General features: G+C 51.9%; 15 protein-coding genes and 4 long non-coding RNA genes across 62 annotated transcripts; 10 read left to right on the top strand and 9 right to left on the bottom strand.

Moving 5' to 3' along the window:
* Positions 1 to 14,685: 14,685 nt before the first annotated feature.
* On the bottom strand, positions 14,686 to 25,328 carry KCNA2 (potassium voltage-gated channel subfamily A member 2). Of its 10 annotated transcripts, none has more exons than XM_065038872.1 (3): positions 25,206 to 25,328; positions 22,924 to 23,309; positions 14,686 to 22,328 (listed from the first exon to the last, which is right to left on the bottom strand). In XM_065038872.1, exon 3 carries the CDS (start codon positions 22,100 to 22,102, stop codon positions 20,603 to 20,605), a length of 1,500 nt encoding a protein of 499 aa, XP_064894944.1. In that variant the 5' UTR covers positions 22,103 to 22,328; positions 22,924 to 23,309; positions 25,206 to 25,328; the 3' UTR covers positions 14,686 to 20,602. The 10 variants fall into 10 exon arrangements, with proteins under 10 accessions (XP_064894944.1, XP_064894946.1, XP_064894940.1 ...); XM_065038874.1 differs by having other exon boundaries at positions 14,686 to 22,325; XM_065038868.1 differs by adding an exon at positions 24,081 to 24,324 and having other exon boundaries at positions 14,686 to 23,309; positions 25,206 to 25,310.
* LOC135576055 (uncharacterized) lies at positions 24,823 to 26,848 on the top strand. The gene is made up of 2 exons (XR_010467647.1): positions 24,823 to 25,052; positions 25,646 to 26,848. It is a non-coding gene; the product is annotated as an uncharacterized LOC135576055 (long non-coding RNA).
* Positions 26,849 to 27,808: 960 nt separating this feature from the next.
* On the bottom strand, positions 27,809 to 43,394 carry LOC110364629 (potassium voltage-gated channel subfamily A member 3-like). 2 transcript variants are annotated; one of them, XM_065038863.1, is made up of 3 exons: positions 39,829 to 43,394; positions 34,803 to 35,123; positions 27,809 to 33,174 (listed from the first exon to the last, which is right to left on the bottom strand). In XM_065038863.1, exon 1 carries the CDS (start codon positions 43,190 to 43,192, stop codon positions 41,435 to 41,437), a length of 1,758 nt encoding a protein of 585 aa, XP_064894935.1. In that variant the 5' UTR covers positions 43,193 to 43,394; the 3' UTR covers positions 27,809 to 33,174; positions 34,803 to 35,123; positions 39,829 to 41,434. The 2 variants fall into 2 exon arrangements, with proteins under 2 accessions (XP_064894935.1, XP_064894933.1); XM_065038861.1 differs by lacking the exon at positions 34,803 to 35,123.
* A 23,805-nt stretch (positions 43,395 to 67,199) lies between these two features.
* LOC110364654 (omega-hydroxyceramide transacylase) lies at positions 67,200 to 78,401 on the top strand. 3 transcript variants are annotated; one of them, XM_065038882.1, is made up of 8 exons: positions 67,200 to 67,434; positions 68,643 to 70,411; positions 71,236 to 71,456; positions 72,531 to 72,596; positions 73,008 to 73,217; positions 73,300 to 73,360; positions 73,828 to 74,049; positions 74,707 to 78,401. In XM_065038882.1, the coding sequence occupies exons 2-8, from the start codon at positions 70,216 to 70,218 to the stop codon at positions 74,790 to 74,792; spliced, it is 1,062 nt and encodes a 353-aa protein (XP_064894954.1). In that variant the 5' UTR covers positions 67,200 to 67,434; positions 68,643 to 70,215; the 3' UTR covers positions 74,793 to 78,401. The 3 variants fall into 3 exon arrangements, with proteins under 3 accessions (XP_064894954.1, XP_021154029.2, XP_064894955.1); XM_021298354.2 differs by lacking the exon at positions 68,643 to 70,411; XM_065038883.1 differs by lacking the exon at positions 67,200 to 67,434 and having other exon boundaries at positions 70,277 to 70,411; positions 71,238 to 71,456.
* Positions 74,351 to 83,415, bottom strand: PNPLA1 (patatin like phospholipase domain containing 1). 2 transcript variants are annotated; one of them, XM_065038881.1, is made up of 10 exons: positions 83,091 to 83,415; positions 81,749 to 82,726; positions 79,217 to 79,449; positions 78,136 to 78,201; positions 77,450 to 77,662; positions 77,159 to 77,219; positions 76,938 to 77,078; positions 76,549 to 76,648; positions 75,851 to 75,961; positions 74,351 to 75,290 (listed from the first exon to the last, which is right to left on the bottom strand). In XM_065038881.1, exons 2-10 carry the CDS (start codon positions 81,948 to 81,950, stop codon positions 75,287 to 75,289), a joined length of 1,131 nt encoding a protein of 376 aa, XP_064894953.1. In that variant the 5' UTR covers positions 81,951 to 82,726; positions 83,091 to 83,415; the 3' UTR covers positions 74,351 to 75,286. The 2 variants fall into 2 exon arrangements, with proteins under 2 accessions (XP_064894953.1, XP_021153950.2); XM_021298275.2 differs by having other exon boundaries at positions 81,749 to 83,415.
* Positions 83,416 to 87,235: 3,820 nt separating this feature from the next.
* On the bottom strand, positions 87,236 to 92,552 carry LOC110364627 (apoptosis facilitator Bcl-2-like protein 14). 4 transcript variants are annotated; one of them, XM_065038838.1, is made up of 6 exons: positions 91,884 to 92,552; positions 90,094 to 90,812; positions 89,257 to 89,394; positions 88,827 to 88,888; positions 88,303 to 88,566; positions 87,236 to 87,716 (listed from the first exon to the last, which is right to left on the bottom strand). In XM_065038838.1, the coding sequence occupies exons 1-6, from the start codon at positions 91,889 to 91,891 to the stop codon at positions 87,669 to 87,671; spliced, it is 1,239 nt and encodes a 412-aa protein (XP_064894910.1). In that variant the 5' UTR covers positions 91,892 to 92,552; the 3' UTR covers positions 87,236 to 87,668. The 4 variants fall into 4 exon arrangements, with proteins under 4 accessions (XP_064894910.1, XP_064894912.1, XP_064894911.1 ...); XM_065038840.1 differs by having other exon boundaries at positions 89,257 to 89,391; positions 91,884 to 92,551; XM_065038839.1 differs by having other exon boundaries at positions 87,236 to 87,713; positions 91,884 to 92,550.
* Positions 92,553 to 94,499: 1,947 nt separating this feature from the next.
* ETV7 (ETS variant transcription factor 7) lies at positions 94,500 to 100,038 on the bottom strand. Its single transcript, XM_065038843.1, is given in 9 exon segments — positions 94,500 to 96,099; positions 96,554 to 96,654; positions 96,810 to 96,952; positions 97,264 to 97,446; positions 97,650 to 97,757; positions 98,023 to 98,187; positions 98,482 to 98,631; positions 98,634 to 98,887; positions 99,385 to 100,038. Coding segments are annotated over 8 exon segments (1,203 nt in total). The 5' UTR covers positions 98,875 to 98,887; positions 99,385 to 100,038; the 3' UTR covers positions 94,500 to 95,987.
* Positions 100,039 to 100,041: 3 nt separating this feature from the next.
* KCTD20 (potassium channel tetramerization domain containing 20) lies at positions 100,042 to 119,130 on the top strand. 4 transcript variants are annotated; one of them, XM_065038835.1, is made up of 9 exons: positions 100,042 to 100,125; positions 102,213 to 102,285; positions 112,398 to 112,594; positions 112,886 to 113,165; positions 113,709 to 113,811; positions 114,352 to 114,472; positions 114,760 to 114,957; positions 115,423 to 115,533; positions 116,082 to 119,130. In XM_065038835.1, the coding sequence occupies exons 3-9, from the start codon at positions 112,447 to 112,449 to the stop codon at positions 116,372 to 116,374; spliced, it is 1,254 nt and encodes a 417-aa protein (XP_064894907.1). In that variant the 5' UTR covers positions 100,042 to 100,125; positions 102,213 to 102,285; positions 112,398 to 112,446; the 3' UTR covers positions 116,375 to 119,130. The 4 variants fall into 4 exon arrangements, with proteins under 4 accessions (XP_064894907.1, XP_064894908.1, XP_064894909.1 ...); XM_065038836.1 differs by having other exon boundaries at positions 100,118 to 100,834; XM_065038837.1 differs by lacking the exon at positions 100,042 to 100,125 and adding an exon at positions 100,901 to 101,037.
* Positions 119,131 to 119,884: 754 nt separating this feature from the next.
* Positions 119,885 to 133,350, bottom strand: STK38 (serine/threonine kinase 38). Its single transcript, XM_065038833.1, has 14 exons — positions 133,104 to 133,350; positions 131,271 to 131,403; positions 129,404 to 129,455; positions 129,140 to 129,262; positions 128,702 to 128,785; positions 128,052 to 128,175; positions 127,242 to 127,396; positions 126,125 to 126,227; positions 125,631 to 125,692; positions 124,982 to 125,099; positions 124,713 to 124,836; positions 123,910 to 124,005; positions 123,577 to 123,671; positions 119,885 to 122,923 (listed from the first exon to the last, which is right to left on the bottom strand). Exons 1-14 carry the CDS (start codon positions 133,327 to 133,329, stop codon positions 122,793 to 122,795), a joined length of 1,626 nt encoding a protein of 541 aa, XP_064894905.1. The 5' UTR covers positions 133,330 to 133,350; the 3' UTR covers positions 119,885 to 122,792.
* On the top strand, positions 132,221 to 136,149 carry LOC110364661 (uncharacterized). The gene is made up of 2 exons (XR_010467640.1): positions 132,221 to 132,535; positions 134,458 to 136,149. It is a non-coding gene; the product is annotated as an uncharacterized LOC110364661 (long non-coding RNA).
* LOC110364660 (parathyroid hormone 4-like) lies at positions 134,137 to 142,175 on the bottom strand. 2 transcript variants are annotated; one of them, XM_065038845.1, is made up of 4 exons: positions 142,018 to 142,175; positions 137,034 to 140,559; positions 136,151 to 136,324; positions 134,137 to 135,370 (listed from the first exon to the last, which is right to left on the bottom strand). In XM_065038845.1, the coding sequence occupies exons 3-4, from the start codon at positions 136,237 to 136,239 to the stop codon at positions 134,968 to 134,970; spliced, it is 492 nt and encodes a 163-aa protein (XP_064894917.1). In that variant the 5' UTR covers positions 136,240 to 136,324; positions 137,034 to 140,559; positions 142,018 to 142,175; the 3' UTR covers positions 134,137 to 134,967. The 2 variants fall into 2 exon arrangements, with proteins under 2 accessions (XP_064894917.1, XP_021154038.2); XM_021298363.2 differs by lacking the exon at positions 142,018 to 142,175 and having other exon boundaries at positions 137,034 to 140,648.
* A 77-nt stretch (positions 142,176 to 142,252) lies between these two features.
* Positions 142,253 to 148,349, top strand: SRSF3 (serine and arginine rich splicing factor 3). Of its 2 annotated transcripts, none has more exons than XM_005510358.3 (6): positions 142,253 to 142,405; positions 143,206 to 143,413; positions 144,300 to 144,434; positions 146,619 to 146,657; positions 147,169 to 147,255; positions 147,507 to 148,349. In XM_005510358.3, exons 2-6 carry the CDS (start codon positions 143,208 to 143,210, stop codon positions 147,532 to 147,534), a joined length of 495 nt encoding a protein of 164 aa, XP_005510415.1. In that variant the 5' UTR covers positions 142,253 to 142,405; positions 143,206 to 143,207; the 3' UTR covers positions 147,535 to 148,349. The 2 variants fall into 2 exon arrangements, with proteins under 2 accessions (XP_005510415.1, XP_064894916.1); XM_065038844.1 differs by having other exon boundaries at positions 142,306 to 142,405; positions 144,237 to 144,434.
* A 9,361-nt stretch (positions 148,350 to 157,710) lies between these two features.
* On the top strand, positions 157,711 to 162,949 carry CDKN1A (cyclin dependent kinase inhibitor 1A). 2 transcript variants are annotated; one of them, XM_005510359.4, is made up of 3 exons: positions 157,711 to 157,844; positions 160,616 to 161,025; positions 161,547 to 162,949. In XM_005510359.4, the coding sequence occupies exons 2-3, from the start codon at positions 160,623 to 160,625 to the stop codon at positions 161,594 to 161,596; spliced, it is 453 nt and encodes a 150-aa protein (XP_005510416.2). In that variant the 5' UTR covers positions 157,711 to 157,844; positions 160,616 to 160,622; the 3' UTR covers positions 161,597 to 162,949. The 2 variants fall into 2 exon arrangements, with proteins under 2 accessions (XP_005510416.2, XP_064894918.1); XM_065038846.1 differs by lacking the exon at positions 157,711 to 157,844 and adding an exon at positions 158,330 to 158,459.
* A 401-nt stretch (positions 162,950 to 163,350) lies between these two features.
* RAB44 (RAB44, member RAS oncogene family) lies at positions 163,351 to 176,198 on the top strand. Of its 5 annotated transcripts, none has more exons than XM_065038822.1 (17): positions 163,370 to 164,138; positions 165,581 to 165,806; positions 165,898 to 166,012; positions 166,285 to 166,456; positions 166,727 to 166,870; positions 167,210 to 167,300; positions 167,398 to 167,493; positions 167,878 to 168,065; positions 168,426 to 168,474; positions 168,818 to 168,906; positions 169,172 to 169,566; positions 172,330 to 172,914; positions 173,771 to 173,852; positions 174,195 to 174,309; positions 174,798 to 174,899; positions 175,476 to 175,552; positions 176,004 to 176,196. In XM_065038822.1, exons 1-17 carry the CDS (start codon positions 163,912 to 163,914, stop codon positions 176,089 to 176,091), a joined length of 2,841 nt encoding a protein of 946 aa, XP_064894894.1. In that variant the 5' UTR covers positions 163,370 to 163,911; the 3' UTR covers positions 176,092 to 176,196. The 5 variants fall into 5 exon arrangements, with proteins under 5 accessions (XP_064894892.1, XP_064894891.1, XP_064894894.1 ...); XM_065038823.1 differs by having other exon boundaries at positions 163,373 to 164,138; positions 172,423 to 172,914; XM_065038819.1 differs by having other exon boundaries at positions 163,353 to 164,138; positions 169,172 to 172,914; positions 176,004 to 176,197.
* Positions 176,199 to 177,509: 1,311 nt separating this feature from the next.
* Positions 177,510 to 197,579, top strand: C22H6orf89 (chromosome 22 C6orf89 homolog). Of its 7 annotated transcripts, XR_010467628.1 has the most exons (10): positions 178,531 to 178,592; positions 181,632 to 181,718; positions 181,846 to 182,053; positions 183,176 to 183,341; positions 190,747 to 190,901; positions 191,206 to 191,327; positions 192,541 to 192,667; positions 192,756 to 192,879; positions 193,238 to 195,704; positions 195,811 to 197,579. XR_010467628.1 is itself a non-coding variant. In XM_065038828.1 (9 exons), the coding sequence occupies exons 3-9, from the start codon at positions 181,865 to 181,867 to the stop codon at positions 193,321 to 193,323; spliced, it is 969 nt and encodes a 322-aa protein (XP_064894900.1). In that variant the 5' UTR covers positions 178,531 to 178,592; positions 181,632 to 181,718; positions 181,846 to 181,864; the 3' UTR covers positions 193,324 to 197,579. The 7 variants fall into 7 exon arrangements, 6 of the variants coding, with proteins under 6 accessions (XP_021154032.2, XP_064894901.1, XP_064894900.1 ...); XM_065038828.1 differs by having other exon boundaries at positions 193,238 to 197,579; XM_021298355.2 differs by lacking the exon at positions 178,531 to 178,592 and adding an exon at positions 178,769 to 180,663 and having other exon boundaries at positions 193,238 to 197,579.
* A 227-nt stretch (positions 197,580 to 197,806) lies between these two features.
* On the top strand, positions 197,807 to 207,509 carry PI16 (peptidase inhibitor 16). Of its 3 annotated transcripts, XM_065038826.1 has the most exons (7): positions 197,807 to 198,025; positions 199,044 to 199,153; positions 201,662 to 201,880; positions 202,426 to 202,535; positions 203,311 to 203,399; positions 203,808 to 205,847; positions 206,196 to 207,509. In XM_065038826.1, exons 1-7 carry the CDS (start codon positions 198,004 to 198,006, stop codon positions 206,336 to 206,338), a joined length of 2,733 nt encoding a protein of 910 aa, XP_064894898.1. In that variant the 5' UTR covers positions 197,807 to 198,003; the 3' UTR covers positions 206,339 to 207,509. The 3 variants fall into 3 exon arrangements, with proteins under 3 accessions (XP_064894898.1, XP_064894897.1, XP_064894896.1); XM_065038825.1 differs by lacking the exon at positions 197,807 to 198,025 and having other exon boundaries at positions 198,049 to 199,153; positions 206,199 to 207,509; XM_065038824.1 differs by lacking the exon at positions 197,807 to 198,025 and having other exon boundaries at positions 198,049 to 199,153.
* A 2,753-nt stretch (positions 207,510 to 210,262) lies between these two features.
* LOC110364657 (uncharacterized) lies at positions 210,263 to 226,307 on the bottom strand. 2 transcript variants are annotated; one of them, XR_010467639.1, is made up of 5 exons: positions 226,167 to 226,307; positions 216,184 to 216,439; positions 212,108 to 212,190; positions 211,910 to 212,035; positions 210,263 to 211,824 (listed from the first exon to the last, which is right to left on the bottom strand). It is a non-coding gene; the product is annotated as an uncharacterized LOC110364657 (long non-coding RNA). The 2 variants fall into 2 exon arrangements; XR_010467638.1 differs by having other exon boundaries at positions 226,145 to 226,284.
* A 1,248-nt stretch (positions 226,308 to 227,555) lies between these two features.
* Positions 227,556 to 245,922, top strand: LOC102097538 (uncharacterized). 9 transcript variants are annotated; one of them, XR_010467633.1, is made up of 8 exons: positions 227,556 to 227,711; positions 228,242 to 237,561; positions 239,235 to 239,393; positions 240,676 to 240,814; positions 241,353 to 241,452; positions 243,169 to 243,346; positions 244,486 to 245,016; positions 245,411 to 245,922. It is a non-coding gene; the product is annotated as an uncharacterized LOC102097538 (long non-coding RNA). The 9 variants fall into 9 exon arrangements; XR_010467635.1 differs by having other exon boundaries at positions 243,169 to 244,668; positions 244,813 to 245,016; XR_010467631.1 differs by adding an exon at positions 240,920 to 241,005 and having other exon boundaries at positions 243,169 to 245,016.
* MTCH1 (mitochondrial carrier 1) lies at positions 231,116 to 238,692 on the bottom strand. The gene is made up of 12 exons (XM_065038827.1): positions 238,423 to 238,692; positions 237,696 to 237,780; positions 237,094 to 237,200; positions 236,595 to 236,672; positions 236,241 to 236,298; positions 235,784 to 235,835; positions 235,359 to 235,418; positions 234,161 to 234,254; positions 233,766 to 233,813; positions 233,530 to 233,597; positions 232,813 to 232,888; positions 231,116 to 232,447 (listed from the first exon to the last, which is right to left on the bottom strand). Exons 1-12 carry the CDS (start codon positions 238,675 to 238,677, stop codon positions 232,373 to 232,375), a joined length of 1,056 nt encoding a protein of 351 aa, XP_064894899.1. The 5' UTR covers positions 238,678 to 238,692; the 3' UTR covers positions 231,116 to 232,372.
* Positions 245,923 to 246,315: the final 393 nt, after the last annotated feature.

Here is a 246,315-nt window from a genome sequence, read left to right as displayed (position 1 = left end):
AAAACCAGCCACTCACCTGCAGCCCGGTGCAGCCAGGCTAAATTACAGCCCTTCCTCAAGCGACAGGAGTATCTTGGGTGGCTACAGACGTGGCCGCTGTCTGCGTGTCTCTGACACGCACGTAAGGATTAGAAAGAGTTTGTCTCAGGAAAGACTCAGATTCGGAAATCCTATCCCTGGTGAAACCCTACCTTGTGGGGCTGTCCTTGGCGTTAAAGGAAACACGGGGAACAACCACGGTGCTGCAAGCAGGGCTGTGGTGCATCTTCACACGTGGGTACCACCTGCCCCAACAACCCCAAACCCTTCAACAACCAGCCCTGAGAGAGGGTTGTACCCCAAGAGCTCAGCTCCTGAGCTGAATCCCCACAAGTGACACCTTCATTATGTGGGAGTAGATTTGTCCCCATCATTGCTCCATGGACAACATGCACACAAGGTGAGGGATTCCTCTTGACATTAACAGTTTCTCACCTGGCAGCAACACCTGTTTTAAGAAGCAACATTCACATTTTAAGATTAAAAGGCACCAAAGAGTCCAGCAGCTCTTACCTGCCCAGGGTGGGCTGTGGTCCAGCCTCTCAGCCCCACCAAGGCACGTTGATATCCTGAATAGGAGCTGTGTGGCTTCAGGTTTGGGTCCTGGCCTCACCACCCTTCCCTGTGCAATGCCTAAGGGACACAAGGACATTACCTTGGGGACCAGTTGACTTGTGGCCCTTCCATATCTTGGAGAAGCCCTGGGAGCCCTTCAGGGGGTTTGCCAGGAGACACTGAGCATCCCATGCTGTGGGTAAATTCAAAATCATCCCTGAGCAGCAGCATCAGGCAATGCCAGGGAAGAGGTTAGCATTGCAAAAGGGTCTTCCCATTAGCAAAGGCCCACTTCGTTCCCTTAGTCACCAAGAACCAGCTTGCTGGAGACTTCGGCTGCTCTGATGGGTTCTTCCAAGCCTATGGTACAGTGTTCTGGTCATTGTTATCCCAAGAATACAAAGGATGGGTTAAGCTCATCTATCTTCTGCTTGGTGAGGAGGACGGGAGGAGTGCACCTGATGGAGGCTGCAGGGTAGCCATAAGCGTGGTGAACAGGATGGGTGGGTCTTCACCTCTACTTGCTACGCTGAGCTGATCTGTGTCTTAGTATCAGGTACCATGTCCAGTCCTGCAGTAACCATGAACAGCAGGTGGTGGAAAGAAAGGTCTGTGGCTTGTCCAAGTCACTGGCTTGGCCATTCTGCTTTAACCCAACTGACGAGGAAGCCCCAAAGACTCACCTTGTCCTGTAAGCACCACCTGAACCCCTGCATGCCCAGGATCCCCGGGAGATGGTTCAGCCTCGTGGGTATTTCCCAGAGGTTATGGTTACACTGCAGTGATGTGGAATCTCATTAATTACTCGTTCAGCTGAATGGTGGTAACGAAGGCACGGGACATATCAAGAATCATGTTAGCATGGCAAGTGGCACAGGAACACCCAGAGAGGGTGATGCTCCACAGAAAGGCCTGAAGTTGTTACAAGGACGTCAGGAGACTTGATACAAAAGGCCGGCTTATTAATACCTAATGGGCAAATAAATTATGTACCCATGGGGGTGGATTGTGTTTCTCCCTCCTCGCTGTGCCTGCCATCTCCATCACCTCCTTTTCCCCTGGTTTCTGTCCCACTTGGTTCTTTTTCCTCCTATATTTTCCTGATTTGTGGGACTTACGTGTGCTTTGGAAGCATCAAAGCTATGGTGCTGAATCCAGCCTCTCTCCAGGGTCTTGGTTGCCCACGTCCATCCCGAGCAGGACAGGGGACCACCAGCTGAGGATTGGACACCATCACTGCTCCTGCTCCCAGAGACCCACCGATGCCCTGGAAACCTGAAAAAGAAGCTCCAGGCAGCAAAACAAAAGCTTCTCACCATGGCTTTCTCTGGGTCCCTTTGCAGGATGCGACCTGGCCTGCCTGCCATCTGCCCAGCAGGACCGGCCAAGCGCCGGCCACGCTCCAGCGCGTCCCTGGCAGATGCAGAGGGAAGGGCAAGGCTGGGCAATGGCACGGGGGGAGAAAAAGGGGACCTGCTCCATGCACTTGGGAGCTGGGGTTCCCAGCACCCTGAAAAACCCAGACCCAGAAGGAAGAGCTGGGACTAACTCAGGAAAAGGATGTTTGGAGGTCTTGTTGGCCCCAGACCTGCAGAGCCCGGGCAGGGATGGATCTGACTTGTCAGTGCATCCCCACTTGGGATACCGAGGCAGAAGGTTCAGGTCACAGGCGGGATGGAGCTGCCACCACTCCAGGGGCAGCAATGTCCCCTCTCACCTTCCCCAGTCCCGTGGGCAACACTCCGGTATCTGCAGCCAGTAGGTCAGGTCCTTCCCATCAGCTGCTCCTTCCCCGAGCCCAAAATGCTGCTAATGAGCCCCCATGCAATGTGTTCAGAGGTCACAATCTGCTGGCAGGGCATGCTTAGCCTGCTTGGGACCCCTGTGAGGCACAGCAATGTGTTTTATTCAGCATCTCGGAGCCCATAGCGCCAGCCCTGTGCTTTGGGGCTGGCTCCCGTCAGCAAGGGGAGCACAGAAGATAAGGGATGCTCAGACAGGTTGACCCTCTGCTGTTGCTTTGGGTCGGGGATCCCGGGCAGGTCTGTGGTACAACCCTGTTCCCAGCACGCAGGGGAGGTGAAGAGCAGAATCCCAGTCCCTGGACCAGCTCTTTAACTGGAGAATGATGGTTCCACCATCGCTGTCCCTGTGCCCCAAGGCCGCTTTCACCAGCATTTCCCCCTTTTCTAATCTTCCATGACACTTTCTCAGCCCACTCTGCTTTCACCAGGTTGCGCTATGCTATTCCTCATGCCTGGGTGGTATTGGGCAATCTGATCCCGCCCCCTCATCGGGCTGTCTATAAACACTGTCACTAATCACCCTGGACCCCACGCTGACCCTGATAAAGTTCCACCCTGCGGGTCTTCATTGCCCAACTCCATGCTGTCCCATGGACGGGCAGGCTCCTGTTCCACGCCTGTCACCTCCTCGGCGGGTTTGCATAACCCAAACCCACGTCACGGCAGCTCCTGGTCACCAAAATCGGGCTATTCTGTATCAGTAACAAGAAACTCTCCCCACCTCTGACCAGAGCACGGATCTGCTCTCACCGATGCTTCTCCCTGGGGAGAGCAGCATCTCACCCGGCACCCATGAAGGATGACACCAAAGCACCCATCTCAAGTCCTTATTTAACCCCCGCAGGTCTGCTTCCTTCATTCCTCCTTTGATACACGGGCAGCAGCTTGAGAAGCAGCTCTGTCTCTTCAGGTTATTCTGCCTGAGCCTCCAAACTGAGTCCTCGCAGCAGATGATGCTTCGTAACAGCAGGAATTTCTTGCTGGTGTGTCCGAAGCAGCAGTTTTGTCTGCTCGGTGGTCACTGGGTCTTGCTGGCTTAGGGCAGCTCTGAAAAAAGCACCCAAGAGAACTGCAGTTACTGTCAGTATTCTTAAATTCACCTCGCAAGGGAGTTCGTGCCCCTCCTGGAGAAGCTTTTGTGGACCCTAAACCGAAATAGGAAAAAAAGATCAAAATGTCTTGTACCAGGAATTAAATCCAACAGTGCCCCTGTCTGGGGGATGGAAATACAGCAGCTTAATCCGAGACACTGGATTTTTACTGCATGCCACAATATTTACTTAAAACTCATCAGGATGGAGGGTGACCCTCTCTAGCACCCTGTGATCCTCAGGATCGGGTGGTTGCACCCAGACCCCCACCACACCCAGGGCTGTGCTGAAGTTGCCCCCCCATCCCATCCCAACCCATCTCATCATCCCCTGCGGCAGGGAGGGGCAAATTTACCCAAAAATAAGGGTCCTGCAGGTCTTGGCAAGCAGCTGTGATATTACAGCTCTAGCCAGAAGAGGACAGTGGTGCATATGTTTTATTTCAGGATGTGCTGCCTATGGGTACATATGCACCAAAACAGATGTTAAGGGCTCTAGTTCTCTTTGCTATGAAACCCACCAACCTGAACACACAGAGCAGGGTATGACAGGGGTCAAGGTTGTTCCCAGTTTGGCTGCGGGTACAAATGAAGCCGTTACATTAAAAAATTGGACACCGGTTAGAGCGGATCTCAGCTCCAACAACCTCTCAGGCAGCAGGGATGAAGCAGAGATGCACTGCAAAAAAAGCTGAGCCTGGAGACAAAAAGAATTGGTCTTTTTTGGGGCAAAATCTTCACCTCAACTGAAAATGCGACTTACTGGGCTGATGAGAAAGGTGTAGGGGAAGCTGCTTCAGCTGGCGCCATTGCTCTCTAGGGAAGGAGATAAAGCGTGTGCATGTACATATATATTTATGTAACTATGTATGAGCAGGGAGAGGTGACACTAAGGCACTCTTACACATGGACACCTTCATCAGGAACTCTTAGACAGCAACACATCCATCAGCCAAGTGGCCTTTGCACCCCACAGCCTTCCTGGGGCAATATATTCAAAATAAGCAATTAAAAAAACCAACAAAAGCCTCCAGGTGGCTCCTGGGGGGCTGGTTTCTCATTGCTGCCCCAAAACAGTCCCCTCCATCCTCCCAGCTCAGCAGGCGGCACCACATCACACCCTGAAACAAGTCAGCAAAATCACCGGTGTAGAACAAAACAACCCACAGAAACCACCTCTCCTCATCCTTTCCCTTCACAAAAACTCTTCCCCCCCATCCCACATCCCGCAGGGGAGGACAATGGAGACAGGAGCTGCCAGAAACCTGTCACAACATCCCCGGCGCTGCCACGCGTGAAATACAGCTCCACACGCTCAAATATTCACACTTTGGGGTTTTATTGCTGTCTGATGATGCAAACACACCCCCTGCTCACCCACTTTAACCCAGGAGCAGAACATACCTGCTGCTCCAGCACAACCAGCAGCCCCAGGAGCGTTCCCAGACTGGTTTGGCTTTGCCAAAGGTCCTTTTCTAACCTCAGGCAGGTGGAGCTACTCACCACATCATCAGCACAACTGGCCCCCAGCTTTGTGAGCTGCAGCTCCCCTAATGAGTGGGTTTTCCTGCTGCTCAGAACCAGGTGTGCTGCTCGGGCTGAACATCTGGGGGAAAATCTAGGAATTAGGAAGGGGGTTTGGTGGTGAGCAGCACCATGATCTTGGGCACCTTGTTTGACCCCAGATCCTCCCTCCCTGCTCCCCACCACCCCTATGGGCAACCCCAGCCAGTGTTTCACCACGCTCAGAACCAAATATTCCTGTACCTCACCTGCTCCCCTTTAGGTCCAAAACAGTGTCAAAATCCACCCAGAGGCTGGTGGGAGTCCCTGATGCCAGCGACAGAAAGGCATAGAGGGTTTTCCATCCCCTTTTTGCAGCTGAGGTTTTGGACACTGATTTTTTGCTTCAAGGGGGTGTTGAAAGCCCTTGAGGCCACAGCAAAGGTGTCTTGCAGGGGGTTGTGTTGTGCTTTCTGCGAGAATCCTTGAGGTAAATTGCTGGGGGATGGACAGGAATATGGAATATTCCTCAGTCACTGGAAACCACTTGTGTGACCAGTGTCACCCGTGGGAAATCACTCTCTTTCCATCTGCACAGGCTGGGTGACAAGAGCCAGGGATGCCCCAAGCGATGGCAGCGGGACACAGACCCTTGGAAATGTCTCAGGGGGAGCATCTCCGGTACCCAAAGACCCAACACATCCTCCCGATGCACCAGCCCCATGACACTCAGAAAGATGCACAAAGACCCCTCTCGGTCTCCGATCACCCATCCTGAGACCCCCCCTCCATCCCCACTTTCTCGACCACTTTGCCCATCCCTCCACCGGTGGAATCCTCCTGCAAAACACAACGGCTCTCACCGAGATAAAAGCGAAGCTGTGAATAATTCATGGTTCAATCTTTTTTACCACCGTCTGTCGTAAATATTTAAATAGTACCAAGATGTCTGGAGCTGAACTTCGGGAGGATGAAGCTGAGCGGAGCCTCTGGTTTGGGGGCAGCCCCGTGGAGGGAAACGAGATGGGGACAGCGCTTGGGGATGTGGCAGGTGCCATGGGGACAGAATGGGATGTTGCTTTGGCTGTGTGTATCTTGGTTGGTTTCATTCCATAGAATTAAACGAGTTCAGGACACCAAAAAAATTTGCAGTTGAATATTTGAGAGTGTTGGTCTTAAGCATCTCGCTCAGTTTTAACCTTTTAAAAGCCTTTTCCCCACCAACTTAATATTTGAAGCAAAACACAGCTTGCTTTCCCAATGGGGTGCTTTGAAAATTTCAAATCTTTTTCCTCATCTACATTCCCAAGCCAAGATATTAATCAAAACGATGTGTTTCCCACAACAACAACAACAACAACAACAACAACAATAACAGGCATTCAGTCAATGAGTCATCATTTTTTCTGTGGAAAAATAAAAGACATTTCCCCAGCTCCCTGCTCAGGAACAGCTCAGGAATGGCTCAAGAACGGCTCGGGAATGGCTCAAGAACGGCCCAGAAAAGGCTCAGGAATGGCTCAAGAATGGCTCAGGAATGGCTCATGAATGGCTCAGGAATGGCTCTAACCTCTGCACCAGCCCCTGTGGCCAGATGTGGTAGATCATGGCCAGATGTGGGGTTTGCTGGGTGCAGGTGCGGGTTCAGGTGAGCTGGGCAGGGTTTGCTCCTCCTCTGGGGCTGATGGCAAGGTCACCGAGGCGGCTTCAGACAAACAGAGAAAGAGAGCGGTGGGAAACCAAAAAGAAAATGCCAAGATTAAACCAAGCCCTGGCTGATCAATTTTCCGCAGAAGGCCACTGGAAAGCTGGCGGGTTCGCTCTGTACTAAGTGGTTTATAGATTTTCTCTAAATAGGAGCTGCAGCTGCCCATGCACCAGAGCGAGGAGGGCACAAACCTGCCCGGGGGACAGGGGACAGGGCCGGGGGCTGCTGGTTTGGCCCCTTCCTCCCTTCTCCCCAGCGAGCACAGGAGAAGGGTTAACGAGGGGAGACACCCCAGTAAACGCTCTTTCATACTCCGCATATAACCACCTTGTGCACAACCACAGACAGTGATGGTGTTTTGAAAGCACCCACAGGACACCAAGCCCCTCTTTTCTTTTTTTGGGGGGATTTGTGCTCAAAGGATGGAGAAAAGAGGCAGAGCATCCTTCCCTGAGATGCACGGGGCTGGGCCGGCTTGTGGGCACAAAACTGCCTTAATGTACCCCATCCTGGCCACGTCCCAGCAGTGAGGACCCCAGAGTGGGTGCAACCCCCCCAGTAACAACCTCCTCTTCATCCCACTCCAGGGATCTGTGTATATCACATGGGGACCCCATGGGCAGGTGGGTATCCAGGACAAAACCAGCCCTGTGTCTAAGCAAAGCGGGAAGGAAAGGTGAAGGAGAGATTTTTCCGATGTTTAAGCACTCCCACCTCATCCCAAGGGAATTCCACCCTGGTACCATCTAGAAGAGTTTGGAGAAGTTTCCATTTAAGCCACCAAACGGTCGGGGGTGAGAGGCCTGGAGTCGGAGGGAAGTGACTAATCAATCCACTCATCATTTATTTATAAAAGCGGCAGATGCGAGCGTGAGCTGAACCGCTGAAGACAGCAGCTACAGCCAGTGCAGGAGGATTTGGGGGGAAAAATAGGCAACTGAGGCAATAGCTTTCAGAGGAAGGTCTTATCTAGAGGGTCCGATCAATAGGGAGAAGAACCATACCAGACTTCTTGTCTCTCCCTGGGCCACTGAAAATCTCCCCATCTCTCCCAATACTTTTATCAAATAAGCAGGAAGCCACTAAAAAGCAGTGGCTTTGCTCCAGGGTGGAACCATCACCAGGACATGCTGAGACGGACGTTCTTCACTCCCGGGACACTTGGCTTCGGCCCCATCTCTCTGCAGACGCATCATCAGATGCCTTGGAGTTTCTTTTGCTCCTTCATTGGGGATGGAAATGTTCTTGTAGACAGAACGGGTGGAGAGGACACACTTGGCTTGGGAACATGTAGCCATGAGGCAGTTCCCATGGGCACAGCCCTCACCCGGTATTAGGAGAGCAAGGAGCACAGGATACCCGTGGAAAGAATGTCTTGTAGCTCCTATTCCATGGACACACATGCAAAATATTCACCTCTAGACAGACTCCTTCTCTGAGACATCCAAACACACCTGGACCCACCTGTGTGATCTGCTCTGTGACCCTGCGTGAGCAGGTGGGCTGGGGGATCTACAGAGGTCCTGCAACCCCAACCAGGCTGGGAGCCACATGAGGACCTTAGTGTCCCCAGAACCCTTTCCCCATGCTGTCGCCGAGGCTGGTGGCACCCGCAACGTGGTGCTGGCTGCCCATTCAACCCATCTTCACTTGGCAAGATCTCGCCTTGGGAAACCAGCTGGTGTGGGCATCGCGCCACCGCAGCAGACGGTGGGAGCGCGGGCAGCCCGGCCAGCATGGCCCCGGCTCAACAAAGGCACACGGCCCAGAAAAGAGCAACCGGAGGGGTCTCCTCTCATCTCCGTGGGCATCAGAGGCACCACCTGCGAGGGCTGGGGGCAGGTCCTTATGGCTTCACGGTGAAAATATGGATCCAGGAGTGGAGCAGGTGGTGGGAAGAAGCTACGGACATGCGGATCCCACATCCTGGCACTGTCTGCTCCCCCTGGGCACATATTGGAGCCATCCCATCCCACGCAGCTCCTCACAAAGGTTTTACGAAGGGTCTTTCAGGTGTCAGTGCCCTGGAAATCCGAGTGGCACCAACAGTGGGTACCTACAGTCCATCCAAGCTTGTGTCCCTTCACCACAAATGCAGAAAAATGGGCTCTTTTGAGGCATGCCTCTTCTGGCCCCAAGGCAAATGGCTAAATTAAGCTGGATGAATCATTCAGAGGAGTTTCTCTCTGCTGACCAGGCTCAAAATGCTGAGACCGAATGGAGAGGTTCCTCCTGGGGACGCCTCCGTAGGCATGAGACATCCCTCAGGGGACCAGCCCGATGGGGAGCTCAGCTCCAGGGCTCTTTGCTCCCAAAGGACACAGTCATGGTGACAAATCCTCCACTCCTGGCCACAGGGTCAGGCCCTGGGGTCGATGCAGAGCAAGAGGGTCATCTCTGCCCGAAGGGAGGTGGGGATCGATAGGACACTCATCTTCCTGCGCATCAGCAGCCTCTCGGAATATATTTAATACGCTAAAACACATTCCCCCCATTTTCTATTTATGGCAAATGAATGTTGAATCCTTGAGCCGCGATGTTGCAGCTTTGTGCTGTGCCGGCGGTTCTGCTGATGCTGGTGGGGAGGAAGGGGACAAGCTCACAGAGCCGCAGAGCTCAGCAGAGCCGGGTCGAGATGTCCCCAAGCCCCTGCCAGAGGGAAGCCACCTGAGCAAACCCTGTCCCTCTGGCAGAGCATCCCAATGCCATCCCATTTACCCTGCACAGCACCACAGCATTTCCAAAGTGCCTTTTGCTTCTCTTTCCGGGCTGTTTTCATCCAGTGACAACTCCTCCCATGGTCAAAGTGTCACCAGTGCGCTTGGGAACTGCTTGAGCTGAACCCATGGGCTGTCTTCCCTTGCAGCATCATAGAATCAGAGAATTGGTTTGGTTGGAAAAGCCCCTCAAGATCATCGAATCCACCTGTTCCCCAACCCCTGTCCCTGCCCCATGTCCTGAGAACCCCATGTCCGTCTGTCCAGCCCTCCAGGGATGGTGACTCCAACGCTGCCCTGGGCAGCCTGTTCCAATGCCCCACAGCCCTTTCCAGGGAGAAATTTTCCCCAATATCCAATCTAAACCTCCTCCCCTCCTTATCCAGCCTGTTCCCCAGCTCCGTTCCCTTATCTGAACTCGCTCCAGCACCTCAAAGGCTTTCTTGTTGTGAGGGGCCCAAAACTGACCGCAGGATTTGCAGTATAGCTCAACGCTGTGAGGACAGAGCTGCTGCGGCTCAGGGATGGTCCCGGGCGCCTGTAGCCCGAGCCGGCACCGCAGGGCGATGAGGAGGGTGGATGATGTTACCTGTCTGGCCCCCAGCCAGGGCAGGGAGGGAGGTCAGGGGGAATTTGTACCGCAGAGCCGTCCCAGAGAGCCCTCGCGATGTCCTTTGCCTCTGTCCTTGCACAGCCCATGCAGAGCAAAACTCCGCGGGGTGTTGGACTGAAGCCACAGAGGTGTCCCCGCTCCCAGGGACCTCCCAGCACTTCCCATCGTGGGGAGGGTGACGCTTGCATAAAGGTGCAAACAGGCAAAAATGCTGCGATTTTTCACATCAACCTACTGCTTTCATTGCAGGTGGAATGGAAAGGTTGCGGGGTCATAAGGGAGGAGGTTGTGTGTGGAACGGGGAGCCCGCCCGTCTCTGCGCTGCTTTGTCAGGACCACAGCCCGGGCTGTGCAGCGCAGGGAGGTTTCTAGAAGCTGAATAATAAATCAGATGCCATTAGGGCGGCTGGGAGCGGAGCCCTTGCCCCGCAACCGCTAAAACTGCACTAAGAGCTTCCGTGGGAGCCCATCGCCTGCGTCCTCCACCCAAACCACCGCGGACGGCCCAGACAGCTCAGTCTCTTCTCTCCTAAAGCACTTTAGAGCTACTAATGAAAAGCACTGAGTAAGAGTCATGGAACGTCATCATCAGAATAATAATAGTTACTATCAGAGCCTGCTTCTTGCCAGCCTTATTGGATGCCACAACTTTTTCTTCTTTTTCTTTTTTTGTTGTGTTTGTCTTCATGCAGTTGTGCCCTGCTATACCAAATGCTCTGCTCTTTGGGGTTTTTTTCCTCCTTAAGGGTTTTAGGGTATTACAGTAACCCAAAACCTTTAAAAACATTTGCAAGCAAAGTGCTTTGGGCTGCCTGGCTGGGAGATGTTATAAAAGTGCAGAGCGTTCTTATTTGACGGGCGCCCTTCAGGGTTAAATTCTCCTTCTGCCTTTTAAAGAGTGGAAATAACCAGCATGTGAATGTTCAAGAGTGTGGATCAGACTAGTCTGGAAATGGAAGACGTTGCAGCCATCTGGACCCCCTGTGCAGCTGCTGGAGGGCGGCCAACAGCCGAGGGGAGCTCCATCCCTGCATCCCTGCATCGTTCCATCCCTGCATCCCTCCGTCCCTGCATCTCTCCATCGTTCCATCCCTGCATCCCTCCATCCCTGCGTCCCTGCATCCCTCCATCGTTCCATTCCTGCATCCCTCCATCCCTGCATCCCTGCATCCCTCCATCCCTGCATCCCTCCATCCCTTGAGGTGCCAGTCTCTCCATCGAGCCCCAGGTGACCCCAGCAGACCGGACTGTTGGTTTTAGACAGCTGAACCTGTAAAACCAGCTTCCAGCTCCACTCCTTTCCCCTGGGCCTGCCCAGCCTTCCCATGGGGATAAAACACAAGGTTTGGAGCAAAGAATCGTAGACAGACGTTTTAGCAGGGTCTGTTACGATAGGGCAAGGGGTGATGGTTTAAACTAAAGGAGGGAGATTCAGGCTGGACATGAGGAAGGAATTGTTGCCCCTGAGGGTGGTGAGAGCTTGGCCCAGATTGCCCAGAGACCAGCAAACAGCTTCGTTTGCTCAGACACAATTCACCCAAACCGTTCCCTACAGCATCCCCAGGGATCAGTGGGACCTCACCATGGCCAGGTCATCTCCAAGATCCTCCCCAGGGATGATGTGGGAGTTTAGTTGGTCCATCCAACTGATCCTTTGGTAAACTCAGTCAATACGGGGCTGTATCCCCTGTTGCCATCTCCTACAACTCAGAAATGTATTATCCCCAAAACCAAAGCTGGCAAACTGCAAGATAAAAAAACATGCTATTTCTGCAGCTGCCTCCCAGCTTTTGCAGCCACTTTCTACTTATTAAGGCTCAGCTCTCAAGAACTGTGTTCCTTCGGCAGAGATTTGCCTTTAATTAGCCAAGGAGAAAAGGACGGTGGAAGACAACCCCACGCTGCAGCGGGAAAGGCTGCGCTCTCCAGCGCTGCGCCCTCGGCGGTTTTCGCAAGGCGGGGAGCAGGTGCCTGGCAGAACACATTTGTTCTGCTTCCCTTGCTCGCCCCCCCGGCCCCCTCGCCGGGTAAAATCCGCGTCCTTGGGGCCCAATCCTGCCCGGTGCCCGTGGAGTGGAGGCTGCGGGGGGACGTGGGGCAGCTGGTGGGTTGTCTCCAGCTGATGTCCATGCCCAGAGCACAATGACCTTGGCATCTCCTGCTCCCCAAACCCCAGTGCTGCTCTTGCCAAGAGCTCATTTTAGGCTGCGCTAAAGCAGCAGCAAAACAAACTCCCAGGGTTCTCACCAGCCCTGGGGTTTCTCTGTAAACCCTGAGGCTGCGGAGCTCGATCCCCTTGGGTTCCTACAAACTCAGCGAACCATCCTTCAAACCAATAATCTCCTGAGGGCTCATCTGTGGAGCATCATGGTGCTTGGGTTGGATCAACACCCCCATCTCCTGAGCAAGCTTTGCCCCAGTGACAGCGAGGACAGCGACAAACCTTCTGCTGAGCCTGCCAGAAATCTCCCAGGCACCCCAGATTCAGCTTCTCCCATTATTTTTAAGGATAAAAAAGCTCTTTTTATGCATTTCTCTGGCACAGGGTAACTTGACATCCAAGCAGGACCTCAGCTGGGCGCTTGTCTTCCCCCTGAAATATTGGAGCAAGAGACGTAAATATTGGGGTAGCTCTAAATATATGGGTATAGCAGGCTTTAATCCCTGCATCACACATGTCTGCCCTAATGCTTCAAAGATCCAGGACCCCAGCAGACTCAATTCTGCATCTGTAAACCCATAGATTTATGTTTAATATGCCCAGATATTGCTCTCATTTGCCTGAAGCTCCCCTTCTCCCGCCCCGTACATCACGCCGGGGTGCGGGTGAGAGCGCTGCTCCCAGGAATAGGTTTTTCAACACCCAGCACAAATGCAAAGGAGGGAGAAGAAGGAGGAAGGAGAAAGTGGGAAGGAGAAAGAGGGACCTGGCCTGGTTTCCAGAGCTGCGGGATGAATGTGCAGCTCAGCAAGAGCTCTGCAAGCACCAAACCTTCGCCTGGAGGTTACCTAAAGATAGGCTGCGGGGGCCCCGCTTCACACACCCACCCTCGCCAATGTTTTCTGCACTGAGGTGCTGGGTTAAGGCTTCCCTGAATCCAGAGCAGTGATGGTTCCACTCTGCATCACCGGGAGGGCAACAGATCCCGAGCACACGGCCGTTTTCCCTCCCTTGCTCTCAGCATCTTAATGGTCCCTTCGCAGCTCCGGTCCAGGAGGTGCTGTCGGCATCCAAGCGCTCACTTTGCCAAATGGAAGCAGACTCGCCTTTTAGCCAGGAGGGCTAAAAATTCCCGCTTGTCCCCAGGGCGCAGGTGATGGGCTGTAATGGGGTTTGAGCATCCTGAGCTTTCCAGGACATGGAACAGAGGTAGTGCTTTCTTGGCACTTCAATATTTTCCTTCCTCGATGTAAATGGGGAGGATTTTGAGGGCTTGAGCCCATCAGCAGAGAGAGGAGCTTTTGCGAAGGCATGCGGCGCAGTCTTCCTCGCGATGAAGAGCATCGGCTGTGCCACCTTGGAGCTCTCTTTAACTGACGAGCTCCAGAGCGGATCTGTGAGGGTTTTCATGGGGTTTTGCCTGGCAGAGAAGCAACACTCAGCAAACAAAGTGGAGGAAAGTAGGTCACTTAGCAGAGGCGAAAGCAGCCGGGCTGTGCTCAGCGGGCTCGGCCGCTCGCCGCAGTCGGGATCACGGGCTGGGAGCCGCTGATTGCGGGGTGAAACGGCTGCCCAGGCACACGGGGGTCTCCCCGTCGGCCAGTGTAATCCTCCCATCCCTCTCCTTGTCTCTTCGAATGGTGTAAAAGCACAAGCAGGAGGATGCAGAGCCCCTGACGGCATCTCCCGCATCCTCCGAGCGCGGCCGGGATGGTGCGGCACGCTGATAAACCGGCAATTTAAAATAATTACTGTATCTGCCTTGCAGCCTCCTCCTGCTGTCTCTTCGCAGAGCCTGTGCAGAGCTGTCTGTTCTGCAAATTCCTTGTACCGCTTGGCGTTTAGATATTGATGAGCCCACAAGCCAACAGGACACAGCTAAGGGAAGGTTTGCATCTGCTGAAGCTTCTCCTGGGCTTGGAAATGGAACTGAGGAATGCAAACCAGCCCAGTTTGGGGATTGCTTCCACTCGGCGTTATAGAAAACACTGTGACATTTCACTCATAAATACTGATGTTGCCTTTTGTGCACCCAAATGGTTTTCCACGCCTAAAGGTTCAGAATTGGCTGCTCTTCAATACCTCTCCCAACAACGTCCATCGCGGGCTCAGCCGCCCATTTCAGCCCACCAGGTCCATCACCCGTTACCCGTTGATATCCCAGCTGGTGCAATGATGGGAACGTGGGCTCGACCCTGGCCCCAGCCCCCTCCCCTCCACCCGCAATGCTACCGGGGCTGGTTTGGAGCAGACCCCACCACCAGCACGCCCATCCTCACCCGTGCCCATCACCGGGACCCCCACCTTCTACCAGGGGGTTTCCCCTCCAACAGCCCCTGCAGACCGGCTGAGAGTGCAGAATAAACTGATTTTTCCACCATTTCTTTCTTTTCTCACAGAAAGTTTAAATAGGCAGAAAAAACCCAACACCCAGCCTACGGAAAACACTGTTGCTTGTCTTCCCCGCCCTCCACAGAACTGATATCGAAATAACTCCTCAATAATATACATATTTATTTTCTCTTCATTAGTGCCGATATTTACAAAAATGGTGGTACTCTGTGAAGAATAAATTATATATACTCATGATAAACCAGACAGCAAATGCTCATTTGGAATATGTATGTACACAGATCTGTATATACCTATATACAACGGTCAGCCTTATTGACTCGGGCGCCTCGCAGCCCGTCGAACCACCCGACCCCCCCGGACACCCTCGCACGGTCAATAAGAGCAGTAACGTCTATACACACTGTGCAATTCAGATACAGCTGGTGTCTAAAGTTTTGTCTAGCAAACGCATGGTTAAATGACTTGAAATTCCCACGAGTTCTCCTGGAACAGTTTCTCGGCCTCTCTCTATTCCCGGGCCCATTTCTCCCGTAACCATGGAAACAAAAGGTTCAGCTCCAGCATCCTTGGGATGAGTCCTTCTTGGATTTCCTCTTTCTATCGATTTGCTCAAATTAGGCACCGCACACGGGGCTGATCCAATACCCACTTGTTTTTTTCCCCTTGTGCTTCAATATATGACATTGGAGGACAAGAGCACGGTCTCGAGCAATGAGGGAGCAAGTGCAGACGGATATTTACAGTCTTATAGGTAGCAGAAAAAATAACAATTAAAAAAAAAAAATCAAAACTAACAAAAAATCCCAATCAAACCCCAAAAGACCAGCACCCGTTTCTGAGAAGGGGGGGTGGAATTCGGGCACCCAAATGCAGTAACATCACAGGGAAACCACGGCCACGGGGGCCCCACGGGGTTGGGGAAGGGCAGAGCTTTGGCTGGTGTATGGGGGGCACCTTGTGCCCCCTTGGGGCTCCTGGTGGGGGGCAGCAGCGGGTCCCCAATGGGAGGGACCGAGGGATGTGCTGGACACAGAGGAGGTTGAATGCTGCCAGGGGTATGAGGAGGGAGCCACAGCCTTTTTTTTTGGGTGCAAACCAGAATGGTTTGGGGCTGACTCCTCCTCTCCTCAGCCCCTTCACCCCCAGCTCCCACTGACAGAAGAAAGCCCTGAGACCCCCCATGGATGTAGAGCCCAAGGTAAACCCACCCCAGCTCCAAAATCACAGAATCACAGAGTGTCAGGGGTTGGGAGGGACCTCAAAATCTCATCCAGTGCAATCCCCCCATGGAGCAGGAACACCCAGATGAGGTTCTTGCCAGCACCCTGGGACCCAACACCAGCACAGTCTGAGGGACTTAAAACCCATCCATTCAAAGAAATAACCCAGCCAGCGCAGCACAGCATTTGCATCGCAAACAGATCCCTTCGACTTAGAATCACAGCTGGTTTGGGGTGAAGGGACCTTCCCAGCTCCCCCAGAGCCCCCCCTGCCATGAGCAGGGACATCTTCACCAGCTCAGGTTGCTCAGAGCCCCGTCCAGCCTGGCCTGGGATGTCTCCAGGGATGGTTCATCCACCACCTCTCTGGGTGACCCGGGTCAGTGTTCAGCCACCTTCTGCTTGGTTTTCCCTCCAAAGTTACAGAAATTATAATGACGGCCCCAATCTGGGGATTCGGGGTCCAGAGCAGAGATGCTGCAAAGCTGCTGGTTTGCAGAGGGATGCACGGGGAACGTGACCCCACCCCTCAGGGTCCCCCCACTTCCAAGGCCAGATCCTGATCTCCTCCTTCATTTGGGCCCATCCCCAAGTGTATTGCAAGCTCTGGAAAAGCTACAAGAAGACTTTGGCAGCAATTTCAAGGGCTGACCAGGAATTATCTGATAACAAAGCAAGGCCCTTCCTGAAATACCTCCTCCTCCTCTGTCTTTTTCTCTCCTTCTGTGTATTTATGCACAAATATGCCCATATTTATACACCCACGTGCTGCACTCTCATAACACCAACCTAGAGATTCTTTTCTTTGTATAGCTCAGTGTTCAAATCTGTAGGACTTCTGCACCAAACATCACTGCAGAGATGAGCCTTCCCAATCAAACACATTGCCCCATACAGATACATTTTCCTAGCAGCCCCAATCGCTTGGTGGTGTCCAACCTCACCCCACGGCCCTTTGCAGGGATTTTGGAAGATACTGAAGGGCTGACGGGGTGTTTGCAGGTTTGGGCGTGCGGTTGGGTGTTAGAAGACAACCCACACTGTAATCACCATTCTCCATCTCCCCACAGCCACGGCACAAAGGATGAAACCAAAATAGGGGTGTCGTCTTCTCTGGGTGCCAACCCAGGGGCACCTCCAGACCTCCATCCCAGCCCAGGAGACACAAACACCTCCACGGGAGGAGGAAAGGAGCCACATCACCTATATGAGGTGGTCCGACAGAATCTAACATAGACAGTGGGACTTTCCCCCTCCCTGGTCCCTGATTTAGCATCTGAGCCACTTTGCAGCTCATTTTTGCACCTTTTCAGAGTCAAGGGGAGTTTTGGGTGCTCAGCATCTCCACAGAAATAGGCCCAGAGTCTCTCAAACCAAATTCCTCAAGAAAGAAAAAAAAACACAAGCAGAAGAAAATCACAGTCTCCTCCTGAAAAACTGGTTCAAGATCATATCAGTGAGTCAGAAGCAAAGCTAGAAATAGCACTAGAGCTCCGACCTGCAGGCACAAATCCCATTAAAAGCTAGAGGGGAACCAGCTCTCTGCGTGGGGGAGAAACCTGGACCCTTGTGCTTGGTGCAGCCCGACGGGTCGTGTCCAGCGCAGCCCCTGCGGATCTTTGACTTTACCCCAAACCAAATGCCCGAGCGCTTACCCGGGTGCGTTCCCCATCTCCCAACCATGGTGCCAAGTGCAGCGTGGAGCGAAGCCCCACCAGGGTTTGTTTAGACCAGGAACATCAGAGCAAGAGGCGCAAGGTCCGTCCTAAGGAAGGGACCGGCCGTGCTGGTTCCTGCCATGGGGGCAGGTGCCAGCACGCATTGGTGACAACAGGAGGAACATGGCCTCTTGCTCTTCAGCCCTGTTTGTCCTCACAATGTGACTCTGGGGCTTCCCAAGGAAGCCGGGACCCCCAGTTTGGTGCAGGGGTTTGGATGTGCCTGATCCTGCTTGTGCACCTTCTCTCCCCTGCTGTCTGACCTCAGAAAGCCCACGGGGACACTGTGCCCAAAACAATACATCCCCCCAAAAATGCAATCATCCTCCTCACCAAGCCATGGCAGCACTCGTGCTCCCAAGATGCACCCAGCGCTTTGGCACAGGCTCTCCAGAAATCACCCAAAGCCATTAAACAAACCCGGGCACTTTGCAAAGGCTGGTTGAGCCACCGCACCCTCCCTGAGCCCCGTGGCAGCCTGGGCTCGGCCCCCGCGCTTTCCCGCACGCAGGGATGGGATCACAGGGTGCCAGGAGCACCCATGGGTGGGTGGGCAGCATCCCCACGCAAACTCACATCCCCACGGACCCACCAAGAGCCGGATTGATGGAAGCTGGAAAACCGCCCTGGGAATCCTGCCCGTGCTGGGCACTGCACCAGCCCCATCCCAGCCGACGGGATGAGCTTCAGAAGCAGAGATTTATTGCTTTTGGTTGTGTTGCTTCTTTTTATGTGTCTTTTACAATGTTAACGGGCTTCGGGGCTCCCGTTTCAGAGCTGCAGAGAGGGAGTAAGGGGCTCATAATATAACAAGATGTAATTAAAGACAGGCCAAGGGTCCCATGCTGCATGATGCTGAGCACCTTTGAGACCCAACACATCGATGCTGCAGGTCCTCTACGCCAAGCAGAAGCCAGGACTCTCATGCACTAATTATGGACACTTGGTATTAATTATAGCCAGGCCTGAATCAATCAATCAATCCAGTAAAAACAAGGAGTGATTCCACCTGGCTGAGTGCAGCCACATCAGCACGAGAGATGGATCCGGCCCGAAAGCAGCATTTTGAACCATTGCTGTAGAATACGCTAGCACCGTTTGTTTTATTGTTATTAGAATGGTTTTCCTCTCTGGTGAGCTCAGGAAGGGCCTGATGGACCTCGCACACATGCTCTGCAATGGGGTTCCCGCCTCACACCCACACTTCACTATACGGCACCGACCGTGCCCCAGCTCAGCCCAAATTCACCCCAACTCAAGGGGCTGCTGAACCCCATCCTGCACCACAACCTCAGCACGGGTTTCCATCCCCGTCCCCTGCGCTGGCAGAGGAGCGGGACACCCGTCCCCAGGGAGGGGTGGCAATGGGGGAAACACAAGGAAACCCACGCGGGGGTGGGGGAAGCAGGTGAGACCCCCCTGGACCGACGGCTCCTGCTTATCCGCAAACAACTCTCGGGATGGGCAAGCAGCAGGGACAGCCTCAGGGTCACTGCACCTCGGCTCAGCCCTCCAAAAATCCCTGGAAAAAGGCAAAGCAAAGGCTCAGAGGCACCAGTTCAGACCCAGCCCAGCCCCCTCTCCACCAGAAAGGAATGACCCGCCAGCTCTCAGGCTCTATGTGGTTGAAAAGGAGCTTTCCAGCCCCGAACGCGCCCTGCCCTGGTGGTGCCACGGGTGCCACAGGGCAGGTCGTCCTGCTCCAGCCTGTGTCCCACCATCCTGACACCCCGGAGCGTTCACATCTGCTGAGGTTTCGGCCCTGTAGTCGTTCTCTAAATATCTATATACACACACACACGATAATTGTATGGGAAACGGCTGAAAACTGCTGACCAGACACGTCAGGAGAGCCCATACCTGCTATTCCACCTGCTCCTCCCGCCCTCTCTGATCCACCGTGGTTCCTGCTCCTGACACCCAGATTAATGACTAATTACTCGGCCCATAATGAGTGCAGGTGTTTAACTTTCAGCTCACCTTCCCTCACTCGTGTCAGTCAGCTCTTGCGTCTGGATGCTCCGACACTCAGGCTCTGCCTTGTTATCTATCAAACCAGTGTCAGCACACGCCTTCCCCATCCAGGTTTTAAACACAACGGAGAGTTTTTTAAGTTGCCTGAATCTCCTTCGAGCCACCGGAGAATCTATAAACACTATAAACATGAATACTGTATAGTCTACTAAGAAAATATATATTTGTGTGTGTATTAAATATTCAGATTCATGCAACGAATATCCATGCAGCTGTACTGTATTACTGGTTACATTTCACTGCAGTATAAATATATTATAGGCCACAGCATAGTTGCTCCAGTTTGATATATAGATGTAAAAAAAGATGCTTTTCCCAACTCATTTTCAATGTGTCAGTGGAGGTGTCTTTGGTGATCCTGGAAATACTGGTGATGGAGGTGTCATCTAAATAAATAAATGACATCTAAGTGCTTGATTTATTTACTCGTCCCTCCCGATGCCTAGCATAGAAAATTTAAGACTTAACAAATAATGTGCCGTCACGCTAACGATCCCTCCCCTGGGCCTCACACTGGCACACTGCAGTGGCTGAAACTATTGCAGCATGCAGCACTCGCCGTTATGAAACACGAGCCTGGGCGATGCGCTCGGCGCTCCCGGGGCGCAAACCTGAGCCTCCCAGCCTTTGGGACACATCTTCCCTTCCCTAAAGCTCTGCCTGACCCTGCCCGGCCGGTCCCCACGCCTGGGAGCTGCTTTGTCACCCCAGGGGACAAGGACCGGTGCCTGTGGGACCCCGGAGCTGCCCCCTCTGCATTCCCATCCCGTTGCTCGAAATGCCCAATTTCTCCGTGTCTTTGGAAACCCACAAGCCTGGGATGGGAGAAGGGGAACAAAATGGTTGTTGCTTTTTGTTGGTTGTGTTTGCTTTCTTTTTTTTTTTTTCCTTTTTCTTATTTTTTTTGCACAAACGCTTATTCAGTGTGGAAATCAAAGGTTAAAAGTCACTTACACGGCTATTGCTTCCCATGCAGAACCAAATATACACCGTAGAAAATACTGTATTAACTACAATGCAGAGCAGCACTCAATATCTGCAGTTGTTCCACTTCAGCTTTAAATACGGTATTAGATTTTAGCGACTAGACATCGGTTAGCATTTTGGTGATATTCACATAGTTTGTGTTAGCTAGCGTGCAATTGGCTGTCTTCAAGTTCTCCTCCCTAAAATCCTCATTGCTATTGTTTACGCCTTCCTGAATCTCCATATAATCAGACTTACTAATAGTAGAGGCACTTCTGCTTTTCTTTAGGTCAGGGGAAGAGGGGATCTTTGGGCAGCTGGTTACTTGCAAATATTGAGCCTGCTCCTCTCCCTCCGTCTCCCGGTGGTAGAAGTAATTGAAGTTAGACACTATGACGGGCACCGGTAAGGCAATCGTTAATACGCCAGCGATGGCACACAAGGAACCCACGATTTTCCCCCCGATGGTGGTGGGGACCATGTCTCCGTAGCCAACAGTCGTCATGGAAACCACGGCCCACCAGAAGGCATCGGGGATGCTCGGGAACTGGGACTCGCTCTCGTCGGCCTCGGCGAAGTAGACGGCGCTGGAGAAGAGGATGACGCCGATGAAGAGGAAAAATATCAAGAGGCCAAGCTCCCGCATGCTGGCCTTGAGAGTCTGGCCCAGGATCTGCAGCCCCTTGGAGTGCCGGGACAGCTTGAAGATCCTGAAGACCCGCACCAAGCGGATGACTCGGAGGATGGCCAAGGACATGGCTTGCTGGCCCTGCTGACCGTCCTCCGGCTTCTCGGCCAGCTCTGTCCCTAAGGTGATGAAATAGGGAATGATGGCTACGATGTCTATGATGTTCATGATGTTGGTAAAAAACCCAGCCTTGCTGGGGCAGGCGAAAAACCTCACCAAGAACTCGAAGGAGAACCAGATGATGCAAAGGGTCTCCACGATGAAGAAGGGGTCTGTGAAGGAGGTGGATTGCTGGTACCCCATGCTGCTGTTGGAGTAGGGGGGGTGGCTCAGCCCGCTGCCGTGCATGTCTTCGTTCTCATCCCGAAAAATGGGCAATGTTTCCAGGCAGAAACTGACGATGGAGATTAAAATCACCATGACGGAGACAATAGCTATAATCCTGGCAGGGCCCGAGCTCTCGGGGTACTCAAAGAGCAACCAGACTTGTCTCTGGAACTCGTTCTCAGGCAGCGGTCTCTCCTCTTCTTTGATGTAGCCTTCATCCTCCCGAAACATCTCCATCGCCTCTTCCCCCAGTTCATAGAAACGAATCTCTTCCGAGAAGATGTCTAAGGGCACGTTAACTGGCCTCCGCAACCTCCCACCGGACTGGTAATAGTACAAAATCGCATCGAAACTGGGTCTGTTCCGGTCAAAGAAATACTCATTCCGGAGCGGGTCGAAATATCGCATTCTCTTTTTAGGATCCCCCAGTAAGGTCTCTGGAAACTGGGCTAACGTCTTGAGCTGTGTCTCGAAACGCAGCCCCGAGATGTTAATGACCACCCTCTCGCAGCACTCGTGGTCGGTCTCGGGGTTGTACGTGTCCTGCGGGTGACCGGGAAGAGCTGCAGCTTCATCTGCAGGATCTCCGGTAGCAACTGTCATATTGGGGTTGGAAACCGAAATCCTTATGCTAAACTCTGCCCGGTGGTGGGAGCGGGTTCAGGGCAGGGCTACTATCCTGCGGAAGGACAGGTGCGGAGCTTTGGAAGAGTCTCATGAAAAGGCGAAGGGATGGTAGTTAAGGAAAAAGGAAAAAAAAAAGAGAGAAAATAAATTTAAAAAAATAAAGAAAGGAAAAAAAATAAAAAAGGAAAGAAAATCGCCCCTGCTGAGAAAGAGAGAGAGGACATAAAGTTGGGGGAGGAGAGCAGCTCCCTTCACCAGCTCGTCTATCCCCTTCCTCGGGGGGTTAATCTGGCGACTTCGGGACAGAGTTCAAGAACTCCGGTCTAAACCCATTAGAGGGAAGAGAGAAAACACCTGAGGAACCGTCACCTATTCAAACCCAGCCTGGCAAAAACCGGCACTAGCAAAGCAGAACTTTTTCTTTTTCCTAAAAATAAAAATTCAAATTAAAAATAAAAAGTCGGTGGGGGAAAGGGAAGAGAAAGGAGGGAAGAAAAATAACCCCATCCAGCCCTGAAGTGGGGAGGGGACCTCGCGGGTGCTGGGGGTAGCAAACCAGGCTCGGCTCATTTCCAGGCATGCAGCAAGGGGTTAATAATTAACCGTGCAAATCCCAGGCCATGTACCCTCCTCATTTCCAGCCGCTGGCCACAAAGCACATGCCGCGCTCCCTGCCTGCAGCTCCGCGCTGCCCCGGGCCCCCCGAATCACCGCAGTCCCCTCCTCGAGCGCCGGGGTCCCGGCTCCTGCCATTCTCTGCAAACCGCCATGGCACACAGAAAACAAAAGCACATTACCTGGAGAAGCCAAATCTTAGTGTCTCTTAGTAACACCGATTATCTGACCCCTGGGGAAAATCCTAGAGAGAAACACGGGCTTCCAAGATCCCCATAATTTCCTCTTGCTTCAAAGTTAAAAATAATGGTGAGTCATCGTAGAAAAAGGAGAAGGGACATAAAAGGGGTGAGATTCCCAGATGGTGGAAGTCGGGTCTTGTAATGGTTTGGACTGGAGAGAGAGAGAGAGACAGAGAGACAGAGAGACAGAGTCTTCTTGGTGGCGGTTGCAGATCTGCACTTCAGGGCAGATGAGCGTCTGGCTGATGCCTTTGGTCCGACGGCGAGAAGCTGCTAAGCTCAGCAAAACCCGATGTCCCCAGTGTCCTCGGGAGGTGTGGCATCGCCTGCAAAAAACACCCAGGAGGTAACAAGCTGCTGGGGGTTTAAAAGGAGCATCTGCAAAGCATCTCCTCCGGACACCCCCTTGTTTTGCTTTCCTCCCTGCGAGCCGTTCGCCCGCTGCCCGGCCGCCCCGCACTGCACCGCGGGCACCACTGCACCATCTCCCCACCGCCTCCCTCCGCTCCCGCTCAGCGCCGGGGCCGGGCTGCTCGGGGGAGCCGGTGCCAGGCGAGGGGGGGTTGGACCGACGCAGCCCCCCCGGTGGGTGATGCTCCACAAAGCCACCGTGGGCTCCCGGCCCCGCAGAGCTGGGGGTACCCACGGGGTGCTGCGGCCATCGCGTCGCCTTCTCTGGAGGCTCCGGCTTCACCCGTGAGACTGAACCCCCCGCCGGGCCCTCTCTGTGCACTCCCCACAAGGCCACTTGCCCCCGTAAATGGTTCCGAGGAGCCTTCAGCATCGCGGTCCTGAGCCACACGACCTGTATCCGCCATCCCCGTCCTCCAAAAAGCCAACCCCGCCCCCCCAGCCAACACACCCCCCGTGGGGATTCGGCTCCGGTGGGAGAATTTCGCATGGGGGTGTTGAGGTTTTGGTCGCCTTTGGGTGCCGGGTCATTAGCAATTCCTGCTCCTAAAGACGCTCATTTGGATCATCCCGCGCCAGCTCGCACTGCGGAGATGCTCAGCCCAGGGGGGTCCAACCAACCCCTCATTTTTTCCTTTATTTGTTTTTTTCCCTCCCCAAAAAGACGAAAATAAAACCCCTCTAACCTCCCTTCTTCAGCTCCAACTCGACTTGTCTACTTTGAGCCAGGATTACAGAACCGGAGAGGGGAGGCAGGTGGAAAATAACCCCGCGGCTCCAATCCCCTGGGCGCAGGTTTCAGGCGGCCCCGGGCCACGGGCGCCTGTTGGTTCCTGTGCCCATCGCCCGAGATGCAGAGATTGCAGCAGATCCCTCTTTTCTTGGAAATTTCCCCTTGCTGTGCAGCCTCCTCTCCCTTCTCCTTATGCACTAGAAAAAATAGTACAACCCTGAGCAGGCTTGCAGCATCCAACGGCTTCGCTTAACCCCTTTCTGCCGGGCTCGGAGGAGAGCCGCTGCAATTTGCCCCAGTTTTTCTCCTTCTCCTGCATTTTCTCCCCAGCGACTCGCTCAGGAGTTTCGGCGGCTTTGACCTTCCCGGCTCCACCGAGCACCGCGCTCAAACACCACAAACACCCTCTTCCTGCTGCTAAAGAACCCAAATCTGGCAGCCACAGCCCCCATTTCACCAAAAAGCAACCAATCTTGATTATTTATTTTTTTCTAAATACAGTTTTTCTCCTGCATGAAAACTCTCCTCCCCTTTCTCCCTTCCCAAGACACCCCGGGTTTGTTTAACAGCACAGAGATTGACTTATTTTGTGGCTTTTCTTGTTGTTTAACATGTTGATTTTATTTGCCGCGAGGTGCTGGCTCCTTCCTCCTCGTCCACACCGAGCGGTGACGCTCGGCGCTTACCGGAGACGGTTCTGGCATCATCTCAGTTGACATCACACATCCCGACACTCCGCAGCTCCGACTTTCTCCCCGCCGCACGCTTTGCTGGCAAACGCCCCCCTTCCCCAGCATCTTTGGGGTTAATTCATGCAAATTTGGGGGTTGGAGGAGGTGGGGGGGAGGATGGAGGAGGTGAAGATTTGCCCGAAGCCCCTCGTTTTCTCCCCGCTGCAGGCAGGAGCCATGCCGGCGCTTCCGAGGTGAGAGGACAAAGTGGTGTTTGCAGCTAAAACACAAATCCCTCCATTTGCAGACTTGCTGGATTTAAGCAGGGCAAGGGCAGGGAGAGGTGGGGGGAGAAGGATGCACAAGATGCGGGGGTGGGGGGGGAAGAGAATAAAGCACCAACTCACACTGGGCTCCGCAGTCGGGCATGCGGCGAATGCACAAGCAGCCGCTCGGCTCCGCCGCCGGCACCTCTCACCTCCGGCCCCCCCAGCTCGGACCCCGGGAATCAACCTCCAAAGGCAGCAGAGCTTTGCCATGAATATTCATAAGATTAATATGAGCATCTTTCCTCCCCCCACCCCCCCCGTCCGCCTCCCTCCTCCCAAGCAAGAGACCTAGATTTCAACCACTGGGAAATAATCATATCCCTGGATACGGGATGCGGATTTCCCGGGCGGCTCCGGTCTACAGTGTGTTCTTGAGAGCAGCCGGGCGGGGGATCTGTGGGGGCTGGAGAACCACCAGCCCCCTGCAGCTTTGGACAAGGATATGGGGCAGGATTGGGCTCGCAGCTATGGGGTGAGAATGGAAAACGCAGCGATTTTCTCTCACTTGGCATTTCCAGAGCTCCCTTCCCAAGGAGGCATCTCCTGGCCCTGAAGGATGGAGATGGCCAAGCTCCTACAGACCTGGTGTATAAACCCCATGGACCAGGGGGGAGATGCCTCCACCTGGACCGCTCTGTGTCATCCCACAGCAACAAGTCCTGCGAGGCACCCGCCACCCAGTGAACAGTGGAAAGCAACGGGAAATATTTCTATTCCCATACACAGCTGGCAAATTTGCAATGAGCTGCTGGTGCCAACAGTGATTGCCCACAGAATCCCAGAACCACGGGATGGTTGGGGTGGAAGGGACCTCTGGAGATCCCCCAGCCCTGCTCACGTGGGGTCACCAGTGCAGATCCAGACCCCTCAGCATCTTTGTGTCCCTTCCTGGACTCTCCTTGTCCACCCCAGGGACAACAAGGTGGGTTGGGAGGGCTTGGCCCGCCCTCGATACCCAAGAAACTCAGTGCTAAGTGTAATTAATTGCCCATCAGGCGGGGGATGTGGGGACATAGGAGGGCTCATGTTATTTTAGCTTCCCAAGGGGCAGCGGGTGGCACCAAGTGGGTGCATCACCGAGGCTTGCGGGGGATGTTTTCACCCACTGCTCCTCCCAGCCCCTCAAAAACCTATTTCCCAATACTGAAAAGGACTTTCTAAACCTACGGCAAAACTGGGAATCCTCAGTGCGCACATCGGGCCGGACAGGAGGCTCCTCCGCTCAGGGGTTTCATGTCATCTGCATCATTTTGGCCTTTTCTGAAGGCAGATCTGCCATAACAGGTTGAATCCAGAAAACATTCTGCCTGAGGCTCATCCTTATGCAATATGCAGAAACTGAGGCCGGGGAGAGAACAACTCGAGTGCAGCTGAATTTCTAACTTGTTATTCCTGCTGCCGCCTTGCGAAGGTTTTGAAAACAGTGGTGGTGTGGGTTTTTTTTTCATATAAACAGCTCCAGCTCCTTACACGGAGCCAAAAAACATCTCTAGCAAATCAGGGGAATTTCTCTGAACTGAGTGAGCTCTCCTGATTTACGATCCTAATTGTGGAGCTATTATTGCAGCGTGTGGCGGCACTCGCCCCCCTGCCACGCTGACATCTCCCGCGTAACCCAGCCTTGCTCCAGCTGCAGGAGCTGAGGAATTGCACCCACTTCTCTGTTTCACACGGATTTAACCACCCGATGTCTTTGCATTAATATTAAAATTAAAAAATCACTCCCTTCTGGATTATTTATTTTATCTAAATGGACTGTATAGTCACCCAAACTGGAAATCTTACCCCATCTGTGTGCGTGGCCCTGGGAATGTCATGCCAGGTGCTGAGAGGGGCCAGCGATGCCCCATGGTGGTGACACCAACCTGGCACTGCAGGTGTGTCCCCAGCAGCTCTGGACTCGCTGTTCTCACCGGCGACTTGGGCAGGTGACACTGCAAGGTGACACAGGGAGGACAGGTGACATGACCAAGGCCACCTGGGCAGGCAGTGTCAGAGCGCACTGTGCTCCACTCCTCCATCCACGGGGACATCCCGACCCGCAGCATCCCCATCCCTGTCATTCCTCTGCCGTATTTACTATTTCTTCATCTCCCACCCCCTCTTTTGGGAAGAGACAGACTTCCCCGTTTCCATGGCAACCCTCCCCCTCTCCCCTCACTTCTTCAAAGAGGTTTTCAGCCGTTTCTTTCAAAAATAGCTATTTTTAGCAGCGGCTTCCCCTTCTCCCCCTGCTCACCCCTGGCTCTCAGCTCACGCGTTCCCAGACAAGCAGCACCCACCGAGGCGTCACCACCGAGCACCCCTGGGAGCCGCAGCATCGCCCGTGGGGCTTCAGTCCCTGCTCAGGTCCACAGTCCAGATCCTGGAGGTTCCCATAATTTCTGCTTAATTCCTTCAGGGCTGCAGAAATGTTGGTGTATAAAGGAATTGCTGCTGTTCCGCAGGAAGGTGCGGGGAGCATCCAAAATCCTTCATCTGCATCCATCCAGCCCTCCAGGGATGGTGACTCCAGCACTGCCCTGGGCAGCCTGTTCCAATGCCCCACAGCCCTTTGGGGAAGAAATTGTTCCCAAATCCAACCTCAGCCTCCCACCCAGGGGACACATCACAAACCCCATCCTCGCACCACCCCCTGCATCCCCATCTCCCCTCTGCCCCGTTTCAGCTTCCAACCACGATGCGTTTTGGCCATTTTATTGAACTTTGCGTATGAAAGAACAGTTTCAAGTTCTAATGAAAAAAAACCAAACATTAAAAAAATAAATTTGACATCAGGTAAAAAAATCACACGACCAAAATAAAACCCCAAACGAAATCACTTTTTAAACCGGTAACGGGACACAGGGCCCATAGGGCGGTGGAGGACGGGACGACGGGGTGCAGCGGATTGTTTGAGCATCAGATTAGTGTCAAAAGAACAAGTTTTAACAATTGCAACACAGCTCACTGGCAAAAACAGAGTTTAAAACGAACTCAGAGGAACAAGACTGCACTTCGCACCTCCAGTTCAAAACTGCATCATTCCCGTGGCACCTCATTAATCGGGATTCTTCCTTCTTTAGTTCTTCAGTCAGATACACTGAATTTCACAAGGTAAAACTTCACTGTTCAGATAGACCCGCCATGTGTTCTGGGCCATGGGAACATCACTTGGCTTTGCACGCCAAGGAGGGAAAGCAGAGTCAAAATGGTATCCAGCCATCCCAGCCCCAGGGAGACAGGGAGGAAACACATTGCATAGTAAACAATGGGAAATTAAACAGCAGCTGCTCCTGTGCTGGAGGTCGGTGCTCAACCCAACATCCCCATCTGCACTGCTTTGGGACCTCAGGTGACGGGTTAAGATCCTGTTCTCCTTGAAAATGCAGCCGTGGGGATATCTGACCTTCAACAACGAAGATGGGTTTCCTACAAGACCGGAGCAATTTGAATGACCAAGTCCCACGTCCAATATACTAATTGCACAAATACATCGTTTTATGTTAAAACTGCCCTATTTCAGGCACTGGTTTACAATTTCCTGGCTACGTCTCCCCTTAATAATATTCGATGTGCAAGTCCAGCTCTATCGGTGACTTGTGCATCGCCAGATAAATTGTCCAGCCCCAAAATCATCCTTGGGAGCAGGAGTGATGCGTTTAAAACACAGCATCAGTTTAAAACTCAGCATCAGTTTAAAACACAGCACCAGTTTAAAACACAGCATCAGTTTAAAACACACCCTTCAGAGGGATGTCAGCTTGGGGAGGGCAGAAAAGATGTGAAAAAGACACAGAATTTACCTGTATCAGAGGCTGGCAGATGGAGACGTGGGGATTACAGAGCTGGGTAAGTTAATTCAGCCAAGGCTGCTCCTTGCGTTTAGTCTCAGCTCAAGGGACAACTTTGAGCTGACTCTGTGCAATGGAAAGAAAAGACTGGGGAACACGCTGGCTCCCAAAGGTTTTCAGGGAGAAAAGCGTTATCCCACAAATTCTCTAATTTTAAAAGGATTCAGTAGCAATAACAGCATTCCAACATCTGTCTCAGAAAACATCTGCCTCCGAAAACATCCAAGTGTGTGAGTAATTCAAGCCCCTGGGGTGCTCAGAGCCCCGTTTCAGAGACACAAATATTCAGGGTTTTGCTGGCACCCGTGGGAAGCGGCTGGAGAACGGGGGTCCCGAGGTCTCCCCCGAGCCCAGTGGGGCCAGCAGAGCCGCCTGTTGGCCGCTGTCTCTTCTCCAGCCGCCTGCGACCCCTCATCCCACCCTCAGTGCCCACCGAGCCCTCCTCAGCACCTCTGAATGCTCCAGGAGACATTTTGCGTTCTGATTTTGCCACCTCTTTAAAATGTCTTAAAATTTGCTCTTAAAACAAGTGGTTTACCTGCCCCGGCTCCCCAGGGCTGGTTTCCTGCCAGCTCACCAGGATGGCCCCGAGGACAGAGCCCTCATCACTTTAACTGCGCCCCGAAATGAAAAGGGGGCTGGGATGGCGTTCGGCGTTTGCCAGAGATGGCAGCAGAGGAGAAACAACCACATCCAACGCACAGCACCCCTGAGATGCTCAGCATCAGAGCTGGGCTTTGGAGGGCTATGAATAAAGATGAGCAGCCTGCGCTGGGATGATTACAGGAATCAATGCACGCTGCGTTTTGCATCTTCTCCCGATGTCAGCCATCATTAAATCGTTCCCTTTTTTGTTGGTTTCTTGTTTTAATCGACTGGATACGTTTTGAGTTTGCCTTCCCTTGCCAAACCCAGCGCTCCGCTCTCAATAGCATCTCAGCACGGCCGTCCTGATACCACGGTTACCGACCTTTAAAACGCATGAGGCTCGAGACGTGGCTACACAGATTAATACACCAGACTGACAGCTAAAGACTATCGAACCCTCGATTATTTTGACAAAGCACATTAACAATTAGCTGGCTTGGCGGCCAAGCGAAAGAAACCCAACAGCATGGAGCAACAGAGCAACGCCGTCAGTATGCACGACAAGAAGAGGTGGAAATGTGACGGGATTGCTGGGGTGGGAGATGTTGGTGGGGTTGGGGAGCTCCAGGAATGGGGCATTTCTGCTGCATTTCTTCCCCAAACCCAGCCGGGTGAAAGAATCTGGTTTATTCCCATCTTTTTGCTCATCAAAATACACCTTTTGAACCGTAACACAGAGATGCTTTAACAAAGAGGCTGTTGGAAACAGACGGTTACACACGTGCCATAAAAAAGCTCTCTGTAACACCAGTGAAAAATAAAAATACCTTTAGTACTGATACATTCTATCCCCCATTTAAGGGCTACTAGATCATGTTCCAAAAGAAACTAAATTTAACACCTTTGGGAGCAGAGCTTCCCAAGATCCAGGTCTGTGTTGCCATCCAGAAAATCAATTCTCCTCCTGGTAATGTCCCGTTACCCCCGTGGGTGATGTGGGGGTGTCTGGTGCTTTGGCTGTTTGCATCCCAAACCCCCAGCGTGGTGGAAAAGCCCTTTCTGGGTCAGTCCCTCGGGATTTCAGTTGTTAAGCTGTTGTTCTCCCCGCTTTGCAGCCTCCGGAGAACGTTACGAACCCACCGTGCTGCGGGGAAAGTGGAAAACAAAGCTGGTTTGCAGCTGCTCAGTGGTTTTGGAGGTGAGATCTTCCCCCCCAAAATAAGCCCAGCCCCATCGCCCCCAGGGGAGGGCCCACTGCTCGGTTATTGGGGCACAGCCAAATGTGAAGTTAATGAGAGCCACCACTCTAATTAGCCTTAATTGGCGCGGACAGCTTCCACACCGGATCGATTTCACGCCGCAGGGGCTGCAGGACCAGCTCCTCCCCAACCCACCTCCCTCTGCACCTTGTGCTGCAAAACCTGCATAAAACCAGGTGCCAGCAGCACCGCAGCAGCAACAACCCCTTCTAATTCATTTATCCATGGGGTTCCTGCCACGCTGGGAATAAATGCGAATGAGCCCAAGGAGCAACATCCCACTAAGGGCCAGAGCCACGTGTGCTCTTCATTCCCCGAGGTCAGCAACGCAGCTTCGACTAAAACCGCTGCTTTTCCACTGTTATTTCAGCCTGTTCTCCCCAGCACCAGAGATTTCCGTCTTTGGGACCCCATGACCAAGGTCTCCATCACCAACGATGCATAAGCCAAGACAGGAGGAGGATTTCAAGCCAAGGAATGATCCCTGTTTTAAAACCAAACAAAATAAACGCGCCCTCACCGAAGTCGACGCATTCCTTAAAAACCACGTCACATCCCTGCCGTTCAGGGAATTTCTCAGCCCTAATTTCAGCTGAAGTTGGAGATGAGTTCATCTGCTGACCCACAGACAGACCTGGAGCCACCGCAGCCCGAACGACGCTCAGAAACCCGCTTGGCTTTCACTTCTCTTCAAAGCTCTTCTGCAAGCAGAGAGGCCTGGGGCAGGCAGCCTGTTGCTTTGCCATAAATATTCCCCCGCGTTTTCCCGTTTCAGAGCCTTTCGTGTGGGTAGGATGTGCGTCCTCACCTGGGTTGCGCCCTAAAGCATCTCAGGTGTGTCTCCTGTGGATGTTCCCCATCTCCTGCCCGGGTTCTGGTTTGAAATGTGGGTAATGAGCTCTGCTCCGTGATGGATCCAGGTTTTGGTGCTGCTCCTCGCTCTGTTTTCCAGGTGTGGACCTCAAGGCTTGTCCTTGGATACAGACATGAAGCGACAAGCGGCACGAATTCAGAGTCTGCCTCACGTGCCGAGTGATTTGTCCTCTGTCGTCTCCCCTTGAGCATCCCCAGTGAACTCCAGCTCTCTTCGCTTGCTCCAGCCCAAACGAACGTTCCCCAAACCATCCCCGAGGAATTATCGCGATGCAGACACAGGTTCCCGTACTCGTCAGAGTCCCCACTACATTATTTTCACCCAGAAATCCAGCGCTGTGACGGGACGGAGTGTGTGCCGCGTGGGTTTAATCTCCAGGCTGGGACGGAGGCAGCGTGTGGAGGGAACCAGCAGCAGGAGAGACCATCAGCTCCTTTGCCATTTGCATTTATGCCTTTGCAGAGCATCGATCCCATTGCACGGGGCTGAAATTATTTACCTATACATTCCTAGGAAGAGCAGTGAGGTTATAGAAACCCCATTTTCACAGCTTCACAACAGCGTGGGCAACCCCCGGCTCTTAACCCCTCACCTGCAAAATGAAACAGCAGCGGGCAAAGGGGCCATGGATGGCCCGTTTATTATAGTGTTAGCAACACAATACTTCATATTCCCTCAGGACTGAAGTACCGTGGAACAGCAGAGAGAGGCGCCCGGGTTCTGGTGAAATGCAGCAGGGGCACGACTGGCCAGGATTGGTTTTGATACCTTTTCCACCCCTGGATATTCAATTTTTCCCTGGTTTTTCATGAAGAGATCCTGAAAGCAAGGCACAGCTTGTGGGGGGTCGGACACCGCTCTCCTTAGCATCAGCGGAGACGTTACTCTCTTAATAAGGTCTTAAAATAAATCAGAGCCTTTGGTAGAGCACACACCTGCTTACAAAGAGCATTTACAGGAAGGGCAGAAAACACAACAGAAATTATTCACCACCAGCACTGCAAACAGCCCGTGGCCATGGGGCAGGGAACGGTGAGAGCAACCGAATCTTCCCCATCTCCCTCCCACCCCGAACGAAGCACTTGGATGCTTATTAGTAGCTCTGGTTATCGTTTCCTTTCTGGTTGCTTCATCTTTCAAGAGGTTTTTCTAAATTAAAAAACAAGGCTGAAATAATGTCCACATGATTTCCACCTCCCCTCCTCCTTTCTCCTGGCTTTGTTCAGTTATATTGCACATGGTATGAAAAGAAACTTCCGGCTGCAAAGATATTCCCTTCTACATAATGCACTTGGTAGGAAACACAGATAACACGGCAAATATTTCAGATATATATGAAATATGAAATGGGTTTAACTGGGGAAGACAGACCCTCCATCGGTTGGGTCCACAGCAGCGTCGGTCACGGGGTCCGTGATGTTTTTCCATTTCCTTGGAGATGTTTTACTTCTCAACACAGTCCTGAAGGTCTTAGTTTTGAGACTTCTTGTCATCTGTGGGCAGAGCAAAGAACCACTTTATGCACAGCCTGGCTTGGAAAACAAGCAACAGGTTATGGTTGTTTTTTCAAGGCAAAGTAGAATAAATGTTGCACATTGGTCCCCTTTGACAACTTCACATCCCCATCCCCATGAATAAAAAAGGGAAAATTTGCTAGTTAAAACTGTTTAACAGACCAAACGCAACAGGCTAAAGCAAGCTAAAGATAGAAAAAAGGATCATTAAATATATTCCGGTTATTAACTATTATCTCACATTAACAGCAAGTTCCAAATCCAGAATAATTAGTGCCAAGCGGGTTTTCCTCATCATGTTTTTATCTTAGTCAAGCTGGGTTTGTTCCGATTCAATATGATTCACATAATATTAATCAATTGCTTGATCTTACAGATCTGATGTGGGGCTGATCCCGCAGCCAGCGCTCGGACCACACAGCTCTGTCTGAATTTCAGACACCAAAATGCCGAGAAATTTCAGGCAACTGCTCATATCCTTCTTGCTTTGCCGAAAAATCAGTGCTCTGCACCCAGTGCACAGCGCGGCAATGGGCGCATCCCACCTCCCAGCCACATCTCCCGTGGGTTTCAGCCCTGGCCAAGCCAGCGGGAGTCACGCACCCCAATTCTGGCCCTTTCGCGGTGATTTTTCAAGAGGGAATTAGTAAAGCTTCCTATAGCGAGGTTCATTAACTGTATTAAAACCAGTGTGTGGTGCACGCTAATAAGATGAGTGCTACCGCCAAATCAGATTATGTGAGCCGGATGCTTCATTAGCAGCCGGTGATGAGCCGAGGGTAGGAAGGATCTGCAGAGCCCAGCCTAAGGCGGCAAGACCTGCCTGATCCTGGCTCATCCCCAGAAATGAGCCTGTTTTCCCCCAAAAGAGAGTCAGGATGGAGGGGATAGGATTCATGCACTGAGGAGGGGGAGACGTGATTTTGGATGTTGCAGAGATGTTGTAGGGATGATGGTGGGGGATGATATGGGGATGATGTTGGGGGATGATGTTGGGAGGATGATGTGGGGACGATATTGGGGGATGATGTTGGGGGATGATGCTGGGGGATGATGTTGGGAGGATGATGTTGGGAGGATGATGTTGGGGGGATGATGTTGGGAGGATGATGTTGGGAGGATGATGTTGGGGGATGATGTTGGGGGATGATGTTGGGGGATGATGTCACAGGGATAGTGTTGCAGGGATGATGTTGGGGGATGATGTTGGGAGGATAATGTTGTGGGGATGATGTGGGGATGATGTCGTGGGGATGATGTTGCAGGGATGCTAAAAACAGGCAGAGAAAGAATTTACCACAAGAAGCAAAGATCCCCTTGCAAGGCAGCGTGGTGCTCGGACAAATAAGCTACCAGAGGGGCTTAGTGCTCCTCCAAGGAGCTGGTTATTCAAGTACCGGCTTATCTTGAGGTGCCAGCAGGACTATTCATGGGCTTAAAGCTGACCGGGGTTTATGCTTTATTGGACTGGGCTTGCTGGGGGGATTACGCCCCCCTCCCACCTGCCAGCAGGGAAGGGCTCCTGCTTTTCTTTGCAAAGCAATGGTCAAACTGCCGGGATCCTCAAGCATTGCTGGGGTATTACACAGATAAAACCCAAACAGCACCTTCGGCCTCGCGTGATGCGGGAAATACAGTCGGTTTGGCTGAGAAGGGGACGGCGGAGCTGGGGCTCTGCAGGTTACATGGTAAATAACCATTTTCTCAAGCTGGGCAAATAATCCAGTGGTTTGGGGTAACCTGGTGCCTTTTCAGGCTGTGTCCTTGCTCTTGGAGAATGAAACCCCAAATCCATAGCCTAACGGTGATGTTATTGCACTGAATTCAGCAGGAACAGCAGTGGGAGTGAGGAGCCCGGAGATATTGCTGCTCCCTGAAGGGATCCAGATGCATTCCCATCGTCCGGGGGTGATGAAATCCTCTCCGCTCTGTGAGAAACACAGGATATTAAACAGCAGCCCCCCAAATTAGATGTTTTGTAAGTCAGCTGAGCCAAATGACTCGCATCCAAGCACTTGGAGCTGGCGAAGCAGCTCGTGAGACTGCAAGGACTGAGCATCTCTTGGGGCTGGACCTGGTGGAAATCCAGAGGGCTGGAAAATAGCTCCTGTTGGGCCAACTATTTTAAGGGATAAACAAAGCGACCTGCAAAAATGACGGGTCTGGCCATCTGTCGCTGATCCCAAACAACACGCTGGAGCGGCTGAGAGTCTTAATACGGAATTAAAAAGGAAGATATAATGGATGCCAACCAACACAGGGTTAAGGAAGAGAGATCATCTTAACTTGATATCTCTTCTTACTGAGTTCCACGTTTGGCTGATAAAGGTAAATGGTCGTGTGATGCTCATGACAGCTTGGTTAAGAAAAAAGAGCAATGAAGCCAATTCCCAGGAGGTATCAGAAGCCAGAAAACCAGCTGAACCCGAGTCACGTTCACCTCCTGCTGCATCTGAAACAAGCCCGGGCTGATCTCTCCCAGGGCTGGAGACCTTGCAGTGAGATCGCTCCATCCTGGTTGTGAAATGTCTGGAGAAAGGAAGGAGATGTGACCCCCAAGCATGGACCCCGTGGCCAGCAAACCAGGACACAAGCCCAAAGGACCTTCTGTATCTTCAGAGGAAGCAAAGCAAAGCAGCTGGTGCTGGTCAGCATCAAAATCAACGGGCTGCTGTCTCTGTGCGAGCGCAGACAGCCGCTGGCTAAGCCAGCCATGCGAGCCGCCCATCCAAACCCAGTCTTCCCACCCAGAATGTGTGAAAGATGCTAAAAATGAAGTGCAACAACTGCAGAAAAGCCACAGACACGGCAGAGCTTAAACATGCTCAGAAAAGCATCTGAATTACGAGGCTGAAGGAAATGAATCATTCCTACACAAACGCAGCAGCGCTGAGCCAGGGTCTCAATATGAGTGTGCAGCGTATTTAGGTGAAAACTGTTCCCATTATGAGTAAGGGAAGACCAGGCATCGGGGAGTATTTTAGCTACTCCCGACTCGAGTGACAAGATGAATGAGATAGGAGACCGGTTTTAATTTACTCGAGCATGTCCTGGTTCATAAGAAGGAGAGAAGTGACGGTGCCCTGCGGGGAGGTTGATGCGGGAAGGTTTCCCTGCCCGGCTGCAGAGCATCCCCAGCGCTGGAAATTCAAGTGATGAGACACAGACGGAGCCTGAAACTTGGGGGTCTCATAAAGCAGAGCCTTGTTCGTGGAAGGAAAAGCACACGGGGGACTTTCTCAGAGCATTTGTGGCTGAGTTTTGCCAGCAGAGGGGACAAAAGGGCTCCAGCAAGAAGGGCAGCGTGGGACCCCGCACGCACCCATCACACGGAGGATGCTTCTCATGAGCAAAAAATGGGATTTGCCGGGTGACAAAAAGCAGGAGCCCTCATGTCTTCCCAGAGTAAAGCAGCAAACATGCGTCCCGTCAGGTGGGATGAACATCGCTTTGACGGAGACACCATTACTCATTTTCCTCTTTGGGAAGCCAAGTTTGGGAGTGAAAGGTCTCAGTTGTGTCCCAGGCTCGGCCGCGATGGAGCCGGCAGAGCTTCAGCTGGGGCAAGAGCCAGATGCTGCGGACACGAGGCTGGGGCTGCTCTGCAGGAAAACAACGTATAGGAAACTATTTATAGGATATTACCCTGCCCACAGCACCCTATGGTGTCCAGAAAGTCTCTATTTCCCTGCACCCATCGCCCATACAATTGCCTTTGCACCTGAGCTCTCCTTCCCAGAACCCGCAGCAGTTGAGACCGAAGGGCAAAATGAGGCACGTTTAAATGCTGTTTGTCTGGCTGCGCTCGCCGGTTTGCAGCCTATCCAGAGATCACTTGTTAAAGCATTTGAAAACGGGGGTAAAATAGGCCCTGCCTTTTACCAGGCTGCGATGGAAGCCTCTATGTGCTCTCATCAAGATATGCATATTTTAAAAGCTTGGCAGGAAGAGGGCTCCAAACTACACAATTGAAGAGATTTCATGTAAAATGCTCTCGGTACACACCGACCGCTGCAAGAGCCCCGTTCCCTGAGCTGCAGCCCTGCGGGACAGAGCTCTTCGCATCCCCTGAGCGCCCCGTGGCTCCTTCTCTTCTCCTGGGGAAGCCGCTTGTCCGCCCTTTGCCTTCGCTTAACCGTCCATAGACTCGGGATTCAAAACAAAGCCCGATTTCCTTTGTCAAGCGACGGAGCAGGAACAATTGCCTGGAAAGAAATTGAACCCTCCGGGAGGAAAGAGATATCTGCAGCCCTTGTTGGTGCCCACACGCGGGGTGGGATGGACGCTGCTCTGCTCCTCCGGCCACCCCGAGCACCTGAAGGGCACCTATTGTGCTGGAGAACAACAGAACCTTTTGAGAAGAGTTCAGGCCTGGAAACACACACACAAAGGGCAAACAAGCAGGAGGAAAAGGTGACGGTGTCAAAGTACCAAGCGGAGGGGCCATGGTCAAGGCTGCTGTGTGTCCCCTGTGTCCCTCTGCACCAAGGATGCGTTTCGAGGTGGCATCCAGGGCTGAAAACGGGGGAGGGAATGGGTCCTGGAAAACACACAGAGGAAGGGGAAATGAGCCTGGGAAAGGAGGCAGGAGCCTGTACGAGGTTCTATATCATCAGTGCTCTTATAGATACCAAATACATAAAGCATCAGGGGAGGCAGCTACAGCCTTGCAGGGCTGCATCCCTGGGGCAGGAGCTGCCCGTTCCCCTCCTTTGGTGTCACTTTGTCCCTGAGGTGACAGGCACAAAGGACAGGGGAGGAGGACACGGACCTTTCAGAGAGCATCCCTGCCACGCCGCACATCCAGACAACCAACCGGGGAATCCAGGCTGGGTATGACCTCGGGACGTAGCCTTTCCCCTGCTTGCTTTCCGTGTGATCTGAAATGTCAGCCAGCAGCTTTCGGTAATGCACTTTCCTCCGGTTAATGTAATAAGCTGAGTCTAGGCAAGCCCTTCACCCCGCCTGGGGAAGGCTCTGCAGCAGCCTCGCTAATTCTCATCTCCTGCTGCTGCCCCCTCGAAGCACATTAGACCCAGTCAGGTCCAACCCGCTGCAAAGGCTGAGGCTCAGCTTTAACTCCCCTGTGACCGCTAAAACCGGCTGGAGTCCTAATAGGAGCCACATTGCAAGAGAGAGCAGTAAGTTAAATAAGCAGCTGGCTGCAAAGGGAGCAATCTCGCAGCGACCGCGCCGATTCCTGGCACAGCACACACGGCGCTCAGTGCACGAGGAGCCGCCAGACTGTGCTACAGCACAGAGTATTTATCTCGCTCAATGGTCTCTAACGAGACAGCGCAGAGAAACGGGGCAGAGCGTCGAAAGGACATCCCTGGTTTTCCTCTTCCAAATTTTGGGTGTGTCTCAAAGACAGAGCAGCAGCGCTTTGTTCTTTTTCAGAGATACCACTTGATACTGCAGCAAACCTTCCTTTTACTCCAGTGGATGAAGCGGTTTTCTCGCCACCTCTCCCACACAGCGTCTTTTACCGGCAATGAAATCAATTTGAAATTATTCTACCCCTACAAAATAAGGCAGGGAGTTGCCAGGAAAGCAAACCAGCAACCTGCGAGGTTTCTGCTTATTTTAGATGACACAGAAACTGAAAACTGCGCTGTGCCATTTCCAGGAGAACATGTGGTTTCCGTAGCCCGTGCAGCTGCCACGGGGAGAACACAGACACAAAACTCATCTGCAAACTCTCCCGCGTGGGACTGTTTCCACTGCTTTTAAACCCAAATCCTCCTTTAGTAATAAGCGTGTCAAAAAAAGGCTTTAATAACAATCAAAAAGTTAGAGCTCGTAGGCAGAAATGACATCTCAGGAAAGGGAAAGGCACGCCGGGGTGATCCCGTTCTCCCAGACAAGGGATCCAGGGTTTGTTGCCCACGCGATGCTCTAGAGCATCTTCCTAATAAACATTATGTTAGACCACCAGCTGCTGCAAACTGCGGCAGCTCTAATAAAGCTGCCATGTACCACAAGCTAAGACGCTCTTCTAAGGTTTTTAGTACCTGGGGCTAAGGCAAGGCTGAGGGACAGCGTTACAAACTGTCCCAATCCTTTTAAGTCTGGGTAAAATCCCGGCTAAACTCCAATTTCGGCATGGCCGGCATCTCTGGGGACAAATCCCCCTTTCCACGCGCTTGGGAAAGGTGAGATGCGCGCAGGGTCAAATCTCTCTTTGTCACAAGAGGTTTGTAACAGCATCCCCGGGCACTTCACTGCCTCGAAGCAATCTGGCTTGATTTAAGCCAAACCCCAGCAAAGCAGAGGAGAGCGGGAGCCGAGGCGCCCGAGGCCGAGCAGCCGGGCCCTGCTGCCACACAGCGCTGGGGCCGCAGCGTTAAACCGCTGCAGATAACCCGTTTAGCACAGAACTGCAGAAATGCAGTTGCAGAAGCCAAGCAGCAGGGTTTTCCTCCTATGCACAGAACTGAAAAGCAAAGGAGAAAGCAAACAGAAGCAGCGGAGCAATAGGGTGTTATCCCGCTTTACCTAATGTGCACAAAAATACCTGAGAGCAGCAGGATAAGCTGAAGAATAAAACTAGGCAGTGGAAAACATCAGGTTTGTCCAAAAAAGCAACATTACTTTATGATGCTATGAAAGTCGACCCCGTGCAGAGCTCACCTGGTCCCATCAGATGTCCCGTGGCCCCTGGTGCACACGTAAAGACGAAGCCGGTGGATTTTCCCCGGCGGGGTTTTGGTTACTTTTCGATCCCGCTCTTTACAGACGTGTCCCCTCGTTTCAAAACAGCCGCCGAGGTTTCTCAGCTGAGCCGCTCGGTGCCATTTCACACCGGGTTTTGGGGGGAAAACCGCCGGGTTTGGCGCGGCGCAGGGGGAGCGCGGGGCGGTTCTCGTGTGCTGGCGTTTGCAGGATGAGGCTCCATCCTCAAATTTCCCTGCCAAGGTGTGAGCTCCTCTGCCAGGGACAGGTAGATTCGGGGGGTGCTTATTGCCTACGGGCGCTTTGCTCGGCGCGGGGGGCACGTGGCGCGGGAGGGGGCGCCGGGGTGGGGTGACGCAGCGGGGCAGATCCGCGGTGTCCGTCGGGATGGAACCATCTGGAAAGGTTTTTTGCGGGAAGAGCGAGGAGCGGGGGGGATGGGAGCAGGGATGCCATGACAACCTTTGGGGGTTTCCCAGGAAACCAGGGTCGCCATGGTAACTGCATCACTCCGCTCTGAATTAGTGACTTCCGCTGGAAGGCGTGTTCGCCACTTTAATCTTCTGGTGATGAGCGGCTGCATCGCTCCCGAATGCATTGCAAAAAGAAAAAGAAGGAGGAAATATCCCTTTTGTCTGCAGCCGGGTGGGTTTGAGCCGCGGCCGCGGCGAGGAGCCCGTCGCAGAGCCCGCGTCCCCGCCAGCAGCGCTCCCCGCGCACCGGCGCCTCCCGAAATCCATTCGCTGCCTCTCGCCTCCCTCCTCCCGCACGCAGACCCGCTGCACGGCCACTGATTGCCGCTGGATGAAATGGTGCCATAGGGTTGCAGCGGGAGGGAATGAAGAATAGAAAACGAGCTGCTTTTGGGTTGTTTTCTGTTTAAATCAGCGTTGGTTGCACTCGGTCTCTGACCAGATTAGAATTTCAGAAACGATCTAACGGGGTAGAAAAGGGAATCCGTGACGTGCCTGTAATGGCACACCACAGGTTTCAATATTAAGCATCATTTAACAATGTGGTAACAGAGAGTCCCTGCGAAATTAAACGGTTATTTCCTCCCAGCCCCCTTCCAGTGCGCTCTGCAACATGTTTTCCTCGTCTCCCCACCCAATCCGGGGTTGTTAATCCAACAAGTGAGCTTATGCCACGGCAGAGGAATCGGCTCCGCGCTGCCTTTGGGGATGGGGGGGATTCAGGAGCAAAGCGACATGTCCCCAAAACACAAGAAAACAAAAGCAGCCCCGCAACACGTTGCAGAACAAACACCTGTTTCGACGGTGAGTGTATTTCATCGTCATCTTCCTTCTCTTTACCCTTTAGCCGTCCTCTTCTTAGGAGAATTTTAAATCCTTTTTTTTGGATCTTTAGAACGGAAGGATCTAAAAAAATAAACGTATAAAAACGAGGGCACACACAGACCGACGATGGTGCATGTTCCACACAACACCGAGTACACAGTCACTTTGCATTATTATTGTTATTACTGTTATTTGTTTTACCGCATCCTCAGGTTTTGTCGCTGTCTGTTTGGTTTTGGTTTGTTGTTGTTTTGGGTTGGTTTGTTTTAAACATCCGTAAAGATCTTTTTGATGTTCACACAGTTGGGATTGTTTGTGGTTGTGCAGTTGCCTGTTTTAAAGGCAGCCTGTTTGAATGCACTGTGGTTGATTCCCCCTTCTTCGATCACCATGTACTCGGACTTGCTGAGGGTGGAATTGCTGCGAGCCTTCCTCATCTCCTCGCTGGACGAGAGGTGCTGGCAGCTCCCGACGTGCATGTACTGGGCTTGCTCCTCACCCTCTGTCTCCCGGTGGTAGAAATAGTTGAAATTGGAGACTATGACGGGCACGGGGAGAGCGATGGTCAGCACCCCCGCGATGGCACAGAGAGACCCCACGATCTTGCCCCCGATGGTGATGGGGTGCATGTCCCCGTAGCCCACGGTGGTCATGGTCACCACCGCCCACCAGAAGGCGTCGGGGATGCTACTGAAACCCGAACTGGGGTCATCGGCTTCGGCGAAGTAGACAGCGCTGGAGAAGAGGATGACGCCGATGAAGAGGAAGAAGATGAGCAAACCCAGCTCCCGCATGCTGGCCTTGAGGGTCTGGCCCAGGATCTGCAGCCCCTTGGAGTGCCGGGACAGCTTGAAGATCCGGAAGACCCTGACCAGGCGGATGACTCTGAGGATGGCCAAGGACATGGCTTGCTGGCCGTTGCCCTGTCGCTCCGCCAGCTCGGTGCCCAGCGTGATGAAGTAGGGGATGATGGCCACAATGTCAATGATGTTCATGATGTTCTTGGAGAAGGTGGCCTTGCTGGGGCAGGCAAAGAAACGGACCAGCAGCTCGAAGGAGAACCAGATGATGCACAAAGTCTCCACTACAAAGAAAGGATCGGTGAAGGACGACACCATGGAAGGGGCTGAGGACGAGGAATTGGTGAAGATGTCAGGTGGGAGAGGAGCACCACCCGTCCCAAAGGTCCCACCAGTTCCCTCATAGTCGTGGTCATCCCTGAATTCAGGCAGGGTCTCCAGACAGAAGATGACGATGGAGATGAGGATGACCAGGACGGAGACGATGGCAATGCCTCGGGCCGGCCCAGAGCTCTCGGGGTACTCGAAGAGAAGCCACACTTGGCGTTGAAACTCCTTGTCAGGAAGCGGCCGCTGCTCCTCCCGAATGAAACCCTCGTCCTCCCGAAACTTCTCCATGGCCTCCTCGCCCAGCTGGTAGAAGCGGATCTCCTCGGAGAAGATATCGATGGGGACGTTGACGGGTCGCCGGATGCGCCCACCGGACTGGTAGTAGTAGAGGATGGCGTCGAAGCTGGGGCGGTTACGGTCGAAAAAATACTCGTTGCGGAGGGGGTCGAAGTAGCGCATCCTCTTCCGCGGGTCCCCCAGCAGCGTTTCGGGGAACTGCGCCAGCGTCTTCAGCTGGGTCTCGAACCGCAGCCCCGAGATGTTGATCACCACCCGCTCGCAGCACTCGTGCTCCCCGGCGCCCGCGGGCTGCCCGGCGGGGACGGCGGCCGGGGTCGGGGGGTGATCGTAGCGGTCCCCCCCGAGCAGAGGGTGAGGATGCTGCGGTTCTTCCAGCAAAGGGTCTCCGCCGCCTCCGCCCCCCACCACGGTCATGCTGCCTTCCTCCCCTTCTTCCCCCTCTTCCTCCTCTTGCTCGGGGACGGGCCGGGGGGCGGCAGGGGGCAGCTGCTCGCTGTAGCCCAGGTTGTGGTGGCTGCTGGTGGAGTCGCCCCGCGGATGCCGGCTGGCGGAGGAGGCGGCCGGAGAGTGGAGCAAGCTCCGGCGCTCGTCCATAAAGGTGTGGGGCGGAAGGGGAAAGGGGGGGGGAGGATCGGAGAGGCGGTAGCTGAAGTCTCTTCTTCCTCTTCTCCCTCTTCTTCCTCCTCCTCCGGGCGGAGAGGGAGAAACAGCCGCCCAACTCCTCCAGCGGCTGCCGCTGCTCTGAGGAGCTGAGGCTTTTTCTCAAAAAATCCGCCCCCAGCCCTGGCACCGCCTCGCTCAGTCACCGCTCCGGAGACACCCACCAGCACCCCAGCCCTGCCCCGCGGCCCCCGGCACCCACCGGCCATCCTCCGCACCCCCATCCGCCCCCCACCCACCCAGCGAGGAGCTCCGCTGCCCTCCCGGGAGCATCCTCTGATGGTCACACAGCAGGGAGGGGTTTTTCTCCCTGGCAGAGCCGCTGCCTTAGAAAGAGTTTTTCTGCCCTTCCCCCGGGAAAGCAAAATGTAATTTTTATTATTAATTTGGGGGTTTGCCTGTTTGTTTCGAGTCACCGTGCCGAGGCGCGGCGGGGCTGTGGCTAATGGAAAGCAGACGGCGGCGACGGAGCCGCCAACAGTTGTTTTGAATCAGCGTTTCGGCTCAAGTGCTGGGGAATTTTTTTTGTCTGTATAGAAGAGAGAGCGCGTGTGTGTGTCTGTGTGCACGCGTGTGTGTGTCTGTGTGCACACGTGTGTGTGTGTGCACGCGTGTGTGTGTGTGCGCACACGCGTGTATTTGCACACACGTGTGCATGTGCATCCCCACAGCAAAACAACTGGAGCAGCGAAGCTGAGCCAGCCCTCAATCAAGGCAGTTTCTGTCTGAACCCAGGGCTGCATTTCAGACTTTCCTGCAAGAAAGCCAAAAGGCTTCCAATTCTTTCTTTTTTCTTTCTGCCTTCAATTGATCTTCTTATTCAAATAGTTCCATTTGGGTCAAAAGGGGTTTTTTTAAGGTGAAAGTCTCCTCTGCAGGCACCTGGTGCTGGAAAACGCTCCATCCCCAGGAGACGTGCACCGGGGTCAACCTCTGCTCTCCACACCCATCTGTGCCCCCCGTGGCTCCCCATTTTCCCACCCCCCCGACAGCAGAAGCTCTTTACTCCCCAGCCATGTGCCAAGTGGCTTTTGGGCATTTCAGGGAGTTCCCGGCTTGGGAAAGGTCCCGACCATGAGGGCTGGGGGCAGTGAGAAGGGTGACGGTGCTGCCGTTGCCACACCAGCCGGGTGGTCCCACCACCACGCAGGTTTAAACCCCTCACTTGAGCTCATCCCCAGGGTTATTTTTAACCAGCACCAGCCTCCAGAAGGCAGGGAGAAAAACAGATGAAAAGATCAAACTTATTTATACTTTAGATTAGAAACAAGCTGTACGAAATATAAAAACTCAGGGGGCTAAACAATAATAAATATCAGCGTAAGAGCTGACTCTGGACTGTAAACGGCAAACGAACAGCGCAGACGAGGTCTGAGCGAGCCGAACCCACCTTCCTGGCACGACCAGCGCTGGGGTTTCCACACCAGCAACAGGCAGCAGCTCGGTGTGGCTGTTAAAAGACGGTCACGATCACACTCGTCTCTGGGCCGTGTCACCTTCCCCAAGACTCGGACACATGTTCCTTGTTGCCACCTCCATCCTTGGCTTTCAGCCCCACTTTCAAGTCCGGTTTTGTTTGAGATCTCCTGGGAGGAGGGAGTTGGGGCAATGGGTCCCCAGTCTTGCTCCCCCATCACCCCTACAGTAATTAACAGTGCTAATCAGCAGCGTGGTCTGGGAGAGCATCCCCTGCTCCTTCCCACCATCTCCAGCCACCCCAAGCCCCACATCAAGCAGGGAGCAAAGCCCTGGAGCATCATTAACCCTTGAGCTGCCCACACTGCTTGTAGGTTGAGAAAAACCCCTGGAAACAACAGTTCACATCCAAGTTTGAGGATCTGTTTTCCACAGGTTTCATGATCATGAAATAACCATCATCTGCTCACTATACACGTGTGTGTAGCACTTCAAGACTTGTCTGGCTCATCTCTTCTCTCTGCGAGGATTTCTGCCAATAAATCACTGTCATCTGGTCTAAGGCAAACAAACAAGGCTGCTTTAAACCATCAACATTTATTGATGACAAAAGGCTTGAGGCAACAAGGCAGAACTTCCATCATTGCAACAGTTTAATCTAGATCTCAGTCAGGGGCAAACTCTTTGGAAATTATCGAGAGAGTCGCAGCCCTTTGGGATGCTGCTAGGAAAAGCCTTTCCCTTAAAACCAGGAGGAGGATTAAGCTCTTACCCCCATCAGCAGCAGCCAGCCCAGCACAGACATTAACCCTTGAGCTCCAGGCAGCTTTGGTCCCGTATGGTGCTGGCTCAAAGGATCTCTCCAGCTACAGCCCGGTGGCCCCAGGCACCGTGTGGCCTCCTGGCCCCGTTTGCTCCTGCGCTGCTTCCCTGTAATCCCATCAAAGCCAATTAAGCTGTGCCAGACGAGCAGCGTCGCCGCAGGCAGAGAGCGAGCGGCCGCAGGGGCTGGTCACCGCAGCTCCGTCCTCCTGCTGAGGTCCCCAGAGCCGAGCTTTGGCTCAGCATCGGGGATACAGCAACAGCACCACCTGCTCGGCATCAGCCTCCGCCAGCCCCACATGTATTTCCCGGAGGGGTTTGCAGACAGACACCCCCCCAGGCCCCAGATCTGTCAAACAGCAACAGAGGTGGCTTGGGTCCTGTCCCCACACCAGGAGCTCTGAGCTCAAGGGAATAAAAGCCCAGGGGAAGGGACATCTCTGGGTGAGGTGCAGCATCAAACCTGCTCCTCCAGGCTGTGGCTTTTCTGTTTAATGCAGGATGTTCCTGTCCTCCCTCTGCAAGTTTTCCTCTGCTTTTTCATCCAGCTCCTCTGATGCATCTGCTCGCAACAAATTTAATTTTCTTCTTAATGGTCATTTAAGAAATCCCCCTGTGCAATGATCTGCGGGCTGATCTGTAACGTCAGATGCAGTTTCTATGAAGAAGCAAAGCGAGCATCCCTCTTTTCCTCCTTTAATGGCCTTCTCGGGGCGGATTTCCAAGCAGAGGGGACACACAGCTGCTCTCCTCCCACAACCAGACCCAAATCACGAGGGGAACCCCCCAGCATCCCTCCCCAGGGGACCAGGACTGCAAAAACCAGCTCAGGAGCCTTCCCCCAACCCTCAGCTATCCCCGGGCACGGGGCTGCCTTAGCGCCCTGCAAATCCTGCCTCCTCCTTGCTAAACCCCATCGCCTCTCAAGCAGCTTTTTGGGGTTGTCCTTCTCCTACCAAGCCCCCTCTTTATCCCCCATTGGCACCAGGCAGAGCGGTACAGTCCCCTCCCTGGCGTGTGAATGGCAACCCTGCCTTCATTGATAAATCTGGGATAAATCCGCTCTTCTTTAGCTCGGAGGATCAGAAACCTTCCAGCGCAAGGGCTGTTCCAATAATACCTTAATGCACTGGAAATGTATCGTCTCTGCTGCCGCGGTGGGGAACACACGAAGCCCCAACCGCTCCGTCGAGGCAGCATTAACGCCCCGGCGAGGGTTCTCGTGTCAGCTTGGAAACGGGAGCTCTACCCCTGCTGCAAATAACGGGGACACAATCACAGATAAAGGCTCGAGGTTGTCACTTGGGTCACTAATCACAGCCAGAAACCTCTGCAGACAGGACTGCAGAGGATTGTTGGCATCCAACAGTGCTGCATCAACCCAACTTTTCAAGATCAGGTTGAAGCAATCCATACGTTATACAGCTAAAGCATACATTATACAGCTAAAACAGATGAACAGATGCTCTAACCCTGCTCTGCTTTTCTTCCTCTTCTTCTCCCTATAGCCTTCCACTGGTCTTCCCCTCTAGATTATCCCTGATGTAATTATGATTACTTGCTTGGCAGTTGGGGAATAAGTTGAACGATGTGACCTGTGGTTCCAGAGTGAGCAGTCCCGCCATCCTCACCCTCTCCCTTGCAGAAGCATCCCCGAGGCTCACACCGGTCCAGGAGAGCAGATCTGCTATCCCAACATACACCCAGAAATCAGGCATCCCGTCTCATCTCATCAAGCCACAAAAGACGAAGGTGCCATCTCTGGGTAACAGCTGCAGTAAGACAAATTCTCCACTGATGCCACCCAGGGAGGCAGAAAGAGGGATGGCAGTTGAATCTGGATTTCCCAGGATGAATGTAGTGCTCTAAGTCTGGAGCACATGCTTCCTATTCCCGTCCTCGCCTTCCTCAGCCTCCAGGCGTAACTCAGTCGTGCGGTGAATCCTCCCATCTCTCCGTGCCTCAGTTTCTCATCTGTACATTAAGAGAATATTTCTCGCCTCCCACCTCCAGTCTATTTAAATCCTACACCAGAAGCCTCTCGCTGCGCTCACGGCTGCAAAAAATGAGAAAGAAGCTGAAATATGGAAGAGGGAGGAAAATTCAATGCTGCCGGAACACTGCGGTTGCTCAGCACGCAGCTCGGGTGAAGAGCATCGCTGTGAGCTCCACAGAATTCACCCGTGTTTCCCTTTAATAGCACCAAGCCCAACAGGACCCCAAACACCTCGGGATCCCCTCAACTGCTGCAGTCCAGCTACCAAAGGCAGAACGACTTTTTAGGGAACATCTACTCATCCCCTCATCTACTGTTAACAGATGAGGGGAAGTGAAAACTGAAGTGTGAACCCAAAATAACTGAGCATGGACAGGAGCTATTTTTCATATAATTTTCCACGATGCTGTGGGTTTAGCAAGAGCATTGGGCAGCAAAGAACAAGAGCTGGTGGCTGAAAAAGATCAGCCAAATTATCCTGCATCACTTGGTCATTTGACTCAGTGACTCTGTCTTTAGCGGAGCTGCCTGAGCTAAATCCCATCCAGCCCTTTGGGGATGTAGGAGTTACAACTCAGGACAGAGTTAGACCTATTTTAATATCCTAAAAACGTGATTAACCAGGTGGGATTATGGTGGCCAAACATTAATGTGGATTCCGCTGTAATGGGGATCATGTTCCAAGGCCTTCACAATGACAGCGAAACGATACGCCCGGACTTCTGACGCAGCTCCTGTTGCACCCCATTATTTGCTCATTAAGATATAAGATTACATTGACAAAGCAATTTAACCTCAAATCCAGGGAGACAACGGGGCAACGTTACTGTGTTTTCATTACGAAGGTAAAAACGCCCGCAGGAGCGGCAGATGACCCGTGTCTCAATGAATGTGCTCGGGGCGGTGTGCCCTAAAATACAGGGTTGCTCCCTTCACAAAAGTTGAATTTTCAGAGGTTGCTGAAGACATTCAAGGTGAATCAGTGTCTAACTCCACTTAGCTGCACAATTCTGTCCTGAAGTATTTTGCTTTGCATATAAACCGGAGAATCTCTAAGTCGCCGCTGTGCCACAAAGACTCCTTGTACAGGCTAAAATCTTTATTTTTAGAGCGTGTGCTTTTCACCTTTTCCCTCACTCTTTAGTCAGTTAAATTCAGAAAATAAATGGCATCACCAACATGGTTTTTCCCATGTTGTGGAGCTGGGCCGGGACCCTTCTCTGCCCCGGCACCAGCACCGTGGCCTCCAGCAACGAGATGGGTAAGAAGGAGCCGAGCACAGAGCCCCGTGACAGCCGCTGTGCTGCCTGGAAAGCAGGCGAGGACCTTCAAATCCTGTTTTGTCTCTTGGATTTCTCTGCCTTTCCCCAATCCTTCCAATTTTTCCGTGACTTTTCATTTGCTAGTTCAGTGAACATCGCGTTAGAGAGGAGAGAGGTGAAATGTGAGCTTGCAAGGAGTCTGATTGACGCAGCCCGGGAGCAAATAACGAGGGATGACGTGTTGCCGTCATGTTGTATTCGAGTGAGACACGACTTCCATCACCCACACGCGTTCGGCATCGTTGGGGAAGAGCCGTCATTTGGCAGATTTGGTGTTAGGAAGGAGTTAGCACAAGGAACACAAACAGTGGTACGTTCAGACTGGGGACAAGCCAGGCCTTGGAAAGCCAGGTCTCGGAAAGCCATGTTTATCCCCCACAGCACCCCAGTGCCCAAAGGGTCGGCGGGACCGGGGGAGCCTGACCCAGCTCTGGGGACCCGCGGCCCCCATGCAACTACGTGAACCCCAAAAATCAAAGCAAGGAAGCGCTTTGGTTTTCACCAAAATCACACGAAAGGTTTTGCCGGAGGTGAAACTGCTGGTGGTTAAAATGGGGAAGATGGTGGATAGGGGACAGTTGAGAAGGAACAGAAAAAGCCTTTCATAGGAATATTTTGTTTTTAAAAAAACATTATTTTCTGTTTTTAAAAACCATGTTCTTAGGGACATGGTTTGGTGTGGCATTTGGCAATAGCGGTTGGACTTGATGATTTTAAAGGTCTTTTCCAAACTAAAGGTTTCCATGATTCTACAAGAAGCTTAACTGGGACTTATTTCCTAACTCCCATGGTACCTGCATGGTGATGATCAGAAACTTCATAAAGAACGACTTTCCCATCGAGCTGGCCGTCCAGAATTTCTTCTTACCATAACTTCTTTTCTTTAATAACTGTTTTCAAGCTGCCGCTGCAGAAAACTGACGATGCAGCCACCACTTTCTGCCTTCTGCCAAACAGAAGCAAACTCTCTGTGGTATAATTACTCTGAAACAATCAAACTTCCATTAGAGTTGGATAAAGTCATGGAAAGAAAAGGTGGGAGCCGTGGTACAAAGCCGAGGATGCTCCATAACACAGGCCTCAGGCTTTTGGTCTGAAAGGAAATAGCTCAATAGAAAATTAAAACTTGCACAGGTCACCAGGCAAAACACATCACAGCAGCCTTGGCTTCCTGCTTAAGTTCATTAAGTTAATGTTTGTATAATGCTTTGCAAGAAAAAACAATGCATTAAGTGCTAATATGGTCATCATTCACTTCTTGCTGGCAATCCAGGGGGAATTCTTGTTTGTCTGTCCTCCCCGTCTTCACCATGAGTTTAATCCTCAATCACCAGTGCTGGGAACTGGTTTGTTATGACAAGTCCTCCCTCCCCCATAACATTATTACAGGAGGGGCATTTTCTGCAGGGAGATGCATTTGCACAGCAGCATCTTGGTGCTTCCCGGCCAGTGGGCAAAGGGAAGAATTTCCAGCTGTTAAACCCAAACCAGCCCCAATTTGCATCCAGGGAATTTGTGCAGCACCACAGGGAGGCTGCAGGAGAGCCCAAGGCCCCCGGCTCAGCAGCTCAACCTTGTGATATATTTTTAAGCAGATTTCCTGCTTTTTTAAGCTACGGCCCCTCTCCTCTGGGATCCCCCTCCTCGCACAGCGCCTTTCTGAGAAACCCTGGACACCCGCTCGGAAATCCCCGCCTGACACAGGGTGTTTGCAAGAGGAACGCAGCGAACACAGGGCGAGGGGTGGCGGATGAGTCGCTTTTGTGTCTTTTTAAGCCCTTCCATGGGGAACAAGGGGTGCAACACTGGGCGATGGGTGACACAGTCCTGCCAGGACATCACCCCGGGCGCCACAGTGAACACGTTCGTTCTGCTGACCGACATCATTTTGGCAAGAGCTACTAATGACCAACGAGATCCGCTAACAATTAGCGCAAGATGCTCTCGAATGCCTTTCCTTACGCAACCTCAAAAGCAAAAGCCGCCACGTTCCTCTTTTCCATTTCTCTGAGCCTAAAACAACAATATGACCAATTTGGGGATGTTTTCTTTGGAGAGGGGGAGGCTTCCTGGAGCCTGGCGGGGCTTTTTCATTTATATATTGGGAAAAACAGGTCTCAGCTCAGGCTGGGGACACGGGAAGGCTGATCCACGCTGTCACCTGTGACAGTAACCCCAGCAACAGCTCGGCTGTGGCAGAGGCAGGAGGATGCTGACTCACGGCTGCTTCGCTTCCACAGCTCACCCTGCAGAAAACGCTGCGCTGCAAGAGTCTCGCTACTCCTTTCCTCCCCTAAAAAATAAAGTAAGAAACCTCAATTACAAATGAACACATCAAAAAAAAGTATCAGTGAATATCAAGGAAAAGTTTCATTCCACAAAGGAATTAATTTCGGTTCAAAAGGCAGCGCCCAGCATTAATTCGCCGAGGTCATTGCAAACAGAAATGACTCCCGAGATGGAAGGTTGTGCTGCAAATATAAATCACTGAATTATTAACAGCCTGGAGATGGCAAGAAAGGGGAGAAAACTCGAGAAGACCTTCTTAAAAGAAGAACTCTCCCCAAAATGACTGCAAGTCCCTTCTCTCCTTTGACCTTATTTCTTAGTCTGCCACTTGCTTTCTATTTCTTTTTTTAACGCAAATCTTGTGCTTTCTCCACTTTGTTCCCCTTCTTCTCTTGGGGAAGCACAAAATGAGACCCAGAACAGGCAAGAGAGAATGGAAATAGTTGACTTTGGCTTTTCCTCACAGCTCTGGCTCCTGATAAGGTCGTTGTGGCCGGGGAGCAATGGGAACACGGGGAGATGTTGGTGGGAGTGGGACCCGGGGCAGGTTCCAGCATCCCGGGGACACAATTCTGCAGCTCCCCCTTGGGAGCAAAGCTATGCACACCCCTCCTAAAAAACAGGGACCTTGGTGATTTTTTCAATTGCAAAAACCCCACACAAGGTATTATTATTATTATTATTATTATTATTATTATTATTATTATTATATTTCAAAAACCTCCCATTTCTGCAACACGCGCCCACACGTTCAGCCCTGCAAATCAGGGTCACGGAAAAGCCAGGAGGCTCAACTCACCACCCGCATCTGGGTCTGGTTCAGCCCATCATTCATTATTTCATTAAACAGATGATTTGGGGACTATTTCCCAAAGTGATGCTCAACATTTTTGGGAAAAAGGGTCTCATCCCTGCTGCCGAGGCTCTGAAATGCCCTCAGGTGATGGTGCCTCCATCCCTCCGTCTGTAAAATGGGTCGCAGGTATTGATCTTCCTTCATGGAGCGCCCTGAAATCTGGGGAAGACATGATTAGCATGGCAATTATAATTATTTACACCACCCTAATGGCGTCTCAGAGCCCATCATGGTTGTGGCTGGATTTCTAACATTTGTTAGAAAGAGATAAAAGCTTTTTCCGCTGGATGGTCTGAAGGCTTTCAGGCTTTGATGTGCTGTGGCTAATAGCCCCTTCATTTGATTCATTTTCATTTCTGCCATCGGTCTTTAAGAGCTGCCACACAGACTTTGTGAATGGATTGGAAGAGACAGAGCAGCAACCCCCCCAAAGCTGCTCCCGTTCTCATGAACACCAATCCCCACAGGGCGAACTCCCAGCCCCGCGCTCGTGTGCGAGGAAGCCGAAAATAGCAACGTTTATGATAATAATAATAAATAATGGGGCGGGTGCCAGAAAGCATGAAGTGCCTCCAACGGATTTCGTGTGTGTGTTTGTACGTATGTGTGCGGGAAGGTCCCAAAATGCAAGTGACAGCAATAATTGAGGCTTTTGTCAGAGCATGAGTGTTGGAATAATTGAATCGCTGCCTTGTTACATACGGACCGATTTAGACCCTCATTATGCATTTGGCAAGTACTTAGCATAACGAATCAATTTAAAACGGCACATGAGACTCAAGTAATTCATAATGAAACTCCAAATCAAGATTACAAGGCAAGACTAAGCCTCCCCAGCTCAAAGTGATGGGATGGAGAGGCAGGCGGTGATGAAGATGAGGGTGGGGAGGAGGCTAAGAAAGGCTCGAGCCTCTGCCACCGCCTCCCGCCTGCCCTTGGTTCAGTCATTTAACCCTCGTATCAAAGTGGCACATATGACACTTCAGTCCCAGAGAGTATTTCATGTCTGGCTCCTTTCACAAAGCTCTGTGGTCACTGCTGGGTGTCCCCAGCTGTGTCACATCTTCTCTCTTGCTATTCAAGAAACAGCCCCAAAACAAACAAGTTTCTTCTCCTGAATTTACCCCATAAAAGCCCCTTTGCCACCACGACACAGAAGTGGCTGCAGCTCTGTCGTCCCTCTCTGCTGAGCCACAACACATCCCCGCCTCCCAAACATCACGCAGTTTAACAAGCTTAAAACGGTGAGATGGGGAAGAGGCATCAGATGAGCTGCGTGGGCGAGACCGGGCACCCATGGCAGCAGCAACGTGGAGACGAAGCACATACATCCCGAAAGGCTTCACCAACATCCCTACACACGCAACAAATCCAGCACGCAGCGGCAAAACTTTGCAGGAAGGACTCGGCTGCTGTCCAGGAGGCACAGAGCAGGGCAAAGCCCGGCCTAAGATATGCTGAAGTCCGGCTTTACGCACAGAACGCAGCAGAGAAACATAACAGCGCGTCCTCATAGCAGTTGTCTGCTAAGGCTTTACCTCTGTGCGCTTTAGGAATTATCCAGCTGGGATTAAAAATACCTCCCACTCCTTCATATTTAAATATAGGTTTTCAGGCTAGCAAAAAAAAAAAAAGACAGAGACAAGGCTTTGCTCAACTAGAGCTGAATAATTAAGGATGACTAATAGGATGTACTGTGGGAAAGCGCAGAAGAGACTCGTGTCAGAATGCAGACCCTGGCTGATCAATCCTGTTGTATCCAGAGCACAGGGCAGCTGGGGTTTCGGGGGTACTGCTGCTCCCACTTCACAGCCTCTCCTCCTTCGGAGGCTCCAAACACGCTGCTTTGCTCTGATATCATGGGTAAAAGATGAGTTTGCTGGGCTGGGAGCACCCGCTTCCTCCTGTTCCTCTGAAGGGGTCCCCAATATTCATCCAGATGGGAGGGCTGGGAACTCTAATGCTATATAAAATACTTCCTAGGAATGAAAACCAGAATGAAATATTCTGATTGCATCCAAGTTTGGTCCATCCTTACAAATTTATTTAGAAATCCCCAGAAAAGATTGGGAGGGGAAAAAAAAAAAATCAAAGGCGGAAATAATGGGAAACGGAAAACTTGGTTTACATCCAGCTCTGAGGGATGTGCTGCAAACACAGAGTCCTTCTCCAGCGAAAACACGGGATTTAGAGCATCTTGAGCGAGATTACAGAGGTTTCTGGATGGAAAATGAAGTTGGTTACCTAAGCCAGCAGTGGAGCAGCTGTGTGCATGGACATGCGGGTTCACAGAGGATAACTGGGACACGGGGGAGGGTGGATGGTGTGTTTCATAGAAATTAATGTGCTCCAGTGGTGGTTCTTCACTGGTATCTTGCAAGCTGTAACCAGGTCCAAGGAGCCAGGTCCTGTGGACGTGCACAGCTGGTTTCAGGGTCACGATGCCCACACAGCATGGGATTGGGGCATCCTCTGTGGTTCCAGCAAGTCCCCGGGTGTCACCCAGAACCAGAGCAGGTTTGTAGGTTGTCACGTAACCTCCTCCTGCCATTTGGTGGCTTATGTAGGACACGCAGCCCCCCGGGAGGCTCCAACGCTGATACAGCATCTCCATCCCTGCGGTTTGTGCTGCGACACGTTTGTTGGCAGATGGATTATCTGGGCCAAATCCTGCACTCGGGGATACCCAACACATCTCTCGATGACTTCATTGAGCTTTCTCATTTTGCCAAGTGACACAGGCGGTGTGACCCTGGGGTCTGTGTGCAGCTACCGGAACCGTGTCCCGTGTGTGCCCAGCAAGCTGTCCCTGCACACAGCACAGGGATGGCGGGGACATCCCTCTCAGGGTGACAAGGAGTGTGTCCCTACCTCAGGCAGAAGGAAAAGGATGAAGGGGGGATGTTCATCAGCTCCCCAGCATGGGGGTGGTTGTTTTAAGTTAAAGAATGGGTCAAGACAGATTTCAGCTCCTGCTTGTTGTACTGAGCATTTATCCTGAATTCTCCCCAAAGCCCAGGTCTTGAGAAGAGCCAAGTCCCAGCTGCACGAGTTCAGCTTAGGAGCACAAATGATTATAAACCTTTTCCTAAGGAGAAGCTTCCCCTTCCACCCCCTCACAGATCGATGGCCCCTTGCTGTGGAGAGGAGATGACCTTAATTGCAGCTGTCCCCTCCAGCACAACCTGGGAAGGTGACGCAGCTTGGAGATCCAGCTGTGCCTTGCAGCATATGAGCCGGTGCCTTGGGCTCCATTAGAGCATCCTGCAAGATGCTTGAGCCTACCAGATCCAGACACACGGCTTAACCCACTTTCTGATTGATTTTTTTTGTTTGAGATGCAGATTTTTGAATGAAAAAAGCAATTTCGCTTCAGAAGAAAACTTTTAAGTTCACTTTACATGCCACAGCCCTCAGCACTATCCCACAGCAAACACAGCGATCACAGCCATCCGAGGTCAAGGAGCTTGTTTCTTACCCTATTTTAACACCAACTGGGCCCAGGTGGTGGAAAGACAGAACAAGTGCAGCCAGTCAAAGCTGCTGATTTGTTTGTCTCCTTCAATTTTTTCCACGCTGAAGCTATTACTTTTGATACATCCCACGAAGATGCTGCACCGCTCTTCTCGGGAAGCGCTTCCGTGTGTTATCCAAACAGAGCAAGCTCAGCAGTGACCAAATCCTTTCTGGTTCTTGCATTAATCCCCACTCTCTCCATTTTACCTAATAATCTCTGCATTGCTCTATTTAGACTGCTCTGCTGACCTCCAGCTACACAGGCTCCCCTGCACTGCCCGTCTAGGAAAGCCAGGGATTAGGCTTGTGAATTTTTCAGTCATTCAGGCATATACCCAGGTGATGTGTTAAAAATCCTGGCTTCAGATTCACAATCTGTTCCCTTTTTTTTCCTCTCCTGTTTCTGGAGACTGAAAACAGTGTGAGCTGTGGGGTTTGGGGGACAAAACCACGCCAGCAGCTCCCAGCCCCATCTGCAACGCTTGTCACCCAGGAGCGATGCCAAGGACAAAGAGCTGAGGATCCCCTGGGTGGCCTTTTCACGCCTCATCTCACACTGACCCAACCATAAATATGTAAGAGGAAAAAAAGGCTATTTTTAACCATCACTAGGTGGACGGGAAGGTTCACTTCTGAGGCTCCAAGACCAACCTTTGCAGGTGCAGGGACTGGAGCTCAGCCGAGCGTAACGAGTTCATCCAGAAAACCTGCTGCCCCTGGTTATCAGTGCTGCTTTAATACAGATGCCACAGGACACGGCTCTCTGCTTCGTTAGCCAGGATGTCTGTCCTCGGGGAGGCTGTGAAGACACACAGACACCCCACCTGGTCCCTTGACCTGCACGTTTAGCCACCTCCCTACACACATGTAGAGCCCCAAGGCCCCTCAAACTCTGCTCAGGTGCCTGGGGGTGCGTGTGTGTGTGACGAGCATGGAGATGTTTTCCAGAAAGCAGAAAACCTCACTGATTTCCCCCAAGTCTTCCCCCAGACGTCTTCAGCTCCCAGCCAGACTCTTACACAGCCGCGTGCATTAAAATCAGATGCAAATCTCCCCACTGCAGAAATATCTGACAGATACAAGCCTTTGTTCCCTCCCAGGCATAATTGCAATTTGAAGAATGCTCTCCTCTAAGAGAAATGTCTATTTAACCTCCACGTTATCTGGAGGTGGTGAAACTCCATATGTCCATCTGCAGCAGCTGATAGGGAAACACTGAAGGAAGCCGATACCATCTTTCATTTCTCATCAGTAACCCCACGGCTCGCCTGCTGCCAGCCGGCTTATTTTCCATTGTATAAGGCACCAGCTGCATCCTTCCGGGCCCTAACAGCCCACTTTGAGACCTATTCAAAGCCTGTCATTTCTACCAACATCGTTAACGAGAAGATTTGGGACAAAATGTTTTGCACCTTGGGTTTTTGTTCATTTTACAGGCACAGCTGGGAGAAGGAGGTTTGTTTTTTTAGCTTTGCAAAGGAAGCTGCTAGCAGAATGACAAGCCTTTGTTCTTCCTAGGGCGCTCGGAGAATTGGCACTTCCAGAACTCAAGTCTTTAGGAGGCCATTCAGACCCAAGGCTGTTAAGAAAATTGATTATAAACTCCATTAAGCAAGTGGAGACAAACCGAAGCACTGTTGCCAGCCCTGCTTGCCTCAAACCGACACTCCCCAAAGCCTGGGAGATCTTTGAGAAAAGCCCTTTCTGCAAAGTTCTGCAACACAGCTGAATTGTCCCAACACAGAAACCTGGGGCCAAACTTTCGATTTGGCCCCCGCCTCGATGGGATGTCTGTGACAGTCACGCAGTATCGGGCAGCCTGGCTGTGGCAGAACTTGCACCCAAACCCTACACAACTACAGAAAGACCACTTTTGTTCCAAGAAGCTGCAGTTGAAAACGTCAAACTTGCTTCAGAAAGAGGAAACTGAGGCACAAGGTTTCCTCCAGCAGCCTCACATCAGGAACCACAAGCAGATCTCTCACACCTGACCTCGGCGTCCGGGCCACTAAACCACATGTACCTCTTTGCCCAGCAAGGCACACACAGCTGCTGGGGAGCTGAACAGCAGCTCCTTTCAGTTGCGTTTGCATGAAGATGGCTGAATTCTCCCCGTTTCCAGAGCTCACGCTGCAGCAGGATCTATTCCCGACCCAAGCGCCTGGCCAACATCACCTTCCCAGGTGTGTGTGACGCACCAGCACGCCTCTATTTTAAGGTGCTGCTGTGTGACGGCTGGAGAGGTGTTTTGCTTTTTCCAAATCTGCAGTGGTGTGAACGCAGCATCATGGAGAAGCTGGAGATGGGCGCTCCACCACAGTACAGTCACACATTCAGCCCTGCAACAGGAACAACGCTCACATTGTCAAGCTGAGTCCTCACCGAGCCATGCAGAAAGCAGCCACTCCATCCCAAGTTCCCAGTAATGTACAAACCTCCATCACCCCTTGGTGTCACCAGTGCGTGATGACACCATCTTAAAATCATAGAACAGTTTGGGTTGGAAGCGACTTTGAAAGCTCATCTTCTCCAAGCCCCCTGCAATAAGCAGGGACATCTTCACCTAGATCTTCAACCACTTCTACCTGGAGACCACCACCCAAAACCACTCATGAAACTCTGTTCCCAGCTCTGAGTTTGCTGCTCCCGTCCCGATTCCAGCAGCTCTGTTTTGCTTTCTACCCACCTGGACAGGCAGCTGAACTCAGAGAGGGAAGGTTTGTGCCCCACCAGCCCTGTCATGAGAAGACACATTGTGCTGAGCTCCCTCCTGGCCAGGAGTTATTTGTCTTCTGGCATTTGGGAGGTTTATTAACGCAGAAGCAAAACTAAGCAGACAATAAACCCACAGTGCTAGAGCAGCAGCACATGTTGTTTCGGGAAACTTAAAAATCCCGTCAACAGGGACTTCAGCCCAGTGGTGGTTAACCCTGTTCTGGTGAGCATGGTTGTGTTTATTTTTAATAATAATTCTTCTACTAAATATGCACTGATTGGGGGTTGTAGAGACAGGAAAGTGAAAAAAAGGGCTATTGAACCTGGAAGCCCAGGCAGGGGCCTCTGCGGTTTTCCCTATCCTCACCAAAATAATCCTAAAAACAAGGAAGCACTTGTCTCCCCAGCAGCCCATCCTTTCATTTGGGGGTCCCACAAACCCTTGGCAGATCTGAGAGAGCAAAGGAGAAAGCCCTAAACACCGACCTGCCTCTGATAACCAAGTAAACCCACATTTATGGGATCAGCTCAGATAATCTCTGGCAAACGCAGTTTTGTGGCACCACGTTTGGATTCAGAAAACAACCAAGCATTAAAAAAACAGGACAAAGAGCAGCGGTGCTGGTATTCAGATGGCAGCAGGGAGAGGCTGGGAGGGCAGGTGATGGTAAACACTAAAATCCAGACATCAATTAAAAATGGAGCCTAGGGGAGAATTTATGGTAGATGCAGGTAAACCCCAATGGGGAACCCCAGTAACGCCCAGTCCCCCCAGTGCAGCGCTGCTGCTGGGGAGAATTAAGTTAATAACTCTGCTGATGGACCAGACACCCCGGGGATATCCCCAGTCCCCCCATGTGCTCCAACACCTCCTGCTCTCTGCTGTACCCCAGCCTGCACGTCCCCCGTAAGGAATCCCACAGCGGGTGATGCTCCTTTCCCAGCTCGACACCCAGGCTCTCAAAACGCACAGAGCGTGACACCATCCAGCGCACCCGAGGCCACATGAAGAATGCAAATCCCTTCTGCCAGCACGGCTGGACGCGTTTCAAGCCCCACGAGAGCTCACCTCAGACAGTGCTTTCCTTTCAGGTCTGCAACAACTGATTTTCTTGCTTTAATGTGACTTGACGTGACTTTTTTTTTCCCTCATGTACACTGTCTGTCTTTTCCTCTCTCCCTCTGGTTTCTTGATCGCTGCAAAGCTGTCAGTCTCATCCTGCTCCACAGGAGAAGGCAGAGCTCTGCAATATCAGGGCATACGGGGGATTTTCATAGGAAGAACTATGAGATATTTTCTTCCCTTTAGTTGCCAAAGGGGGGTTAGCTCCTGCTCCCTTCTTTCCCACAGGGACAGCTTTTCACAGGGACTACGTATTTCCACAGCACCTTGCACAAGGACACCACAAATCACAGTAAAGTCCCCAAAAAACCCAGACCTGGGGTGCTGAATAGCAAGAGACACCCTGTGACCCTCCGCTGCTGCTGGGGTAGAGATGAAGGGTTACACACGGTAACCCAAGACTCACGACCAGTATGGCTTGAGACTTATTTTGAAGACAAACAGCTTCCCCAGCTCCCGTCCCCTTTGCCACGGCCCTTCTCAACAGCAACAGCCCAGCGAGCTCAGGCTCGGCGTGCCAGATGGTGGACCTTGGGGCGAGCAAGCGTGGTTGGATTTAATGTGTGGAACAATCCCGTCAAAGTCCCGGGCCCAGATCCTACATCTGCTCCGGCTGCCCGACAGCGCCTGCAGCCAGACTCCATGGAGTTCCCTGCATGCAGGGAATCCCCAGCACGACACCGATATCCGGGGTGGCGAGAAAAAACAGGGCTCAGGCCGGGAAATCAAGCTATTCCTGTAAAAGCACATTGGGGACATGCTATCATAGCCCTGGAGCTGGGTTAAGTGACACATGGGGCCACCAGCCAACGTCAAGGCCATAAAACAGGGCTAGGTTGCTGCTCCGCTCTGGCAGAGGCTGCATATTGGTGCAGGTGACACAACTGGGCTCAGATAAGGCTGAAATTGCCCCATTCTATGCACCTCACTTTACAGCAGTGTACTGCAGACCCCCCAAAACACACCTGCAGTGCCAGCAAGCACACGAGCCACCATCACTGCCCACGTTTTCATGCTCCATGTATACATTTTCTAGTCCACTGCAGCAGGATGGAAAAGTCCCAGGAACTCCAGGTCTGGCGTCCTCCCAGCGCGCCAGGAGACCCATCGCAAAGGGAGCGCGATGGAGTTGTTGTGGATGCCGAGTGTGGCAGGACCCTTGATGCAAGGCACAGCGTGCTATCTTTAGAAGGAACACATGCTATGCACGATTCCTTCTGCTCTATTTCCTACATGAAACCCTTCGCGGTGCACGCTCGCAGGGGTACGGAGGGAGGAGGGGGTTCCCATGTCCCACAGCTAGTGCTAACACGACCAGTCAATGAGCAGCAAGCAGGTTGGTGTTTAAGCTATGATACCGTAAAACACAGAATCACAGAATGGTTCGGGTTGGAGGGACTTTCCCAGCTTCCCCAGTGCCCCCCCTGCCATGTCAGGGACATCTTCACCAGCTCAGGTTGCTCAGAGCCCCGTCCAGCCTGGCCTGGGATGTCTCCAGGGATGGTTCATCTACCACCTCTCTGGCCAACCTGGGCCAGGCTCTCACCACCCTCAGGGCAAAAACTTCTTCCTGGCTGGGGTCCAGCCTCTGCTTCCCAGTGGAGTGTTTTCACTGTTAGACTTTGCTATAAAATGGGACGAAACTGTATTGCCTGCCTTGCAGAGTCTGCAGGAGAAGTGCTGATGGTTTTTGTGGGATTTGGGTGTGATCTCAGCCTTCCACCTCACAGTCCTCCTGAGACTCAGTCATACGGTACCCCAGTCTGCAAACCACAAAGAGGTCAACGCAATGCAGAGAAGCTTGCAGCTCTGCCAGCCAAGACAGCTTCACCATTTCCCCTGGTTTTCAGGGGCTTCCATGCTTTATGGGAATCTGTTCCCAAAACACATGCCAGGAGTAAATGGCAAGCATTTGTACCACCTGGGAGAGGGGTCCGGGGACAACTTAAACCCTAGCACAGCCCCAAAGAAGAAACAGGAGCGAATTGACACCCAGACTCTCCCCACACACACACTCCCTTCTCTGAAAGTCTTTTCAGGCTGCTCCCACCTCTGGGGTTTACAACTGAGCCAAACCACGTGAAACAGAAAGAAAACATTTGGCAAGGAGTCAGAGGCTGCTCTTCTGCGCTGCCAAAGCCCATCAGAGCCACCTCCGTGCAGCACCGCACACAGGCGCCCACCAGCCCCACCGCGGCTCCGGGGCACGAGGAAAATGCGCTGCCAGAAAAGTGAGCGGAAACTGCCCAAAAATCCTTGGCTCCTGGTAGAGCCAAGGCAGGATTTTCAAACAGCAAGACCATTCTCTCTATTAAAAAAATAAATAGAGAGGTGGGTCATTTATTGTCTCCAGTGAATGTAAGCCCTGGTGCGTGATGTCTCAGAGGGGTGACAGTGCTGTCACCCATAATAACCTTGCCCACTGCGTGCTGACAGTCACCCGAGGCTCCGGCAGGGCTGGGGACGCCAGGCTGGCTGGCGAGACAGCTCGGGTGACTTCTGCGCTGTTGCACAGCAGAGGGGACGCAATCACAGTTTATTGCAGTAAGAGGATAAATTCCTGTTCTGCGAGACGCTGCTCACCGCAAGGTGCCGGCTCCTGTTAACTTCGCAGGGTTAAGCGAGGGGGAAAGTGGGAACGCTGTGCGTGGATCCAAACTGCTCCACGCACTTGAACTCAACCGAAACAAGGAGGAGAAACTAAACAGGGGGAGAAGGGTACTTGATTAAATATTCATGTGAAAAAGCATTACTCTCCCTCATAAATAACAAAAATATATTCCTTCTCAATTAATATGCATCACTACTAACTCATTTAATGAAGCCAAGCTCTGTCCCAGGAACCGAACACTAACGCTTTCTGTCAGCAACACGCAGTAGCACTCTGAGATTACCTTTCAGTCATTTTTTTCCTGATTCTCCCCCCAAGGTGGCAGTTCTCAGCCTGTGTCTGTCCCGACCAGCACAACACCAGCACCCAGAGCCACAATATGTAGGAAAGAGCATCACACTAGCAATACAGGAGCAATGCTGCTGCACCAGGCAGTGCTACCCATCCCCGGTGGGTTGGGTTGTCTTGTTTTCTTGACTAGAAGTATGAGCAGTCCCTCTTGCTGGCCTACATTTGAACGAGGATATTTAAAGACTTAAAAAGAGGAGAAGTTTGGGGTCTTTTTAGTCAAAGAGTCGATGATGGACCCTGTGCAGCCTGCAGCTTCTGAAATCACCATGCTGGCACCATCCTCCTCCTCTCTCAACTCCTGCACCAGGGAGGAGAGAGGACGGCAGGAGCAGGACCAGTCACAGCAGCTTTACAGGTGAGTATTTGAGCAAGTTGTCCCATTTAATCCCCAAAAATCAGGCTTGCACAGCCAAAGGGCAAGGCATAAGCCTCATTCCTACTAACAGGTCACACTACACAGCGCTTATGACACCACAGTGCAAGCAATTGTACAAATCAACAAATAATAGTCTCATGTTTAAAAGCTCCTTACACAGGTTCCATTCAGGAGGTCCTGAAATTGATGGATCCTAAATTTTCTTTCGCCAAAACCTTGTGTTTGCCTGAGAGAGCACGCGATGTTACACAGTAGGAGAGCCAAGAGCGATACTTCTAATCCTGCATTAACAAACATGACTCACCCATTTATTTTCACTGGTATGTTCATGGTTATTTTAAGCTTTGTCTAAAGAATGCCAGCTACTGTATAATAACTGGAATGAAAGATGGCAGTGTTTTTATTTTGCTTTACAACTAAAGATTTATTTTTAGTTCCTTAAAAAAAAAACAACACTGAAAAGAGAAGCTGGCCTGTAAATTATTTTAAAGGCTTGGGCACCGATTTCCTAAAGCAGATCCACGTGAGCAAGTCCCAACTCCAGGCCAGAGTCGCCACCAGCAAAAACTGGTGGCCCAGGTGCCACCAGCCCTGAACTCTGCTCTGCACGTTCCCTGGACACCCCTGGCAAATCCCACCTCACAGACGACGGTTTAAGAGATAGGACTTTGCTTTTGTTTAGTTTATGCCAAGAGCCCTCCTGCCTTTCCCCAACAGGCCATACGCACACAAAGAAGGCAACGCTTACATCAACACAGCACCAATTTCGGGGAGACTTTTGAGTTACAAGAGGAATCAAAAATATCACAGGTGGATTATTTGGGTCTCCATTACTGTCTACTCCTAAAAAGACCTCAGCGTGCCTATCCTTGGGCCACCCCAGGCTCCAGACCCCTTTTTGTCACACCCCCTCCTGCAGCAGCACAGCCACTCCTGCTGATTCCGCCCCCAGACCCCACTGACGCAGCTCTTGCTGCACTGAAGTGGGGTAAGATTAATTCTTGGCACACCGGCTCCATCCTTGCAGCGCTCCCGTTGTGCCAGCTCGCAGCCCGGCGCGTTTCCCACCTGAGGTTACACCATAAGCTCGTCTGGGGCGGCCGTCTGCTCCACGCGGCTCCATCTGCTCCCGCAGCGAGGGGCTGGGTGTTGTCTGGGGTTACGGATGGTGAGGAGGATGCGAGTCCTGGGCTCTGTTCCTATAGACAAATCAACGGAGAGAGCACAAATATCCAGAGGTCACCCTCTCTGCTTTAAAAGTGGGGAAAAGGAAAATGACGTGAAACACTCGCCCCAGAGAAACTGGTTATTGAGTATTTAGAGCCCAAGGTGCAATGAGCTCACTAGGAAAAGAGCAGGGGTGAAAAATCAGGCCAGTGCATTGATCTGAACCACAATTTCTGTTTGGAAACTGCTGGAAACAGGAGAAGCAGCGTGTTTGACAAAAGGGGCTGAACTTCAGCTGAACGAGGGAACAACCAGCCACACAACCACATCCAACCATCCCTTCTCCAGCCTCCAATAACCCCGAGTAAATACCCTCCCATCCCTTCATGTCTCTTTCCCACTTTCCCCAGACTTGTATCTGGAATAAATCCCCCTTTGCCCTCCCCAGCAGGCAGAGGGATGACGGCCCCTGTGCCTCTGCTCACAACCTACGCCCAGGGTGCTCACAGCAGGGATGCTTCTCTTGGTTTTACTCTCTCATTGCACATTTACAGACCAGCTCGCCCGGCAAAGCCGCAATACACTTCTGCCTCTGAACAGAGCAGAGCATCCCTAAGAATCTCCCATCAGAAAGTCACCGTCAGGCTTCCAGAGCCACAGACGCTTCCGCAGCCGTTTTCTGCCCTCTTGTGAAGCTCTGCAGAAATCCAACCACTCCAGCTCCGCAAGCCCAGGCCAGCTTGTTTCCCCTGCAGAGCCCTGAAGATATAACGACTGTCCCCAAGCCACACCGCTGAAGGCTTCCTGCACATGAATTAAAGGTTTTAAGTACCATCACCCCAAAAAAAAAGAGCATTGCTACCAGTTCTGCAACAACCCACACCAGGCTCGACTGCTTTATCCTGCAATCAATCACTTTTTAAAGCCCTGAGCCAGGAGATTCCCCCGTGCACAGCTGGCCGGGGCTGAGACAAAGCTGTCACTCCCTCTATCCAGTCAGGGCTTTCCCGGGATCCCATGGAATTAAAAACTGATCAGTCTATAGATTAGAAAAAGCCCAAGCGTGTCTGTGTGCTCTTCCTCCCAACCAGCCAGCACACTGCAGGGTTCAAGCCTCCCTCCCCTTTTCATAACCTTATTTCTAGTGTTGCCTGCACAGGACACCAGGATTTGGTGGTTTATCCCAGGGATATGGCTGGGAAAGGGCAGGGATGCAGGGAGCAGCCTGGGGCTCAGCATGTTCCTGCCTGCTGAAGACAAAAGGTATTTGTCCAGAAGGAGCAGGAACCTTTGGCTCTAACCGGCTTTTGGTGCCAGCGTGGGCTGGACCAGCATGGCCCAAATTTCCAGTTCAATCCTGTGTCTCTCCTGTTGGCCACATGAAGGGACAGAAGGGACATGACTCATGCAGAAAGGGACACAGAGCAGCGACAGAAGGGGAGGTTGGCTGCCTGGGCACATCTTGCTCAGAGCACACCCCCTCCCCTCACCCCTAACTCCACCATCTGATCAACAAGTCATTTTCTCGTTCAGAGAGAACGGTCCATCTTGTGCCAACCCAGCCCAGCCACATGGGTCCCTCCATAAATCCACAGCTGCAATTCCCCCTGCGCCCACAACCTCCAGCATCCCTCCTTTACAACAGGGAAACTGAGGCACAAAACAGGCTGTGAGCTGAAAATACCCAACCCTGTTAGAGACCAGAGGATTCATCCACATGCCCCAGCTGCAAAAGCCAGCCCGGGTCAAATTCCGCATAGCAACTGGCATTATCCTCCTTCCCAAAAGTGTCAGTGACAGATGCCAAAAGCTCCCTGGGGTCTCTTTCATCTTCCCGAGGCATTTAATACTCTCATATAGATTGTTACTGGGCCCATCAATTACTTGACTTTGGCGTGATGACGCAACACAGAACGCAGGCTGCACAGCTTTTAAATGCCACGGACATAAGGACAAACTCATTCCATTTGGTCTCCTCCAAACATTTGTCACAGCCATAGCAGGACTGTTCCTTAAAATGTAGGGTTTTATTCTGGATTGCGTGATTGCATCCGACAGCACAACAACACCATGTTGAGCCTTTTCCCTTCCAAAAGCCGCTTTTCATCACTTGGGCTCTGAACCACGCAGGTGCTGCCAGGGAGCTGCTTGTATCGACGCCGGACCCATTCCAAAATGTGACAATTGGAGCGATCGAGCACGTCCAGAGCCACGAGCCAGATGGCACAGCCACCCTGCTCCCTTCCCAGACAAACACTCAGCGACCCGCAGCCCAACCCGCTCCGACAAGCCAGACAGGAGGAAGGTCAAACCATCTGTTTGCCGAGAGCTCAGTGCCATATTTAAGTACAAATAGTTTAAAGACTGCAAAGCTGACCTTAGACTTGCCGGTAATTGCTTTAGTCTTGCTTCTGTTGTGTCCGCAGGAGCTTGCAATCGCTTTGGATGCTGGAGCTGAACGGCCAGAACAGAACCTGCAAAGCACCTGACACCTACAAAGAGCAGCAGGACATTTATCCTCATCAAACTGTCACTCCCTCAGCAAAGCATTGCGCCCCAAGACTGAGCCAGGCCTGTCTGTATGCTCAGAACTGGGAAAAAACTCATTTATTTTTCATTATTTAAGCTTCTGAAGTCCTTATTGCTAAAATATTTTGAAATCTCCCTGCAGCTTCCATCCCTTCCCAGAGCAAAGCAGCTGGTGCCTTTCATCGCCAGCAGCTGCATTTCAGAGTCTGCAACTGCTGCCAAGTGTTTGGGGGAGCCCTGAGACACACAGGCCCACCCACTCACACTTATTAATCCCTCCTGCAAACAAAGAGACCTTTCTTTTTGAAACCCAGCACTCCCCCACCTGAACCACGGCCTGAGCCTCCCAGTTCGACCTCCTGGCCGACACCACTTTCAACAGGAGCACTGGACTATATGACCTTCATCTGAGCTCACTCAACCTCGATTTTTGGGCTGCTATTCCTAACTCTAAATAGGAAAAATTCTAAGAATCCATTTCTGGCCTGTAAGTCTTGTTTGTTCACTCACCGTCAAGGAAAGCAACTATCATACACAGACAATGTGCAGAGAAACCTCAGGCAAAGCCTCCCTCACTCCCCCAGGCCCTGGAGGCCTCTTGGTGGCCCTGGGAGCCCCAAGAGCTGGTGAACATGAGACTTAGATTTCATCGCACCAAAATACACACAGAGCAACTCAAGAGTGAGGTCTAAGGTACAGGGGAGGAAAAAAAAAATATATATATATGTATATATAGAAAGAAACGAGGAGAAAACGCCCAGTGCCTCCGCCGTACCAACACACCCCGGCCGCAGCGCAGCGCCGCACTGAGGGGGCGAGCCCCCCCCGCCCGCCTTTTATAACCGAGGGGGCGGGGCCTCCTGACCTCACTCTTGCCCTTCTCCAAGATGGCGGACACGGCAGACGGGGGTTTTGCGCATGCAAGTAAACGGATTTTTTTAAACTGTTTTTGCAGTAAACGGATTTTTTGGTGTCATATTTAATTCTCTCTGTGAGGTGACAGGCAACCTGTGAAGTAAGTGCTTTCACCGTCATTAGGACGGTTCACCTAGCTGCTGGAGACAGTGACGTCACGTCATGTGCCTAGGTGAGACACTTGTCACATGACCAGGGGAGGGACTTTCTGATCTTAAACATAGTGTGGGCTGGGGGTTGGGTGCTACATTCTTGTTGCAAAAAAGGGGGGAAAAAAGTGTGTTGGGTCACATTCTGGGAGCTGCCGAAGTCACAGAAACACCAATTTATAAGGCAAAGTCTAAGATCGATCATTAATCTTTTTTTTTCCCTACTTATAATAGAGGTTCTCAGTGAAATCAGTGGCAAAAACGTTGATCGTGGGAGGCAGCGATTTGGTTCCTGGGTGGGTGCTGGGTGCTGGGCGAGCAGTGCGGGGTGAGCATGGCCAGCATTTCCCCCGGCGTGGGCAAGTTCAGACCCCTCCGAGCCGCACCTCTGTTCGTGCTCCTGGTTGGGTGCACTGGGCTGGGGAGGCGCCCAGGAAACTCCTTAATTCAACACGTTATGGACTTAGACACAAATTTAAAAAGCGTTCAGCTTGCGTGAAGGTGATAAAGAGAGACAAATTGATTTTGCCAAGATTAGACTCTTACATGGGAAGATCTCGACCCAAAATAAAACTGTTATCTTGAATTTCTACAGTGATTCCTTTCTCCATCTCAATCCTTGGTCTTTCACTGTAGGAAACGCCCCATTTCCCTGGTTTGGACTCTGCAGTATCACAGGTTTATTATCAGATTATTCACAGAAACAGCAGGGCAGAGAGCCAGGGTTGTGTGGGGCAGCAGGACACAGGCTCTAGGCTGAGGAATCCTTTGGTTTGGGGACACTCTTGTGGATGTGAACAAGAAGCCAGAACTTGCACCGTTCTGTTCCAGGATGAGGACGCAGCAAAGGTTTAATCCCTGCTCACCCCAAGAGGGGAAACGGACTCCGAACAGCAAACGACAATATCTCAGTTCTGGAAATCCTTCCTGGTCCTGCGTGGGGTTTGACCCTGCCAGGGTTCTTCCAGCTGTCACGGGGTGTTTAGATCAGTGTTGGGCTCTGCTACAATCAGAATGAGGAGATTTCGGGAGGTGACTCAGCTGGGATGAGCTCAGCCCCGCCTGACCGCTGCCTCCCGCCCCAGCATCCTGCCTCGAAAACCTTCCCCATCCAGGGTGGTGTGCTTAGAGCTGCCAGACGCTGCCGTCTGAGGGGAATGATTATAACTTGTGCTATAGATGAGTGGAAAAGGCTTTTCCTTTTTCCTTTTCCTTTTTTTCTCACCCCCAGGTGATGTTATTTCTGGACATCCAGTGGGCTGCGTGGGAAGCAACACACCCACAGTGGGTTAAACTCCGCAGGGCACGGCAGCACCAGCTCATGCGCTGCACATTTAATGTGTCTGTCGGTGTATGTGCTGGTGCCCGAAGTCTGACAAACCGCACATCTGATTAGAAGACGTGAGGTTGTTTCATTGTCCCACACAAATCAGTTCCTCAAAGTCTTTCTCTTGGATGACTTGCGCAGCAGTATGTGGGTGAGGATGCCAGAACAGTGCAGCCCTGGGGTCACGGTTTTGGTGTTGCAGAAGATGTGGAAAGAAATGTTTGGGTCTGGCAACAGTTCTTTCACCTCTGCGGTTCAGCAGCGGGATCTGCAACACCCCACACGGTGTGTGCAAGGAGCTGGGGTGTAAACTGGATTAACGCTGCGCCCACGGTGCTGGGACAGCGGAGTTGGGGTTTCAGTGGAGACCACAGCCCTGTTAGCACCAGCATGTCCAGCACAGGTGCTGCATGACTGTCAGGGTGGGTTTGCATTGATCGGGGCTCCATCCAGCCCCAAAACTCACCCAGCGCTACCCCAGCACACAGCAAGAGAGAGGGAAACATCTCCTCGGTGGTTTTGGAAGCCTCCTTACCTGGAGACACTGAGTAGATTTCCATGTATCTCAGAGAAATCTATCCAAGTTTGTGTTGGGCAGCTGCTTCTGCTCCTGCCCAGCTTTCAGTGCTGTTTTTCCCCATAGCACTTTCCCGATGTCTCACCCACCTGCAAGACGAAGGCGGCTTTGCATTTCTGGATGGGCAATCAGCACATCACCGTGTTTGTCAGACTTTTTTACCCCCCTCTTTACTTCTTTGTTGCTCTACTGAGCCCTCAACCATTTAGGAGGTGGATTAAGCCACAAGTTGTTACCTGGACTCTGCATTTTCACCCTTTTGTAAGCAAACTCAAGCCCTGACCTTGTGAAATCCGGAGAGCAGCTTGGGCTGTGATTTATTTAATAATCCAACCACCTTCTCCACTCCCTAGGTGGGGTTTGGTACAAACGGGGCAAGGCACTTTTGAGCAATATCTTGCAAAGCTCTTTGTTTACCAGGGAATGTTTCTTGATCCTGACATCCCAAGAGGCTGGAAAATCAGGCTGGGACCCCAGGGTGCTGCTGGAGCACCCACCAGCTCGGGGAAGGAGCTTTTCTCTCTGGAGGACTCACACACAGCCCTGGGCTGCTTCCCCAGCGCATCGGGTGACACGGAGCACCCTGCATCAGCGGGGCTTTCACCCAGCGCACGCCTTAGAAACACACTGCAATGTCATCATTTCATTTTAATGGGCGGCCTTAGGCATTAAGACATCACATCACTCACCTCCGCCCACTGCTGTTCTTTCACGGGCTGTTTGGCTTAGAGATCTGTGGCAAGCAGAGGAGCTATAAGACAGCACGAGTGGGGTCAGAAGCAGCAGCAGGTTGGGAACAGCCACAGTGAAGCTTTGCCGGGCTGTAGGAAACAGAAAACCACTGAATTTGTCCCGGGCAGTCGCTTTGTTGTGGTTGAGTGCTTGTTGTTCACAAAGGGCATGGAGGAAAGTGGAAATGAGGGAAGACCCTTCTCTATCCTGTTCAGAGGCTGCAGTTTCTTGATAGTGTATGAAGTCGGAGTGGTCGCTGCTTTGCAGGAATTGGCACCCGACATACTGAAATCTGCATCCAGGATCTACGGGGCATCGTCAGGAGCGGTTGTAGCTACACTGGTGTTGTGTGAGTGTGATATAGGTAAGGACGATGTGCTCCGTTTGTTCTGTGTCTAAAGAGGTTGAGTGCCTGGAAGTTTTGGCGTTGTGCAAGACCGTTTATTTCAGTTATCCTTGGTCAGTGGTTAGTTCCTCAGATTTTTATGTAACTTCTTTAAGAGTGGGAAACATGGGTAAATTAACCAGCGTGGAGAAAACAGACTAAGTATCATTATTAAATAAGCTATCGCATCTTATTAATTTGAATTAACAGTAAGCATATTTAGGTAAGGAACAGAATTTCCCTCCCTAATAAGGCGTTTGGGGTTGTTGGTAGATTCCCAAAACACAGAAGGGAAAGAAAATATTGACTATGGAGAGGATCACTGTTGCTGAATATTGACTGTGGAGAGGATCACTGTTGCTGAATTTTGACTATGGAGAGGATCACTATTGCTGAATATTGAATATGGAGACGATCACTATTGCTTCTGCATGAAATAAAAAGAAAGATATTGTCATGGACCTGAGAAATACATCAGGGGGCATAGATGCAACAGGATGAAATGTTGTGCAAAGGCTTCCTGTCAATTTTTGCCTGTATCTCAAAATAAAATGTTAAGATGTCTTGTGGAGGAAATGGAGAGAAATCGGAAAAGAAAACAAAAAGTTCTGTGTCCTGCAGTATTGAAGCTCCTTGGAAAATCTGGGTCTATTCATGAGAGTTTCAGCCTTGAGGAAAATAGCGGCTCTTTGTGAGCATTTACCAGGATGGTAAAATGTCCCTTTAGCATGTAGAAGAACAGCCCAGAATGTACATAAATAATAACACAGGGGTTGCGGACTGATGGCTTTGCTTTTCCCTAGAGGAGATGAAGCTCTCCTTCCTCAGTGCGATGAAAACCTCTTTGCCGAGATGTTTTCCTGGAGGCAAAATACTGAAAACGCTCAAGGATTTCCTGCAGCAGCACCTGCCTCCGCACGCCCACGAGCTGGTGTCGGGGCGGCTGCACGTGGTCCTGACGCGCGTGCGCGACTGGAGCAGCGTGGTGGTGTCGCGGTTTTCCTCGCGGGACGATCTCATCCAGGTGGGACAAACCTGGGCCCCCGCGGCCCCCGCTGCGATTTTACCAAAGCGTGAAGTCGTTTGGGGTGGAAAAGACCTTTAAGATCATCGAGTCCAACTGTTAACCCAGCACTGCCAAGTGCACCTCTGAACCCTGTCCCTAAGAACCTCATCTGCGTGTCTTTCAGACACCTCCTTACCGCTCTCTGAAGCCACGCAGGGTCTCACGCTGAAAAGAATTAAAAAATCAGCCCCTGACTGAATTACCTGCAGGGCCTGAGGATGCAGGGAGCAAAATGAGGCATTTCACAGGTTTCCTTCCTGCTTCTCCAACCCTGGCTGTGGGTACCAGATGTGGTCTGGTCCACAATAGACGGTGGTGCTGATAACCCAGGTGTGGGTCCCCTTTTGGCATTTGCAGATGAGCCTCCATCCCAAAGCAACAGGTTTTCGTGGCCCTTTTCTCAGCTCTGTTGGGGATGTTCATCTTCCCTGGATTCCCCGCAGCAGGGACTCAGGCATGCATCCCAGAAATCCTTCTTATATCATTTATTTCCAAGGAAGAGCGTAGAGCAGCTCAAGCTGGTATCTTCTGAACAGGGACACTCAGCAGAAAAAACACGTGGACGATTCTACCCCCACAGCCCCAGTTCCCACCCGCCGTGTGACACCCGGGGCCAACTGCAGAATCAGAGTCTGGGGTCTCCCCGTTCTTCATCAGATCTCTCAATTTTTGTCAGGCAGGCATCAATCAAAGTCCTGACCCTCAGATGCCGTTTTACACCTGCAGCTGGAGAAAATAAGTTCTTGGCAAACAAACGTGTTCTTCTGTCCCATGCCGTCCTGGTCCTTATCTCCCGCATGCATCCCGCAGCTCCCCTTACCTCCCAGCTTGAAGACTCTGAGGCTTTTTTTACTTAATGAAGCAGAAGGTTCAAAGGTTCTCATCTTGCAGAAGTCATGCTAAGTGAACTTCTCTTGCTAAGTGAATTTTATAGGATTCTAACGAAGCTCTGTAAGCAGCAGGATAGCTGATGACTCGATAAGCTCGCGTGGTCTGTGCCCTGACACCTCCGTGTTTCCATCTCACCCACAGGCCGTGATGTGCAGCTGCTTCATCCCTCTGTACTTTGGGTTTTTACCTCCTATGTTCCATGGGGTGGTGAGTAGCCTTGTGCTCTGGAGACCTTGTCCCGGGTCAGGCCAAGGGCCCCCAGCCCGTGTCCTTTCTGCAGTGGTGGCATTGAGTATGTTTATACCTGTGGTTGCCACCAAAGTTGCTTGGTGCTGTGTTCAGAAGCATCCATGGGGTGCTCAACTCCTTTCTCCTGCACTTTCTCCCAATTTCATTAAAGAGCAGTTTTTCTGCTGGAAGGGAGGAGTCGGTGGGTGGACACCCGGAGCACATGGGACAGGGGTCAGGGCTGTTCCCTGCGAGGGGATCTCTGTAGTGCCGGTTGCTCAGTTGAGTTTGGGATCGGGTGGGAAATAAACCCCAAATGCATGCACGTGTGACATATCACTCTTCTGTCCAAAAAGAGGAATGCTCAGGGTTCCTTGTTTTCTCTCCTAGCATTACGCCGATGGGGAACTCAGCATGTGGCAGAACAACCTCGTGTCCCGGACCACGATCACCATTTCTGCTTTTGCTGGGGAGTACAACATCTGTCCCAAAGAGAGCCCGGCTGCCTTTTTCACTATCCAGCTCTTTAATTATATTTTACAGATATCAAAAAGGAACATCTCCCGCCTCCAGTGTATTTTTCAGCTTCCCACATGTCAAGTGAGCTGCTATAACAGGTACCCAGAGCCATGAGGCCCCTATGGCTGGTCCACCTGCCCTGACTGCCCCCTCCTCCCTTTAGGATCTGGAGCAGTTTTATACCCATGGCTACCAGGACGCAGTCTCCTTCTTAAAAAGACTGAGTAAGTGACTGGGAGCGAGGAGATGGGTCGGGTGCTTCTCTTCCGATGCTGGTGAGAGATGCTGCCAATGCACCTAGTGACTGGGGCAGCGGTCCCTGCATCCCTGTCAGGATTATTTGAGTCCCATCATCTCTGTGGCCTCTCCTGAAGCTCCCTGTCCACCCTTTCCCACTGACGATATCAGGTCCCCTCTTCTCTGCCACATTGGTAGAGTTTTCCAGAAACGCAGGTCCTGGAACCTACACAAAGGTGTAGGCTTGTGTGCTCGTGTGATGTTAGACCGATAAGCCACTGAGGCACAAAGCAGCAATATGTGGAGGTCCCTGGCCCAGAAAGCCAGCTCAGATTAGCCCTGTGCTGCGCTCACCAGTTGCCCCATTTTCCAGTCAACCCTGGTCGTGTCTCATGTTGCTGGGGACCTGGTAGTTGAGCAACACGCAGTGAGAGCTGGATTCTCTTCCCACCAGGTGAATTTGGTATAAATTACCTTGATGAGGGCTTTATGCCTTCATTGGCTAATGACTCGTGTCGGAAAGGTGAAGGGACCCTGCACAGGAAACCAGAAGCAGGAATACTTCACTGCAGAGCCCCCAGCCCTGAGGATGTCACCAAAGAGAATGCAGGGACCATCCAGGCAGCAGGTGAAGTGGAAGAGGAAGCCCCACGCCGCCTTCTCCACCAGCAGAAAGGTAGAGGACCAGCTCTTCCTTCACCCCATCAGTTTTCATTAGCTAATTAACAGTTGCCCACTGCCGAAAGAGGCCGGCTGGGTTTGTGCAGGAACAGGAGAGTCCACTCCTGGGTCAGTGGTTGTTAGTGAAGCTGATGCAGAACCTGGTTTGGGATTGAGGCTTTAGGCTGTGACCAGGTCAGAAAGACTCTTTGGAGAAGTAGCTCTTTCTATGAAGAAAATCATTTACTCAACTTGCAAGGTAATAACAGGTTCTGCCCACACATTATTTCGTTAAGAGTGGGGGAAGGAGCAATGTCTCAATGGTTATTCAAATGGTTTATTCAAATAAACAGCTTGTGCTGTTGAGATCCATTTCTTGCCCATCGGGAACCAGCAAACGGGGGAGACAGTGGAGTACAACCAGTCCGTCAACCCATGGTGTGCAAAGTGTATTTGGGATGTTAAGTGCTGCCAATTAATTCTGCGTACAGACCAGCAACACGAGGTGTGTTTGCCTGGACCATACGGTGTTCATAGCAGTGATTTACAGAAAGAACTAATGTATTTGTGAAATGTGTGCTCTCCTGGTGCAATAGGAGGTGCAGTCTGCAAGACTGCGGCATTGTGAAGGACAGGGAGGTTAATCTTTAGGTTTCTTCATCCTTCTCCACAGCTGCAAGTTCAGAGGGGTCCGGATGTGCACCTACCTCCACTGGCAGGAGAAGCAGGCATCCAAGCGTCTGTGAGGCTCAGGAATAGGTAATTAGTAAAATTACTTCAGGAACCTGGAGAAAATGAGTTCCTGCCCTGTGTGATGCTCGCTGAGGCTTTTCCCTCTGTTTTCTGTTCGATGCATCTCTCTGAAAGTTTTTGAGCGGGAGGCAAACACTTAAAATGTGACATTTCCCAGCAAATATCTGCCCTGCGATCTGCATTAAAGCAGGGGGAGATGAGCAAGTGGAGCAGCTGGTCTGTGTGTGCGCGCAGGTGAAGATGCCCGGTGGCCCCAGCACGGGCTGCGGGTCGGTCGCAGATGCAGCACCGCGGTGCTTTTCCTCGGCTGTCGTGTTAAAGCAGCTCAGGCCTGGGCAGGGAAACTGCAGCAGCAATGCAAATAAAATCAGCTGGTTTCCCCAAGTGGCAAACAAACAAACAAACAAACAATTTCCTAAAGGAACAGCAGCTGTGGGGCTGTGTGACGTGAGCTCCGGAATCGCGTGGTGTCCAAGACCCCCAGGGCCCATCCAGGACGGTTACCTAAGGGAACAAGCTGGCAATTAGTTGAGTCGGAGTTGACGAACCAACAGGGGTCAATTAACCCCAGGGACATTGCTGCTGAAAGGCTTTTCCATGGCTGAGGGATTGTGTCGCTGCCTGCAGTGTGAAATCATTCTGTGCCAGCCCCTCCACCAGCTGCACGTGAAGTGACTTGCAAGCAGGTTTTGGGGAGGTTTGGCTTAAATGCTGTCTATGTGACAAGTTAAATGCCTTGAATCCTTGAGAGTTTAGTATCGAAACACCTCTCAAGGCCTGGGTGAAAGTGCCTGATGTCCTGCTAGGACAGAGCCCAGCAGATAAATGCTCTGGAACAAGAATATGTTGTTGTTATGAAGCAGCACTATGCTGGTTCATAGCGCAGTTGAGATGTTGCTAAATAAATAATATTATGGAGGAAAAAAATATAGCTACTTTCAATGTGTAGTACCCCAGATCTGGAATTTTTAGGCAAGCTCAGCATCAGTGACCCATGAGCGATGTCCCCAGGGGGTGTCCCTGCCCTCCCTCTGCTGAGGGTTTGCAGCCCCCAAGCCACTCACCTCCTGGCCACGGCTCTTTTGGGCAACCCAGGCACCACGGTTTGGAGAAACTTCTGGAGCCGTTTTACCGTGGAGCTGATACCTTCCAGCAGCCCCCGCAGCTTCTTCAGCCTGCAAAACCAAAATAAACAGGCAGATTTTAACGACTGGTAAATGCAGCAGAAAAGGGAAGGTGTTAATGGTAAACGCATGCTGTAATAATACTGTTTTTTGTAACGAGGTGTAGAAGAGTTATAGAATGGTTTGAGCTGGAGGGACCTTCCCAGCTCCCCAGTGCCCCCCCTGCCATGAGCAGGGACATCTTCACCAGCTCAGGTTGCTCAGAGCCCCGTCCAGCCTGGCCTGGGATGTCTCAGGGATGGTTCATCTACCACCCCCAGCAGTCCTGGGGTGTTCCTGCTGGTGATACCCACTCTCCCCAAGAGCTTGCATATACCAAATCCCCCTGCAGAGGACGGGAATGCCACTAATCCTATTTATGCAGCAGATGTGCCTCAGTTTGCCCCGTTCCGTACACAAGCAGGGACTCACTGCCAGCCCACGCTGTCCCAGAGACAACCCCACGAGCTTCCCACGGAGCCACCACTGGGCTCGCAGGGATGCCTGCCACACGCTAACCCTGCACCGTGTCCCCGAAGGCACAACCGCTGGTTTCTGCATCGCTCTCAGCTCCGATGCCTCTACCGAGCTGTTCTTACCCCTTCCTGACGGGAGCCGGCAGCCTGTGTGACTGCAGCAGGACCTTTGAGAGCGGATCCTGCAGTCCAGCCACCTGCTGCTTCCTCCACACAGCCAAGCCTGTGCCCACGAACAACAACACAGAAGTAAATAAATAACCCAATAAACGCAATAATTCCTCTTGTCCAGCAACACTTGCTGCAGCTCAGCCCATCGGTACTGAAGCCCAGGCCAGAATCCAGCTTGAGCTGCTCTTACAAAGTGTCTTTGCAAACAGCTAATGAAATATTAGAAATATTTACTGTAATAAATAACTCGATAATGTCTTAAATATAATGCTGCACCTCTCAAAGGCTGCAGCAGCCCCAGCCACCCCTAAAACTGCCGATCCGTACCCCGAATGCTCTACCTGCCAGGACACAGGTGCTCAGGCACTGCGGGACCATCTTGCAGAGGCTGGTGACCGTCCTGTTGGACTGTGCAAAGTCGTTCCTGCCGCACATGCTGGCGAAGCGGAAATTGCCGTCGCAGTAGTTGAAGCCAAAGGCGTCTGTGAGATGCAGAAGGGGCTGATGTTTGCCTGTGTGTCACAGTTTGGGGCTGCTCGTCGGGTTTTGGGGTGACACTTACTGTTCCTGTACAGGAAAAGGGCTGTGTCCTGGTACCCCTGGGAGAAAAAGTCATTCAGGACCTGCAGGAGAAACACTTGAGGTGACTGATGTTGGGGAATAGGCTGCCTAAGCTTGTTGAATTATTTGGTATACTGCTTCTTATAGAGCTTGGTTAGAGACTGTCCCCTCCCCTTGAAATCTGATTAATTAACAATGGAGAGTGAGCTGAACCTTAAAGCTTGGGAAGGCAGGTCCAGAATTGATTTGTTTTAACCAAAACGAAGCTGGGAAGAAGACCTGGTGGACATACCATAGTGCTCGGTGGGAAGAGAGCGTAGCTGATCCGCAGGAGGTTTTCCATCGAGATCTGGATGCTGCCGTTGAAGATCTGGAAGCAGAAGAAGGTGGCGGGACAGTCCCGCGGGCAGATATCGAGCTCTCCTGTGAACGGGGACACGGTGATCACGGCTTCCTCCAGGCTGGAGACGGGCTGCAGGCCGGTGAATCCTCCGTCCACGTATCGCTGGGGAAGAGCAGAGGAGGGTTTGCGTCAGGCTGGATGGGGCTCCAAGCAACCTGAGCTGGTGAAGATGTCCCTGCTCATGGCACAGGTGGCACTGGGGGAGCTGGGAAGGTCCTCTAACCCAAATCACCCCATGGCATCTGCACTGGAGACAGATCCTGCCCAGGATAACTGGGTTGTGTGCCCAAGTCCCAAGTGTGGGTGTCCTGTCATCTCGCTTTGGAGATCTCCAAGGCAAGATCTAGTCATCCAGGCTCTGTCTGTAGGCAAAGAAAGAGAGGGTTCTCCAGATGGCAATTCCACCCAGCTATAATCTTTGGATGGGATGAAGAACAAGCTAAGAGGCTTTATCATCCTCCCTTAACTAAAGAAGAAGCCTAGACATATATATCCCTCTCTGCTCAAGGGAATGTGATGCTTAAACCCAAGATCATACTGCTGGGAGCATGTGTTTTATTGGAAATATCACTCACCACACCTCGGTAGGACGGGGGGATGAATCCACAGTAGACAGGAAGAAAGCAGCTGCAGAGGAGAGCCTGGGAGAAGAAAGGGTTGTAAATGTAAATGCTCCTGTCAAAGTTCTCCTGTCGGCTGGTTGTCTGTGAATTCAGGCTTGACAAACGTTCTGGAGCCAGGTGGTACCACCTGGACTTTGCACTTGACTGTGTCAACAAGAAATGTTTCAAAAAGTGGAAAACATCTCATTGCAATAAAGTCAAAACCCTTCTCTTGATAAGGGCATAGCACTTCGTGTTTTATTTTTATAGCTGCCAGCAAAGGTAGAGTTGTATATCCGTAAATCACTGTCCTTTGACAGCAGCAAGGTGCAGCTTTGGGGTCATTTTTCATATTTGCAGGGTTTGGGTCAAAACCAAGACTGCCTCACAATGTATTTCATCCTGCTGGGATTTGTCAATGGCAAAACCACTGCTGGGCGGTTTGCAACTGTTTTCCACCAATCTCATCAGCTGGGAACGAGCATCCCAGGCGCCTGGGTTGGCACCTCCATGGACCTGCCATATTCTACCATGTCCCTGGGACAAGCAAGCCCACGACCTCCTGGTCAGCCCCGTTTTACCTGGGGATTCTTTGTCCAGCATCTAATTTACTGGTTAATCAGCTGCTTGTTGTTTAGCACCACAGACACTTTGTCCAGCTCTTTCCTCCCAGGAATGTGCTGAGGCAACAAGGAAAATTACCACAAATAGGACTTGGCCGAGAAGAGACGTGGCCAGAAAGCTGAAAGGTCGTGTTAGCATTACCACAGCTCTTTGCAAAGAGTCATTAGCACTTATTAGGCCTGGCCAATGCGCCGGCATCAGCTCTTTGAGGCTGCAAACAAACGTTCTGCTTTTTTATCATGATTTATTCCTTCCTGGACCTAACAACATCTTCCTCCCTCCTGATGGAGCTCACTGGTGTGATCACGGCTCTGGCAAAGCTTCCTGACGCTCTCCCCATCTCAAGTAGAAAACAGTGCAGTTAAAGTGATCGATTCTTAGGTACCCCACCCCAAGCAGTGGGTATGGGCATCAGAGGAAGGTCCTGTACCTGAATGAGCTCCTCCTTGGAGCTGAACTCGGAGGCCATGACGTTCTGTCCGTCCACCACGCGCGTGAGCGAGATGTGCAGCCGCCCCGACGCCAGCTGGTACGAGTCCTCTGGGAGCATCCGCTGCAAAACCGCCTTGATATTGGCCAGCAAGCTGCACTTGGGAGAGAAAGGGCCCAGGATGGTGTTCCTGACTTCTTTTACCGTGGAGAAGAAAAATTCCTTCAGGTCATCTGAGACAGAGGGGGAAAAGCAGAGAGAAAGTCAATTCCGTGCTGCCCTAACAGCTATGTGTTTAATCCTGGTTTTAACACTTCCCACACATAAAGCCTCTTGCAGCTCTGTGTAGGACCCCAGGATGACAATGCTGCCATAACGGGGGACATAGTGGCGGGGCAGAAAGGGGGAGGTCACCCCCACGATGTCCTCAAAGGGCAATATAAGGCTCAGTGTGGCCCCACTGGTGAACCCCCTGTCTGCACCAGGGGAACTGGCCGGGAATGGGGGAAGGCTCCAAAGAGCCCCAGGAAAGGGATTGTCCTGCCAGCCAGGCACCCCAGCTCCATCGTGCCGGGACTCCCCGCTCAGCTGAGCTCCCCCAGGGACCTCCCAGCCATTGTTAATAGTCATTACACACATCTGCACACCCCAGCAGCTGGATTAAAGGAGCAGAAATGCTGAAGGCTCAGGAGAGGCTGCAAAGTGATGGGGAGGGGGGAGAGAGGGGAGCAGCAAACCCCACAGTCACCCCGATCCCAGGGAGGGGTCCCTTTGCCGAAAGGGGGAGGTCGCTTCGGAAAATCTCCCACCTTGGGTGGTTAAACTGTTTTGTCAAAAGCTTTTCCAGCTCCCCGATGCTGCAAAGAGCCGTCCTTGCAGGCGGGTGGGCCCCTGGGCCCCCGCGCTGGCACAAAGCCATGGGCTGGTCTTAGTGCTGGGGCTTTGCAGGGGCAAAGGTTTCTGTTCTGTCTCGTGAGATTGCTTTAGAAACACGGACAGACAGAGGGATTAGATGGAGTGCCCCGAAGGCAACCGGAGCAACACAGGTATTAAGAGGGGTTATAAATGTTTGAGCGGATGTTCAGGCCATGTGGCGTGATGATTAACGCTTGGCGGGTTCACACGGGGTTCCCAGGGATGCCAAAAGAGCCAGAGACACCCCAGGCGGGGGATGCACTCGCTGGGCACTGTCTGGCTGCTCTGTGTCCTGGAAATGGGGGGAAACCTGGAAATACTGCCCACAAGCTGCTAGGCAGAGGGTCTTTCCTTCCCCTGGGGCAGATGTTTTGGGCACTAGATCATCTTGGCACCCCTAAGTGGATGGTGCCTCCCCCCAAGTGATGCCAACCCCCAGCTCAACATTGGTCCCCACAGCAAGACCAGTTCCCAAGCCAATCGATACCAGCTGGACAGCCCCAGCTCCGTCCAGTTACACCAGCATGAGGAGTCAGAGAGGGAAGTTTTAGGGCCCTTGCTGATTTGTAGGGATGTTCATCCCCATATGGGCAGAAAGGTTCCTTTCTGCCATGTCTAAATATATTTCCTGAAGTTTTGCATTATTTGTAGCTCCAGCAGAGCGGTTCTAGCATCCACCAGAGGTTTCGAGCACTGTGTGTTTCCTCCCTGCATCCTCCATCATTATTTGGACCCTAAAGCCCCCCATTCCTCCTAAACGTCCCCAATGCTTGAACTGGGGCTTGGATCAGCCTTCCAAGACTTAAGTCCTGTGTACGCTTGTTTACACAGGGACACTCATCGGAAATATAGGAGGATGTGATTATTAAAAGTGGATTAACTGCTCTGAATTAATTCTACACGTAGACGATCGTATTGCTAGGGGGTCCTGTTTCCACATTGTCTAGGGATATTCAGAACAAAACCTCTTCTGCAGCAATAAGAGAAACCCCAGCCCCAGGCTGGAGTGGTGAACAGTCTACCCCCCCGCACGTCCCACTGACAAGCCCTTGAACTTTTGTCAGATTCTCCACCTGCCAAAAATGAGAATTGCCCACATCTTCCCTTTTTGCTGGGGAGGCTGAGCGGGATAACCCAGCTCCATAGATACCCACATGGATGTCACTTGTGTCCCTTCATAGCTAAGGATGCCAAGGGGTCTGACCCACAGGGGACAAAGGGTCTTTAGGTGGGTTATATCCACCTAGACTTGCTTTGGGCCACATCTCAGCACTCCTTAGACCTTGGAGCAGAAGACAAGGAGATCTGGTCCTTCAGCAGGAGCAGGAAAATGAGCCAATAAAATACAGATATGTCCATATTTATCCATGCAGCATCTATCCGACCATCTGAGATAACATTCAGACAGTAACAAGGGGCTTTTCCAGCTTACACTACCCAAAATTGCTCCAGGGTGGCTGCCAAAAGTGGCAACACCTGCAGATTTCTTGTGCATTGTGAGCGATAGGAATTTCACCAGTATCGCATCCCCACCGGTGCTTTAAGGCATCGGCTCCTCTACTTCTAATTTTGAAATAAAAAGATCTACAGTAAGGAAACCCAGGCGATAAGTCTTACCGAGGCTGATGCCGCACACCACGGCGGCAGCGATAAGGGAGCCGGCGGACGAGCCGTAGACCTTCCCGGCCGACTGGAGCAGTTTGGGAGCCAGCTCCAGGAGGGACTGCACCACCCCGACCTGGTACAGCGCCAAGAAGCCGCTGCCCGAAAAGGAGAGCGAGAACGGGGTGCCAGAGCCCCGCAGCTCCTCCCCAGCCATCTCCAGATCAAACCGGTGTCTCCAGCTCGATGCCTCGGGTTGTCCTTTTTCACCAGGTGAACCTCAAGCTCTCGTCTCCTGGGCTTTCTCCAGGCTCATCCCTGGCTGCAGAGGAGACCAGAAGATGGGTTTTCTGCCTCCTTTTGTGGCAGCTCCCCGAGGTGTTTAGATTCACGAGCTATTTTAATTGCCACCTGTGCTAAAAACAGAATTTTCCCCTGATCAAAACAGCTCTTGTAATCCTCGACCGCAGCCAGCTCAGATGCTTGGGACCGAATTAAGGCTCCTCTTTTATCCCAAGCGATGGGAAGCGCTACGGGAGCCCTCCCCGCGATGGTCCCTGTGTTACTATGCTCGTCACACTTGGAAGCATCCCCGCAAATTTTCCTCTTTGCTCCGTGCTCTCTTCATCAAGGGTGTTTTCCTAAATAGGATTCTCCGTCAATCCTGGCTTAGGCACAGCTCAGCACAGAGTGAGTAAAGGCTTGTGTAAGACACTTAAAGCCAGAGGGTGTTACACAAGGAGTGGATGCAGGGCGTTACGCTGGGGTGGGTTTGGAACTGTTGCCTGTATTTGCTCCTTGTTGGAAGGGTTTTGTCCTTAGCTGACTCTTGGATATTCTTGGGGGAAAAAATAAACCAAGGAGCTGGATTTTCTTTTCTCTTCCCCCAGCCTGCACTGTAAGGCCCCAGAAGGACACCCACAGCAGCACCGTGTTCCCCAAAACCAGAGTTACCGAACCAAAATCCAGCTGCCTTTGGGCTGTCTTCATTGGCTGTGTGATAATTTAAAAAAAAGTACAGAGAAATTCAGTAGATTTTTAGTGTCTTTACAGCCTTAATAACCTAATAGTGCTGCCAACATGCAGAATAAAAAGTGGCATTTTAAGCTGATGTATTTATTAAATATTACAAAATACTGTGTTGCTTATGTTGTCCAAATACCTACACCGTGCACGCTATATTATGAATATGACATATATTAGATTGAAGGTTGTATACACGTACATAGCATGGGCATGTATACATGTGTACATAGATGTCACTTGACATGGCCAGGGCCGTCCTCACCGGCTGCTGCCTGGACAACAGGACAAGCAAGAGCAAGTTTGTGAACTCAAAGGTATATTGAACCATCACCTGGACCATCCTGGAGGTGAATAACTCCTTGAATTAGAGTATATTCATGTGACCGTTTCCAGCCTTAGTGGATTTGGTCTTCTCATTTCTGGTCTTTCCAGTGTCTGATGTTCTTACGTTATCCCTTGATGAGTGAGTCTCCCCACACGTTCCAGCCTTTCTACCATCCTGGCGATATCTGAGCTTTGATCTGTGTGATTGTCAAGGTTTAAACAAGGCGACAATAAACTATGGCAGATGCTCCCTGTTACCCCCTTACCCTCCCTCCACCCTTTCCTTAGATTGGAAAGATAAGGAAGATAAGAAGGAAGAGAGACTTAGGCTTCAAGTTGGAAAAGGCTTTACTGATGCTACTAATAAATAGAAAAAATATACAAAATATACAAACCCACTCTTGAACGCTCAGTGTGGAGTCGATGTCACTCCAGCGGTGGTGGAGCTACGAGCTGGTGTGGGTCCAGCAGCTATAGGGCAGGTACCCAGAAGTCATGGTGCAAACCTTGACAGCAAACAGGAAACTGGATGCAGGGATTGCAGGACCTCAGGCCTATAGACCATACGCAGACAGAGAGGGTCCTCTTTAGATGCCAGCCATGGTTGAAGAGAGGCAAGATGCTCGTGATTGCCCTTTTATATATGGGGTATGATGATTATGGAATGGAATACTCTGTTGGTCAGTTTTAGTGACGTGTTCTGTCCGCCCCTCCTGGCAAACACACCCCTCGTGAGAAATCTTATCGGTCTTTCTTGGCTGTTATAGTAATAAACCTAAACATCAGCTTCTTCAGCATTCTGTTGGTTCTGACCTTGGCGATGTCAGCACCAAGCGCCGTGTCCGAGAAAAACATGCGGGCAAAAATTCAGAAAAGTATGGTTACTTAGAAGGACTTGGTTGAAAGGAAAAATCACTAAAAGAGAACTGGTCTTGTTTTTAACAAAACCAGAACAGTGATTCACTCCGTTGTCTCCTCCAGCCCTTTGGAAAGCAAATTCTGTCGTTTCAAGGGCTTTCTTCCAGCGCTGGCAAACATCTGCACATAGAACAAGGATCCAGATGTACAAGCGCATTGGAAGCGCGTGAGTGTTTGCATGTGGACCGGTACCACTTCCATGCTCCCTGTGAATTAACTCTGCCAGTTATGTGTCAGGCCCCCAGGGAGCTCAACAGGTTCTGCACGGAAGAGACGCAGGATGCTCCTGCTTTGCTCAGCACTTCCACCTCCTCGGCTGAGCCCAGCCCTGGCTGCCGAGCTTTGGAAAGCTGTAAATAATGCCGTGGGACCTGCGTGAACATGCTCCTCCATCCTGTGCATGGCACGAGGAAGGTTTCCCCGAAGGAGTTGGGATTGCTACAAACCATGGTGCTCCAAGAATACCTCGTGAGTGCAAACCATAGTGCTCCAGGAATACCTCGTGAGTGCAAACCATAGTGCTCCAGGAATACCTCGTGAGTGCAAACCTCAGCCAAGCTCAGCCAGATGTTCTTCCCCCAGCTCTTCTTTGGGCATCTTGTTTCTTCCCTTGCAGCTGCCATGAAGTGACGTATTCAATGTTTTTTTCCATTCCCAGAACCAGATGACGAGGGAGCGTGTGGTGGCCATGAAGACGCTGTTATCCCTGGAAGAAGACAAGTGAGTAGCTCCATGGGGAGGTGCACGGTGAATGCAAGAAGGTCCCTAAGAAGAAGAAAGCCCAGCAGACAGCACAGCCCCAGGAGAGGGACAGGGGAGGCACGGCAGGATGGACAAGAGGACGAGTGTCCATGCATGGGGAAGGACAGAAGATGTCTGACCTGGCAGCACCCCAAAAACCAGTGGCTCAGACCTGCGAGGACTTCATGCTCAGACACCCCTTGGGATCCTTGACACCCAGGAGGAGCTGGGCTTTGGGGACACACTGCGGGCTTTGGGGACACACCACGGGGGTCTGTCAGCAAAGGGGGGACACATCCACATCACAGCATTTCCCAAATTGGCCCTGTCCTGCAGAGAATGACGGGGGGCTTCTCAAGGCACGGGGGCACACTAAAGCTGCCCCACACCCTGTCCCACTGCTGTCCTGGGACAGCACCCCAGGGGACAGCATCCTCCTGACCTGGTGCCACACTCCCGTGAGATGAGACCGTGTCATCATCCTCTTAGTGACAGCGAATTTTGCATTAATTAGCCCATTAAGTGCCAGGCTGATATTCTAAGCTGTCCTCCCCCACCTGGCGCTCGGCAAAGCAGGATTAGTGGGGACTAAGACTTTGGGGATGCAAGATCCCAGAAGCAGCCTGAAGTGCTTTGGGGAGAAGCCCCCCAGCTCACACCGAGCACCGGGTGGGCAGGGGGCTGCAGGATCGATGCCCAGATGGTGTCCATGATCCCAGGGATTTTCAGAGCAGGGCGATTGCTTTTGCTGGCTGAAGCCATGACAGGGTGTTTAGGGAAGGATGAAGGTAATACCGAGAGTTGGAAAGCGATCAAAACCCCGGGGCTAATAACTTGCCCTTCTTTAATACCTACTTAATATCTTCAGTGGCCACAGGCAATCGGGGTCTCAATATTATAACCAAGAGATTAAGTCAAGATTCTGGAGTCGCTCAGGAGAAGGGACCGGGGCTCTGAGAGCCACCAGCCCTGGGGTGCTGCACTGATGGCACTGTCACTGCACCTGTTCTTGTCCCCTTTTGCTGGGCTGGAGCAGCGTCCCTGCTTTGGGTCGGGTTATTTGAGACCAGGAGGCCCTTGTGACTGTGTGGGTTTTGCTCCTTGTTTCCCCAGCACGGGGTGGGGAAAGTTCCAGTGACCGCAGAAGGATATTTGGTTCTGCCATGATACCAGGAAAAGCGCAGGAGGAGGGAATGGGAGAGATGAGCTGGTTTCCCCTCTGGTGTTTTGCCTGGCAGGCACATCCCACGTGCCGAGGGATGACAATGTCCTCCAGGAGCTCAGCGAGGAGACAAAACCATCTTCTGCTCCATGCAAATCCCAACCCACACCCAGCACCGCGTGAGCTCCGATGCAAAACAAACAGGAGCATCGCGTGATCCTCCCGCCAGGTCCCCACCGTGTCCCCATCCTCAGCAGTCACCTGGGCAGGGGATGGGGATGTCACCAGGGTGTGCAAACAAGCATGAGTGGTTTCAGTTTCTCCTGCAGTAAAACTCTCACAGCTTGGTTCCTGGCCAAAAGGAAACACAGTGCTGGCGCTGCGCTCGTTGGCATCGCTGGGCAGGGCTCAGGACTGGGACTTAATGTGTTTCTCAGGCTTCATTACCCCGGGCTAAACTAGATGGAGCCCCTGCCAGGTGCCCCCGCTCCCTGGGGCTTTTCAGCAGCTGGTGGTTCTGCAGCTCTGTCAAATGTTTCCTGAAAGGTTTTGCAAAGAGGGCTGTTGATCTGCACGGGGAAGGGCTGTTTCCTTCTTACCAGGGCTCTGCTCCCCCTTTTTTTTCTAATTAGGGTTTTGAAAGGACTGAAAAGCTCAAGTCCTTCAGGAGAGGAGGTGCTGGGCAAACACAGGCTGTCAGCGGTGGCCCAGGGGGCTGCCACCCCACGCATGGCACTGACCCAGACTTATGGGTTTGTTTGCCACCATCGTTGCCTTCAGCTCATTAGATTGTCCCACCTCTTGAATGCCCCAAAATCTTGTCCCCTTCACCCCAGGCTGGGTCCAGCCCTGGCAAAGGAGATGCTCCTGCTGGTGGCACCGCACTGAGCGCCGGGAATCCCCCTGGCCCCAAACTGCCTTAATCCATGGCCTGACTTAGGGGTCTGGGCAAAGCTTAGCTGGGAACATTCCCAGCGATTAGGATTTAATCGCTTTGACATTTCACATCTTCTTAGACCTCATAGGTGAGACCCCAGCAGCTGTAAATCCCCTCGGCCCTCGAGGGACCGACAGCAAGGGCAACTCGGGAACCAGCTTTACCCACTTCTTTGTGTCAGATCAAGCTGCTTTGGATAATATATCCCCTTCCGCTGGAAAGGGAATGGCTATAAACTGTAAAAAATAGAAGCACCGCACTGTATATCTGCTGTAAAACTGCCTTTGTGCCACTTTACATCTGGCTTGGAGAGAGCAGCCCACAACAGCTGGAGCAAAGCAAACGTTATTCCATGTATAACATCTGTACACATCACCCATTAAAGAAGCCTGGCTGTCATTTAGGGATCCATTTATTTGAGTTTTAGGGTTATTTTTTTCCTGAACTGAATGCTGGGCTGACAGCAGAAGCTACAAAATTATGTTGAGCATTCACAGATATGTATAGAAAAGCAAGTAAATAAATACACATACACGAACACAAACAAACCACAAGGTTCAACACGTGCACTTGGTGAAAACTAAAATACAAACACAAGGCAATCTCTGAAATTTGGCCTGTGTGTGATTTACGGACTCTTTGCCCTCAGCCAGCTGGTTTGAAGCATTTCACACTGCTGCGGATGTCACTGGGTTTTCCTTACAAGATTTTAAATCCACAGCTCAGAAAATCATCCTGCATCCAGGTCACCAACAGGGACGGTCCCCCCATCAGTAAATCTGCATCCTTGGGTTCCAGGCACCGTGGGCCCGTCGGAGCAGCCGGTGTCAGTCGGGGCTCTCGCAGTTGTCTGTGCTGAACCGTTCTCTGTCCTGCTGAGACAGGAGAAGACATCCATCAGGTCCCCTTCCCAACCTGAGCTGGTGCTATTGGTCTCCTAGATGGGTTTAGGAGGAACTTTTCTCCAAGGAAGGGGAGAATTCTGCCAGGTTGCAGCAATGCTGTGCACTACGGGGCATCTCCTGTCTGCATGTCTGCAGGCAAAGCAAGTCCCACTCCTTGTGTGTGCATGGACCATGCTTGTGTTGGAGAAAGAAGCAGCTCAACAGCACAGGGCAAGATCCAGCACCCGGTCACGGCCCCAGTATAAACATGACTGCTACCCACCTAGGTCAGTCATCACCCTAAAATTACACCTCTTAGAATCACAGAACAGTTTGGGTTGGAGGGACCTTCCCAGCTCCCCCAGTGCCCCCCCTGCCATGAGCAGGGACATCTTCACCAGCTCAGGGTGCTCAGAGCCCCGTCCAGCCTGGCCTGGGATGTCTCCAGGGATGGTTCATCTACCACCTCTCTGGCCAACCTGGGCCAGGCTCTCACCACCCTCAGGGCCAACAATTTCTTCCTCATGCCCTCACTCGCTGCTGGAAGCTCAGCCCCACACTCAGTTCTCCTCCTTACCTGGAGAATTTTGCTGTAGGACAAGGGTGCAAACGAATCCTCCAGGTAGCGGGTGCCGAAGCCCATGATCCTGTTCACAGCCTGGCTGCAGATCCCAGCCACCTTGGCGGTGAGATGCACCGTGAAGGCAAACTGGATCTCCTGGGGGTTGGCGTCAGGTCTGCTGGCCGTCATTTCCTTGTTGACGTAGGCATCGGCCAGGTTCTTGAAGGAGCTGTAGGACATGTCTCGGAAGAACATCCGTAGCCGTGCATCTTCCTTCACCTGGTCAAGAAGCGAATACGCACATTACAAGTGAATAACTCCATGTGTCATACTTGCATTGATGCCTTCACTCTGAACGAGGATTGCAGTTGAGGGAGGACAGACAGCCACAATCACACCCAGTCGGGGAATTAAAAGATGCCATTTCCTTGATTATACGGAGCGTTTCCCCGCCCCAGGGAAATCAGTGGTGTTGGTGGTTTATAGCATCGCAGAGCTCAGCCCGAATTCCCTTGGTCCTGCCGCAGCTCTGCTCTCACCTGCTTGTCCAGCTCATCTCCGGCGCTCTGGAGCAGGGCGACGATTCTCCTGATGGCTTCATCTGCAGAGAGAGACCCCACGTCACCTCCAGCGCTTCCTCCAAGCCCTGCACCATTCAGTCCCCAGAAAAAATTCCTTCAGCAAAGTTTATCCATCTCCATCCCTCCAAACCCCATTTCAGCCTATTGCCATGTATCTTATTATCCTTTAGCCAGGAAACACATCCTCCTGCCTTCGAATTTCTCTCTTCCAAACCTGCTGCTGAAAACCTCCCCCAAAGGCTTCATATGACTCTTTGGATCACACAAACCCCTGGGGCAGGATGGAAGCGGGGTTTGAGTCCCATCCAGGCTTTGCATGGGGTAAGTCCCATGCATATATGTTTTCTATACGTGTCGGTGATGAAGCGCTCACCAGGGCGACACTCACCGACCCCGTCGGCACCGGCTGGCTGTGGCGGCTCCGCGCAGCCCCGGGCTCTGCTCCCCTGGCCCTCGCTGCCCTGCACGATCAGCCCGATCTCTTCCGACACGCGTGCGTAGTAACCGTCGGGCTGCTCCACGTCTGCTGGGGAAAACCAAAACAAAACACATATTCAGAAGTGAGGGTTATTTTCTTTTTGGCCATCAATTGAAAAGAAAAGCAGCCGCAGCAGTGACTGCATCCCACCCCTGATTAGCGCGTGTCACTGTGAATGATGGGGCTGCGCTCTCTGAACCACAACCGAGTGGCTGCGACTTGCCCTGACTCTGTAGAAGCTTTGCAGAAATGCCATTTTTTGGGCAGGGGAAGGGCTGGGGTGGAGATGGGGGTGTCCCATGGGCTCTCCCCACCATGCAACAGCAACCGGCTGTCCGCACCCTTCCCTGCGGCAAACCGAAAGAGGCTTAACATTGGCCCTAGAGTGGCTTAAAGTTTAATCTCAGCACTTGAATGCAGGTTTAAACTAAACCAGCACCATATCCCTCATTTACCAGAGGGGGAAAACCCTCTGGTGCTGGGGGTCACTTGCTGTGCTCAGGAGTCAGAGCGATGACATGAGCTCAAAGCACCAGCAGATCAACCCTTCCCTGGGGCAGCAGGTTGAGATCGGAGTCCTCAAAACCTCTCCCACAGCCCGGAAAGCAGCAGGAGGGTGACGTTTGGGGTTAGGAACCAGCACTAAGCACTATTGCTTTCCCAAAAGGTGCCCAGCGGAGGTGCTGTTGGCGCTGGGGTTGGGTTGGGGTGGTTGGGGTGGTTGGGGTGGTTGGGTGGTGGTCTCACCCGTGGCTGGCGCCTGGACCTGCCGCAGGGGGAGGCAGCTGGGCCGCTTGGCCCTGGCCCCAGCTGCCGCTTCTCCCCGCTCCTCCTCCACGTGCTTCTTGAAGGAGAAAACCCTCTTGAGGCTGGGTCTCCTCCTCGGGGCTCTGCCCAGCGGCGGGGACGTGCTCATGTCCCCTCCGGGTCTTTTAGCCCCTTCTGGTTTGGAGTCGAGAGGAGCTTTGGCATCTTTCTCCTTTACTTTTGTCCCTGTGTTTTCCTTCTGCTCCTCATGGCTCTTCTTGAAGAGGAAATTAAATAAACTTTTGAACCAGGTGCGTTGGGTTTTGCCCTGGGAAGAGTTTTTTGTGCTTTTCCTTTCAGGTTCCAGCTCCTCTTTCGGGACCTCTCCAGGAGTTTTGCTCTCATCAACCAGAGCCTCGTCCAGGTCCGGTGCTTTGGGTCGCTCCTCCTGGTCCTTCTTGGGGCTGAGTTTGGCACAGGAATACTTGCAGAAGTCACTTTTTGACCGCTGGAGCCCATGTGCCTTCTTCCCTCGGCCCCGGGGTCTCTCCCGGAGAGTTCTCTTGGTCGCCAGCGTGTTTTCACAGCAGCTCAGCGAGCGCCTGACATAGATCTCCAGCACTTTCTTGGCCCCTTGCCTGTCCAGAGAGAGGATCTTGCCCGACGGCTGCAACCCCACATCCCACCGAGGCTTCACCGCAGCCGGAGCCTGCGTGTTGCTGTGGGGGGAAACAACATTTTCAGCCTGGTTTTTGCTTTGCAAGGTCAGGTTGGGCATGGTAGAAATCACCCCTACTTTGGCTAACGCTGGAACCCAAGGGGGCTTTGGGTGTCTGCGACTGTTTATGTTCCCGGTGAATGATCAACCCCTTTTATAGCTGTTATCTGAGTGCTGCTTATGCAGACTGCACGCGCGGGGTTTTACGATGGGCTATAGACATCGCTAATTAAGGAAGTGAAACTATGGACAGGGGAGAGACAAGCCGGGCACGTCTGATGGGGAGAGCCGGGTATCAGCCAGCAGGCATCATCCAGACACCGTGATGCTGTGTCATAGAATCATAGAATAGTTTGGGTTGGAAGGGACCTTCAAAGGTCATTCAGTCCAACACCCTGTATCTACCCATTGCAATGTATCCCTGCGATGTACTCCATGCCAGGAGCACCATCGCCGTGATGAATCATACAACCCAGATTGTTTCATTTTTCCCCTTGAAGTATTTATTGGCTGCTAAAAAAGGCAAGGCATTTCTAGCCCTTGGAGAAGCCAAGGGCAACATGGGCTCTTGTTAATACCCTCAGTCGCCACAATATTGGCCGAGCACCCTGCAGCGATGCAGCCCCTCCAGGAGTTGCCACAAGCTCAGACCCCCTGGTCCTTTCCTGGTGCCCCTTTCCTCCACATGTAGAAGCAAAATAAAACAGGAGATGTTACTACTGAAAAAGCAAAGTGCCGTGCCTGTGCTTTTTGTGCTGGTTCTGCTTCCAAAACCAGTTTCACCCCTCAGAAAACCAGACCCGAACCAAACTTCCTCCACCACTGAACAGCACCCAGGAAGCCAACACCGAAATCTCAGCTGTACAAACCACCCCGGAGCCACCACAAACTGGCTGTTTTTTGGATAAAAAGGCAACTTTCCTTCACCCAAGCCAACACAAAATCCACCCAACCACCAAATAATGAATCGTTCTACCAAATGTAATCACAGCACAGCAACAACCCCCATCCTGCTTCAACTGATCCCTGTACATTGGGCAAATAATTATCTGATTGCTCTTTTGGTATTTACCTTTCCATCAGTATTTCTGCCCTTCTGGATAGGTCAAGACAACCTCCTCGGCCACGGGCACTAAGGACTATGAGACTCTCCTGGAGGTGCTGTTTTTATACCCGGGGCTGAGTTAATCCCTATTTTTAGCAGCCATTCAGGTAGGAGCGCGCCCAGCGCTTCCGCCTGGGATCCCCGCTATCGCCTCCCTCGTGGCGGAAAACCAGTGGGCGTGAGTTTCGCTGGAGGAGAAAACTATTTCCTTATGACAAGCAGCAGAAAAAAACAACATAAAAATCACCTGTTACCTGGTGTAGGCGCTGCCCTGTGATACCAGTTATCTAAGGCAGCTGTTTGCCCTTCGGCTTGGTTTTTGTTTGGGTTTTTTGTCTGGTTGGGTTTTTAATGGTTGTGATGGCACGCATGGGCTCCTCTGGGTTGTTTTTGTAAGGAGAGGTTGTGACTTTCTCAGAAAAACGGGGTTTCAATGCAGCAAGCAAATCACCCTGATCACGTCCCAGGAGCTTCCAGGAAAGTGGATGTTGCGGCTGTTTTGGGACCCCAGATGCTCTGGGACACGGGGCTATCGGGGTGTCACCCAACCCCGAGCATGGCTGGGCTGCGATGTCTCCAAAACCCACCCTGGGTGCTTCAGACAGCCCTTGCACACCCCTAAAACACAAAACAGGACCAGCGCTATGACTTGGATCCTTCACACCCACATGGCCCACGGGCAGAGCGTCTCCCGGGGTCAAAAACCTCGACATCTACAATCCGCCCCTGGGCCAAACAAATCTTCAGCCTTTCTTCTGCCACCAGGCACCCATTTGGCCCCACAGGTGTCCCCATCCTGCCCTGGGCTTCCTGCACCTTCCCACCAGCTTCTGCCCACCATCCTCATGGCTATTTTGCCATCTGATGGCAATATTTCACATTGCACCTTGCAGGGACGGGGCTGCATGCGGATGCATTTACACAGACTTTGGAAAACCCCTTGGCAAGATTTCCACCTGAGCAGGGCTGCATTTTCTCCAGTGTTCAGCTGCAATTATGTGCTGCTCAGGTCCCTCCTAGATAAAAACAGTCTTTTCCTGACAACGGGTTCAGCTGGTAGTTCAAACAGTCCAGGATTATTTTCTGTTTCTATGAACTTTTTGTGCCATCATTTTCAACAATTAGGAGAGATCCAGTCCACTTTTCTCTGTTTCTCCTGAGCCTACAGCGATGAATCAGTCTGGTATTGATTAGGAATCACCTGGCTTTGTTTTTCAGCATCCACATCTTCTGATAAATAATTAAACCACCCATCGGGAGCTCCCCGCTGCTAATGAGCATCTGACCACGTCCTTTCATAAGCAGGTCGATTCCAGTGGGCGAGGAGTTTCACAATCAATTTTGTTTGGTTTTCTCTCTGCAACATCCATATAACAAAACCCCCACATCTGCCCTGGCCATGGGGCGTAGTTTGGCCATCTCCAGTTTGGAGCCCTTGCACCACCCCTGTTCATGGGGGATTTTCATGATCGCACTGGGAAGCAGCATTGACTTACGGCTTCTTTTGGGCTTTTCCTCTTTGTAGGAGCATTTCTAGACACAGCCTGAAGATGGGATACCCCAAGTGACCCAAATCTTGACCCAAGTTGTGACTTTGGGCCATGGCAAACGTCACGACGGCTGCGTGCTCTCCCTCCCACACACCCACACCAAACACCCCGGCACACGCAGCGGTTACTTGGCTGTTTACCGAAAGGGATGGGTCCTTGTTCCGGGAAAGCAGCAGATATTCAGCTCGCTCACCTCTATTTACCGCAGGGAAAGAGACACATTGCCCAGGAAGGACACGAAGGCTTCCTGAGAGCATGGAAGGAGCTCGTCATTGCAGCCCCTCCTTGCAAATGTGCTCCCCAATTTTCACCCTCCAAGATCCGCGGCACGAGGAGGGTTGAGGGCATTTGGCAGCTTCCCAAGCAGGAGAGGAAATCCCCGTCCGAGCCCAGCAGGATCCTTACTCATCGCTGGAAGAAACAGAGGGCATCTGGCACGCTCCCTGCGGGCACGGAGCAAATGGGGGTCACCGACGGGCACCTGCTCCGACAACACAAACCACATAGGCTGGAGAAGCGATGGGCTGCTCAGAGGCCACCAGAGCGCTTCCCATGGCAAGAAAGCAGGTGGGATGTTGTGTTCGGAGAAGGTCAGGAAAAACGCCCCCACGGGTGTGTATCCTGGGCCAGGATGGGACAGTCGCCAAGGAAGGAGCTCTGTGTTCCCACCGAAGCTCTTCCTCAGGGCTGGGCAGGACTTAGTGACTCTATTCACCCCAAGAAAGATCTGGTTTTAGCCTTCTCTGGGGCAAAAAGCAGCCTTTGTAGAAGGAAGGGTGAGGTCTGGATGCTTCACGATTCCACCCCAGCGTGGTGCACCCCCAGGCTGCAGCTTGGCTGGGCGCTGGGTGACCTCCAGCCCTCGCCTAGCAGAGATTTTGGTCTCCTTTCCTAGCTAGGACCCCCCAAATGCTGTGACACAGTGAGGCTGTGCTCATTTACCCCACCAGAGCTTCTCATTTACTTCTCCTCCGCCACTTGATTTGTTGAGCATTTGCATTTTGAAGAGGAGCTGGTGATGTTTCTGGAAGTGAAACTTCTCAGCCCGCGTTTCCGGAGGTGTCGTACTGTTGATGTTCTGCCAACCAGCTGCCGGGTGTCCCACCACCATCTCTTGGCGGCTGCAGCCCACCCGCATCTCCACTTCGTGGGTGCAAAAGAGTTTTGGAGGAGCAACACCAGTTATAGAGAGAGGGGCTGTGGGTTCAGGTTGGCAACAACCAATTTTGATTGAAACCTCAGTCACAAAACCTCTACCGAAGTTTTTCACAAGTCTGACAGTTCCTGGACCCATTCACAATATTTTTACCCCAAAAGCAGTGCTGATGCAGCTCTGAGACAGCAACTTGGGCTTGGGCAAGGGTCTAGGGCAAAGACCTGAGGCAGGGGAATTTCTGCAGTGGTGCGAAGGTTGGGGTTAACTCACCTTTTCTTATCAGCTGTGAAACACGATGCTGCTTCACTACCTGGATCTGTGCATGTCCACGTAGCTACAAATCACTGTGTTTGTTCTGCATCCACCCACCTGCTGAGCTGCTGGGACTGGCGTGTTCTGGTTTAGGGGTTGTGAGCTTGGGAACAAGATCTGGGTCCCCACAGGAACTGGTTTTAAATGAGGAAAGCTTGGATTTCCCCGTTTCAGACCTTCAGCCACAAGACGTGGGATTTTTAACCATACACAGCCACGGGATTTTATTTATTTAATGAAATAGTGGATATTTTCATATTTAAAAAACCACACACGCATTGTTCCTTCCAGGTCACTCACAGTGCCTGGACTTGCCGGGATTCCTGCTTTGAATTCCAAGCAAATAATCCTGTCTCTGACAATGAGTATGCTCGTGTTCATTACCGGCTGTGTTTCTTTCCACATTATTTAGCCAGCTAATCACAAAAAGCATTACATTGCAGGGAAGGAGTTAAGACCCAGCTTAGGGCAACCTGGAGCTCAGGCCAGGCCTGATCCAGGTAGATATTTCATCTGTTCACATCCTTAATCACAGGAGCAACCCCACAGGATACAAGGTTAAAACATACAGGGTATCTACGCTCTAGGTCCGTCTGGAATGGGGCAAATGGCTCAGATTCAGACCAACACGTTCAGGCTCAGGACCGCTGCTCTCTGCAAACACTTCGGCAGGTGTTTGACCAGGAGCACGTGCTCCGGGGTCCCTGCTCCGCACATCTTGCTGTGACAAAAGTGACATCTTTACCAGCAAGTGCAAACCATGAAGGCAAGCACCAAAATGTACAGAGCAAAACCATCACATTCCCTTGCGGAGGAGAGAAGAGAAGCGAGCAGAAGACCCGCTCACACGATCGCTTTCAGAGCTGGGGGACGATTTCTGGGTGTGTTTTGCTAATGAGGCCCCAGAGATTTCACAGCTTTGGCTCAGGACAGGATTTGAAATCCAGGACCAGCTTTGTGCCGTCCGTCCAGGAGATGCAAGGGATGCCAGCACTTCCCAGCGGAGCACAAATCTGTCTGTGATGTGCTGAAAACACCGCCTTCCAAGGTTTCCTATGGTGAAACGTCCACCGGGTCTTCTTTCAAATCCTCATGGTCCTCGTTCTCCAGCTGCTCTAGTTTGCTGGATTTCTCATGGATGATCTCCCCAGGAGTCTTCAAAAACCTGCAATACATTGTTTAATGGCTTTAAGTGTCCAAACGCAGCCCCACACAGGCTGTAAATGCTGGAGCCCTTGCCCTCAGCAGCTGAGCGCCACAGGACTCATCAGCCCAGCACTAGCATCAGTCCAAACTGGTCCCAGGGAAGCAGCCAGCACTGAAAACAGGAGGCTCCCAACTTATTTCCACCCCTTCTTCTGTCCAGAGGTAAACTTCAGACCCGGTGTCACTGGGGAACAGAAGGGACCTGGGACCAGCCCCCGATCTCCCTTACAGCACCAGAAAGCCACAGGACAGACCACATTCCCATACATTAACTGAACATACAGCAAAGATGCTGCAACTTCAGCTCAGCCTGGACTATCAAGGACTCAGTGAGACGGAGCAGCTGCCAGCATCTGGACCTCACCACCTTCCCGTGCCCCATCCGTGCTGTTTTCCGATCTGCTTCATCTCACCTGAACAACAGCTTCTGCCCCGGCTCCTTTTTGATAATGTTGAGTTTATAGTAATGTCTGAGTGCTCGTGACATCTTCTCATATGTCATGTTCATTCGGTTCTGGAAGAAGAAAAGAATTGGGGGGGGCGGGGGCTGGAGTAAAAGCAAGTGCCAACAGCTGGTTTGGGTCTGTCTGCGGCCGGGCCACACGTGGGACATTTGCTGTGGTTCTTGTGCATTGTAGGAACAATAAATTTGTTCCCAACTGCTTTTACCTTGTGATTCCCCCAGAGCTGGGCAAGCCCGTTTGGGTTAATGACCCGGAAGACTTTGGCTTCCTTGTCTTCCCACTTGATGTAGGGCTCGTAGCGGCTGTCAGAGAGGAGCTGGTACACGTAATCCCACAGCAACCTGCAGTCTGAGCGTTGGGGGAGAATAGAGAGTCACAGAGCTCCCACTAAGGCACCCGCGCTCCAGGGAGGATCAGTCAGCAACAGGACTGCATGTGTTAGCAACGCTAATAAATGTAAGAAGAGCCCAGAGCTCACGTACACCACTTCTGTTGTTAGATCTCAAAATCCTTGAGGGAACTACAATTTTTCAGGTGTGGAAACTGAGGCAGAGAAGCAGACACTGATATGGGGAATAAATAGAAGGGAAACAGATGGGCAGACAGGACAAGGCACAACCTCATTTCCCCAGGGAACCAAGTTATAAATTCCTATTTACCTGCAATTTTCCCATCCACTGGGGCTGCAGGAACGGAGCAGACGGCACCTGTGCTGCAGCCGCCCTCCGAGCTGTGATGGGAGAGGTTCAGTGGCTCCGCGCGGCTGTGGGACACGGGCTGTTCTGCACAACCCAGGCAGGAGGAAAGAGAAACTGAGGCAGCTTCAGCACTACAGTCTGTTCCTGAAATAAAAAAACCCCTATGGTGCAGTATGGCAGGTTCCAGACCTTCCGAAGCCCTGAAGCAGGTGAGGAGGGACAGCCCAGGCTGGTTGTCAGCACAGTGCCAGCCCAACCATAGGAGGCAAGTGCTGAACTGACTGAGCGTCACCCCCAGATGTGTGCAACAGGACAGCCTGACGGACAGCTGCCGTTGTCCATCGTACCTTCCTTGGGGCTCCTGGCTTCTCCAAACGGTGAGCTGAGCAAAGGGCTGCACACCAGAGCTCTTCTTTGAGTCTTAATGTACTGGAGGATTTCATATAACACATCACCTGCCGAGAAGGGATGATTTTGTGTTATAGTAGAGACTCAGTTCAGGTTTTTGCTTAGATTTCTGAGCTGCAGAGTAAGAGGTTATTCCCCATCCCAAGGCATTTGCAGTCCAGATGGACTAAAGGAGGAGGCTTGTCCTTGTCTCCAGCACCCAAGTGACCAGGCAGAGCTCAAGCCTGATCTGTTGGGACCCATCCAGTCCCACTCAACAGAGCAGAGCTTCACTTGGATGATCCCCAGAAACCCCCTCGCACTGGGTCTAACCTGAGCTCGGAGCTCGGTATCTGAAGTCATCCTTGGTGAGGATACACAGAGCTTTGCCGTTCATTTCAAACCTGCTTTTGTCCGTCTGTGGAAGCGAATACTCCTTCTCAGCCCACCGGAGCCAGTGGATCACGTCGTCCTTGCTCCACAGGGAGGGCTGGATTCCTGCAACCAGGGGCAGCCTCTGAAACCACCCAGCCTCCAACTCCACGACTGCTGAGGGGCAGAGCGGGATGCTGCTCTGCTCCACCACCAAACTTCCCCTCTGTATTAAGCACTCACAGGTCAGAAATGCCCCAAAGTGAGAAAATGAACCCTGATGACTGGTCCATCTTGTCCCCCTAATCTAGACAGCAGGGAATGATCCCTCAGTGGGTCAACATGTCTGTACACACCATGTCCCACGCTGTGGAGACTCAATTTTTTATAAATACATTGATTTGCTCAATATCTACTCACTCAGCCTGCCTGGAAGCCTGAAGATCTCCCCCTCGCCGGTGGGTGCGCATTGGATCTGGGACAGGGCGGGTAACGAAGCTGCGACAACGGGGCTGGAAGAGCCGTCTGCCGCTTTACCCTGGGGAAATGAGATCAGCCGTGTCGGGGGCAAAAATGCCCAGCTTTGGTGTTGCCTTCGCTTTGGAGACACCTCCATCATGGTAAATGCTGCTCATGGAGCTTCTAACTGGTTCCGTGTGCCATCTGCAGCTCTTCCACACTAGTTCTAGATCCTTTACCAGCACCGAGATGAATCTCTGCAAGTAGCTGCATAACTTTATGTGAGGAAAATGGAGAAACTCCAGTATAAACTCTGGACAGGCTTGACAGCAACACAAACTCTTTCGGATTCATTCTAAGCAATAAGCTTCGGGAAAAATAAAAGTGAAAGAAATTAGCAGTGTATTTTGCCTAGAACTCATCTAAAAGGTGTTTTAGTTTTCTCCCATTGGTGCGATTCTCTTACAACAAGATTGACAGTAAAACCAGACCAAATGTGTGATGTTTTTCTTGCTCCTAAAGATTTCTAGGGCATAAGAGATGCATTCTTAATTTTTATTACTTTGTACTGGTTTATGTGCTTGCTTTTTTGTCCTGTTTAGCTGCTTTCACACATATCTGAGAAGGCATTTCCTTGCTTCAAGAGGAAATATTGTCCTTGGAGGGGTTTGAGTGGGAAAGTGAGAAGAGGGGGGTGAAAATGAACCCCCAGATGTGTGAGAGCAGCTTTTGGCTCAGTACCAAAAGGGAAGGATGGAGCCCCCCAGCTGCTCGGGGCTCCGTGAGGCGGTTTGGATAGGGGGGTCACCCTCCCCCGGGGGCATCAACTGCCAGCCCCTAATTGAGGAGGGGGCCGGTTCTTACCTGCATCCCCGGTGCCGCTGGGTGGCCGCTCCCGCCGCTCGGCGCTGTCCCGGTGCCCGGCACGGGCGGGTCCCGTCCCTACGGCCGCGGCGGCGCGATCCTTCCGGGAAACGAAACCGAAACGAGCCCCGGGAGACTGGAGAGCGGCGGGGGGCAGCGCCCGGGGCTCTGTGCTTCCCACCCGCCCCGCTCCCGGTGCCGTGATCCCGCGTGTCCCCCTGCACGGCCGCCGCTGCCGGCACCAGGACAGCACCGGGAAACACCGTTCTCCCAGGGGTCCCATCCTGCCGCGGGCTGGAGCACGGTCCCGGGGGGGAAACGCTGCTGGGGGAGGGAGGAATCACGGGGCGCACGGGGCACAGCTCCAATATCTGGGTTTATGTCTTTTTCTCAACCAGGGGCTGCTGGAATGGGACAGCGCCGCTGAAACCGGGGTGAGCGCGGGGAGGGAGAGCCCAGAGACACGGGGGAGGATGGACACCGGTCCGGGACGACGGACACCGGTCCGTGAGCACCGGGAGCTGCGCTACGGCGCATGCGCACCGGAGGACACGCACCTGTAGCTGCGCTCCGCTGCGCTCCGCTACGCACCGCTATGCCCCGCCCCTCCCGCTCGCTCGGTCCCCATTGGTCAGTCGGCTTGCGCGCGGGACCAATCAGGTGGCGGCGGGGGCTGGGGCGGGGCGTGGCGGCGGGACCCCGCCCTCCGCCCGCCTGAGGGAGCGGCCTCGGCGGGACGCGGTGAGTGCGGCCTAAAAGCGGCGGGGGCGGCCGGGACCTTTTTATCCCCCTGAGCGGGGCCTGGGCTGACCTGTGGGGCCTTGCCGGCCCTCCGTGTCCCTTTTGGAGTCCTTTCCAGCCCTTTAATGAGGCTTTGGGGGCCTCTCCGGCCCTCTCTGGGCTTTGAGGGCGACTGACGGGCCTGGGGGCGCCCAGTGTAGCTGTGCTCTCGGGGGAAGGGGATGGTCGAGGAGGCCTTTGCTGCACCCCGCGGGTGTTGAGGAGGGTGTGTGGGCCGAGGGAATGTGCGGGTCACAGTGGGCTCCATTGTTCTCTGCGGGGCCGAGGGGCTGCCCTTGCTGTGTGGGTGCGGGGCCTCCTTTGTGTGCACCGGGGAGGGACACCCGTGGGGCTGGGTTTGCCTCCCCCTGGCCCGAGGCTGCTGCGGGGAGGGACCTTTGGGGCCTCGCATCCACTCGTGTCTACGAGAGGAGGCTGGGACTGTTACCCCTTGAGTCAGTGCAGCATCTTTGACCCATTGCCCCTTTCCCCCCCAGCTGCTGGCTGGTGCCACCCTCCTATGCACGTTCTGGGGTTGTAGGCTGGTGTATTGTTATTTTTAAGTGTGTTTTTAGGCTTGAGTTGCTCTTTCCTTTATGCTTCCTGGCCTTTGGAGCTTTGAAAGAGAGCAGAACTTTCTAAGAGGTTTTCTCCTGAATGCATGCAGGAGGTGAGACCTCAGCCTGCTTCTGCTCATTAGGCACCTTTTGCATTGTGACTTTCCCTGTCAGATCCTGCTTTCTCTGAACCACCTTCTCATTGACCTTGGGCTTTCCAGCAAAGGGGTAGTAATAACACCAGCAATATTGGACATAAACCTGGCAGGCTGAGAACACACCTCTGAAGGGAGCGAATTTTGAATTACTTTGCCAGGTTTGCTGCAAACTCAAATCCTATTGTAGCAGTAGGTTATGGCTTTAAGGCAGAAAATTTTCCTGTGCTCCCTCTGTTATCCTCCCCACAAAGTCACAATCCTTCCTGCTGGCATTAGCAGCAGTCACAGACTGTTAATCAGGAGGAGGTTGTGTCTGGGGAATTAAGAGAAAGGCACAGCTCTCCCTTGTGAGGTGTGTCCTTGTTTACCCTGGTGCCTGGACTGTGAGGCTGCACAGTCACCTGGATTTAAGGGATATAAATACTTCTGCCCTCAGTTCATAGAAACATTTTCAGTGATGTGAGCATCAAAGGAAGCAGAGTATAATATTGTTAAAAGTAACACTATTAACTCCACTTTAAATACCTTAAAACCCATAAGTAGAATATTTGGGTGTGGAGAAGGGTAAATAATACTCAACCCTTTGTAATGAATTTGCTGTAAGACTTCAGTGCTGTATACCAATTAACAATACCTTTGTCTGCTTTTGCCAAAAGCTGTGGTCATAAAGGAATATTGGCCAAACAGTAGGTAGTAGTGGTACTGTATTAATAATTACATTAAAAAGTCACAGTCCTGTGATGAAAGTCACTGTCTGATGACAGATGGACTCGGCAGCCAAATAACTTTTGAAAGGAGGCTTGCAGAGCTACCTGAAATAGCACATACCTGTGCAGTCTCTCTTGGGTACATGTTCTTACCAAAGACTCTGTCGGAAGCTCTTTCTCTGGGTGAAATCCTGTTTAATAAATGCTAAGCAAGTGTCCCTAAAACTGTAACTTGGGAACAGACTCTGGGACTGCTTCGTTCTGCTGGGAGATCCAGAGGAGTGTGTGGACAATGAGTTCTTTCTTCTCAAGAAAAATGCTGAATTAGTGTGTGCTGATAAAGGCCGCTTCAACTGTCTAAAGGATCTCCTGATTTTCAAATGAACTGCTGGCTGCTTTAACTGTTATCCAGACAAGCAGCATAATAAATACTTTTCTGTGGGGAAATGTAGAGGCATGGGGAGCCACCATCACTTTTCTTTCACTTTATTCATAAATAACATAACCAGACTTAATGATGACTTCAGGAATTATCGTTAACATTTTCTTTAGAAGCAATGTGACTGCAATATCTGTTTTTTGGGTGGTCTTGGCCAAACCGCTGATGTAAGTCACTCTGATTTCAGGTTTCTGATCCCAACATCCGCTCTGACTCCAACATGCCGGTTCGCTAGAGCTCGTGGACCATCTTTTGCCAAGGTTGGTGCAATTTTGGGTTCTTGGCTTTTGGACATCCTTGCCATGTGAATTGTTCAGCATTCAGTAATTTTGTCTGTTATAGCTGAGATTGTTCTTCCCCTGACTTTTGCCCTCAGATGCGTTATTTGCAGCTATTAAAGACGGTTTCAATCCACTGATTGCTCCTGAATGGGGGAATGTTCAGTAGTTGCATCAGTTTGCTACTGAACACACAAATACAGCAATACTGTTGTGAACTGTAAATTGGAACAGGTTGTATGTATCTCACTGTCAGAGTGACTGGAGAACTAGTTAGCACTTGACTCTGAGAATAAAGAACCGCTTGGGATCCAATACTGAAATACGCAAAAGAAGCAAAAAGGGGTGAGGGAGATCGCATAAAGATAGAAAAATGTGAGCGCACCTTTGTGTGTGTCAGGTCTGCCTTTGCAACTTGTTGACAAACAATACGGAGTGAAATTTATTAGTCATACCTTCCGTGGCAGCAGCATGTATTACAAGAACTGGGAAATTAATACGATACCAGCTAGTGATCATAAATCAGCGCTACGCATCTGACTCGTGCCTTGGGATGTAGTGATTAATAGTCCATTGAATCAGGGTTTTCAGAAGGAAGTAGAGCTTGGCAGCCATAAAAGTAGCAGAACTGAACCTTGTACCTCATGCTCGTCACAACGGAGCAGTTTGACAACGTGCAAGTCTGGTGGCAGCTGTTCTTGTGACAGTAATAAGAAATAGTCTATTATAATTAGTGATAGCTGCTGTCAGATAATGCTTCTTGTATGTAAAGTTTTGGTGACGTAGCTTTGAAAAACACGTTAGGCAGGCAAAAATAGCAAGGCCATATTTCATAAAAGAAGGGTTTCCTCAGTAAATATAATTCTGCGTCTAGAAGGTATAGCTGGATCTCTTTCCACTGGGGAAAAAAGCAGGCGACATTTCCTGAAATTAATCTGTGATTCCATGTGTCACTGCAGGATGTTCTCTTAGCTGTCCTGGCTGAGCATGTGTCCTAAAGTTAGTGATTTTCTGAGTTTAATAATCATTGACATCATTTTTCTCTAAGTGGTAGCTGCTTTATGACTTGAATGACTGCAGGAGAAACTGGAGTGAAAGGTCCACAAAGGAGGCGAGTAGGGAGAAAGCAGGAAGAGAGAAACCGTTCCCAGCTGCTGTGTTGTAGCAGCATCAGAGTTTCTAGTAGGACTGGAAATTATCTGGGTGGATTTTACAGTTCTTCCAGTTCATGTGTGCTTAATATCATCCGCTAGTTCAACATAACTGTAATAAATAACAGAGGAAACCAGAATAAGGAAGCTTTAGTGGATGTGAAAGCTGGCTAATTTCTTCTTCCTCTGGGTGAGTAGATTAAAAACGATGGAGCTGCATAATCTGTAGCCGTGGAAAAGGTTCCATCTGCCTGGAATGTTATCTGCTGGAGCAGCTGGTGGTTATGAATGAGTTCCCTCATCCATTGATATAAATGTTCTGGCAGGCGCTTGCAAACCTCCTTGTAGCTGAATGTTTTGTGGGAAGTCAGCCCTTCCTGAGGTGCTGGCGACCAATCCAGGCTCGGGAGATGGAAGTTTGCGATAGCAAAGGCGTTTATTACAAGTACCATTTTTAGAAAAATACTTCAGTGCATGTATTGGCAAAGGAGTCTTTGGAGGTTTTCAAAAAAGTTTGCCTTATTTCTTGTAACTTTGTTCAGGAGACCAACTAAGGAATAGGAAAGAAATATAGACTATTTAAATTTCAGGAAGTGTTGATTTGCTGTTACAATTTTATATGTTAAATATGTGGAGTTTCTCTAACATGTATGAGCACAATCTTTTTTCTCCAGGCTGTTTCCTATAGGATCTACTTTGTTCTTTTTCCTTTCAGGCAGGCCAGGTGGTAAATATGAAAAACCATAGGATTAGTCAGTGATCTTCAAATCAGGTGGTTCAGCTGCATTTGTGCTCTGGTTTAGTTTTAAAATAAAGTCCCTCGAAAGATTAAGGTTTTGCTTGTATCTACAGTTTCGATGAGATCTGTTCTTCTGGTGTGTAAATTAGCAAATGTTTGAGTCATTTTGGACTGGACAGGTTTTAGCTTTTCCCCTTAGTGCTGCTTATCTCTGGATTAAGCTGTACTGCACAGCAATTCAAAAGCTCCTTTTTGAGTATGATCGAAAGCCATCGATTGGGATGTTACACTAATGGAGAAAAATATTGATCATGTGCATTTCTTGGGCATGTGTGAGCAGCAGGTGGGAGAGGAGCTTTCTCCTTATCACTTCCCAGAATAGTCCCCTGTTTCAGATCCTGTAACGGGGCCCGAGCGTGTGTCTGTCACAGCCTGTCCCTTGTCAGATGTTGGGGTGAAGCTGTGCTCAGACAGCTGTGCTGTTCTGGCTGCTGTTAAATGGGATGAAAATGTAGCTGTGACTCAGCTCCACGTCAGTGCTGGCGATGGTAGTTCCCTTGCGGGGCTGTGTGATGCACAGCTCTCAGAAAGACCTAGAAGTACATATTTGATGGTGAGGAAATGCTTTTACTTACGTGCGGTTTTGCTGTCAGACGTGAGGAGCAGTGATAAACAGCTGGGTTTGAGATGGTTATGTGCTGTGCAAGATACTGAAGTGAAACCAGCCTAATAATGGTGTTACCTAGTGTGGGCCAAGCAAGGGGGAAACTGGATTTCTGTTTACGGGTAATTATAAAGCTGCGGAGAGCTTAGTGCATTAGGGCTGCGCTATATTTAAATGGGGCCCTGTCTGTCAAACGTCCCTATTACAAAATGTTCTTTGCCAAGATCATGGGGTTAGCCTCTCCTTTTAAAAGCTGGTTTTTAATCTCAATTGTTTTCAGAAAATTGGTTAATGTGCCATGGCTGTGGCGTGTGTATCTGTCTTCACATGGCGCTGATAAGTCCTATTTTAAAGGTGTTGCATGCAACCATGGGAAATGCCATTTCACCCCTTGTAGAGTGGAATTATTGCATTTCTGAGAGATGAAACTATTACTAATGCAGAAAATAGACTTTTCTCTGGTCTCTCACCCTGTGTTGCAGACACTTAGCATCTTATCTTGAATTAGGAGACAGTCACAGCTGAATTAAAAATAACAATTCAAAACAAAACCTCCTGTGAACTTGAGCCAGGCAGATTGACAGCCATGAGATTTAGAGGCTTTACTGACCCGCAGAGCAGCTGGAGCCCCAACAAGGAGCCGAGCACAGATGGGGCTGGAAGAAACGTTCACCCGCTGGTGTCGAGTGTGCCGAGACTTCTGCCCATGGGACTCTGGGTCCCGATTTACCACCGAGAGCTTTACGTAGTGGTGGTGGTTTCTTGTAAGTGGGTCCTCTAGATGACAGCCAGGTTGCAAACAGCAAGCTCATTTCATGCAGCGCACGTTAAAAGCTCTGAAATGTCATGGCTTTGGTCGCGTCTGGTCGGGATTGAGTTGAAATCCCAGGGTTAGAGAGAGCTTCTTTGTACATTAATGTACCCTTTAATTAGCAGGCTCCACAGTAAGACCTATCTTCTTGTTAAGGATTTATTAAAATCATGCATAAGCTCTACTGCTGGAATATGCTGATTTATTTGTGAATCTCTTGGATTATGCAGCAGAGGAGCTGAATATTCCTCACAAGGACAGACTTTAAAGACTGTTTCCTTGAATAAAGATTGTTTTTTAAATGCTTAGCCTTTCTTCTGCTTGTTGTCTCTGAGATAAACACTGGCAAAGCCAACTGCAGTTTTGGCTACAGTATTGATGGCTTGCTTGCCTGTCAAATTAAAAATGAGCTGGAGTGGACTGTTCTGGAATACATGTCAATTTTAGAACTTTCCACTTTCCAGAGTGACCTTATTCAGTGCCCACATGGGCACCTTTCCTCTGCACGAACACCTCATTATGTGTGTTGAAATAGGCATCGTCTCTGCTTTTTCAATTTTGTATTTTTCTTAGTGGTATTTGCCCTTTTTTTAAACTCCCACAAAATATGGCTACAGTTCCTGGCTAATTTTGCTGAAACACGACACTAGCCAAATATTTTTGTGAAAGAATTATTAGTCACATAAGAAAGAATGTAATGGAATATTCTTAGAAAGTGTTATAACTGTATGTGACATGTAAAATATTTATCCAGACATGTAAACAAAGCAAGAGGTGTCTTGCCAACGTACCATCGTAAACCTTGGGTAGTTTTGAAATCTTGAGCAAGATGTTTTTCAGTTCTTGAAAATAAGGTATCGAGTTCTCTGCTGACATCAATTGACAGAGTGCTAATGATTGGCTTTACCCAGCTGGAATTTTAGCCCCTGCTCTTGCCTCCCTCCAAATAAATCAAGACGTGCTTTCCTGAAGAGCTGCGATTGTGCTAAATAAAACCCTTGTGTTTGTTTTGGTTTTGGATGACTCGAGTGTTAGTTGCAGAGTTGACTAACGCGGCTGCACCATGGCCTTGTGTTTGTTTTGCTTTTTGTTATTGTCTATATCTTAATGGGAGTTCAAGAATGTGATCGATTGGGAGAGCCTCGTTGTTTCTGCAGACCAGAGCTTGGGCAGGTCCATCTGTAAGCACTGGGCTCCTCCTGCCTGGAGTACACATGAGCTGGTTTTTCTATTTACTTTCAAATAGAACTGCATTTCTTCCATCACTATGCTGTTTCCCTGGTTGTGTTTTGGTTTTTTATCCCGTACGCTCTGTTGTTCTGAAATCTCTTTGACGAATAGTTACTGTAACTGCATTGAACTTTCAAAAATCTGCTATCTGTTGTTAGCTTTTCGCCATGTAATTGGTTAAAAATGAATGGCAGTTGGAGCGGTAGCAGGGAATGAGCGAGCAGTTACTTGTTGGGATCCCTTCCAGGGAAGGAAGGTGGAGTTGAAGCCGCTCGCAGCCTTTCTAAAATAAGAGTCAAGGCAAGTAGGTGCTTTTTGCAATGAGTGGAATATCGACTGTGTAAGAAACTCAAAGCTCAGTAAGTGAGGAGTTTTGTTTTAGTCTGAATATTCTCTCAGCACGTGTCCTGCTGTAGAATAACCCGCTCCTATTAAAACTGTGGTGTGTGGTGGTGTACACTGATGTTTAATAGAGGACCCGCGCTGGCTGGTTGCTGCACCAAAAGCAAAGAGGGTGGTTTATGGTGCCTGTGTTGCGGGTCAGAATTGGGGGTGATCTCGAGCACTGTGTGCTCTCTGGGGATTTTTGGGGTCCTGAACGGTGGCAACCCGCCCCACATTGGGTGGGCCAGTGATTGGAGGCTGTTGCTTTACTTTACATCCCCCCAACCTCCTTAACAGGCCACAGGGGCTTTGTTCCACCTGGATCTGGGCAGATGAGATGATTGGGCATTGAAGAATGAATGGCATGCCCCCAAACCGAGTGTAATAGTGTGTGCATGCAATATGTTGCACATACGTACAGTACAAAGATAAGCGAGTTAGTAAATTAGTGACAACTTATATTAGGTTGGATTGATTGGTTTGTTTTTAATAAGATATCTCTTCCATTAATCAGGTGCTATGTAATGATCAGACTTCAGAACCTGTCAGTGCACAGACGTGCTTTATCACTGCCATGAGCCAGGATAAAAATACTCTTGGACTTCTTCAGGCTCTATTTGCATTAAAAATACGTATTATTGATGATTTGTGATATATTTAGTTCTCTTCTGGGAAATGGTGTTTGCAGCAGTCTCTGAGCAATGCAGATACATCTTAGGGGTAAGCATTAAGAGAAGGTGCTGCTTTTCATTGGGGCTCGTTAGCAATGCATCTCATATCAAAATAACTCATTTTATCCCCAGTTACCATAGATTTGTTTGGGCCCGAGTCCAAGGTCTTCTGGACTCGGGGATGAGTATGAACGTGGTTCTGTACATATTCAGAAATTCTGGTAGTTAATTCCGTTGTGCCCGTGTGAGGGATGTGTGGCACATGAGTGGTGGCACGAGCTTATTTAACCACACGGCGTCGAGGGTTTAATAAAACTGCGCCTTTTCTACCACACCATTTGTGCAAAACCAGCCTGAACCAGGAGGAGAGCTTTTGGGGGACTTTTGCTGAAGATAGGAGGCTTACAATAAAGCTGTTTGTTACTGTGCAGATAGTTGTGTTCCAACTTTTCATGAATCAGCTCGGGGGGTGGGACTCTTAAACTGAAATATTTACATGAATCAGACATCTGGGCTTTGGGGGAGTGACCATTGCTTTCCAAACAGTTTAAACTCTGAAGCTTCGCTGTGACTTGGTGCTTCCCTCTGTTAAAGAAGGATTTCAAGACACTGGTGCTGGCTGCACTGAGAACATATGAGCCGCCAGTAAGTAAGGAGCTGTGTTGTATAGAGGGGTCTCGGCACAGGGTTTGCTCCGGAGTTAAAATAGGAAATGTGGGTTATCATTTCTGTTCAGAAGTTCTGATGGCTGCAGGTGTACCAGGGGCTTGGAGCCTTCTCAGAAATGCTGTTTTCCTTATGCTTTTTTGCTATAGTTTATAACTGAGAAGCTTGACTTCTTGTAGTGTAAATGTAGGAATTGTCATGAATTTGAGACCAAGTTAGATTTAGCTGCCTAAAAGAAGAAAAATTGAGAAAGAAAACAGCATTTTAAAACCTAAATGGTTAAGATAGCTCTTGCTTTTATGTTTTGTTAAAACATGTGTTTTCTCTGAAGCTTTTGTAAGTAGTTCTGCAGAAAATGGTGGAACAGAGGATACAGGGCAAAACTGTCTGCTGCTGTTGCTCCTGTTGAAGATTTTTACATAAGTATTTGTAGCTTAATCCAGCACAGGTGAAGGCAAAGTGTAACTTGTACTTAAAACTTGATTTAGCTCAGTATTCTGTATTTTGGCAGGTGAACATTTGTTTTTCATGTGTCTAGAGCAGAAGATCATTCTTATATTTGCAAAAGCTCATTTTTCACCCAAGTTTTCCCCCTTACACTGATCAGATCTGCGTATTCCATCCTTCTCCCTAGGAGGTGGATGTTCCCCATGGGCATGGCCGGCTTTATGGGGATTGCTGACCGAATTTAACCAGCACTAGCGAAGCTGCCATGACTATAGTGTTAAGAAGCTCTTTATGAGGATCAAATATAAGAACTGTGGTTTGCAGATGACTGTCTTTAACCTGATAGTGTGAATTGTGGAAACAGCCTTTCCGGGTGGCTTGATTGTGCTGTTTAACAGTAATACCTGTGAGCTTCATGGGGAGGGAAGTAGCATTAACCTGTTGCCTTATTCAGAAATTTCCTTCCCTTCTGAGACACCCAGTGGTAGGACAGCATTGGATGCACTTCATCTGTTCCAGTTGATGCGGCTGGCACGGTATATAACTTTCCTATTTTGGAAAACTCGCTTCAAGTTAATAAATCTCAAGGAGTTTTCTGCATGTATTAACCGTGGTGATTATAGATTGGCAAAAGCAAAGCTGCGGTGGGAGCGGGGCCCAGCGCGGGTCGGATGTGATTTTGCAGCGTGTGAAGCGGGCGCTGGCAGCGGGAGGAGCTGGTGAACCGTGGGTCTTACAGCACAGTGTGGATGTGCAGTGTCAAACCATCAAAACCATCTCGCAGACTGTAGTTTTGAATTGCATTTGTAGAAATAGTGCGTTTTTGTTAAGGCTCGAGTCAACGAGTGAGTCTGTAGACTTTGTGAACAGTAAAGCACTATGCACAGAATAGGAGAAAACAATTGAGCGTTTCACCAGCTCTCTTGCTGTCTCCTGCCAGCATTTGCAGCCTGTCCTGCGTTGCATCAGTCCTGCTGGACATGATTTTCCATCTATGTTTCGAAGCCAGATGGAAAAGGAATCCACTGTATATTGATAGAGTTATTTCATAACAAGGGAAAAGCCTTTTGTAATGTGCCTGTGCTCGTTCAACCTATAAATCACCCTTTTATTGTCTGGTTCTGCTCCTGTCTAGAGCAGCAAATGAAAAGAGGATCATTAGTAGGTGTGAGAAAAGCACATTTAGAGGCTCCAGGTAGATTTTCTATCTGATGCAATTTGGGTCAATGCACTTTAATGTTGTTCTCCTGCGGTACAGAGTATATATAAAACACCTGCTAATGAATGAGAGACCCTCTGAATCTTCAAATGTTTAAAGGCTGTACAGTTTGACCGAAAGCAGGGAGCAGGATTTAACCCCAGGATGTCATTGCTTTGCAAGTGCCTTTATTCTAGTGTAAACTGTGCAATACTGACAGTGTGGGCTCGTCAACTCACTTTGAATTTCTGGTAGATAAAGAATCGATAGGCATGTGTTTACTCCAAGCAACTTGTAAAAGGAAAGGCAGATTCTTGCATTTTAAACTCTAGATGAGCTTTGTATGGTTCACACTTAAGATGTGTTTTAACAGGCAGGTTTTATACTGATTTTTGTCTATTCCAGTGTCCTAATGGTGCCGTGTTTCCCTCTCACTGGGAATGCAGATGGGAACAAAGTGGAACGTAAGACCAGAAGCTTTTGGGACCAGGGCAGGCCCAGCCTGGCAGGTTTTGCCATTACCCTTCTCTACTTGTTCCTTGCCACACTTTCTCCAGTTCAGTTCTTAAAATCCTCAGGGACAGTACACCTGACCATGGCAAGGAAATAGTTTTAATGGAAATTAGAAAGTTGCTAATTTGTTTTTCTGCTTTTATGTTTCGAGAAACTTTAGGCATGTTCCGAGGATATCTTTTAAGAAGTTAAAGCAAGGCTAAACTGTTTTGAAAAGCGTACAATTATATTAGAAATCCATCTTGTTCTAAAGTAGTCGACTGCAGAATTAGGTCAGGCACACCCTGCATACGCGTGTTTCCTGCTTGCTCATATTTCTGAGAATAATTGTACATGGGAATGTTTTTGTAGATTTAAAGGAGTGTTGTCACCCTAAAAATGAGTTGTTTGGAGTCTTATTTAAGTCCTGTTGGTTATGCTGTGGTTTAGGAAGAGGGGAGGATCGCTGACCATCCGATTCACTCGACGTGCTCGGCGTTCTCTGCCTTTCTTCACCGCTGGGTTTGCGAATGGCACACAAACAAGTTACAGAGTCGTGAGTGAAGCATCCAGGGTGCTCGTTGACTGCTCCCATCAGCTCTGTGCTCACCAGAGGGTAAAAACGTGCGTGGAAACACCTGCCAAGCAGCTGTAAGCTGCTGGTGTTTGTCCTGCTGGCCGCGGGGCAGCTGCCACTGCACGGCCAGGGAGCAGCAGCAGTGAACGTGCTGGAAGTCAGAGTAACACCGAGGTGGTTATTGGGCCTGAGACTCCGGTTGGTCCTGAAGATTCGGTCTCTTTTCCTGCGTGTCCCTGTTTTGTCTCATAAAAGACTTCCCTGCAGTGTTTCCCAGGGCTCTTAGAAGCAACGAGCAGTTAATATTAGTAAAAAAAGCTTTGAAGATGAATAGTGCTAATTATTATTTATAGGTATTCATTCTCACCGTGGGTAGTTCACCTTGATCCGAGGCATGAAAGGAAACCAGGACGTTTGTAAGCTGGTCAGGCCTGAGTGTGGCCTTCTGAAGTCATCAGTGGTTTCCCCGCTGGGTTGTATGCGTGATTGCAATATATTTGTCATGTTAAAAATACCACATGATGCGTAAGCATCAGATTTTCTAAAAATATACAGGTATGATCATGCTGGCAGCCTAGTATTGGTTTTGTGGAACAAGAGGAAGGAATTGTGGCTGCCAGGAGCGATGGGCTTGAAACCCTCCACGGAGCTGCTCATTCGGCCTCCATCCCCAGCAGGGCCTGAGCAGAAAACTCGCCAGCTCTTGTGTGGCATTTTGTTGTTTTATTAGTGCTGTGTTTGCTCTGGTTCGTGCCCAGCGATGTCAGTGTTCTGCCGTGCTCCGGACATGGCACCCGCAGGCCCTGGGCTCTTCTCTCAGCCAAGAGAAAAGACACAGGACAATTGTTCTGCAAGGGGGAAACTGGGAAGATTCATTAATGAGGAAATTGGTGGTTTATGTTTGAGAGAGTGAAAGGAAAACACTTGAAGCCAAGAAAGAAGAGCTGTTTCTTGTCCAAGGCAATAGGAGGACAAAAGATGAGCCGAAGAGAAAAGACACAGATTTGAGCTTTATTGCTTGGGAGCTTCTTTCCAAACTAACAACCTGGTATTTTCTCTCTTAGCTCTTCTCTTAGGAAACGCAACCAGCTCCTCACGTCGCGGAGGCCCAGCATGAACGTGAACTGTGCTGCTGGGACAGACTGGTCAAGAAATTCCGAGTCCAGTTGCTCTGTGGAAAACGTAACTGTAGGCGTCCATGGGTCAGATGGGAGTGATGTGCTCGGAGGCCACAGCCCTGCCGCAGCTCCCAGGACTGAGGGTGAGAATAACGTCTTCACCTTAGGTCTTTAAGGGAGATATATCCTTAATTTTTTTTGCGAGAGGTGTTATGTTTTGGAGAAATTCCAGTATTCCAAGGCAGTTTGCAGCTGCATGCTCACCAGGAACCGGGCATCGAGCTCCATAAGCGTAAAGCACCTGCGTGCGTCCTTGCCATCTTTCCTCTGAGAGAACATGCCAGTGTTTGGTGTCTGTGCATCTGAATTTCTGGCCTTGTTTAATTGCTGCGCTCATGCTCTTCACCCATGGCATATTTGTTTGTCTCCCTCAGGTTTAGATTCCGAATGCCGACACTCTGCTTGTCCAGGGAGCCCCCAGATCAGCAGCATGTTGTCTGCTCCTGACGACACACACAGCTGTCATTTCCAAGATGGAAATAAGAGACAGTCAGAATATTTTAATGCCCAGGAACGCCACGGGTGCTGCGCCTTGTCATCAAGCAACACTTCACAAACGGCGGCTCCGGAGAAAGTAACGCTTGTGGTCGATGGCACTCGCTTTGCAGTGAACCCCCAGATTTTCACTGCTCATCCTGATACTATGCTGGGAAGGTGAGTGATTTCCGCTATTTTCAAGGTAGCTCAAGGGGGTCAAATGTTTGCTAAAATGGAACAAAACCCGATGTTTCTTTTGTGATCTCATCTGTGCACACAAGTGAAGCAAGATTGAGTTTGTTCAGAACTTGGCTGTGGGTGGGGCCTTGAAGGTGAGATGCAGAGGGAGTTGGTGATTCTCCAGATAACATTCCCTCTTCGATGGACTTCCTTCAAACAATGCGCACTTCTGGCGAGACACAGTCTGCCTTTGCCTTCTCTCCAAGTGGTTGCTGTGTTTGTAAGTGGTACGTCTGTTCGGAGCTGATAAATTCCCTTCCAGAGTGCAGAAAATGATAACTCTCTGTCCTCCTCCTGCTGATCTTCTGATACTCTCCCATAAGAGAAATTACTCAGCTCCCTGTAATGTAGCTTAAAGGTTGGAGCCAATTGATGCAACAAGCAGCACTCATTTGTGTAATGGCAGCACCTGTTGCTCTCTAGAATGAAAGTGTTTAAGTATACCTGTGCACTTAAATAGATGTTGTTTCTTTTTATCAGGATGTTTGGACCAGGAAGAGAATATAACTTCACCAGGCCAAATGAAAAGGGAGAATACGAAATTGCAGAAGGAATTAGCTCAGCCGTGTTCCGGACTGTGCTGGTAAGGTGATGTTTGCACATTGAGGGAAGAAAAAATAAGGCAACAACAACAATCTGTTTGTCACATGTGCAGGACTGAGCCATCTCCCAGGCAGCTGCACACCCCTGGGCCAGATTCCTTTATTACTGTTTTGTATTGTGATTAAAAAAAACAAATAGACTTTGGAATGAGTAATCATTTCAAACATTTGCTTGTGTTGCCATTTACCTTTCTTGTGTGATGCCGTTGTGGTTCCTGAGCCATGGCCTGACCTCATGATTGCATATAAATGCATATGTGATAAATCCATATGTAGTATGCGATGTTACGAAACCCTGTGCCATGGGAAAAAAACTGGAGCTCACAGTTTATCAGACCCAAGAGGATCTGTGAAGAGACGCAGATTCTCAGACAAGCAGGGCTGTTCGTACCGTTCACACAGCTATATATAGCCTCTGGAACTCTGCAATGTTGGTTAATAAAACAACGAGCTAAGTAAAAATGATGAGAGTCCAAGCTGTTCTGAATTTTTATCTCCAAAAACTGTCCTTTTATTTGCAGGATTATTACAAAACCGGAATCATTAACTGCCCTGATGGGATTTCCATCCCAGACCTCCGAGACACGTGTGATTACCTCTGCATAAACTTTGATTTCAACACAATCAAATGTCAAGATTTAAGTAAGTACGGAGAGAAACACAGTGGGAAATTCAAGTTAAGTATCATAATGGGTTAATTATTCAGTTTTTTACTGTTTTGCTGTATTCATTGGACCTTGGTGGGTATTTTAATGGCAATGCAGTCTCATACAGTTCTGAAGCTGGAGACTGTTGATGCATCTGAACATTTGTTAAGGAGTTTGTCTAAAGAAGAATGTGAGCTGTGCCCTTCAATGTGGCTGCAAAGTGTAGAGCTGAGACTTCCATAGTGTGTAAAAAAGCTCATGGTACAACTTGTGTCTCGTTAGGTGCTCTGTTACATGAGCTCTCCAATGATGGTGCGCACAAGCAGTTTGACAGCTACCTGGAGGAGCTGATCCTGCCCATCATGGTGGACAGTGCGAGGAAAGGGGAACGCGAGTGCCACATCGTGGTGCTGACGGATGAAGACACCGTGGACTGGGATGAAGATCACCCTCCTCCCATGGGAGAGGAGTACTCGCAAAGTAAGGGCGCTGCGCTGGGCTCCCGGCGCTGCCTGTGCCGTGCACCCCGACATCTGGCCCTGAGGAAAGGACCCGTTGCCCAAAAGGTGTCTTCCTTCAGGAAGATTTGCTGGCGCATGGAGTCCTGTTTTGTACATTCCTCTGAACCGGCTGCTGCCAGCAGCAGGATAGCTTTGGGCTGAGCTGCTTCCTTTTGCTCGCTGCCTCCCCCTCGGCCTTTTCCTGGCTCTCTGGAGAGTCAGTACTCTTTGCTTTACACCCCCATCGCCACCCATTCTATGCAGGCCGTGATGTCTATTGCCACCCTCCCACCGAGGAGCTGTGGCTAATCCCAGGGCTGAGAACAGCCACCTGAAGTAGTTCTTGGAAACCAGACCTAGTTTTTGGCACCCTGCAGCTGAGTGCGTCAAAAACAGGGAGAAGGTCCCTCCTTGTAGATTCTAATCACCCCTTTTATTTCTTAAGTCCTTTACAGTTCCAAGCTGTACAGATTCTTCAAGTACATTGAGAATCGTGATGTTGCAAAAGCTGTGTTGAAGGAACGGGGCCTGAAAAACATTCGCATTGGCATTGAAGGTAAAGTATTTCTTCAGCAAAGGAAATTCTAAAGCAGGTGACTCGGTAGTCAGGAAAGCCTGGTTTCCTCTGGACTCTTGGCATTTTCTGGTTTGATCTGTGTTTTACTGGGAATTTATTTTCATGCAACTAGCAGAAGCTGGGCATCTTCTCCTCTACCTTGTTACACTGAAATAGGCCAGGAGGCTTAAAAGTTAAGGGGAAAAATGGGAGATGCATACCAAGCAAACAGGAAAGGGGGGTCACGCTCCTACCTGCTGATCCAGGTGTCCCCTTAGGGAGCTTGGAGAACGTGCTCTGTCCTGGGAGACTTGGTTTTCTAGTAGCTGATGTTTGCTCACAGTTTGCTAACACTGTGCAGACATCGATCCTGTGACTACACACAATGCTACACGGGCTTTTCGAGGGAAAAGAAAGCCATCTTTCGCAAGTCAATAATGAGGAGTGTGAGCACTTGTGTACGAAGTAACCCCGTAATCACTCCTGCCTGGCTGTTGTGCAAGTCAGAGGTGTGTGTAGTGCAACTGACGGGCTGTCTGTGTTTTCAGGATATCCCACCTGTAAAGAGAAGGTGAAGAGGAGGCCTGGCGGCCGGTCAGAAGTGATATACAACTACGTTCAACGGCCGTTCATCCAGATGTCATGGGAAAAGGAAGAAGGCAAGAGCCGCCACGTTGATTTCCAGTGTGTTCGGAGCAAATCTCTAACAAACCTGGTCACTGTGGGTGATGATGTTTCGGAGGACCACGAGGTTATAATGCATCACCCCCCACAAGTAGATGAACTCGACAGGCTAAACGCACCGTTCTCCCAAATGGCTGTTAATGATCTACCAGATTAGTCGTGGCTCAGGGTTGGATAGTCCTGCTTAATCTGGGAACGTCTCAGCGTAGTTTCATCCCAGGCGATGGAACACAGACTCCTGCAAGGTGCTTTATCCTCCTTCATGCTCTTACTGCGCTGTCATATTTCAAGCATGTTATTAAAGAGCCACACTCCATAGTCTAATTGTGCAATCAAACGTAATGTCTCCTCAAACAAAAAGAAATTATGCTGTTTGTTTCTACTACAAAGGCTTCCAGATTTGTGGGTGCTGAATATTTTACGTGAACTTCTAAAAGAGGAGCAGAAGTATTTAGAAACATCTTGTTTGACATGAGAGAGGAAATTCTGGGCCTGTCAAGACAAAGCTTTCCTTTACCATTAGGCACTTAGCTTTGCTTTTGAGATAATCAGTTACAAAGGACCGAACATCAAAGCAGGCGGGATGATGCTCTTTCATCAACCAGCAGAGATGTAGCACAGTTGTGGCAGCAAAATCCTGAGTGTGGAGGAATGAAAGCAAAAAACAAATGCTGAGTGCAGAGGAACCTGTTTACACTGCCACCTGGCTTTGCACCCAGCGTGTTGTTCCGCTGTTGTAGGGAAGGATGAACTAGTTCAATAGGAAGCATATGCCTGTTCACAGGAATTTCCCAGCTATATTTCGCTGTAAGATGGAATCACTGGTTTTAGGGATGTTGTCTGTAAACTATTAGATGATCCTGAAGGAAGAAGCCAAAAAGAAGAGACTGTAGTTGATATTTTACCAACAAAGTAAATCTGTTTAGTAGCCTGATAGATATAAGAAGCTTTCTAGAAGTGACTGTGCATGCTGAAGACTTCCAGTTGTTTCCTCCATCCCCTGCTAAGACAAAAGGCCAGTGGAGGAGCTCCCAGTACAGTTAGTTTACCACCTGAGTGAAATCCTTGGTCTCATCAACCTTCGTGAGTCAGGCTTTCTCTAGAGTGTCCCAGGAGCATCCTGCTCTTGCAGCGTTCAAAGGCCAGCTACGTTCTCCCCAGTTTGGAACTGACTGCACCATTTTGCTGTCAGGCAGCTAAGAAATACCAACAGGAAACCAGCCTTCAGTAGAGAAAAATACATGTTCCTAGGAGCAGCTTTCCTTTGCTACTCTGAATATATAATCCTGGTCTGTGGTTAAGGCTCTGTCCATTTTGGATTCAGGCCCAACAAAGCTGTGACTGCGGGTACAGACACACTCCAGGCTGGTTTTAGCTCAGTTATGTTAGAGCCATTGTTCCTGATGACTGTGGAAAGGTTTGATGGACCCAACGCGGAGTACTGCAACATGGTGCTGGTGCAAAGAAAAGCTGAAAGCCATTCAAAAAGAAACGGAGGGAAGGAGCTCAGTTGTTAAGTTCAGGTTAGTTCTCTTGCAATCGGCTGCTGTTGAAACCTGTGCTGCTTACACATTGAGTTACCTGGTCGTACTTGGCAGAAGAGAGGTGAGTGTCAGTCTGATCCTAGAAAGTTTAATCCTTTGTTGCCAGGGTTCCATCATCAAGCAAACTTTTATTCTCCATCTGTCTGCAAAGTGTATGGTAGACTTAGCATTGGAGATTTCTGTTACTGTTTGCTGCTAAGGATGTTTGTTTTTATCAGTGGAAGTAGCGTGACAATATCAAGCACAAATTTCCCTGAAGGTTTATGAGCCTTGTTTTAGTTACGAGTAACAAAATCTCTGCCAAGGCATATACTTCCAGATACATCCATTTGTATGGATACAGGTTCCATTCTGGGCAGCGTTTCTGTTCTTAGCTTCTTTCCTAAATGCAGCAAATAGATTTCTTCCTTTTATAAGTGCCTAAGGGAAGATTTCCAAAAGTGTTTTGGGCCTCCTGAGAGTCCCGGGGGTTCGGATGCCCACGTCCACCTGGCGGCTCTTAAAAAATCCTCCCTGTGTGTCATTGGATCATTCTAGAGAAGTGCCCTTCAGTATCTGCACAGAGATGCTGTGCAGTCACTTCCCGTCATTGCTCTTGGTGAATATCTATTTTTGTAGTAGAGAAAGGAAGACATATGGACCGTTAACCTCCCTACTGGGGACCAGACCCAACCCATTTACCTGCCTTGGTGACGCGCCGTTCCCACAAGTCAGATGAAGTTGGGGTGAGACTGTCCCCCCAGACCCTATGGATTTTAGTTTTTTTGGTGTGTATTTATTTTTACAGCAGCGTAAGTTTTAAGTAAACGTGTGGTGGTGTTGACCAGCTGGCTTGGAACTGCAGTTGGCACACATCGGGGTTGCTGAGCGCTGCCTGCAGGGCTGTCAGGGCATCCAGGTCCGATTGAGCTCAAACAACCCCCACGAGTGTCCGTCCCAGAGCCCAGCGGCAGCTCAGCCTCTTGAAGGACTCGGTTTATTAGAAATAGTGACCCCAGCGCTGAATTGCGACCGGCACTTGCCCCGAGGGATCTTGGAGGAGCTTTGTTGGTACCCAGTGTAACCAATGTGCACCTTCCACATGGGGTGGAGGCAGCCAGCTTCCCTGAGTTCCAGGCACTTTTCAGCACTCCACTTAATTGACTTTCCCAAGTAATTAGAGATGAATTTTGGATTTATTTTTGTTAGTAGAGTTCCATTGGAACACTAAATCAACTTGAAAAAGGATGCATTTGCTTTTCCTGCTCTCATGGTCACCTACTTCAGGTACAAGGTCAAGATTTGTCTTATTCTAGATATACTGAAGTGTTACCCGTGGTGTGTATGAACTACAGATGTATTGTTTTTCTGTAATAAAGTATAAATTATATGTGACTTGTTTGGCTCTTTTAAAAAATGGTTTAAATGTGGAGTAGAAGAATGGGCAGGGGCTGCAGCAGCTGTACGGAGGCGTTACTACCAGTTTACCAACTCCTGCCGCTGATGTTCTAAAAGCAGCACATAGCACAGGTATGAGGCAACTCCACTTAACCCACAAGCTATGCAGCATCTCTAACAGGCCCTGGTGCTATTTTTGGTGAATATGCTGTGAAAGATGCTCTTGGCTTCTACCCACTTCTGTCTTTGGATGAAAAAAGCTTGGGAGCAGGTCTGGCTTTTATTTCTGTTGTCATTGCTGGATGTATTTCAAGGGTTTTCCTGATGAAGCTTGAGAATGGAGTGAAGAGTTTGTGAACAAGCTGGAGTTTAGTGGAATTACTGAGGAACTTGCAAGTGGCACCAACACAAATGTGAAGCAATGAAATAAGAACTGCAGGTTGATTTTAGCATGTTACAAACTGGTGGTAAAAAAGGAAGGGTGGTAGCTTTGCTCACCGCTTATTACCCCTTTTAAAAATAGAAAAAGATTTAAAAGAGCTTGCCCAGGAGTTGCATTTACACAATGCAGCCACCTGAAGCCCCGAAAGGCTTCATTCTTCTTCCATCATTAATAGGGTGCTCATTTTTTCATGGGTGCTGAGCATCTTTTGGAAGTGCCCTTAATTCTAAGTCTAAACTTTAAGTCTAATAAACAAACCCTGAGCTTCCAGTTTGTGAAACCAAAACATGCCGGCAAAACCAAATTTACCAAGAGGATTTTATTTACACAACACAATGCAAAGATTGTTCCATAAAAAGTTGGCTCCCCTAGCAACACACAAGAGACTTGCCAGATTTGTACAGTGCAATTCAGTAACAGCTCCGAAATATTTACAGAAGACTTTTTCAAGGTGGAGGTTAAGGCAGACTCAGGGCACAGTGAGAAACGCCTGGTGCGGTTTTGGGGACTGGCAGCGCAGCTCATGCCATTCACTGCAAATGCAGATTGGAATCACTCCTGCAAGCCCAGCAACTGCTTGCAGCTTAAAGAAAGAGCTAAAAGATACACAGGAGCTCAATACACAAGCCAGCAGGTAAGAAAAATGTTTGGCTGACATGGGAGATGGAACAGGCATGAAAAGTCTTCCATTTGATAGAAGTCAAGTGTGGATCATGGAAGGACAACGTGTTTTTATCCTAGTGGCAGGAAGGTGACAAGTGTAATACAAAACGTGTGCCCAGGAGGACAATGGTATTCAGAGACATCCACCTTCTACTGAAAGACAAGAGTGAGGTACCAGCTGCTCCTTGTGCCTTCGGAGAACTTCCCTTAACTCAAAAAGTGAACAGGCTGAGGTTCCTGAAGACTCTGACACGCATGCACTCAAAATGCACAATCCATACCACGAGATAGGGGTTTGTTCACAGCAAGTTATCACAACTTATCATTGTACAGCTTCTTCATCTTTGGTATTCATAAATAAAAATGCCAGTCCCTTTTAGCAAAGGGTAATAATGCAGCTACTCCAAATAATTCATTCCTGATCCACAGCAGCTTTCGAGAATTTAGGGTTTTGGTTTTGTTTGTTGTTGGTTTTTTAATTTTAAGGCAATAACTGAGCTGTTAGAAATGTTTTTAAATGCTTTGATCTTAATACCTCTTGGTTTTCCAATGGTTTATAAGGCAACATTTTCAAGTGGCTGGAAGAAACTGTGGGAGGAGGAGATGGAGCAATTTGAGTCCATAAAAAATGTAGAGGAGCAGAGGTAATAGTACTGAGTAGTTGGTAAAAAGCCTGATCCTATATAGCTCATTACGTCAGTTAGCCCTTGGTCATTGAGTAAGCCCCACTGACTACAGTGATTGGGTACATCTAATTAAGGCTGTTTTTGCATTTCAGCTCTGTAGGATCCAATTGGGATCTAAACAGCTCATGGCAAGTCATTAAACTCCAGGACACACACAGAAACCCCAGGGGGTGGTCAGGGAAAGGATGTTAACGAATTATCACCCAGTTTTAGCTACGCAGGGCCCTGTCAATCCCCCAATCAGCCCTTCGTGCTGGCACTCGCTTCAAAGACATCCAGGTAAAAATTCCCTAAAAACACCTATTTCAAAAAGTTGCACTACAAATCCATTTGCTGTCATTTCTTAATCTAGATAGTCAGGACTAAATCTAACTGAAAGCCTTCCTTTGGAACACTTTGTTTTAAACGGCTTTGCTTTGTCTGTGCTACATCGCATTCAGCACCAATAGAAGTTTGCGAGAATCCAAGGCAGTTCAAATTGATCCACGCTTTTAGAAACCTCATTAAACTGATATTATTTAAAAATCTGATTGCAAATTCAAGACCGGAACCAGGCAGGCCCCCAAGTTAATGCCACCTGCCCCTGGAAGCGAGGAGTTAACTACAAACCAGGTTCAAAGGCGGGCTCATGATCATTAAAAGGAATTGCCGAAAGCTCAAGGGAGGCAGAACCCTCCTTCCCAAAACGCAGGCGTGTGCGAGAGATGTCGAGGCGAGGAAAGGCACTTTGGGGCTCTCCTGGAGAGCATCCCGATCCTAACTGAATGTACTTCCAGAAATGACACCAGGTGGTCATCAAATTGTGGACAAGGTGGGTTCCGCTGCCCCAAAAGTGGAAACCAGAGGGACGAGGAAGCTCTGTAGGAAACACCAGGAGGCCTCCAGCAGCGAGACCCACGGAGGAATCCCATCCCGTTCTGCCCAAACCAGGAGCAATAAAAGCCACAGATGGTTTTGTCTTCAAACAGCTGGAGATGCAGCAGATCTCAGAAGTGGCCAAAAGATGGCAGCAGCGGGAGCACCAGGGATCGGTTCAATGAATTTCCCTCCCCGTTTTAATTCCAGGTGGGCTTGTGCGAGCAGCTGTAGTTTTTATCATCTCCATCCTTTAGAGATCCGTCCTTTCGTATGGCAACCGAAAACTGTTGGCTCGGGGTGGGAAGCGGCCTGTTCCTGCTGTCGCTGGCTAGAAAAGAAAGAGTCGCACGTGGTTTTTTGAATTTAGAAAAAATATTAAATGGCTTGAGGGTCTTAGTACCACAAGTGCAGTGACCCACAACTGGGGGCCATGGCGGCAGCGCGGAGAAATGCCATTAAAGAGGCTTCCAAGTGGCCTTGTTAAAAACAGCACTACAAACTAAGCTTAAGGCAATCCAAGTCGTGTCCTACTAGATAGTTCACTGGAGAGCTGCCTGTCTCGAGCTTTAATTATTGCTTTGTTTCCTCTGTCCTGAAGTCCTCAGCCACTGGGAAACAGCAGAACTGGCGGGTTGAGTTTGTCATTTAATGCAGGACTGGGCATGGCGTGCTTTGCAGGGCCAGGGGAAGGTTTGCTCCCCTCTCCCGCTGGACTGCGGAATCCGGCAAAGAATTTAAACAGAAAACTGAAACTCTGGCTCCTGAAGCAGCAAAACGTGCTCGCGGAAGAGATGGCGCAAACATTTCATGGAATTTTTCAATGGTGCAGAAAGAAAAAATCCTTAGTAACGACCAGGGTGTGTAACAAACAGGGTCCTGAAGTCTCCAAGAGTTGATAGCCCTCAAGTTTTCTTAAAAAAAGAAAGTTCTAGGTATAAACTCGAACTCCAGGAACGGAATTGCACGGCTCAGAAGCTGTCCCAGGTACAGGTGTGTTACTCCCTGTTACTTCCCTCCTTTCATATAGGATGGTATCGCTCCTCGGGCTGTCAGGCCTTCGAAACGCTTGTAGGTGTAATTGATAAAAACCCAGTCCTTGTTCTTGTAGTCGGTCTCCGGATGGTTGCCTGTGGCCACTGATAACACAGAGAGAAAACAACATGATCCTTTAAGTCTGCAAAGCTGGTTTTCTTACCAAACACTGGATGTGGAGTAGGGGAGAATCAGTGAATCATTTTGGTTGGAAGAGACTCTCAAGATCATTGAGTCCAACCATAACCCAACTCTAACACTAAACCATCCCTAAGAACCTCATCTATACGTATAGAAATAAAATGCCTCTAAAGAAAGAAATAAATCTACACATTCACTTTTGTTCTTCAACCCCGTGCAGCAAATGCCTGAATATGCTTTGCCATGTAAATACCAGGAGAGACTGACACCGAAACGTATCATCCCTGCTGTCCCACCCCCTCGCTCCCCTGTACTGAGCGCAGACACGGTACCACGCGGTACTGGCGGTGTCGGGCGCCCTCTCCGGGAGCTCTGCTGCCTCTTGGGGATGCTGCTCCTCAAAAAGCTCCAGCACTGTTCACAGGTCTACATCCCATCTCCCAAACCCACATTCCAGCCTCGCCCGCACCCCTGCACCGCGACACTGCCGAGCTGGGAACCTGGTCACGATAAAAACCTCGCATCCGCTCACATCTTTTATCTGATTAACAGGAAAGTTACATCATTCCATCGGAGAAGAGGAAGGATTGTTCACGTGCAGAATCAAAGCATTTACCTGTTGGTTTAAGGATATCAGATTCTGGGAATTCATCAAAGTTTGAGGTATCGTCAATGCTTTTAATTTCTATTGAAATTGCAGCAGGTCTCTCTCTGCCAAGAAGAGCAGTTTCAGCGTTAAGATCTCAAAGGCAGAAGCAAGCAGGATTCAGCCACTTGCCATCGCTTAACAGAATCGAAGACTGAAGGTACCTAAACCTCAGCAAGCTTCAGATAAGGAACAAAATACTCTCACCCACACCTCGATATGATAAATGCCAGTGAAGCTGCTCCTTTCTGGCTTTAAACAGTCCCCAGAGAAGAGCAGCTGCTGTTCTGCAAAGCATCTTACCTGATATGCTCCCAATCAACCCCTTCAAAGAATGGGTTACTCTTTATTTCCTCCACACCAGATGCACCAATTCTGTGCTCCCATTCACAGCAAAATCTGAGATGGAAGGAAGAATGAAAATGAAGGAAAAATGAAAATGAAAGCATTCCATCCAGAAATGGAACGGCTTTCTGAACTGGTACTACTACGGTTTCTTAACATATAAATGGAGAAGGGCAAGAACTCCCACCACAAAACCAACACACAGAATTATGCTCAGGAATGTCATGTCAAATGCTACAAATAAGATGTGGTATTCTTTCGTAACAGCATAATGTGCCCTTTCTATTTCAGGACCATGCAGAGCAGGACAACATATAAAGCCTGGAAAGCTAGACATTCATATTTCTGTCCTGAGAACAGAGAGGTGATTGAAAATACAAGAGCAAGAGGCAGCAGGCACTGACATACATCTGTATGCTCCAGCGCACACAGTGTCAAAAGCATTGCTATTGTAAGACACACTGGCAAAAAGGTTTAGGTTACTTCCATGAGAAGCTTGCAGACAAAATAAAGAACACTTATACTTTTCCAGACTAGCAGCACTCCAACGGGAGCTCCTTTTAGCAGAGTTTGGTCAGGGAACCATTGATACAAATGCGTTTGATGAGGGAGGTCAGCATTTGATGCATGTGCGTAACTGTACAAAGCTGTCACAAGCATCACGGTTTTATCACATGAAACAACCTATGAGAGGCATGTAGGACAATCTGTAAGACAAGAAAATTAGGAGTATATTAGCTGGTAAACCGTATGGCTGGCACCTTAAAATAAGATCCTTTGCTTTATCAGATATTGGAACTTCTGGAGGAAATGTCAGAGTCTCCTTCCAATTCATTACTTTCTTATACGTTTCCTGAGGAGTCTCAGAACAGAATGGTGGGTAACCTGCAAAGAAAGACAAATACAGTCTTGTCTAATGCAAAAGCAGTTCCTATAGTCACTGAAGTCTAAACCAACCTCACAAAGCGGGGAGTGGGTGCTTTGAGAACCCGCCCCCAAGCATGTAACCACAGCCCAGGCGCTTTCTTACCGATCAGCATCTCGTACATGATGACCCCGAGCGACCACCAGTCACAGAGCTTGTTGTATCCCGTCTGCATGAAAACTTCAGGAGCAATGTAATCCGGAGTACCCACAGTGGAGAAAGCCTGGAGTAAATACCACTAGTTACGTATCTTTAGGGAAAACTGCCCGATATGGAGGTGGGAACTCATGCAGCTATGGTTACTTTGAGGGAGACACCGGATTGTCTCTGAACAACTCTGCTATAGGACTTTAAAGACTTTATATTAAACATAGAGGCAAAAGCAACGTGTTTGTGTGAAGAGTCTTAAAATACTGTCAGAGAAACGGGGAAGGTACTACTGTCTATATCCACCTGGGAGTGGGTCGTTAAGCCTTTGTTATCTGAAAAGAGGCACGAAGTGTTAGTTTTAGCTGGAAGGCATCAGATTTCAATTATAAATAATTACGACAGTGCCGTCTCTGGTACGTATGTCACCAGCTGCTCAACGGATGAAGGACAAACTGCAACAATTCCTTTTTTTAAAAGAAAAAGCAGGAATGTTTTATTCCAGCGTCATTCAGAACTCTGAATGGATTCATGCCATTTCAATGTGTGCTACTCGAACGCAACAGCTCAGCAGCTGAGAACGTCCCCAAGCAGGTGACACACTCACCAACTGCCGTCTATTCCTCTTCCAAGTCTCTGCTTTCCTTTTGGAATTCATGTTCTGAAAAGCTAAAGGAGATTGGAATAAATGTGACTGAACGTTACAGGTCACCCAGCAGACATTTCACCCCAAAACCATGACCCTAAAAATCACATTTATGACATCAAGGTACCAGGGACTCAGCTGTCCTGCTAAGAGGTGACAGCTCCCGGTGCTCATCGCTGGCCCATACGGCCAAAGTTTATCAAGTCTTTCATTAGTGATCCATTATCAGTGTTATTCCCCTTGAGAAAACAACTGAACATTCCAAGAGACTGTGTGCTCACTTCTGATCCCAATAACACGCGAGATACAGCCAGCACCCACCAAAACACAGGAGTTTTCATTCCAAATCACGCTTCAAGATGCAATTATGTCGATTATTGGATCCCCCGGCAGCCTTGTAACCTCAGGCTGAAATGAGTTAAGTCACCAAGAGCGAGTGAGGCCAAGGGACTTACTGAAGTCGCTGGGAAGACTTTGGTTCAAGTTTCTATAGAATTCTGTTCTGTGGGCTTTCTTCAGTCCAGTACACAGACCAAAATCCGAGAGTTTCACGTGGCCCTAGAAACAAAAACACAAGCACAGGATGAGATATCGTAGCAAATACACTTTCCTCCTTTTTCCCCTCCCTTGATTTTGTGTAACAAATAGATGCTCTCTCCTTGCATTCCTCGGTTAGCCTCAGGCTGGATGTGGACACAGAATCAAGCTATTCATATTCTTATCACTCCGCAGGGAGAGGAAACGTCTCCAGAGGGAGCTGTAGCCCCTGAATTGCGCATTGTAGGTAAAAATAAACTATTTAAATTCACAGACTGGCTCTGTCCTAGTGCACAACACGACCACACCGACTACATGCAATTTTTAGATGTATATCAAACTATAAATCCTTTTCAAAGACCTAAAATTATCTACATTTAGATGTAGACATGTTGAATTACATTAGTAATTCCAACAGTGCATTATTAGCTGGCAACTCGTGATGTATAATAATGTACTGTCGGCAAACGCTTTCCAAACAAGCAAAACTTTAAATAAGCTTGTAGTGAGCAATAGGAGGAGAGTGAGACAACTGAGCTTTCTGCAAACTGCCTCCACTAGGCAGCTCGAAGCGAGCGGGCGAGCTGGCCCGCCTGCAGAAACACGGCCCCATCCCGAGGGAGACAACAGCTCTCGCTAACGGGACAGCGACGTCCTTCACATCTGACACCATCATCAGCCCCAGAGCCGGTGAGTGTCACAGATGCGAGACCAAAAGGAAACAGCTTTGACCAAGACGGGAGAACTGAAACTCTGTGTGAAATTGCAGCTGGAATAACCAGAAATAGCTTCAACAACCGTCAGAAGAGAGCTCATAAGTGAGACATGAATAGAGCTGGAGGAGAAGACTTTCCTGGCTTGGGTGTTTGGTTTGGTTTGGTTTGTCTTTGTGGTGTTGGTTGGCCCTCAAAAGCTAAAAGGAACAGGGCTAAGAAAGAAGCAGCATCGTCTTTCTCAACTCTCAACACTAATTCAGATCAATATCAGAAATCCCAAGACCTCTTTACTGCGCCACAGCTGGTGCTTAGTCCCTACCTTGCTATCCAGAAGAAGGTTGTCTGGTTTTATGTCCCGATGGATAAAACCCAGCTGATGAATGGAATCGATGGCCAGCACGGTCTCAGCTATGTAGAACTGCGTCTCTTCTTCCGTCAGAGTGTCTTTCTTCATCAACAGCGTCATCATATCACCTAGAAACCCCCACAGCAAACAGCAAAGGTAAATACACAAACTCCACTCCTGCTCATTTTGAAGACACTTGCAAAGAAAATAATCAACCTATTTAAAACCTCAGGAAACCTAAATTGATTTCATATGAAGTAACAGAGTTCCCCAGCACCTCTGTCACAAACTCTATCTCCCCTTGCATCGCTTGTACTGTAGTTGCTTTCAACTGGGACGAGTAAATAGCATAAAGATGCAACGTGTACATGTATAGAAGCATCCCTTAAACCAGAATCAGCTCTGGACTGCCGCTCCTGCCTAAACATCTGAATCACACGTTAAAATGGGAACTTTCAGCTCCAGAGCTGTTACACCAAACAGATTGCACTCGTGCACTGTCATCTCGGAAAGCATTCTTGTGGTTTCATTAGCCACATTTATTATAGGCTTTCAGCATATCTTTCTTATTAAGTGAATTGCAGCTGCGTTATCATTTGAGGACAAACATCATCATTATGCTCTGAAAAAAAGACCTTCAAAGATCCTCTTGCCGCGAGCCAGCTAAAAGCAAAAGGTTAGCAAACCCAAAAGCTGGTTCTGATCTATAGATCCATTTCATTCGAAATTAAGATAGAAATCCCCAAAGAGGAGGAAAGTAGCCTTTGGATTTCGGGGGGTTACCTCCGGGCAGGAACTCCATGATCAGGTAGAGGTTCAGCTTGTCCTGAAAGCTGTAGAACATTTTCACCACCCACAAGCTGTCTGCCTCCACCAGGATGTCCCGCTCCGCTCGGATGTGGCCAACCTGGGGGTACACGCGTGCGTCCCGTCACATACAACTCTCTGGTTTATAATGTGCCTTATTCTTTCACAGGCAATTCAAGTGTTATATTGAAAAGAGCGGTCAGACGCCATCAAAACTTCAATAGTTACACTCCTCGATATTTCCGGGTAATAAAATGGCATCGTATACCATTCGAAAGGCATTAGAGATCGTTTGAAACCCTGTTCTGAGCATTGAGTTCCATACAACAGCCTGCGGCTCCTCCTGTGACCCTCTTTACATGAAAACTGGATACTCCTCAAACTTCCGCAATGCTACAAGGAATGTTTTCATTAAAAAAGGACTTGAAAGATCCCACTGGAAGATCCTTATAAATTCACATGTGATTTTTCTGACCTATTTCCTCTATTAAAAACCACCACCCCATGATTTTTTAGCCAGTAAACCTGGTCCACAGATGCCTGTTACTCTCTACACGTCACAATTACCTCCCAAGTCACGTAAACCACGGACAGGAGCAGCATCGCTACTCGAGGTGACTATTCACCTGCTCTTTCTCAAGCATGTCGGCTTTACGTAGTATTTTCATGGCATAAACGTGCCCCGTGTCTTTCTTCTGGACAAGCCGCACCTGGGAAATGCAAAAACCTGAGTTAAATAACAGCGCTATCACTGCAACTCTTGGCAAATTCGGGTGTCAAGCCCTTGGCTTCCATGTAATGAAACCACACCAGATTATAAAGATAAAAAGCATGACACAGTGCATGGTAATGCTAAGCAAGTTCTGCGTATTTGTGTTTCTTTAAAGCACGTCAAGTTTTTAAAGCAGCATTTATTAGCTATAAGGAGGGATGCACATGACTGTTAAGCTAAACATCCATTTGCAGTTGTTAGAACATGTATCTTTCACTTGTATAAACCACGCAAGTCTTGAACAGATACCAGTGCCATGTGGAAATCCGTTTAATCGTCTTTCCGGACTCACCTCTCCAAATGCTCCTCTGCCGATCACTTTTAAAGACTCGAAGTCTTCCAAACCAAGCCTTGTTCTCTTTAGGCGAAGAAACTCTGTCTCCTTCTGTGCATGTGCTGACCTCCTGATTCTCTTCTAGGCCAAAAACCCCCAAAACACAGTGAGAATTCCACAGGCGGGCTCCCCAGATCCCAGCAATTCCAAGCAAAGACCCCAACCGATAACATAAAATCACTTGTATTTAACCATTAAGATAATTTTCCCCATATTCATTACCTCTTCATCTTTTAAGCCTTCTTCTTCCATCATTTGTTCCAGCTTCTTCTGTCTACAGCAGAGACAAATTGGAAAGTAAGGCTGAACCATTAACGTTGTTTCTTAATCAAATACCCATATCCAACACCTTGGAAAGGAAGATGTGACGGCCGCACATAACAACTATAAATGACACACAAGGAGACTCAGACACGAGGTTAATTTTGAAGAATCTAATCTCCCACTTCAGCCTTACCCTGTTGATTTTGACTATTGAAACCTGCCTCAAGTTCCACATCTTACTCAAGTGTATGGTTTTTGATTTATACGCATGTATCTCGAGGAGATCTGGGTCCTTGTCTCTCTTCGACAGTCATTGAAGGCCAGAGCCATAATTAATATTTACACACCAAATCTCACTTATTCGCGGGAGAATTGGCTACTGACGCACATCTGTGGGTCCGGACCGTCATTTCTCTGCATCTCAAACGCATCATATGCAAAATGAGACAAGTTAATTTATAGTTCCTAATACCCAAGATACTCAAAGTATTTGGGAAGAGGAAACACGTCTGCGCACGCTGTCCCCCCTAAAAGAATCGGAAATATCTACAGCCTTAGTACAAAATGATTATTTGCGGGAAAAGAAAGAACAAAAGGAAGCAAGACCTGAGAGAGGGGAGCGGCTCCAGGACATTTGTCATTATTACCCTCTGGGAACTTTTCCCGACACCAATCGCATTAATAGCCGCCTGACCTGGGACCGGTGGGTTTGTTTCTGGTTTGGTTTTTGCTTGTTTCTGCTTTTTTGGGGGGGTTTTGTTGCTTTGGTTCTGTTTTTTCCCCCCTCTCCATGTGTAACGTTACACCGATAGACACACAAACATACCAACAAATTCCTTCTCTTTACGCAAGTCATTCTTGCGGGATCCCGTTCCGGTCTCCCGTGCCGCTACGCAGCTGCTGAGACGCGATAACATTCGGGGTTATCGCTCCCACAATCACGCACATTCAATCGCTTTGCCCTTATTTAAGCCCTGTCCAGTCGCCCCATTTCACACTCAAAGCAGCGACTCCAGTAGCAAGACAACCACTGCAACATGCAGAATTCCACAGCTCAGCATCACCAAACGAGGCTAAAATCCCCCCAAATATCCCTACTAGGTGCTATCTGAGCCAACACTGTTTAGACTCCAAATTGTGCATCTACAGACACATCTATTGCTAAAAAAAATGTCCCAGTGCTAGAACTTGAGGGAATTAGAGGGTTCCAGCCAAAGGAAAGTGACACTTCGCAGCTAAATCACTTGTTTTATTTTGACCGATATATGGAGAGACGCCGCAGGTTGAGCCAACTCGAGCAGCAGGAGGTGCCAGTCCCCACATTGTCTTTGAAACATCACCTCCCTTTATCGGCTGATTTGACCACACGTTATAATCCAAACTGATGCTCTGGAATGAGTTTTAAATATTTCAACCAGGGACATAAATGGGAAGAGGCACCAGAACACAGGCCAGAGAAACACTTGCAAACCTTGGCTTTCTCCGTTTGAATCGTACCTCAGTCCTCCCAAGCACATCCCACAGTTAATTTCTACTTGATTGTATAATCAAATAGATGGTTTTATTACAGCCTGGTAACGCTCCTGTCACTTTTGCATTTGCAGACATGTTTCAATTTGTTTCCGAAGGAGCTCACACAGCTCCAGCCTGAAATCCCACGGGATGCAGAAGCCTCTGGATCCAGGTCCCCATCTCGAGAGTTCAGGTACGCGCTCAACCAAAATGCTCTATTTTCGCTTTGGCTCCCAAAGAACTAAATGCAGTTAACGGGTATTTTTGGCTCGCAGCCGGTTTGGGAAGGAAGCGAGAAAGGTTGGGTTTTTACCTCATCTCTCGTTCTTCATGCTGAGCGATGAGGTTGCTGTAGAAGTTCTCTAACGTCACCTTGGTCATCGTAACTCGCTCCTTGGTGTGATTACTCATGGACGAGCACGGTGTCGGGCCTGTCATCGCCATGGCTGCGAGGAAAGCAAAAGGGAGGAAACATTTAACATCACTAACAACCTTTAAACAAGAGCTGAAACCAATTAAGTGACGCTGAATCGCAGCGGTAAGATTTTCACAACAACCGCGAACAGCCCGGTTGTCTAAGGAGGGAAAAGTCTTGCAAAATAAAAGGTACAAGTCAAACTTCCTGTTTTGAACATTTTTGATCTGAAAATAAGAGGGAAGGAAACTTGAGACACACGATGCCTCAAAAACCACAATTTCAGGCAGTACCGCATTTATTTCTCCCAGTGTGTATTTTATCTTTCATAAACGTTAAAAATTCAGAAACATCACACTGAGGCATCTCATCCAGAAGTTCCTTTTCCTTTGATTCTTACAGAAATAACACCACCAGTCGCTTGCTGTCCGCTGGGAAACTTATCAAAATCCTAAAGCCGGCCCATAACAGCAATTGAGGAAGGAGAACAGAGAAAAGGCATTTAGTTGCTTTTAAGCGCTCTTGCTTTCACTGGACGCTTTCACACAGAAATCCGGCAAAATCCAGAGGGCCTTTGAACTAATTGTCGTTTAAAAAAACCTCTAGTGTAAGTATCCTACATCCACATATGGGATTATATATCAGAATATACCACTTTCAACCGGCAGCACGGCTTCAGGGCGCGTTTGACAGCCCAGCTCTGCTTTGTAAAACGCATTCAAACGCCAAGATTTGCAGCATAAAACAGTCTAGTTCTGCTCGCAACGCAACGCGCAGCCAGGTAACCACGTTTTGCAACGATTACTAGAAATTGCAGACAAGCAGAGGTCAGACACACGCTTCCCGTTTCTACAACGCCGGAGCGCTGGCAACATTTGACGAGTTATTCTTTTCTGTTTACTTTTCGCAGATCATTCCAAGGCATCCCTCCTGTGCCTTCGCAAATCGCGCCTTTTGCAGACACCAACTATTTTGTTTGCTGCGTTTGCAGGTGCGTTCAGAGAAAACACAACAACGTGGGAGCCGCTGAGACCCTCCGGCTGTGTTTCTTTTTTGAGATGGAAAACGTCTCTACAAAGGAGCAGCTCCGAGTGACACCACGCGAGTGGCGGGGTCACATCTCCCCGGGGAGATGGCGGGTACATCCCTGAGCGCTCTCACAGGTGGGTGCGAAACCTGCCCGTGGTTTTCACTTCCTAGAGAACAAATATGGAATTTATCTGCTAGAAGCAGGTTACACAGGGGTGCAAAAAAAGGGAAGAAAAGATAAAGTACCGGGCTGGAAGGCAGTGCCAAAGCACCTGTTGGTGCTGGGGTGCTCTTCCCACGGGGACCGGCGCTCAGAGCCCCCCGCCCCGGCGGTGGGACGGAACGGGCAGGATGCTCCGGGCACCGGGGCTCCCCCGCGCCGGCCGGGGGCTCCGCGGCCCCCGGGGGCGGTGGCTCCGCGGCCCTTGGTGCGGCCCCACCCGCCGCACTGGCGGAGGAGCCCGGCAGCATCACCCGGAGCGAACAAAAGGGGCCCAAGCCCCCCAGCCGAGGGGGAGGAGAGGGCCCCGCCGCCGCCTCCCCCGGGGCAGGGGGGACCCCGGCCCGCCCCAGCCACACCGGACCGAGGGGCCCCTGCTCCCCGCCCCCCGGGAGCGGCAGAGGGCCCCGCGGGGAGGGGATGCGGAGCACCGGGCGGGGGGACACGTCGATCGCCATGGCAATGAGGCGGGGGCGGCTTACCGGAGCCCCCCGGGAGGGGGGCAGCGAGGAGCTGAACGCGACGGCGGGGTCCCAGCGCCACCGAACCAAGCGAAGCAGCTGCCGAGATGCGGGACGGAGCTGGCGGGTGGGGGACCGGGAGCGGGGCCACTACAGCCCCCGCACCGCCACCGCCCCCCACACCAACCGCGACCCGGACCGGACAAGCACCCCCGGGACCGCTAGCGCAGCGCGCATGCGCCACCATCCTCCCGGCCCCGCCCCTACCGTGGGCGGGGCTGCTAAACCCCGCCCCTCCGGCCCGCATGCGCGGGGGGCTGGCGCCGGGCGCGGTGCATGCGCAGTGCGGCGGGAGTGCCTGAGGCGTCGAAGGCGGGCGGTGGTAATTTGGGTGCACTTTATTTCAATTCTGTCTTTTTTGCCCTGTTGGGTCAAGCTAGGGTTACCAGCGCTTCAAGCCGTGGGGTGTCACGCTGCCCGCAGTGCTCCGGCAGGCCTGGGGAGCCCTGTCTTGGCTCCTTCCCCGCACACACCCTCACCTCAGCGCCCGGCCGCTGTGAGGGAGAGGTTGTTTCTTCCCCATTCCCACACAGGTTACACGCGTTGGGTCGGTCAGTGGTGACCGCAGGAGTGAGGTGTACCCAGGGACAGGTGACACGACACCAATAGTCACCTCAGGCTCCCAGGGCTCAGGAAGCATCCCTCAGTCCGCACAGAAGCCATGTCTGTAAGGACAGACGGACAGAGCATGCTGAGGGGGGACAGCGATTTCCCAGAGGTTTGAGCTTTTCGTAGTTGGATACCCTGGGTTTCACCCGCGGCTCTGGAGGAGGGAGGTTTGGGGAGGAAGGGCTGAGCGTCCCAGCTCAGCAGAGTGCTGGGCACCATAACCCGTGTGCGTCTCGGCCAACTTCTGCTCTTCAGGAGCACCTGGAACCGTCTGTTTCAGTAACTGATTGGCCTTGGGAATCTAACAGGGAGCTCTGAGGAACGACACAATGAGCGAAATGTAGTTCTCTGCTCATCCCAAATGTGTGCAGATACTAGCAAAGGAAGATTTTGCTTCATTTTATTTACAGAGGGTGAAAAAGGTGTTTTATTATTAACAACATGGAGGAGTTTTGGGGGTTTATCACCAAGAAATACTTTCTGCAGATTCAGTTGAGGTCTGTCAGCATCAAAGGGATTTCAGGATTTAAAACGTGTACAGTCCCCTACATGATGGAAATACTGATATATGTGTAACGCGCGTGACACAGATTTTATTTCTGAAAGACTGATTTTTGCAATTAAAATGAACCTTGCTTTGCTTACACAAGAGCTGGTGAGTTTGATATTAAAGGTGAATAGCAAAATCACATGCTGCCTCTTTCAGGAAACACAGACGGCCTTGGGAAACTGGTTTTCTGCTGAGAAAACTGCACTGTGGGAGCTCTTGGAGAGGATCTCGCATCAACACGGAAAAGGTAGGAAGTCTTGGGAAAAAAAGGGGCTCATTCTCATCTCTTCCACCAGCAGAACAAGGTGAATGTCTCAGGTTTTGGTTGGGAGGGGTGGGGATCGCTGCCAATTTCTACCTCTGTGGCCTGGCAAGGGTTTGCCACCCTGAAGGAAAACCTGAGAGTCAAGGGACTTAAACCATTCAGTGTGCTGGAGAAGCAGGAAGAAAACAGACAGGAAAATTATTACTACTGCAGAACGGGGCAGAACTGCAGGCAGGCGTGAAGCAGAAGAGAATCTGTCTCTCTTTAACGGGTCCCTATTTAACATCTAGGAGTAACTAGTGCAACAAATGGACATTGCTTTTGCGGTTCACCTTTGCTCTAGAGCTTTGCTTTACAACAACACATGGCTAAAGCAACGGACGGACTGAGCTGGATTGCGGCTACTGGGAAAAGTCCTGTGCCTGGCTGCTGGGATTGCTCTCGCTGCCCAGCTCTTTGATTTGAAGGAGGTCGAAAAGGTCTTGTGGGCTCCAATTACCCTTTGGCATCTTCACATCCTGCAGCAAACCCAGCTGCTTTAGCAGGGGGAAGCCCCGCTCTTTCTCCGTCAATTCCAGCAGCTGCTTCATCAAGCTTGAAGTCTCGTCTCTGCTGACGCTGTTGTAGAGAGTGGAGGGATCTGGGCTCTTCTGCGCATCCCACATGGCGTCTGAAAGCGAAATATCCCGGCTGCTGGCGGTGTGCACACTGCCCAGGGCGTTGTGGAGCCACATCAGGCGCTTCAGCCCTTGGAATGCTCTCGCTTTGTCGTGCATGAACTGGTGCTCCGTCACGGCTCGTTTACTGCAGCGGGAAGAGGGAGCGAGTTAGGAAACATGCACGGCGAGATCTAAACTATTTCAAACGTGGCTGATTTGCCTTCGTCAAGCTGAGATGCTTCTCTAAGCTGAGGAAGGAGTGTTGCTGGTGTGTAGACATGATGTGGAGGGCAGCCCCAGCTCTTACAGAGATTTGGGCTTTCAAAAATTTGAGTTCCTTTCAGAGGTTTAAATTCCCTTTTCATAACCTTAGTGTTCTAGGATTTGTGGGTTTGGTTCATTCCTTCCAGAGCTGTATGTCAGGGGTAATTTAACTGAAATCAGTGGTGTGCATGTAATGAAAACAAAGCTTTATTTTCTTCAGAAATACCAAAAAATTTTGAGCCAAATGTTGACGGGGGAGGGAAGGCCAGTTCTGGGATGCAAATATTTCTGGATTTCGGGCTGTTCAGATAACAGCTGACTGCAGCTATGGGCTCCCGTTGGAGGTTTGGGTCTGAATGGGAACCTAAATATGGAATTTCAGTATGTGTATTTTGGTGGCTTGCGTTGAGCATCCTTACATGGTTTGCTACGCTGTGTTTAAAAGCGTCAGCTGAAATGTGGTATCCGTCATGCATCTAAAAATGCAACTGGTCTAATTTTATACTGCATAGAAGGTGATGTAAAATGTTGTTATATCAAATGTATAGAATGTTCCTTCTGCCAAGCCCTGGAGTAAAGGACAGCAGCAGAGAATACAGCCCCTCGAATCAAAGGCAAGCACTCTTCTAATGGTATTAAGTAAAAGGATGATATTGCTTACTTGTCAGTGTCTTTACATGTTGCAAAACAGGCAAAAAAAAGCATTGCCAAAAACGTAACCATCTGCAGAGATCTCTGGGGCAGGAACATGTTCTCTCTTCTTCAGATCTGCTCCGCAGGACAAGAAGCTGACAGTGTGATCAAACGTCTTTTTTTCTTGTGTTTTTTCTTTCACCTGACAAAAGGAATTTCAGCCTTTAAGCACGGGTGAAAGTGGAGCATTGTAGTGTGGTACATCATCCCCGGGCTGCCCGGAACACCACATGGGGATTTGTAACATACCCCGGTAAAAGATCAATAGATATCATCTCTTCATCTTTTCCTGGTGTATGTTGGAAACTCTTTGTGAGTTTTGTGACAGATTTCTGAGGCAGCGATCCTGATCTTTTTGTGAAATTTTGTTAAGTTTTCATCAGGCAGCTCTCTCGACGTTTCTAAATGAAATAATCTCTTGTGCTTGCAAACGTGTGGGAGTGGGAAGCAGCGTATTGAGAGGCAATAGTAGAAAAGGAGATTTAGGACTCCAAGCAAGGAAATGTAGAAATGTATAGAAAGGCAACTTATACATTTGGCTTCAGAATTAAGCTTGTTCTTAATAAGCCTGCTCCATTAATTTGGAAGTAATTTTATTAGCCAATATGGTCAAATTAAACTAGACATGAAAGAACAAACTGGTACTTGTTTAAAAAAAATCTGTATGAAACACAGTAATATACACAGAAATATATGTGTATTTACATGCTGTATGATACTTTGGGTTACCCTAATGTAGAACTCCTGCCCATACATAATGAGTAAGCTATACTTTCCTATTGCAATCAACAGTAAAGTCTGTATTAGTTAAAAAGCATCTTCCAGTTATGAAAGTAGCGTTATCTACTCACCGATGATCTCGCGGAGATCCCGGTGGAGCTTTGAGCTGCACAGATGGGTCTCCTTGCCAGTCTTGTCATGAGGTTCCAGTCGCAGTGACGCCGAGTGCCTGTCACCTCCTTTTATACCTGCCCAGAACTGCAGAAACAATAGAGCTGATCTCTCCGGCACTTTGTGACTAAGACCTTTCCTCTCATGTCAGTGAGATGCGACAGCTCCCTGTTTCCAGTGATAATAAAAGATGGATTCTAAAATGTTCCGTTCAACTGTGACTAAGGAAAATATCACAATTTGTGGACAGTACATTATAGCTTTGCTCTCCTGTTTTGTCAGAACTTTTTATTCTGACACAGAGTGTCCAAAGATGATGCAAAAGCAATATTCCAACCAGGGTTAATCTAGAAAAATGCCTCTGGTGTGCAAAAGAGATCTCGCTCCTTTGCTGTTTGCGTGGACCCGCGGGTGGGATGCTGATGTTGGATGGGAAGTCTAAATCAGCACCACCGATGAGCTCTGTAACGCCAGTTATCACACACCCAGCAAAATGGAACAGATACAGAAAATGCAACTGAGGAGCTGGTAAGTTTTAATGTTTAGTTAAATCCATTGATTGGACAGTAAACAGACTTGCTGTAAATCTTGGAAACTGGGGAGATACGGAGAAGACTTATCACTGACTAAACAATAAAAATGCGAGTAGTAGCTCGGCAAAAAGCCAAACTCTGATATGCTTTAAAACCCTTTGAGTTGATGCCGTGCGAGGTTTCACACTCACTTCATGGTCTCTGACCAGGTAATTTCAATAGAATTTGGATAGTCAGGATGTGGCTGGACTGTGAGCTGAAACACTGGCCTGCTTCAGAGGAGCAGTTCCTATTTCTCAAAGTGCCAGAAAGTGAATGTATGTGTCATCTCTGAAGAAAAATTCCCTGGAAAGATTGAAAAGATCGTTTTCTTGGCATTATCAGAAGCTACTGATTCCTTCCACATAGACACAGCTGTGCCTTCCTGTTAAACCCAGTTTAGGTGAATACAAACACGTTGTTAAACCCTGTCTAGGTGAGTGCGGACACGTTGTCCGAACAGACAGGCCCTGTTAGCAGCACTCACTTGACCTCCTCTGTTCTCGCAGCTTCTATGGACATCAAATTGCTTTTTATTCTGTTCGTCCTGACAGTTAATTTTGAGCCCCGCTATTTCAGAGCAATCAAAGCAGCGTTCCTGGTTTCATTACGTGAGTTCCAATTGTTCAGGAGAGTGTCACTCATTAAAGAGAACAAAGTGTATCACCAATTAAAGATGACATTTGTTAAATGTTGGTAAAACAGGGGTGCGCTTCGCGTCTTGGTTTCCAGGGTAGCAGTTACTCTGCAGCTACACTGAATTATCTGTCTGTGGAACCAGGGTTTCTTAGTTACATCTTCAAGGACTAATAAGCACTGGCCAAAGTCATATCCAAAACATCTGGTCTAATTCATCCTTGAACTTTTTGAGTAATATAATGGGTTTTCATTGACTGCAGTTACTGGCATCTCCACCCAAAGAACTAATATTGTGTTAATCCGAGTGACTGCAGGCAGGCGAGAGACACTGACGTGGGGTCGGTAAATGGGCCAAAGCACATTGCCATGGCCACGCTCTTCCTCTGGGTTATTTCTTTCCACCCAAGGATTCAGAAGAAGTCCAAATAACTCTGGATGTGACTTTGTACCATCTGCTTGAGAGGCGTTCTGTGAGGACAGGCTGCGCTGAAGTTACCATCCGTCTTGGAGAAGCGTCCGGTGCAAAGACTTAGTGGCACTAACATGCTCACAGGGGTTATTTCCATGGTTTGCAGTATTTCTAAAGGAAATACAAAAATGTGTTGATTGCACAGCTTATACCACAGCCACACACATACTAGTTCATATTTCTAACTAGTATGGGAACGTTGCTAATTTCACAAGGAGAAATTGTACAAACAGCACTATCAGGGTGTTTGTAGCTGCTGGAGATTCATCCCTGCAGAGCCCTGAGCAGCGTAGAGCGGAGGATGATCCCAGTTTACCAGGGAAGGAACCAGCAAACCCAGCTGACCGGGGTTCGGTTGCCCCGGGGCCTCCCTCCCAGCACACCGGGAGCCATCAAAGGTTTTTGGTTTGGCTTCAAAGCCTTCGCTCCCACCCTCCGGCTTTTCCTGCTCTGAGGGCCTGACTCCGCAGAGCCCTTTGGAGGGAGGAGGGCTGAGCAAATTACGGTTTCCCAGTGAGTGATTCTTTTGTTTTGCTTCCCAGCCCTCTTCCCCAGGGAGCCAGGTGGGGGAGGCAGGGAATCTGGCTTGCTGCAGAGCGGGGAAGAAAGAGGAAAGAGAAAGCCTGGAGGCCCAGCTGGGGGGGAGCAGGAACCGGAGGAGGGAACAGAAAGCAAAGCAAATGTGCAAATAGCCTGGTTAGGGCAAAGGGGGATCCTTTTGCCTGGGATTTGAAAACTTAATTAAACCAAGACTGTGCTGCGCTAAAGGGATCGTGTGTCTGTCGGGAGATGGACGGACAGATCTGGTGAATCTTTATGTGCTGTTTGTTCTCTGTTACTCATCAGTAACAGGAGTGTGGGCTCCAAAATGCTTCGTGCTTCTCTGATGTGAAAATCAGCTTGTTTTTATTTTTTCATTTTTCTTTTTTCCCTCACTGCTCTTAGCCTAACAGACTAAAATTCATCCGAGCTGTTCAGTGTGGTGTGTGGAACGCAAGACACCGCCCTGCTGAGAGGAAACTGTTTGACCGCACTTGGATGGTAAATATAGTTCCCCTGTGCTGCTGGTGACGCCGCTGCCCATGAAGGGCTGCGCTCCCTCCCCGGCCTCCCAAACTGCAAATGACACCTCACAGCAAACCTGAGGCTCTTGCACCACCACACGCACGTTGCTACGATCACCATCAACATCAGGCAACATCACCGCTGTGACCACTTAAAGCAGATGAAATTCAGGTCCTTGAGAGAGCAGGCTCCAGGCTTCCCCTTCCTTTAGCACTTTATTGCTGGGGACACAGTCTTGTGCAATCCGGAGAGGCCGAAGTAACGGCATTTGTGGGGGGCAGGATCCAGGCCCAGCATCTGGACTGCGTGGGCAGTTTTTAATCCTATTCCACCATGTACTGCATCATCCCGGAGAGAGCTCCCATCTTCCAGGGGATTAAAATTGAGTTGAGCAGCAGTGAGTCAGGCTCACTGTTTTAATTTTCCGTTTTCTGATTTCAAGCCAGATTTACAGAAGCGCCTGAGACTCACTGCTCTGAACGCAGCAGCAAGGGTACGTGGATTGTCCTGCAAAACCCACCCTGGAGCCAAGCCTGGGCTGTTTTTCCTTCCCCAAACAGTCTCCAGATGGAATATGTTCTGTGTGCAAAACAAACTCAGGTGAAGCTGAGACAAAGCCTCCGGTCCCTTGTGCTGCTTTTGGAACACCCGCTGGGCTGTGGGAGCGGATCCCTGATCCGGCGGGGTTGCAGTGTGCCTGGAGAAGTCTGTGGAGAGGAGAATCCTGCAGGGACCTGTACCCTGTAAACACCAGAGCAGTCACGGCAGGAATAAGCTTACGCAAGCTGGTTGTAGCTTATCTAAAGATCAAACAAGTGTAGGTCACTGTTTCTTTAGAAAAAACCTTTCATTGAGATTAGTCTATTGGCAGGACGTGAAAATGGGTTGAATCCCCGAGACCTTGCCCAGCCGGCAGCTGAGGTGTGACTGTGCCCGCAGCTTTTGGGCTGTCCCCTCACACCCGCTCCTGTCGCGCACGTGTAATAACAGTTCCCAGCAAAAAGCCTTTCTGTAGATAGAATCGTGCCCGCAAATAAGTCTTTTTTGCTAATGTGATCTAGTTAATGTTGCAAATGCCAATCAAGAATGGGAAATCAAGAATTGATTCCCAAATCAATTCCCAAATCAGTTCCCAAATCAATTCCAAATCAATTCCAAATCAATTCCCAAATCAATTCCCAAATCAATCCCCAAATCAATTCCCAAATCAAGAATTGATTCCCAATTCCCAATCAAGAGTTGGGAAATCATCTCAAGTCATAAAGGGAAATGGCTGAACAGTCCCAAGTAAAGCGCGAATTATTTCCTTTGTTTGTGTTGCCTCAGGAAATAAACCATCAGCTAATTTAGATTACAGTGCCTTAGATTTCTCTAATTAAAAGCCAGTAACCGTCAGGTAACTGTACACATGATAAAGACACTTCAGAGCATCAGTTCTATCAAAATCTGTGGTTTTCTGTCCCTTGGCCAATTTTGACCCTTGGGAGAATTTTACTGAGAAGAGGCTCTTAAAATGAGGGATGCTGCAACTTTTGGAGAATTCTAATGAATTCTACCAGCTGGTTGTCTTTAATTCCAGTATTTTTTCTTTTACATGCTGGTACAATTCAGGTAGACTGAGAATGCTCCATCCTCTTCACAGTTCCTGCTTGAAAAACACAGTGCGTGTGCATTCAATTTGTACTCAAATGCTTTATCACATATAATATTACTCAAAGTATTATTAATTTTGCTTGTAACAGATAAATTCGTCTTTATCTGGCCCAGGTCAAAAAGGTAAAGTGACATTTTGAGAAGTTATTGCAGCAACAGCCCTGGCTGGGTTTCTTAATTACCTGATAACCTAAACCAAGGGCTTTGTTATCTAAAACTTATATGTCCTAGATACAGGAATGAGAGTTCAGTAAAGCGCATCCACACCACTGACTGTAACTAAAATTGCTCAGTTCAAATCTTTTTTTTCTATTTGCTATTGACTGCTGAAAAAATTCACCTCAGGAGGTGGGAGCCCAGATGTAACATTTACTAAAAGCTGTGGGTTAACACCAGTTTGCTCAACACATTGATTTAAAGCCCCCTGCCCATGGGGAGAAATTGCTATCAGTGAATTGAAGCTTTTAATGCTGAGGGGATGATGCTTAGCAAACGTGGCCTGAATGTATCCCACCGGGTCAGAGAGACATAACAAGAAAATAAAACCTTCTTTTTCCTTTTAGCCAGTAAAACAGCTTCCCTGGGTGTGTTGCCGTGTCCTGATTTCAGGGTCTTCCCTCGATTTTCTGTTTATAAAGAGAAATTTGGGGCGAGAGGAGGGGAACGGCCGGGCCCGCGGAACCGCCTCAGCGCTCCCGCCGCTGCCGCTGAGGAGGCGGGATGAGGCAAGCTGTCAATCAGCGGGATGATGCGCTCTGATTTGCTGCCGCGTTAAGTCACGTGGAAGTGGGCTGTCCCTATATAAGGGCGGGCGGGGTAGGTAACCGCCGCCATTTTGTCCAGTGAGGAAAAGCGGAGCGGGAGTCTCGTTGAGGGTCGAGTCGGCTACGAATTTAGCGCGGGCACCCTTCGGGCGCCCTCCCTCTTAGCATCGGTGAGGATCTTCACCTCGGAGGGCGGGGGGGGAGGCGGCACCCTCGGTCTCGGTCTGCCCGGCAGGGCGGATGGAAGCGGCGGGGCCCGGTGGCGGCGAACAAAGAACAGCCGCCATTTTGTAAAGCTGGGCCGCGGGCGGCGGCTGCCGCTGCGCTGAGGAGAGCCGGGCGGGGAGACGGCGGGTAGGCCACGGGTTGCCTTGAAGAGCCCGCTTGTCGCCTTTTTTTTTTTCTCTTTTTCTTTTTTTTTTTTTTTTTTTTTTTTTTTTTTCCGTGAGGCCGGGCGGGAGGTGCCGGGGTGGCGGGGAGGCGTCTTTCCCGCCCTCGCCGAGCAGTGCTGGTGCCTCTGGAGCCGCTCCGGAGGGATTCCCCGGGCGCTCCCGGCGTGGCCTCTGCCGGAGATGGCGCTGCTTCCCCCCGCGTGTGCAGCTTCTCCCGCTCCCAGAACAATGGAGTTTTCTCCCGCCCAGCGCTGCCCCTGCAGGCCCAGCCCCCCCGGAACAGGGGAGGGGGGCGCAGAAAAACATCCCCCTTCAGACTTGGGGGAATTGAGTCAACGGAATTCCCTCAAGTTGTGAATTTTAATCACGATTATGCTAGAGCAGCTGGCTTTTCTCTTTGGTTTTAAACAGCTTTCCTCCCTCACTCCTTTCACACAGTTTATGGTTCTGTCACATCCATATAACAACACTGTTGAAGTTTCTAGGAAAAGCAACCAACAGAGTTCTTTCCCTTATAAGTGAATAAGCACTTGCTGTATGTTAAATATACCTGAGTGTTTGGTTTTTTTTTGTCCTAGCGATGCATCGTGACTCTTGTCCACTGGACTGCAAGGTTTATGTGGGTAACCTTGGAAACAATGGCAACAAAACTGAATTAGAGCGAGCTTTTGGCTACTATGGACCACTGCGCAGTGTATGGGTGGCGAGAAATCCTCCTGGTTTTGCCTTCGTGGAATTTGAAGATCCACGAGATGCAGCTGATGCAGTCAGAGAACTAGATGGAAGGTAAAATGTGTTTCCTGCGTGTCTGGCTTGCCTGGTGAAAACAGGAGAAGCTGCGGGTAGTGATACAGTGTAAATTGGGAAGCTTCAACTGGCAAAGCCACGAACTTGACGTATTTCTTATGCAGTATTTATTTGTATGGTGGTATAGGATTAATTTGTCTAGGTAGTGAAGGAATAGCATTGGGACAGTGGGGAGGTGATAAAGAAATCGAAGAATGTGAATGTGAATGGAGGAATTGGGTTGTTGAACATTTCTTGCCCTGCAGCATAAAATAATTATTGATGAAAGTTTTACTCCTGAAAAAATCTGTTTTGATCTTGGTGCACATGGGCTTTTCCATTTGGCATGTAGATTTAACGGCTGTGGAGAAATGCAGCCTCTTTTAGAAAGGGGCCATTGATGATAATGGTGCTAATCTGGAATTTATTTATATTTCCTGTGAGTTTGGCAGAACAGGCTAGAAAAGCACTGAGCATCCTTTGCTTTTCTCATGATGAGGAGGACTGATGGGTTCCTTTGACTCCGCAGAATGGATTATTTAGAGTTGGGCTCTCAAGTGAGACATCACTTGAGCTTCTTGGTGCATGTTAATTAAATTAAAGATAGTTACAGACAGTTAAATAAAAGATTTTGCCCCTATGAAGGGGCAGAACCGCTCAGGGAGTCTCTCTTTAGTTCCTTCTCTGCCAGCTTTCATAGCATAGCCAAACCTTTAGTCTGTCATGCTGGAGTCTTTTTTAGACTTTGAATAGTCTGCACTTTGATTAATCTGTATGTTTTCGCCCTCACCTGTTTTTTCTTTTTCCTCTCTCGATTCCGTAGGTTTTGTTCTGCACGCAGACTTGTTCCCTGGCCATGCTAACCGCTGTCAGTCTCTTTCCCCAGAACCCTGTGTGGGTGTCGTGTCAGAGTGGAGCTTTCCAACGGTGAGAAGCGCAGTCGGAACCGTGGGCCACCTCCCTCCTGGGGCAGACGTCCTCGAGACGACTATCGCAGAAGGAGCCCTCCTCCCCGCCGCAGGTACCGCGCTCGCGCTGCCCTCCTAGAGCTCTTGGCACTGTTACCACTTAGCATCCTAGAAGCAGGCTTTTTAAAAGCATGTTGTTGGATAACGTTCATCTATCTGATCACTATTTGGAGATGGCAAATGCTTTAAAAAAAAAAAAACAAAGCACCCTACAAAATGGGGGTGAACTTAAGTTGTGTTGAATGTTGGCTTTTGTCCCTAGGTCACTGTGCAAGTTGGTAGTCAGCGCCCTCTGTCCTGGACTTACCCTCCTTCCTCCCAAAATCTGCTCATCTTCTAGTCACACTTCCCTCTCTCCCCCATACTTCAACTTAGGCCGTTCCTTTCCTTTATTCCATGATGGCAAAACATGACATACAGCAGCTTAGCATTTCCATGCAGATGTGTTTCTCCGCTTTGTTTGCACAATTCGAATGTTTTCCAAGTAGGCAGCTGTTTAATAATAGATGTAGTAACAGTTGCTCTAAGCATCTAGAATCTTTACGCTTTAGTTTGGAATTAGAATGTGTGACCCTGTCACTTGAGGTTTGCAAACTCCAAAATGTAGCAGGATTTTTGGTAACTGAGATGATCTTGGACCCAGAGTAGCTTGTCTGGCGGTTTAAGTCTGCAGCGTGGTTTTTGCAGGACTGAATTTACCTGTTGCAGGTGAGTGAAGTCCTCCCAAGTCAGGGCATCGAGCTTATCCTTTTGCTGTTGAAAAAAAATAACACAGTAGGAGTATTTGTTAGCTAATAGATGGTTGTACTGATGGCTTGTTTTTCATTTTTTTTTATGCTTTTTTTTTGGTCCATCTATTAATAAAAATGAACCCGTTACAGAGTCACCATCATGTCTCTTCTCACCACCCTCTGAGTCTGCATTAGCCAACTAGCCCTTTCAGCGTCATGTGACCAGCGCGCCCCATGCAGCTTGGCTGGTGTCGTTTCACATGACCCAGGCATGGCCAGTCGTCAGGTTGCACCGCCCTTTGGTTCCCGAGCATGCTGTTTTCTCTCAGCCTTCTCTCCAACCTTAACCAAATCGGCAGCAGCCACCTCGACCGCCCACACATTCCCGGCCAATCAGCTCAGCTGTTTATTTACCAAATGTCTTCACAACAACTACAGCAGCAGCCTTCGGCTAACAAAAAAGCAGGAAAAATCCACAACACCCCCTTCGCCAACCAACTAAATACAACGCAACATCTGGCAAAACCTTTTCAGCAAATTCTTCTTGGCAGTCAGTCCGGCAGCCTCACCTCACCATTTCTAGCTTGTTGAAACCAAAAACTAGTAAGTTTTTCCTGCTTATACAGTTTACTGCTGGTTAAAATAAGGAGTAAGCGGCTTATAAGTAATTACTTTTCTCAATCAAAGGCTGGCTGTGCATAATTGAGTGGTAACGTACATATGTTGCTTGAGAAAACTTTTAAGGGTGATATGGAAGCTCTTACACTGTGAATAACGTAAAAAAAAAAAGGTATATTTGCATGTGAGATGCCAAACTAAATTTTTAATAAAGCTCTAACAAATATAGCTTTTCCTTGCCAGAAAAATCCTATCACCTTTAAATGGTTTTACTAACAGTTTTCAAAACTTAAAACGATATTTTTTTGGGATGAACTGGGCCGAGCTAAGGTTATTTTTTTTATTTTTTTAATTTTTTTTTTTTTTTTTTAGAAAATAGTCTAAACACACTCAATGGCATTAAAAATTACAATCACAGATATGCAGTTCTAATGTAGCACTTAATGGCATTATCAATATTTACACGGAGCGCATTTTCACTTTTTTTTCCACTGGGTATCTCTTGTGTCTTGTCATGGACCTTTTTGCCTTGCATGGGTTCCAAAACTTTTGGTCTGTGCTATTTTTTGTTATTTTTTGGAACCACTTGTGGGACTTTGGTGTGGTGTTCTGGGCAGTGTATTTAGTTGAAATGGAAAGTGTTGCATTGGACAACTCTGCTGTGAAGCGTTCTTAGTTTAAAGTGAATTCGTGGTTGGAAACGTGCTGTTCACACTGAGCTTTGTTTTACTGCCTAATCTTTCCACGCCTTTTACTGGATGATGGATGCCAGTTTTTCTTGGCACGTTCCCTGGGCCCAACAGTGAGTTTGACAAGTTGGGAAATGCCTCACCCCGTTAATGCTGAAAGAATTGATAAAATGCCTCACATTTCTCTTTCTGGTTTTAGATCACCGCGAAGGAGAAGCTTCTCTCGTAGCCGCAGCAGGTACGTGTGCATCAGTGAATTACAATGTGGGCCACTTTGGCCAGGAGGTTTAAAAAGAACCTAAAAGCTTAACATTTGGGTGGTTTGTGTTGGGTGGCACAGCGATATAATGCACTTTTGTGGTAGGATTTCTGAGGCTTCTGGAGTTCATGCGCAGTTTTAGGTTCTTGTAGCACGGGATGCTGCGTTACTGTATGGAATGTGCAAGTATCCGTACACGCCGTGTTAGCAGAGGCACGGTCGTGTCCAGTCTGAGCAGATTTTAACTGGTGCAGGGGAATAGGTGCCTGTTCACAGCACAACTTAAGCTGTGGTATATGCCTCAAGCTGATTATTCTTACCTGCAGGAATGGCTAATACTGTAATCTTTAACAGGTTTCCCCCAATTGAAGAGTTATAAACTGTAACTTCCTGAAGGGGAAGCTCTACAGATAGCTTTGTAACCTAATTAGTTTGGCTTTGCTTTGATGCTGTAATCACCTTGCGTTGTAATCTTTGTAATCTTTACCAGGTCCCTCTCCAGAGACAGAAGAAGAGAGAGATCACTCTCTCGGGAGAGGAATCACAAGCCTTCTCGTTCCTTTTCCAGGTCTCGCAGGTAAGATGAGTCTTTGGTTACACATTTTGAGTAAATCTTGTTAAAAAAAATACTGTTTTCATGTCTTGGTAACACTGAAGTAGGTTGTGGTGGAGAATCACCTCTAGTGTCTTAATGTTCTTTAAATAACTGAATAGCCAGTTTTATTGAAAGAATAGTATTTTTTAAATGTCATCTGCTGAGTTGGGCTGGGGGGTTGAAGCGAAATCTGCTCTTGGCACCTGGAAACTAACCCGTCTTCTCTTCTTCAGTCGCTCCAGGTCAAATGAGAGGAAATAGGACTGTGAGGAGGAGCTGTGTACAGGGAGTCATGAGATCTGAGGACAGGAGGAGTATGTACAGAATGTTATTTTGTTTTGAAACTTCATCAAAGCTTGGTGCATTTTTAAAATGTTTTAGCTGTTGAACTTGCTTTGTTCCTTGTATCTTGTAACAGGTGGCAAATGTAAAGATGTGAATCTGTATATGGTTCGGAGCAGATCATATGATTTGTAATATTAATCGCTTCACAATGTACCATTATACATCTTTTTTTTATTTGTGCTGAACAGTAGGCAGTTTGTCTTGCATAGATAGAAGGATGTTCCTGGTTCTGCTGCGCTGGGGTGTGTTTTGCTGGGGTTCAGCATGCATTGAAGAGGGTTTGTTGCGGAAGCGTGGCCGTGAACAGCGTCCATCTGCGCGGAACCAGCCGTAGGGCTCCGTAGGACGGTTCTCAGAAACGGGCCGGAACGTCGAGCCAGTAGCGTGGGAAGGGAATAACTGAGCTGCAGTTTTATCCAGGGCTCTAGTTCTGACTTCGTTACCTGGAACTGAGCTACTTTATATTATGTGAAATATAAATTTTTAGCCGTAGGGTCAGTTAATTTTGTACTTCATGTGACTAGAGTACTTAAATAGATGATTGTTTGACCATCTATTCCAGAACCTCTGATAGACCAAATACACAGCAGAACTGACAACTGGAGTGGATGTGTTGGGTGTGTAATGGTACATTGTAGTAGTTGTTCAACATTTCTTTACTGTACAAGAATTTTCATGTCACTTGTAAAATGTCTTTTGTGAGATCCTTGGGATTAAAGTTTTGGTTACAACTTGTTGTTCAGTATTCAACTCGAGAGCCTGCTCTAGACATTCACTTTGCAGAACACGCACTGGGTCCTGTGGTACAACTCGGTTCCAGTGAAGTGTGCTGGGCAGCATGGGGTGAGTTGACACTCGCTGTGTCTCACGGTAACGCCCCTGAGAGCTGCTCAAAGCTGCTGCGAGGGACCCGTCACCACCTGCCACAGCCCTACACATCTGGGCAAGGGCCAGGGCCTCGTCCTCTTGCTGCCGTTAAGGCTGGCATTACAAATCCAGCCCAAGTGAGCTTGGCTTCTAGCCTCGTGGTGAGCTCCATCACACTTGCTCAGAAAACTGGAGGTTGAAAGGTTCACCACTTATTTGTTTGGTTTTTTGCATCCTGGATGTGGATTGCTAACAACATAAGGTGTTCTTCACATCTCGGTTTTGAAATTGCAGGTCTGTAAACTGAAGCTTTGCATGAAGGTTTCAACCAGGGTGTAAAACTGCATAGCTGGAGCACAGCAGAGCTCCCTGGCTGCCAAATGGCTCCTGCTTTCCTGTATCCAAGAGGAGCTCCATCAGTTACAATCCTGTGCACTTAGATTAAATCTGTCAACAGTCTTGGTGTTTAATTTCCTTCACTGTGGTATCCAGGCGGGGACAAGATTCTGACAAAGCTGTAAATGGAAAGAAGTTCTGCTGCTTCCTGTGCTACCCGGGGAGGGTTTGTGTTGAGGGGGGGTGGGTGTGCAGCACACAGTTTGTCACAGCAGCTGGGGCAGAGATGTTTCCATCTTGTTCTTTTTAAACTAATTAGTACTATTTATGGTTGAACCTTATCTTGAAGGCCTTTTTTTTGATCTGAGGAAGCTGGCGCTGTGCACCATCGGCTCCCCAGCAGAGGTCGGGGTGTCCCCGCCAGCTGATGGGCCTGTCTGCCTGTTCCTGTGTGCTTGGCTCGCAGATTGTCCCGGCTCCTCAGGGATGTTTGTGTTAGCGGAGCGGCAGGCAGCGCTGAGCTGGTGTCATGTGCCACCCGCAGTGCCTGCCCGTGGTCAGTGCTGCCGCTGCCAGGGCTGCTTTGCAGGACCGCAGCTCTGTGCGCGGTGGTTCCTTCTGTGGGTATGTGACAGGGAGGGAACAAAGGGGACAAGTGGCCTTCAGTAGTTTCAGCTATCAAGGGGAATCCAAGGCGCTGGAGACTGCCTGCTGTGGGGAAGCAGGTTGTGGTTTTCTTGTGTGAGGGAGTCTGCAGAACTCTGAATGTATATCAGTTTTGTGTTTCTGATGTCAGATTTTATTCCTCAGCTGAATGAAGTTGGTGCTGAAGCTGGATCAGTGCTGCTGGTCACAGCGGACTGCTGTGTTTATGTCACCAGGTGGGGCCTTGGGAACAGAATTAGCAACTTCTAAAGATGGGAAATGCATAAGTAGTGGCTGTGCACAGTGCTTCTCCCATGGTATAATTAGCAAGTGTTACATTTAATGCAACAAGTTCTCAGATTTAATGTTTCCACTTTGCTTCTATGAGAGGGTGACGAGCCTGCGAGCACTATTGACATTGTGGCAAGTGGTTTTGCAAAGAAAGGGATTCATTTTTTTATGTACATGCTCTTTGTTTATGGCAGAGAACATGATTTTAAGAATGTGCCTTGCACTTAGAAAGGGGAGAGGTTAAATATGTTCATTCTTCCAATGGGATATGTTCCACCGACCTGCAGAGAGGTTCAGCAGACCAGAGTCCTGCTTGGGTGAGAAACTGCAATCTAGTGAGCACTGACAGGGGTTCTGGTTAAAAAATTCATGTTTCGGGTGCCTTTGGGGAGCTGCTCAAGTTCACTTGCAAAATAAAAGGCAAGTGGTGCCTCTCCCTGCTTCTGTGGGGCTGTGTGAGCAGGACTCGCTGGGAGTGACAGGTGCCCTGGCGGTTCTGCAGCTTTTCTCCTCTTTTCACTTCCCAGTTTTACTTTCTCCTGCTTGTGATCTCATCACCACGAGGGGGCAACACGGCTCCTGGCAAAGCTCCCTCGAGCATCTGAATGTTTGACAAATTTAATCCCTGTCCCCATACCCGCCTTCAAATCATACCCTGAAAATCCTGTCCCAAGACGTCAGCTAAACTCACCGTCATGAATCATCCTGCTCTGGTGCTGATGTAGCACAGCACCGCTTCAAAATAAAGTGAAAAAACGAGCATCAGCCCCTTTTGCAAACAAGGCTGAAGGGCAGAAGGTGCAATTCTAGTAGCTCCAGTTCGACCTTAGATCTCAGCATGAGGCGATAAGTGTGTAGAGGCAGGTTGGGTCTCCCTTCCCCTGTTGCTCAACCCTGGCCAGCTCCAATTTCACACCTACACCTGCCGAAAATACACAAAATAAAGACAATTTTTGCTCGGTGCCCATTGTGATTGTTTAACAAAGCAGAAGCAGCAGCATCCTGCCCGCCCGCCCACGCCGGGGGCGTTCTGCCTTCCTGGAAATCCTGTCACCGTCTGGCTTTTCTGTTTAATTTCTGCAGTTCTGCTGCGACACTGCCATTAGTTACGTTTTGTTAGTGCCCTTCAAACAAATACTGTTGTGGACTAAAATAAACACGAGGTCCAGACAAATATAAAATAGACGATGCAATGGGAACGCTATGTTCCCAAGTGATTCATTCATCTTATTATTTAATAATTTAGCAGCTGACATAACTTGCAGTTGAACAAATCTTCGCATTGATTCGAGGGGCGTTTCTGCTCGGTCCTCAGGAGGAGTTGGAGCTGTCAGATCTGTGGGAGTGATCCCGGTTGGAAAGGGAAACGTCCCTCCTTCCCGGCTGGATTCTGCCCCTGATTTCAGCGATGTCGCTCCCCAGAATTCACCCTGTCACCACCACGGTCAGACTGTCCCATCTTCAGGTGCTTCACCGGCCACCACACACGCGCTGATCAATTGGGATGTAGTGATGGTGCGTGTGACAGCACGATGACACTGGCAGAGCGGCCCGGCGATGCCGTGTGCCGTGGTGCGCGAGGCCCTTGGCAGCGCCGCAGCCTCCGCCGGCCGCCCCGGTCTCAGGGTGTGGCGGCGGTATCAGGGTGGGGCACCGTGTCACCCTGGGTGTCACTGAGCCGGCTGGCACATCGCTCCTGCCAGCTGTGAGACAGCTGCCTTATCTCTGCCGCGCGCAGACGCCGCTTTGCCCAAATTCTGCAATTTTCAGCGAGGAAGCCCCGCTGCGCCGCCCAGCCCGCAGCCCGGCGGAGGGCTCGCCGATGGTGTTTGCCCTCAAATGTTTGCAATCACTCATTTCTGACTAATCCCGACGTTATTTGCCATCACATTAAAACGCGGTCGGTCACCGGGGACGCCCGCCGGCTGGGCTGAGCGCCGTGGGGCCTGGCGCTGGATTGATGGGCTTTTCATGCGTTACTGCAGCGGCTTGTTGGGAGGAGGTTGCCCCAGCTCGAGCGATAGGCTCCAGGTGTGGTTATGCTGCTGCTCCTGCCAATAATAATTCTTCCTGCTGCCTGCTTGACAAAACCTGGGTGGTTTTTGACTTACAAGTTCAGGTCTTGATGTTCCACCACCTCCCTCTTTGCAGTATATTGCAGTTTATTATCTGTAAATCTCTTTGTTTCCTACGAAGCTCAAATTTGTTACAGGAGGATGAGAGGGGCTGTGGTGCAGCATCCCTGCTGGCCGGTGACACATGGGACGTTTTTAACCATCTCCAGCCTCTCTTGTGCTACTGACAGCAGCTCCATGATACAGCACATTTCCTTTCCCTGATGTAAGCTGGAGTCTGGCAGGCGAGGCAGAGAAACCAGCGAGGGAGCCTGAAACCGAAAGAAAAAGGGTTTATACTGGCACCTGGAACTCCCCAGCTCAGATCCCCGTTTGGTGGAAGGAGCAGAGCTCCCCCGCGGCACCGGGACCGGTCTGTCCCCATCGGCAGGTCTGGCCCGGCTCGGTGCCAGCGCTCGCTGTCACAGCAGGCGCAGGTTCCGTGGGGGGTGAAAGCTGCTCCGTCACCCCAGCTCCAGGAAATGCTGCTCCGCACGAGCGACACGTAGAAGGCGAAGTGCCATCGACCCTTACCCCGGCGTCTAGGTGCTGGCTGTTGTATCGTCACCTTTACTGGAAGTTGTGCACACACAGCTGTCCCCTCCCATTACCGCTGCTCCGCACAGAACCGCGCGCCAGCGCGAATCACTGAAAGACAGCCGTCCATCTGTCTGTCCGCGACACATATTCTGCGCTCTGCCCTCCAACCCATGCCATTTCGGGCATCACTTTCCTGATGGTTCCATGGGTCCGATCCGCCCTCCCCTCTGCCCCAGCCCCACTCCTCGCCCCCCAGCACAAGGGCGCAGTGAATCACGACCCTGTGCCCGAGGGAATAACGAAACCTGCGGCACAAGCAGGTCCCGGGAGTGACACGGGAGGGAGCGGAGGGACTCGCCTCGCAGACGCCCCGTCCTTTTGTCCGACCGCCCCGGGCAGAGGGTGCTCCGCCGAACCGCGGATTATTTTTAAAGCACGCGCGGTGAGCAAGCGTTAGTCAACAGCTCGGCGTGCTCACCCCCTTCACAGCGCTAAAGGGCCGGATCCTGCTCCTGATGGATTTCAGGAAAAGCCACGGCTCTGGGAGCAGTAAATCCCTCAGCAGCAGCGCTGTGCCACACGTGTCACCCGCTGGGGAGAAGTAGCATCAGTTGACGGCTTCCCATGGGCCTGGCTGCACCCAGAGCTGCCGAGGGCTGGGGATCTTGTGCACTGTGTGGATGGGAGCGAATCTACCCCATGCTCCACTCAGTTACTCCCACCCACATGGCAAATCCTGCCCTGAAGTTCCTGGTGGGCCTGGAGAATTGTAGAATCACGGAACAGTTTTGGTTGAAAAGCCCCTCAAGATCATGGAGTCCAACCATAACCCGACCCTGTCCCTGCGCCATGTCCTAAGAACCTCATGTCCGTCTGTCCAGCCCTCCGGGGCTGGTGACTCCAGCACTGCCCTGGGCAGCCTGTTCCAATGCCCCACAGCCCTTTGGGGAAGAAATTGTTCCTAAATCCAACCTCAACCTCCCCTGGCACAACTTGAGGCCGTTTCCTCTGCTCCTGGCGCTTGTTCCTGGGGAGCAGAGCCCGACCCCCCCTGGCTCCAAGCTCCTTTCAGGCAGTTCAGAGATCAGAAGGTCTCCCCTCAGCTCCTGTTCTCCAGCTGAACCCCCCAGGTCCCTCAGCCGCTCCATCACACTTGTGCTCCAGCCCCTCACCAGCTCCGTTCCCTTCTCAACTCGCTCCAGCACCTCAAGACCTTTCTTGCCGTCAGGAGTGAATGTAGATGTCCCTGTCCCCCCCACCTGCTGCCCCCCCTGGGATGCCTCCTCTGCCTGTAGAGAAGAACTGGCTGCCAACAAAAACCTTCGGATGTTTTGAACATCCTTATTCCCCACAAGGGGCTCTGCAAAAGGCTGGAGCCCGGCCGGCCGCACGGTCCTGCCCTGCTCACGGGTCGTGGTCAATGAGGTGAAGCAGCAAGAAAATAAAGGGGCAAACGAGCCCGAATTCGAAGCCAGGTACCCCCTGCCGCCCTCGCCGGGCACTGAACAATAAGGCCCTTTGCTGCCAGCCAAAAAAAAACACCCACAAAGCCTCCGAGCTGCTCATGGAAAGTCAGTGAAGCAATTACGTTAATGACTATGAATGGGGCTAAAAACAATCATGGATGAAAATGAGTGAGGGGCCGAGTGAAGCGACCGATTCATCGCCTGGCTCCGCATCCAGGAGTGTTTCCAGTAAGCAAAGGCCTCGTTTTAGGGACTGTCTCATCCCCCATTTGTGCTCGGTGGGACTCGGTTTCCACTCTGCTGGGTCCGGGGTCTCATCAAAATGCCTTCATAAATGGAGCGAACAAGGGCTGTGTATGGCGGGGAAACAGTCAATTAACACGATCCGAGTTCTTTTAGGGGCAGAGTTAATCAAGCGTTCAGCGTTTTGTCATTCTTGTCTTTCTTTCCTGGGAAAATCCTATTAGTATAAAATCACTTAATTGGGCACTTCAAAGAGCTGATGGGAAAACAGCCTTTGCCGGGATATAAACGCCATTCAGCCCAACACTGGGTTCATTTAGACTTCTGCTGGAGCGTGAGTGTTTCATTAAGAGCCTTTGCCTTTCCCACTTAAAAGAAAAAAGCTTGTTAGTAGAGATAATAAAAAACAATAATCTTGGAGATTTGAATCTTGCTTAAGAGGGTTTTTAATGCTGGAACCCGCGGGATTTCGGGGTTTGTCTCCGGCGGAGCCTCTTACCCCTGTGGTCAGTGTGTGTCAATGTGAGCCCGGCGGTTTCACACCTGCACGGGTGTCCCTGCCAGGAAAAGCTGTTTGGGGAGGGACAGTCGCCCTGTGTCCCGTGGAGGGGGTGACAGCCCCGGCCCGACCTGTGGGGTGTAGGACGGTGCGTTTTGCAGGATTGAGCCCCAAATCGAGCAGGGTTGTGCTCGTCCCCGCTCCCTGTGCCGGGGTGGAGACCCCATGGTAGTTCCTCCATTCTCAGGTTGTTTCCCTGCGTAGAGATTCAGGTTTTGCAGGGCTTACATTTATCCCGTGTCGCAAAATAAGTGTGCCCTGTCTGTCACTGCAACCCCGTCCCGAGAGGGCTGAAGGGCGCCCATCTGCCCAACTCTTGGTTGTTTCTTCCCCCTCAAACGGTTGATCTACCAGGAATATTATGTTTTCCCCCCAAAAAAACACTTCACGCACACCTTGAGCCTCCGAATTCCAAACCTCCTCCCCGCGGGGCAGAGCTGGGTGAAGAACCACGCCACCGCTCTGTTTTGTGGGCAGCGCTGGCAAGCCTGTGTCTGGGAAAACGTTTCCAGGTCAATTATATGCTTAGATATTAACGACATTTTGTGTTCAGCCTTTACAAAATCCTTACACGTTCACGTGCATTTAAACCCGTCCTGAGCTCATCAAATGCGCCGCGCTCCCTCCTTGGCACGACGTTCAGCTCTTCGCTTTGGGGTCAGGATTACCCGACGTGGCTCCGCTCTCCCCATCCTCCGCCTCCTCACCCATGGCCGGACCATCCAGACCCTCGTTCCTTCCCCCAATTTAAAGCGTTCCCTGTGCTGAACCCCCCGCCCGCGTCCCCCCGGCTGCTGCTCGTGTCCCCGCAGAGGGTGAGACCGGGTGTCAGAGCCGATGTGCTCGGGCACGTTCCCGTGATGCAACCGCGGCCGCGCCGGCGCTGGGGACGGGCTGAGTCACGCACAACGTGTTCGCATCCGCGTCTGCAGCGGCGTCCGCTCCCTCCACGTCTGCTTGCTTAATATTTAGTGTTTTCCTTATTTAAGGAAATTTCTTTAATGTATTCCTTTTTGCTTCCAGCCATTAGGATGGGGTTTGCAAGCAAACTATAAGGACGGATTCTCACAGGTGGGGGTTTGGGCACCCCGTGGGTGCTGGGGACAAGGGGAGGCGGCAGCTCCGACGGCGGCTGTGGATAGTGAGAAGGAAACATCCATCTGATCCTGGTCCCCACACCTCCGACCTGCTACTACTGCGTGTTGTTGGGACCTTTGGGATTTTTTTTTGAGTTCCTGCGCCGCCTTCTGTATTAATCACACTTTTTTTTCCCCTTTTTACTCCTGGTGATGCCGCTGCAGAACTGACCATGGACCGTCTGACCCAGCCCCCGGCGCCGTTCCTCTCCCCACTTCCCATTTCCAGTAACCCTTGAGGTCTCCCCAGTGCAGCTGGAGCTCCCAGCTCGGGGGCACGAGGACGAGGAGCCAGAGCCAAATTTGCACCAGCCCAAACGTCCCTCCCCATCGCGGGGCGCAGGGACCAGTCCCCCACCCCACCAAAAATCACAGAGATATTTACAGACTTGATTTCCTAAAGAAAAAGAAAAAAGATGTACGTGTGATTAATTTTGTGGCTGGTTTTGCCCCGGAACGTGTTCCCCGTGAAACCGGGGATGTTCGCACCAGCCGGGCTGGTCGGTATCTCGCATCACTTTGCTTTTTTAATCCTCCTCTTTGCATCAGCGGTTTCTGGAGTCCGCCGTGGGTTGCACAAGCGAGGCCACTCCTTCCTCCAGCACTTCGGGCGCTCGTTTGAAAAGCTGCCGCTTTGACGTTCCCGTTCCCTTTCGCATATTCAGGGGGCTTTTCTGGATTAAAAAATAGAAGCGTATTTGAGCAGCGAGCAGGGTAAATGCTGCTCCACACGAGGGTCCCGCTCGCAGCTGGAGGCTGCGCTGCCCAGGGGTGATGCCCTTCGGTGCCCAGCACGTCTTCCTCGCATCCCGAGGGAGCGGAGCACCGAACTGCAGCTGCCACGGAGCTGGTGGTTGGCGAGGAAACGATCCGACCTGCTGCTGCATCCAGCCCTCCGCAGTGCGGCTCCACACGCTGCTCCCGGCCACCGGGAGCAAAACTCACCCCTACAACGGCTTCCCCGTGATGAAAGGCTTTCCAGCCCCTCCGCTCCTCTCCCTGTGTGTTACTGATGGAAAGACAGGGTGAATTTGGGAGCGTTTGGGTGCAGACCCCAGCTTTGCCAGGATGGTTTCTCTGCAGTGTTGATGTTAACTCAGGATGCTTTCACGTTTCCCATCCCCCTTTCTCCTCTCCTCCCCATCCCACCCTGCCCGTCCCACTGCAGCCAAGGGGCTGAGCAGCCACCACGCACCCAAGCACAGCCCCTTGGCCGGGCCAGCGCCGTGGCGGGGGGTGGGTGACAGGAAACCCTCCCGCAGCGCTGGGCAGCCTCCAGCAAACATGCCCAAACATATTCTCCAGCTGCTCGGCCGCTGGGAAGCTGCTGGTCCAGCCGAGCAACACACGGGTGTTTCGCACACCAAGGGTCCTGCTCAGCACCCACCAGCTCCAGGGCCTTCGGGGGTGCCGGGGTCTCCCAAATGAGTGCTTTAATTTGGTCTTTGTCACTTGGAAGCGTGTTGTCACCTTGTTGCGCCCCACAGGAGCATGTGTTTGCATCCTTGCTGCCCAAGTGGTGGTGCCCGTAGTGCCTGGGCAGCTCACGCTGTGCTGGGGGGGTGCTGCAGGATACGACCCCCCCGTGCCCAGGGACGACTCCGAGGGCATCAGCTCTTGTGCTGTGGGGCAGGGACAGACCCATGGACAGGGAATGGGGGTAGGTGCCCTCTGTTCCATCAGTTTAACCCCGGCAGCAGCTGCCCAGGATTCAGACCTTTCCTGCCTGTGGATTTGGACACATTTTCCAGATAAGCCACAGATCCCTCCAAATCCTCCCCGCAGGTTCCTGCAGGACATGCACGGACTTGTTCCTCCTCCTCATCCCTGCCCGAGACCCGGACCAGCAGATCCTTCCCCAAAACATTTTTCTCCGGCCACAGCCGGGTGCTGCGGGTTCAGCTGGTGAAGCAGAGCCAGACCCCGGCGACAAAATCCAGCAGGAGAGGCCAGGGACAGCGTGTGCGGCCCAGGAGGGGGTGAGCAGTGCCCGGGGACCTGGGGAGCATCATCCCAGGGTGGCTTCGAGGTTGGTATCCAGAGGGTCTGAGTCTCCCCTTCCTTAATCCATTGTCCCCCTTCCCACAGTGACCCGGTGGGGAGGAAAGTTGGGAGGCAGTGGGGACACCCCCCCTTCCAGCCAGCTAAAGTGCTGCTCTCTAAGACATCGCGCCATGGGGAGGGTGCACCCCTGTACCCCTGATGGGGGGTCCCTGTACCCCTGATGGGGAGATCCCCCCACCCACTGCTAGCGGGGTTACCGATGGGGGGTCTCTGTACCCCCTAGGAAGTGGGTCCCTGTATCCTGTAAAGGGGGGTCCCTGTACCCCCGATTGCGAGTGTCACTTCATCCCTGAACAGTGGAATCCCTGAACCCCGTGATGGGGGGTCCCTGAATCCCCTACTGGGGGACGTCCCCGCCCTCGGTGACCGGGGTCCCAGCACGTCCCGGCCGCACACGCTCCCGGGAACGGGGACCGGGATGGGGACGTGTGCGGCGACAAGGACAGAGGCGGCTGCCCCGGGGGCCGGGCCGGGGCGGGAGGGAAATCCCGGGTGACGCGGTGAGCAGCGGAGGCTCCGCCCGCCCGCCCCGGCATAAAGCGCGGGGCGCGCCGGGCACCGGCTGCCGGGAGACGCGACGGTGAGTGCGGCGGCACCGGGGCGGCCCCGCGGGAGCGGCGGTCGGTGGCTCCGGCCCTTCCTGTTGACCAGGGGGGTGTCACCGGGGGGGGCCGCCGGTGTCCGGCTCGGGGGTGGGGAGCGGGAAAAGCCCCGCAGCGGGAGCGGGCGGCGGCTCCGCCCCGGTGGCCGCGGCCCCAGCGCGGAGGAGGGAGCGGAGCTGCTCCTGGTGGCGGGGCTGGGGGTGGTTGTGCCCAGGAGGGGGCGATGGGCACCCCCCCCCCCAAGTCCCCCGGCGGGCGCGGAGCCGCAGTCCGGGCTGAGTTCGCCCCCCGGCGGTGGCGGGGCGCGCTGTGCGGTGCGGGGCTCGGTGCGGGGCGCGGCCGCGCAGCCCCGGCGCGGAGCATCCCTGCGTGGGGGCGGCCACTCCGCGGCTGGGATGCGGACACCCCCTCCCGAGGGCTCCGGAATAGCCCCCGCGGGCTCATTCCTGTGATGAGCGGGGCGGTCTCTGCCCCTTCCCCCGCGGAAGCCCCTGGCGTGGGGTCCCCTCGGCTGCGGCTCCATCCGCCCCGGTGTGGGTGCTCCCAGCCCCTCCTGCTTCACCAGCTTTGCCCCAACTGGTGTAACTGGTCCCGGGTGTTGCAGGTGCCTGTGGGGCTGGTGAGGGTGTGTGTGTGTGTGTCCCCGGGAGCGTCGTCACCTCCCAGCACGGCTGGGTGAGGTTCTAGTTCAACCGTGCACCTGTGTCACCTCCTTAGGCAGCTCCTGGGGCTCGTCTCCAGCTGGGCTGCAGGAAACCTTGAAGCTCTGGCTTTGGAGAGGCTGCTGGAGCAACGCCAGCCCCGTGGGAGGGGACGGTGACCTGGTCCTTGTCCTTCCCTATTTGGTGGCTCTTGGCAATCTGCACCCATGAGTCAGGGCGACGCTGTTATCTCCAGCGTGGGGCTCCGGGTGGCACCTGGGCCATGGCGGTGGCCTGAGGACAGGGTGATGGTGGCCTGTGGACAGGGTGATGGGCGCCCGACGCCGGCGGGGAGGGCTGGCAGGCGACTGGTCAGGGTGTCACCGCTTGTCCCCCACCCGGTACCTGCCAGGGCTTGCCTGGACATGCTGGGACTTGCCTGGTGGTGAGGTCACCCTGCTCGTGCGCTGCCAGGAGATAGGAAACTGCATGTCTATTTTTACTCAGAGATGCTCAGTCTGGGTTGGGGTGGCCCTGGGGATGGAACGTGGCCCCACCAGCGCCCCAGATGGAGGGGCTCCAGCTGCCCACCCGCATGTTGTGGGGGGGGTGTGCCTGGTGATGTGTTGCAGGCGATGTGGAGGGGCTGGGGGTGCTGAGTTTGGGCAGAAGTATTTCCTACAAGAGGCTGAACACCCCATCTGTGGGGATGATTGAGGATTGGGGGGTGCAAGCCCGGGGGTCTGTTGTGATCCTGGCTTTGGGGGTCCCAGGTTGTGCAGGCAATGACAAAGCTGTCTTGCACACAGGGATTTGATTTCTGTGAATGTTTTATTATTATTTTTAAAGCAGATTTGGTGAGCACAGCTATCTAAGCAGGGTCGAGCCTTAGCTCTGAAAACCATCAAATCCCAGAATGTTGTTTGCTCTGATAAGGAGGTTCCTCATAACCACGAGCCGTGCGAGGGATCCATCAGCCCCACATATGTGGAAGGGGGGGACTGCTCGAAGGAAAGGCTCTGCCACTTACTGTGAAGGTCAAGGCTTTTGGCACCAATTTGAAACAAAACAAACAAACAGGGTCTTGTCTCCGGTTACCCAACAACTCCTTGCAGCTAAAGAGGGTGGTTAACAAAGTGGTCAAGCCTGTGGCATGTTCTTGCAATTGCTTAAAAGGCTTCCTTGGGTTCTTGAGATGAAGAAACTGGCCAGAAAAACATCCTGTTGCTTCACTTGCCCGTGTGCCAACTTGCCCTGTGCCTGTGTGGAAGTGGGAGCTTGGCCTCTGCCCAAGACACCACTAAAATCCCAAATCCGAGTCCAAGATGAGCGCGGGCGGGCAGAGGTCCACTCCAGGCTGCTTTGCGTTAGAGCCCAACCCAGCTTGTCCCACCTTGGCCACCGCCTGCTCTGCCATGGTGGCAAATGTGCCAGCCCTTGGGCTTGCCCACAGTTTGCCCAACACCCCGTAACTCGCTGTGTTTTCCTCCCAGCCCCACGATGCCCCTGTCTCAGAGCAGGGCCAGGCAGCTGCCGTGCAGCAGCAAGGTGTGCAGGAACCTCTTTGGCCCCGTGGACCACGACCAGCTCCAGAATGACCTTGACGACCTGTTGAGGCAAAACCTGGAAGAAGCTCAGCAGCGCTGGAACTTCGACTTTGAGACGGAGACTCCCTTGGAAGGACACTTCAAGTGGGAGAGGGTCTTCCTGGATGACCAGCCACCCCAGGAGGTCCGCAGCCCGGTCAAGATCACCGGCGGTGAGAGCAGGAGCTCCTTGGTCCACAAGGTCTCCCCCAAGAGCCGTCTTGGCAGGATTCGCCCTGAGGAGTCTCAGCAGAGCTTGGAGATTCATAGGGCTGGTTCCCCAAAGATCTTGAAGCGTGGGCAGAGCACCATCAAAGGTGAGGCCTGGGGGGTTGGTGGCACTCCATGCATGCTTGGTGGCACTGCTGGTGTCATGGTTTCCCTGGTAGGGACAGATGGAAGGGACATGGGTGCAAGAGCCCTGCCTGGCTCCTGGGCATGGGGAGGGACCACCCTCCATGCATTGCTGTCCTGGGAGAGCAGAGTCCATCTTCCCAGGGGAAGAGGCTGCCTGTTGGTTGCTGGGGGTGAGGCAGGGGGCTCACATCAGGCTTTTGGGTCTTATAGCTGAAGATGCCCCAAAATAGTTCATGACCTTCCGTTCCCATGGCCTGAGCCTGTCTCTGGGGTCAAGGGCTGGGGTGGGAATGCAGGTGAGACCAAATAGAAGAGAAAGTGGACACCTACAGGCTCTTGTCTCCAGGTGGTGGGTGGGTGGCTCTAAAACCCAGTCCACCTGGGCCAGGTTTTGGGTGCTTCTCTGGGGACACCTCCCTGTTCCCCCCACTGTTCCTGGTGGGCTGGGGGCACTTTCCAACCCTCTTTTTCTGCCTTCCAGACTTCTACAGCTCCAAGCGGAGGATTGTCCCCGACAAGCCCAAGCCGTGACCTGGTGGCACTCAGCTGTGCCATTGGGGACAGCTGCTGACACTGTGCCCTGGGGGCGTCTGTGGCTCTTTCCCCCTACCCTGGACTGTGTAAGCTGTCTGTACAAATCAATGTAGAGTCTGTAATTCCCTATTTATGAGTAGCTCGGGGGTCCTGAGGGACCTTCACTGTGTGCAATGTAGAGGAGTAGCCCACGTCGAGGGTCGTAGCCCCACGGAGGGGACAGAGAATCGAAACAGGGCCGGTGGGACTAAGGTGTTTCCCTGCCTGCAGGCAAGAAAGTGTCTTCTGCCCTGTGTTGGTGGGACCAAACAGCATCCTTGCGCTGTCCTGCTGTGGTCCTTCCCCTGCCTGAGGGCTGGCCACAGAGGACACTTGTGTCCCAGCCACCTGGTGGCACCAGATATCTTTAAGAAAGGGTCACCCACATGGATCGTAGAGCCCTGGGACAGCCTGGCCCTGAGGCCTCCCTTGCTGCTGGCACATGGGGGTGTCCTGTTCCCAGCAGGATGGACCCGGGGTGGCAGGTCCATGCGCAGAACCAGAATAACAATGACGTGTGGGCTGCTCCTCCCCACAGCTGCTTGGAGGAGGAAGCGCTGTCCCTGGGCAGCCCCTCCCTTCGGGTGACTCACCGGTGCTGTCACCCATCAGTTGGTGACAAACCCGCTGGAGGTCCCCAGCGCTGGGCTCATTGTGGGACCAACACTGCCTGGGAGGCTTCGGGGTTCCCTGGACTCTGCTGACCCAAAATCCCACTTTCTTACCTTGTTCTTGGCTTGTTGAGTGGTGCTGCTTGTCCTGCTGTTCCTGCTCCCTCAGCACTGACTGGGCTGGGGACCTGGCCGGGTTGGGCTGCTCGAGGGAGGAAGGAATCCTGCTCACCAGCAAGGATGACATTGAAAGATGAAATTGTAGCTTTTTTCCTGGACTTTTTCTCCTTTGGGGTTGGGGGGAGAGAGGACCCTCACCTGGCTCTGTCTTCGATGGCCTCTGGGACCAAGTGATGTCCTGGAGCGAATGCTGCTTGGTCCCAGCTCTGAAGGATGAGTCCCTGCCCTTGAAGGACTCGACACTGTCAGGTCTCAGCACTTTTGTGGGGTTCATCTCCTTCTCTGGTGGATTTGGGCTCTGGAAACTGGTGCAAGATGGTCCCAGGCAGAAAAGGAACGGGGTCAGCCTCCCGCCTTGCACTGCCATGCACTTTGCTGTCAGAGAAGCTGGCAAGCTCCCAGCACTAAATGTTTATTTATATATATTAAAAAATAATTGCTATTAAGTGTATGTGGGGGGCGAAGGGGAAATCCCTGTTTGTCTGTAAGTTAACTCTGAATAAACACTTGTGTAAGGGAATTGGTGTCTCTGTGTTAATGGGGATAACTGTGCTGGGTCGGGCTGCGGGAGGAGGATGCTCGGGGGGCCTGGGGGTCACTGTGGGGGTGCAGCCCTGAGCTGGGGGCTGTCCCTGGGCTGGGGGGGAGCAGAGGAGGCTGCAGCACAAACCTGGCTGTGGGTGGAACATCATCAGTGCAGGTGGATGAGGGGCTGGGGTGGCTGAGGGATCTGCTTTGCTCAGAGTGAAGAGGAAACAGCTGAGCCCTGAATTTGCCCACAAATGCCCAAGTGTTGCACCCGAGCTGGCTGCAGCTTCCTTAGGTGAAGCAGTAAATGGGGGGGAGCTGGGGGGTGAGATGGGGCACAGCTGGTTCCTGTGAGAGATTCCAGCAGCTTGATGGGGAGAGACGAGCAGAGCACCAGCCTGTGAGCCAGTGTGCGTTGATCCTAATTATAACCTAATGATAACACTTTATAACACTTTGTATTTCACCTTGTTATTATTTTAAGATTTTACTTGGGTTTTTTTCCCATTTTTCAGTTGAATTGGGGCAAAAATGCGTGTGAGTGGCCCGGTTCCTGCCCTCGCACAGCGGAGCGGTTGCAGACTGTGGGCAGCCCGTGGGTTTGGTGCTGCCTCTAAAGCTCATTTCATAATTCAGGCAGGAGCCTTGGAAAACAACATCAGTGTGAGCAGCACAGCGGGGGACATCTCCACATTTGGGGCCAAAGAGTGTATTTTTCAGGTTTGCTCTGTCTTTGGTGGGATGTGATAATCTGTGATTTTATAGTCTTGTACTGTGGGTTATTTGAACTCTTAAAAATAACATTTGTTGTTTCTCTGATGCTTTTTCTGTGCACAAAACTCCTTCCAGCCTTGGGCAGACCATTGCAAACAAGGGAAGGATGGGAACTTCTACTGCAGTTCCCAGTGACACCAGCAGTGCCTTTGCTTTGGGAACTGGGGGGACAGTGACCCCATGTGCGTCCTTCCCGCACCCCGCTCGCGAGGCAGCAAACAGGAAACGTGTGAGCACCAGCAGTTGAGCATAACCCCAAAACGGAAAGTCGCCTTGAGCAAGAGACAAGATGAGAGCTCGGGGCAGGTCGGGTGCCCTCGGTGCGGGACCCGCATCCCTCCCGGCCCGGGGAGCCCCGCTGCCCCCCGCGCCCCGAAACTGAGGGTCCCTCTCGGCACACGGGAAAGGTAAGACGTGCTGTTCCGGGGAGAGCTCGTGTATTGCTTTAAAAAATAGAAAAGCAAGGGAAATACGAGGTTTTGCTCACAGCTGGTGAGCCGGGGGGATTTTCTTGGTGACTGTGGTTGGGGGCAGCAGGGCGGCGGGTTGCTGGGAGCTGGTGATGCTGGGGGGTGCGTGGTTCCCCCTCCTTGTTCTGTGCCTCTGTTGTGTGGTGGGCAGGTAGCTGGGGGCTCCCTGTTGCCTTCAACACCCCCACTTGTCCCCCGGAGCTGCTGGGGGGGTTGGGGCTCCCATAGAGGCTGAGACCACTGTAAAGGTACCCGGGTTCTGTCCCTGGTTTGCTGGGTGTCCTGTGGGGCTCCAGGGGCTCCTTGAGACCCTCTCATGTCCACATGTTGCTTGTGGACGCTTTAAGGGGAAGGGGACGCTTTTGGGGCCAATTCCCACACTTCCAGTGCACACTGGGGTTTAGCAGAATTGCTGTTCACACTGCAAAAGGGGCAGGGGGCTGGAGTGGCTGGGGGGCTGAAAGCTGTGACCATCAGACGTGGCCCAGGTTGTCGTGGTTTCCTCTGCTCATTTTTTTGGCTTTGCCACGCAGAGAACAGCCCCTCGTGGGGGTGGCGCAGCGGCTGCTGGTGACATTGCCACCCACCCAGGGCAGGGGGAGGGGAGCAGGGGGGTTCCAAGCTCAGACCCCATAAGCTGCGGTGAGTGCGCAGGCGTTGATGGAAAATCCTGCCCGTGGTCCCGCTCGGCTCTGCCCGGAGGTGACTCACAGCTCTGAAAGCCGGGGGAGGAATTGTAAAAGCTGCTGGTGAGCTCTGAGAAAGCAGGTGGAACCAGCATGTTTTGCCCAGAGCTCCAGCATCACCTTAGAATCATAGAATTGGTTTGGTTGGAAAACACCTTTAAGATCGTTAAGTCCACCCACTCCCCCACCCCTGGCCCTGCCCTGTGTCCTGAGAACCTCATGTCCGTCTGTCCAGCCCTCCAGGGATGGTGACTCCAGCACTGCCCTGGGCAGCCTGTTCAATGCCCCACAGCCCTTTGGGGAAGAAATTGTTCCTAATATCCAGCCTTGGCTGGTCCTTTGCTGGTGTCACCTCCCGGATGGCCCTCGAGCCCCAGTGGTGCCCTGCGTGATCTCCATCGCAGGGACAGAGCGTGGGGACATTTGGGATGGGCCCCGGTGGCAGGAGAAGCTGCTCGCCGGCGGGTGCTGGGCTCGTGGCTGTTGCTCACTGTGGGTCAAGGCTCCATTTGCCCCGTGCAATCGCAGATAAGCGCCTCTCTTCCTATTGCCAAACCCTGGGGCCATTTACGCCACCCAAAATGAATTTCCAACTCAGTCTTTCTCTACAATCTCTCATCAGGCTGGAGCAAAAGTCTCCAGCAAGGAGAGAGCCGGCTGAGGCTCAGCACCCACCAGTTTGCCCATCGGTAGGAGTGAAGCGGGAGCCATGGCTGAGCGCCGGGCAGCTGGCAAGAGCCGGCGCTTGGGCTCCAGCCGGCGCAAGCAGCTGCACAACAGCTCTGGTGAGACCCCAGCACCAGCCCCCAGCCCCGGCGAGGAGCCACCATGGGCATCCGAAATAGTGCAGAGGGTGCAGGAGCTCCTCAGGGAGCGGGACAAGGAGCAGGCGGGGTTCATCACCCGCTCGGACATGCAGGTAAGTGATGGGGATGTCTTCTTGGGTCAAATGCCACCGAGGTGGCTGGATGATGGGGAGGTTTTTCCCTCCTGATTTGTTTTGCTTTTAGAAATTGCAGGAGGAGGATTTCCCGTGCAGCACGGAGGAGCTGGAGCTCATCTTCGATGGGCTGGATGCTGCCGGCACCGGGCGGTTGAGCACCGAGGAGTTCACTACCGGGCTCCGTAAGTGCCGGCGTGGCACCCCCGAGCAGCCTGGCCTGATCCTGGACATGGCCCCCGCGCTTTTCTGGGGGGACCTGAAACGTTGCCCTTACTGAGTGGCACATGATGGCCCAGAAACTGTCCCCATGGCTGGGTCTCAGCCCATGGTTCCTCTGGTGAGGGGTCCTATTGTGCCAAAGTGGCTTGTTGAAGCCCTGGGGTGGGAAGTGTCGGGGTTTGGGCTTCGCCGTTGCCCCGGGCGGGCACTGAGGGTTTGGTGTGTCTGTTGGCAGGGCAGTTCCTCAGCTCCCAAAAAGCTGCCAGGGACCATCGCCGGCGCAAAACAGCATCCCGGAGGGTCCGCTTGGCCATCCCCAGTGTGATGTTGGAGGGGGCGGACAGCGAGGAGCAGAGACACTTTGCTGCTTTTATGGACCAGCTGGGCACAGAAAACATCTCTGAAGAGTAAGCTGCTCTGTTTGGCACCCATGGGTGTCCTGTAGGACGGGGCAGAGCTGCCCAAGGGGGACACGTTTGGGGCAGGAGAGCCCAGAAAGGGCTCGGAGGTGCCTTTGGCCAAGCGCAGGGGACAGGATCACGGTCAGCCCAGTGCTCTTCTGTCCCTGAGGACCATACATCCTGAACGGTGTGAGCTAAATGACCTGGGACCCCATAGCCAGCCTGGATTTGGGGGTCCTGGGGGGATGATCCCCACAAAACACCCTCTCCCTGCAGACAGGAGATCTGGCAGCTCTGGGTGAAGCTCCGGCAGGACGAACCCCAGCTCCTGGGAAACCTGGAGGAGTTTCTGGCCAAGATGAGGCACCGCATCCAAGAAGCCAGGAGCAAGAAGGAGGCTTTGGAGAAGACTCTGAACAAGTGAGTCACCCCAGGGCCATGGAGAAGGACGGGAAGGACAGGGATGGGGCTCCCTGCTCCCCCGGCCATGGCAACGCACCCAAGGAAGAAGAAACCTGGGTGCTTTCAGCATCGCAGAGATTTTGCTGGGAGACAATGTTTGGGGTTGGGCTCCCTCTACAGTCACACATGGGATGACAAAAGTGCCAGACTGGGACTGCTGGACACGTCCTTGTTGGGAGAACCACCCCTGGCAAACTGGCTGCAGCCTGTGGGTCCCATGGGCAATGGGGGGGTCCCAGGGACCTGTACCCGTTGCAGCAGGGTCTGACCCACCCCCGGCCTTACTGTGCCCCCCAGGTGTGTGGCCGAGCATGAGCAGGAGGTGCAGCAGCTCTGCGAGACCCTGGAGCAGCAGATCCAGGAGGAGCGGCAGCGGCTGCAGCAGGAGGTGGGTCTGTGGCTGCTGCTCACCCCAGTGGGGACCCAGCACCCCCAGCCCCCATGGCAGCTCCCTGCGGGTGCCAGCATACTTGTTGCCATCCCAGAGCGTGGCCCGGAGCCACCAGCACAGCGTGGAGCTGCAGCGAGCGCTGGATGCCAGTGAGAGGGAGGCGCAGCGCTTGGTCATGGCACAGATGGAGGTGAGGTGGCCCCAGCTCCTGGTCCCCCATCATGTGTAAGGGGTCTCTGGGCTGTGCATGCAGCAGCAACACTGTGACAGCTGATCCCGACCCTTGATGCAGGTTGTCACACAGGACCTCTCCTTTGCCACCTTCACATGGTGTGACTTTGGGGGTTGTCCTGTACACTGACATGATTTCAACTCAATAATCCTTGTGGGTCCCTTCCAACTCGGGACATTCTGTGATTCTGTGACCTCCATCGCCACGTTCCCCTCCATCCCCAGAGCATCCACGTTGACTTTCCCACCCACCACTCTAGAGGAGATGGTTATCCACCATTCCTTGGCCTGGCTCTCCCGGGGGTTCTGGTGGGGTGCAAGTGTCCTTGTTGCTGTCCCGCAGCTGGAGACGCGGTGCCGCAGCCTCCGCAGCACACAGCAAGCTGCCAGCGCCGAAAACCGGCAGCTGGAGGAGAGTAACCGGGTGCTGGAGGATCGTCTGCGGCTCCTTCACCGGCAGCTCCAGCAAACCCACGAGCGCCTGAGGACCACGAGGGCCGCGGTGGCTCTGGAGGGTGTGGAGGAGATGGGGTGAGCAGCTGAGTGACCAGCATCTCCCTCCTGAGGATTGCGGTGGGTGGGGAATGAGTTTGATGGGTCTCAGCCACTGTGGTGGTCTCCACAGTGCAGATTAGTCAAGGTTTGCTGTGAAAAGCATCAGAAAAACAGCCAGGAGTGTGAGCACTGTGCACTGAACGTGTCCCTGTAGGGCAGTGCCAGCAGAGATGGGGACGTCCCTCACCCAGAAGGACCCAACCAGGACTGATCTGTGGGTTTTGCTGTCCTGCTCCAGCCCATGGCTGCCTCTGGGGCTGAGGGCAACACTGGGGCAGGGATGGACACAGTGAAGAGGATGCAACCGCCTTTGACCCCTGTGCTCCGTGTTTGCAGGGACAGAGCGGTGGCAGAGCTGCCTGGCGAGGTGCCCCTGTCCCCACAGGTACTTCAGCTGGGTTTGATGGGATGGGATGGGATGGGATGGGATGGGATGGGATGGGATGGGATGGGATGGGATGGGATGGGGTGTCTGTGCTCCAGGGCCTTGTGCTGTTTACCTTGGGTCTGCTGGGGACTCCAAGAACACAGTCCTGCAGCAGCAGTGGTGCCTCCCCTAAAATCTTTCTCAAACTGATGCTTGGGGTAGCAGCATGTTAGTTCTGACACCCCAAAGATCTTGGGTGGGTGTTTCTGGATACCTGCTGGAGAGCTCAGCATCGTTTCACATGGATACACTTCCTTGCCAAGCGCTTTTCTCTCTTTTCTTCCCACCCTGTTCACTGCAGATGGGGCCGGAGAAGAGCGAGAAGCACCGCTCCGAGATGAGGATCAGGCTGGGGTCTCAGAGCACCAAACCAAAGAGCACCCACCAAGTGTAAGGGGTCCTGGGCAGCAGCTGCTGCTCCAGCTCATGTCCTCGACATCTGTGAGCTGGTACCGAGCACCCAAATCCTCCACCCTCCTCAGGCAAAACGATATTTATTCCTTTCAAAACAAACTCAAGTTGTTCCAGGAGAGGTTGAGGTCAGAAATTAAGGAACAATTCTTCCCTGGTACCTGCCCAGGTGGATGGGAAGGAGCTGCAGCCTGATCCAGGGGTTGGGCTGACCCCTCTGACCCCCATTTTCTGCCCTTTCCAGGGTTTGGGAAAAGCTGCCAGTAGAAATAAGCGTTTTGGGAGCCCCACGGAGAGCAAGCTCCACGGAAGAGGAGCCCTTCCCAGAATGTCTGAAAGAGGAACGCTTGTCTGACCAAAGCTCTTTGCTAAGAGAGATGAATGAAGCAATAGCAGCTCTGAGCAAACAGCTGAAGCCACCAGCCCTGGGTGCACCCCCTGCACCCACAGATGCTGCCCGTCACCCCCAGGACGATGCTGAGCCCCAAATGGAACCGGAGGGAGACACAGCCCATGGCGCAACCCCCGGGGGCCTGCGAGAGACCCTCCTCGGCCACATCGGTCGTGAGGTGTTTGAAGGAGACTTGAAAAAGGGACCAGCTGCAGCTGAGCTTCGCGCTGCAGACGTGACACAAGCTGGTGCGTCCGTGGGAGCCGGGAACCGCAGGGCTGAGGAGCCGCGGGGAGAGCAGGGGCAGAGCCCGGAGGAGGCACAGAGGATGTTATTCCTGCAAGGAAAGGGCATCGGGGTGAAGGAGCTGATGGTAGAGGCAGCTGAGCATCTGCAGGGAGCACCAGGAGGGAGCGTGGAGGCAGGAGAGCAGTTGGTGGAGGTGGAAGGAGAAGGATGGATGCAGGAAAAAAAAGGCTGGGAAAAGGAACATCTCCCAGGGGAAGCTGAGGAAGCAGCAGTAAATCAGGGAGAAAATCTGCAGGCAGGTCTGGGGGCACCTGAGGCTGGGCAGGCAGGTCTAGCAGCGGGATGGCAGCTTGCCACGGGTGAGCTTGGCCCGGCTGTAGAAGAGTGTGCGCAGCCCTCGGGTAAAACTCCAGGAGAAGAGGCTGATCCCCCATCAGGTCTCTCCCAGAAGATTGAAATAGAGCCTGGAGAGCACATGGAGCCAGAGCCACCGTCCTGGGATGAGGCACAAACGGGAGCAGCCCAGGGGGATGGTGTCCTCCCCAGGGTAACAGTGGCTCCTGACCCTGTGGTGCTGCAGGAAGAGTGTGTCAGTGTGGAGGTGCATCCCTGGGGAGAGACCTCGGATGCCGATGTGCTGGCAGCCCCAGCTCGGCATGGAGGGAGCAGCGGAGCTGGGATGGAGGACGGGGAGGTGGAGGTACCGCAGCCACGGGGTGAGTCTGTGATGTGGGCCGCAGCGCGGGGAGTGAGTGTGGGTGCAGAGGTGCCACCTGCCGATGTGCAGGAAGGCAGAATGGGAAGAGATGTGCAACCGCTGGAGGCCCAGGGCAGCCATGCCAACGTGCAGCTGTGTGCAGAGGTGGAGGCAGCTCTGCAGCCCCCGGGTGAGGCTGGGTCCTTGGGGACACAGCCTGGGGGGAGCGTGGCTCCAGATGTGCAACCGCTGGAGGAAGGTGATGAAGCAGAGTTAGGGCTGGGGGAGGAAACGGGTGCTGCTGTGGTGCATGGTGAGAGGCCTTCCCCAGCCGAAACCCCTGTGGTGAGCCCAGACCTGGGTGGGCTGTCCCCAGTTAAGGCTCAGGCACTGGAACTGGTAGGGGCAGAGGAATCTCAGGCAGACACACATGGGGATCCCAGTCCAGAAGACCCCCAGGGAGGGGAGGATGGAGCAGCCATGCAGCTCGGGGATGAGGCTGAGGATGGGGGACGAGGGCAGGGTGAGCGTGGGCTGCAACAGGAGCCTGTGCTCGATCCGCAGGGAGCAGGAGTCGGGCAGGGAGAGGTGGCTGGGGCAGGCGCGGAACCTCGGGAGCTGGAGAACCAGGGCGCTGATGTCAATGGGCAGCTGATTGCAGAGGTGGACGAGCTCAAATCAACCCCAGGAGGGAGCGCAGAGACAGATCTGCAGCAGCTGAGTGAGGCCGGCTCCCTGGATACAGAACAGGGATGGAACATGGCTCCAGATGTGCAATCCTTGGATCAGGTTGATAAACCAGAGTCAGTGGAAATGGTGGAGTCAGAGGACTCCTGGGCAGACATGCAGCTGCATGGGGGTGCCAGCCCAGAAAGTCCCCAAGGAGGGGAGGTCCATGCAGCTGTACATCTCACAGAGGAGGCTGAGGATGAGGCACAAGGGCAGGATGAGCATGGGCTGCAACAGGAGCCTGTGCTTCACCCCCATGGAGTGACCCCCGGGCATGGAGAGGGGGCTCCTGGAGGTGTGCAGCCCCCTGAGGAGGCTGAGAGCCTGGGCAGGCTGCAGGACCAGAGCACTGGGGCAAATGTGCAGCTGCTGACAGAGACAGATGAGCTCAAACCAACCCCAGGAGGGAACATGGAGGCAGATCTGTGGCTCTGGAGTGAGACCAGCTCCTTGGACACAGAGCAGGGAGGGAACGTGGCTCCAGATGTGCAACCCCTGGCTCAGGTTGATAAACCAGAGTTAGTGGAAACGGTGCAGTCAGAGGACTCCTGGGCAGACACGCAGCTGTGGGGGGGGCTCGGCCCAGAAGGCCCAAGGCAAGGGGGGGCTGGAGCAGCCGTGCAGCTTGGGGAGGAGGCTGGGGATGGGGCACCAGGGCAGGGTGAGCGTGAGCTGCTCCTCGAGCCTGTGCTCGATACACAGGCAGAGGGGGCTGGGGCAGGTGTGCAAGTGTGGGAAGAGGCTGTAATGCTGGACATGCTGGAGGACCAGCACACCGGTGTCAATGTCCAGCTGCTTACGGAGGCAGAAGAGCTCAAATCCGCCTCGGGAGGAAGCACGGGGGCAGATGTGGCACCCCTGGGTGCAGCTGGGATGAGGGAAGGGGCACAGAGGCACAGTCCTGGCTTGGAGGCAGGTCTGTGTGCAGCTCACACTGTGGACATGTGCAAGGAGAATGCTGGTGAATGTGTGTCCCCTCTGGCTGAGGAACTGCCACATCCCAAGCATGCTGCTGCTGATGCTGAGGGTCCTGTGCTGGGAGCACTCGCTGGTCCCAATGGGCAGATCCTGGAGGGTACCCAGACACTGGAAATGCTGCAGGGAGAGAGGGCTGAAGCAGAGGAGAGGCCTTTGGATGGAGCGCAAGGTCTGGAAGGGGTGCAGGCAGAGAGGCTGGAGGCAGGAGCAAGGATTTTGGCTGAAACTCAGAGTTTAGGGATAAAGCAGGGCCGTGATGATGGTGAATCTGTGCTGGCATCCCCAGTCTCCAAGGTGACATTGCAAACCAGCATGCTAAAGCTGGAAACCATGATGCAGGAGGATGTTCTCATTCCAGATGTGTGGCAGCCAGGTGCTTCGGGACAGGCGGCCCAAAGCAAGCTCCAGGTGCAGGTCTCAGGACAGGGAGATAACATGAGTTTTCACACAGTTTCCCAGCCGCCAGAGAAGCTGCCACACATGGTGGAAATGGAGCAGGCAGATGGACCTTCTGAGCATCCAAAACAAGAGGTGCCACCAGCATCAACCCTTCGCACAAGGGTGCAGCAAGAGGGAGATGCTGGCAGTGATCAGCTGGGGATGGTCCCTGGAGACAGCTCTCTGGGGGGTGCAGCCAACAGCAGCACGCAGCCTCAACAGCAGCTCTTGGGAGAACAGAGCGGAGACCTCAACTTTGCTCCACGGCAGAAGCAGCAAGAGGTTGGGCAGAACACAAGCCAGGAAGGCAAGGCCAGCGCAGGAGAGCCAGGGGCCACGGCTGCAGGTGGGGCAGGAGCTGCTCCAGGAGGTTCTCCTGAAGTTTCCCCAGACCCAGACCATCTCTTCAACGTGCTGTTCGTCGGGGACTCCCACGTGGGCAAAACATCCTTCCTGTACCGCTTGCACGCCGACACCTTCAACCCACACCTCACCGCCACAGTAGGTGGGTCTCCTCCAGCTCCTCTCCAGCCTGGCTCTGCCCATACTGGGTGACCTCCACCATCCCCTTTCCTCCACCCCACGAGCTGCTGCTGATCACTCCATCCATGCTACAGCTCATGCCAAGCGTCCTACACAACATGTCACTAAGGACCATATCAGGCCACCAGCCTCACACACCTGGAAGCTCTTGAGCAGGCAATGCTGGTCCTCCTTGCCCTCTCTGGGACACCAATACTAATGGCTCTGGTGCTTTTCTCTCTGCTTTGCTTTTTCCCTATATTCTCCTCCTTTAACCAACCTTGTTTTTCTCATCATGAGATTAGACGCCTCTCTAAAATCTGGCTATTGAAGATCTAAAAGCTGGAGGTTCACTCAGACCAGCCCACTTGAGCTGCAGCCTCAGACCACACCTGCACCATGTGTCCCTTCCATCCCCCCTTCCATCCCCCCTTCCATCCCCCCTTCCATCCCCCCTTCCATCCCCCCTTCCATCCCCCCTTCCATCCCCCCTTCCATCCCCCCTTCCATCCCCCCTTCCATCCCCCCTTCCATCCCCCCTTCCATCCCCCCTTCCATCCCCCCTTCCATCCCCCCTTCCATCCCCCCTTCCATCCCCCCTTCCATCCCCCCTTCCATCCCCCCTTCCATCCCCCCTTCCATCCCCCCTTCCATCCCCCCTTCCATCCCCCCTTCCATCCCCCCTTCCATCCCCCCTTCCATCCCCCCTTCCATCCCCCCTTCCATCCCCCCTTCCATCCCCCCTTCCATCCCCCCTTCCATCCCCCCTTCCATCCCTCCATCCTCTGTCACAGGCATGACCTCTACAGTACCAAAATATCCCTTTTTGTGTCTCCTAGGACTGGATTATCAGGTCAAAAACCTCATTGTGGACAACAGGCGCTTTGCCCTCCGTCTGTGGGACTCAGCTGGCCAAGAAAGGTGAGGTGCTGGGCTGGCACTTATGGAAAGTGACCTGTAGTTTCCTTGTTTCCCTGGTAGTTTAGGGGAAATGAATGTTCTTGGCTTTGCTAAGCAAAGGAGGGGTTGTTTAAGAAGGGACTCTGTACAGTGTATGAGCTGATAAAGAATAATGAAGGAAGTAATTAAGATAAAAAAGAAGCACTCTGGCTGTTTGTACAGCCTCTGTGATCAGGACAGGAGCGAAATCTGGGGTTTGCCTTTTTTGCAGACACACATTTCCAGCTTTCCCACTGGGATTTCAGATCGTTCCTGGGCAAAACCCGCTCAGAGCTCGTCAGTGACCATTTGCACTGTCCGCAGGTACCGCAGCATCACCAAGCAGTTCTTCCGCAAGGCGGACGGGGTCGTGCTGATGTACGACATCACCTCGGAATATTCCTTCTCGGACGTGCGGTACTGGCTGAGCTGCATCCAGGTGGGTGAGAAAGGACAATCTCCTCTGTCCCCGAGTTCTGGGAGCTTTTCTAAAATTAAAAACCAGTGCAGAGGAAAGGAAAACACTGCAAGTGACTTTGATAATGCTTTGAAATCAAGAACAGCCTGCTTTGATTCCTGGGAAATGGGGAGTAACTTGTGTCTTATTAAAAACTTCTTAGAGATTTCCAGTTAAATACAATATCAATATTTCAAAACACTGGAACAAAATGGGATGTTGCTTTGCTCAGTGACTAAATCCCAGCCAGACCATCTTCTGAAGGGCTCCCCAAGTTGAACACAAAGTGAGTTCACTACAAGGAGGTTTTAGAAGGTTTTTAAGCTAGTTTAAGGATTTCGGGCTATGTTATCAGCCCAAATCCACAGGCACCCTTCATGGTGCTCCAGGATGTGTTGAGACACCATGGACGGCTGCGATTCACAGGAGATTCAGATGCTGTCCTGATCCTCCCCTCTTTAATTGCTCAGGAAGGAGCAGAAGATGGAGTTGCTATTTTGCTTCTCGGGAACAAAACCGACTGTGCTGCACAGAGACAGGTCCCTACGGAGGAGGGGGAACGCTTGGCCAAGGTAGGTCCACCCAAGCTGGGCAAGGATGGATGGATGGATGGATGGATGGATGGATGGATGGATGGATGGATGGATGGATGCCACCAGACTGAGGACCCGCAGAAAGCCCTTAACTTACCTTTTGTGCCTGGCAAAACATCTCCAAACGCATTTTTCACCCTTCCCTGCCTTGCTTTCCCTTGCCATTTCAGTTTTGAATCAGCACCACCCCAGTAAAACAGTTTATGGAACTGGATCTATAAGTTAAACTATTTTCCTAGTTGCTTATCTTTGCTGTGAAGTGTCATGTACCTTCCCAGCATCATATAACTAATAAAATCACCAATCCTGTTTTAAGATACTGAAATCCTTAAAGTACAATTAATCTCTTCTAATGTGGATGGTTAATAAAAATTAGGCGAGAAGTATCTCACCTTCACCAACTTAATTTTGAAATTTATGGGATTTGGACCAGTATCCACTGACCAGTTTCACAAATGGAGGAGGCAGGGCAAGGAGTTAGATGCTGTTTACTCCCATAATAAACTATTCCAATGCAAGAATATGATGTTTCTATTCGGGCTCCGTGTCTTCCAGGAGCATCAGCTCATGTTTTACGAATGCAGTGCTGCCTCGGGCCACAACGTCTCCGAGTCCATGGTCAGCTTCATCAGGTGAGGCACGTGCTTGGATTTTGCCGCCTGCTCTGAATTTAATGGGCTCCCTCCTGCTTTTTTTGGTTATAAAAACTCCAAATTCCGCTGTGTTCCCGTCACCAGAGACTCCACGTGCCCAAACATCGGGGAAAACTCAGAGCAGCATGTGTATGGCGGGGATGAACCGGAGATAAGTGCTGGGAAATGTCACCTGAAACAGCATTGCAAGGAGATTAACAAAACCCTTTTCAGGGTGCTGATTTTTATTTTCCCCTACGCTGACTGGAATAAATTCCATCTGTGATTTTAGGTTGGCATTTTCGGCAAAGTCCTCGGTTCCTAACTCGCGCTGAGCTGGAAGCTCCTTTCAGCTGTGCTGAGCATCCTCTACCTACACCTGTCAGGGCACATAGCACCACGATGTAAATTATGGGGGAAATACCTGCTGATTCGCTTCCTTTTCTCCCAGGTTGCTCAAAGATCGTGAAGATAAATTGAAGAATAAGGCAGAAGAGGAACCAAAGCCACCTCAGAAGAAAAAGGGCTGCTGCTGGTGACGGACAGACCACCCCGTTGTGATCTGAAACTGCAGTGACAGCTAGAAAATCATACATACAGACTAAATAAATAAGAATACAAGTGTTATATGTCAGTGTTTTTATATATGACATGCGTTGCCTTGTCCCCCAGCAGTTCAACAGCTCTATTTAAAGATAAGAGCAGTGCCATTTCAGTCCGATCAACCCCAAAAGGTTATTTTACCGGGTCTGCAATGGTTCCCGTGCAGAGCTGCACGTACGCCAAAGCCGCCTATCGGATCAGCTTTTCGCCTAAATTTGCCGCGATTATGTGCAGAAGATGCTGCTTTGCCAAGTGGCAGCAGGATTGTGCAGGAAAACGTTTCGATTTGCTTGCAAAATAAGGAGTTGAGGTCGCCGAGGCTACATTCTCCCATTAGATGGCAGCAAATGCAGCAACACCTTCAAATTGCAATGTTTCTGCTGCAAAGAAAGACCGGGAGCTCGAACAGGGCCCAGAGAGATCTACAGAAGAAAAGGCTTCCCAGAACAGCAAAGAGCAAGAAATACCTGTATTGCTCCTCTAGAAATCGCGTCTAGAAAAAAGGATCAAGTTTGTGCCCAAAGGTGTGGCACAAAACAAGTGTTAGTCCACTCCAAACCTCCCCTCCAAACCTGGAAATGAATGTTATGTTGCTGGGTTGAGGGAAATGCCAGGAAGGCAATAAAGCACATTGGAAAACACAGTCAGGGCGCTGCATTTGAAAGCACCTTTCACCTTCAATAATTCACAACCCCAGCGAACGTTCCCACTCCAGAACCAAACGGAGCACTCATTTGCAAGCTGTTAAACGCATGCACAAGTATTTGGAGGAGGATCAAGGCCTGAGATATTAATAGCAATGGGGAAATGCATATTTGTTTGGACCACAGGAATTCTTCTTTAAACCAGGTCGTTTCCCTTTGAGCCATTTGTAATTCCTCAGGGCACTCCATGAGAATTAGAGGAGCTGGCCCAGCCAAGCCAAGATTACAAAAGATCTCACACACCAGCCCAAAGTCCACGGGCGTTTACCACCGTCTCGCTTTGATGTGTCCACCTTGGATATAAAATAACCTGGATGAGCTCCTGACAAGTTGGAACAAACTGTAGTAAAGCTTTCAGTGCCCCAGCCAGCACATCTCAGGTCTCGCCCAGCAGCATCTCCTGGAGTTTCACCCTATTCCCCTCAAAAGGCAGTAAAATCGGGATGCAGGGGCCGTCCCGCTTCCCGCGCTGGGATTGACAGGGCAGGAAATCCAAACCTGAGTAGAGGAAGCACTTTTCTTGCAGTGTTTAATTAAAATGCAAAATTCGTCACTGCAGGAAGTTGTTGAGGTTGAGAACATAAACAAGGCTGAGAAACAGACCGAAGAGATACCAAAAAACCCCACCACAGCCGTGACCAACAGCTGACTCTGAGCATGCATTTAATTGCAGCTAAGGGCTGAATCCCACCTGTGGGAGCCGAGTGAGGCTGGGACCCCTTGCTCCTGCTTTCTTCTGAGCTTTTTGTGCTGGGGGTGGCTCTGGGGAGCTCTACTTGCTCCGTCTCCAGCCCTTTACTCCTGGAAGCTTTCCCCACGCTTTTTAGGGCTTTCTCCCACTTTTTAGGGGGTTAACGTCCCCCGCATGGTCATCGCTTGTCACTCGAGCTGCAGGAAGGGGGATCCGTGTCCCCGTGGGGCTGGGGGTAAGTGGGGTTCAGGAGGCACTGGGTGGGTCCTGTGGGGTCTTAGTGATAGTGGAGGGTAAATGAGGGTCCAGGTGATTATTGGGGGGTGTTTGTGGCTAATTGGGGGGTTCAGGCATGTGCTGTGGGGGGGTCCTGAATGTGTTTATGGGTTTAGGTGCATGCTGGGATGTTTTAGGGCTAGCAGGGAGTGTCTGAATGTGCTGGGCGGAGGGAGCTGGGGCTCTGGAGCTGGACAAGAGGAGCCTGAGGGGTGACTCATTCATGTTTACAGATATCTAAAGGGGGAGTGTCAGGAGGATGGAGCCAGGCTCTTCTCGGTGACAACCAGTGACAGGACAAGGGGCAATGGGTGCAAACTGGAACACAGGAGGTTCCACTTGAATATGAGAAGAAACTTCTTCCCGGTGAGGGTGGCAGAGCCTGGCCCAGGCTGCCCAGGGGGGTTGTGGAGTCTCCTTCTGTGCAGACATTCCAACCTGCCTGGACACCTTCCTGTGTAACCTCATCTGGGTGTTCCTGCTCCATGGGGGGATTGCACTGGATGAGCTTTCCAGGGCCCTTCAACCCCTGACACTCCGTGACTCCGGTGGTTGTTGAGGGGGTCACAGAGGCATGGGGGGTGTGGGGAATGTGGATGTGGGGGTGTCTCAGGGCCCCCGGGGGTTCTTTGGGGTGCCGGGGGTCGCAGGGCCGGGCCATGGCGGAAGCAGGAAGCGCCGTCCCGTCCCCGGTCCCGCCTCCATCGCGGGCGGGAGGAGCCCGGAGCCGGGCGGCGGAGCGGGGCAGCCGCCGGGCGGTGCCGGGGTGAGCCCGGGGGACACGGGCCGGGGGTGGCGGGGGGGTCCGGAGCACCGGGCCGGGCCTCGGCCCTTACGCTAGGCCCAGGCCTAGATGGGGCTCCCTGGGCCTCAGCGGGGCCGTCGCCGGGCGCCCAGCGTCGGGGGTGGGGGGCTGGTTTTTTTGCTTGAATTTATTGATTTTTATATTAAAAAAGAAAAAAATCCTAGTTGGAGATGAATCAGGGAGATGCTGTGGTGGGTTCAGGCCCCTCTCGGGGGGGGTTTAGCTCAAGTCGGACCCGACGCCCCGGGCAGGGCCGGGTGAGGCGGCACAAACCGGGTTAAAGCAAATGAGGATGTATTTTTATTTATATCGCTGTTCTAGCTTCACCGGCAAGGCGACTAAGCTTTCCCTTTTAAAGGCTTCTCTGCCAGCATTTCTCTCTAAATAATTGCAGTATCTTAATATTATAGCACCTTGGCTTTCTAAAGCCCGGGTCCAAATGGTGTCGGGTTCAGGGTTGGACGGGGCGCTGGGCTGGAAACCCTTCAGACCGAGAACCATCGCTATTTACATTTGCTGAGAGAGCTGCTTGTTGCTGGAGTTCATAAAAAGCAGCGATACCATTTGTTTTCCCCATTTTAAAAGGCCCGTCACAAGGGACGAGGCTCATTCAGTACGTGCGTGACGGCAAAGCGGGAACAGTAGCCTGTTGTTATTAATTTGCCGGTTGTATTATGGTGATAGGAAGGGAAATAATGGGTTGTTATTTATTTTTTAAGGCCTCATCTGTTCTCAGAACAATGCGGGAGTGTGATGCCTGATTTCCCAGCTGAGGACACGGGTTATTGTTGAGTTTGTCAAGGAGCCGACTTGGGATTTTAGTGTCTGTGGCTTGTAGGGGTTGTCTACAAAGGTATTGAATCAAACGTAGATTGGGGGAGAACTGGCATGTGTCGCAGTGTTTTCTCATAGTAGGATGCTGCTTCTGCTGTTTGGAAAGGGGGAAATCGCCGTGTTTGACAGCGTTTCTGTAGGGATAATTGTTTTAAGTGGTTCCGGGCACGTTCTGTGAGCAGAAGGTTGCTGACTCTGCTGGAGCTGAGCACGGGAGAGCGTCACAGGCGAGAGCTTTGGCACGCAGGGGCCGCAGGAAGCTAGATAACCTTCAGGGCACCAGTCACAGTGTCAGGGCAACTAAAGTAATCAGAAAAACTGGGAGAAAAAAGCATTTAATATCCTGCAGATGAGCTGTCTCTTGCTTGTTACATGAATCAGGGTATTACATAAATGAAAGAGTTAGTAAAGCGGTGTATTGTTGTTATAGAGCCAAATGCGTGCCGGGTGCTTTACAGACGAGAAGAAAAGGTCCCTGCCTTGGAGAGCTGACGATCCATAATGAGCTATTATTGATCAAACCTGCTTTGCGGCAGCTCTGCGAGCCCATGGGGCTGCTCAGGTCGTAAGATCTGGGACAAATATTTGCACGGAACGCAAGGACTGGTGGTAGAACAGGGCCAGGAGCTAATTAACCTGCCAATGTAGTGCAGCGTGTTCTCGTTGCGTGCTTGGGGTTAGGTTTTAATTCGGCGTTTTACTCCTTTGGTTTTTCTAGGGCTGTGGCTAGATATTTCACGCTGATGTTAATATAACATCTGACATTAACTGCTTGGGTTGGATGCTTAGGCAGCTGCTGACCAAACAAATCAGGGTTATTTTTCAGCCAGATAATTTTCCTGATCTGATTCACCGTGTGACCACGTAAATTAATGTGCAAGAGCAGAGCAGGGAGCTGGTCCTGGGGCAGAGAAGCGATTGCTGAAGCTGGTAGTCCTGTTGAAAAGTTTTGGCTTTGTTTTTTTTTCTCTGAAATGATGTGCTAGCATTGCAGGAAAAAATATATATATTAAAAATGCCCTTTCTTGTAGAAGCTCGAGTGAGTAAAACCAATCTGTGATTTAAAAAGGGGGCTGTGCTGTGGGCTGTGTGCAGAGATCCATGTGAATAGTTATCTAATTCTTGTAGCAGAGCGAGGAGGTGACCGCGGTGAAGCAGCTGGATTCACGAGCTGATTCCCGGTGTCCGGTACTTAGAGGTAAAAGGGACCAGGGGCCTGATTTCCATTTCCACTGATGATGCTTCATGTGTTTTTTCCCCTCGGTCTGTTTGCAGGGCGATGCGTTGCTGAACGCCGGCTCCCCAGAAAGTTTCGGTTGTCCCCCTTGAGCCAAGGCTGGAGTTCTCCCAGCTCAGGAACGAGGAGCAGCGCCAGGCCTCACAGATGCTCCCTCTCCCCCAGCAGCGTTTTTCCAAGGCCTGATGTCTCTCTAACAATGGGATTCTCACGTTGGCAGCTATTAGCTTATCCGGCAATTCTTTGCATCTTTTTTTCAGCCCATCTGCTGCTCTGGGTATCATGAGGCCCTGATTTTGTGGCAGGCAGGGGGAGTGGTAGAGGAACACGTTTCATTTTTTGGCGTCTTAATGTTGATTGCTCGTAGGTACATTCTTAGAAGTTTCCCCGTTGAAATTTCACGGTGGGAAATAATTTGCTGTCAAATGCCATTTTTTGTCTGGCATTCCCAGTGCGCCTCTTGCTGCGGTATTTAGTTCTGTGGCGTTTCTGCAGGTGAACGACCTGCAGGCAAACGTTGCGAGGAACGCAGGAGCTTCTGTTGCCTGCAGAGCACGCTATCACATTACTGTTACTCAATAATCGGTTGGCCTGGACTTTGGGTTGCGAAAATTTAAACAAATTGTAGACTGTTGAACTTTGCCCCACACATACTGGTTATTTCTCTGTCCCGTTCTTATTGCTGACAGGGGATTTAATGAAAACAAATCTACGCTAAAATAAGCGACTGAAATTATAGCGCAGGAGAGCTTAGCCTGGCTACCGCGTGTGCTGATCAGCTTTGTATTGCTGGCTCTTGTACGTGGCGAGCAATCGCTTTATGGGACGGATTCGTTTGGAATAGATGAATAAACGGAGCTTCATTGATTTCTGGGAAGCTTTGTTCATTTACATAAGCTGCGGATCTCAGCCGGTTCTTCTCTTGTCAGGAAATTTCACGGCTTCTTTCAGTCCCCGTGGGATACTGAACCAGCAGAGACTATTAGGGCTGCAGCTAAACCCTGTCCTGCGAAGAGGTTTGTTCCAGATAATCCTTCCTTCTTGCCTAAACATCACGATGTTCCTGTGATCCCTCTGCACACGCTGATCTTGAGCTGGACGGCTGGAGTTTGTCTTGTGTTAACGTACTGAATCTCTCCATAGGTGTTTTTCATCGGAGGCCATGGAGCTCTCGGCTAATGAGCTCAGCATTTACGACAAACTGTCGGAGACCATTGATCTGGTGAGGCAAACCGGCCACCAGTGCGGGATGTCAGAAGAAGCCATCGAGAAATTCATCAAGCAGCTCTTAGAAAGAAACGAACCCCAAAGGGGGCCGCCGCGGTACCCGGTCTTAGTGGCTCTCTACAAGGTAAGACGTCTCGTGTTTGCACAGCCCATTTGAGGGTCGAAAGTTCTCCTTTTGCACCTGAACCTTTTATTTTCCATTGCATATGAAAGTTTAATGTGTCAACACCTTCCTTGCCTTAAATTGTTAAAGAATGATGCTTTCAGATTGATTCTTCAGGTAAAGATTCCCAGTGTCAGCACCCTCGGTGGAAATGTGAGGAAAGGAGGAGATTCTTAAAAGTGCAGGGCTGAATAACAAAGAGATCCAGGCTCTGTTTCTGACCCTGTCATGAGCTTCTACCTGTGTTTTTTCTCATTCTAGTCTATAAAATAAACCTGTAGCCTTGCTGCTTGATTCTAGAAACATATTTTGAGACCCTAAACTAAAAGACGCTGTAAAAGGTTTTGCAAAGTGGGTGAAAGAATGCTGTTGTTGAATAGGTTCAAGATGTTTCTACGAGGATGAAAAACTTCCCACCGCTATAATATGCAGTAATATTTTAGTGTCGTCTTTACAAAATCATCATGATGGTTTCTATTTAGAAAAAAATTCAAGCTGTCTTCCTCTATAAAAAACTGTAAAATGAGGCAGGAGAACAGAAAACTGGGAGTTTGAACTTTCAGCTTCTGTTCTTGTTTTTGCTGTTGATTCACGTTGGCTTTGGCCGGGGGGAGAAATGCATCATGTCATCTCTTTAAGGCTTATTTGGGATTTTGCTATGGAGGAGGGAGCTGGTGCCAGCTCTGCGTTTGGAGGCTTGACGAATGTTTGCAAAAAGCCTTGAAAACCCTTGTGTAAGAGGCATGGCAGGAGTGCAAGCTTTTGTTTGATTAGGTGGGAGGAATCGGAACTATCTGTAGATAATCCTCGCTGCATTTGCAGTGCTCAAATACGTGAACAGAGTTGTGTGGCTTGGGTTTGAAGTCCGCTTGATGTCATCCTTGGACAGCCCTAGTGCATACACAGAGTTGCCACTCGGTTTTATTGCATAGGATTGCAGTTGAAACGAGTCACAGAAAACTGAGCGTTCATCCTGCGGCGCAGAGGCACAGCCCTTTGATACCAGCCACAAGGTGTGTCCTGTTCTGAAGACACATCAGCTCAGCGCGGTCTCATTAATTCCGAGCCTGTTTTCTCTCGCAGGGGCTGCTCACGCTGGGCTTGGTCTTGCTGACCGTTTACTTCGTGGTCCAGCCGTACAACCCGCTGCCACCCGAAGCTCCGCTCTCCAGAGCCCAGGCCTGGGGCTCCCTCGTCGGTCACATCCGCCTGCTCTCTCTGCCCATCGCCAAGAAGTACATGCTCGAGAGTAAGGAAATGATTTCTCTGCTGTAACACAAGCCTAGCAAGAAATACCAAGTTAAATACCAGCCGTGAGGATTGTTTGAGTGTCTCCTTGGGCACCAAATAACAAACATGTCTCTGGCGTGGCACCATGGTTTTCTCTTTTCCTACCGCTCTACTTAAAAATAGCATCCTGAATTCTAGCTAGGGTGCTTTCCCTTCCATTCATTTGGGCTGAAAAATCTTTTATCTCTAACTTCATTTTCTTCTTGCACATTCTCTTTTCCTTGATTCTAACACCTCAGGTATTTTCGTCCACATGAGTTCCCCTTCCTCTAAAAACCCTTTGTGGTTCTGAGAATCGTAGTGAGATAGCTATGCTGGGTAAATGTCACTCTTTCTCAGTAACCAGGAAAACCAGCTTGCCAACCAAATCTGGATATCAGCGAGCAAAGCGTAGAAACCTCAACACGTGACCCGAGTTTAAGGAAAAGTGGTTTTGCCAAGTGGTGTATTGGGAAAGAACTGTGGGCTTGAGAGCTATGGTGTTTATAGCCATTAACGTACCATAGGGGGAATGTGTGTGTGGGGAAGCTGGATAAGTGGCTCCCTAATGAGGCAGCCCCAGCACGGAAGAGGAATAGAATAGATTTTTCCTAGGCTGGCATAGTAGAAATGGAAAAGTTTTATCATTTCTCATTCTCAGAGAATAATTTCCACCGACTTAGGCTGGCAAATGGGTGTAAACATGGGCTTTGCCTCTTTGATAAAATACAAAGACTGTCAGTAATGATAAATCTGTGAATTATTTTGAGCAGGGCTGGGGCACAATGTTGGTTGTCTGTCAGCACGCTGTAAAAACAAACTTCTGTCTCCGTGCCCTCCACGGGTTTATATTTAGCCTGGGCAGCTCATTGTGTTGGAGTTGTCTGTGCTGGCTCTGACCTTCCTGCCGCAGCTAAAAAGGGCGCCTTGAAATGCCAACGCCGTTCTGCGTTTGCTCCGTGTGTCTCCCTCTCTTCCGCTGACACGTGGGATTTTTGTTAACTCGAGTTTGTGCGGGTGGGACGGGGTATCCCACATTGTTCGTCTCCTTCCTTACACACTGGGATCTCTCACAGGGAGGAAAAAACAAAGGCGAGGAGATGGCTGGAATAGCCCCTTGACTGCTTATCTACTGCATTTCGGCGTTGACGCGAGTGAACACCCCTCTGCTTCTGCACGGGGAAGGATGCCAAGAGTTTCTTCTTCCTCTCTCTGTGTCGATCTTAGTAGATGAAAATTTTGAGGGGGCTGAGGACAGAACTTGGAGTTTTCTGTGCCTGGGCACCAGTTCAAATCCATCTGAGGCTGTTGTTGCTGGAAGCCACCTGTGAGCAGTTTGGAGGCTGCCCGGCCCTCCGGCAGCGCTGGCAGCGTTTCCCCGGCCCCAGCGGTGCGGACAGAGCCCGGCCGTGGGCGTGCGGGTGGTCTGGGATCACTTCCTCCAGGCCTAAAGCTGCCTGGGCAGGTCTGGGGCTCCGCTCTCCCTCCTGAGCCTGCTCGGGGACTTGTGGGCTCAGGGCAGCTTTCCTGTCTCCGAGATTGCAGTTCGGAGCCCGGTCCCTGGTAGGTGTGGGCTGAGCAGCCAGGTTTGTGTTGCAGAACAAGGGGAGCTCGATGCCTGGTTTCGCTCAAGAGCCGGAGCCCCACTTTAGGGTGGTGGTGAAGCTTTGGGGTGCAGGATGCTGCTCCCCGCTCCCTCCAGCTCAGGGTGACCTGCCTTCACTCTCACCTTCATCCTCAGCCCTCCCACCCCGTGAGCTGTGGCTGACAAGGGCTGTCTGTCCGTCCCTGGCTGTGGGTGGACCTTTGAGAGGCCGAGGTGAGGAACAGTGTCCGCCAAGCTGTCTCTTGTGTGAAGTTTGTATGATTAGGTCCAAAGTAAATTTCCTTTTTGCCTGTCTCTCTGCTCTGTTGCTCGCTTTCTCCCCCGGATCAATTCCCATATCAAAACTAATGTTCCCACCCTTTGTTTCTTCTAAGCTGACTCTTAGACCCTTGGGTTTGGCATCTGTGCCTCTTCTTCAGCTGTTTTCCCAGGCCTAGGAACCAAGGTCCCTTCGGTTGGGGAAAAGTCCTGCGGAAATGTGGTTTGCATTTGCTCTTCCTGAGCTGGTGTTTACGCAGAGCTTGTGAAAGCCCCAGTGCTGGGTCAGGCTGCCTGCTCGGGGCCGGGGAGATGCCTCTCACCACCGCAGCCCGCGGCTCTGGGCCGGGTACATCGCTCCACGTAACCCCAGGGAGGCGAAGGGTTTGCAAACCTCCGGCCTCTACCTGCTGGAAGGAACACAGCGGACTTGGAGTGGGCACGTGGGGTAACTCGAGGCTTCCTGGTGCTGTTCCAAGAGCAGGTGGGGTCTGTGTAACCTGGATTTGTTGCTCTTCTCTGACACAGGCTGAGATGGACAAGTTATTCCCTCTGTTTCAGTTCTCTGGTGCAAAATTTGAGCACTTCTCTCTCCCCGGCAAGCGTTAGGAAGCTTGGAGAAGACTCCTTTTATCAAATACCGCTTTTAGCCTAGACCAGCAGGGTTAAAATCATGTTTATGGGTTTTATACGCAATCTGTTTTAGAGCAAGGAATGTTGCTGGAGGAGCTGTGTTTAAGCAACACCTTGTGAGTGGCCTGTCCCTGTCACGTCCCAAGGCCTGCGGGGTGCCAGGGCTGTTCGTGGGGCTGGGGGACAGCAGGCTGGGTGGCTTGAGAGGACAGCGGGCTCTGCCTCTTGTCTGGCCACCTTTCCTTTAGCTGGAGCTTTGCCTTGGCCCCTGGCCAGGTCCCTTCTTCTTTCTGATCTTAACCCTTTGCAGGCAGCCTGACCGTGGGCTGAGCACCCAGGTATTCAGCCTTTCCCCGCGGGTTCTGACCTGCTGGGTTCAGCTCTGCACGAGCCCGAGGAATAAGAGCCTGCTCTGAATGCAAGGGTCGCACAAGAAAGCTGCTTGCGAGGTAAAGCCGTGTCTGATTTCTAACTTCTCACTGCCCTCATCGCATCCCTCTCCTCGTGCTCACAAAGGATCTTTCTTATTTTATTCCCTAAGCGAAGTCAAGCTGGTTTGCTCTTGTGTTCGTGCAAATTCTCGTGAACCCTCTTTTTGGGCTGGAGGATTTTGAGGTGTACGTGAACACGATGTGTGTTGCAGCACTGCGCAGAGTTCCCTCCCGTCCCCATGCAGCTGCCAGTTTATCTCATCCTTTTGTGTGTGTGTAAACAACCATTTTATAATATCACCTGAGAGCGACTAACAGACGTGTGTGTTGGCTCGTTCAAAGAGGACAGGAACGGCTGACTCTGCAGTGCCGGGCGGTGCCAACCTGCTTTCATACGCTGCTTTACTTTGGCCTCTGTTCAACCAGTGCACTGTTTATTTGGACTTGCTGACAGCAAATGAAGTCCAAATCATTGTGGCGATCCCGACCATGAAAAACTCTTCCTTTTGCTTCTATCTTTTGGTGTGTCCGGAATTTCTTGTTTCCCCGTTTGCAGAGCGAGTCCTCGCTTTGGGGTTGCTTCCCTGGAAAGAGCGAGCGTGCCATCCGTGCCTGTTGCAGAGGCGTTCAGCAGCCTGGCCGAGCCCTGTTTGCTCCAGTGACACGGGGACATCAGACCTTGTACAGACTGAAGCCACGGTTGGGCAAGTGGCAGCGACTGGGAGGATCTGGTTGCAAAGGTGCTGTTCTCCAGACACGTTGCTCATGCAGACGCTGCCAGAGCAGCGCGAGCTGCTTTCTAGGGCACATAACCAGAGGTACCAACCGGAGCAGTGGACTCTGGAGGTTTTTCTGATGGTTTGGTCCATGCCCTCTGTTTTCTGGGTTGGTAGGTGCAGATTTCTCCTGGAAATAATGCTCTTTCACCCCGGTGAACTGTGAGTTCCTCTGGGGCTAGGCTGAGCAGACTTGATTTCACAATGTCTCGTTGGATCAAAATCATTTTTGTGCTTTGCTAGAGACTGACTAATCATCCTTCGGTTGTTTGACCAGCCGTTACCCATTAGTGAAATGAATGAGTAGTTCTTCGAGCTGTTGACTTTTTACCCAGAACAAAAATAAGGCTTTCTTGATGGGTTTATTTGTAGCTGTTATTTTGTTGCTAGCTTTTCCTAAAAATGCTATGAACCCGACTGAGAGGTACTTCCTTCTGGCATAAATATATTCAATATACTCAGAGCCACAACGAAGTTCAATTTGAGGAAGAGGTGAGGATCTGGTGCTGAACAAGGACCCTCTTTGTAGTATATATTTAAAACCCCGCTGTCATGCATTCCTTAATCAGGGCTTCCACACTGTAATTAATAAGCATTCCTTACGATTCCTGTCTGACTTGCTCAAGAACCCATCAGTTTAGCCTGACTTTGACATGACATTATAAATGATCAAGTTAATTTTTAGCCTAGTGAAAAATTGTAGCAAGGTGGAGCTTGGGAAATGTTGCTTTTGTAAGAAGTGCTCTGGATGCTCTGAGCTGCACCGCGCAGTAACTCTGTGCTCTTAATTTCTATATCTGTAAAGTAAGAAGGATGAGATTTACTCATGCATAGGCTGCGATTGCGAATTGATGTCTGTAAATGGCTTTGAGTTTTGAAAATACTGTTTTATCTTTCTGTAGGGTCTGAGAAAGGGGGTATGGTGATATGCATGTGGTATATGCTGCAGTGATGGCGTAGCACAAGCAAGGAGCTGTTGTACTCGAGTAGTACAGTATCTATAAGTCCGCAGAGGTCTCAATGTGGCAAGTGGCTTGTCCTGATTTAGGAGCAAGAGCAACCTGGCCTGCACTCCTTTGGCTGTCAAAGCAATAACAGTAGGTTATGAGCTGCAGCTTCACTTTGAGGTTAAGGGCTAGACCTCACAAATCCTTGCCCTTAAAATAATGGAAAACAGCACTGTCAGATCCAGCATGTGGAAGTTGGATGTTTCCAACTGGAGGGAGAGCTGCAGCCCTTCTGTGGTGATGGGACATCAGAGCACTGCGGACCTTACAGGTGGGATTGAGTGTATCAAAGAAAGGACCGATAAGAAAGATGGAGACAGACTTTTCAGCAGGGCCTGTTGTGATAGGACAAGGGAAGATGGTTTTAAACTAAAGGAGGGAGATTCAGGCTGGACGTGAGGAAGAAATTGTTGGCCCTGAGGGTGGTGAGAGCCTGGCCCAGGTTGGCCAGAGAGGTGGTAGATGAACCATCCCTGGAGACATCCCAGGCCAGGCTGGACGGGGCTCTGAGCAACCTGAGCTGGTGAAGATGTCCCTGCTCATGGCAGGGGGCACTGGGTGAAGGTTCCCTCCACCCAAACCATTCTCCGAGCACATGGTGGGACTGTGAAGTCCCTTCCGCAGACCAGACTCTTCCGTGCAGACCTCACTGTCACTCACCTGCTGGAGACTCTTTCAGCCTCACGGTCCTGAGTGCTTGGGAGCAAACCAGCCTGGCTGGAGCCCGCGAGCTGCCTGAGGTGCTGCGTGCAGGAGGTTTTATGGTTTCAACACTTCATTAGGGTCAGGAGCAGCCCTTGGCTCCGGGCGTCTGGCTGGAGCAGAAGGTCCCCTTGCTGCAGAGCTTCCCTTTGAACCTGCTGCGGTGGCAAGCTGATATTTCACCCTCCATATGGTCCCTAAAGAGAGCAAGGCTGTTGTTGGGATCCTGCTCTCAGATCTATACGGGCGAGTTTCCATAAGTTTTATTGTTTTGCTGCCAAGGGGCAGAACCAGGGCCAGGTCTCCTCAGTAACCTCTTCGCTTCCAATCTGGTCGTCCACACCCAGCATCTCTGGGGTTGTGCGCACACACCCCTCCGTGCTGCCAAAAAACTTGGGAGATCCTCTGAAAATGGCCAAGAAGGGTGGCGTACTCATTTCAAATTGGTTGGAAATTGAGAATTATTTTTCTGCATAGTGGAAAGCAGAGTCATAAACTCCTTCTAGCATTAATCATAGATGTGTTGTAAGGGAAGTTGCTATCTCTTCATCTGTGCTGGAAGTCCCCAGCCCCAGCTCTGCTAGGAGTTATCCTGACATAAGGGAGGAGACGGCTCTTGTTCTGGAGAGCTAATATAGCATAAAAGCAAATATTAGGTGGGTATGACCGATGGGGAACTGAGGTTCTGCTTAACAAACCAAGGGCTGCCCCTCAAAGAAGGGCGAGAAAGCCCAAGTGTGGAGGAGAGGTTAGTGGGGCCTGGCGCTGGCTTCTGGCAGGTAACGTATCGTCGTACATGTCAATGCTACAGCTGCTTTCCTGCTCTGAAACCCCGCGGGGGTAATCGCACACGCCCAGCGCTTCAGCATCTGAAGGCGAGTGGACGGGACCATCGTGTGACGGCTGCACGTGACGGTCGCGCTGGGATGAAGAGACCGTCTTGCTTTTCCATCCCCGAGCAGACTGTGCGTGCGCGCAGACGCTGCGCTCGACTTCGACCAGAATAATCCCCCAGGGTGTCTGGGCAGGGCGATAATGTGAAAGGAATGCAGGGAGGGTAATCGAAAGAAAATAAGCATCCTCGGTAATGCACGTGGTCTGTGCTCCCTCCCTCCCTGGGAAGGGCAGGAGCTCCTCGCTGCCCGTACTTGTCATGCCAGTCACACGCATGCTGGTGCGCAGGCTAACACCCTCCACAATAAATCTCAAAGATTAATTACACACCAAAAAAAAATCCCACAACCTCACTCGCAGCATTTGAAATGCGTCTCAACCGTGCTGCGCTCGGGTTATTCATGGGGAAAAGAAATAACCTCCTGAACAGAGCAATTGAGAATGCAAATGTCCCAGCCTGGCTCAAAAGAGGAGTCGAGCTCTGTGCTGCCAAGCCGATTAGCATCCTGGTACGGGGGGTGCCGCCCGGAGAGACAATTTGGGGACAACTGGGCTTAATGCTCCAGGATGAGATTTTTAAGTTTTGCCCAGAAAGAAATTATAGTGTTGCTGCTCCCTGTATGACGAGAGACCGTAAGATGTGTTTTCTTGTTCTCCTCGTGGCGACTGCTCTTCCTCTGGTGAGATCCTTCAGCCCTTTGTTTCCTGTCACTGACCAGCTGGGTTTTGTGAGTTGAGGTTTTTTGTTGTTGTAAAATTGGAGTTTTCTACAGGCAGCGGAACAAAGATTTTCTTTTTGCTCTTGTGAGCAGGGAGGGAAAGTCGGTTGGAGCAGTTTCTCATGGGAGTGGGACTTGTGCTTGCAATAAGGATTTTACACTCTGTTCTGCCTTCTCACCCCTTTCAGTGAGAGCAGCATAGACGCATGAAGCTTGTTCTTCTTGTGTAACTACGGCCGTCGGAAGCTATAAGAAATCTCAGTGTTCCATGTTAGAGATAATGAGTTTATCCATGAGTCTGTCTCCTTACCATTTAATTTTTGGTTTAATGAAACACTTTTCTCTTGTCTCTTCGCAAGAATGCCAGGACTGGTGGGCAGCAGGTTGCAGACAGAACGTTTCTGTGCTTCCTGCAAACTGCACGTTCTGTTCTGCTGTGAAAAGCCTTCAAGTAGCGACAGACTTTGCGGAACTACCAGAGAAGCTCCAGAGGTCTCAGCCTTTTCTAATCAAGGTAATGCATGGATTGGTAAGGCTGGATTAGTCCAAACTCTTGAATAGCACCAGCTATTTTCAACTACAAACTCAAACTGCTGATTGAGGTGGAATACATATCTGAGAAGACATTTAGCCCCGGTTTAAAGATGTTGGGGGTGAGGAGCTCCTTAGCAAGTTGTTCCTCTGACTAATTATCATTATGGTTGGAACCTTAGCAATCTAGATGGCAGTTACTTCTGAATATTCTTTGGCGGGATGGAAGTAGGAGGGGAGCAGAACCCCAGGTGCACGGCTTTTATCCTTGTTGTGTGTCGTTTAAGACAGGGCAGTATCTCTCCTATGAAGAACTGAAGCATTTTCAGTCCCAGGATCCAGAGCTGGCGGAGGTTATAATAGAAGAAAATTCAGCTGAATTGTGGAGCTGCCCATTTTTCGTTCCCGGGTGAGTCAAAGCTCAAACCCGTGAGAGGTGCGTACGTCCCTTCTGCAGGGCGGCCCCGGCTTTTTGCCGGTGGGAATTACCAGGAGCTTGCAAGGTGTGCTCAGCTGCAGGGAAGGGGAACAGGAGTGGCTCCTGTGCCTCCTGGCACTGATCTGATCCAAGCAGAAGACTTCTGCACTAAAAGCGGGATGTTGCGGCTCACCTTACAAGACAAAAATATCCCAGTGATTGCTCGGTCCTGTTCTTCAGGCCCTACGTTAATCATCTGGGCTGTGGTCTCATCACCCGAGGCAACTGGTTGACATTTCTAACCGCGTCTGTCTGTCTGCTCAGTGGAAATCCTCCACTATTAGTGCCGTGACTGTTGCAAAACACGGAGAATTAACAGAAAGCTGAAGGGATCCTGCACTTTGTGTCTGGTCTCATGCAGGAAAATGACCCACCCCTAATCCGGGCCCTCTGGGAACTGTGCTAAAGCCTTTAGCTTAACTACGTTGGAACAATTCAGAGCTCTCTAAGGCTGCAGAGCAGCCCAGTGTATTAGCCAAGTCTTTTAGTGTGGAGAAGAGCAACAAGTAACGTGGGAAGGTGCCTCCTGCTGCGGAGCAGCTCCCTGGCCCAGCCGTGCGAGCAAAGGGCTTGGAGAAGGCCCCGCTGGAGTCTGCGCTTTGGCTGGTGCTTAAGTGGGATCTTCTTGCTGCTCTTCTCGACCGCAGTGCTGGTAGATGGATGGTCAGGGCACGGGAGTATTAATCATGTCAAAATGTAAAAGATGTAAAAATAACAAGCCCCACCCTGCCTTTTCCAGTGACATTCCCTGGCCTGGAGAACAGACTTGGATTCCCCGCGCCTTGCCATGTGGTTTTGGTTATGGTTGCTTACAATGCCACCTCTCTGCATCTTCTGTAATTAATGGATCTGATTAATGACTCAGATCATTTTAAGGGAAGAGGGGAGGAAAATTAAGTGTAGGCATCCATGATGACCTGTTTGTTTCCGGTTCACGTGGTCCTTCTGCAGGTACTAACAGGAAGATATGAAGGAGGTTTAGAAGCTGAGAGGTTGAATTTTGCTCCTAGGGGCTAGTCTGGCAGCAGGCTGCTTATCAGGCATGAATATCTGTGAAGAATTTTGATCCTGGAAGTAGCCTTTTAAATACAAGCATTATCATTGTGTGATATTTCTTCAATATGGGTTGTTTTGTTTTGTTTAGGAACAAATCTGTGAATAAAACTCAGATTCTGCAGGAATTTTTCCCCACTGCCTCTCTGCCGTCCTTCCCCAGGACAGTGTCCCTGCAGAGCTGCTTCCTCATCCGCCATCCAGAGCTGGGGAATAAGGTGAGCAGTTCAGCCCAGAGACATTATTTGATCAGGCAGACCCGAGAAAAGCTAACGAGGCTTTTGAAATGTTGTCCTCTCCTCCCAGAGCTACAGCTTGCACAGCCTGTTTGCTGTCGGGAGCGGACAGGTCACCCTGACTGTTGTACCCCTGGACAAGTGCAGAGGACGCTGTGAGATGTTCAAGGTGGAACTGGAGGCTGGAGATTTGGGTGAGTACTGGTGCTATAGGGTCTGGGGGATCCCTGGGACTCGGGTGGCTGCTTCCAGTTGTTGTCTCTGTCTGACACCTGAGACAGGTTCTGTCAGACACCATTACGACCTCCAAACTGGGGAGTGTCTGCTTGGAGCAGCACAGATCGTTCTGGACTGGGAGTTTGTGGCCTGGAACACAAACCACAGGATACCAATAGGTGCTCAGTGTGAGCTACACAAGACAATGCTCTGTCGGTGTTACTGAGGGCAGTGTCTTTCCATAGAGCTTCTGCACACACCCCTCACGTTACAGGAGATGAGCAGTTATTAGGCATGGATTCATCTAACACGGCCTCCTCGTTGCATCTTCCAAAGGTTACGCCAGTGCAGATCACTGGACGATGAGCTTCACGGCCAGAGGGACAGAGCCGGTGGTGGTTTGTGACGGAGCTGCCAGCTAAGGACGGTGCGGTGGGAACGGAGCTGTATCCAGGACAAAACAACTTTCAGCTTGGAGGCCGAGGCAATGTCTTGAGAGCGATAGAGCTGGGGCAGCCGGGGCAGGCAGCTTTGCCGCCCTGCATGTTTACAGTGTTTTAAAATGACTGTTTTCCCAACCCTTGAGGTAACTCTTTGCCTTTCCTCAAATGTATTTTGGGAGAAGCGCAAGCTATTTATGACCTTCCCTGTCCCCTCAGGTAAGCCCTGGGTTTGCAGCAAAGGGGTTTTTTTTTTGCCAGGAGCAACAGAGGGATTTCTCAGGATGAGATTCACCTTGTGTCCTTTGTGGATTATGGCACTTCTGACACTTCCCTTGGGATTTTGGGAGCAGAGGGGATGTGTGACATTTCTGGGTACGTTCCTCCTGAGGAGGAGGCGGCTTTGAGCCTGTCTTGTCAGGCCAGCTCTGTGAAGGGAATGAATTGGTGAGGTGTCCCAGCTCCACCGCGTCTCTCCATCACGTTTGCGGCTCCGTGCCTCTGTCGTGTGCCTCGCAAAGCCAAGCTCAGCTCCGTGCGCCAGCGCTGAGATCAGCCCTGCACACCCTTGCCCTCTGCATCCCTCTTGTACCCAAAGAACCTGTTCAGGACTCTTCTTTGTGTCTTGCTATCACTATTCTGTGGTTCTCTGTCAGCAGGTTGTGAGTCAAATGGTAACTGTGGGGTTTTTTTCTCTCCCCCTCCTTTCCTACAAAAATACTGGTGAAAGTTTTAGCGGTGCTGAGAGAGCCGTGGTTGTGGATGGAGACGGGGCTGGGTGCAGAGCAGCTCTCTACGAGTCAGGTATTCTGATTGTGGCCCTAAACCACTAGGGCTGCATGACCGTTCTCATTCACTCCTTGCTTTTTGAGGTGCTGCCTGCGTTCCCAGCCCAGGGCACCCACGGCAGCACCTGAAAGCTTCCTCAGCCCTGGCATTTCTTGCGTCGGCTCCTTCCAGACCTGGAGCTCTGTCCTCAAAATGAACGTTGGTTTTTCCCGAGTCCTTTCCAAGCTGCCTTCGCATGCTTCCTCTTGCTTCATCCCTGAGAGAGGCTCGGTTTCAGTGTTTGCAGGCTGCGGACGCTGCCGTCCCTTCCAAGTCTGATCCTCTGGGCTTGATCTTGCTGTTGAAGATCATTTACAGATGTGTTAGGCTGAACTCATAGGCCAGGGCTGTGGTTCAGGACATACTCTCACACTTGTTAATATGGAATTGGGAGGGGTTTTGTTTGAAAGCGAGTTAACTCTGTTCTCGGGAGCGAGAACCTTTCCCTCCGTACATATTTTAGGTACGTGTAAAACGACAGATTGGAAGATTGTCTGTCCAGCCTTTGTTTTTGAGCAAGACCGGGAGGATGGGAGCAAACATCGTGCTAATCTTATTAGGGTCTGATGGAAGCTGCCAAGTGGGGTGACCACGTCTGGCTCCTGCACAAGGATGAGGCAGAGGACAGTGCCTGCTCCAAAGAATTTAGTCCGAGGCCTTGACATTATGAATATTTCTATGCATAACCCTTGTTTTCCCCCTGTAAATGAGTAAGAACAATCCCAGCACCTGGTCAGTCTGTGCACCTGGCCCTCGACATGACCAACACACCAGATCGGGCAGAACCAAAGCGGGAGAGCCTGACTCTCTCAGGACGGACAAGGACTAATTTAATTCGTAGCGAAATATTAAAGGGAATTGGATTAATAAGACCTCCGTTAGTATTTTTAATGCTTGGGGTATGTTTTACACTTGTGACACTACGTGCAATCCCGTACATGCCAAGACACACACAGCACCCCTCTCCCTCCGCTTAGTTCATGGAAATCGGGGAGTTTGGTGATGGCAGAATTAAGGCCTCGTTAGTGACTGTTGCTATTTACACTTTGGCAGCTTCTCGAGCCAAATTCAAGGGCTGAGAAGGTGATTTCACCTCTTACTGGTTTTGTACCTGACCCGTTTCTGTAAAGCGTTTGGTTAGAGATGCAGGAGGGAACCTGCCGGGCCTGTTATCGCTGAGATTGTGGGTGGTTTGGTGATGCTGTTATTTCTAAGTGTCCTTGAATGTAACTTGTAAAAGAGCTGCAGAGACAATTCCCAAGTGTCCGTGAAATGCCTGAATTTTGTGAGCTGTTGTGGCTGGCTGGCTCCTTTGGGGAGAAACAGAGAAACTGGATCTGTTTGCGGTTGCTGTTTAGATTGGGGGGGACGGGGCGGCTCTGGGGCAGGTTTGTGCCTATTTAGCAGAAGTGCTCTGGTTTATTGCCTCTCCCCTCCTCAAAGAGTTGCAGCTGGTTGGATGGAAGATGCTGAATCTGGACCGTTAGCCGATCAGCTTTCCAAGTGCACTTTATGGTCTCTGCATAAGTTTCCAGGTCTGTGTCTAGGCGATACATTGCATATGTCCCAACCTCGCTCCCTTTGGAGTTTACGTCATTTGTTTTTAAACTTCCAGTATATTTTCTCTTCCTCTTCCAAAAGCTGTAAGGAATTAGCTGCTAAACCGAAACAGGAGGGCAGTTCTCCTGCTGATAAAGAGCTGATTTTGGCCTCGCCGCTGCTGAGAGCGGAGCTGTAGGACGGCTTCTAGAGCAGCTCCTGCTCCAGCTGCCAGACAAGTAGTGCGGACGCCTTCTGCGCTGGGGAGCCGCGGTGGAAACCTTGGAGGTGAGCCCGGAGTGGCAAAACTAGGATGACCAAAAGGAGGTTTTGGTACCTTGGCCAAAGGCTGCAGGCGAGCCCTTCATCATCTGCGGCTTCAGCTTCGCCAAGGCTGTGAGTTCCGTGGAGAGCCGGGCAGCTCCTGCATCTGCCCATGCTGAACTGGGGGGAATGTGGCCGTTTCCTCAGCGATATTGAGGCATCGTGGCCACAGCCGTGATGGGACAAGTCGCAGAGGGTGTGTGCGTGTCCCATGCTGGTCTCCGTCACCTCCAGCGTCACTTGGCACATGTGCTGGTTTGGCCAGTCCCGCTGCCCACCCCCAGCTCAGCGTGTGGGTCTCAGCTTTGGGAAACCTGTTGCTGTGCTCCAGCGCTCTGCGCCGGTGAGCTGGAGGTGGAATCCTGCTCACCCGCCGTCCCACGGCCCCAGAGATCTGGGCCATGCAGGAGCATCACGGGTTAACGCTGGTTTCCAAAAGCAGGGGCCATTGACTGTTGCTCTCAGGGTAACTGAAAGGAGGAGAAAGGAGTATATTATTTACTTCAGTACCGGGAAATCAGCATCCCCTACGGGAGCCAAGCTGCCGGTTTCTATTGATTCTCTTTATTTCTTCTGTTTCCCCTCCCGCTGGCGTTGCACACCGAGTCTCCCCAAGGCAGCCCTGCACATCCCAGCCTCAAACCCCCTTTGCAACACCCCGGAGATCTCTGTAGGGTCAGGTTTCCCGGGATTCTTGGGCCCTTTAGCTTCTCCCGCTAATCCTCTCGCTGGAACGCTCTGGTGGAGAAGCTGGTTTTACTGGGCTGGATCACAGCTTTCCTGGCTTTAGCAGCAAACCTTGCACGGCCTGTGCAGCGAGTCCCGCTCGGAATTGAGGAGCGGGACAGGATCCTGTTTCTAGAGGTGCCAACTTTGCAAACTCCAGCTTATCAGAGGATCGTTCCTCCTGCGTTTGAACATCCAAACTCGCACCAGGGGGATGAAGTTTGCGGATCTGCTCCATCCCGGCCTCAGTGGTTTGTGTTTAGTCCCATAGTCAAGATAACCAAACGCTTTCCAGGGTGAGGCCATTTCTTTGGGTGCACAAAGATCTTTTGCTTCCTGCAAACCAGACTTTCTCCTCTTGGTATATTTTATACGTAGGACTATACATTCTCCTCTTCAGGAAACTCCTCGGAAGGGATAGATTTACTGTCCTGCTGCGGTGACCAGGGGCGATGCTGGGCTTCCCCTTTGCTTCGGAGACTCAAACAGATGACAGGTGATTTATTTGTAGCATTATCTCTTTGTCTGCAGGGCGGGGAGGCACCTTATAAAGGCTCAGGGGTGCTGGGTAGTAAAGCTATAGATACATAGAGACTGTTTCAACGCTGAACACTATCAATTCAGTGGTGGATTAAAACAAAAAGGAATGTAAATATGCACTTAATGCAGAATTTTATGGATGGTCATAATTTAATATATTGCAGACTTTGTAAATACTTGGAAAAAGCCTGTAAAGTGTGTAAATAAATGAGATTTGTATGTCAGGAGAATTAAAAAAATTTTTACTTTTTGCAATTAAATCCAAGCGTTAATGCACCTTTTCCCCTTTCCTGATTCGCTTTCTTGTCATGCCGCGTGTCAGCCATTGGGGGGTTACCTACCCCTTTTGGGGGCACTTTTTCGAAGTGGAAATGTTGGTTTGGGACACTTCTGTTGGAAAACTGTCCAAAGAAACACTGTGGGTGATGTTTTGTCTGGTTTAGGAGCTGATACAACAGCTTTGGTAACAATCGCTGTCCCTCCTTTACAATTCAGCTTATTTCAGCCAGGCTTCGGGGGGCAGAAGGTGGAAAGCTCCTCCAGAGTTCATAAATACAGGCAAGGAGACAAAGATCCTGCCACCACTAAGCCAACGCATTGGCCTTGTTAAACCCCAGTAAAAACCAGGCTCTGGTGCTTCTCTGGAGCCCGGCAGCCGCAGCCCCCGCGTGCGGAGATGTTTGGACTATCGAGACCCTGCCCTTAATGAAGAAGGTGATACGGAGCGGTAAGAGGTCTGGGGCAGGAGGTGAGGTGCTGCGGCTCGACCGGCGCGGTCCAAAGGCGAAGGAGAAACAGCAAAGCGCAGCCAGGGAGCCGGGGGGGCAGCGGGGGTGTTGGGCCGACCGCGTGCGACGGGCTCGGCCGCGCTGGTTGAGCCCCGGGGCAGCCCTGGTGGCGGAGCCGCGGCCGTCGCACAATCGCGGATGGGGAGGAAGAGGCTGGGGCGGGTGGATCGGTCTCCTCGGTGGGGTGACTCGGAACACCTCTTGTTGAGCCCCCCAAGTGTCTGCACTTGGTTGTTCCAGCCCGTTCTGGCGGCAGCTGCAGACTCTCAACTTGCCGTTTTCGGCGGAATTTCAGCTCTATCTCCTGTTCTTCCTCTCCTGATGGCCCTTGGGGCACCACCCTCTGCTTACCCCCATTTCCAGCAGCTGGGAGAGCCCCGGGGGGGCCTTTTCTCTGCTGTTGCCCCCCAGCACAGCCGGTGCACACACATGGGGTGGGCTCTGTCACCGCAAACTGTTCTCAGCCGTTGCATCGTGTTGCCTCCGTTTCCAGATGCAGCTGCGTTCCAGGGACAAGGGAGGACCCTCATCTAAACCAGGGCTTGTTGCTTAGGGATTATTATTATAGCTTAGGAGAAAAGGGACAGAGGTAGAAGAGAGGACCCATAAAGGGATGTCTGAGGTTTGGAGTAGCAGAGGTTTGGGTGAAAAAGGCCAATGCGGGAGTTACGGCTCATGCGCAGGGTCTGTTTTGGGGTGTCAACCCCGCACTTGTTGGCACTGACTGTGCTGCTGCTTCTCCATCAAGGCCGATATGTGAGCTGGGTGTGTACCCCGTGGCTCCGAAATGCTGCTCTAATAAAGAAATACATTTCCTTCCCAATCTCGGAGCTGTTGGGTGTTCCTTGCTTTTGGGAGGTGCTTTAAATGTGAGTGCCAGAGCCGTGGGCTGCGAGAGCAGCAGCTGCGGCGCGATGCTGAGCTCGGGGCTCCCTCCCGTCCTCCTGTTCCTCACAGGGCTGGAGCTGAGCTGCTCCCTGAGCGACGAAGAAAGGAAGATCATCCTGGATGGGCACAATAAATACCGCTCCCAGGTCTCTCCTCCTGCCATGGACATGCTCAAGATGGTGAGTGGCTTTTATTGCGGGGGAATATTACATATTAGAGGGTGTTTGTGTAGCGCAAGCCTCAATTTCAAGAGGGATTGCAGTTTTCTTTAGGGGAGGCAGAGCAATTCTTGTGTAGGGCTACAACGAGGTATCAACAGGGGAGTTCTTTCAATTGCCTCTAATTGAGTTTCCTTTCACCTATGGAGTTGGTTTGGGTTGTTTCTGGAAGCTCTGAACTGTGGTGTGGTGCTCGGTGTGAGCACGAAGCAGCTGGTGCTCCCGTGTGTGCCTGCTGGAGCTCCCGGGGACGGGGAGGAGAGGCAGGTGAGATGTGACCACGGGCAGGTGACACGTGGCCATGGGCAGGTGACACGTGGCCATGCACAGGTGACATGTGGCCATGCACAGGTGCCCCGGGCTGGAGCAGGAATCCTGCCGTGCAGGGTCACCTGGGACACTTTATTTGCCTTTGCAGCTGAATGGGTGCATATCTATAGAAGGGAACATCAACCTCAAATGTTCAGTCATTCGGTTATTTGTGCTTCCCATCCTGCTCCTCATCCCACCACAGCCTGGGGGTGAGGGATCCCCCATTTCTTTTGGGGAAACTGAGTCAGGTCCCCACTGTTTTGTGGGCTTGCAGTGGCAGCCAGAAGGAGCTCTTGAGCTGGTGCTGTTTTTTCTCTTATTTGGACCCTCGATTTGATTAAAATTTGGCTACGGTGATTTATCTTGCACCACGTGTGATTTTTCTCACTGTTTGCACTGCGCACAGAGGAGAACGGTTTGTCACGGATAGCTGGGGATCTTTGCTCTTTCATTCTCAGTGTGCTGGGGGATCTCTCTGTCTGGCCCCAAGGTTGCCCAGGCTGCATTAAACCTTTGTGGGCTGGTAAATGGGAAGAAAAAGCCGCATTCGGGCATCGGAGGTCTGACTAGTGACTCCAGACTCAAAGGGGACAGAGGCAGAACCCTGAGCACCGTGATCCCACGGACACCCCCAGAGCAAAGTGCAGAAAACGGGGAGAGAAAGGTATTCGGAGCCAAAGTCTCAGGGGAAAGAGTCTCTCAAGGCCCTTAAGGCAGCGGCAATTCTGCTGAAGCTTTGATGGCCAATCGTGGGCTTTGAGACGCTCCCCTCCTTTTATTTCTGCTTAAACACGAATGTTCAGCCTACAGCAGCCCTGTGGTTTCCCATGGAAGCGCCGGCCTCTCCTCCCTCCAGCCGCTTTTGGGTAGTCCTGTGCTCCCAGCTCACCTGCTGCGGTGGCGCCGAGCCCGGCCCGGCTCACCCGCGGCTGTTTGGGACGCGGGGCTGGTTGCTGTGGAAATAGGTGGGTGGTGGGGGGGGGACACAGAGCCTACAGTCATTTTGTAATGAGGCAAATCCTGCAGGTGCGGGTCTCTGTTTACGGAGCCAGAGAGAGAGGGATGAGCGCCTCCCAAATGGGGTTTCCAGCCATCACTCTCAGCCGGGCTTGTGGCCACGGGGGGAGGACAAACAATGTCCTGTGCCCCCAGCCAGGGCCTGTCCCCATCCCCTCGACATGTCCTGCATCATGGCCACGTTCTGTCCCCCTTTGGATCCACTCAGCCCCGGCTCCATCTGGGAAGGTCCCCCCGCTTGGGACCGGCCGGTTGCTGGGCTGCCATCCAGCCCACTGCAAAGGATGGTCCAAACAGCTGTGGCGTGGAGTTCCCTGTGTCCCCCCCTGCAAGAAATCCCCCTCTCCTCCTCCTGCATTTCGGTGTGGCCGGTGGGCTCAGCTGGCGGTGGGGCCGCTCCAGAGGGGGCTCTTGGCAGCCAGTCGCATCTCAGATCCACCAAACAGATGATGTTTCCCCAGAGCATGTGCACCCAGGGTCTGTGCAGCTCAGGGACGTGTCCCACTCTCCTCCCTTCCCCACCCTGGTCACAGAGGGATGTCCCCAGGTCCCTCCTGCGTGACCCAGGGTGAGTTTTCTTCCCTTCCCCATCTGACTTCCCAGTTTCTCTGCACTGAGTTTGATAGGATGAGAGGAAATGGCATCAAGTTGCACCAGGGGAGGTTGAGGTTGGATTTAGGAACAATTTCTTCCCCAAAGGGCTGTGGGGCATTGGAACAGGCTGCCCAGGGCAGTGCTGGAGTCACCATCCCTGGAGGGCTGGACAGACGGACATGAGGTTCTCAGGATATGGGGCAGGGACAGGGTTGGGGGAATGGGTGGACTCGATGGTCTTGGGGGTCTCTTCCATGATGATGGAAGGGTCTGCTCCATGATGATGATAGAGATGCTCCAGGCAAGGCTGAGGGTTGTGCTGATGCACTGATCTTCTCCTGTTTAACTCATAAGCTCAGGTTTGGTTTGTGCTGGGACTGACCATGGCGCTCCCCTCTCCTGAGGTCTATGTTGGGTAGGGACTTGAATTGTACTCATGAGTGGTGAAAGTGTGTCCATAGACCCCAGGGGTCCTTGGTATGTGTCCTTGTATACATCAGAGAGCCCCGTGTCCCTCTCTGGGTGCTGACACCGAGCTCCTTTCAGAGCTGGGATGCAGAGCTGGAGGCCTTTGCTCAAGCCTACGCAGAGAAGTGCATCTGGGACCACAACAAGGAGCGGGGCCGGCGGGGGGAGAACCTCTTCGCCATGGCCCCAGTCCTGGACCTAGAATTCGCTGTGGAAGACTGGAACGCAGAGGAGAAATACTACAACTTGACAACTTCCACGTGTGTCCCCGGGCAGATGTGTGGCCACTACACGCAGGTACCGGCATGGAGGGACAGGGCTGTTGGGAAAGGAGGCTTTGTCCTTTGTCCAGAGTCTTTGTGAAGGAATGAGGAACCAGGTGGGAATCACAGCGATCCAGGGGGACCTGGGTACAGTGCCAGCCATGACCAGCCTTTTGGAGAAGACCTTTTTTAACCAACTCTGCAGCCCTTTGTTGGCTGCTCAGCAGACCTGGGTGCTGGACTGTTTTAGGCAGAGATTTGAGGTCTGAACGGTTCTTCACAACTTGAGCGGAGGAGCAGAGATGGTGGTAAATATGAGGATGGAGGTGTGGATGGTTCCAGGACCAGAGATGGTGATGCTCTGCCTGGATGGTCCATACGGGAGGAAAGCTGTGGCTCTCGGATGTGTGGGGAGGTGGCCAAGATGGGCCCAGGGACAGGATCCTGAGTGCCAAATGTGGGGTTGTGGGACATGGTCACTCACTACAAGATGAAGTGGAACATCGGTGTGTCAATGCCAGGGGACAGGTTGCCAACGGGCCATCTGCCCGTCACCTCCACCCCTGCTCTTTGCCATAGGTGGTCTGGGCAAGCACGCACCAGATTGGCTGTGGGGCAAAGTTTTGTGAGAAGATCGAAGGAATCGACACGGAGGACATGTACCTGCTTGTCTGCAACTATTACCCACCGTAAGTCTCATCTCTGGTGTATCTTGATGGGGTTTCTGTGCTGGAAATGCCCTTCCCTTGGTGCCTACAGCAGAGCAGGATCTGGCCTTGGTCAGAAATAACAGCAAAGTGATTCTGAGAAAGGGCCTCGTTATCTTGGGCTGGTCCCAGAGGAAGGAAGGGGTGTCTGGTGGTCCCTGCCTGTGATTGCAGTGCTGAGGTCTGGTTGAGCTCCTGGCACAGACCCGTGGAGGGACCATCCCCCCAAGACCTGCCCAAGGCTGACACCATGACAGCTGAGGGTACAAACAGCAGCTCCCTGCTCTGTGCCGTGTCCTTCCCCACCAGCCACAATGGTCCCCTGGGGTGGAGACGACCATTTGGACCAGCAGGAAGGGTTGGACATGGGAGGAGAGGTGGGCATCCGCTTGCAAAGCCCCAGGACTGGCCTTGGGGACCCTTTGATCGGAGATGGTGGGACCAACAAGAGCGTCCCATCACTGCAGAACTTCTTGGGGGTCTGGAGCAGAAGGGAGACCAAGTCACACGTCCAAACCCCATCGACAGCTCCGTTCTGCGGGGCAGTGAAGGATCTGGTCCATGGAGCTGTGTCCCAGGGTCAGGCTGTTGAGCAAACGGCCCTGACAGTCTGTGGCAGGAGACCAAGACCTGTTTTTCACATTAATCCCGAGTTTTGCCTTGGCCGGGATACTCCCGTTGAATCAGAGCCCCTCTCAGGGACGGGTGTTTCCCCCTCTCCTCACGCCGCCTTTTTCTTGGCCTCTTCTCCTTCCAGGGGCAACATGAAAGGCCGAAAGCCCTACAGGGAAGGACCCTCATGCTCACAGTGTCCCGAGGGCAGAGTCTGTGTCGACTCCTTGTGCGGTAAGTGACGCAAAACGACGCGTGTCCCTGGACACGCTGGTGGGACCCAGACCCCTGGGGTGAGGTCCAAGCTCTGAACCCTCCTGGAGATACCAGGAAGCCCTTGGACCAGCAGTTCCAGGGCTGGACCATGAGACATCAGGTGCCCCTAAGACAGGTCAGCTGCCTCAAGATGAGGATGGACAAGGTCCTCATGCCCCCTTAGCCAGCGATTTTTGGCCCTTGTGTGAGGGAGATGAGGTGTCTCCAGGTTGGGAACCCCAGGATGGGGGATGCCCCACAGTGACCTGAGAGGATTCAGCTGCTGTTTCACCCCTCACTGATTTCTGGTGGCCCTGCTTGGCGCAGGGGACACGCTGAGGACAGCGAGCCCGACCCTAACCCGCGGCACTTTTCATCTCTCACCAGAACCCATTGTAGAAGAGACCACTCCAGCCCCTGTGACAACAAAGGCAAGGCCATCCACCCCACCCACAGCCCAACCAGAGCCCACAGCCACAGCCCAACCAGAACCCACCACACCAGTGCCCACCACAGCCAAACCGGTGCCCACCACAGCCAAACCAGTGCCCACCACAACTAAACCAGTGCTCACCACAGCCCAACCAGTGCTCACCACAGCCCAAACAGAACCCACCACACCAATGCCCACCACAGCCAAACCGGTGCCCACCACAGCCAAACCAGTGCCCACCACAACTAAACCAGTGCCCACCACAGCCCAAACAGAACCCACCACACCAGTGCCCACCACAGCCAAACCAGTGCCCACCACAGCTAAACCAGTGCCCACCACAGCCAAACCAGTGCTCACCACACCAGTGCCCACCACAGCCAAACCAGTGCCCACCACAGCCCAAACAGAACCCACCACACCAGTGCCCACCACAGCCAAACCAGTGCCCACCACAACTAAACCAGTGCCCACCACAGCCCAAACAGAACCCACCACACCAGTGCCCACCACAGCCAAACCAGTGCCCACCACAGCTAAACCAGTGCCCACCACAGCCAAACCAGTGCCCACCACACCAGTGCCCACCACAGCCAAACCAGTGCCCACCACAACTAAACCAGTGCTCACCACAGCCCAACCAGTGCTCACCACAGCCCAAACAGAACCCACCACACCAGTGCCCACCACAGCCAAACCGGTGCCCACCACAGCTAAACCAGTGCCCACCACAGCCCAAACAGAACCCACCACACCAGTGCCCACCACAGCCAAACCAGTGCTCACCACAGCCAAAACAGAACCCACCACACCAGTACCCACCACAGCCAAACCAGAACCCACCACACCAGTACCCACCACAACCAAGCCAAGGCCCACACCCACACTTCCAAGCACAGCCAAGCCACCACCCAAAACCACACTTCCAAGCACAACCACAGCCAAGCCATCAACCACAACCACACTCCCAACCACAGCCAAGCCAAAACCCACCACACTAGCACCCATCACAACCACAGCCACTCCAAAACCTGCCACAGCGCTCCCGACAACAATCCCAGCCAAGCTAAAACCCACACCAGCGGCCACCACAGCCATGGTCAAACCAAAACCCAGCACGCCAGCACCCACTACCGCTACTGCCAAGCCAAAGCCCACCGTGCTAACAACCACCACGCCAAAACCCACCACAACCACCACTACCATTAAGCCAACACCTACCACACCAAAAACCACCACAACTACTGCCAAGCCAGCACCCACGACACCAAAACCCACCACAACAGCCAAGCCAGCACCCACCACACCAAAACCCACCACAACAGCCAAGCCAGCACCCACCACACCAAAACCCACCACAACTACAGCCAAGCAAACACCTACCACAACCATGGCTAAGCCAAAACCTGCCACAGCTACAGCCAAACCAACACCCACCACACCATCTACCACCACTACAGCCAAGCCAACACCTGCTGCTACAACATCAGCAATGACAAAACCCACCACTACAACCCCAGCCCCTACCACAGCAGCAAAGACGCCGCCGAAACTGGCCACAACCACAAAGCCAGAACCCACCGAACCAGAAACACCAAATCCTACCGAGGCAACTGGGCTAACTCTTTCCATTGAGCCTGCGTTAGATCTGGATTATAAAGTATCTCCAGAGGCAGACACTGGAGAGCCCGTTAGCCCCTTAACCACAGAGGATCCAGCCTTATTAGACAGCATGGGCACAGCCTTCAGCCCCAAATCAGTCCCAGAAACAAACAGAGGTGTCAAAGAGGACTGGAAAGAGGGATCAGCCTTCTCCAGTCCACCTCCACCCCTCAGCCAAAGCGTTCCAGACATCAAGTTAACTTTCAATAAAGCTGAGCTCATAACCCCCTCAAAGTCAGTGGTCTTCAGCCCTGAGGAGCCCACCTTCTTGCGCTTAACGTCATCTGCCAAAGAGAAAAAGGGGCAGAGCCCTTTCCAGACCTCCCTCTCAGGTAAGGTGACTGTGGAGCCTGTCCTGGCATGGACGCTCGGATGTTCTGTGATCCCCAAGCAGCATGGAGAACGCTTGGGAGGAACCAGCAGCAGCCTGGTCCTCTGGATCCTCCTCTCGTTATGTGGCACCAGCCCTTGTCCTCGCTCTTTCCCTAACCCCGCAGGGCTGGTTGATGTCTTGTCCGTGACACGTGGGTTTGTTCCCAGCCTGCTCCCCTAACCCACCGGCTGCGTCCCGCCTTGGCTGCCTCGCCGTGTCCTGCTGCACGTCACTGACGGGCCTGCATGAGCGGGAGTTTCTCTTCTGTCCAGATTTTCCCCTTTCATTCCATGTTCTCTTCTGCCAGCAGGTGCCTTGGATGCTGAAGAACCAGAGACAAACTCAGACCAGACAAGCGTGGATCAACCCACAGCTGGAGCCCCTGGTACCTGCTTGGGGCTTTCGCTCTTCCTCCTACCCAGCGTCATCCTGGTGGGCCTTCTGCTTTGAATGGTCTTTCTCAGCTGTCCCTGCACCAGTCAGCAAGGCTTTCTTCAGCACTGGTTGTTCCACAACCCTGGTAGGCTTGGGAGACACCACAGACAACCCAGGTTGACGCGTTCTCTTCTTACGCTGCCTTATCTGCTCCAGCCCCGACGAGCCAAGGGCAGCTGGTGGTCCCATGAGAACCTGGTCCCCTTCCTGAGGAGACCCAAGGGCAGGAGGGTGTTTGCCATGACGCTGGTGACCTTGGACGCTTCTCCTTTCTTCCCAGCCAGCCTGGGCCTCTGGTCCGTTTCCCGGCTGGAGGTGATGAGCTGTCCCACCGGCCCGTGTGGCTGGCCGGCCCCGCCACACCGCGTCCCCGGGGGAAGCACAACGACTTGGAAACGACGAGACGTGGTCACGGGTTTTGGTGTTTGTCGGTAGATGAGACGTGGTGGTGGTGGTTGGGTTTGGTGGTTGTCAGGAGGAGTTTCCAACAAAACTGCTTTTTTCCTCTCCTGATGTGTCTGTTTGTCTCAATTTTGGAGAAATTTCACCTCTTGCGGCTTTTCGACGGGCTCCATTCTGCTCCTCTCATCTCTGCAGCTCTTCCCTCTCTCCTGCTCCCTGCCCCACGTCCCTGTTCCCCAGTTAAGCCATTGCCACAACTTCATTTTACGCGTGTGCCTGCAGCCGTGTGCAAGCACAGAAGAAAAACCTTCGGCTTTCTTCTGCATGGCTTCCTTCTTTGCGTAACTTAAGTGTATTTGAGTTTAGATACAGATCCCAGTTGACATATATTTTGCGTGTGGCGGAGCCTGGGCCAGGAGAAACAAGTCATCGTGTGCGCTGGTACAATTTGAGCTCGAGAGAGCCAAGTGGATGATGTTAGAGGGTACCGGTGGTTCCAGGACTTGTTGCAGGACCACTTTTGTTGCCTGGGACACTCTGTTTTATTCCCCCAGGTCTTTTCTCCCTTCACCTGAGGATTCCCAGTCAGGTGTGTTAAATATGTGACGAGCTTTGCAGACCGGTGGAAAGGAGGCACAGTCTCTTTCCTGGTTGTCGCATCCTTTGGTTTCTTTAATAGAAGAGGTGGAGAATGACCAGGAGGCCAATTTCTGTGTCATCCCCCGTGATGCTGTGTCCTGTGCATCCCCAGAGCATGCACTGAATAAATCCTGTTGTAAAAGGCTGTTATGGGGCGTGCACTGTCTCCCTGGGGGGGTCTGGTGCCTGGGGGCTCCTTATTATATCTGTAAAATGCTCTTGATTGTGTGTTTAGGTGGAATTGCTAAAAGCCAGTGTGGCTCCTGGCTCCTTTTTCTTTCCAAAAGCATCCAGGTGCCGGTTTCTGCAAGGTTGAAACTTAATGTTTTTAAGGTTGTGTAAAAGCAGCAGGAGATTGAGGACGACATGGGGAATATTCCCTGAGCGCCCAGCTGGGTGCAAAGCAAAAATGTGTCCCCACCAGGAATTTTTGGGCAAGGGAAGCAAGAGGATGTGAGCTCGGAGCAACAAAAGAGATCAAAAATGGGGCTGGAGTGCTGCGAGTTCCCTGTTTGGAGCGGCCCAGCCGCCTGCCTCTGCTGCTCCCACACACATCTTCTCATCTTTGCAGCAAAGAAAGGAGTTAAATGAAAGGGGATGGGGGTGCGTGTGCCCAGGCCCCGTGTCCCTGCAATCTTCTTGTCACCCAGCTCCGAGCAGCACATGGGGAAAGGGCTTTGCGATGCATAAACTCATAGTCTGAGCGCGACGCTGCGACCAGCCCTTTGCTTTTTGCTTTTCCCCATCATTCTTGCCCCACTTTGCTCTGCCTTTCCCTGAAATCCCGCGGCAGCAGCGGCAGCCCCAGCTCTCCTGCAGGAAACCAGCTGCCCGCGGGGTTTTTTGAGGTCACGGTCATTGCCAGCCCTGCGGGACGGTGACCGGCAGATGGCGGCGGGAGGGACGGCGCAGAGACCGCGCGGCTCTCAGCTCGCCGCACGGAACCCGGCGGGGAGTTCAGTGCTTTATTTAATCACAAGCGTCAGATGTAGTTAAGAACCAGATTAAAAATAACCTGCTGCCCAGGTGCCGTGGTTTGCTGCACGCTCTCATTGCAGGTGGAGCTCCTGCTGCCGAGCTGCTTTTGGGGAGAAAAAATTCAGCTTTGGTTCAGAGACAGATGATAGATGTACAGGCAGAGCGGCTGCTGTTCGCCAGTTTTAAGGGGCGAGGGTCCAGGCAGGGATGGAGCTGGGAGAGCATTGCAAGACCATGATTGGTTTTCTGTCTGGGTGAAGGAGACTGTAGCATTAATTCCCTAGAAAAGGTAAAAGAGCAGAAAAGCATTTCTCCTCCCAGCAAAATCAGGGCGTTTAGTCAGCACCTGATTCTTTGCAGTGCTGGATCCCCCACCTGCTCAGAGCCACGATGGAGGTGGGAGCAACAGTGCTGCTGATTAACAGCATTACCAGAAGCCCATCAAAACCATTCTAAGATGTAAACATTTTGCCATGATGTGGGGCCAGCTTGTAAAAACTATTGGGGTTCGTCTGCCTTAGGGTTTTGACTTCTGGAGTCACGCAGTAGTGCAAGGACATATTTACAGAGTTCCTTGTAACATACAATACGAAATGAGAAGGCATGTCCCCTTCTCTCTCCCCACTGTACCCCAGGACAGTGGGGCTGGGCCCTGCCAGAACAGGCGTTCAGGGGTTTGGTTTAATCCCAAATGAAGGAGTTTTAGGGAAGGGCAGGGTATGGTGTGGTGCACAGGGAAGGACACAAACCGTTCCAAGGAGACTCTCGCAGCATTTCCACTCTGCTTCTGGGGTTGGCACAAAGGACGCTCTGGCATCAGGGTGACCCGGTGGGCAAATCCACAGAGCAGAAAGGAGCCAAGAGCCCATTAAAGATGCTGCCGGCTCCTGGCAGCCCTGTAGCCACGTGTGGAAGGAGGAGGCATTTAATTGTGGTCAGTTGGGTTAAAAGAAGAGGATTTGTGGTGTTTATAAGGCCTGGCTGCTACATCAACCCCACCTGCGTGGTTCCTCCCCAGCCCTGGGGTTGTTTCCCAGCAGGGACAGGAGCAAGAGGAAGGTCACTTGGCTTTGGTTCCTGAGCTCCCCTGGATCCGGTGAGTCGGAAGGGTTGGGACAAGCACATGCACCTTCTGGGGGATGTGATGCTGGTAGGGCCTGCCAGCTGCAAAATATTCCCTCTGAGCATTTGGGTTGCAGGTACTCTCATCCCGCAGTGTCCCTGGCGGTGCTGGTGGGGACCCGCCTTTCTTCCTCTTGTTTTCTGGCTACTTTTTGCTAAAAGAAGGCACCTGCTTCTCCCTGATGTTGAAGGCCGCGGTGGTGTTGCTGCCCTGCGGAGATGTGCTGTGGGGTCCTGGCCAGCAAGCTAGCTGAGTGTCCCCAAAATCCATAGTTATAAGCTCAGACATCCTGCTAACCCTCCTCCTAGGCAGACACTGCCCTTCCTATATATATATAAGAAGTATTTGAGAAAGTAAATATTGCTTCGGCAGGTTTCTGAGCCCTGGTTGTGGTTTATCAGAGACAAGACGATGGGTTGGTGGAGCCTGGTAGTGCCTGTAATCACCTGTTGCTGGTATAAACATGTTAATAGTGAGGACTGTGCAAGGCAGAGAGCAGCCCAGGTGCAGCCCATGCGCTGACTGAGGGCGAGGAGGCAGGTTAGGGCTTGGTGATGGGGTTTGGGCTGGCCCAGGAAAGCAAAAACGGGTGGTCTGAGCTGCTTGGCCAACCCGTGTGCCCCACATCCTCATCGTGTGCCGGCTGTGGCTTCCCTTCCACGCTAGGATCCGGGTCAAAGGGAGAATTCGGTCAGTGACGCACAGGAACACCCCTCTAAAGGCCCCAGTTCACCAGCCCAACTTGCTTCAAGGCAGTAAAAAGACACTGTTCAAAACAACAAAAAAGTTAAGACAAATTTAATTGCGCAGGAGAATATCTCCAGTAATATTTTATTCATGGATTCCAGCTCACGCAGTTTCACTGCTTGAGATTCTCCGTGTTAACATCAGTGCAATGGAGGGGACAGCGCTGATTCCGCTTGGGGCACGCAGGATTAGTTCTTTTCTAGGGGATAGCTCTTAAACACCGAGTGGATCCGCCACTCTGTTCCCATGCTTGTGGTGCTATTTTGGTACCTTCCAAGCAATTTGCGGGTAGGAGCCCTGCCCCTTCGCAAGCAGCTCGAGGATAATAATGCATCTCAGAGCACCACGCTGTAGTTTTGCACAGCAAGTCGCCAGGGCTGCTGAAGAGCCAGATTTACGGGGAGAGGACTGCATTCCTTCACCACTAGACACGGCCGCATCCCCACCCACCAGCTGTCGCCCGGCCTGGGAAGTCAAGTCCCAGCTACGCCCCATCCTAAAAAGAAGAGAAGCCTTAAATTGTTTCGTTCTGGGGAGTCTCGTGGTCCACGCAGTCAGGTCTGGGTCTCCCTGTGCATTGCTCGGGGTGAAATTTGGGGTCTCTAATTCCTTTTTGCAGCCCTGAGAAGGTGTCCTCTGTGTGCCCCCAATGTGTTGATCTCATGCCTTTCCCTGGCAGTGACAATGGCCTGAGATGGCTTTGAAGAATCGACGCAGCCCTGATCATGTTACAGGTCCACTCAGTCTTGACCCAACTTTGGAATACAGCAGAGGGAAAGTCCCATCTGCTCCTACAAAAGAGAAGAAACAACGATTCCCTGTCCCTTGTCACGTCCCAGAGCTCTGAAACACGCTGCCTGCTCCTGAGTCTGTTGTCAGATCATGGTGCCACCTGCCTGGGGAACCCAGAAGGATTAGAACTTGCCTTTGGCTCGCGTCTCTTCCTTACCTGTCTCTGCTCTAGGACAGGGTGTTAGTCTGAATTGTTGGCTTATTCTGTGTGAATGCACAGGAGCCCTTATCTCCTCACCAGGGTTTGCCTAGAAGTGAGTTAGGTTGGTACTGATTATCACATCAGGAAGAACCACCCTCTAACTCGAAGCATGGGAGAGCTGGGAACTTGTCCAAACCAGAATGTACTTCCTGAGCAGGGGCCAACCGGCCACATCTGACCAGCAACCAGGGCTTGGAGGGCACAGCCTAAGCTTCCTCTTGGATCTGGTTCTTAACCCAGACTTCAGAACTGGGTGCCACAAACTTAAACCACAAGCTCAGATCTGTCCTCTTTGTACCAAATTACCCTTCTAGAATGGAGGATAGAACAGAAAAGAACCACTTGCTTAAACCCTTTACATCTTGAAGGAAAAACACAAAAAAAATAGAACCGTATACCAGGAGCTGATGCACCGACTCATTTCATTGTTTCTCTTGCACCCATGAGATGGAGAGAGAGATTTTCCGTGAGTAGGTGGCTCATACAACTGAGTCACGGAGCAGTCCCTGGATGAACGCAATCCTGGAGGCTATAACACAACGCCGTGCTGCGTCTTGGGCTCCTTAGCAGAAAGAAGGAGCTCTTTGGCTGAGCCAGTCCTCTGGTGGGTTTGCTGCTCTTTAAGGAAGGCAATAGACTGTATAGTTATCACCTGAAATGGGATCAAATCCCTCCCACCAAACTATACAACCTACTACCTCACCTCCACAGAGCAGTACAGGGGTCTCGCCCCATTCCGCGCCGCGTCGCTGGCTTGGCATTGCTGGCACCACCTGCCTCTGTGCTCGGTGCAGGAGGAGACGATGCGAACTGAAGACCTGACTGTCTCCTTAGGAAAGACAGTAGATTGTATAGTTTGCTCAAAGGGAGGATCGGACTCCACAACTATTCAATCTACTACCTCAGCCTCAAGGACAGCTTGAGATCGCGGCAGCCTCAGGCGATGAGACGACCCTCTTCCAGGCATCGGCCGTTCCGCGGCTGCTGTGAAGAGAAATGCGTGAAAATCCATCAGACTTTGCGATGTTAGGGCAACGGAGTCTCAGCCCCAACCTTGTCCTGGAGATCCCTTTCCTCATTTAAACCTCCTTCAGCCCACCTGAGCTGCGCTTTATCCTTGACAGTCACGCTGGCTGCAAACTTTCTGCACCCAAAGGCTTAGGGAAGCAGCAGCTGTTCCCTTTGAGCCCAGGGCCGTACGCGCAGATACCGCGGTTCTCCTGAAACCGCAGTAACGCCAAGGCACACACAGCCAGGCTGACCTCACCTCTCGAACACACAGCCTATCTAGAACAAACCTACCAGACCAGATAAGAGAATCCATCCATTTAGCTGCGGGGCACTCCGGGGAATTGAGCAGATTAGAAATAACCGAGTACAAGGAAGCTTTTAGGCTGCAAATGTAATGGTATCGAGTACATCAAGGCAGATCTTGTTTCCTAAACAAATGAGCGCAACACGCAGGCTCGGTGCCCCTTTAATGCTGCGGCACAGCCAGGCACTATTAGCGCGATCTGAGACAGCCTGGCTGCCCCCCCAGCCCTTGGCTCACCTCCTGAGGCTTTTGTGTTCTCTCTACACCCAAATACAGACACAAGGTATTAAGGTGGCAGCTTAAAAGAAAGGTGTGAGTGTTTCTTTTGCAGTGAGAAAGAATTCCCCTTGAAGATTAAAGAAAGACGTAAGGAAAAGGGAGCTGCCGGTAGCACGTGAAGTTCACGTGCAGCTCAGCAGAGACTGAGGACTCCCCGTGGGACGTGTCCCCAGCCACCAAAACATCTGCTGAGTGCTGTGCTGGGCTAAGAAATGAGTCCCCAAGGGGATAAAGGCCGCCTAACGCCTTGTGCTTCCACAGCTAACGGGCATGGACCAGAAAGGATCGTGGTGGCAAGAAAGCCAGCGGTTGCTGCAATGGTAGGGGACTTGATGTAGCAGAGGATGCTCATCTTCTCTGAAGAGACTCTTGCTCCCAATCTGGTGGCTTGTATTATTTTAAGCGCACAAGCAAGATGTGTAAGCCAGACGTCTAAAAGGTCACTCGTGATACTATTGCAGAGAACAGGTGTTTGGGCCAATCTCAAATTGTGGGTGGGAAATTATATTTAATAACTCCTAGTTCACGTAAATCTAATTATACACAGAAAGAGAGAAAAAAAAATCCCTTCTGACTTCTATAAGTAATCCTGAAAACAGGAGAGTTAATTACAATAATTGCCTTAATGAGTGTAGGTTTCGGGAATACCCAGCTGCTGACTCTGCAATCCTGATCTGTGAAGAAAGGAGACAAACGGGAGGGTTTAGAAATACCATTCCTAGTAAGGATCACCACGACCATCCCACCCATTCGTTGGTGTTGGTGCTATACGAATCGCAATGACAAGTCGCCCCTCTCCTGGATGGCTTGTGGTCTAAACCATCGCGACAAAAAATGACGAAAGAAGAAGCACCCAGTTTGTAAAAGATCAGACAGCAGGTCCATGGTAAAGCCGAGGCTGGAACCAGCCTTGGGAAGTCCTGTTCCAGTCTCTGGTTGCAAGGGTTTGCCTAGGCCAGCCTAACGAGGTTAGAACAGGACGATATCCACCTCTCCTGGCTGTGTTTGACAGAGAAAAGAGACGTTCTGGTTTAATATCTGCTGGAGAATCGTAGATCCTGGGAGAGAGAAGATCACACGCATACTGGGTCACAGCTCAGTGGTAAAACCTTGCTGGGGTTGCAGAAAGAGCCGTTATGAGTTTGTCATATATCTGTGCAGCCACAAGATTCGTGCAAACTCCCCATTTACCAAGATTCTTGCAAATATCCCACAGCAATCACCCAAGTGAGCTGCGTTCCAGCTCTGCCCTTTCAGACACAAAACCTTCCCTTCCAGCACATCGATGCTGAAGCATCAGGTTTAAAAGTGCCCGAGTATGATGTAGCTTTGCAAATTAACGGATAAAATAGCCAATGGGGTCTGCAGGAGTCAGACGCTTGTATCCCAAAGCCTCTCCCGAGTTATTTAAGCCCAGCTTTTGAAGATTTTTGGATACTTGACTGCTAAGAACTGGACCTCTTTGAAAACCACCATTTTCTATGAAGGGAGAAATTGGCAGGTAAAGAATTAATATGTTTCTTCACAGCAAGATCCTCCAGGCTGGCAAAAAAGGAAATATAGCATTTCCAGTGCAGCTTTCAGACTCATTTTGCAGAGGGAGAGGTGACCTACGGCTGGTTTGCAGTTAGCAGGGCCCAGGGTGGCCCATGACGAGCAGCCGGTCAGAACCCGAGCTGATGGGCCCCCAAATTTCAAAGCATTTGCAGACTAAAGATGCCCAAGCACGGCCAAGTTTCTGCCTTTAAAACAGGGAGGCATGGAGCCCACTGGAAAGGCTGTGAAGCTTTGAGGAGCTGCTCTGGTTTATTAAGGAGCACTGAATGAAATGGAGGAGGAGGTGGGGGGAGGAGGAAACAGTAAAACAACAAAGTCGCTCCTTTAAAAGCAGACGCTGCTTTCAGCCTTTGTATAGCCGCAGTCCTGCGTGTCGGTGCCAAAACGTGCTGGGGACAGGCAGGGTTTCTCAGTGGGAAATCAGGGCCCGGCGCCTCCGAGAGGCTTTTCAGGCTCCAGGAGCCCGGTTTGGGCTGGGGCAGAGCCCTGTGTGCTGGGGCTCAAAATGGCTGACGGTCGGCCATTTTGTTTCCTGAGCTTCGCCCATAGGGAAGTCAGCAGTGCCTTCACATCCTCGCCTTGCCGCATTGCTGGAGCGGCAAAATGACAAGCAAACAGACCAAAAAAAAACCCAAAAAAGCCTAAAATAAGCGAAAACAAAGAGAGGTGGGAAGATTTTTGATAGCTCCCCAACGTTGTCAGGGCGTACATCCACATACGGCGCCGCTCAGAGCCGTGCGGCTCCGCCGGGGAGCCCGCTCACAGAAAAAGTAGCAAACAGCCCAAAAAAACACATCTTGGACGCAACCCATGCAACTGGAAAGCAAAAAATGACATTTGCCAAACTAGCCACAAGGACAACTTGCTTTTAACTCTCTCACAGGCCAGGAGAACCGCTCAGAAAAGCGAAGCCGACTGTCTTCCCAGATACCTGCTCCTGGAGTCCATATTACAATATCACGCTTCTAAAGAGTTAATCAAAGGTGCTGCAAATAGGGAAAGGGAAGCAAATATATGTGAAGTTCATTCCTGCAACAGCCCCCATGTCTCAGCAATGCTTCTCCTCCATGCTCTTTTAATGACGTAGGTAGTATTTCATATCAACGTTATCAGAGCGTTTGTTTGTTACTAAACAATTAGCAGGTATCTTAATAATAGCTTCTCCTCTGTTATATGTTGGAGTCCTTTCAGATGTTTATAAACATCTGGATCATCGTTAATGGATCTGGTATTGTTATCTATAATACAAGCATCTGTAACCTGCTTGTTACATGATTTATCTTTTATTAACCCTTCATAAACCCGTTATTGAAGGTGGCCACAAAGGTAATGGTTTTTTGAAATGTTCACGTATTTTTCTTGTGAATTAGCATAAAATTTACACTTTCCTGAAGGCAAAAAATATCCAGGAATTTTTGTCATAAAGCTAAAAGAGACACTATTGATATTTCACAGAGTAAGTTCTCTAGAATACTAAAAATCAATATATGTAAGAGGAAAAAATACCTTTTTTGTTTATTTTTACCTGCTCCATGATCAATTATATATATTAACTCAAAAATCTAAAGAAGGAAGACGCTTCCCTGTTATATTCTGCAAAACTCTTCCCTTAATACAGTTTTCCTTCTCAACGTTCGGTTCAAAAGCTGCTCACGGAAGGTGCGCAGGTAACGTCCACCCCTAACGGAGATTTAGACCTAAATATCTAATTCGCAATGCGAACCGCCCGCCCAGCGCCCACACGTGCAGCCCCAGCACCACCGTTGCCCATGCGATTGTCTATATTGTCCGTTTGTACCGAGCCAAGCAGATATGGAGGCAAATACCTTTCTGTGCAAGAAAAGTGATGTTCCCCTCTTTCTGTTCTCCTTCCCAGCTCCTCTCTGGACGTGGCTGCTTCTCTCCAGATGTCCGGGCAGCCCCTCAAGGAAAGGTAGGACGACCACCCCAAAAGCGATGCCTTATCAAAGCCCGATCCCCCTACGCCACGGCACAAAGATCTGTTCCTCCGAGCGTCCGTGCACGAAGAGACGTGGCTCCTGACTCCAAGACATCCAGGTTACCGAAGGAAATGCAGAATCTCTTTAAAAAAAAAAAAAAAAAGGCTTTTATTTCGGCGCATGTTCTGGTGTTTTGGCCACGCTTCTGCGCAAAATTGTGCGGTAACGCCACCAAGTTCCCTTAAACTTTCAAGGAGTGTTGCTGTTGATGGCGTCTCCGTCGCGTATCACACCTAAACGTGTGCAGGATACACACGCCGGTGCGGTAAACAGCTCGTTGGCACGGCACAGCTCCAGCCTCGCAAGAAAAGCAAGGGCTTAAAAAAGCCAACAACGGCTATTTCTTTTAATATTTAAATGAAGATTTTTGTATTCCCGACGTGGAAACTTTCAAGGCAAGGCGGCAACAAACGAAACAAAAATCTCTCTAAAAAAAAAATAATTAAAAATTAAAAAACAATCCTCCAGATCGCATCGGCTGAATCCAGGCACTGCCGGATCGGTGGAAAGGTCGGATCTTGTATTCACCAAAAACAAGAGGACACACAACAGGTTAAAATGCTACCGTCCGGCAATGACCGGCTCTAATCATACCAAGCCGATGTGTAAAACCATCCGCCTGTCCAAAAACAAATTAGACAACAGTGCTCTCTGGTACTTTATAAATACAGAAGAAAGGAGGGCTGTTTTATTGAATATAGCGAACAAACCTTTCCGTCCGGCTACATCGTGCAGCCCCGCGACTCTGTGTGCACCGAGTAGCCTTACGCTGCTAATACAAAAGCTCAGTTTGGCAATTCCAGGCATTTTCAGTGCTCAACATACGCCAAAACTACCCACTCTCTGTCTCTGACTTTGGTCTCGTTCCAGAAGGTCCTTTTTTTTTCCTCTCTCGCTACAGCCGGTGCCACGTAGAGACGGGAGACTTGGGCTCGAACATGGCCGCAGCCTCCCAAAAAGAGCCAAGTCCCAGCGTCCTGGCTTCCCCCTTCCAGGCAGAAAACAAAATGGCCATGCAGCAGCCATTTTGTTTGCTGCGGGATGGGAGGGAGAAGGGAAGGGAGGGGAGATGCAGGCCGGAGGGAGCGTGTGGGAAGGATGAGGAGGGGAGGGAGGGAGAGGGGAGGGCGTCGATTCGGCAGGAACCCAAAAAGCTCCGCAGCGATGCCCGGGCACGTCCTCCCTTCCTCCCGCCGGGGCTGAGCGACCCCGTCCAGCCCCACGGCAGGACCGATGCAGAGGGGTGGACACGGGGGTCAGCTTTTCCAGCCATCCTGGGCTGGTTGAGCTCGAGTTGTGCATCCGGACGGGGGTTACGTTCCCTTCCCCAGGCCTGGCTGGCACCTCTGTCCTGCCCCCGGCCGCCGCCATCGCTGCGGGTCTGGACTCTGCAAGGGCTCCCGATGGGAGCCGGGCAGGAGAGCGGAAACCAACCCGGTAACGTCAAACTCCTCAACTTCCCTGGGCAGGAAACGGTGTAAATAACACCGGCGGGGAGGGGGAGAGGAACCCAGCGCAGGCGAGGAGGCCTTGGGGACGGCAACATGGCCTCTGCGACCTGGATCCTATTGGCACCTGCAGTGAGGAGGGACAGTGCAGGCAGCTGCCCACAGCCTGTGGCACAGGGCTGTCCCCGTCCCTCTGGGTACACCAGGAGGGACAAAAAGAGCCAGGGGAGGTTGAGGTTGGATTTAGGAACAATGTCTTCCCCAAAGGGCTGTGGGGCATTGAACAGGCTGCCCAGGGCAGTGCTGGAGTCACCATCCCTGGAGGGTTGGACAGACGGACATGAGGTTCTCAGGACATGGGGCAGGGACAGGGCTGGGGGACGGGTGGACTCGATGGTCTCATGGGTCTCTTCCAACCAAAATGATTCTACGATGTTGTGATAATCGTAAGTCCCTTCAAGTGCTGACCAAAACCAAACAAGATTTTTAGAGTAAAACAAGCACCGTGCAACCTCGTATGAGAGCACCCAGCATGGGAAGACCCTTAGGAGCACCCAAATCAAACCACCCCTGGGCTTTCCGCTTCCGTAGGACAGACATGCAGTGATAATTAGGACTATTCCCACGATTTAGGATGGTTTAGTTCCCAGTTACAAGCCCTGTCCGCTAAGGGTGCGGGGAACTGGAAATGCCAAACCTAGCACAGTTTTGAAGCTGTTAGAGATCTTGTAGGAAAATCCTATAGGGAAGGTTGTTAATTGGACAGGCACTTTGTGGGATAAATTTAAGCACTGGAGGCTGGGCCTGCTAAGCTTTATCTAGCCAGTGGGGAGGCTGTTTCTCTGCAGAGTAATTCAGAGCAGAAATATAATGCCAAAGTCTTGAATTATCCTGTAAAGAAACCTAAAATCTTAAGGTATTTTAATAACCACTATTCCTCACTATCTGATCCTCACCAACTTTTCGGTAAGTAACCTGAGACAGCCAGGTGGAAATTGTTATGGAGTTATTGTTTCACAATTTGCTGTGATTGATTACTCTAATTAAAATAGACCTGAAAATAAGCATCACCTGTAATAAACCATTAAGTGCCTTCCCCTCCTAACTTCTCATGCAGGCTTGGTGGGGAGCCATGCGAACCTCGGAGGTAGGTTTGTACCCTTGAATTAACCTGTAGTTTGGGAATTTTGAAGGTGTTTGAGAGATCCAAGTCTGGTTTATTTTTAATAAGGTTTGGGAAGACCATGCTCACTTGAGACCCCTAGCCATCGCACTGAAAAAATACTGTACTTCTTGTGCAATTCTCTTCCAAGAAAAACATCAAGGCAGCTTGTAGAATAAAGACCAAAGGGCTCTTGATGCCCACGGCAACAGATCAAGAAATGGCCATGTGTGGTACATCAGCTTGAAGCTGGGAATGAGAAACAATTTCAACTGCTCTGGCACCAATACTGTCTTCTAGAAAAGCCCTGACAAAGTGAGGAACTTTATTTCAATCCTTATTCTAAGTGAAAACTTGTTGTGAACAAGGCAGGACAAGATACATTTACCAGACAGGGTGTTTTGCCTTTCCCAGTATCCTGAGATGGAGCAATAGGGGGTGAGGGACACGTGTGGGGCTGGGATTGCTGAAGGTATTAATAGCCCCTCAGCACTAGTTGCTTATTCAATATATCTCAAATGGGAGGGCTGCATGGGATGAAAGGCGGCAATAAGGATTTAAGAATAACCAAGAGGATTCTTGCGCTTGGGAGGCTCATTAGCATGGAGGGGAAGGTATCAAAGCAAGGAAAGGAGATCATGAATGCACAGGTTTTGCGGACCTGGGTCACTCAGAGAGCCGTTTATGTGATGAGAGAGAGAGGTGTGAATCCTATTAAAACGCTGGACCTTCACAAAGGACAAGGGAGGAGCTGCTGAGCAGGGGGATATTTTTGTAGCCCCCAACCTGGGCTGCTGTGGGTTTAGTGAACCGGTGGTAGATCAGGTCGTGGTCACGTATAGTCCTTTCTGCTCTGTCCTCGTGCTTTAGCTCTGTTTAATTCCCACCATGTTGTAAAGCTGTTGGAATCAGCTGCTCATCATCATGCATTTGAGTCTGTGGGCTTTCCTCAGCATCAAAGCGGCTGTTGGCTGGATTCTCTTTGGGTCTTCTCCTTCTGCTCTGTTCACGTCCTGGTACAAACGCAGCCCGGGCGTCATCGTGTTCTCCCTGCACTGGCCATTTTCCTTCTGGCTCGTAAAATGTAGAGGGGATGAAAAGGCAAGTAAGAAGCAAAGGGATTTTATTAACTTACTGATGAGAGGAGCTTTCTTTGTGAATGGGGACAAATGGCATTAGCTCTTTCTCCTTGGCTGGTGTGAGCACGTGTCTGAGGTGCGTGTCGTGTTGGACTTTAGAGGGCTGAGTTTTGAGAGCTGCGTGTTCAGAATGACCTGCTGCTGAAAGCAGGCCCCCTAAAATAAGCAAGATTAGTAAATGTTCCACCTCCAGCAGTTCTGACGATGACACCAGCAGACAGATTTTCATCACCCTTTTGGCTGAGCCCTTCTGGAACCATGGACATATTTTCCACAGGCAGAGTTCCTTACAAAACTCCCCTTTTCCAACACAGCAACTGCACAGATTCCTATTTGCAGCCAAGTTTGACCACAGATACCATAACACAGATCCATCTCTCTTTCCTCTTTGTTGATGCAAAAATGCCTTGGAGAAATAATATCAATATATCTTTGCTAATTGATGGTATTGTTTTGGCTTTAACCCATCAGTTGACTGTCCATCCTCAACTGTCATCTGCTAAACCCACTGTTTTCCCGCTTGTTTGTTTTCCCTGGCCTTGTTTGCACGCAGCCACCACCCAAACCCCTCTTTCTGTCGAGGGAATGGGATTTATTGCCTCTGTTTCAGCAGCAGCAGAACACAGAACAATGTATGGCCTATGCAAACAAGTTCTGCTGTTTTCTTTTGTTTTTCCTTTATTCCTTAGTGGTAAATCAGTGCATTCCAAAACAAACAAGAATCAGAAGGTTTAGGACCCAAAGAACAGGACACAGCAATAGAACAGGGGCTGAAGACAGGTTGCATTTAGAAGTTAAGCAACAAATACCCCTTGAAAGCAAATGAAATGTCTAACCTGTGATGCATCCCTCAAATTGTTTCTGGCCAGGAGTGACGTTTTGGTGCTGGGTTGCAAATGGCAGGAGCTCAGGTGCCTGGGTCACTTAACAGTACATACAGGAGAGATCTTCCCAGAGCAGAGATCATCTTTGTCTTCTGCATGTGGCCAGCACAAAGTACAGCAGATCCCTCAAGACACTCCAACCACCAAATGCAACACGAGAGCAAATATAACCGTAAGTTCACACAGTTCGAGTTTACAGGACTGGGAATTGCACCACTTAGGTATTGTCCTGCCTCTGGCACCACACTTGACCTTTCGGAAGATGCTAAAGGACCATTGTAAGCTTGAGCCACTGCGTTACGGAAAAGCATCGATCCGCACATCAGCTCCTCCTCTGACTGCATTTCAGCCCAAGCTGACACGCTGGCCTGGCATTCGCAAACCAATGCAGGGCTGCCAAGTGCTTTTTGCACTGTTGGCCAAGATTGCCAAGGAAAAGAAGGTGGAACAAACCCTCAGGATCCTGCACCAGCACCATCAGCTTTACCCAGTGTTCCGACAGAGCTGGACCAAAAGCCCAGTCCCTTCCACAAGCACGTGGGGGCTGTGCAACCCACACTCAGGATCCCTTGTGGTGAACAAGACTGTACAAGCCTGGCAGCCAAACGTAATCCACCTTTACCTGCTTGCGGTAAAGCTGAGCTCAGATGACCAGGCAGCATCTGGTAAGCTGAGCTTATCAGTGCGTTACAAAGATCGCTTGGAACTTTTGTCCAAAGCCCTTTGGAGGAGATGCCTGCCTTCCCATCAATGAAGAGGCTTTCATAGAATCACAGAACAGTTTGGGTTGGAGGGACCTTCCCAGCTCCCCAGTGCCCCCCTGCCATGAGCAGGGACATCTTCACCAGCTCAGGTTGCTCAGAGCCCCGTCCAGCCTGGCCTGGGATGTCTCCAGGGATGGTTCATCTACCACCTCTCTGGCCAACCTGGGCCAGGCTCTCACCACCCTCAGGGCCAACAATTCCTTCCTCACTTCCAGCCTGAATCTCCGCTCTTCTAGTTTAAAACCATCACCCCTTGTCCTGTTGCAACAGCCCCTGTTAGAAGTCTGTGCCCATCTTTCTTATCGGCCCCTTAAAGCCACAATAATTTCCCTGGGCTTGGTCCTGCTGTTCGCAGCAATCGCAGTGTGTTGCCACAGGGCTCCCTCTGGCCTGACCTGCGCCAGGAGAGGGAGCAGCCGCCGTCACAGCATCCAGGGCTCAGAGCTTTCTAGTTCTGATCCTGCCTGGAGTGGCCGTGGCAGACACGGATCAGCACAGCGCCTGGGAGGCATCTGCCTGCGACGGGGCGTGCGCCGTTGGTGCGCAAGGATGAACAGATGGGTTGATTACACACGGAGAAACGGACACTAATCGTATCCAGATTCACCAGCTGCAGGATTTCCTCCTGAGCCCTAAAGGACAGGAAGCCCTTACCTGCTTCATTATCCTGTCTCTGTTCATTAGCCCCTTCCCCCGCCCTGGGAACCACAGCTCAGCTAATCCCCTGAGCCTGGGAGAGCCCAGTCTAGCAAAGCTGGGATGCAGGTGAGAACTCCCAGGTGTGGCTGGATGCAGCCCCAGGTCAGCCCTGGCCTGGCTAACAGCTCCAGCACCACCAGGCTCCACCGCCTCAGGTTTCCCAACTTTGGGAGCTCATTCCAAGACTCTTTTGCTGCTGCCTCTCCAAAAAGCCGGGAAGATTTTAGGACTAACGAGAGCAAGTCTTGTAACAAGGACTGTGTTGGGGATGGGCACGTTGGGTGTCTCTGCTGAGATGCAGTTGGTTCTGGGGTGGAATCCAGTGTGTGTTGAACAGTGTGTGGTTGATGGAGCCAGGGAGTGGAGGAGCTTTTGCAGATTTAAAACCGCAGAGGCATCCCCCAGCAGGCTGTAGAGGCCACACCGAACTGGGAGGTGATGCTGGACACTTGGTCTGTATTCTTATTCCCAGGAGACTGAGACACCCCGAGTGGTCAGGTTTCCTCACCTGCTCAGGTTCTGTGCGGTGCCAGCTTGGAGGAAAGAGCAAAACCCTCCTAGATACCTTCATCTCTATCCCTCTGCGTCCATCCCAGCTCTCATCAGCCGCAATGACGCGCTTGCAAAACTGCCCCCCCCCAGCCTATGGACCTCCCAAAACCACAGGGTGATTTTTGGTTGTCGTCACCACAATAACACAATACCTACCTTTGAGCCCCCACAGGCCTCGCTTTATACAGCATTTGTCATGCCCTTTGCTGGGCTACTTCTCCTCTTACATTTTCTGTGTTCGGGACTATCTCATGAGCAACCTCAACGCAGCAAACCCAGCGTGCACCAGCCCCTGCATCTCACCGGCTTTCCAAATGCAAATCCAGACAGCACAGCTCAGTGCCCATGAGCAACCCTACAATAACAACGCGGCCGCCTCGCTTTGTCCTCCCAGACCTCACCTTTTGCAGCAGCCAAGTAACAGGAAAATCAACAGTAGCCGTGAGTGACTCCGCGATAACAAACCAGAGGAGGGAAATCAGGGAATAAAGAGGTGCAGAGAGAAAAAAAACTGCAGGAAGGAAAAATAAATGATATTGATTCTTCTGTGGGGTGGTACAGAGGGTGAATTGGACCTGGGTACCTCTGGATACTGTATGTTCCCCGTGGTGCATGAAGCTGGTAGCATCAGCTCGCCCATGGATGTGTTTCTACGAGGACGCCGTTAAACTTGTGCCCCCAAATTCACTGGAATTAGTCGGCAATTAGTGGAAAGGCTGAGGATGGAGCCCACAAAGGCCTTTTTCCCTCCTCTTTCCCTACAAGAGGTGGTTACTAGAGGGGTGAAGCTGGTCCCCGTGGGCCTGGCCTGTGGAGACACCGAGCACAGCGCTGGCTGCAACTGCAAACCAGGCGATTTTCCCCAATGCAAACTTTGCTCCAGGTTTTCTTTTTTAAAAAATATAAAAACTAAAAAAGGAAATCACAATCCCAACTCTGCCTTGGCCAATCCTGGCCCTTTTAAGGAAAGGAAATTTCCCAGAGCCACCCTTAACAAACCTGGAGGCCCGATCCTGCTCGCAGGACCATCGGTGCACATCCCCGATGGCTGTGCTGGCTGTGGGGGGGTTAACGCAGCGAGGCCCAAACCCCACAGGAACCTCCTGATCTCCCATCTGGAAATGGAGCAGAGCTTGCACCACAGCAAACTTGTGATTCAACGGCAATAAACGGCAGAAAGATCCAACTCGTTTCAAGAATTCATCCTTTTTGCTGAGCCATGTTCTGGAAGCATGAGCCCTATTTTGCTGCGAGCTGTGTGGAATAAAACAGCTGCGTCCCTTGGCTGGACGGCTCTTCCAGGGCTGCCAGATGTTTTGCTTAGGACACGTCAGAAGTGTCTTGCTCGAGTTCAGACTTTCTCTCCTCTTGGGCTGCCCATTGCAGAACCCACCGGAGCCATCGGTTTCGGTGGGTTTTTTTACGTTTGCCCTCCACCAGCTTTTCTGAGGAGAGAAATAGGGACTGGGGACAAACTGGGGAAAGTCTAGTTCCACCTGTTGGTGTAAATCATCTGCAAGGGGAAAGCTGGACTGAGGAGCAAAACACGAGTGCTGCTTTCTCACCGGCATTATGGGTCTGGGTGTAATCGTGCTCCGATGAACAGAGCATCCCAACATATTTTGGGGACCACGACAGCCCCCAGCTCTTGCAACACGGGAGTTTTGGCTTCCAAATCAACTTTGGGATATCATAAAAACCTGCTTACGGCTGTGCTGAGCGTCGAGGTTCAGAGCCGGACCCCGGCGTCCCGGCTGCCAAATCTGGGTGCATGAGGCACAACAGCTGGGACAGCATCTCCGGGAGGCCGGGGACAGCAAGGACAGCTTTGGGGATGTCCCCATAGCACTGCACAGGTCACAGATGCAAAGTGGGGCCAGGCCATTTGGGTGCTTTGTGGCCAGTTTGAAGGCTTTACTGTAGGGCTACGCGTCACTCGCTGAAACAGGGAATTTTTGGAGAAGGGAGGAGGAGGGGGAAGCCAGGCGGGGGAAAAGGAGGAGGGAAAATTTGGTGAAGGAGAAGGGGAGGCGTCCATGGCTCCCAAGTGCCTGCAAAGTGCACGGCGGCCGGGAAGGAGGACCCTGCCCTGCGAACAAGCTGCTTTTGTTGTGTCCCAAAGGGGCCTAAATTAAGTTTGACAGAAAGAGAGCGGATTCACACACGCTGGGGCCAAGCCCTGGGGCTCGGTTACGGCCGGGCAGACCTGCAGAGCTTTGGCACGCCGGTGCCAAATCTCGCCGGGGTGCGAGGGGAGAGGCGCGAACCTCCACGAGGCACCGGGCGGCCCCGGCCATCGTCCCGATGCCTTCACAAAGCTGCTTCCTCCCTGCTCGGTCCATCTCCAAAGCCTAAAGGCCTCCATCGCTCTGAGAAAACCGCCCCTCGGCCGCTTCGCCTCCCGCCACACTCACGGGCATCTCCCGGCCCCGCGGCATGTCGTGCCAGCGCGCAAAGCCAACCAGCTTCTAAACAGTTAATGCTGACAAACCCACACCGCCTGAGTTCCCTCCTTCCCGAACTGCTCCTGGTGTTACTCACCCCCCCAAAAAACGAGATGAAATTACCCTCCCGCTCTGCCCTCGGCTCAGTGCCGTCCCCCCGCCCTCCCCCTCCTCCGTGCGCCCCGCCGGTGCCGCGGGGCCACGCGTGCCCGCCGTCCTGCCCGGCGCCGGCAGCTCCCGCCGCCTCAGCTGCGGCTGCCATGTTGAATTGCAAATCCAACATGATTCGACAGATTTTCGTGTTCACCCCCTCGGTATCGCCCGGTGGGGAACTAGAGAAGCACCCGCGCAACACGCGACAACCCGGGTGGCTCTCGGGGACGTCCCGGGCGAGGGAAGGGAGAGAAATCCCCCTCCGGCCCCGCTCCTAACACTGCACATCAGGACCAGCCTATCTCCTATACATCCTTTTCTATAGGAGACCGATTCTATAGCCGGATGTTTTAGCACCAAGGGTCAGAGGACCCGATGGGAAGGGGTTTTGGGGAGAAGGCAGGTTACAGCAACAACAAAGCGACGGAGCAAGTGGAGGAACACAACGTTATTTCAGATCAAAGGCAAAAAAAAGCACCCAACCGCGTGAACGAAAAAGAAAAACAAGAGCCCAAAATTAAGAGCGAGGTTCGATTTCGTACCAAGGCAGCAAGAGAGACGCACCGTGGAAGAGCGCGGTGGTGGTGTTGAGTGGTGGCTGGATTTAGTTCCGCTTATCCGGACAGTCATCGGGGACGGATCCTTTGCCCAGAAAGGCCAGTTTGAGTGAGACGGCTTATTTATTTCCTTTTTCCCTTCTCTCGCTCGCTCTCTCCCCTTTTCCTTCTCCTCGCAGCTCAGCGCCAAGAAATGGGCGGTGCCTGGATGCCAGGCTCCATCCCAACCAGACACCCAAGGCCAACGCAGGCTGGCACAAAGGCGAGCTGGCACCCACTCCTGCACTCGGGGCCGCGGGACGTGCCCGCCGCCTCCCGAAAAATCGACCGCCCGCTCCGCAAAGTTGCCCCGTTGGGCTCGGAAACATCCCACCGGGGTGGGAAAAATCAAAAAGGACGAGGGGAGGGGAAAAAAATAAAGCCAAGACCTTCCTTTGCATCAACGCAGGTTAAACAAAAGGCCTAGGGAGGTGGGTTGTATGTTTTCCCGCCCCCCCCGGGCTCTTTTCCCGCCTGCCCGTCCTCTTCCTCCCTCCTCGCGCCCTCCATCGCCCGCTGTCCCGGCAGAAACGAGCCCTGCGCTCCCTCCTTCCTGGTTTTAGCACGACGGGAGGTGGCGGGTCCTTGAATAGGAACACACACGCTCAAGGCGAGGGATCCGATGGGGGGGAAGAGAAAAAAAGGACCAAAAAAGATATATACAAACAACGATCCGCTCGCCATGGCGGAAGGTTGGGAGCGGTCGCCGCCATGGGGGGCGGATTGAGGGTGGTTTGGGTGCCAGAGGGTATTTTCGGCCTTTTTTTATTTGGCTGCCCGAGCACCTGGGTTGTGGCGATTGTAAAGGGAGTCGCGGCGCGTCGGGGAAGGGACCGGGGAGAGGAAGGGGGGGGAAGGCAGGCAGGGTTGGTAGCGCTGCTGGGGAGATGCCAAAAAAACAAAACAAAACACGTTTTCATTTTGTCTGCACCAGCCTGGGCGCGGGAGAGAGGGAGGGAGAGGGAGGCGCGCACGCCGCCAGCAAAGCCGCCCAGCTCAGCCGCGGGCCTGCGGCCACGTCCCTGCGCGGCCGCCCCGGCAGCCGCTCTCCCTGCCCGCCCCGGCTTCGCCTGCCAAGCCCGAGTTGGCACGGCTCCCCCGGCTGCGCCGAACAAAGCCGTCACCCATCCCCGAGCCGGCGCTGACAGTAAGCAAAGTGACAGGCGCATCTTCCGCATGTTAATCCAAATGGCGAGAAGGCGAACGAGCCACAAAGACACCCCCCCCCTTCCTTTAGCCATGCGCCCACCCCCCGACCCGCGCACCCCACCCTTGGCACCCGCCGGCCTCGTGCGGGGATGGCGAAGCCCCCGCCGGCGGGAGAGCCGAAGCTTCTCCCCGCCAAACCCAGCCGAAGCCGCGCTCGGCGGGCAAACGAGGCCGCTCGGCATCTGCTGTACCTGTTCCCGCTGCCTTCATCTCGCCTTGGAACCGTGACAAGAGCGCGCTCGCCTCGGGTGGGCTCGGAGCCGCGGGGCTGTAACCCTTTGCAGGAAGTTGGCACCGATCCCAGGTAGGACTTTACTCCCCGGCTCTCGCTCTCTCCCCCCGCCGCCGCCTCCCGCTCCCTCCCCTCCGCTCCCCCACCCATCCTGTCCCTTGGGCCCCTCTCGCGTCCCCCCCAAAAAAAAACCCACCACCCGGCCCCCCGCTCCTCCTCCGGCGGCGTCGAGCGGGGGGCGGCCGAGCGGTGCCGGGGCACACGTACCCGTCATGGATGACCTGGGCAAGACCAAGAACAACAACTTCCTGCTCCGGCTCCCTAAAACGCCTGTTTCCACGCAGGGGTTAGGCGGCGCGGCGAGACGGGGGGAGCGGGGAGGAGGTTTGGGGGTTTGTCGTCATTGAACCATGCTTTTTTTTTTTTTCCTTTTTTCTTTTGCATTTTTTCTTTTTTTTTTTTTTGCCTTTCCCCCTTTTTTCCACCCTTTTCCCCTTTTTATTTTCTTTTTCCTCTTTTTTTTCCCCCCTGTTCCCTTTTTTCTTTATCTTATAACGCCTTTCTTCATCCTTTTTTTTACAACGTATATTTTCGCCCGGCAGCCCAAACCCAACGCGAAGGGAGAGGAAGGGAAGAGGAATCAAATGGGCAGAGAGAACAGCTCCGAGTCGGCAGGACAATGCACGGGAAGCGGGGAGATTAACGTAGCTCTCGAAACCCATCGCGCCCACCCCGTTCCCGAACCAGTCGCCCCCGCGTCCTCGTCTCTTTTAATACTCCCGGCTCCTGATTTATTCCAGTCAACGAGCGGGAGGGGAACGCGCGGTCCGGAGTCCACGAGCAGGAAAGCGAGCGAGAGGGAGAGCCCGGCAGAGCCCTCACAATCGAGCAGTGAGAAGAGCAAGGAAAAATTAACATCCAATTAGCGCCGTGTTTAACGAGGGAGACAGAGGCGGCTGTTGTTTTATTGCCCTGTTCTTTTCAGGCGCATCTGACAGGCAGCGGGGAAGGCACCCCGGCTCCAACTGACGTCATATTTTATTTCTTTAATTATTTCCCCCCCTCTTTTTCTCCCCTACCCGGTCTCTCCTCCTCCAAGTTTCACGGAGACGGTCTCGGCAACTCGGCCAGGGAAATTCAGGACCTTCTTGCGTTCGAGCCGCCGGCTCCCCCCTCCCCATGCACCAACACCAACCCCAGACAAACAAACACGCCAACCCACCCCAAAGTCTTTGTTCTTCCGCAAAAAAATAATAATAAACGTTGGGATCGGAGCCGGAGGGACCCGGAGGAGGTTTCTCCGTGTCCGAGCGTGTGCGTCCATCTGTCCCCTCTCCCGTCCCTCTCCCCAGACGCTCGCTCGTCTCGTAAAACTTTGCGGCATGTGACGCTGCTCCGGCCTCCTCTGGCAGCCTGACAAGAGCCGCGCAGCCGCTTTTAAGGGAGAAACTCCGTTGCTAAAGATGAGAGAATTAACGCGTTCTCAGCGAGGGACGGCGCCTCGCACAACGGCCGCCATGGCGGCGGATCGGACCCTCGCTGCGCCGGGGGGGAGAGGAGCCGAATCGAAAGCTGGGGACGCTTTTCCCCCTCCCCGCTCGCTGGGCCTCCCGCTTCTCCCCCGGGACGGGGGCCCAGCGCCGTGCAGGCGTCAAGGGAGACGTGTGGGAGCCATGGAAGGGGAAGTGTCCCGGCCGGCCTGTGCCGTCACCGCTGTCCCCCGAGGCCCAGGGTCTCCTCAGGGTGGGATAAACACCGCCGGCTCCCCCGGAGAGCGCTGCCATCCCGGGAGGGGATGGGACAGCTTGGTTTGGGGGGATTTGAGGGAGTTCTCCCCCAAAAAGGACCCGCAGCAGGCGATGGGGAGCGTGGAAAGCGGCGTCCCCAGGCTCTGCCCCTGCTCTGACAAACCACCGGTGATGGCTGGAGCCAGCGCGGCAGGTCAGGCCACGGCGCCGAGCTCTCCCGCTGTGCCCCCCAGGGCCTTTGTCCATGAGGATTTTCTCCCCAAGGATTTCCCTTGTCCATGGGAAGGAATCCAGCAGGACGCGGCTGCTCCATCGCCTCCCACTTCGGGCAAAGCCCATCCCGGGGGACGGGGCTGAGCGATGACAAGGGGACCCATCCGGGGCCGCCGCGCTGCCAGCACCAAGTCCCTACCATGAACATTTCCCAGCACGTCCCCAGCGGTGGGATCTCCTCTATCAGACTTACTATTTTATCTTTTTATTTGAATTATGTGCCTACGTGGAGCTCGGCGCTGCGGGGGAACAGGGCAAACAGCCTTATCAAGGGCAATCGTGCCGCGGGGCCACGACCTGGGCCATCCATCGCTGCCGGGGGGCCGGCAGCCCCCAGCCCTCCCGCTGACCAGACACCGGGGTGACGGGCACCCTGCAGGGGTTTGCTGGGCTGCCCTCCTCCCAAAAGCCGGGGTGGGGGGTGTTTTAACATCAGGATTTTCAGCAGGACGGTTCTGCAGGGGGAAAGCAAAGGATGATGCGCTCGGTCCCAGCTCAGCTGCACCTTCCCCGGGGAAAAGGGCTTTTAGCAGCACCTCATTGCTCCCCAAGTCCTGCCAGAGCCTGCAGATCCACCGGGCAGCCCTGTCCTGAGTTTCCCTCTCCCGGCAGCGGTCGCAGCCGCTTTTCCCCCCCCGGGCAGCTGGGAGCACACGAGGCCAAAGTCCCGGCAATCTCTGTTTGCCACCGAAGGCTGATAAACCACGCGGAACAGCCGCCATCTCCGCCCAGCCTGGGCTTGTGCAGGAGAGAGTCAATATTTAAACACAGGCTTGTTTCCTGGGCAGATAGGGCAGCGCTGGGGGTGTATTTGGAGAAACCCCCAGCTGTGTCCCAGGCACCGGGCCCAAACCTCCCCCTACACCCCTTCATTTGTTATCCTGAGGGTGGATTTCACCCCAATCTCCCCTCCCGTGGGAGGGAGGCCCTGTCCCCACCAGCTGTGGGGCTGAGCACCTGCTAACGAGGCAGCAATTTAAGGGCAGGGGGCACTCAGCCAGGGTTTGGGTTGTCTCCTTGTCTGCTCCTGGTCCCCATGGTGGGGATATCTCCAGTGAAGCACAGGACAAGAACCACGGTTAGAAACAGGGGAGGTAAGGAAATATTTCATTATGCCACAAATGGCAGGTCCTGCTTCAAGCTGAGGCTGCGAACTGGAAGCTTTGAAACCTGGTTTTCATTTAAGCTGACCAAAAGCTATATTCAAGTGTTGTGTTCCCAGCAAAGTTTGTGTTCCGTAGTGATACTGGGCAGAAATAGGAGGCAGGATGCTTGCTCTGGTGCAGGTAAATTCCTTAGGTAGATTCCTCAAAGGAAACAGCACGTTTCACTGCGGAGGCTGCAGCTGGGCTGTGCACGGGGTGTGGGAGGTTTTACAGGCATGGGGTGGCCTTAATTTTGAGGGTAAAAGCATGTTTCTGAGCATGAAAACTTTAAAAAAGAACCAGCCAGGAGTTGTTGTTTTACACCTGTATTTTGGAGCATAGTTAAATCCTCTTTGAAATAATCTCTGGTGTTAGGGAGCAGGGTCATGCGTTATTTAACTTCTGTTAATTTAACACGAACTGGAAGGAGGGAGGACAGACGGGACCGACTTCACGACACCGACGGGACTGGGTGGGAACCAGCGGTGCCAGCGTGTACCAGTGCTGCCCCGCGGACCCGGCTGGGAGATGTGGACCAAACCCATCTGAGGGTGAAAACCCCTGTGCAGTGGCAGGTTGGGGTCCCCAGAGGACCACGATGGGATGTGACCCCAGTTCCTGCTGCAGCAGCACGTGGGAACCTGCTCCAGGACCCCAAAACCTCTTCCCAGGGAGCGCAGCAACACCACTCTGTGCAAAACACTGCTGGACGGGGGAACCGAAGTGGGGGGAAACATCTGCCTGGCTGCTGTCACAGCACAGACTGGTGCAAATATCTTCATCTGGGGAGCTGAGGATAAATCCTGCGCTGCTGAGCTCTGTTATGCGAGGGCTGGCCAAGCTCCTGTGTGCATGAGGAACCCTCAGCCCCTCGCAAACCTTTGGCCAGAGTGAGCTTCATCCCTTTTTACCAGGCAATCAGCCCCGTGAGGGTAACCCTTCTGTCCATCGCTATCGGCAGGATGCTGCTGGGCTTCGGGAGCCGAGCCGTGCCCGTCTCTTTGGGACCGCGCTCCTCTTTGTGGTGGGACTCAGTTTCCCTTTGCTGTTTGATCCTGTGATTTCCCTTTCAGGCCTGTGGGAGACTGGGAGCTCCCCAGTGTTCAGGAACCCTCAAAACCTTCAATACGGGTTGCAGGGTTGAGGTTGGTCAGCTGGCGGTGCCATCCCAGCGAGGCGACCTCAGATCTGCTGCTTCTGAGCTCTGGCAGAACAAAACCACCTCCTGTCCCCATATCTCACGGCTGGATCGTTTAGTGTTTGGACATCTTCTGGTTTTCTGGACCTCCCCAGTGATTCCAGAGCTACAACCTGGATCAAAGAGACAAGACAACATCCTTCTGCTCTGATACACATCCTGTCCGAGACAGTCATGAGGATGGAGCTTTGGTCCAGCTAGAGCCTGAAGCCAGATCTCCAGAAGGCAATTTGTCACTGGCCTTGCTGGAGAGGGGGTGTCTTGCTCTGGCTCATGGATTTTTGGATCGAAAAAGAAAAAAAATATATATTGAAACAAGCTTGGGGTTTCTAGAGGAGTCCAAGTTCGTCAGCTGTCCCTGCCGAGGAGTCAGTCGATGGGGAAGCAGGCGGCGGGCACGGGCGCTCTGCGGAAGAGGAGGCTGGAGCCGCGGAACAGCTGCCCCTGAGGAGCAGAGAAGGGAGCGCAGTGTCAGCACAGCCGTCCTGCGTCACCGTGACACCAAAACCCAGCTGGGGACCTGCAGCTGGCTTAGCAGAGACCAACCTGTGCCCCCTGCAAGGCCCCAGCGCCCCGGAGGAGAAATGAGAGGTTCAGCCCTGTGAGTGCTGGGGTCGTGCACTTCCCCAGGGCGACTGGTAGAGAGGGCAGAGCCATCTCGCTTTGCTCTGGGAAATACATTGGCCAGAAGTTCTCAGGCTGCGAGCTCGGGGTATGTAATGGGGTGACCAGTACTGCCGGGCACTGGTGCCAGAACCAGAGGGGCGGAGCAGAGGGAGCCCGGAGCTCCGCGCGTGCCCCGTGCTCACCTGAGCACTGAGATACCTCCAGCAGTGGATCCAGGATGCGAAGGCGGGAGCGTAGGGGGGGAGGCCGGCGCGCAACCTGCACGGCAACAAGAGAGAGCTGAGCTGAGCGGTCTGCGCCGATGTCATGTTATCCAGATAGGTAACACGAGAGCAGCGCTAAGTGTAAACCAGGACACAAAAGCCGTGTCCGCGCCGGGCTGAAGGCCAAATGACCAGCTCGTTATTTACAATGCAACAGATCGTGTAATTTAATTACGCCTGGAGTGTACAAACAAGGAGCGTTACCTGGATATGTTAAGAGCCCAGGACTCTATGCTGTAGCTACACCTTTGAGAGCCAGCAAATATCGAGACGTTACACCATCCCACAAGCACAAATGCAGACTGCTGGCAGCAGTGGGACTGGGAAAGCCAGCTCGGTCCTGTCCCACAGCCAGCATGGTCCCCGTCATCCCTTCTGCCTCCCATCTAGTTCAGATCCAACTGCGCCACCACAACTCTCCCGATTTCTCTCCACTTGAGCTTTTACGCTGCTCCTGTCTGTGCCCTCTGATCTAGAATTATAGGCAACCTGGGACAGGAAATGAGCCAACTCTGCGAGGTGCCATCTAGTTTATGGTTCTGTATGAAAGCTTTACGATCCCTAGCAGAGGACTCAGACAACAAGGGGCTGGAAGAAAGGAAGGGAAAGCCTTAGATCTCCGTGTGACGGACATACCCACAGTTGTTCACTGCCATGAGATCTCCCACGAGAAGGAATGGGTACGTCAGCATGCTCACGGCGATCTGGAAGCACAGAAAACCGGTGTTCATTGCATCAAAAAAGCTAGTTCCAGCCTTTGCATGTTGGCAAAGTTATATTTGAATATAAAGTACAGACCAGCTTTTGTCCCCAGACCACGAGCTCTCACCCCACAGCAGCAGGAAGAGGAGAAATCATGTTTTTCTACGTACCCCCATCACAAATTTTGTGTAGCTCCGGATCACCGATGCCTGGCTGAACTGGAAAGAGAAACCAAAGCCACTGTGGAGCAGGTGGGTGACACCAGCCTGTCACTGTCACTACACGACATCCCTCTGAGCCCGAGACGATGGGTGTGGGGCAGGAAACAATGGTAACGATGCTGCATCCCAGCTGAGAATCGAGGAGAACATTTGCCACCAAACCCAATCCCCTACACTGCAGCTGAAACGCAGCCCCGAGCAGATGCGGCATCTTTAGCACTTTTACAGCGTTTTATCCCAGTGTCCCTTTGTATTAAATCAGCCACCAGCTTCCCATTAACTCCTTCTAGCTGCAGGTGTTCGGTACGAGCCCCCCAAACCCTGCACCGGGCGCTTCCACTCACGTTGTCGTCCACCGCGTAGGTGTTGATGAAGTGAGCCAGGAGATTGCAGCACCAGAGGAAGATGACGTCCCCCAGGACATGAGGGACCAAACCGCTGCAATGGCAAAGAGGGGAGTGAGGTGTAAAAGGGTCCTCGTGCTGCTTTCCAAGGTGTCCAGCCTACCCTCATCCCCTGAAAATGCATCTTTACTTTGTGAAGAACTGAAGGGAAAAGGGGAGATTTTGGGGAAGAGCTCTCCTGGCCTTCAAGCACAGTCCTGCACGTGCTGCCAGCGACTCTGCACCAGGGATGCTCTGGAGTAGGAAGTTTGGGATCTGTCGTTTGGGCACGACTCAGCCACGTCCCTTTGTTCTACCCCAAATCTTGGCCCTGCTTGACTGCTGCAGATACAAGGGGCAGCGAGATAAGTGCAGCCCCTGAGAACCTTTATCTCCAGCCAGATGCGCACCCAGAGCGAGCGTGTGCCGCTGTTATAGCCACGTAGAGGTTAGAACGCCGTGCAAAACAAGTGCAGTGCGATGATTTTTAGGGAGTGGATGCGTTTGGGTGCATTAGAACTGCTGCGGTTTGGTCCTACAGATGCGGTTTATGCTCCCCTCACAGACGTGTGATTTCCTAGCGGGGTTGTAGAGCACGTATAACTTCAGAGCCCTCCTGAGACGCTTCGGGTTGTGTTAAAGCCTTTCCTGTGAACTATTAAGTTTAATTAGGCCACTAACGGTGTTTATTTTACATGAAGGAAGGGAATGCAGTGGCTCCTTTCATATTATTTCCTCAGGAGGTGGAGAACAGGGAGGGATGCCGGGCGCTGCGCACAGGGAACATCCCAGAGGTATCTGTATTTAACAAAGGAGATTTGGGGCTGCAGAGAAGCTGTGGGCTGCAAAAGGAAGATGCGGTGACACTCAGTTGATGGAGTCTCTGCAGATCCCTGGGCCTTTCCCCTCAGGGAAGGACAGGGCGAGTCCTCCTGTGATTGTTGGTCACCTCTTGATGAGCTCACGTTCCACCTGGAGGCCCAAATCTTGTGACTGCAGAGCTGAAGGCATCCGGCCTCATAATCCCTCCTGAAATTTTGGAGCTGCCTCTACTGTTATTTACTATTTGGAAGAGTAAGCTCAGTGCAACTCTGAGGCCGGCAGAGCGATCAGCGCCTCCGGATGACAGGAGAAAGTATCGAAACAACAACTCACGTACACAAAGAATCCCAGGATCCCTTCTTCCTTAAATATCCTGCCGATGGCACTGAACACACCGCTGCAAGAAAGGACAGGAGCTGTACACGTGCAGAGGTCGCTCCATCTCCATCCCACGGGGCTCTGCAGCCCCCAGCCATGGTGCCAGCGATGCAGCGGGCAGCTCTGTCCTGCTCCTTCCCCTCAGCCCACGAAGGAGGGTCGTGCCTGTGCTCTCCCAGCCTGCAAAAACGCCTGGGACAACGCTCGGCTCACTGATAACGGTTTAAATGCTGTAGCCACAAGAGCTCTGCTTGGCTTTGGGTGAGTGGATACACATGCCGCAACCACGACACATAAAAAGGTTTGATTAGGCTGATTCTCAGCCCAAGGACCCCGTCCCGGCTCTGGGAACTCGCCAAACCCTTCCAAACTGCAGCCACTCACCTGTATTTGACTTCCCGGCCCACAAACTGGACCATGCAGCGCATGGAGATCACTAGGAGGAAACAAACACAGGGCTGGCAAAGAAACAAATCCAGTTGGGGTTGTAATGGAGGCGAAGGAAAACGCAACCTGTCCCTTCTGCCCTCCCTCCCCTCGACTGGCTTCATCTCCAGCTCCTCTCAGTGGTCCTTATCACTGCGAGACTCGTTAGGAAACAGTGCCCTCCCCTAGTTTGTATGGGATAGGAAGGATTTCTGGCCCTAATCCCAGTGGGATCTCTAGGACAAGCTCTGAATGAATGGGAAGAGAGCACCGCTCCCCAAGGCCACCCCAAACATCAGTCTCCCCAAGCAACCCCGCAGCCCTGTGTGTGCTCTGCGGCTTTGTGCAAAGCTGTTTGTGACAGAGAAGTGCACTGGGGGTTTTGGGGTGATCCTCAGTCCGGAACAGGGCTCACCGTGCAGCGGGTGTGAGACAAGCCGGGACACGCACTGCATCATCATCTCGTGAGAGGTCTGGGGAGAAGAAAACCACAGCTGGATGAAAAGCTGCGTTTCTCCACCCACGCAGGCCAGGCCCCTTCCCTCCGCGCAGCAACACCCATCGCCGGTCCCTCTTTTGAAATCTGTTGCTCATGGTGAACCTCTATTCTTACAAAATATTTCACAGCTGGACACAGAGTGGCTACTAAATACACGGCCTGTTCACCCAGAGCTTCTCTCCAAGTAACTTCACCTACAGTTTAAGCTTCCTTTGCTCCACAGGCACATCCCCAATGTGATCTCCCTGATTTGCAATATCTGCTTCTCACCTCTTTCACCACTTTCCTAAGGGAGGTCTTCACATCATCCTTGTTAGAAACGTGCTCCATGTCTTCCAGTGGAAAGGCCTGAGTGGAGAGAGAAGAAACAGTCAAAAGTGATGGAGACACCGACCCACAAACCCTCGGTGTCTGAGGACAGGAGGAAACCACAAGCAGTTGCATTTGAGAAAGGAGAAGAAAAACAGGCAAGAAGGAACACAGGAGAAGGAAGGATGGCAAGTAAAACGGGGGAAGAGATGGGTTATGAAACTGCTTACAGAAGATAAAAGTGACTGTTCAAATTAAATTAAAACCGTTTTAAAAATAAGTACTAGGGATACGGGCACCGTTCTCCTCCTGTCCTGGAGGAGAATTCAAAGCCCGTAGGAGATGGAGAGAGATGATGGGTGAATTATTCCTCCACGTGCAGCCACGGCTCCCGGGCTCTGCTGTGGTAGCACCGGCCGACCCAGCAAACTGATTTATGGAGAGAGAAGCCGACCTTTACCTTCTTCACGCTCCCCCTGGTGATGGTTGATAAAGTGCTTGAGATGAGGCGAGGAGTAAGGCCGCGGAAGAGGCCTCTTTTCCCATCCACCTCCACGATGTGTCTGGCTGGGGAATTAAAAAACAGGCTGCTGTCAGTGGGGAACCGGCTGAGCGCCCCAAACACCTCCGGTGTTCAGCCGAAACCGTCCTGGAGCTCAGCGCCACGCAGCAGCCGCTCTGCGGTCCCACCGTAAGTGATTTATTAGAACAATCCTAAATAAATTTCATATAGGATGCAAAGAATCCTTAAGTATTCCCTGTCATAACTAATCTGGAAGGATAGATGAAACGGCCTCTCCAACACGTGCAAAAACCCCCCACCAACAAACCCACAGCACCCAAACCCACCCCACCCCGGACCCTCTGCTGTGGGGCAAACACAGAGCAACCAGCGCTGGGGCCACCACCTCCTTGTCCCCAACAACAGGTGGGTAAATCTGATGGTTTTGCAACTGGTTGTAGCGGTTTACGTCTCATAGGATGAGCGCAGGGGCGCTGCTGGAGGTTGGCTTGGCTGGCCTGGAGGCTCCCGGCCATTTTTGGGCTGGGATGGTCGCTCACCGTAGGTGAAGAAGCCGGGCAGGTACAGGACTTTCCTTCCCAGCACATTTCTGCCAACAGTTGGAGGCAGCGGCTCATGCCCGACCTGCAAGAGAAACCTGGTAAGCAAGTCCCTGCCCACATCCCCGCATCCCTATAGGGGCCCCTGTTACGGAAGGCTTCTCAGGATGCTGGTTCTATAGGGGTTTCCTGTTCCTCATCATATAGAGTATCCCCACCCCCCCATTCTGTGGGGCTCCCCACTCTACAGGGTGTCCCTGCCTGCTGTCACATGCCCCTGTATTAGAGTCCCCGTTGTACAAGGGTGCTCATCCCTTCATTACATAGGGCTTCCTGCTCTATAGGACGTCTCTGCTGTAGCGAGTATCCTCATCCTCCTATAGATCTCCTCGTTTTACAGCTGCTTTCGCCCTCCCAGTTATACCATTATACAGAGTGACATCATCACCTGTTGTACATGGGGGTTCTTGCAGGGGGGTCTTCATTGCCCCATTATATAGGGGTGTTCCCCCCCACTATACAGGTGACCCCATTGCATCCTATTATAAACAGGTGGGGCTGTACATACAGCAGTCCCCGGCTCAGAGGGGCCTTCATGGGGGCACTATATAGATGTCCCCCTCCCTTCATGGTATCGGGGCCCCGATCCCCCGTTATACACGGGGTTCCCGTTCCTCCCGGTGACCCCCTCACCGCCACCCCCCGCCCCCACCCCGACCCCTCGGACCTGGATGAGCAGCTTGACGTAGAGCAGCGGGTGGCTGGCGGCGGTGAGCCCGGCTCCCAGCACCACGAACAGCCCCTCGGTGCCCTCGGCCCGGGCCGCCCCCCCGCCCGGGGCCGCCGCCGCCTCCCGCCCCGCGGCACCGCCAGGGGGCGCCCGCGCCGCCGGGGGCAGCGGCGCCTCCGCCGCCATGGCCCCGCCGCCACTGCGCATGCGTTGCCCGCAGGCGCCTTGCGCCACCGCGCTGGGCGGAACCATTGCGTGAAGGGCAGGGGGGGATGCGGGCGGAACCATTGCGGGAGGGGGGCTGGAGGCGCGGTGTGAGGGAGGGGACGCGGCGGCCATGGCCGAGGACGGGACGGGGAGGCGGGTGGGCAGCGGCGTGGGGCCGGGCGCTGCGCTCTGCTTGCCCGAGGGCTCTCCTCGGAGGGTGGGCAGCAGCAGGATGCACCCGAGGGCCGGGCTGTGGGGCCTGCAGGGCTGGTGAGCCCCTGGCCTGGCCCTCCTGCCGTCCCTGCAGGGCCCTCCCGGCCCAGTCGTGGCCCTGAGGGGACCCCGGGCCAGCGCACTCCGTGTCTGGGCTCCCTCACACCCCTCCTGCCCCACGCACCCTTGGTTGTGCTGCTGCTTGGAGCACATGGCGAATTCCCCAAAAAACGTGGGCAAATTCCCCTGCTGCTGGGGAAAAGGAGTTCAGTTTGCAGACGTGTAGCCAGGGGTCTCCACTGGAAGTGGCTGCTTGAGCATCTGGGAGGATCCGATCTCCAAGCGCCAGCCACGGGCTGTCCAGGTGTTTGCAGCGATGTGTCTCCTAGGAAAGGGAAGAGGGAGAGAGAAGTTCCTTGGACTGCATGGCACCTCCATAAAGCAGCACCTCCATAAAACATCACCTTCACTTGGAGCTGGGACCCGCAGACAACATGATCGCTCTCATCTGCCTTGGCCCTGGTGTAGAAGTAATTCTGAGGTTTGGGGTGAGTCCTGGCGGTTGGGCAGATGAGTTTTGCAGTGCTTCCTAAAGAGGCACAAGATTTCCTTCTGCCATGGTTGCTTGTCCTGCACCTCGGCTGCCCACTTTGCCCCAGGGCTTTGTGCTCTGGGTGGCTCCAGAGCCAATTAATTGTCCCCATGGTCCCACAGTTGAAATTTGGCCTGTGATGATGTTGCCTTGGAACCATTTACAGCATTTGATCTGCTTCCATTTCCCCACCATGGTGTGTCTGTTGTTTATCGTGAAGTGGGAGTTTGATTTAGAGGAAATAAAAGTGACTTAATGACTTTTGGAGGAAGCTGAGGAACCTGTAAATGAGTTTTCTGGAAAAGAAAACAGTTTAGCTCAAGTCAGCACGTATAGAAAGAGAGAAGTTCCCTGTCAGCTCTCAGCAGTGGGTTTAAGCTGACAATGGATGTCTTCCCAGTTTCTACCCAGAGCCATTTACCCCAGGGACCCGTTCTTGGGTGACAACTCGCTGTCACCTTCATGGCCTGTGCCCTGTGGGCTTCTCCCTTGTGCCCGCTCTGGACCCATTTTCCTTGTCTTTGCCAGAAAAGGGAACAGGGAAAACCACCAAAAAATCCTATTCCTCTGCAAAACCACGTACACAAACCCTCTCCTTGGCTGACACTTCTGGGCTGTTTGGCTTTTAAAGCCTCATGCCCGAGGCCGCTGGCTCCCTGCTTTGGCTCCGTGGTGACCGCAGGCGGAAAGCCAGAGCTGTGCCAGCACCGCGGAGGGAAATAAACGCCTGTGAGTGGGATAAGCGGCAGAGCCGTGCTTTTCTAGAGCGGGACAGGGATGCACCGCGTCAACAGGGGGCACTGGAGGAGAGGGGCTGGATCCTGCCCCGCTGGGAGGACGTGCGGGCTCTCAGCGCCCAGGCTGGAGCAGAGCGGAGCAGCATCAGTGCTGGTGAATGGATGAGTGATCGCACTGGTTGCCCATGGCAGGGCTGGGAATTTCCTGGGAGGCACAAGCAGGATCTGCATGGCCAGACTGCTCCTGCAACCAGGCAGCCCCAGCAGCCTCTCCCAGGTGGCTGCCAGGCACCAAGCAGAGCACGAGAGGGAGGAACAGCAGGCTCAGCAAGGGCTCAGCTTCAAATGCTTTCATTCTTTCAAATGCCTCCCTTCCAGGAGCTCACTGCTGACATCAGGTCAGGCTGGGGGACCACAGCAGCACTCCCCAAAATCTCCCTGCGAGGGGGAAGCAGTGGGAGCTGCCATGGTCACTGTTTCTCTCTCTGTCTCTCTCCCCAGAAGAGGAAAGTCTGTGCTAACCTGACGCTGCAGCACCACATGCTGGAACCTGTGCAGAGGATCCTGCGCTTGGAACTCATCCTGAAAGATTACATCTGAAAACTACCTCCTGAGTCCCTGGACCGGGACGATGCACAGAGTAAGAGCTCTGACTGGTTGTGGGGACTGGGGGGTGGGTTTGAGGGGGAAATTTCAGCCCCTGATATTGTACACGGGCATCAAGATACCTCGGTTCTCTCACCAGCTGCCCTGTGCGCTCGGATAAACCTCTCGGACTGGCCCTTCTCCAGCAAGGAAAGGGATTAATCTGCCCTTGCAGGGTCTGTGGAGGTCAGTGGGGAGGTGGGAGGTGGTTCAGGGTAAGGATGGTCCCTCCAGAGCATCCCCCAGGGAGACCTGCAGTGACCAGGGGAGCTGTCAGATCCCCACGGGTCCCAGCAGCTCCCAGTCCCGCTGCCATGGAGCAATAAAGGAGTCGGCTGGCTGTCCCTCTGTCCCCAGAAGGGCCTGACAGTGTCACAGGCACTTGTGCAGCATTTGGGGCCGTTCAGGTTGCGTCCAGGGGAGGGCAGCAGCCACAGCACAAGTGGCTTCCCTGTGGGTGACAGACCCAGGGGTATTCTCTCGCAGCTCCTCAGCAAGTCTTTAGCTCTCCTCCATTTCTCTTCTCGTTGTAGAGGCTCTGGAGATGATTTCTCTGGTGTCAAAACACCCCGGCCTATCCTGCTCACGGCAGATCCCAACTTCTCTACATTTTGTTTTTTCATCACAAAAAGTGTGAGGAAGGGGCACGTTTGCCACCACACAAACAAGCCTGACCCTCCCGTCCCCTCCCTCCCTGCTCTCTGCACTGGATGGAGATGATGGGGGTACCCGAGCGGGAGGGCCGGGGGGTTTTGGGGAGGCTGCACCCCACCGTGCCCTGCCGCTGGCTGCCGCCCGAGGGCAGCAACACCTCAGCCTTCCCGAGCCTGGCTGGGCGGTGGATGGTGCAGAGGGATGCTCAGTGTTGTGAAAACATTTGAGGAATTGCATTTGCAGTGATAAATCCTCCTTGAAACCCCCGTGTGCAGTCCAATGAGCATGTTTTGGGGGGTGTATTTTCTGGAGCGTGCTGTGGGATTGTCACCGGGACCCCACATCCCCTAATCTGACACCCCATAGGGACCCATCTTGTCACTCACCCAGCTCAAGGACACTAGTCCTGGGTATAGGGTGTCCCTGTCCCAGCCTGTCACCAGTCCTGGCCTCACACTGCTGCAGTCCCATGGTGTGGGGGTATCGCAACCCACAGACACCCCCAGCCTGCACTCCTGCCCACCCTGACCTTCCCTGCACCCCATCCTGCCCACAAGCATCTTCCACCCGTGTACTTCTCTCAGTCACCAATTTCCCAGGGAGGGGACACTTGGGGACAAGGCTGGATCCACAGCTGGTGCTGGTGCAGGGCAGCGATGCTGGGAGATGCTGCAGCCCCACATTTTTCTCTCCACATCCTGTAACTCCTCAAAAATGTTGCCCAGGCAGAGATGCCACTTCAGAGCCTGCCAGGGGCTAAATGGGCTGGGGGAGCCCTGTGTGGGGGCCCTGGAGGGCATGGAAGACTCCAGCCCAGCAGCCTCGGGCTGAGCCCGTGGGTGTCACACAGGGCTTAATGAGCAGGAAGGGAAGTGAGTTGGGGCCAAATACTGCAAATGGGGACAGCACTGGGGGAAGGGGTGGCGAGTAAAGATGAGCCACAGCCTTTGTCGCTTCGTGGCGCCAGGAGAAACCCGTGAGCATCATCCTTCTGACCTACCCAGCCCAGCCCAGGGAAGGATAAACCCTGGTGGCTTTACCTCCTGCAACATAAGAAAAACATCAATGAACGGGGAGAGGAGCTGGGTGTGGGGGGCAGAGCTTTGCCAAAGCAACTGCCCCTCAGGGTGTCACCAGCGTGGGGCTGAGCCCGCAGGCAAACAGCATCACCCCAAAACCGCCCTCACCTCCCACCACCCCCTCCTGCGCAGGGGAAACCCAGTGCCCCTGGGAAGAGGTGCTGGAGGGAAGGAGCGAGCCGGGGAAGCCCGTGGGGCTGGCAGGTTGTGCGCAGTGGCCGCCTCGGCGTCACCCTGTGTCACCGAGGAACAAAACACACCCGGAGCGGGAGCTGCCGTCAGCTCATGAATGGGCCTAAGAATAGATTTCCTGTTTACTGAACGAAAAATCGCTCCTGGGGCAGAGGGCACCTGGGTGCTATTTTTACCGGCTCCTGCCCACCCCCTTCGGGGACCACCATCCTGCTGCAGCTCCCGTGTGTGTGACAGGGATGGAGGGGACATGGGACACCAGGGCTGTACTGAGCATCCCCAAAACAAGTCGGTGTGAGACCCAACTCACAGGATTTTGAGATTCCCCCCTAGAAAAAAAAAAAAAAAAAGAATAAAGGGATTTTTGCACCCAAAACTTGCAGCAAACGCACTGATGGATTTTTCCCTTCCTGTGCTTTTTCAGTCCCCTGGCCACGCCGCAGTGATGGTCAAGCGGAGCAGTTTGGCCTCCCGCCTCCCGGCGCAGAAAGCGAAACCCTGTGGAGAAGTCACGCAGTTTCCTATTCTCGAGAATGAGGAAGGCTCGGAGGCCACTTACCGGAATCCCCCCCGGCCACAGACCCCCCCCGCTGCCTCTTCTTGTAAGCACTGACCAAAAAACCTCGCGCAAGGCGCTCGCCGCAGCTCCGCCGGCTGGGCCACCCTTTGGTGACAACAGCCAGCGGGGAAGGGGAGCGGACACCCGTGCAGCCGCCACTTGGCCGAGGCTTTTATGTCCCTTGGTCACCCCCTGCTCCCCAGGAATGTCCCTCACGTGTCCCCCAAGCATGGGGCCCATATGGGCCCTATAGAACCCCCTGACATGCAGGGCTGCTCTGGGAGCTGCTCTGTGTGCTGGAGGCTCTTGATCTGTAGGGGCACGTTCTATGGGGGTTTCTCTATAGGGCAGGCATTCCTTCTCTATAGGGATGGCTCTACTGGGTATATTCTCTCGCTTGCTGATTGCAGGTGCCTATAGGGGCTTCGCTCTGCTGTGGGGTGGGATTTCCTGCTCTATAGGGGCTGGTTTCCAGGGACTGCATCACTGATGCAGGGGCTCATACTCTATAACGCCCGCGATGGGGTTCTATAGGAGCTGGGCTGCACAGAGGGGGATCTATAGGAGCTGTGCTGGCAGAACCATCCCTGGAGCATCCTCCCCCTGCCGTGCCCAGGGCGGTGGGGGGCACCGGGGACCCCCATCTCCCCCAAGGCTGGGGGCAACCCCTGGGTGGGAGATTTAAGGATGGGATATTAAATGATGCAAAATAGCTGTAATGACCCCCCCTCAAAACAAACAAACATAAAACAACACAGTGAGGATTGTGGCAGCTCAGGGCTGTGGTACCCCCATCCTGCTCTGCATCCCCCTCAAACCCCCCAGGAGCAATAAAAGCAGGAGGGGGACCCCAGGATCCACACAGCTGCACCCCCCTTTGCACCACACTGGCAAAACGTCATTGCCAGGGTGTCCCCAGGCTGGAGGGAGCTTTTGGGGGTGCAGCTCCCCCTCTTTCTCAGGGTCTCTGCAGGCTGCTGGCAAAGGGCGTTTCATGCAGCTGAGAACCAGGTCGTGCATCTCGCTGTCTTCTGAGGCGGGAGGTGTTTCCCGGTGGCGCAGGAATTCGCTGTTTGCGCCTGTGTTGCAGGAGGCTGGAGGAAGGAAAAGCTGGGGGGAGAGCTGGGGAGGGCTGAGCTGGCGGTTGTTATTATTTAATTTCATTTTCCTGCCTCCATCCAGGAATCTCTGCAATGTGCCGGCTGCACCCGGGAGGCTGGGGCGGCCGTGAGTCACCGCTGCCGCTGGAACGTGACTCAGTCCTGCTGCTCTCGCCGGCAGGACATGACCAGACTGCCAAACCTCGCGGCAGCCCCAGCGCCACGGCTGCCCACGCGAAATCCCCCCCGAGCGCAGCCCACAGGGGTATCGGCCCATCGCCGTGGGGTGGAGCTCAGGCGGGGGGGCCAGAATGGGCTCTTTTATTTATTTTTTTGTTCCTTTTATTTTTATTTTATTTTTATTTATTTATTTATTCATTTATTTTAATCTTCTTTTCTTTTTTCCCAGGAAAACCCTCTCCACCCACTCTCTATGCATCACCATCATGCTGTAGGTACCTCCTCAGTGGTTTTTGCTGCCCAAGCCCTACGGGGCAGCAGGGAAAGCTCCTGGTGCCGCTCCTGCCCCAGTTCCCGTGCCTCAGTTTCCCCATCCAGTGGGGAGCAGAGATTTCCCCATCGGGACGTGGGTTACTTCAGGTTGTGCTTTGAGGTCAGTGAGTAGCAGCTACGGGGGCTAATTATTAATATTAATAGGCAGGCTGGGGCGGGGCTCAGGCGGTGGGGAGGGACATGGAGCAGCCCTGAGTCACAGGGCAGGAGCAGGGGCTGCTGAGCTCCCGCACACTCGCTGCACCCCATGTCTGCGACAGCCTGGGGCTGAGCCCACCAGGGTGGGAGGATGCTGAGCATGACCCTCCTCATCCTCAGGCCTCTGCCGTGCGGAGAAACAGGCTGCTGGGGGGGCAGAGCTGAGCACGGGGACACTCGTGACACCGCGGGGCTCGGTGGCCGCAGCTGCCTCTGTCAGCCGTGATTGAGAGCCAAGCCGGGCTGGCAGCCCTTCTCTGTGATCTTGTTAATTAAGAAATACATTTAATTAGCAGCACCCCAGCTGTGACTCAGCTCATCAGCATGATCGAAACAAGAGCCGGACTCCAGCACCGGGGCCACGGCAGCGCCAAACCGGTCCCCCCAACACCAGCTGCGACCCCCCCAGCTCTGCCATAGGACCCCATTGCCCGCCAGGCACAGCCCGGCGCCCCCCCGGGGTTTTGGGGTGGGTTTTCCCCCTGATTGGCGACAGGTTGGGGCTCAGACCGTCCCCTTCTCACACACGGCGTGTCACCCCCACCCAGGGCAATTACCCATTGCCACGCTGCAAATAATTATATTAATAACTTATTTACCGTGCTATAAATAGCCCCGATAATGACAGCCTGGGCTTTCCAGGAATAGATCGCCAAAAAATGCGGGGAAAGCCGTTCCCACCCCAGCCTGGGTTGCAGACGGGGAAACTGAGGCACTGCCGGTTTCGGGCATGACTCCCGCCCGCTGCACCGCGCCGTCTGCCAGGCAGCTGTGGAATTTGCTCCCGAATAAACTGGCATGTAAATGAGCCCTTATGTATATTTATAGGTGCCTCCTGCCAGCTGGAATCTAATCGGGGAGAAAATAAACCGGGAAACTGGTTGGAATGGGAGGGCGGCGCTTCACACCTCGGCCCCACGCGCCGCTGCTGGGGATGAGTGTCTGTCCCTGGGGTGTCTGTCTGTCCCTGGGGTGTCTGTCCCTGGACTGGGGTGCACAGCTCTGCTGCTGGGTGCCCATCTCCAGGTGCCTGAGGCCTCGGGTGACACCAAATGCTCTGCAGTGGCCCTTGGGGGCTGCCAAATTTGGGGTTTTGCCAGCACTGGCTGTAGGGGGGGTCGCAGTGGCGCATTTGGTATCCCTGTGCATGGGGGGGTGGCACAAAGGGTCCCTCTGCACGGCCTGGGTGGCACCTCTGTCC

Source organism: Columba livia, chromosome 22 (assembly GCF_036013475.1).
Source record: "Columba livia isolate bColLiv1 breed racing homer chromosome 22, bColLiv1.pat.W.v2, whole genome shotgun sequence".
NCBI classification, from domain to species: domain Eukaryota; kingdom Metazoa; phylum Chordata; class Aves; order Columbiformes; family Columbidae; genus Columba; species Columba livia.
The sequence above is the reverse complement of the archived record's forward strand: the minus strand, read 5'-3'. Positions and strand labels throughout refer to the sequence as shown.

Excerpts from the sequence above, each read along its gene's own strand:
- PNPLA1 (XM_021298275.2), bottom strand. The coding sequence starts at position 81,950 with ATGGCTGGGGAGGAGCTGCGGGGCTCTGGCACCCCGTTCTCGCTCTCC. Across the intron at positions 77,663-78,135 it reads CCCCGTCCTACCGAGGTGTG|CGATACGTGGACGGAGGATT; the intron begins GTGAGTGATATT and ends GCTCTTCCCCAG. Across the intron at positions 77,220-77,449 it reads TCTTCCCACCGAGCACTATG|GTCCTGAATGACTTTTTCTC; the intron begins GTATGTCCACCA and ends TTTCTCCTGCAG.
- KCNA2 (XM_065038872.1), bottom strand. The coding sequence starts at position 22,102 with ATGACAGTTGCTACCGGAGATCCTGCAGATGAAGCTGCAGCTCTTCCC.
- LOC110364654 (XM_065038882.1), top strand. The coding sequence starts at position 70,216 with ATGGAGGAAAGTGGAAATGAGGGAAGACCCTTCTCTATCCTGTTCAGA. Across the intron at positions 70,412-71,235 it reads GTTGTGTGAGTGTGATATAG|AGGAGATGAAGCTCTCCTTC; the intron begins GTAAGGACGATG and ends GCTTTTCCCTAG. Across the intron at positions 73,218-73,299 it reads TTCAGCTTCCCACATGTCAA|GATCTGGAGCAGTTTTATAC; the intron begins GTGAGCTGCTAT and ends TCCTCCCTTTAG.
- RAB44 (XM_065038819.1), top strand. The coding sequence starts at position 163,912 with ATGTGCGTCCTTCCCGCACCCCGCTCGCGAGGCAGCAAACAGGAAACG. Across the intron at positions 167,494-167,877 it reads TGGTCATGGCACAGATGGAG|CTGGAGACGCGGTGCCGCAG; the intron begins GTGAGGTGGCCC and ends GCTGTCCCGCAG. Across the intron at positions 168,475-168,817 it reads AGGTGCCCCTGTCCCCACAG|ATGGGGCCGGAGAAGAGCGA; the intron begins GTACTTCAGCTG and ends TGTTCACTGCAG.
- CDKN1A (XM_005510359.4), top strand. The coding sequence starts at position 160,623 with ATGCCCCTGTCTCAGAGCAGGGCCAGGCAGCTGCCGTGCAGCAGCAAG. Across the intron at positions 161,026-161,546 it reads TGGGCAGAGCACCATCAAAG|ACTTCTACAGCTCCAAGCGG; the intron begins GTGAGGCCTGGG and ends TCTGCCTTCCAG.
- STK38 (XM_065038833.1), bottom strand. The coding sequence starts at position 133,329 with ATGGTGGCGCATGCGCGCTGCGCTAGCGGTCCCGGGGGTGCTTGTCCG. Across the intron at positions 129,263-129,403 it reads AAGGCTTAAAAGATGAAGAG|AAGAGAATCAGGAGGTCAGC; the intron begins GTAATGAATATG and ends TTTTTGGCCTAG. Across the intron at positions 128,786-129,139 it reads GCAGAGGAGCATTTGGAGAG|GTGCGGCTTGTCCAGAAGAA; the intron begins GTGAGTCCGGAA and ends TGCATTTCCCAG.
- PI16 (XM_065038824.1), top strand. The coding sequence starts at position 199,001 with ATGCTGAGCTCGGGGCTCCCTCCCGTCCTCCTGTTCCTCACAGGGCTG. Across the intron at positions 201,881-202,425 it reads TGTGTGGCCACTACACGCAG|GTGGTCTGGGCAAGCACGCA; the intron begins GTACCGGCATGG and ends TCTTTGCCATAG. Across the intron at positions 205,848-206,195 it reads TTTCCAGACCTCCCTCTCAG|CAGGTGCCTTGGATGCTGAA; the intron begins GTAAGGTGACTG and ends CTCTTCTGCCAG.
- LOC110364629 (XM_065038863.1), bottom strand. The coding sequence starts at position 43,192 with ATGGACGAGCGCCGGAGCTTGCTCCACTCTCCGGCCGCCTCCTCCGCC.
- MTCH1 (XM_065038827.1), bottom strand. The coding sequence starts at position 238,677 with ATGGTTCCGCCCAGCGCGGTGGCGCAAGGCGCCTGCGGGCAACGCATG. Across the intron at positions 234,255-235,358 it reads GGGATCCTGGGATTCTTTGT|CGGTTTGGTCCCTCATGTCC; the intron begins GTACGTGAGTTG and ends TTGCCATTGCAG. Across the intron at positions 232,889-233,529 it reads ATGGCAGTGAACAACTGTGG|GTTGCGCGCCGGCCTCCCCC; the intron begins GTATGTCCGTCA and ends GTTGCCGTGCAG.
- LOC110364627 (XM_065038838.1), bottom strand. Across the intron at positions 89,395-90,093 it reads GGTCCAGGCGCCAGCCACGG|CAGACGTGGAGCAGCCCGAC; the intron begins GTGAGACCACCA and ends GGTTTTCCCCAG. Across the intron at positions 88,889-89,256 it reads AGCCGGTGCCGACGGGGTCG|ATGAAGCCATCAGGAGAATC; the intron begins GTGAGTGTCGCC and ends CTCTCTCTGCAG.
- LOC110364660 (XM_065038845.1), bottom strand. The coding sequence starts at position 136,239 with ATGTTCCTGCCCCAGAGATCTCTGCAGATGGTTACGTTTTTGGCAATG. Across the intron at positions 135,371-136,150 it reads ACATGTAAAGACACTGACAA|TAAACGAGCCGTGACGGAGC; the intron begins GTAAGCAATATC and ends TTCCCGCTGCAG.
- C22H6orf89 (XM_065038829.1), top strand. The coding sequence starts at position 178,486 with ATGGCGGAAGCAGGAAGCGCCGTCCCGTCCCCGGTCCCGCCTCCATCG. Across the intron at positions 178,593-181,845 it reads AGCCGCCGGGCGGTGCCGGG|GTGTTTTTCATCGGAGGCCA; the intron begins GTGAGCCCGGGG and ends ATCTCTCCATAG. Across the intron at positions 183,342-190,746 it reads CAAGAAGTACATGCTCGAGA|AATGCCAGGACTGGTGGGCA; the intron begins GTAAGGAAATGA and ends TCTCTTCGCAAG.
- KCTD20 (XM_065038834.1), top strand. Across the intron at positions 113,812-114,351 it reads CCGTGTTCCGGACTGTGCTG|GATTATTACAAAACCGGAAT; the intron begins GTAAGGTGATGT and ends TTTTATTTGCAG. Across the intron at positions 114,958-115,422 it reads GGGAGAGGAGTACTCGCAAA|TCCTTTACAGTTCCAAGCTG; the intron begins GTAAGGGCGCTG and ends TTATTTCTTAAG.
- SRSF3 (XM_005510358.3), top strand. The coding sequence starts at position 143,208 with ATGCATCGTGACTCTTGTCCACTGGACTGCAAGGTTTATGTGGGTAAC. Across the intron at positions 144,435-146,618 it reads AGCCCTCCTCCCCGCCGCAG|ATCACCGCGAAGGAGAAGCT; the intron begins GTACCGCGCTCG and ends TTCTGGTTTTAG. Across the intron at positions 147,256-147,506 it reads TCCTTTTCCAGGTCTCGCAG|TCGCTCCAGGTCAAATGAGA; the intron begins GTAAGATGAGTC and ends TCTCTTCTTCAG.